This window comes from Balaenoptera borealis, assembly GCF_965194805.1.
Source record: "Balaenoptera borealis genome assembly, chromosome: 8".
Taxonomy (NCBI): Eukaryota; Metazoa; Chordata; class Mammalia; order Artiodactyla; family Balaenopteridae; genus Balaenoptera; species Balaenoptera borealis.
The window spans coordinates 117,089,790-117,315,517 of NC_138865.1; the positions used below are offsets into that span (position 1 = coordinate 117,089,790).

Consider the following 225,728-nt stretch of genomic DNA (forward strand, 5'->3'; position numbering starts at 1 on the left):
GAGTGAAGAATGAAGATGTGTAGGAAATGATGAAAGCATTAATAGGAATAAAAAGCAAAATTCAAAGAGAAAGATTAGGGTGATAATCAGGATAAGAATGGGTGAGTAAAGGGAACAAAGTTGTGGAAGTTTGAAGAGTGATCTACAAGCCAGGACCAAGTCTGTCAGCCAGACTATTTAGTGATAGAGCAAAGCTAACCCAATTAACATCTAAATATAAATTCCACTTCTAAATTTGGGCACACATTTTCATATGCTTCACATTCAGTACCTCCAAGTGACTATTTTTTCTTCAAGCCAATATCTATAAAATTAGCACCATTTCCCAATCCAGCAAAAGTATTTCTAAAATACACAACTCAGTAACTGAATGTACAACACCCGTAATACAACTGGTTTCCCCCTACTCTCAGTAGCAACTTCTAAAAAATCAACTGTCTGACACTAAGTCAACAGTTACTTGATACTGAATGGTACAGTGGAAAAATCAAGGGCTTTGGAGCAGTATCAGTCTGGGCTCAAATAGTGACTTTGTCACATCACTAGGCCAGTGACCTTCAGTAAGTCACATCTCATTCGGTTTCCCCATCTGTATATGGGGGAAAGCAATCCATGCCTCACTGGGCTAGAGTGAGGATTAAATGAGAATACAGTTTATGAAAAGCATAACAGCATAGTATAGACTAGGCGTTGTGATGAGTGGATCCCCTTAGAAATGGGTATATCCGGAGAAGGTAGGTGCACTGCTCTGGGGAGACATGGAGTGAAGAACTGGGGACAAGGGTACATTTTAGCTGCATAAAATGGGTTATGGCAGGTGTGGGTTTGGTGTGTCCGGGTCATCGGCTAGCTCTGTAGGCCTACTCAACAATCTCGGCTAACATGTTTTCATGTAAATATGTGTACACCTCTGAAATTAGGTTGTTTAATCTTTCCCCCCCCCCCCCAGAAGTTAACATACATCACTGTGTGAGTTTGAGATTAATCTCAAAGGTTCCTTCTCACCCAAACATCTACGATTGTGCTTGGTTTTGCCTCCGAAAGGTTCTTAAATGATGTTTCTTTAATGGGTGAGCTTCCTGATACTCCAAAGGAAGAATTCGTTAGCAGAATGTCGGACGCTTTCCAGTTGTCTATTTTTCGTTAGTTCTAGTATTTATGCTTCTTGGAGTAAAGGTGGAAGTCGGGGGTGAGGGACGGCGGTGAAGTCACCAAATACCTCGGTTTCCAGGGGCGAGCTAAATTTTCTCTCCTAAAGAGGCTCAAGGAAGTAATCCAACTCCAGTCTGGGGAAATCCAATCCGCAGATTTCCCCTTGCTTTGGTTCCTCGCCGGTCTTAACTACCCGCTCAGGGGAACCATCGGCCAGCCCTACGCGAGGCCGGATAGAGTCCACCGGCTCCCAGGAGGGCGGGACCGAAGCTCAGGAGCTGGGAGTAGAAGGCAAGTCCCCGGCGAGCGCTGACAGGGGCTGGCGCCGCAGGACCACAACTCCCAGCACGCCCTGCGGGCTACGCCGAAAGTGGTTGGCTGGGAGCTCTAGCCGTACTGTCCCTAACGGCCAATGGGATACAGGAGAGTGATCTGACCCGGATTCTCGGGGACCAATGGCAGTACAGGGGAGGCGGGAGCTTCCTTACCACTCACCTTGCGCTCGGAAAAAATACATTTAACAGGTCGTGCGGGGCTGGGCTCCGGAGGGCAGGAAGACTAGAGCCGAAAGGCGCGGCGGCGTCCCAGAAAGCGGTGCCGGGAGGGTCCCGGTCACCTCGCGGCGCGCACCTGACGTCACTGGGGGCGGGGCCGGAGGCGGGGCCTGGCCTCGTTGTGAGCGGCTCGTAATCCATCATGGCGGCCGCGGGGGTCGGTGACCGTCCCTGAACAGCGCTGGAGCCGGAGCCGGTTCCCGGGTCCTGCGGCTGAGGAGCCCTTCCGTTGTCCACGGCCCCTACCTGCGGGGGGAGGTCGGGTCCTGCGACGGAGCCCGGGGGATGTGACTGCCTGGCGGCGGCGGCCGTAGCAACGTCCGGGGCCGGGGGAGGGGGTGTTTCGGGCAGAGACCCCCAGGCTCGGAGCAGCTGAGGCAGCCGGGCCTCCTCCCCCCTCTCCGCCCGCCACCCGCCTTCGGGGCCGCGAGAGTCTTTCGTCCCTTACAGCCCCGCCCCGGCTCTGGGACCCTCGGGGTGGTCTCTTTCCCCAGACCTAGGACACCCCGTTTCCTGAGGCGTGGAGGAGCGTCGCCCCCGGAGTAAGCCGCCCGTGTCTCGTCCCGGCAGCCTCCCTCTTGCCCCCGAGCCGCTCCTTGCTCCGACTCCCGGCCCCAGGTTTGGCCTCGGAGCTCCCCATTCAAATCCCATCCCTGCTGTCAAGGGGCCTCCCCTTCCCCCCAGGTTGCTCCCGTGAGGCTCTAATGCCCTGACTTCTTCCAATGTCACCTACGGCCCCCTTAGTCTCAGCCCAGCCAAAAACTTTAATGCAAAGGAAAAGCTTGGACTGGTTTCACAGGCCTTTTAAAAAGCGGACTTAAAAGTTGCTGGCAATGCATTCCTTCTCGTCTGAGTGGAGGGCCAGCCCTCGCTGAAGTCGGGGTGACCCGTGTCCTTTTCCGGAGAGCAGGGTAGAGAAGCAGGAGCGGCAGCTAGTGCAGCAGGAAGTTTGTCGGAAGATGAAGACACCAAGATAGGGGCTGGGTGACTTCCCCAGGAAAAGTTCTGGAGGAGCATCCAAACACGATCAACGTTTCCTTGATGTGTGGAAATCGACATGACTTTAGCCTTACTGACCCTTGTACAGCATACCCTGTGAATATTTCTGTTTAGGTTTTTCTCCTTGAAAGGGAAGAAACTTACTCAGCCAGTAAAAGACACTTAAAATCAAGAAACTTTGGGATCACAAGGCAATTACATTACTTCGAATTGATAAACTGCGAATATAATCTGAACTCCTCTGTTTACATATGTCAACCTAAAATCTTCGCTTCCTTTCACTGTGGAAGATGTCTTGTGATTGACCTCAATTACTGACTTGTGGAGATGCGGTGAATGTGAAATCCCACATATAGATCGTTTTCCTTCTAAGCTCACTGATCAATTCTGAAAGATCTTGAACCCTCTTCTGGAAAGGGGTGCCTATCGTTACTTTATGGGGCAGCAGCCTGGAAAAGTTCTTGGGGACCAGAGAAGGCCAAGTTTGCCTGCCCTGCACTTTATCAAAGGAGCAGGGAAGAAAGAATCATCGAGGCATGGGGGTCCACACTGCAATGTTTTTGTGGAACATGGTGAGTGCTTTTCAAGCTTTCCTGGTCCTGTTTTCAGCTTCGGGATGCCTAAGGAACTTTTGAACCACAGCCCTTGTCGGTTCTTTCCAGTTTTACTTAAAACTTCTGTTTCTGTAGTTATCTCTTAGTTTCTGGTGGAACTTTCTTTGTATAAGAAAAAGTTACTTGGTGACACTGGATGGCTTTATTCAAAATCTCTTTTGAGTTGGTTATTTTTGCCTGATTCCCCTTCTAACTCACTGTTGACCTTGGACAAGCCATTTTACTATTCCACCTTCCTGAGGAGGTTGGATTTAAGTGGTTTCTCAGGATCCACAGTCCACGATTCTGCTCTGATCTAACGCATGGGCTCTTCCTTCCCCTGGCGTGCGGGGATCTTTTACTACTTTATCTACAGGGAGCTTTTACCATACCCTCAAAGGGGTTTGTGCTCCCCTCAAAGTTAAAAACCACAGGTCCTAGTTGACACTAATATTCTTGACCTTTTCAATCATAAGTAGAACTTGAAAATACTCACTTTGGAGCTATGTGGGAACAGTCGAGGCGGGGGAGGCAGCATTCCTTGTGAATTGAGGACCCCCAGCTTCTAGTTATTGCACCTTACGCCAGGAGTACTCCTTTGCCATGGATGGAGCTTTTTCCTCCTCCTCTCTCCCTGTTTCATGTGACATTTGGGGCAAGAAAGGTTGTCTTTGACATTTTTATGAACGTCACTGGCATTTGAGTGCCGACAGTACATATTATACTGGTCACGTCGAGTCATTTTGTGTGAAGTTTTAATGCTAAGTGTCAGCTTAGACTGATGTCTGGGACAGGGGACAGCCATGCGCCAGTTAATTAGGGTCCTGTTTGTACTGTCACAGCCTGACATTTTTCAGACTGTGTACTTTATATTAAAATATCAACTGAGCTCACCCACCCTATTAGCAAATGTAGGACGTGTGCAAGTAGCATATACTTTGAAATTCAATCACAAATACCCTTAACAATGGGTGACTACAGTGAACAAAGTTCTCTATTCAGTGAACTTGCATTTGACAGTTGAGATTGATTTTCTTAACGGAAATCGTCATCTAAATAATCTGAGTACTTGGATTTTACTTTGCCTTGAAACATTAGTTATATTTTAGCATTGGTTTTAGACAGGCGAATATAGTAATATGTTATGGCGCTTCCCAAGTTCAGGATTTATAAAGTGAATTGTTCACATTTTTAATTAGTGATGATCATGCAACCTTAGTGAAAATTGGTACAGACTTTTTGGAGAGCTTTGGCCAAACTTATCAGAATCTACAATGTACATACCAGTGACCCAGTAATCTCACTTCTAGGAAACTATCCTGGTATAGAACACTGTAGTGCCTTACATGTGCCTTATACCCCTTCAGGGGGTCCAGAGGTTAAAACTTTTCGTATTAACACAATACTAAGACGTTATTTGCACTCTTTGCTCTATTGGTGCAAAAGTAATGCAGGCTCCTAAGCATGAATCAAGGCTGTGGCAACTAACTATAGTAGCCATTGTATCCTTCAGGCCATGCACTCATAGTAAAAAAAAAAAAAATTTTCTTTTTGGTTTTCACTTAAGAACGTTCCTGGTGAAGCAGCAAAAATTATTAATTTTACTAACTCTTGACTCTTGTGTATATATCTTGTTAATCTTCTGTGGATGAACGGGGAAGTAATTTTGTTTGCTGGTTGTCTTCTAGGAAGAGTGCTTGGGCAGTGGTTAGTTGCGAGCTGAACTTGCCACTTTTTTCATGGACTACCATTTTTGCCGACAAACTATGGTTATTCAGATTAAAAAATGTATAACAGAGTCTTTCAAGGAAGACAACTGGTAGTGTCTGTTGTCAATGATAACATTTTTGCTTTCCAGCGAAAATTAGGGTTTTGGAAAACTTGTATCTGCTACTGTGATGTAGAGATTGGTGGTAATATTTACAAATGTGCTATTTTGATATCTTATAATGGAATGTATTATTTGGAAAATCTACATAATTCAGTGAACTGATATTTTCTAAATGATCAACACATGATGTTATAAAATCAGGCACAGGTAAAAAAGATTCATTCAAGGTGCAAGATGGACCATTGGATTTTAATGTAACAGAATACAAAAATTAATTGATAGAGTTTTAGATTCTACTCAAAACTAATCTTTAAGAAACTACCACTTAGTGAGTTTGGTGTAGCTTCAAAGAACAATACCTACAATTATGTATAAACAGGGGAAAACAAGTTATTTTCCAGTGTTAATAAACTGTTTATTTTTAGGTGAACAAATGAATAAATGATTTAAATTTTTCAGTTTAAATTTATACTGTGGTAAATATTGGCGAGATAACCTATATAAACAAAAGCACTTTGGGGTCCTATATAATTTTCAAGAGAGTAAAGTGGTCATGAGATAAAGTTTTAGAACTGCTGCTACAGAAAGTTCATCAAGAAGTCATATAAGGGCGTGCTCAAAAAAAAAAAGGAAAGTCATATAAGGATGTGTATTGCCAGCATACTCTAAAGTACCAACACTGAAAGATGCCCATGTAATGGTAAGTGGAAAAAAGCAATTTGGGGATCAGTTTGCATGGTATGGCTCTATTTTTGTAAAACAAAAATTAACTATTTATTTGTACATGCACAGAAAAAAGTGTGGAAGGATTTAGACTGACATAGTGGTTAATCTCTAGGGAATTGGGATTTAGGTGGAACAGCACAGAGAACTTTCACTTTTTACTTTGCATTTGTGATATTCCAGACCTTTTACAACATATTTGTTTTATTTTGTAATACCCAAATTATGAGGGTTTAAAAACCAAATTGGTGGCATCCCAACCAAATAATCACTTCTTTGTAGCACCTTTTAATGAAAGAAGTTGCCTAGATCATGTTTTACTGAAGACAAGTCAATTTCTTTGGACTTCGGGTGTACTTTTTCTAGGGGAACAAATGGTTCTTGATCTCTCAGAGGCTGATCTTTCTAGAGTTGGTTAACATCCGTATAGACTGGATTAAAAAACTCGCAGCCATAACATACAACGTTGAACCAGACGTGAATCTGGAAGCCAAGAATAATGTTACATGGTGGTGGTGAACCTGAAAGGAGTGGGCAGATGGCAGCTTTTTGCTAGGATCTTTCAGGGTCAAAGGGCTGGTCATATGTACAGGGGAAAAAAAAAGGAAACCATGATATTATTTCAGGGACCATATGTTCCTTCCAAATTTCGGTGTCTTGACTAAGAAAATTCACTTTTATGAAAGCTGGTAAAACAGGATTGAAAGCATTCACTAGTAAACCTGTTTACCTTAGTGTGTCCTTCTTTCTTCAACAAATATTTATTGAGCTCACACTATGTTCCAGGTAGTGTTTTAGTCATTGGTGATACATTAGTGAATAAAAATGCTTCATTAAACTTACATTCTAGTGGGTGGAGACAGACCATAAATAAGCTAAATAAGTAAAATATAGAGTATATTAGGTGGTGGTAGGTGCTGAGGAGAAGAATAACATAGAAAAGGGGGCAGGGAATATTGGGGGGGGGTGATTTTAGTTAGGGTGGCTAGAGAGGCCCCACTGAGAAGGTGGCATTTGAATAAAGACCTGAGGAGGGAGGTGAGGGAGCAAGCCATGGAAATGATGGCTTTCAGGCAGAGGGGAATCAGGGCGCACAGGGCCCTAGGCAGAGCTTGCTTAGCAGGTTCACGGAGAAGCCTAGAGTAGCTGGAGCAGAGAGGGCAGAAGGAGAGTTGTAGGGGATGAAATGGGGGGTGGGGGGAGGTGGCTGGAGAAGAATGTGGCCTTGTTGTCCATTTCAAGAATTTTGACTTTTACTCATGTGTTGGGAGAATTTTGAGGGAGGAGTAACAGGGCCTGATTTACGCTTTAATAAAATCTCTCTGGCTGCTACGTTCTGAAGGAAAGCAAAGGAGGAAGGAGGGATTCCACTTGGCTGTTGATGGCACTACCCTGGATGAGAATGGTGAAGGCTTGGCCCAGGGTGTGGCGGTGGTGAAGGGTCAGATTCTGTGAATATCTGAAGGCACGGCAGACTAGATTTGCTCTTATATTAGATATGAGACGTGGGGTGTGAGGGAAGTCAAGCGTTTTTGGACTGAATAACTGGAAAAATGGCGTTGCCTTTTACTGAAATGTAAACTAGAGGAGCGGGGTTTGGGGAATGGGTTGGGGGATGAAGATCTGGAGCTGAAGTGCGTGTTAAGCATCCAGGTGGATATGACAGATACACAGTTGGGTCTACAAGTCTGAATTCAGGGAAGCAATCCAAGTTGGTGAGAGAACCTGGGAGTCACCAGGTTCTAGATGGTATTTAAAGCTAGGAGAATGGATGACATCCCCAAGGGAAATCTCCTTGTATGTGTCTTTCATATAAGTAAGGTGCTATTCAGTAGTTTATGATATTAAGACTTTACATTTTTATATAGGATTAGTTTGAATCTTTTGTGCTTTTTTTTTTTTTTTTTGCGGGGCGGGGGCGACATTCAAATTTTGCATGGGAATGATTTTTAAATCCTATATCTCCGTGGGTTTTTTTTCCTCTAAATCAGAAAGTTGCAGAGTTAAACAAAAATTGCACACAATTTTTCCTGTTTTTCTTGGTAGTGAATATTTTTAATATAAAATCATCTCAATTTTTAAAGTTTTGTAATGCTTTTCTAGTTAATGCTTTAAAAAGATTGAAGCTTTTTTTTTTCTCTACAAATTATTTCTGGATTTTCTAATTTTAAGTTAGTACATCTATGTCCTTCAAGGTATTACTTATTTAATTTGTTTATATCAGATGTTTTGCTATGACCTTAACTGAAAAATGATTTTAAGAAATTGTTTACTCTCAATTTAAAACTGTTTTCAAATAAAACTTTATTCAAGGTAATCGAATAGGAACTTGATAGATCAACACTGTAATTCTCATCACTGTTAAATTATACTAAGCATTCAAACACATCAGGAGGTGGGAGAACATACAGCTATTGAGTCTTACAGGTATTAAAATTCAATCAGATCCTTAAAAAGAGGTTGTTTGGAAAGATTATATCCCTATATTTATGTTGGGTATTGGGGTTGTGGTACATGAACTAAGAAAATGCAAAATTGTATGTTTGTACATTTTTTTTAAGGCATCCTGTTATTTTCCATAGTCTAATACATTTTGTATGGTTTCTTGTTTTTCATGAAATCTTATTGCCCACTTTAAGAAATATGCTTATAATATAGAAGAATACAGAAATTTCAGTTATGGGATAAGTAACGGAGGATGATCAAAGATGATTTAACAAAAAGAGTTTTTACCTTATTTAAATGAAACATCCATTAAAGAAAATAATAGAAATTGGAGAAAACAAGAAAGCATTTTGTATTGGTTAAGATCTGTGCTTCAGATCTCCGTGTGATAACCGCTGGTGTGTTGTGAAGTGTGTTGCAAAGAGATAAATTTTATGAGTGGGAGGAAAAAGGATGAGTTAACATGATTGAGTTAGGAATTATACCCATAGGAGTATGTCAGGCATATTATCTGGGTCTACAGGATAAAAAGATTAAAATTGCTACTTAGATGATGAGCTTCAGTTAAAAGAAGCACTCCCTTAAGGTCTTCTGTGTGCGTATTCTGCAGTTCCCTGACTCCTTGCCTTTTTGGTGGTTGTGCCCCTGATGTCACTCTTCTGTGGGTTCAAAACCCACCTGCCTTTCAAAACTCTGCTTGGGTCCCACTTCCTTCTTGAACACAGATTTTGATGTGTTGTTTTTGAAGTGTTTATTTCCCAGATATTTGGGAGAGTCTAGATATCTTACTGATTTCTAACTTAATTCCATGTGGTCAGAGAACATCCTCTGTAAAATTTCAGTTTTTTGACATTTACTGAGATTAATTTTATGGCCCAGCCTATGACCTGTCTTACTGAGTGTTCCATTTGTACTTGAAAAGAATATGTGTTCTGCAGTTGTTGGTTGTAATTTTCTATAAATGTGAATTAGATCAAGTTGGTTGACAGTGCTGTTTAAAATCTTCTACAGCCTTACTTATTTTTTGTATACTTTTCTTATCTGTACTTTCGCTAAGTTTCTTTTTGGTCTCTTTTGTTACTGAGCGGGGATGTTAAAAATCACAGCTATGATAGATTTTGGGTTTTCTTTGCTTTTAATTCTATCTTAAAATTTTTTTTTAGCTTTTAAAGTGTTTATTAGAAAACAAAGATGGCAGGGGTGGGGGAAGGAGGGGGCTAAGCAATTAACTAAAGAAGCTAGAAAAACAAAGTAATCCCACAGTACACAGAAGGAAGAGAATGGTAAAAATAAAAACAGAAATTAAGGGACTTTCCTGGTGGCACAGTGGTTAAGAATCCGCCTGTCAACACAGGGTACACAGGTTCAAGCCCTGGTCTGGGAAGATCCCACATGCCGTGGAGCAACTAAGCCTGTGCGCCACAACTACTGAGCCCACATGCCACAGCTACTGAAGCCCGCGCACCTAGAGCCCGTGCTCCACAACAAGAGAGGCCACCACAATGAGAAGCCCACACACCGCAACGAAGAGTAGCCCCCACTCACCACAACTAGAGAAAGCCCATGTGCAGTAATGAAGACCCGACACAACCAAAAAAAAAAAAAACAAATTAAGAAATGATAAAAATACCAAAAGCTGGCTTTGAAAGAAATTTGTAAATTAGGTGAACGTCTAGCAAGATTGATGAAGAAAAAGAATAGGTATACATGAGCAATATTGAGAATGAAAATATAACTATAAGTATTCTGTTAGTTTTTGTTTCATGTATTTTGAGGCTCTGTTAGGTCACCAAAACTTAATTTTTTTTTTCTGTTTTTCAGTTGGGATACTTTCTGTTGATCTGTGTTCAAGTTCACTAACTCTTCTGCAGTTTCCAGTCTTAAGTTTCTTTAAAATTTTCATTTCAGATATTGTCATTTTAAATTGTGAAATTTTCATTTGGTTCTTTTTTATAGTTTGCATTTTTCTATTGAGATTCACCATCTTTTCACTCATTAGGTCCATCTTTTCCTCCAAATCCTTGAAGGTATTTATAATAAAGATCTGTCTGTTTATTTAAATATCCAGGTCATCTTGGGGTCTATTTTTATTGATTGCTTTTTCTCTACATTATGAATCACATTTTCCTGCTTCTTTGCATGTTTAATCATTTTTTATTATATGTCAGACTTATGTATGTTACATTGTAGGGATTTTTGGATCTTGTCTTACTTTAGAGAGGTTTTCATTTTGTTCTGACAGGAAATTAAGTTACTGACATACTCTTTTGACCCTGAAGTTTGGTTTGTGTTTTGTTAGATTGAGTCTATTTTGGATTTATCCTCAGTTCATAGGCATGGCCCTTACTCTAGGGGTCATTCTTTTTTTTTTTGGCTGCGTTGGGTGTTCATTGCTGTGCGCAGGCTTTCTCTAGTTGTGGTGAGCGGGGGCTACTCTTCATTGTGGTGCAGTGGCTTCTCTTGTTGCGGATCACTGGCTCTAGGTGGGTGGGCTTCAGTAGTTGTGGCTCGTGGGCTCTAGAGCGCAGGCTCAGTAATTGTGGCTCACGGGCTTAGTTGCTCTGTGGCATGTGGGATCTTCCTGGACCAGGGATTGAACCCATGTCCCCTGCACTGGCAGGCAGATTCTTAACCACTGCCCCACCAGGGAAGTCCTAAAATGCTTTTAAATTAAAAATTTTCTTTCAAATTTTCTTTGATACTTAGTACTTGGTTCCTTGATGGTAGAGACCAAGTTCATACATCTTCATGGGTCAAGCACTATATTTTTTACAGGCTAGATGCTCAGTAAATATGGAATTGAATCTAGTTAAGTGATTTTCTCAATGCCCCCTCTGTATCATGGACTGTGTCAGTCTGGGGTAGGACAGCAGACTACCCCAGAACAAGGCGGCAAGGTAGCTAGCCAACAAAAGACTCTTTGTGTCCAGTTTACAATCCTGAGGACCACCATTGGCCATCTGCTTGGGAAAGTGGTTATTGCCTTTGAATCAACAGTGTGGGGTAGGTCCAATAAACGGGCTGAAGTAAGGGGATACTTGTTCAATTTGATCTTGGTGGTTAAGTGGTGGGGAGACCCCTGTTGGAGCCAACAGTACCTTTCACCTAGGTTCTCATCTTTTTATGCCAAGGGCTGCTTGTGGCCACTAACTGAATCTGGAAATACAGTATAGCACAGGAGTATTGGGCTGAATTTATAGTAATACCTAAACTTAATTGGAACCTTCACTTAAATAGATTTTATTTTTGGCATTTTCACTTTTATGAGAAAGAAAGAAAGGCAGCCAATCCAGTATTAAGAATTTGGTCAAAACAAACAACTCCTGAATTTGCCCTGGTATTGAGTAGATTCAACCTCAACTTCTGTACTTTCTGCTTCTGAAATATCATTTAGTAATTCATGGTTTTATTGGTGATTCTGTAGAATCCTGAATTACAGAGGGTGTTTCTTATGGATGTGTAAAGATCTAAATATTTTAAAAGCACTTTCATATACTTTTTTGGGGGAAATCTATGATGTAGATAGGATAGATGTTATTCCTCCTTTTCAGTAGAGAAAACTGAGGTTCAGGGTGGTGAAGTAGTGTTTTTAGGATTATATTGCTGATTCATTATAGAGCTGGGGTTGAAATCAAGTGTTTTTTGATAGCTTGAGTATTTTTTCTGTCAAAAACATTACTTTTTTGAAGATGGACTAATGCCTTTTGAAAATCTTCACAACGTTGAAATGGAGCAGCGGGGTGTTTAGATTTAGAATGCATCTAATCAAGAAGTTTATTTTTTTACTGCTTTGTGGAATATGTTTTTGACACTATATTGAATATTCTTACCTTTTGGTAGTTGGGTGTTTGGGGATGCTAGTACATAACAAAGTACCTTATTTAGGCATTTATAACTTATAATTTATGCTTTAATAAATTTAATTTTATTGTTCATAATTTTAGAAACCTATAAATTTTCCATGCTTTGTGACAGTTTTAAATTTTATTTTAAAATTTTTAATAATTTCAAATAGTACAATTTCTGATTTAACTACAAAACTACATTACATACATTTAAACTATAAAACTATATTACAAATGTCTATTCTGAGAAGCTTGCTTCTATCCCAGGCCTCTCTATCCTTTTTATTCCACTACTCCCTTTGGGAAGCCAGTTTTATTAGTTTCTCTTATCCTTCCAGTGTTTCTTTTGCAAATATATATTTATTAAACAAACGATAGCATGCAGTATATACTGTTCTGTACTTTTAAAATTTTTCACTTAATGTATCCTTAGGATCTCTCCATATTGGAATATAGATATCTTCATTCTTTCCGTTGGCTTCTGTTGTATCCCACTGTCTTGGAAGTACCATTGGTTTTTCAACTAGTCCTCTGTTTCTGGATATTTGGGTTGTTTCCTGTCTTTAGCTATTATGGACAAAGCTGCAAGAATAACCTTATATCTGTCATTTTATACTTGTGCAGGTATAGCTGTGGGAGAGATTCCTAAAAATGGGAGTACTGGGCTAAAGGGTAAATGCATTTGTAATTTTTATTAATAGCTAGATATTACTTAGTAGATAGTAGTAGCAGATAGATAGATATTAATATGGATACTATGTTGATAGCTACGTTCCCTTCACTAGTAATGCACAAGAGTGATTGTATCCCCAGAGCCGAGCTGAGAGAGTGTTACCAAGTTTGGGGACTTTTAAGTAAGTGATAGTATTTTGGATTTACTATGGATTTAATTAGTAGCTCTCCTATGAGCTAGGTTGAGCATTTTGAACATGCTTAATGGACATACATATTTACCTTGCCGTGAACCATCTCACCAGGTTCATTATGTGGCAAATGCTGAAGTAGGGAACTGCGCAGGGCCAGGTTGGTTGCCTGCACAGCATCCGCTGTCCTCTGATCCGTCACTGCCCGGGTATCTCACAAGAAACAACCCCATCCCAGCCGCCGGAGGGGGCCTGATTAGGTGGTATCCAGCCGTAGCTGTACATTAAAATCTCAGGAGCTTAAAAAGACTTCTGTCCAGGTCCCACCCCTAGGGAGGATTTAATTGGCCTGGGGAGATGCCCGAGCATCAGTTTTTTGCTTGGTTTTCTATTAAGGAGAGATTTTATTCAAAAAGTTTATTGCGAGGGAGGGTAAGGGACTATTGAAATAGAACGCTCTGACCATAAGGGCTGCAAAGTGTCCCCTTGTTTTTGTTTTTAATTCTCCAGGTGATTCTAACAGGCAGCCAGGATTGAGCACCCCTGGTCTAAGACAGTCATAGCATTCTGAGTTGACCCAGTCTGATGGAAAGCAAGGCCTTTTCTTCCCTGGAGCTGGGGGTGGACCGTCTTTGCTTCTGGTCGTCAGTGTAAACCTAGAGGGCAGCCAGGCTCAGGCTGGAGCCTGAAAGCCTTGGGGGGGGTTGGTGTTGGGGGTGGAGTGGGGGAGGGAGTGGGCACAACGTGGGGCTGCTACGCCAGCTTGCCTCTGGACTTTGAATTATGTGACGTCGTATGTTTCCTTATAGTTTAAGTCATTTTGTGTTGGGTTTACTATTACTTGCACCACCGGTGTTCTCGCTGAAAAAGCAATACATTTTAACTTGATCAATTATTTCACCTTTCCATCTTTTGAGAGAAAAACGACAGATTCCATTGACAAATGATGTTATAATTCTTTATATTTGTTAGGCTCTTAATTTACATACCACTTTCACACTTGTTTTTATGTTTTGTAAAATTGGCAAAATCCTGTGTTATAAGGATATTCTTACTTCTCCCTAGCACAGTGTACTAATTATATCCCTGAGGTGTACTGCTGGACTGCCACGTTAGAGCAGCACTTTGTTAAAGATAACGCGTTAGTTATATTGTCTTAAAACCCAGTCCTGGGTTGGCCGTGCGGCCTGGCTGCTGCCACTTCTCGGGCACTGACTGGCTCAGCCACTGCCAGCCCTGCTGTGCCCCTACAGCCTGGCTTGTCCTGCAGTTGGCACCTCCAGCTAACGTGCTGAACGCCGGGCAGCTTTAAAGAACGCAGGACTTCTGGCTTAAGGACCTTTTATGTTTGTTCCAGACTGTGCTTCGAGGAAGCCACGGGGAGAGTGGTAAAGCCTGCTGAGTGCTCAGGGGGAAAGGCTGGTCAAGGACTCAGCTCAGTTCCGGTATCTACCTTGAAGAATGCTTCTGGCTACTGTTTGCCTAAATGTTAAAACAGCTTCTACCTCACAACAGTGTCCGTTCTTGAGAAATGACGGTCAATTAGGAGGAAAACCAAAAAAAAAAAAAATCCCAATGCTAAGAACCTCATAGCCTAAGATATAGTCAGAACATTGCCTAAGGGGAAAGAAATGTCATGATAATGTTTGTCTTTCAATTGCCCTTCCTTCCGGAGGCTGACAGTACTGACAGGTGACATTTGATGAGTGCGTACTATATTCAGGCACTAGTCCAATCACTTGTAATGTATTAAGTTATTTAACACAACAACAATTTCAGATATTTTTAACAGCAACGAAAAAATGGAAATTAAGAAGTGATCATTATTAGCACATCTGGAAGGTTTGTTTTTGTTTGAGAATCGCATTTGAGGTAGTTGCTGGGATCCGGTGGTTTGTGTGGATGAACGATAACACATAAAAATGTTAAAACATGCTATTATGAGTAATAGTAATAGTTACTACTCTCCACCCCCCACTATTCAGAACAAAATATATTGTTCAGTGGCTACAAGGTAAGGAAAAATTTTTACCCTTAGAGAAATGTGTTGTTTTTTTTGGGTGTTGGGGGGTGATATGTGAGCCTTTTCAGTCTAGCAGGGAAAATAGAGCTCTTGAAATACAGAAAAGTGCATTGCCTCTGTTATGTGTTCGCAGTAAGCTGCCTGCATAGCCCTGTGTTACTTCGGCTGAGCCATGACATGTGACGTTTAATTAGTAGCACCCTCCTTGGCATTGTCTAATTCACGAACATGCCATCATGTCATTGTCAGTTAAATTAAATGCGTAGTGTTTCCTGAAAAAAATTTTTTTGAGGGCTCTTTTTTTTAAGTTTAATTAAGATATGGGCACAATAGAGAAAAGCCTTCAGGAAATATAAGAAAGATGTATTATTTTTTAAATAGCTACATTGTTTTTTATTAAAAAAACATGCATTTCTGTAAATTATTCAAAGAAGATTTGATTCAGAAAGTAATTCGAAGTTCAGTCAGCCTGATGAGTGTTACTTTAATTCCTGTTCAAATGAAAAGTAATCATTTCCTAGTAAAAGTAATACATGATCAAAGTAAGAAAAATGTAGGTGTCCTAAGAGCAGTTTTCAGGGTGCATTTGGGTTACAGTGTTTCCAACTTATGAAGTCATCGTTACTGGATGGATTTTTATAAGTTGATCAAATCCTGGTATGACTTTCTGTGTAAGTTCACATCATTGCTTTGTAAGAATGTGTAATCATGATGTTGATAGTGAGTCAGAAGGGCCAGTAACTTACGATTCTTTAATAGAAATGAAGTTTTTGTTTAAATTGGCTTGTTGGAGAACTTATCAGTAAATTCATAATGAATCCCGTAATGAATGGTCACAAATACACAGTCCAAAGAGCCACGTCCTTGCTCTTTGGGATGTCCTTTCATTGTAGGGCTGGAAAGAACTGGAAACTGCCTCCTTCTCTGTGCTCAGGTACAAAGTTCCTAAGCTAAGTGGGCGGCTGCTCTGCTCTGTGTGAGTGCTAGTCATGGGTCTGCCTGTGCCCACAGATGCCGTTGCAGACCCATGAGCAGGGATGCCAGTTAACCCACTGGAGAGCATGTTTTGGCCAAGAATTGTGGCTTACCCAGAAGAGGGCAAGACCACACCTGTCCTCAGGCATTTACAATCCAGTACAGAGAAAAACAAGAGAGAGGTGAGAAAAATGTAGTAAAAAGGAAATTGGATGAGGGCCTAAGAAAAGGGATAAAGTAGGTTGGTTAGGATTGGTGACACCCAGCTGCTTGCCACTGCATAGCACCGGGGCTCTGGGGGCTGCAGTACATCTGACCCAGACCTTCTCGAGCAGGGGACTCTGTGCCCTTTTCAGACCAGTCGTCAAGAGAGAGGAACCCAGACCAGAGGGCAGACAGCAGAAGCAAGAAGAACTACAAGAAGAACTACAATCTTGCAGCCTGTGGAACAAAAACCACATTCACAGAAAGATAGACAAAATGAAAAGGCAAAAGACTATGTACCAGATGAAGGAACAAGATAAAACCTCAGAAAAACAATTAAATGAAGTGGAGATAGGGAACCTTCCAGAAAAAGAATTCAGAATAATGATAGTGAAGATGATCCAGGACCTTGGAAAAAGAATGGAGGCAAAGATCGAGAAGATGTAAGAAATGTTTAACAAAGACCTAAGAATTAAAAAACAAACAAACAAAGATGAACAATACAATAACTGAAATGAAAAATACACTAGAAGGAATCAATAGCAGAATAACTGAGGCAGAAGAACAGATAAGTGACCTGGAAGATAGAGTGGTGGAATTCACTGCCGTGGAACAGAATAAAGAAAAAAGAATGAAAAGAAATGAAGACAGCCTAAGAGACCTCTGGGACAACATTAAATGCACCAACATTCGCATTATAGGGGTCCCAGAAGGAGAAGAGAGAGAGAAAGGACCCGAGAAAATATTTGAGGAGATTATAGTCAAAAACTTCCCTAACGTGGGAAAGGAAATAGCCACCCAAGTCCAGGAAGCACAGAGAGTCCCAGGCAGGATAAACCCAAGGAGAAACATGCTAAGACACATAGTAACCAAATTGACAAGAATTAAAGACAAAGAAAAATTATTAAAAGCAACGAGGGAAAAACGACAAACAACATACACGGGAACTCCCATAAGGTTAACAGCTGATTTCTCAGCAGAAACTCTGTAAGCCAGAAGGGAATGGCTTGATGTATTTAAAGTGATGAAAGGGAGGAACCTACAACCAAGATTACTCTACCTGGCAAGGCTCTCATTCAGATTCGACAGAGAAATCAAAAGCTTTACAGACAAGAGGGAGGAACTCGGCCATTTGCCCCATAGTCTAAGTCCTCTGTTGTGGTGTGAGTCTCATTCCTAGGCCCATCAAGGTTACAGTGTCATGTGTGTTCTCTGGTTGTCTTTGGTTTTGGCTGAACTCAAGGGATGGCCATTTGTGAGGAATATTGGTACATTTTACCACTTATGGGCTCCAGCTGCAGTGGATGTCATTTTGAGGATGTATGCTTGGCAGTGAGTCAGATGGGATGCACACATGGCTTTTCAGTTATTAACCCAATACAGTGCACTCTCCTGACAGACTTCTGAGAAGTACGGGTGACTACATTTAAAAGCTTTTCTCCGCTGGCTGGAGGTTGAGCCCTATTTCAGCAAAAGCACTTCCATCTCTTCTGAAGTGCATTAGGAAAACTGGAGGCCGTCCCTGATTCACAGACAATGGGTTGCATCTAAATAACCCATCTTAGACACCAGAATGTCATACATTCCTTACCTGTTGTAGCTGCCCTTTGAGTGCTTTCTCTGTGCTAGACTCTGTGCAGAGCCCTTGGCATATTATTTTTAAAAGTTACCAAACAATGCCAGAGTCCTTATGCTAAGAACAATCTAAGTTTGGGGTTTTGTAGCTTAAAACCCTCTCGTGGTTCCCACTGTGTGGAGCAACAGTCTCTATTTTTGTAAAAAATCACGTACCTTTATCCCTAAAAATTTTTTGAGCAAGCAAATTATAGTTACCAATTAATGTCAGAGCCCTTATGCTAAGTTGCAATCTGCTTGGCGTTTTGTAGCTCAAAAACTTCTGGTGGTTCCCATTATATAGTGCGGCAGTCTCTATTTTTGTAAAAATTTATGTACTCTTTTTTTTTTTTTTTGCTGTGCCATGTGGCATGTGAGATCTTAGTTCCTCGACCAGTGATTGAACCCACGCCCCCTGCAGTAGAAGTGCAGAGTCTTAACCATTGGACCACCAGGGAAGTCCCCAAAATTATGTACTCATCTGAAAATTTTTTGAGCAAGCAAACCATATATATATATTTTTTTTTTTTTTCTTTTGCCAAAGTTGTATTTAAAGTTTTGGAGTTGAATTTTCTCACCTGTTTGCTTTTATGAAGACCACGTGGGCAAGGAGTAAAGGTAGGGAGGTGAGAGGGTACTACCCTTCCTTGGGACCTTTAATTGTCTAGTGTGTGGGTGGTTTTTGCTGGCCGACCTAATAGAGCACCCTGCTGTTTTGATTTGCAGTTTTCGGTAGAAGGAAAAAAAAAAATCAAAGCTCCTCGTTTCTCCCTTCCTTCTGCCTACATACTCTGGCTTATGATAGGAAATGGAAACTCCCGGAGTGAGCGGGAAATGACTTTCACATTTAGGTTTCTCATTCTAAAGTTCTTTCCCTCAGATTTCAGCCTGAACTCTTTTGATAACAGACCTTAGCTCTGTTCTTTGAAGTGCATATGGAAAAATGTTTATCAATGTTGAAATTTAGCATTTTTGATTTCATAAAACTCCCAGTTTGGCTGATTATTAAATTCCTGCTTGTTTGGTTGTGGCTGAATTCTGTTTTTAAAAGAGTAGACTGTGCTCCCAGCAAATTGAAGATCAAATTAATAAATAAAAGTGGACCTGGAAAAGTAAGGCTTGACAGTGTGACAGTATATGTTAAACCAAACCTTCCCAGAAATGAAAGTACAGACTATAGAATGTATAGTTATTTTGTCCCTTGACAATTTCCTGCTTCTGTGTTTATCTCCTAGTCCAACAGGGAGACAGGGGTGATATTGAAATCATGGTTTTATCTGAACTCAAACCCCAGTTTACCACTTAGCAGCAGCGTGACCGCAGGCATCAGGACTGATGTAGTAGATACTGGTTGAGCGCATTGCTAGCAACTGGCAGTACAACAAGTCGTTTTAATTCTCGGAGTCTCTGGTTCCTGATTTGCAAAATGGGAATATAGTACTTACCTTGATTGTGCTGTTGATGAGAGAATTAAATGAAATAATAAGTAAAAAATGTCTAACAATGCCGGGCACTTAGCCTCTAACAAATATTAATTATTGCTGCTATTATTATTTATAATTCTGGAATAATATACCTGTCAGTAATAAGGAGCAGGCCAAAAGAGACTACACCAGAGAAAGATTAAGAAATAAACTCTAGTAGTGATAACGTTGTGATGAGCAGTTTGCCTGAGACAAGGTTGTACAGGGTTGGTAATTATGGATTATCTGTAAAATCCGTGGGTTATATCTGAACACATTGATGACACTGGAATGCAGCTCCTCCAGAAAATTCTAGAGAAGACCCCTGCTTAAACTGTAAATACTTTTTTTTTTTCAAAGTACTTCCTATAGGGTGATTGGAGGATGTGAGCTGTAGAGATCTTTCCACCCCTGCTGCATGAAATCCGGGCTTCTCATGACTCGCCCTGAGGATTCCCTTGTCTGGGCCTTCAGGCAGTTCTTGCTGTGAGAAGCAGCATCCTCTGACCAGATGGCTGCCTTTCTTTTCCTCGTGTAATTTATTGTTTCTTCAGGACAAAGTTATCTGATCCTTAAATCTACTGCTTCTTGTTTAGCACACATTTTTTCAGCTCTTTTCTCCGAGTCTGCATAGGTTTTATTTATGAACCTGTGTAGACGACAGATTCGTGAAGCACAGTTTGGTGTAATATATTGTGGTTAGTTGGCTGGAGGTGAGTTCTGAGGTTTATAAGTGTGTGTGGTCACCAACCCAGCAAGCTTTTAATTTTCCTTGGTCCGAAGGATTTCTTGTGTGGACAAAAGCCTAAGAAATTTACTGGTCTACCAGAGTATTTGTGTTTTTTCTTTATGTTGTTGTGATGGCTAATTCTCCTCATGACTTTCTGGGAATCTGTCAATTTAAAGAAATTTATAGGAATTTAAAGTAAACCTTACGCTCTGTGCCAGTTATTTGGAGATTGGTCTTCCAGGCCCCTGCTTTCAGTCTCCTCCCTTCTTATGCCATTTAGCCATGTTATTTTTTGCCAGCATCTTCACTACCCATATGATGAAGGGAACAGGTGAATTTCTTTGAGGCTCTTCCCCTATAGGAGCATTTTTTGACTTTATAGCCCTTAAGTTTATATTTAATTGTGCAATGAAAGTGGGCTGACCCAAACGTCTTTGGAGAATTCTTCTGGCTCAGAAGTTATTTCATTCTCCTTTGTCACTGTGCTAGTGCTGATTTAAGTAGGGAAGATATAGAATAGACTATAAATAAAACTTAAAGATTTGTGTAACTACCACCCACCACAACAGGACGCAAAATACTTCCATAACCCCCATAACCTTTCTCATGTGATCCCTTTACAGTCATTCCCTCCCCTCACCCCTGCCCCCTGGCAACCACTGATCTGTTCTTGTCACTGTATTTTGTCTTTCTGAGAATGTCATGTAAATGGAACCATGCAGTGTATAACCTTTTAAGACTGGCTTCTTTCACTGTGCACAAGGCCTTTGAGATGCATCCAAGTGTTGCATGTAACAATAGTTTGTTCCTTTTCATTACTGAGTAGTATTCTGTTGTATGGATGTACCACAGTTTGTTTATTCACTCACCTGTTGAAGGACATTTGGGTTGTTTCCAGTTACTGATGGTTATGAATAGAGTTGTTATAAATCTTTGCGTACAGTTTTTATGGGAATACACACTTTCATTTCACTTAGCATCTTAGTTTCCTATGGTTGCTGTAACAAATTACCACAAGCTGGGTAGCTTAAAACAAGAGGAATTTCTTTTCCCACTATTCTGGAAACTAGAAGTCTGAAATTAGTATTGCTGGCCCAAAGTCATGGTGTCAGCAGGGCCTTGCTCCTTCAGAGGTTCTAGGGAAGAACCTCTTCCTTTCCTCTTCCAGCTTCTAGAGGCCACCAGCATTCCTTGACTTGTGACCCCTTCCTTGAATCCCTCCAACCTCTCACTTCCATTGTTACATCTTCTTCTCCTGTTTTGTAGTCACATTTCCCTCAGCCTCCCTCTTGTTTTTTTTTCTGTTTTGTTGTATTCATTCACTTGTTTTATTTTTTAGATTCCACGTATAAGTGATAACATACAGTATGTGTGTTTCTCTGACATTTCACTAAGCAAAATACCCTCGAGGTCCATCCATGTCCTTGCAAATGGCAACATTTCAGTCTTTTTTATGGCTGAGTAGTATTCCATTGTATGTATATATATACCACACCTTTTTTTATCCATTCGTCTGTTGATAGGTTGCTTCCATATCTTGGCTATTTGTAAATAATGCTGCTATGAACATTGTGGTGCATGTATCTTTTTGAATTAGTGTTTTTGTTTTCTTTGGACATATACCCAGGAGTGGAATTGTTAGATTATATGGTAATTCTAGTTTCAGTTTTTTGAGGAGCTTTCATATTGTTTTCCATAGTGGCCAGTTTACATTCCCACCAACAAGGTACAAGAGCTCCCTTTTCTCTACATCTTTGCGAGTATTTGTCAGTTGTGGTCTTTTTGGTGACAGCCATCCTGACAGGTGTGAGGTGGTATCTCATTGTGGTTTTGATTTGTATTTGCCTGATGATTAGTAATGTGGAGCATCTTTTCATGTGTCTGTTGGCCATCTGTATATCTTCTTTGGAAAAATGTCTATTCAGTTTTTCTTTCCATTTTTTAATGGGGTTGTTTTTTCGATAATGAATTTTATTAGCTGTATATATATTTTGGATATTAACCCCTTATCGGTCATATCATTTGCAAGTATTTTCTCCCATTCTGTAGGTTGTCCTCTCATGTTGTCACTGGTTTCCTTTGCTATGCAAAAAGTCTTAAGTTTAATTAGGTCCCATTTGTTTGTGTTTGTGTTTGCTTCTTTTGCCTTAGGAAACAGATCCCCAAAATATAGCTAAAATTTATGTCAAAGAGTGTTCTGCCTATGTTTTCTTCCAGGAGTTTTATGGTTTCTGGTCTTACATTTAGGTCTTTAATCCATTTTGAGTTTATTTTTGTATATCGTGTGAGAAAATGTTCTAATTTTATTCTTTTATATGTAGCTGTCTAGTTTTCTGAGCACCACTTATTGAAGAGACTGTCTTTTCTCCATTGTATATACTTGCCTCCTTTGTTGTAGATTAACCATAAGTGCATGGGTTTATTTCTGGGCATGGATATTACTGGCTCTTGTGATAAGTTTGTTTAGTTTTATAGGAAACTTCTGAACTATTTTGCAGAGTGGCTATTATTTTACATCCCTACCAGCATCTTTTCATGCCAGAAGTCCTGGCATCCTTGCCAGCACTTGGTATTATGATTATTATTTATTTTTGCCATTCTTGTTGAGTACTCATTATGGTTTTAATTTACATTTCCCTGCCGGCTAATGATGGTGAGCATCTTTTCATATGAAAACTTCAGGGGCTTCCCTGGTGTCACAGTGGTTAAGAATCTGCTTGCCAGTGCAGGGGACACGGGTTCGAGCCCTGGTCCGGGAAGATCCCACATGCCGCGGAGCAACTAAGCCCGTGCGCCACAACTGCTGAGCCTGCACTCTAGAGCCCGCAAGCCACAACTACTGAGCCCACGTACTACAACTACTGAAGCCCGCGTGCCTAGAGCCCATGCTCCGCAACAAGAGAAGCCACTGCAATGAGAAGCCCGCACACTGCAACAAAGAGTAGCCCCCGCTCGCCGCAACTAGAGAAAGCCCACGCGCAGCAACGAACACCCAATGCAGCCAAAAATAAATAAGTAAAATAAATTTATTAAAAAAAAAAGAAAGAAAAGAAAACTTCATGCCTTTTAATTTTTGTCTTTTTGTTGCCTTCATAAGTATGAGGAAGAAAAGCGTGAACTGAATCATAGCTAAAGAAAGAAGAGCATTATAGTCTTACAGCAGAATCTCGCCTAATAGCATTGTTATACAGTACAGTACCATAACACGTTCCAAGTCTCTTTTATACCATTTAATCTGTCTTCTGTTAAATTTCTTTAATTTAAATTTTTTAAATAAAGTATTATCTGAGTTGTTGATATGCTTGGTTCTATTTTAAGAGGTAAGTGTTATATAGCTTTCTAATGAGTAATAAAAAATCTAAATCATGCTGATTCTCTACCAAATTATCTTTTTAAATGAAAAATCTCTACCAGACCCCACCACCACCATGATCCCAAGCATGATATGGGCTTATCTTTTTGCTTCTGTCAGGCTGCAGTTCACGCTGGTTTAATGTTGCTGTAGATCACTTTTAGGGACATTTAATCATCACTTAGACTACATTTGAAGTCCTGACCATTTATCTTCTCTTGAAGCAGTGGTTTATAGTAATAAGTTGTGCTAAGTTGTGGTTTGGTCCTTGATTAAGTCCAACACAGTAGCTTCTGATGCTTGAGTTCTTACTGAGCTATGACGGGCAATTAAATGAACGCTGGTAACCATTATCTGAGAATTAAAAACCTCAGTTCAGAAGGGCATGGCAGAGTAGAATAAATGAGCTGATGCAAAGTAAATGACATATCTTTATATTATTAAGTTATTCTAATTGTGCTCCTTTTAATATGACATTTGGGGTTTAATATAAATAAATAGTACCAAGTTTCAGTCTCTGAAAATTGAAGAGCCCATTATTTCACCTAAAAATGGTCATGGCTCAGAAAATGGGATTACATGTCATTTCCTTGCTACCTACCAGAATCCGCCCCCTCCAAAGAGGTATCACTTCCTCTGCTCCCACAGCATTCTTTGCTTATCACTGTGTTATTTATCGCACTGTGTTATAATTGCCTCCCTGTCACTTCCTCTTAAATGCCTTTAGAGCAGAGATTGTGTGGTAGTGCCTATCACATAGGATGTTCAGTAAATATTAAATGAATGAATGCAAAATGAATAGTTAAAGAACCTGGGTGATGTTTTGAGCTTGGAGGAGAGGAGACTAAGGGAAGGTGTGTTAGCTGTCTGAAAATATTTAAAGGATGGTCATATAAGAGGCAGTTGGTCTCACCCTGCACTGCTTTGGAAAGCAGAATTAGGAGAAGTAGATGGCAGTCACAAAATAAGACATGTTTGGGCTTAGTGTGGAAAGAGCTTTCAGACAAGGAGAGCAGTCAAGCAATAGAATGGGTGCCTTGGAAGACCATGATTATTCTGTCACTGGGGATATTCAAGAGGAGGCAAGATATGGCAATAAGGAGGGATTTGAACACAGTGGGGCTTCTCAGGACTCTTCCTTCTCTGAGTATCGTTGTTGAGTACACTAGGGAACAGTCTCAGGGAGATTATTATCTAGTAAGGGAGAGACGATAGCTTCAGGTGGCAAAGGGCAAAGTATGTTAGGAATAGCTTGGCTGGGATATTCAGGGTAGTACATGGATTAAGATGGAAAGGCACGTTTGGTCTACTTCAGTGATGACCTTGAGTGCCAAGCCAATTCCAGAGATATTTGGTGGCCAATGAAAGTTACAGATGTTAGCATCATGAAAGTATCCCCAGTACATAGAACAGTGATAGTACATGTTCAATAAATATTTGTTGAAGGAGTTTGTCAAAAGATCAGAGCCGCATGATTTAGCAAAATTAACCTGTAATCTAAGTTTAGGTTGCAAGTGGAAGGGAGGACACTTAAGTAGGAAGTAAGGAGAGCCTGAAGAAAGGAAGATGACACAAAGAGCCCTCTTGGATATGGGATTGACTGGATTGGTCAAGTGGGCAGAGATGGGGAAGAGGTAAAAATGATTCTCTGAAGTTCAGTCTGGTGACCAGAAATGGGAGTGACATTCACAGAAATAGGGTGGTTCCTTGTAGTTCTTATGTAAGCAGAAGGCAAGGCTTTTGGTTCTGGACATGCTTCAGTAATGGTGTTGGGTTGACAGTGTCTATCCACTCTTCCCACTGTGGTTTGTACGCATGTGTCACTCACTCCTCACTTACTTCCATGTTATTCACGGTTCTCACCATGACTTGGAAGTCTGGGTCTCTAGAGAGGATCAAATGTAATGATGAGAATAAGTGCCTGGTAGGACTTATTTCCTGTAGGTTCAGTAAGACACGCCCCTTCATGTGGTTTTCCTGTTCACTCATAAGGTGTATTTGATGTGTTAGCTATAGTAGTGGGTACATTAGGAGACCCTTTTGACCCATTCTCCCCTTTTTGCTATGTTGGAAAAGCCAAGCAAAGCTCTATTTTGTTGAGTCGTTGGCGCCAGCCCTGGAGGTCCTTTCCCTGGGCATGTGGGGTTGTGGAATAAGGGCGCTCTGCGCAAACCCAGCGTAAGGGGCCTCTGCTTGGATGCTGCTCTGCCTGGTCCCCAGAGATGGGGTCTGTGACCCGCCATCTGTAGATGTCCGCTTCAGGTGACCGAGGAGGACCAGGACACGCTCCAGGACCTATGCCTTTTAGGACTTTCGTTGTGCAGAAAGAACACTCTTTAGTGTCAGGATAAGTTTTTGTCAAAATACAGAAAAGTGTTGATTACGCTTCTCATTTATTAAAAAGTGATTTGTAAGCATTGTAGTTGGCCCATTATGTAAGCTATTTAGTATAATATTTCTCCATGAGAAAAGGGGCAACTGCTTTTCTTATGAAGAAGAATGGGTTTATTTATTTATTATTTTTTAATTTTTTAATTTTTTGGGGCAGTGTTTGGGTCTTCATTGCTGTGCATGGGCTTTTCTCTAGCTGCGGAGCGGGGAGGCTACTCTTCATTGCGGTGCGGGGACTTCTCTTGTTGCAGAGCATGGGCTCTAGGCTCACGGGCTCAGTAGTTGTGGCTCGTGGGCTCTAGAGCCCAGGCTCAGTAGTTGTGGCTCACGGGCTTAGTTGCTCCGCGGCATGTGGGATCTTCCTGGACCAGGGCTCGAACCCGTGTCCCCTGCATTGGCAGGCAGATTCTTACCCACTGCGCCACCAGGGAAGTCCCAAGGATAGGTTTAGAAATGCAAAGATCAACAAATAGAAGTTGGTTCCCTGCTGTAGCCTGCTTCCAAATTTATACTGCTTTAGGAAAGCCGCTGTATTTGGGAGGCTTTGTATTTTTTCCTTTCTCCTGACTTTTGACACACCGGGTTCACACCGAGGCTTCCCCCCAGTTCTCCTCCTGCAGAAAGCTGCTTCTTGGGCTTTCTGCATTTGGATAGGGAGTTTAATTAATTATTTGGTCAAATGAAAGACACTTACCTCAGATTTTCCACATGAAATTGCAGCAGTCTTTAGATTTCCAGTCAGCTAATTCAGTGGGTCACGTAGTTCTTCGTAACTTTTAAACATTTTACAAATTCGAACACTACAAAGTTGGTGCCTTTTTCAGCTATTTTTCAGCACTGCTATAAATGGAAGGTTTTCTCTTCCGAGCCATTGAAATGCATTTTACCCTAACATTGTCTCTTCACCTTTGGAGTTATCTTGACAGTGTCTAGGGCAAAGAAGAGAAGTTAGTAGGGCTGCGGGAGTGAAGGGAAGGTGTTGTTTCTGTTGCTGCTACTTGCCGAATCATCTTTGGATGTCTAAGGGAACTTTCGTACCCGCGGTGCGGGCCGGCTGCTGGCCTCTGCAGCGTCAGCGCTGGCTGGCTGCGTTCTAATATGTGATAACTGATCTGTGTCCGCTTTGACTTGACTGTAAGAAAGTTTTGAGGTGTGTGTGTCTGGGGCGTTTTAAAAGGAAATGAAAACAAAGCTCTTTCTTGCCTTGCGCTCATGGTTCTGGAATCTGGGCATTTGGAATCCTCCAGGCCCTCAGCCTGGGCCGAGTTGGGCCCTTCTTGGTGCTGCCTGCTGTCCTCTCCACATAGTTGACCTCAGGGAAGGGGGGGAACCCTGAACACTGGATTTTATTCTGCAGAATGCTCTTCTGACCTTGTGGGAAGGCAGTTTGGGGCCCTTTTAGAAGCTTGCTTTATAAGTAAAGAAACTGAGGTTGGCTCAAGCGTATATTCTCAGAGCTCAGAACAAGTTGCTCTAAGACAGGCTCTGAGATCAGCCCCCTTGGGAAGGGCTGCTCGCCTCCTGGAGGAGAGCACCAGATGGTGGGAAGCATACAGGCCCTGCTGAGAATCTGACTTTCATACAAGAAACTGGAGGAGTTTGAGGAAGATTCTGAGAAAGCTCAGAAGCTGTGGTCCCTCCAGGGCATCCCCCAGGCACTGTCTTTTCTCCCCCAGGAGTTTTACCTCAGTTCCTTTAGAAACTGGGACCAGTGATACCTTCCTTGAAGGGAAATTGTTAATGCTACTTAGATGATTCGCCAACTTATATTGAGTGCTTACTCTGAGCGGGCGATGTGCTGGGTGCTTGACATATTGTCCCCCTTTTGATTTGCAGAGTGGCGAAGAGTTTGGGCGCAGGAGTCAGTCAGACCTGGGATGGAGTTCTGACTCTGTCTTTACTAGCCGTCAGACCTAACTACTTATTTCGGCCCAAATCATACCTGTTTCATTGGGTTTGGGAGGTTGACTAAGAGAGGACATTCTCTCATTCATCAGAGGAGAGGCAGGCCTGGTAAGGTGCCTTCCAACCGTTCTCCAGAGCTGTGGGGGCCTGGGGGCGCCTGCACAACTTGCAGGCACGGGAGCAAGGGGTGAGCGTTTCCCAGGATATCTGCCATTATCGTAGTAATTGTTGAGTATATTGTGTGTCTGGGATTCTCCTAGTCTCTTGCTTAATCCTCCCAATAGCACTGCAGGGCCAGGATTACTCACTAGCCACGCTTCTCACTTACTCAGTGGTGAGGCCAGGACGGGAGCCCAGGCTCCTGTTGCAGACTTGGAAGGCTCACCCCAGGCCACGTTGCAGTTGTTTAGTTTTCATGATTTAACCTGGTTGAAATTGGTCTCCTTATGTTGAGTCACAAACCAATTGTCATTGCCTTGATTGCATATCCTGGTGCCGTTGGGATGTCATTTTGCTGTACCAAGGAGAAGCAATTGCTGTGTTTGGTCTCTTACCCGCTCCTTGAAGGCAGTCCTTTGGTGTGGGGACTCGCATTATTAAGAACTGGAACAGGGGCTTCCCTGGTGATGCAGTGGTTAAGAATCTGCCTGCCAATGCAGAGGACACGGGTTCGAGCCCTGGTCTGGGAAGATCCCACATGCCGCGGAGCAACTAAGCCCGTGAACCACAACTACTGAGCCTGCGCGTCTGGAGCCTGTGCTCCACAACGGGAGAGGCCACGACAGTGAGAGGCCCGCGCACCGCGATGAAGAGTGGCCCCCGCTCGCCACAGCTGGAGAAAGCCCTCGCACAGAAACGAAGACCCAACACAGCCAAAAATAAATAAATAAATAAATAAATTTATTAAAAAAAGAACTGGAACATTGTTATCAAATGGATTCCTGGTATTCTTGGATTTGTAATAGACACAACCATCCTGTAACAAGAGACCTGTTGTTCCTGGATTTCTTTCTGTTCACTTAACATACACCCTTCCCAGTCTTACAAATATCAGGGGCTCTTGAAAGCAGGAAATATTCTGATCTTTTCCAAGGGGCTGCATAACTGATCCTTGTAAAAAGACCCAAAAATATTAGGAGGTGACTTTTCTGCTTATACGTTAGGATAATAAATCATTATACTGCTTCTCTACGTTTTAAGGAAGAAAATTTCTCTTATCAGTTTTTTTTGGTGGCTAAATGTACTTTTTCCTACTTTTGTGACTATTCACGGTCTTTGGCATATTACTAAAATCTGATAATTGACTTCTGGTTAGCAAAGTGACATCTATCTTCTCTCCAACCTGTCCGTTCTTCCCCACCCTGAAGCCTCTCACAGCCTTTTCTCTTTTCTTTGTGAAGGAAAGGTCTTTGTTTTGAAGCATTTTTAGGACCAGGAGAACAAAAATCAAGAAATGCTGAAATATCCTGTTTTAACCAACTCCTCCTTTAATTTTTTAAAAAGTCATCATTAGACGTTAACAGACAAGAAGCCGTTCACTGTTATCCAGCATTGAGAGCATCATTTCTTCCCTGCTCTATCATGAACGTTGCATTTCGCTGTTGCAATATGATCAGAAGATTCTCCCCGTTAATATTATTTCTCCTTTGAAATAATATAAATCTTCATTTAGTGGACTATCCAGCCATTTCTTCAAATTTCTTTCTTTTTCTTTAAGTATACAGAAAAGTTAAGTGTTTTCCTACAAATGAAAACAATTTTATATTTATCTCTATTAAACAAATACATGTTCATCATTAAAAAAGAATTCAGAAGTGTATAGAAAGGGATAAGGAAGAAAGTAAAAATCCCCCACAACTGCACTGAGATCTCTAATCCTATTTAGAGATAACCACTGTTTATTTTGTGGAAACCATTCAGATTTATTTCTCTGCTTAGAGCCATGCCCCTCATGCATAGAAACTGTTCATTTGCTCTTTAAAAAACCTTTAACAATATATTGTAAACATTTTTCCATGCCATTGAATGTAGAATACGGTAAGTTTGTATTCTGTGTTGTGTGCATGTGTACTTTCTAGTGATTGCATACGTTTATAGTGATCTTCAAATGGAGCATTTGCAAAGAAAAAATAACAGTTGGGTGCAGAAAGTCTGCCAGGCGTTGTGCTAAGCACTGTATAGGAATCATCTCATCAAATCCTCACTTCATCTGGACTTGTGCAACGGCCTCCTCTTGCTTTCAGACTTTCTGCTTTACAACTCATTTTTCATACAGAAACCTGAATAATCTTTCAGGAATGCAAATGAGATCATATTGCTCCTCGGCTAAAAACCCTGCAGTAGCTTCTCATTTCACTTCGACTAAAAGCCAAACGCCTAACTGAGATCTGGCCTATGTCCCCGGCATCCCCTCACAGCCACGTTGGCCCATCTTTCTATTCATTCAATATGACAAATCCATTTCAACCATAGGGTCTTTGCACCGCTTTCTAGTTCTTCTGCCCTGGGGCATTTGGATGATTGGCTTTCTTTTCTTTCAGATCCCAGTTCAAATTGAATTCAAGTGAGGTGAACCCCATAATACATGTACTTTGTAGAAAAATTTTAACATATAGCAAAGTATAGAATAGAACATGTCACCTATAATCCCACCATTGACTCTTAACATTTCTGTGATTCTTTGCATTTCATTCACTCCATTTATTCATTCTTTTGACAAAATATCTGCTATATGCCAGGTATATTGTACTAGTAGTGTTTGGTGGGGTTACAGCATTAAAAAGACAGTCATGGTTCTTGCCTTGTGAGGTCTTTTGGGGCGTTAATCCTGCTGTGGAGAAGGCTGCCTGGTGTAAAGGTTAAGAACTCAGGTTCTGGAGTCAGACTAGCAGGATTCAAACATTTTGGTCCCACCACTTATAAGCTGTGTAACTGTGAGCTAGTTACACTCTGAGTCTCAGTTTTCCCATCAGTATTAGTTTAGTTATCTATTTCTGCATGACAAATCACCTCACAATGTAGTGGCTTAAAACAGCAAATATGTATTATCTCACAGTGTCTGTGGGCCAGGAATTTAGAAGTGGGTTAGCTGGCTGGGTCTGGCTTGTGGTCTTCACTGAGATTGCAGGCTGGATGTCAGCTGGGGCTGCAGTCATCTGACAGCTTGACTGGGGCTGGAGGGTCCGCTTCCAAGGCGGCTCACTTGCAGGACTGGCTAGGCGGTGGTCGGCAGGAGGCTTTAGTTCCTGGCCACATGGCCCTCTCCACAGGCTGCTTGAGTGGCTTCAGAGCAGGCAATCCCAAGAGACCACAAGACAGAAACCATTATGTCTTTTATGACCTGGCGGCAGAAGTCACACTGTCATTTCTGCAGTATCCTATTGGTTACACAGGTCAGCCCTATTCAGTGAGGGAGGGGACTAAACAAGTGCGATGGGAATCACTGGGGACCATTTTGGGGGCTGACTACTATACCAGCTGTACAGTGACCATCATAATGGTACCCACATCCTTGGTTTATAAGGAGGATTAAATGAGAAATACACGTAAAGTGAATGAGGAAAAGTCCTGGTACTTAGTGAGCACTCCAGAAATCTTAGTTCCAATTGTGTGTTGTCATTACCATCACCACTACCTCCTCTGCCAGCCCAAGTGGGAAACGAACCTAACATGATGGGGTCGGGGGGGGGGGAGGGCAGGAGGAGGAGACATTTAAGCCGAGACTGGACCAAGGGGCAGGCTTTGGAGAAGTAAGAACATTGCAGGCCAAGGGGCAGTATATGCGAAGGTCCTGAGTGGGCAGGCTGCTGAGTGGAGAGGGCAGAGTGGCCACGAGGGGGCAGAGATCACGTCACGCCCAGCTGCCGAGGCCAGGATGCAGTCATCACCATGCTCTTTAGGGAGATTTTCTTCTCTAGGAGTATAGCTGAGTTTATCCAGAAACCAGTGGAGAAAATAAGAGCCGAGCTTTCTGGATTGCATTTATCTTGCAAAGTGAGGTTCTTGTGTACCATGCATCTCCCCAGAGCTCTTGAAGTGGTTTTGTTTCATTACCCTGGTGGGGGGAATGTATATCTGGGTCTTCTGGTTCAGACTAAACTCCGTTGCTGACCTTTCTTTTGGTGAGAAGGTCCATAGCCTTTACCGGCTTCTCAAGGCGGTTGTTGGAGGTGCTAGGCGAGGCTTTGGCGCGGTGATGGTAGCGCTGCAGCCAGCAGCCCGGGGCCACCTGCGTGCTGCCCACCTGCGTGCTGCTCACCTGCTTCTCTGCTGAGTTCTTGCAGGAGGAGGGAGTGCCATACAAACGTGTGGCAGAATGGAAATCTGCCATGTGAGAGATGTGGATATATCATGATTTATTCTCCTAATCCCCTATTCATGAGCACTTAATGTTGTTTGCAGTTTTTCTCCCCAGAATCTTCTTCATGATACATTTTTGTATGTTCTTATTATTTCCTTAGGATAAGTTTCTAGGAGTGGGATTTCTGCATCGAAATAATAGGTACTTTAAAGGATTTAGAGACATACTGCGAACTGCCCCTCTGGAAGGTGTGTCCAGTAGAACAGTTTACCTGCACGCTGACAAGGACAGATCAGTATGTATTTCTCTTTATCAACGAGGAAATCCAAGTCAGTTTGTGGCGTAGAGCCGTAATTCCACCCGACAGCCCCTGTTTCTGATCTGTCTCTTAGGCCACCAAGAGCCCTTTTTCCTTTTTTTTTTTTAACACCATAGCTTAATGCTTTAACAAATGTTGAAATTTTTGAAAGTGTTATAAATCCAATAGGGCATCACAGTCTGGCACATTTTCCCAATCCTGGCACTGACCAAAAATTCAGTTGTGTGCGGCGGCTTGGTGGAAAAACCATTCATCAGCAGAGTTAGGTAAGGAGACTGTCACAAGGACTGGGTGTTGGTCTCTTTTTGAGCACTTCCCCGAGGAGAGAGAAGATAAAGCAAAGAATTGGGTAAATTCATCAGATTGTATTTGGCAGCATGGAGACCAAGTGGGTGCGGGTCATCGCCCACGACAAGTTTCCCAGGGTTGTAGAGAAACGGCTGCCCGGGGCTTCCGGTGCGTTGGTGTGCTCTGAGGAATGCGGCCGTGGCCGTGGCATTCCACCCGCACATACCGAGCCCACTTGGCCTCCCCCGGCGTCGCCCGCCACTTGCTCACGGTCGGGCTGAATAACCAGAGCAAGCCGTGTGACCACAGCATGGAAAGTGGGTCCGGCCGGGCACCCCAGACGCCTTACTGTTGGCTCAGGGAGAGAAAGGATGATCCTAGACAAACCTCTGAGGAGGACCCTGAGAAAAGAATGGACAACCCGTTGTGAACGGCAGCCCCAGCCAACAGTGGCTTCTGATAGGAAATTGTAGGGCCGAGTAGGTAGGCTGCCGGGGTGGCTGTGTTGGACGTGGCTCATTAGGGCACAGATGAGAATGTGCCCTATGATTATGAAGAGAAGGAAGGGCAGGTCTTTCAGGGGCTTTTTTTTTTCGCATTAATGGGTTCTCACCAAACCTGGTCTTCACATTGTCGTCCTGTCCTCTATTTGGATGGCTTAGGACCTGGGGAAAGGGTGACAGCCTGTGACCGTGGCATCATATCCCCAGGTACCCTGCCACCCCCGTAGGTGTCATCCTTGACTCCTCACTCCCACATCTGATGCAGCAGCAAACACTCCAGAATAATGAATCCTACAATAAATCTTAGAATAATCCTAGAGTCCTAGAAAAAATCCTAGAGTAAATAAATACCACCCTGGCCCCTCACCACCACCATCTCTATTCTGAAAATTTTCTCAGCCTTCCAGCCTGGTCTTGTTCCCACCTGTGTCTGCTCTCTTGCCAGCAGAGAGACCTTTCCTCAGACATTTATGTCAGACCTTTTCACTACCCAGTTTTTAGCCTCCATTAGGTACTCATCTCAGAATAGAATTCCCAACTTCTCTCCACAGCCTGTTGGCCCTGTGTGGTCTGGGCCTGGTTTCCCTCTTGGACTTCCCCTCCCGTCACTCCCTTTGTTTACTGGGGTGCTCTTCTCTGTAAGTGCCCGCCGCAGGCCCTGCCCTGCCCTGCCCTCTGCTGGGTACTGTTACACCAGATCTGGTGCAGGCCCCAGCTCATGTGGCACCTTTAGGAAAGACCTCCCCTGACGACCTAATCCAGAGTACCTGTGCTGGCAGAGTACCCATGCCAGCACCAGCTCTTTATCTGCTTTCCCCCTTCAATTTCTTCACAGTTCATGCCATCTGAAATCACCTTGTTTAGTTATGGGTATAGTTTGCACTCTTACTAGAATGCCGAGGACGCCTTCATACTCCTGTTCTTCTGAAGGCTCCCCTGGCCTCAGAAGGCCCTGGGGAGTCTGACCTCATGAGGAAATACCAAATTTTAGTTCCGGAAGAGCTGCAGGTTGTATGAGAAACACATTTGATTCCTCAAACCAGCCACGGCACAGCCTTCCAAAATAAAGTGCACACATACACCCGTTCCTGCCCCACCCTCCGCAGAAGTAAGGCATCTCTTTTAAACAGAAACTGTCACCTGCATTTGAGCAAGGGAAGTTTTCCCACGAAAGGAAACATCAAAATATAGCTCCTACCATGTTAAGCTCAGTCATCAAAATTTAGACAGAGGGGAACTCTGGAACAAATGACTTGGTTTAATTAATGAGTAAATTAGAAGAAAAAAATTAAGTGGAACCTATAGATTAAAGGAGACATAATCACAATATATGGAGCTTATTAAGATCTGAATTCAGACAAAGTATAAAAATTGGGGTGGTGGAAATCCATGAATTATATAATATTAGATATAGGCTTCAAAATTATTTGGGCCAGAGGAGTGGGTGGGGGTCTAGGTGAAAGAAAATGAGCTATGAGTCGATGCTTGTTGAAGCCAGGAGGAGTAGGACGTGGGTACGTGGGGTATGTGGAGCGCACGGAGGTTCTGATGCTCTCCTACTTTGAGATATATTTTTTAAATTCCATAATCCTTTTTTTTAACTGGGAGATTTTTATCCCCTGCATTTTTACTTGCAGCTGTCTGCTGGAGCTGAGTGGCTGCTTTTCTCTTAAGTAGCATCTCTTAAAATGGGAGAGCTGGGACTTCCCTGGTGGCACAGTGGTTAAGAATCCGCCTGCCAATGCAGGGGACACGGGTTCGAGCCCTGGTCCAGGAAGATCCCACATGCCGCGGAGCAACTAAGCCCATGCTCCACAACTACTGAGCCTGTGCTCTAGAGCCCGCGAGCCACAACTACTAAGCCCGTGCGCCGCAACTACTGAAGCCCGTGCACTCTAGGGCCTGTGCTTGGCAACAAGACGAGCCACCACAATGAGAAGCACGTGCACCGCCACAATTAGAGAAAGCCCGCGTGCAGCAAGGAAGACCAATGCAGCCAAAAGTAAATAAATTAAATAAATAAAATTAAAAAAAAAAAAAAATGAGAGAGCTCTCCCTGTACATTTCATTCATGTGTACAACTATCAGAGCTTATGATCTCCTCTTTTTGTGTCCTTTTTTAAAAATTTAATATCTGTCTGTCTGTCTGTCTGTCTATCTATCTATCTACCTACCTACCTATCTAGGCAGGCTGCGCCGAGTCTTAGCTGTGGCACTCGGGATCTTCAATCTTTGTCGAAGCGTGTGGGATCTTTAGTTGCGGCATGCGGACTCTTAGTTGCGGCATGTGGACTTCTTAGTTGCGGCATGCATGTGGGATCTAGTTCCCTGACCAAGGATTGAACCCAGGCCCCCTGCACTGGGAGCGCAGAGTCTTATCCACTGGACCACCAGGGAAGTTTCCTTCTTGATAGAAAGATTGGTGGCAGGATTTACTTGGTGGCTACATTTGTGAACACGTGAAATAATTCATGATTTGCTGAGTATACAACTTCCTCGGAGGCTTGGTGTGAACTGGCATTTAGTAGCAACATGCAGCTTATGGAAGACTTTCGTTTCGAGAGCAAAGCCTCTCTAGGATAGAGCCAGTGTTGACTCTCACTGTGTGTCCTTAATCTGATGGGGATGGAGGAGAGGCAGCACCAAGGAGCAGAAACAGGAAGCCCTCCCCCGGTGGTCACCCTGCACCCAGTCCGGGCTGAGAGTCCCTCTGCAGGCCCCCAGAGCCCTCCTCTCATCAACCCTGACTTGTATGGTCAGGGGGGTTGAGAGGGTTGTTGCCTGTTACAGCCAGTGAAGAAGAAAGGTAGTGAGTTACATGATGGCCAGGAGTATCTGACCCTGTGCACTGTTGTATTCCTGGCACAGAGTAGTATTTGTTGAAGGAACAAATTAGTGCATCTTTCCAAGCCTTGGGGGACTTATCTGTAACAGGTCCACTCTACAGGGTCGTTGGGGGAATTAAACCCTCTGTGAGGAACCTGACTTAGAGCATTTGGAATGACTTAAATATTCATCATTAGGGAATGGCTAAATAAATTGTGGCCAGGGTTCTGTGTAACATTCTGCAGCTGTTAAAGAGATGAAGGTAGCTTTATGTGGATTGCCACGGAGAGATGTTTAAAGCATCCAATAGAAAAGCAAGTGTACTACAATCCCATTCATACTACAGGGAAAACTGTGGGTCTGTACATGTGTAGAAAAAAGTCTATTGATAGCTGTTATCTCTTGGGAGTGGATTGGATGGCGGAGTATGGTGTGGAGAGGTGAGGGGGCATTTTTCTCTCTTTATTTTACATACATCTGTAACTGACATAGAAAATTAAGCAGTAAACCTAAAGAAACAGAATAGTACTTGTTACATAGTTAGCTCAATAAATTATAACTATTATAAAGGGTAGTTATAAAGTTAATAAAGGCTAGAGGTCTAATTAGAGTAGGTCACTTACAGAGAAAAAATCTAATCAGGTTTTGTTTAACTTTTATGGAATGCAACTTCTTTAGCTTCTGAAAACATAACCAGTCTTTAATTTGGAAAGCCAAACTATGGACCTAGTCTTTTATTGTATTTTATCTTATTATTTATAGTCAGGTTTATTGAGTTATAATTTCTATATAGTATAAAACTTACTCTTGGGGCTTCCCTGGTGGCGCAGTGGTTGAGAATCTGCCTGTCAATGCAGGGGACACGGGTTCGAGCCCTGGTCTGGGAGGATCCCACATGCCGCCGAGCAACTAGGCCCGTGAGCCACAACTACTGAGCCTGCGCGTCTGGAGCCTGAGCTCCGCAACGAGAGAGGCCGCGATAATGAGAGGACCGCGCACCGCGATGAAGAGTGGCCCCCGCTCGCCGCAACTAGAGAAAGCCCTCGCACAGAAACGAAGATCCAACACAGCCAAAAATAAATAAATTAATTAATTTAAAAAAAAAAAAACTGCATTGAGGTACCTTTAAAAAAAAAACCCAACTTACTCTTTAGTGTATAGTTCTGTGGACTTTGACAAATGCATACAGTTGTGAAATTACCACCTCATTCAGATGCAGAACAGTGTTATCACCCCCGAAATTCCCTTGTGCTGCTCCTTTATAGTCATCCTTCCTCGATCCCTCCTCAGCTCCTGGCAACCACAGTCAGTTTTCTGTCCTTATATGTACAGGATGACGTATAATGGAATCATGCAGTATATGGCCTTTTGAGTCTGGCTTCTTTCACTTACCATCATGCACTGCAAGTCGTTCACAATGTTACATGTTTTCACAGTTCCTCCTGTTATATCTCTGAGTGGTATCCCCTTGTGTGGATGTACCACTGCTTGTTTATCCAGTCAGCAGTTGAAGGACAGTGCTCCAGCCTTTTGGAGCACAAACAGACTTCTGGCTTTTGCTGTTAGCTTTATTTCTACCAATTTTGCCTCCTTTTTTTTTTTTTTTAACCCTAGAAGATTGTTGAGATTTTATAATATAGGCTGTTATTTCAGAATCCTCAGATGAGAAGAGTTGCATTAAATACAAATTATTTGGAGGTTTTAATTTTTTGTTTATTTGACACATATAGTGCTTACAACAGGTGCAGGCACATAGTAAGTGCTATATACATGTTTGTTAAATAAATTAAAAATTTAAAGTTGCCAAATAACTTGCATTTTATATAGAAGAGCGGGGCTGTGGGGTAGTACAGAGAGGCAGGAGACCAGGGTGGTAGGCCCTAGCGATATTCCTTCCCCATCTCACCCCTGCCCCAGTTGCAGGCTTTGGTACTGTGGGTGATTAATTGACTCTGGGTCTCACTAATGTGAAATAAGGGTCCCAATCTGAATTCTCCTGAAAGGAGCAGATAATATCTTAACTCTAATATTTTAACTCTAAAGTTTGGTCATTGTGAAAGTAATCTGTTATAAAATATCCTATAAAATGTGCCCTGGGTAATTTGTTCCTTCCCCTACTGTTCTCAAGTACATAACACATCCTATTGGTATCTATGTTAAAAGTGTACTAAAGTTAGTCACCACATGGTGGCACTCCCTTAAAAAATGAAATTTAAAACATTATAGTTTTGGGCATGGAATTGAGTACAGGCAGCTAGAGTGCCAGTTTATGTTCTATACATTTGTGCCTTGAGTTTTGGGGGACAAATAGGGACATAGAATCCTTTCATTCTGTTGGCTCAGGAAATTATGCAGATGTCAGGATATAGGAGCATTTGTTCTTTCTTAAACAGTGTGACATATTCATGTTACATTAACCAATGCTATACTTTTAAAATGTTGCGGATATCTTCACTCAGAAGCTTGTGTGCTTAGCAGGAAAAAAATACATCTGTAAAGAAAATATCACCAATATTTCTCCTTCAAAAATTGGTATTAAAAAATGCTGCCTGATAATTACTGTAGGGAGTGCAGTTTTTTTAAAAATTATTTTGTTAGATTTTCTTCTCAAATTTAGGATTTTTTTTTTTTAAATTAATTAATTAATTTATTTTATTTTTGTCTGTGTTGGGTCTTTGTTTCTGTGCGAGGGCTTTCTCTAGTTGTGGCAAGCGGGGGCCACTCTTCATCGCGGTGCACGGGCCTCTCACTATCGCGGCCTCTCTTGTTGCGGAGCACAGGCTCCAGACGCGCAGGCTCAGTAGTTGTGGCTCACGAGCCTAGTTGCTCCGCGGCATGTGGGATCTTCCCAGACCAGGGCTCGAACCCGTGTCCCCTGCATTAGCAGGCAGATTCTCAACCACTGCGCCACCAGCAAAGCCCCCGGGAGTGCAGTTTTAACATTTTAGGTGTGATTCTCTTGAAGCAAAGTGTACATGCCTTGTAGATTTGAAGTGGATGTTTCTAAGCAGTTCTTGCTGTGACTGTCTGGATTTGGGACATTTACATCAGAATGTCAGGCTGGTTGACCTTGGCACCTTTGGGAGCTATCTCCCATTATACTACTTTCTCTTCAGGATTTTCATTCCTGCGTGTGTTCAGTGATTCACTTGCCAGGTATTTATTGTTTGCTCACATGAGCCCAAGGCATTGTGCTATAGAGCTGTGGGAGATTCAAAGATGGTCCTGATTTTCAGGAATCAAATTGAGAAGACGAAACACCCAAACGTTTAATTCAAATGCTAGGCCTCATGTTGTTCACATTAATGATATAGGTAAGAAGAATTACAGTGGTTGAGAGAAGGAGAGACTGCTCTTCACTAGGGTGAATGGTCAAGGAGAAACTTGGGAGTGGTATTTGGTGGGGGGAGATGAGGAGGGAGAGCTTTTGGGCGTATGAAGAGACCAGGAGTAAGGAGGTAGAATTTCACCCCACCCCAAATCTGACTATTGAAAAGAGTGAAGGGTACAGGACAGTGACACAGATTCCTGGCAGAGGGCATGTCCTTCCTGTACAAGAGTCTGAGGAAAGGAAAATACAAGGTCCTTAGGAATTAGGTTGTGATCCAGCTCTGTATGCTTGCCCAAGGGGTTTTGTTGTTGAAGGATTTGGGGTGGGATGGGGACAATGTGACAGAACTTCGGGGAAATTTAGCATTGCCTTCAAACACAGATATGAGGGAGACTTTTGCTGGTGATATGACAGATTAACTGTTCTGAAAATCCACCTGATAAAAACACTTAGACATGATGCCTAAATATATGACATCTTTTTAATGAATAGCTGAACTTGCAAGAAAAGGGGGAACTCCTCAAGGCCTAAAAAATAAAGGACAAACTGGAAGTTTGAGGTGCAAGCTCAAACTACAGCTGTCTTGGAGTCATTTGCTGATTTCAGTAACCAAGAGGCTTTTTTTCCCCCCAGATAGTTTTATTGAGGTTAATTGACATACAGTAAACTGCAGATATTTAAAGTGTACAATTTAATAAATTATGACATGTGTGTATACCCATGAAATCATCACCATAATTAAAATAATGAAAATATCGATCAGCAAGTTTATGACCTTCTGCAGTCTTTTGCTCATCTACACCCCTCCATCCCCAGTCAACCACTTAGCTGTTTTCTATCCCCATACATTAGTTTTCATCTATATAAAATTCTAGACAGTACAGTCATATACTATATACTCTTATCTGCCTGACCTAATAATTTTGAGATTCATCTGTGTTGTTGTGTGTATCAATAGTTTGTTCCTTTTTATTGCTAAGTACTATTTCATTGTCTGAATGTACCATACTTTGTTTATCTATTCACCTGTGGGTGGGCATTTGGGTTGTTTCCACTTTGGGGTTATTACAGATAAAGCTGCCAGAACATTTGTGAACAAGTCTTTGTGCGGACATATGCTTTTATTTCCCTTTGGTAAGGAGCTAGGAGTGGAATGGTTCAGTCATATGGTGGGTGTCTGTGAGACTTGGGTTTTAAAGGCTATTTGGGCGCAGGAGACAAAGTCTTGGGCTTGTGTTAAACATGGAGGTGGAACTGAGACCACCATATAAAGCTGGGACTTTTGAAGTGCTATCCATGGCTCTAGCAAAATGGTAGAATGAAAAAATAAGCCCATTGGCAGATTTTTTTTTTTTTTTTTTTTAACTTGTCTGATTTGGCCTGTACTTTGAATGGGGGAAAAAAGTCTCCTCAGGTAGTTTTTACCCTAGGCCTGCCTTCTCTTGAACTTTGTTTGAATTTACCTGACCTATGTAGTCTGGGTATTTCCAAGAAGAGAAATTATCTTAAAGAGATCCTAGGTTGATAGAGTTCCCAGATATTAGCAGTAGTCAATACATATCCTTTTTGGATATTCCTGCCTTTATCCAGCCTTAGCCCAGGATTCCCACAGATAAATCCTCGCCAAACATGAGCTCATAATCCAAAACTTAAAAACACAAGGAAATAAACAACCATGAATGAGAGAGAGAGAAAAAAGCAGAACTAGAGTGGAGCTTTAGATATTAGAATTATCAGGTTCAGAATATAAAATAATGGCTTAAAAACATTTAAATAAGTAAAATGTGAAGTAGAAAATAAGTGAGGGCTAAAATCCTATGAAGAAAGATCTGGAAGAATTGAAAACACAGATATATAATCAGTGAAATTAAACCCTAATGGATCGGTCAAACGATGAGTTAGACACAGCTAAAGAGAGATTTTGTAAATTGGGGATAAAGCTTAAGAAATTACACAGAATGCAGTATAGAAAGACAAAGATGAAAACTATGAAAATTAAATCTAAAGAAACAGAACAGAATGAGATGATTTAAAATAAATGGTGAGAGACTTCCCTGGTGGTCCAGTGGTTACGAATCTGCCTTCCAGTGCAGGGGACGCATGTTCGATCCCTGGTCGGGGAACTAAGATCCCACATGCCACAGGGCAACTAAGCCCTCACACTCCAACGAAGAACCCGCACGCGACAATGAAAGATCCCGGATGCCTAAACTAAGACCCGATGCAGCCAAAAATAAATAAATAAATAAATAAATAAATAAATAAATAAATAAATAAATAAATAAATATTTTTTAAAAAATGGCAAGGCAGAAGATGATAGAGGTAATAGGGGAGAGGCAGTATTTGAGGAAATTATGCTAAAAATTTCCAACAATATTGAAAACCAGAACTCTTTAGATTTAGGAATCAGAGTAAATCCCAAGTAGAATTTTTTTTAAAAAACCTTATCCAACTCTCCCCTCCTCCTCGGCTTCTCCCTGCGCCCCGCCAGCCCTCGCGCTCTCCCACTCCCTCTGCCCGTCCTCCCCGCTCCCCTCCTCCTGCTCATTCACTTGCCCCTCTCCCTTCTCCACTCTCTCCCCCTCTCTCCTTTCTTCTCCTTCTTTCACCCTCTGTCTCTCACACCCCCTCCATTCCCCTGTCTCCTTTCTGACACTGCACTGCAGCTGCTCCTCAGCCCTGCCCCCTCCCCAGTGAGAACAAACCAGCAACATTGCTTTTTTTTCCTAAAGAGATTTCTATTGATCCGATTAAAAAAAACAAAAACAAAACAACCTTAAGAAACCCCAAAAGCAAAAAAAAAAAGAAAACAAAAAAACCTTATCCAGACAAACTGGAGTATAATAGAACACCAAAGACATAAAGGTGATCTTAAAGCAATCAAAGAGAAACTGATTACCTACCAAGGAATGCTATTTGACTGCAAGGAAACCTCTGCAGCAACGATGGAAACCAGAATACAGAGGAATAGTATCTTAAAGTGCTGAGAGAAAATTACCGCCAACCTAGAATTTTAAACTCAGCTAAAATATAATTTAATAATGAGGGAATGATAACATTTTCAGTTAAACAAAAACTGAGCTTTTACCTCCAACAGACTCACAAAGGAACTTTTATACTTTAAAAAAAGGGAAAATGACCCCAAACGGGAGAATATCTGCAATGCAAAAGAGAATGTCTGTGCAATACCCAGGAGATTAGCTCTTGAATGATGAAGCCACTCTGAGATAAAGGAGTTAAACCTGGGAGTCCTCTGTCAGTCTGCTCTAGGTGTCCGCTGTGAAATCTGAATCAAGTGAGCTTTAAGTTAACCTAAATTAAGAAGTTTTGGCAACTGATTTTCAGGCACATTGGTGGCCAAGGATGGTATGCAAGAGAAAGCCCTGGAGAGGATGGGCAGAGTTGCTGCGATAGTGCAGGCAGCTACAGAGCGATGAAACAGGGTCACGTTTCTTAGAAGGGGCTCTTTGTTTGTATTAATTGAATATTTGCCCTCCTGGACCTTTGCCTTTTTTCCTTTGCTGTTTGGGAAATTTCCTTGACTACTTTTCATTCACTTTTTTAAATTAATTTTTTATTTTGGCAGTCACATTTTTAACTACCAGAGGTTTTTTTTTTTTTTTAAATTAATTTAAAAAATCTTTCTCATAACATGACATTCTTGATTTCTGAACATATAATCCTTATGAGTCTCTCTGAGGATGTAAACTAGAGGAGTTGTGGGGTTTTGTTTTTTGGTGTTTTTAAACATTTTCTCCAGTTTCCGAAATTATCTGTTTCCTTCAGGGTTAATCTGTTTGTCTTGGTCTTTTTCTGTGATGTTCTACGCTTTCCTTAAAAGTCTGATGATCCTTGTTGTCTATTTCTATTTAAGAAAGTGGGAATGGGAAGGTTGATTGGGAGTTCTATGTATGTGGGTGGAATTGTAGCTTGGCTGGTTCCATTTCTGGATTAACGAGTAGGGGAATTAAGAAATCTTCTCAGATGGCTTATATGACATTGGGGCACCAACATGCTGCATTAGTGTTTTCCAGACTTTCCTTTAATTTCTTTTCTTTTTTTATTAATTAATTAATTTATTTTTGGCTGCGTTGGGTCTTCGTTGCTGCGCGCGGGCTTTCCCTAGTTGTGGCGAGCAGGGGCTACTCTTTGTTGCGGTGTGTGGGCTTCTCATTGCGGTGACTTCTCTTGTTGCGGAGCACGGGCTCTAGGAGCGAGGGCTCAGTAGTTGTGGCTCGGGAGTTCTAGAGCACAGGCTCAGTAGCTGTGGCGCACGGGCCTAGTTGCTCCGCGGCATGTGGGATCTTCCCGGACCAGGGTCGAACCCTGTCCCTTGCGTTGGCAGGCAGATTCTTAACCACTGCACCACCAGGGGAGTCCCTCCTTTAATTTCTTTAGAGGAGATTCCTCCTTACTGGTGGTAAATGTCTGGGCGTGCAGAGGTGGGTCAGGGGTGTGTTTTGGATGTCGACCATTTCATGTACAGATGTAGACTCATCAGTTTTCACCCCTATGTCTCACTTCCACCTGCATTCTACCTGCAGTCTTCATGTTCGGAGCTCTTCCTGGCACATGGGCTCCCTCTGTCACTCTCCTCTTTCAAGACTCTCCTCAGCAGGGATTTCCTCCGCTCTGCTTCACTAGGCAACGCGCACCCATCCACTTTCAGATTCCAAAAAATTTGTCGAAATTTGTTGTATGATGACAACCCCCTTTCTTTTCTCTTCACTGTTGTGGGTTTAGACTTTTTAAAAATTCCTTTATTGTAATTTAAAGGGGTCACAGTCAGGAGAGGGGATAAGCACATGTGCTCCGTCCACCATCTTTCCCCAGAAACACAGTCATTATTTTAACACCTTTGATAATTATGGATTACTGCAGATAGAGAAAACATAGGCCATGAAGCCAAATATATATTAACCTCTAGGGTATTATCCAGAGCTTAGAATTTTTTTTTAAGTTCCTTATATTTTGAAAATTTGTCATTTTCTCCTTGAAAATTAAAAAAAGTTTATGGTAATTTGGGAGGAAAAAACTTTCTAGTTAATTGAGAATTATGATTAAGTGAGATTTAAATGTTATCATATATTGAGAACTATGACTTTTTAAAAAAATCTAAGAATTAATTTCTAATTACTTTTTCACGAAACAGCCCCCCTGTGTGATGTGATAACAGCCTCTGGTCTAAGCAGCTGCCAGGTGAATGAAAGCTGAACTGGAGTGACAGAGTGGCAATAACAGCTCTGGAGATGTGTATGCAGTTGTTAAGATGATTCAAATGGTAGTTATGGCAACGAAGATCAACAGAGGGAAGAAGAGAGACGCTGGAAAAGCAGCAGCACATTTTAGGAACAGTCATTATTCACAATGGCAAAGTTGTTTACTATAAAAATTCCATCCTCCTTTGCCTCTTTGCGGCCCTCCGCCATTTTTTACTTTATGTTAGAGCTTGCTGATTTATGGCATAATGTGGTACAATTTCACCTCTGAAACAGAGTCTGTAAAGTCTCGAGGTACATTAAAGACTTTAGTCCCCAACTGTAAATCATGAAAGGATCTTGTACTGTTTATCCCTTTATGCTTGGAGAGGGGGAGCTTATAAATTTATATAGAGAAATGAGTTTGAAGTGGTGTGTTTGATAGTGAAATGCCTCAACTAACCAACCAACAATATGTATATCATATGAGTAATCTGTTATGTGGGGAGTTACTTTGGGTTTAAAACAATGTCATACTTTTGATACTTTTAGGTGGCTAATGTCTTGGTAAGGATAAAATAGAAATACAGTGAAGTTGCATTTGATTTTGAGATACTACTGGCAAAGCCTGACATTTAGCTTGATTACTAGGTTTTATTATTTACAGCTGCTCAGTTATTGTATTAATAGAGCCCACTCTGCTTTCTGGCACCACGGATACCTTTTATAATTTGAGTGTTCTCAAAAGAACACTGTGTGAAAATGATCAGCCCCAAATGTAAACTACTTTTGTAAAAAGCAGACACATTTTATGTTGGTTCAGTCTCTGGTTTTTGGTTGTGTGTTTTGGGAAGGAAGCTGTAGGGCTGGAGATGTGGTGAACCAGGTAACGCCACAGTTATCTGGTTACAGGCCACGCAGACGTAGCCTTATTTGCCTTTGTCATATTGGTGGTGATCTTGGGACTGTCTGTATCTGACCAGTCCCCAAATGAAACCTCTTGAAGCTTCAGTTTTGGATTCTGTTCACCTCATATTGATTCTCATAGTAGGTCCTTCCTTCCCTCAGGCCTTTGTACCTGCTATTTCTAGGTGAACTGTTCCCCCCCACTTCCCATATCTCACACTTTCCTCTCCTTGGCTAACATCACCTCTTCCTCCAGGTCTCATCTTATATGTCACTTTCACAGAGACCTTTCCACTCTCAGTCAGATTCTCTAGCACTCGTGTTAGTCTGTGTTGGCATGTTCCATACTTACAATGAACCCTATTAGTGTGGCAGTTATTTAAAGCCTTCCTCCTTCACTGTACTGTCAGCTCCAGGCAGGGAATGGCCGTGACTGTCTTAGTCAGTCTGCTCTGTCTCCAGGGCCTGCATTGAGCCTGGCACATGCCACGGGCTGATGTTCTTCATTTTGAATGGCTGGGTGGAGGTCTGCCATTGCCAGTCCTTTCCGTTATCCACTATGCCCATGGTTGGTGGATGCAGATGGGGACTGATTTAGGAGATCAGGTGAGCCATTCAGTGTCATCTCTATTAGTACTGGAAGAAATACTGAGTTATAGCCAGCTCTCAGTTATTTCTAATAATGAGGCAGGAGAGCATGGATAATTTAAGTTGCTCTCCCACTCCCCACAATGAGTTTTCTTTTTTTAGATTAAAAAAAAAAAGGAGGGAACTGGAGATGTGTGAGATACCCAGCACTGGAGAAATGTGAAGTGGATTTCTTGTTTCCATTCTTTTCTTACCACATGATCAAGTAAGTCCAAGAAAGTAGATTGGCCCCTGAATGGGCAGTGAAGATGGATGTGAGGTCCCAGAGAGGATGGGCAAGTTAAGAAAAGATTTAGAAAAGATGGTCAAGCTATTTTACCAGTTGAAGAAAGAGATTAGACTGTGATGAAACAGAAGATGAGGAGCAGAGCATTCTCATTACCTGCCCGGTCCTAGCAGTCCTGTGAATGGGCGCCTGGTTGGTCTCTTGGCTCCTAAGACAGCCTTTGCCTGGATATATTCACAGTCTGTTTTGAAGTTGTACAGAGAAGCTCACTTGCGTCATTCTGAAGATGCAGTGAGTCAACACAGTCCCAGGGGAGCAGTAATGGCCTCAAACAGAAACTTGGAATGAAAAATTGCTGTGGATTTAAAGACATAGTACTTTCTTCCTATGACTTCACTTGGTAATGGTAAGATTAATTCAGATAACCCTCCTTTAACGGTGGGCCTTAAACACATATGGAATTTTTTTTTTCCTTCACTTTTGTCATTTAACCTTTTAAAATAGGACATCTAGTTGGGTGCTTGGTTTGGGGAGACTCTACTGATATAATTCTCTACCGCTCACTTGCCCTGCCCACCTCCCCCCACCACCCCCCGCCAAACAGCACAGACACATACATGCAGTCCTCAACTTGGACTTCTCAGTATAGTTTTCCCTGGTCATTCTTGACCTCAGTCATGTTGACATGCAATGGGATTTTCAGTGGAGAAGAATCACCAGAGAAGAATCTTCACTTAACTTTAACAATTGACCATATTTATATGTACTATTTCAGCCAGAATTTTAAATTGATATTATTTAATAGGATTGCAGATAACATTTTACTATAACAAACATCAAGGGGATTATCCAAATTCCTACTTGCAAATGTCTTAGCAAATTTAGCAAATTTACCAGCTGCATGATTATCCGATAGTGTGTACTAAAAGTATATTATTTTGGCTTACTTTGAGATTAGAGAATTCTCAATAGAATTTTTCCCTTAACTATCCAAATCTGCATTGCTTTTTTTCCCTCTAGTCCCCTAAACAGTGAGCCTTCTGGGCAGGAAATGAAAGAGGAGGAAGGAGGCAATATAGAATAATGTAGTGGTTTTCAAGCATTGCAACCTGCGTGGGGAATACATAACTCTACTATGAGTCTGTGTGTGTGTGTGTGTGTGTGTGTATGTGTATCTGAAGAAAGTCTGTGAATTAATACATACCCTCATTATACAGCACAGTGATTGTTCTTTTTTATTTCATATTGAAAAATGCTGGCTGTGACTTACTAGTGGATTTCATGACCAAGAGGGAGTCCTGATCTAGGTTTGAAGAGATGGTAGTGTAAAGAGTGTGGACTCCAGAGTTTCTCTATCCAGAAATCCTGACTCTACCATAACCTGAGTGGGATCACACAGTTACTGGATTCGCCCTTGAAAGCTTTGGCTCTGACTCCTGTGAGATAGGAATGGAGATAACACACACCCACCTCAAAGGATTATTGAGAGGGTGCGAAGAGGCAGTGCACTAAAGCTCTTAGCATGGTGCCTGCAGAGAACCCCAGTAATTGTAGCTGCTGCAGTGGTAGTTGTGACTGTCCTTACTAAGGTGCTGTAGCTGTATTGGCTTCATGGGAAGTCATGGAATTTCCTTTCCTGAAGATGTTTAGAAGGATGGATTGTATTTATCAAGAGCATTTATTTTATTTTCTTAATTTTTTATTATGAAAAATTTCAAACCTATAAAAACTTGAAAGAATAGTGCAAAGAACTACCAATCTATCCCTCACCTTGATTCCAACTCTTAACACTTGCCACACGCTCTCCATCTCTCTTTACATAAAACACTTCCCTTTTACCAGACCACCTGGAAATTGGCTGTAGACTCATGATAGCCAAGAATAAGGACATTCTCTTACACCACCACAGCACCGTTGCCGCACATAAGAAAACCATCATTAATCCAATAACATTGTTCAACATGCAGTCCATGTTCAGAATTCCCCAGCTCTCAGTAATGTTTTAAACATGAACCATTCAAAGAGTTTAGGTTGAGCTAGATGGCCTATGAAGTTCCTCATGGAGCTGAAGACTCCTGTGAAGTTGAAAGTAACCACCAAAAGTGTAACTCTCATGTGGAATATTAATCAGTTGTTGGCATCCTTTTATGTGAACCTTAAAGAGCTGGTGAGATGAGATGGAGGCTGTGGTTGTCTCCTCTGTGTGGGACAGTCAACACACCTGCTTTAGAGATTGCATCCTTTACTTTGCCAGTTCACACAGATGTGTCCTGGTAATAAAATGAGGCACCAAAAAGATACCCGCCGGAATGCAAAAGTGGTAGAGCAGTAGGTTACGTTTGAATTTAAACGGCTGTGAATTGGAAACACATATTTGTTGGAATTAGAATGTGTCTAGGTAGGAATTTAAGTTCTTCCCTCAAATTGAGGATGACAAGGATGTTTTTTAAGGAGAGAATTTAAGATGAATAGTATGGAAGTTTGTACATGTGTGTTTTTTAAATACACATACACACACAGTAAGAAAATGAAAGCAACAAAGGCAGGCATTCAGTAGAAGTAAGGCCTACCTTACTGGCTTCTTCTGTATTTTTTCAAAGCTAATTAATTCCAAAATGTCCATTATTTCACATTTAAAAAAACTCTATAGCAAATATCTTATAATAACTACAAATGGAATATAACCTTTAAAAATTGTGAATCACTATATTGTACACCTGTAACATATATCAACTATACTTCAGTTTAAAAAATTAGTTAAAAAATAAAAAATTGAGAAGAAAAAAAATCTCTAAAATTAGGATGGATCTTATAATAATTCTATTATAATAGAATGCCATGGTTTAATGGAACATAAAGTAAAGTGTATCTCACAGTGGCATCTTAGATTTGATGAAGTATTCTATGCATTTACAAGTTTGTGTGTTCTTTTTGTTTTTTTCCTCTTTTTTAAGACATATAGTAATGTAGAAGAGTCATAGATTTGTATACTACTCTACTACCCAGCTGTGCAGAGATATGATAGTCTTAAAAAAAAAAAAATCACCAATCTGCCTTCCTCATAAATTGCCATGTTGTAGTGGGGAGAAGTAAAGAGAAGTGTTTTAATTAGGCAATTAACAAGGTCTCTCTGCCTTATCCTGCCATGCTACTCCCGACTTTTATTCTGTGGCCATCCGTGTATACATGGATGGGAGGTTGCATCCCGCAAGGTGATCTTCTCTCAGAGTTTCAATTAGGAGGTGGGGCAAAAGCTCATTATTTCCCCCTCAATCTACCAGTCTGACCTCCCTTCCCCTCACTGTGCCAGTTACCAGTTTATTGCCCTTCATCCCCAAATCCATTTTTCTTCGCTCTGCTTTGTGACATAGGATCTGGACTCTGTAAGCATTTCTCCCTTGCCAGCTGGCTTACTGTTAGGCTTTGTCAATAGAGGGACAATGTTAAAGGGACACTGCAAGGCCATCGAGGGAGAAGGGGTTTCCTTTCCTATTTCTGGTGTGCTGGTTTTCAGTGGGGTATGGCTTTCAGTGGACTATGCCCAGTGACAGCATCCCTCACAGACCACCCAGGAGGCCGCACTGTGGACTAGCGCCAGCCCATTCACACCCTCCAACAAATTTCTCCACTGCATGGTGGGCCGCTTTCATAGACCTCTGTGGATTACTCCCTCTGGCAGGCGTCCTTGCCGCTAGCAGGCTGTGTGTTCCTGCGGAGCACGACCTCTCTGCAGGGTCTGAACCTAATCTTTGCAATGGAGGGGAGGTTCTCCTAAGTTCTTTAGTTCCTTCCTTGTTTGCTTTCCCTCAGCCCTAGTTGTCTGGTGCTTGGCCCTGGGTGACTTAGGGCAGGGGAAATACTGGCTTGGTGTATGGGAGTTGGATAAGGAGGTGGTTTAGAGTATTGGCTCTGGATCACAGGGCAGATCTAAACAAGTTGGCTGGGTACTTTGGCCTTGTAATTAATGGATGCCAAATAGACAAACAGGGACTCTTAAGAATACACAGTTAGAAAATCCTCTTATTAGTTAACAACTTTTTGTTAGTTAATTCTTTTTTTTTTTTTTAATATTTTATTTATTTATTTATTTATTTATGGCTGTGTTGGGTCTTCGTTTCTGTGCGAGGGCTTTCTCCAGTTGCGGCAAGTGGGGGCCATTCTTCATCGCGGTGCGCGGGCCTCTCACTATCGCGGCCTCTCTTGTTGCGGAGCACAGGCTCCAGACGCGCAGGCTCAGTAGTTGTGGCTCACGGGCCTAGTTGCTCCGCGGCATGTGGGATCTTCCCAGACCAGGGCTCGAACCCGTGTCCCCTGCATTGGCAGGCAGATTCTCAACCACTGCGCCACCAGGGAAGCCCTAGTTAATTCTTTATATTAAAATTTCCCTGTACAAATTACTGGTTTGGTTTCCGTCTCCTGACTGGACCCTGACTGATTTCCCTCAGAATTTTGCAGGGAGGGCAAGTAATGACACTTGTTTGACTCTTTGCTTCTTCCTCTCTTCTTCTCTTCACACTTTGATATGATGGAAGGGTTGGACCTTCTACTCCTTTCTGGTGGGATGGAGCTCCTCTCATATCATTTCCTCCCTCTTCCCTAATGCAGTAAACATCTCTGCCAATTTGTCATAGAAGGACATTTGAGTTATTTTGCTAACACAAACAGTGCTGCAGTGAAAATATGGCATATTTTGAAATGAGTTATTAGCTTTAAAAGCTGGTTATCGTATAATAATAAGTAAAAAATTATATAAATAATTAGCTTTAAAAGCTGGTTATCATATAATAGTAAGTAATAAAAGTTGGACCAGTAAGGATGGAGGAAAAGCAAAGAAATGACTAGTCAGAATTAAAGGGAAGACTAAATTACTTTTATTTATATTATTTCTTTTTATATTTTGAAGCTCTGTTATTAGGTACATACACATTTAGGATTGTTAAGACTTTTTGTTGAATGGACCCTTTTATCATTATGTAACATCCCTCCTTATCCCTGGTAATATTTCTTGTTCTGATAGCCAGTTCAGCTTTCTTTTGATAATGCTTGTGTAATATTTTTTCCCCATTCTTTTACTTTTAACCTACCTTTATTATTACCCTAGTGGTAAATTGCTGTAGCTTTTTACTTGGAGCCAGGCTCATGGTTGGTTGGGGCAGAGAGTTTCTTGGTCCTCTTAGTCCTTAGTCTTAGGCATGTCCTGTGGTGGGGATCTCTTAGCATTCCAGCACTTCCACCGGTGCTCCGTGGCACCCAAACTCTACCTTCCGGTTGGGGGGGGTTGGTTGGGTGGGATAGAATTTCTCATGGGCCCCTCCTCCCCAGCAATAGCAGACCTCTATATTGTATCAGTGCATGATCCAGCCAACAATGGCTTTGCTTCTCCTCCACCCCCAGAAGCAGTAGATCTTTGCCTGGATCCTGGGGGGCAGGGAGGGTTTCTTGCCCTTCCCCCAGTGGATTAAAGTTTTCACGCTATATGAGAGAATGGTCCAGGAAGTGGGCAAGATTTTATCCCAGTTCAGTATTGGGGGGCTCTCTCTAGTCTCCTTCTCTGCTCTCAACCTTTATCATGAGCATCTGGTAGAGGTCCCATGGAAAAGAGCTTGCAAGTCCGTTCAGACAGCTGTGATGTCTGGAACTCCCAGGGATTCGATATGTTATACTAAGTCACACTGGACTTTATAAGAATTTATTAAAATTTAAGCTGTTTTCCTCTTACCTAATTTTATGGCAGACACCTGTTCCTCCTGTGCTCTGTGAAAGGTCACACAGTTTGTATGTCTTGTCTCTCTTTGGAGGGACTTGTCACTCTTTAGAATTCTGTTCACTTGGTTACCTTGTGACCTTAGCTCTCTGATTAGCTCAAGAAATGTTACGATTTTATAGATTATCTAGGCTTTTCTTATTAGGTTGGGACGGATGTTCTCTTACGGCTTTCTATGTCTTAAGCAGGAGCAGAACTCTATATTATTTCTTCACCTGTTCCTCAGCAGAAATATTTGGTAAAATGGAGTTTTAGATTCCTCACAGATCAGTACAGTTTGCTAATGCAAACACTGTATGTTTGTTTATTCTGTTTTCCACATCTACCATTGGCTCAAGTTTTTTTACTTTGTTTTTTACTTTGTATTTTGAAATTGTTTCAAAATTTACTAGTAGAGATTCCCACATGCTCTTTACTTAGAGTCATCAACTTTTAGCATTTTGCCACATTACATTTGCTTTATCATTCTCCCCCCTCCTGTCTCTCTTTCTGTATGTGTATGTGGATAGAAAATTCATTTTTCTGAGTCAGTTGAGATTAGGTTGTAACATTTTGTCCCTTATGCTTCAAATATATTTCTTTAGACCAAGGATATTCTCTTACTTAACTACCGTATAATTACCAATTTTAGGAAATTTAACCCTGATAACAATATTTTCATTTAATCTACCGTCCATGTTCCAGTTTTCTCACATAATGCCTTTTATAGCATCCCCCCACCCCCACCCCCAAGTGTAGGATCCAGCCCAGGATCATGGATTGCATTGTCATGTTCTTTAATCTCCTGTAATCTGGAACAGTTCCTTAGTATTTCTGTCTTGCATAACATTGATATTTTTAAAGAGTATAGGCCAGTTATTTTATAGAATGTTTTTCAATTTTGGTCTGATGTTTCCTTACTATTAGATTCAGGTTACACATTCCTGGTTAGAATACTACAGGAGTAATGTTATGTCTTTCTCATGGTATCACATCCAGGTGCACACAGTGTCCTTCTGCCTGTCATTAGTGACATTAATTTTGATTATCTAGTCAACAGTGTGGTTTGGTTCCTCCATTGGATAATTAGTTGCTAGTTTTCCTCTTGCAACTAAAAAACAATCTGTGGGGAAGACATTCCCTGACCATGTAAATAATCTGCTCCTCACAAAACTTTAACCCCAGAAATTGATGATACCCTGGGTATACAGATTCAAATGACCCAGAACTCTGGTGGGGTGAGGGAGGAGAGTAGTGTGCCTGTGATAAGCTTGGGCTCTCTTAGGGTGGAGAAAGGGGTCGCTGATCCAAGACTATTTCTTGTAAAGCCAAGACTTCAGAGAGGTTACACTCTCAGAGAAAAGGTGGACTAGGAGAGGAGTACTTTACACAGTATCAAGCAGCAAAGAAAATTTTCCATTTCACTTTTGGCTTTGGGTGGAGGACAAAGTAAAAAAAAAAAAAAAAAAGTCACATAAGAACTTGTGGCTACTGACCAGCTCTCACATGGGTTTGGAAATTGATTTTATACTATTTGTGTGACACTGCCCCCCCATACTTGCAAGTTGGAAATCTTGATTTAAAGTGGACCTAGGTTTTTAGTGTCCCTGGGCACATGACAGAAGCAAATTGAAGTCTTCTCTGGACTCAAAGAATTCCCATTGATCATTCCAACTAATATGAACACACCAAAAAAGGAGAAAGGCAGACACACAGACCCAAAGAAAGAGGATATCATGAGCAAGAGTCAATAGAAATCATAGTAAACTCAGACATCTAAAGATTTCAGATATTGGAAATATTGGATATTGAATATAAAATAAATTCACTTAGTAATTTTTGGAAACAAAAGAAGGAATCGAAAATATGAGTGAAGAAAAAGATATCATCAAGAACAGCCAGGCAAATTTATTTTAAAAACCAAATATAATGTCAAGAAGTGAAAAGTGTAATCTTTGAAATAAAAAATTCAAGGAGGGGTTGAATATCAGAATAGATACAGCTGAAGAGAGAATTAATGAACTGGAAGATAAATCTGAAGACGTAACACAGCTTGCAGTTTAGAGAGATAAAGAGATAGAAAATATGATTGGTTAACAGACAGGGTATATAGTGAGAAGATCCAACTTATGTTTAATTGGAGTTCCAAGAACATAAGAGGATGCTATGGGGAATGGCAAAGAGGAAATATTGAAAGAGATAACTGGTGAGAATTTTTATAATTGATAAACATCAGGCCATCCCTTGTCATTTGTGGAAGCTAGGGCATCAGTATAAATGGAGGCCCACAAACTATATGTCTAAATATTTAAAAGTTACAAGTGTAACAAACTACTAAATAAAATATATTCTATACTCCTGCCTTGGTGAATATACCATAGTAACCTAGAAATTTAGAGTGTTTGAACTTCACAGAGCTTCGCACTGGCATGTAGCAGCACAGACTGAGCCAGACCCTGACCTATGGCCTGACCCTCTTCTCTTTCTTCCCCCAGCTTTTTTGTGCACTGTGAGGGGCCTCCTGCACACATGTATAGATGTTTCAGCCTGCCTATATAATCTCTGTTCACATTTCTCACAAACATGCCACTAGAGGACACCTCTGGCATGTTTAATCTGTGCACACTGCTGGTGCATTCCATTTTCAGAGTAGACCTGGGAAGAGATCCATGTAAGCCTTGAATGTGGGCTTGGAGCTGACTAGGTAGGGAATTCCAGGGTCCTGGATACCTAGAATATGGTAGTTAGGTTCTGGGTGGGCACATCCCCTGAGCCTTCAGACCCCTTGCCTTGTGGGGAGAGCTGGAGTCTGTTAAATTGTGGAATTGAGGACAGGGTCCTCTCTTGTCCTAAGTTCTAAGTGTGGTAGAGAGATAAAAGTTCTCAGGTTCAGGAAGCCCATCAAAGTCCAACACAGTCAAAAAGGAAGGAAAAGAAGGAAAGAAACCCATGTCTAAATATATAGTGAACCTATAGAATATCAAAGACAGAAAAGACTCTTAAAATAGCTAGAGAGAAAAGGCAGATTACCTACAAAGGATTAGAGTGACGGCTGGCTTTTCTACAGCAAGAGTAGAGGCCCTGAAAAGGTAGAATAATATTTTCAAAGTAGGCAGAGAAAATAACTATTAACCTAGAATTGTATAGCCATAAAACAGTCTTTCAAGAATGAGAATGAAATAAAGACATTTTCAGATAAATAAAAACAAAAAGAATTTACCACTGAGAACTCATCACAAAAGGACATTCTCAAGGATATATTTCAAGAAGGGAAATGACTCCAAGAAAGAAGGTTTAGAATTTAAGAAGTTAAAGTTAATCCACCCAGAGATGTGGATTAACTTGCCTAAAGATCCCAGTTGGTTTAGAACCGAGCCAGGACTTAAACCCCCAAATCATCTTTCTTCCATCCAGACAGAATGCAAGTAAGAAATAAAGTTGAAAGCAGAATAGCATTTTCATCTAGGAAGTAGACCTAGGGTGCCTTGGGGTTCACTTCTGAGGTAAGCCCTACGTTTGTGCGAGGACACACCATCACTTAGGTTGAGTCTTGACAGCCTCTGGGAATTCGATCTGAGCTTCCCATTGCTAATGTGTCATTTTTCCTTTCTCCTGACACTGAGTTGGTTGCTCAAACTGAGAACTTTACATTCTGCCCTTCAAGAGGCCACATGGTAGCCTGAGGCCACAAGTAACCGAAAGCCTCTCCAGGGAGGTGACCACTTTCATGTCACTGCTTGTCTCTTGATTTTCTTCTTTTTCCTTTCCAGTTTCCATCAGCTACCTCCTGCACCGACTGGTCCTTCAAGAATTTCTTCATCCTCCCAGCCCTCCGCTTGTACCCTTTCTCTATAATAAACCAGTAACCATGTCAAATAAGATTTCTGATGTGGGGTCCTGGGCAGCACAAAGAGTGGAAGTATTGAATGGGGGAGGGTATAAGATGTGTGGAAAATGTTGAATAGGATATTTTAAGAGAAAAGCAACTATACTTGAAGAAAACTTAAAAAAGGATATTTTAAGAGATATTTCAAATAATACTGTACTGTCTATTTACGTAGTTGTGCTTGAATTTTTAACTGGTGGTAGTCATAATAATCAGGATTTCCTGTAATTGGAATGTTCTTAAACCTTTCAGAACATTGTTGATATTATCCTCTCCGTGCAGTTTAGAAGTTTCAGACTATTTCTTCTAAGAAATAAATCTGGTCCATACAAGCTGTGTTGTGAATTGCACATTTTGACTTGAGTTTTAGTACTGAGCTTTGCCTGCTTTTTAAAGAGTCAGGTAAACACAGCTAATGAGTGCAGTTTCAAACCTGAGCTACTATTATCCTGCAGGTGACATTGGATCATGGTACATCGCTATCTTGTTGAGTTTGGTGCTTCAAACAGCAAAGTTTGTGACTGCCCTTAGGTCATATATATTTTCTTACCTGCAAGCTTACATCCATAAAGTTAGCAGAATATATCATAGTCAAGTTCATAAACTAGCTGATTTATTTTGTTCGTTTACTGAGCTTGGGAAGAATCTTTTTTTAAAGGCCAAGTTTAAGATACCTTAGAACATAAAAATATGTGTGTTTCCTGGCCCATTCTATCTTTTGAAGGCCAGATTTCATCAAAACAAATGAATCACTGTTTTTTCTTCCTTCATCATCCCCTAATTGGTTTCCAAAATAAAATGATTAATGGCTGCGTTTCTCAACTGCATTGTTTTGATTACAGTCCTACCACCAGTACTGATGATACACTGGGAAACACTTTCAAAATGGGTGATGTTCTTGACTGGGTCACATGACTTCCCGAAGGGTTCCCCTGATGTGTTGCCACCAGGAAGTCTTCAAAGGGGCAAGCCCTTTCATATGCTTTTGTTATAAGTTAAGGAAAATGATTTTAAATAATGAAACCTTGGTTATGATTCAGGCTCCATTTTTCTTCAGATCTGTTCTAGTTTTCAGACTGGAAAAAAGTATGCATTTTAGAATTCCCTAGAGCATATTTTTAATTCCTGGAGTGTTTTTTGTATTTTTTTTTTTTTAAATCATCAGTTTGTGTGAAAGCGTCATCAGTTGACCCACTGGCAGAATATGATTATTCCTGACTGTAGGCACCTCTCTCCTGGTACCCTCAAAAGAGCGACTCTCTTCACATTTCTTGAGCACTTTGTCCGATGTGTGATAAGGAAGCATAAAGCTAGTTGGACCAGCTAGAAGACCCAAGGGTTTCTTGTGAGCATCCCTTGTACTACAATTGGGCCTTTTGTTCATTGGTGAACTGCTCCTTGCCATGCTGTCTTATAGCTCGTTGGCCATTGAGTATTTCATTTATAGCAACAGGAAGGAATAATTACCCAGATATTATGAAGTGGGTGGTTTTAGAATTCCACTTCAGATGGCATCGACCCTTAATGCAGCTGGTTTCACTTAATACATTTTGTTTAAACAAACCCTGTTCCTGGAAGTGGTTTCGGAATAGTCTGTTCCTGTAGCTGTTCCTTTGCTCTTATTTTTAAAAATGTTTTCCCAACGATATCCTAAGTGCATGAGCCTGACAGATACAAAAATTTTGCTTAAAGTTATTGCACTTATGAATAGAGTTGTGTCCAGATATGATATATTGATTATCGTATTCATAGCTTAAAGATTTAATTGGGTACCTTTATTTTGCATAACTGGCCACATTTTTTGTTTGTTTGTTTAGGTATATTTCTCTTTAAGGGACTCTGATGTCTAGAAATCACCACTGACTAAATAGATAAATTAGAGAATAAGTGTTTTTCACTTTATAAACATGAAAAATTCTTAACAAAAAGCCATGGCTAGGCTGATTAAGCAATCAGTATATTTTCAAGTGGGCTATAAATTTCTAGTTTAGGTAGGATACCACAATATTAAAATTAAATTTTAAAAAAGACTGAATAGAAATAAAAAATAAGATACTGGTAGTCTCTACTCTGACTTTTCTAAAACAAGTTTGTATTACTTTATCAAAAGAATTTTAATGAGCGAATCTTTTAAGAACAGGAATTTAGAAAACATATGCAAGTCATTAAGAACTTTTTATATAAACTTTCATTTTGTTGTATTCTCTCATAGGATTTATTCTTGTCTTTGGAGAACTTATTTCGAATTATAATTATACTTTAATTAATGTGATACTTTGTTCACTGCCCCTCCCCTCCTGGACTGTAAGCTCCCTTAGGACAGGACCATATCTTGTGCTTTTATTAAATCTCAGTACATATTCTGTTACCTGGCACATAGTAGATGTTTAGTAGAAACTTATTGAGTGAATGAATGAATCAGTGAAATGCTTTTCACATTTCTATACTACTAGAGTGCAGTATAGTGATAATGATAGCAAACTTACATTACTCTTAACTATGTCAGACCCTGTTCTGAGTGCTTTATGTACTCCCTAAGTATTGGGTGGTCACTGCATACAAAGCATTCAACAGTGTGATGGTTAACATTTAAATCTTGCTGCCAAGACCTTTATTTGTGTTTGACAGTTATTCCAGGCATTTTCCATATAGGAATATTCTGGTAATAAAAGAACACAGGATGTTCTTCCGCTCCCAGGACTAGTGCGTTTGTGATTCCAGGTGCAAATCTCTGTTGCCAGGACCCGTGGACCTGTTCTCAAAGCTCAAACACTACATCAAGAGATTAGACCAGGTACCTTTTCCTTTTTTCCCTCTCTTTTTCTCTCCTTTTCCCCCACTTTGGTGTTCATCTCTTCAGCAGGTCAGAATTGATACAGCTTCCAGTAAACAAATGATTACCTTTTAATTCTTATTCTGATGAATACTTTTTGGTTTAATTGTTTTTATTACAAAGGTAGTATTTACTCATTATTTTAAAGTAAGTAAATGTCTCTTTCTCTTGATCACCCACCTTAGGAGTAACCCCTGTTGTTTGTTGAATATTCATCAGACCTTTTTCTCCTGGCTTCTTGAATGTTTAAGAAGGTTGCATTTTGAAAACACTGTATCCTACACCATATGTAAAAGTGGATGTTCTGCTTCTCAGAGTACAATTTAATTTACTTTGTAGATGTTATTAATGAAAGGCAGAGAAGACACTGGGCCCAATATTAAGTGTGGAACTTACAAAACGTTTATTAATGATTGTTACTAAGTTATTGCTCCCAATGGAACCTGTAACATATTCCTGTTAAATTAATCTCAAATTGCTAAGTATATTATTCCAGTAATCAGAAAATGTAGATAAGTAACAAGGAGCAGGAGACTTGTGCCCAAGTAAAAAATAAATGTGGATTTACAACATATAAGAATCTTTTGGCAAATCAAGAATGATCACCAGTAGCAAACAGCTTTACTGCTCATCTGTCTGCTTGGATTTAGTACACTGGTTTAGTACAATATTTGGTAGAACATTACTGACCAGAAAACATGGATGTCACATCTCTAGAAAGAAAAACTATAGTAGTTCAATTCCCAATGTGTACCTTAGTTGTTTTTTGTTGTTGTTTTTATTTTTACTTTTCAAGTAAAAATAAGAATCTCTAAAAAAAAGAAAAGAATAATCACCAAGCTCTTTCTCACTACTTGAGAATAGTGAAAATACAGAGGAGACATGCTATGAGATTGATTGGTATTTCCCAGCGTGCTTTTTCTATTTCTTTTCTTTTTTTTTTTTAATTAATTTATTTACTTATGGCTGCACTGGGTCTTCGTTTCTGCGCGAGGGCCTTCTCCAGTTGCGGCAAGCGGGGGCCACTCTTCATCGTGGTGCGCGGGCCTCTCACCATCGCGGCCTCTCCTGTTGCGGAGCACAGGCTCCAGACGCACAGGCTCAGTAACTGTGGCTCACGGGCCCAGCCGCTCCGTGGCATGTGGGATCTTCCCAGACCAGGGCTTGAACCCGCGTCCCCTGCATCAGCAAGCAGACTCTCAACCACTGCACCACCAGGGAAGCCCTTTTTCTATTTCTTGAAAATTGTACAGTACTTTGCCATTGTTGAAATGAGAAACCTGTGCCTTCAGTATTTCCTACCAACCCTTTCTTGACTTTGTTCTCCGCTTCTCCCTATAGTAACAATGAATTCTTTAAGGATAGCAGGGGGATTGAAGAAGCAAGGTGGTTAAACAAAAATTGTCTTTACACATACTAGCCCATTCTGTGATGTACATGAGTTCAGAGCAACCTCAAAGGCCCCTCTTCCAGCCCCATGCTTCACCCATAACAGTAATGTGAATGAAGCCAGGAGAGTCATAAAACTGTGGGTTTAAGGTGCCATAAGGAAAGGAGGCTTCACTAACGCCAATGTTTGGAGCTGTGTTTGTCCTCCCAGAGGTGTTCGTACTGGTAAGCAATGCTCGGTGGTGAGGGTAAGCTTTGCCTTTGTAAAGTGCATGACGGGTGATAGTGAAAGGGCCATGAGAAAGAATTACTGGGAGGGTTGCAGGTGCATTGGCTCAGGCAGATTGATTGTAGGAAGAGTACACAGGAAGGCTGAGGTTTGGGAGTTTATTCTTTTGAAAGTGATCCGTGTCTAATAACCCCTGGAAAATCTTCATTTACTTCCAAGGGGTACACATACCCCAGTCTGAGTCCTGATCTAGATTCTATCATGTATTAGCTGTGACCCTGGACAAATAACTTTACTCTTATGGCCTCAGTAAGAAAGTGGATCATAATGCCACCTCCCTAACGGGTTTGATGGGATTTCAATGGGATATTGCATATAGAGTGCTTGATACAGTAAGTAAAAAGTTATGTGTCAACCATTATTGATATCATGATGATAAAATCTGTAACATAATGGTTTTTATAAGTGAAATATAGTTGAAATTTGTTAACAGTCAACTCCTCACAGACCTTCAGGGAAGCCTGTCAAGGAAGGAAATCTTAGTGAAGTAATGGAGAACACTGAACACTACCTTGACAGAGTCTTAGGGGAGGATATGTATAGAATATTAGGACCTGGGTTGGGGGATTTTTTTTAAGTAATTAAAAAAAAAAATTAAGGTATTCTTTACATGTAATAAAGTCCACCCATTTTATAAACTTTTTTTTTAAACTAAGTTTGGGTTTATTTATTTATTTATGGCTGTGTTGGGTCTTCGTTTCTGTGCGAGGGCTTTCTCCAGTTGCGGCAAGCGGGGGCCACTCTTCATCGCGGTGCGCGGGCCTCTCACTGTCGCGGCCTCTCTTGTTGCGGAGCACAGGCTCCAGACGCGCAGGCTCAGTAATTGTGGCTCACGGGCCTAGTTGCTCCGCAGCATGTGGGATCCTCCCAGAGCAGGGCTCGAACCCGTGTCCCCTGCATCGGCAGGCAGATTCTCAACCACTGCGCCACCAGGGAAGCCCAGCCCACCCATTTTAAGTGTACGTTTTGATGAATTTTGGTGCGTAATCATGGAACCTCTGTCACAACTGAGATTATAAAACAGTTCTTTCATTATTACAATTTTTTCTGTGCCCCTTTCCAGTTAATTCCCTTCTCCAACCACTGGTTCCAGGCAACTACCTATCTGCCTTCTGTCTCTGTAATTTTGCCTTTTCAAGAAGTTCATGTAAGTGGAATAATACAAAAACCATAGACTTTTGTGTTTGACTTCTTCCACATAGCATGATTTTTTGGTATTCATTCATATTGTTGTGTATACTGTCTCTTTTCTTTTCCTTGATAAGTTTGTTTATCCATTTATCAGTGGATAACATATGAATTGCTTCCGTTGCTGGGGCTCTTATGAATACTGCTGCTATCAACAGTCCTGTACTCGTCATTGTGTGGACATATGCTTTTATTTTTGCTGGAGAAATACCTAGGAATGGAATTTCTGGGTCATAGGACAAGTGTAAATATGGACCTACAGATGGACTCTATTCTGATCCTGTTGATATGTGTCTGTTCTTCTACCAATGTCATACTATCCTGGTTACTGTAGCTGTATAATGAATGTATCTTGAATTAAGGTGTCATCAGATTTTATTGTTCTTTTTCAAAATTGTTCAGCTATTCTAGGTCTTTGCCTGTCCTTATAAAGTTTAAAATTACCTTGTCAATTTCTTCAAAAAAGCCAGTTAAGATTTTGATTGAGATTGCATTGTCTATTATCCATTTGGAGGGGATTGCCATCTTAATATTGGCTTCATGAGGAATCAGTATTCTACAATCCATGAGTATGTCTCTCAGTGTATTTAGGTATTTTATAATTTCCCTTTCCAATGTCTTAATAATTTTCAGTGTACAGGGCTTGCACATCTTTCATTAAGTATATAAAAAAGTATTGTTAAACGATATTGTAAATAGAATTGTTATTTAATCTTTCTAACTTTTTTTTTTCACTAGACAATGAATTAAGCAAACCTTCACTGAAGCTTAAATTGTGGTACAGAAATACATTTCAACGGATGTAAGTCCAACACCATGAAGAAATTATGGCACCAAAATTTTCCCTCCTCTATCATACACACTAGGATTAATTTAGATTACTATTCAATCTAGTTTTCATTTTTCTAGGCTTTGTCCATACAAATTTGTGCAGGTTTTCAACATTAAATAGAAATCTTAAATCTATTGGGGTGGGGAGAATCAGACCTCAAGCCAATAAATGTTCATCAAATCTACTGGGACACTGTTCAAGAACAAAATCCACTTTGAGCATTGGTCCTCATAATAGCACCAAAACATTAGGTACTGTGCGCTAATTGCAGAATCAGACTGATCCATTGATTGAGAGCTTTTTCAGTGAAGCTGTAAATCAACAACATGTTTAAAAGTCAAAAGTGTTCCAACCACTTGATTTCAAACCAAGTAGAATTTATGTTTAGAAACACTAAAAAAAAGTTTCATTTTTAAATACGGAAGGAATAAAAACATCACTGCATCATCCAGAAAGAATCAAAAATTGTTTGAGGACAAGAAGAAATACAAAATTGAGTCAACTTTGCTCTTTTCTCAGCTGCTTAAATGTCCGTATTAGCAAATACAGCTAAAAGATGCCAACTCTTTTAAGCCTGTATTTCTAGTCATTTCCCATTGACCATTTTGGAATTTTGTATGTTATGTTTTATGGATAGCGTTCTGCTTCACTGTGTAGTATGTCTGAATAATCTGAACGGTTCTCATTCATCACTTGATGTTACTCCATGGTGAAAGAAATACCAGTCAGAGGAACCGTCAGAACACTATCACATGCATCACAAAGTCACAGAACTTTTTAAGTCACAAGATGGCAAAGACATCGATTCTGCTTTGAACCAAAGTTTATGGCATTACCATTAATAGAAATTAGTGGAAATGGCTGCAAAAGTAAAAGTTAAGGTGAATCATCTGAGCTGACTTGACTTGTTGAATCCAATACAACCTTTATCTTAAATCTCCTTGCTAACAAATTTAGTGATAATTCTTTTATACTACTACTTAGCAAGTTAATAAAGCCATGGTACTCACGAGAAGCTAATCTCATTTAATGGGGGGCACAGAATGGCATACATTTTCCATACAGTTCTGCCAGTATTCCCTAGTATCAATCTACACCTTCTTTGCTAATCAACACCAGCTTATTCCAAAAGAGCTCATGGTAACGAAAAATGCCAAACTCCCTTGACCTTAAAAGAAAATTAAGCCCAGGGTCCATCCCCCCGTTCCCCCTCTGGGGTATAAGGTTAGTGTAAACCCACAGTGTAACAGTGTATTGCTTTATGGAGTGGGTGTGGTTGGGAGGGAGACACCATGGTGAGGAACGTATCAATTAAAGTCACACAAGTATAGGAAGCAGTGAGATAGTAATACACAAAATGGATAACCACAGTCATTTTCTTAGAGGACTCGACTCGTGGAAGAAGAACTTTGATTGGTGCTGCAAAAACATTTGTATGAAGTAGAAATTGGTTTCAATAACATTAGTAGAGAGTATGTTCTAGTAAGTGGAGGTAACTGGATGCAAAATCCTGGTAGCAATTTAATAGAACAGTCCCAGATGGCTAGGCTGAGGCCAACGCCTAATGAGGACGAAAGCCTTGTCTGTGGGGAATTTTAGATGATACCTGGAGAAATATTACACTGTACATAAACCAAATTGAGTCGTTTTCACAAGTGTTGTAAAGTTTCATATAGTAAAAGGTTTTTTCTACATGCACTTCAATGTCACAGCAAGAGTGGCATAGGATACCTAAACACAGAGCATTCATGCAAGATATCTAACTCCTAGATATAATAATGCATACAATTCAAAATGATTACACTATCATTACATCTAGGGCTTTCTGCAACTACAAGGTGGTGGTTATGGAAAGCGTGGCCCTTGGTATCAGTATCTAAAAAGCAGCCACCACCTTCTTCTATGTGTGTTCTCTTTTTGAGTTTTTTCTTCATTTTTCTTAATCAACTCTGCTGTTGTTGCTGCTTCTTAGCAAAACTGGTAAAAAAACAAAATTGTAATCATTGAACATAGCGCTCTGGCAATCAAGACGTTTAAAACCTTCAGTCTTCTGGGGCGAAGAAAGCACTGTGTGACATTTAGAACTCTGATTTACAAACAGGGTGGTCACAAATTTTCCTGGCTTGAAGGCTTCCACAACTTTCCTGATCAGGTCATCATAGGAGGTCGGACTTAAGTTTGTTTCAAAGCTAACATAAGAAAATTGTGGTTCTGGAATGATGTGAATAGTCCAATAAGTTCCATCCGATTTCATTCCATTCATTGAATAGCCACAAGGATTGAACAGTGTGGGATCAATGACAGAACCTGGTATCAAGTCACGAATTCCACTCTCACGAGGGACATCCTTTGCAGTAACACCATCTTTCATGAAGAACTGGTCCATAACTGCTGGGTCAAGCTCACGCATCAGAATTTCCAGGGTTTGATCTGGCTGATTGATTACCCGACTCCTTGGGAAATCCAAAGTATACAAGTACCAACAATCAGAATTCATGCCTCCCATACAATATGCTGCTCCATTTGGGAAAATTGCATTAAGAAACTCTGTTTCTTCCTGGAAATTCCGGTGTGGGTACCCTTGGTGAAAAGACTTCATGAAATTCTTACAAGAATAAAAGAAGCTTTGAGCCAAACCCACTGTAATCCCTAGCAAGTTTCAGCAAGGGAACCAGTGCTTTCAGCAAGAGGGAGTACCACATGTCTTCAAAATGAAACGTCTCTTGGAGACAAACATGCTACTCTCACTGAGTACATAAGCTTCCTGCTTGTCAGTTTTTGTCACACTTCTGATTGAACACTGCACATCCTTCAAAACTATGTCCCACTCGGATCTTGGGATGGTGCGAAGATCCCCAGATCCTTGGTTTGCATCGCGTTGCTGCCTGGAGAACCAAACTTCCATCAGCTTCTCGGTCCCTTCGAAAAAATGTGCAACTTCCATCACCGTGAGACTAGCGAACAACCAACAACCACAGAAAATCAACTAAATTAAATCTCTTCTCCCGCCGCTGCCACCGCAGCTGCGGATTGTTCCAGCTGTGTTAACTAAACTTCAGGTTCCATTTTTGCTATAATTTTATATTAACTTTTTTTTAAAAAGGGTTAATAAAATTTTCCCGGCTTTTTTTGTGTGTGTGTGAGCGAAAATTGAACGTGAGTCTGTTGGAAATAGAGGCAGATACAGCTCAGTCTCTTGTAGTCTGCTGTTTCCCCGTTAGAGAGAGTAGAGCGAGCGCTGACTAATGTCGCCAGCCATACTGTGGAAGCCTCAAACTTTTTATTGCTAATGTATAGAAGTAAGAATGACTTTTGTATACTGAACTTGTATCCTGCAATATGCTAAATTCACTTATTAGTTCTAGTACCCTTTTTGTGTGTTGCTTAGGGTTTTCTCCGAACACTCGGAGTTTTTTGTTGTTGTTTCTGTCTTTAGATCTTTTGTCTTTAGCTGAGCTGCTTTGAGTCTGTCCCACATATGAGTATGAGTAATTCAAGGGTCAGTGAGAGATGAGTGTACAGAATTTGGAGATCACGCCGTCTCTCTCCCTTCTAAGATTACTCTACACTCTTCGGCATTCGTAGTTTATTGGCTTCACTTTCCTGATTCACCAAGTCAGAAATGCTGTGAGTTTCTCTATGCATGTTCCTACCCCCTCTGTATATGACATGTCATAGTATCCAAAGACAAGAAATTGTTGATTATAGGAACTTAAAAAAAAAAGGGAACTTTTTTTCAAAATGATTCTTGAGTAATGACAGAAAATTCAGATAGTTAACATAATATTTTGTTGATAAACAGGAAAGGAATCTCTTATCTGGCAGTGGAATAACTTGGTCACTTTACAGAAAGAAAACCCAAATTCTGATTTTACTTTTTGTCTATCACTCATTTAAAAATTTGCAATAAAGATTTATAAGTCCTTTTCTTAATGAATAAATAAATTTATTAACATTGAGCCAAGATTTCCAGTATTTTTAAACACAATTCAATATTTTCTTCAAATTCACTATCTGTAGGCATTATAAATCTAGACAAACAATTTATTTTCCTCAGACCCTTTACGTTTACCATTAATAGTTTATCCTCAAATTTGTCTTCTGGTTATCTTTTATCATTTATAAACCTTTGAATTAATTAATATACCTTCTTAGGTATGTGTTTATGAATAGATGACAAAAATTTTTTTTTAATTTTATTTTCTATTTATTTATTTATTTTTGGCTGCCTGGGGTCTTTGTTGCTGCATGCAGGCTTTCTCTACTTGAGGCGAGCGGGGGCTACTCTTCATTGCCGTGCACGGGCTTCTTATTGCGGTAGCTTCTCTTGTTGCGGAGCACGGGCTCTAAGCGCGTGGGCTTCAGTAGTTGTGGCACGTGGGCACGGTAGTTGTGGCTCCCGGGCTATAGAGCGCGGGCTAAGTAATTGTGGCGCACAGGCTTAGTTGCTCCGCGGCATGTGGGATCTTCCCAGACCGGGGCTTGAGCCCGTGTCCCCTGCATTGGCAGGCGGATTCCCAACCACTGAGCCACCAGGGAAGTCCCATAGATGATAAAATTAAACCTCTTAACTAGTTGTAAAATTGAACTGACTATATCACATTAAATAAAACAATGCATAGATTATATTTGTTTACTCTCTTAATAAACTAATAATTTTCTTAATGAAGAAAACAGACAAACCACATTTATCTTACACACATATTCCTATTTCTCTGTAACCATTTATATTAGCCAACTTTAAAGTTAAAGTTTCTAGACACAGGAGAAAACTAGAAGACTGGAAACCAAGAACTGTCTAGCAAATTTTTCTATGAGCATACATTTTATGTCACTTTAACAAATTTTAAAGTGGCAAAATAAGCATGGATATATCATTTAGAGAAATTTACACATCCAGTTAATCAATCTATAGGTAATTTTTATATAAAAATGAGGAAGGGTAATTTAAAACTATATGTGGTGCCCAATGTTTGGATCTTTTCCTTTAGTTAGAAATTATCCATATATCCAAAGATTATTAATTAACTCAATTTATCATTTGTTTAAGAGATCTTTAAGTGGACTAAACATATGGAAATTAAAACTTAGACCAACACATCAAATCTTTATGATTTAAAGCATTATAAGAATTCATGAGATTATCATTTTTAAAAGATATTTTATTATATAAGTTCTTTCAATTAAATTCAATTTTATTTTTTTATAATTTTAAACAATTTGTGGAAACAATGATAACTTACTGGATCCATAGAACTAATAAAGTTAATTTAGAAGGTTTAAATCATGAGAAATTAACCCCAAATCTTACACTGATTTAATTATTGCATTATTTTTATATCATAATAAAATCAGGAGGCATAGAGTTATTTTTAAGCTAATTTTATCTCACTCTTGTATATAGTCCAAAGAATCATCTAATTATCAGGAATATTACATAAATATTTTAATATAAATAAACCTCCTTTGGTCATATATCCAAAAAGATTTTTAAGACTCTTGGATATACTAAGCCTAGGTATAGGAAACAAAACTATTACCCAAACCCACATTTAAACTTTTGGGTTATAATTTCAGCAAGGGAAAAGTAGAAGCAAAAATAGTTTAATTTTTCTCTCTTTCTTATGGAAATTTTGGAATGTTAATCTGTACTAGATATTTCTTGAGTCTGCACAGAAGGACAGAAAAACTATTTATAATTAGTTAATCTCCAGACTTTCCCAAGAAAAGAGAAAATATGGGAAAGGAAGGAAGAAAGAAGTGAGAGCAAGCTGCCTGCAGATAGATGCGAGTGGCTGATTATCTTCTCTGTGTAAGGAGAGGAGAAGACTTAGACAAAGCAAAACCCATTTTGACACACCCACTCAAAACTACCAGAGCTAAAGTCCGTACAGCTCGTTTAAATAGTAATTCAGATTCTTGGCATCCTATTAAGTCATGTCCTTTAAAAGCTGGCACTTAGTAAGTATGGAAAAAAAGAGGAGGTCTCCCAATTTAAAAAGGTGATCTGTCTTTTAGATGGGCAAGACAGAGACTTTCCTCATGAGGTTTCTTCCCTTTTTTGTTCTGCGTTTAATGTGTCTCTTAAATGAAAAATCTTATTCATAACAAAATTTTCAAAATGGCAACTGCAATTTCAGATTGGTACAATTACACCAGTTAGAGAGAGATACATATGCGTTCAAATATGAAGAGAGCAGGTATTTGGCCCAAAGGGCCAGGAAAAGAAGACCTCACAAGAATGGTGTCAGTAGGAATGGTGCTTATGCAATCTTGAGAAAGAAGAATAGAGCTAGAGGTATCACACTCCTTGGCTTCAGACTATACTACAAAGCTACAATAATCAAAACAGTATGGTAGTGACACAAAAACAGACACATAGATCAATGGAACAGAATAGAGAGCCCAGAAATAAACCCATGCACTTAAACAGTCAACTGATCTATGCCAAAGGGGGCAAGAATATATAATGGGGAAAAAGACAGTCTCTTCAATAAGTGGTGCTGGGAAAACTGGACAGCTACATATGAAGGAATAAAATTAGAACATTTTCTTACACCATATACAAAAACTCAGATTAAATGTAAGACCAGAAACCATAAAACTCCTAGAAGAAAGCATAGAACACTGTTTGACAGAAATTGTAACAATATATTTTTTATCTGTCCTAAGGCAAAGGAAGCAAAAGCAAACATAAATAAATGGGACCTGATTAAACTTAAAAGCTTTTGCACAGCAAAGGAAACCATCGACAATATGAAAGGACAGCCTACAGAATGGGAAAAAAATATCTGCAAATGATATGACTGATAAGGGGTTATTATCCAAAATATATAAATAGCTCATACCACTCATTATCAAAAAAATAAACAACCCAATTAAAATAGGCAGAAGACCTGAACAGACATTTTTCCAAAGAAGACACAGAGATAACCAACAGACACATGAAAAGATGTTCAACATCACTAATCATCAGAGAAAGGCAAATCAAAACCACAGTGAGACATCACCTCACACCTGTCAGAATGGCTATCATCAAAAAAGACCACAAATAACAATTGTTGGCAAGGATGTAGAGAAAAGGGAACTCTTGTACACTGCTGGTGGGAATGTAAATTGGTGCAGCCCCTATGGAAAACAATACGGAAGTTCCTCAAAAAACTGAAAAAGAATTACCATATGATCTAGCAGTTCCACTCCTGGATATATATCCAAAGAAAACAAAAACACTAACTTGAAAAGATACACGCACCCCAATGTTCAAAACAGCATTATTTACTTACAGTAGCCAAGATATGGAAGCAACCTAAGTGTCCATCAACAGATGAATGGATAAAGAAGATGTGGTGTGTGTGTGTGTGTGTGTGTGTGTGTGTGTGTGTATGTGTATAATGGAATACTACTCAGCCATAAGAAAGAATGAAATTTTGCCACTTGCAGTGACGTGGATGGACCTGGAGGGTATTATGCTTAGTGAAATGTCAGACTGAGGACGATAGATACTGTATGTTGTCACTTATATGTGGAATCTAAGAAATAAAACAAATTAATATAACAACTGAAACAGACTTAAAGATATAGAGAACAAACCAGTGGTTATCAGTGGGGAGAGGAAAGGCAGAGGGGTTAAGAGCTACATACTATTATGTATAAAATAAATAAGCTATAAGGATATATTTTACAGCACAGGGAATATAGCCAATATTTTATAATAGCTTTAAATGGAGTACAAGCTATAAAAAAATTTTGAATCACTGTGTTGTACACCTGAAACTAATATAATATTATAAATCAACTATACCTCAATTTAAAAAAAAAGAGAGAGACTGGTGCTTATGCAAACTTCATATCTCCAGAATCTGGTCAAAGGCCAGGGAGTCACCAAGTGGAATCCCAATGAACCCCCCAACAATTGATGTCTATCACTACCCTTAGAAAACAGGGCTTGTGGAAATTCACTTTAACACCATTTGCTTAATGGTAGAATTAGGTTCTTAATTCAACCAACCCAAGCAATCAATAATGAGCAACTGTATACAGGACTTGGCTGTAGGTATATACAAAGATGGATCAGACAGAAGACATAGTTTCAGCTGCCTAGGGAGCTCACAGTCTAGCTCTTCTTTTGAGCAAAATATTGCTTAAGTTGTTGCCTTAATGGTAGGATAAATCTGCCTTGGAATTGATCCAAGGTGATTTAATTACTGTGAAATAGTTACACCAATAAGACTTAAATTCCAGAGAACCCCCCTACTGGATTCCAGCATGCTGCAGAATATTAGGATTCCTGTTCTTATGTTAGTAAGCCAGGCCAGCCCTATTTTCTGTGATGACTTTTTTTTTTTAAATAAAATAATGCATTCACTAGTTTAAAAATATATAAAAATGTAGATTGACAAGTCTTACTCTGACCCTTGTGCATATCTACTTGGTTATTGCATTCTCATTTCTCCCATGAATAAACACTATAATCAGTTTCTTAGATGTTTTTCCATTGTTTCTTTGTGCAAATACAAGCAAAAATGAATTCATATACTTTTAAATCCCATTCTTACACAGAAGCTAGAATACCACTTCAAAGGTGGTCAGGCAGGAGGAATTCTGTCTTACTTGGGAGAGGATCAGTGCTTTTTTTTCTAGTCAGGCCTTCAACTGATTGGATGAAATCCACCCACATTAAGGAGGGCAATCTCATCCAAAAACACCCTCATGGAAACAACCAGAATAATGTTTGACCAAATATCTGGATATTCTGTGACCCAGTTAAGCTGACATAAAATTAACCATCACAAGGGTCTTGTCCCAATTAATGGTAGAATAAATGCTACTCTGGTCTTGCCTAACAACATTTAAGAGGAAAACCCAAATGGATCAAATTGTTTCCAGACTGTATCTCAGAACAAAGCTAAAGAATATTTTTAGCAATGCAAAAATATCTAGGACCCAACATGGTAAAATACACAATGTCTGCATCCAGTCAAAAATTACTAGGGGGCTTCCCTGGTGGCGCACTGGCTGGGAGTCTGCCTGCCAATGCAGGGGACACAGGTTCGAGCCCTGGTCTGGGAGGATCCCGCATGCCGCGGAGCGACTGGGCCCGTGAGCCACAACTGCTGAGCCTGAGCGTCTGGGGCCTCTGCTCCGCAACGGGAGAGGCCGCGATGGTGAGAGGCCCGTGCACCGCGATGAGGAGTGGCCCCCACTCACCGCAGCTGGAGAAAGCCCTCACACAGAAACGAAGACCCAACACAGCCAAAAATAAACATAATAAATAAATAATAAATAAAAATTAAAAAAAAAAAAATTACTAGGTACGTAAGGAAGTAGGAAATATTCCAGTAACTGACCAGAAATGACACAGATGGTAGAATTAGTAAATATGGACATTAAAATAATTATTATAATTGTATTCCATATGTTTAAGAAGCTAGAGGAAAGATTGTGTTAGAGACATGGAAGATGAACTTCTAGAGATGAAAACTACAATTGCTGAGGTGAATACACTGAATGAAATTGATGTCAGAATAAACAGTGTAGAAATAAAGATTAGTGATTTTGAAGACAATGTAAACTGTCCAAAATGAAACACAGAAAGAAAAAAATCTGAAAAAAATTAATGAACAGAGCATCAGTGAAGTACGGGGCCAATTATATGTGTAACTGGAGTGTCTGAAGGAGGAAGGAAGTGTGAGGGATAGAAGAAATAACAGAAGAAAAAAATGACTGAATAAAAAGCACCTCCAAATGTAATGAAAGTAATAAACCCATAAATCCAAGAATCTCAAGGAACTCCAAGCACAAGAAACATGAAGAAAAATGGTATCAAGGCACATTATACTCAAATTGCTTAAAACTAGTGATAGAGAAGAATGTTAAAAGCAGCCAGAGAAAATGAAGATTAGGATGACAGCAGATCCCTCTTTGAAAACAGTGTAAGCCAGGCAACAGTGGAGCAACATCTTTAAACTAGCAAAAGAAAAACATCGTCAACCTAGAATTATTTTCTTGGTGAAAATATCTTTCAAAAACAAAGGCAGGGCTTCCCTGGTGGCGCAGTGGTTGAGAATCTGCCTGCCAATGCAGAGGACACGGGTTCGAGCCCTGGTCTGGGAAGATCCCACATGCCGCAGAGCAACTGGGCCCGTGAGCCACAATTACTGAGCCTGCGCGTCTGGAGCCTGTGCTCCGCAACGAGAGAGGCCGCGATGGTGAGAGGCCCGCGCACCGTGATGAAGAGTGGCCCCCGCTTGCCACAACTAGAGAAAGCCCTTGCACAGAAACGAAGACCCAACACAGCCATAAATAAATAAATAAATAGATTAAAATAATAATAATAATAATAATAATAATGATCCTAACAATAAAATATGCTCTTTAAAAAAAAAAAACAAAAAAACAAAGGCAATATAAAGTCTTCTTCAGACATATCAAAAACTGAAAGAATTCATTACCAGCAGGCTTGCACTAAAAAAAATGTAAAAGAATGTCCTTGAAGCAGAAGAAAAATGATACCTGGTGGAAACCAGAGCTACAAAAAGAAAGTGAAACACTGGAGAAGGGTAACTACCTTGTAAATATATAATATTTTTTCTCATTATTAATTAATTAACTTATTTATTATTTATTTTTGGCTGTGTTGGGTCTTCGTTGCTGCACGTGGGCTTTCTCTAGTTGCGGAGAGCGGGGGCTACTCTTCGTTGCGGTGCGCGGGCTTCTCATTGCAGTGGCTTCTCGTTGTGGAGCACGGGCTCTAGGCACACGGGCTTCAGTAGTTGTGGCACGCGGACTCAGTAGTTGTGGCTCATGGGCTCTAGAGCGCAGGCTCAGTAGTTGTGGCGCACGGGCTTAGTTGCTCCGCGGCATGTGGGATCTTCCCGGCCCAGGGCTCAAACCCATGTCCCCTGCATTGGCAGGTGGATTCTTAACCACTGCACCACCAGGGAAGCCCTTTTCTCATTATTTAAATATCTTTAAAAGATATGTCTTTTAAACAAAAGCAGAAATAACACACTGGCATTTACAGCTTATGTAGAAGTAAAGTTTATGACAGCAGTAGCACAAATGGGAGTGGGAAAATGGAAGTATACTGTTGTAAGATTCTTATACTTTATGTGAAGTAATATATCATTTGCAAGTAGATTGTGATAAGTTAAAGATGTATATGATAAACTCTAAAGCAGCAGAGTTATAGCTAATAAGCCAACAGAGATAAATTATAAAAATGAAGATATTTAATTAATACAAAAAAGGGCAGACAGAAAAACTTGGAAAAATGAACAAAGAACAGATTACATAGCAGTACATCTGAAACTTATTTTTTTAAAAAGAACAGATTGTATAAATATAAAATAGCAAGATGGTAGATTAAATTCCATATTGATATTATGTTAAATATAAAAGTCTAAACGTCCCAATAAAAAACAGAGATTGTCAGATTGGATAAAAAAGTAAGACCCATTTATATGTTACCTACAATGAACCCACTTTTAATATAAAGATACAAATAGATTAAAAGCAAAAGGGTGGAAAAAGATGTACCATGTCAACATTAATCAAAAGATTAACTTGAGGGCTTCCCTGGTGGCGCAGCGGTTGAGAATCTGCCTGCCAATGCAGGGGACACGGCTTCGAGCCCTGGTCTGGGAAGATCCTGCATGCCACGGAGCGGCTGGGCCCATGAGCCACAATTACTGAGCCTGTGCGTCTGGAGCCTGTGCTCTGCAACAAGAGAGGCCGCGATGGTGAGAGGCCAGCGCACCGCAATGAAGGGTGGCCCCTGCTTGCCGCAACTGGAGAAAGCCCTCGCACAGAAACGAAGACCCAACACAGCCATTAATAAATAAATAAATAAATAAATAATTAAAAAAAAAAAAAAAAGAGTGGAGTCTCTGTTTCCCACAGTCCTGTCGAAGTCCTGCAATCAAATCCCGCTAGCCTTCAAAGTCTGATTCTCTGGGAATTCCTCCTCCTGTTAAAAAAAAAAAAAAAAGATTAACTTGAATGTCTATATCAGACAAAGTAGATTTCAAAACAGAACATATTACCAAGGATAAAGAGAGTCATTTCATAATGGTAAAGAGGTCAATCCAATAAGAATATATAATCTTAAGTGTTTATATATGTATTAGAGAGTCAAAATACATGAATCAAAAACTGATAGAACTGCAAGGAGAAATCCACAATTATATTTGGAGATTTTAACACCTCTCACTCAATTGGTAGAACACATAGACAAAATCAATAAGGATATGGGAGATTTGAACAATATAAACAACTGTCTTGGCTTAATTAACATTTATAGAACACTCTACCCCTCCACCCCAAACAGTAGAATACACATTCTTTACAAGTGCACATGAAACTGTTACCAAGATAAATCATTTTCTGGGCTATTAAAAAAGTCTCAATGAATGTAAGCTGATTCAAGTCATAGAAAGTATGATCTCTGACCACAGGGGAATTAAATGAGGAATCAGTAACAGAAAGATATCTGGAAGAGCTTTCAATTATTTGGAAATGAAATAACACACCTTTAAATAAACCATGAGTCAAAGAAAAAAAAATCAAAAGTGAAATTAATAAGTATTTGGAACTGAATGAAGGTGAAAATGCAACATAAAATTTTGGGGATGGGGCTAAAGGGAAATTTATTTAACACTAAAACCCTGTATTAGAAAAGAAAAAAGCTTCAAATAACTGACCTTGGGATCCCATCTTAAGAAACTAGAAAAATGAAAGCTAGTGAAACCCAAATTAAGCAGAAAAAAAGGCCAATGTGGAAATCAATGAAATGGAAAACAGAAAAACCATAAAGAAATCTATGAAACCAAAAGCCAGTTCTTTGAAAAGAGCAGTAAAATTGATAAACCTCTAGCCAGACCAATCAGGAAAAAAAGAGAAGACAAAAGAGCAACCTAGAAAAAACAGACAAGTTCCTTGAAACACACAAACTGCCAAAACTCACTCAAGAAGAAACAACCAGAATAGGCCCAAATCTATTAAAGAAACTGAGTTTGTATTGTAGTTAAAAAACCTTCCCACAAAGAAAATGCCAGGGCCTGATGGTTTTACTGGTGAATACTACCAAACATTTAAGAAAGAAATATTACAAGTTCTATACAGCCTTTCCAGAAATTATAAAAAGAGGGAACAAACTTCCCAGCTCATTCTTCAAGGTAAGCATTACTGTGCAGATGTTCCCTCTTAGTCTCTTCTCCCTGTACAGCCAGAGTACTCCTTTTAAATATAATCAAATCCCAGTCTCTCCTCTGCCCCAAACCTCCAGTGCCTTCCCAGCTCCTTCAGAGTAAAAGCCAAAGCCCTAGCAATCACCTTAGGCAGACAAGATCTCCCCACCTTCCTGCAACTTCTGAATAATGTCCTTTTACTCTACCTCTTACCTACTCTGTTCCATCCACGTTGACCTCTTTGCTCTTCCTTGGACCTCCCCCAGTCATCTTTCCTGCCCACTGACTTTGCAATTGCTGTTCCCTATGCTAGGAAAGTGCTTCCCGCATAGTTCACGCTACCTCCTTTGGGTCTTTGCTCAATTGTCATCTTCAGTGATGGTGTTTCTGACCACTTTACTTAAAATTATAATCTCAATCCCCACTCCTCAACCTCAGCAATCCCATCCCTCTTACCTGCTTTTTCTCCCTAGCGGTTTTTACCCTCTTATGTATTCTATAATTTATTTTGTTGTCTGTCTCCCCTCCCCCCAATGGAATGTGAACTATCGAGGGGCAGGGATTTTTCCCCCATATTCTACCTGTTGTAACCCTAGAGCGTAGGACAGTACCTAGCTCTTAGTATGTACTCTGTAAACATTTGCAGAATATTTCTCTCTTAATGGTGCTCTCTTTGCTTTGTTCTCAAAAAAAAGAAAGAAAAATAAAACCACCTTCCTGTCTAAAGCGATATATTCTCAGATTGCCCCATAGTTTGATGACCAGGAATTTTTAAACCCATGGATTTACGAGAGGTGTTCCTCTCCTTTGCGGGGAAGGAGAGGGGTAATTACGAAAGCAACATCAGGAAAGGAGAACTGACAGAGGAGTTCTTAGGCAGATCAGTTTTAGAAAGGATGATGTATGAAATTGAGGCTTTGAAAGTTGATTCCTTTTTAAATAAATACTTGCATACTTCTTGGAAAGCTTACATGAACCCCCATCCAGGCATCAATGTACCCCATTTTGAAGGCTAAGACCAAAGTTTATTTAACTTAATGATAGATCCTTGCTATTTAAACAATCTACAGTGAATATAAGTGTATTCATATTCACTTGTATGTGTATGCATAGGCAAGTCTGTAAATTCCCAGAAATAGAATTGCTGGGTCAAAGGGTAAATAAATTTGAAGTTTTGAGAGATATTGAATATTGCCAAATTTCACTTATGGGGCTTTTTTGAGAACCAGGAATCAGATATGCAAATCCTAGGCAGAGTCAAGAGCTAGCAACTATAGGACTAAGTTAAAGGCAATTTTGTCACCTTAAATAGTGGAAAGCTGCAGAATTAATTAAACACTGCTTTCAGTCCTTAGGAGACCACGTACAAACCTGATAAGCCCCCGCCCCTTGTCTTTGTACAACTCACTGGCAGGAGGTTGAACACCCAGGGCTCTGGACACTGTTTTTCATAAAGCTTTCTGGCTCACTTGCTCTGGAAATGTTGAGACAGGAATCAGTTGCAGCCAGCCAGGACTGACTGTCCATGTTCTTGATGTGGTTTGCTGGAGACCTGCCCCTCATCCTCCTGTGGCCCAAAGGCTCCTAAATCCATTTGTGAGGATTGGTTGGTTGTGGGCACAGTCTAGATAAGGGAAGCCAGTTTTGGGGTACAAGTGCCGGCATTTGTAAGTTAGCAAACTTACTCTTTCTAGTCAGGAAAAATGTCATTTTTAAAAAGCCCTTGACAAGGAGAAAGAGAAAAATTTACCTTAGACCTTGAATCAGCTCACAGACTGAGAGCCTAGACAGATGATAACGCATTTGGCTCAGCCTCCGTTTTGCAGGTGAATGAGGCTCAGAGTGGGGGAAGTACCTCCCGGAGCCTCCCACTGGAACCCAGGGCCCTGCTGTCTTGCAGGGCTTCTCTCTACCACCCACAGCTGCCTCTCCTCCACAGTCACCAGTGCTTTCCTATCCAGGTACAGGGAGGTTTGCATTAGAGAAAAACAACCCTTTAGCATGGATTTCTACCACCTGGCATGACAATGGATAAAGCTACTTATTGGTGCTGTTTGTACTTCTGGTATATATTCCACTTGGGGTCTTGTAAAGCAGAAGGAACGAAGGGAAAGAAACCGAACTGTATAGACTGTACTCACTCTAGGACCACTCATATAATTCTCACCAGCCAAATCAAGTCCAGCAATGGCGTGCCCTCTCACCGCCCCAGAGGGGCTCTGTTCACAGGGAAGCACCAAGCAGGGCCTCTGGCAGTGAGTGGACTCTCCTGAGGAATGGGACATTTGAAGAAGGAAAGCAGTGTTTTTATTGAGGTATAATTTCCATATGGTAAAATTTGCCCCTTTTAGAGTATGAGTTTTGACAGTGCTTGTAGTCATGTAACTACCACCACCCTTGAAATCTAGAACTGTCCCATCACTCCCTGCCCCTCCCCCGCCAGTCCTAATTCCTTTGGTCGTCAATGCATCCTCCCAGCCCTTGCAACCACTTTTCAGTTTTCTGTCCTTAGGATTTTGTCTGTTACAGAATATCATAAATAGAATTATGAAGTGTATAACCTTTTTTTTTTTTTTTTTTTTAAAGGGAAGAAAGGAAGGAGGGAGGGAGGGAAGAAATGGGATTGAGTTTTATTTATTTATTTATTTATTTACGGCTGTGTTGGGTCTTCGTTTCTGTGCCAGGGCTTTCTCTAGTTGCGGCAAGTGGGGGCCACTCTTCATCGCGGTGCGCGGGCCTCTCACCATCGCGGCCTCTCTTGTTGCGGAGCACAGGCTCCAGACGCGCAGGCTCAGCAATTGTGGCTCACGGGCCTAGTCGCTCCGGGGCATGTGGGATCTTCCCAGACCAGGGCTCGAACCCATGTCCCCTGCATTGGCAGGCAAATTCTCAACCACTGCGCCACCAGGGAAGCCCCGTGTATAACCTTTTGAGTCAGGATGCATTTAAGATTCATCCATGTTGTTGCATGTAATCAACGTGGTTCATTCCTTGTCATTGCTGAGTAGCATTCTGTTGTATGAAGATACCCCAGTGTGTTTATCCATTCAGCTGTTGAAGGACATTTGAGTTGTTTCCAGTTTTTGATGATTATGAATAAAGCCACTGTAAATTCACATACAGGTTTTTGTGTAGACATTAATTTTCATTTCTCTTGATTAAATAATTAGGAATGGAATTGCTAGGCCATATGTTAAGTGTATGCTTAACTTATGAGAAACTGCCAAACTGTTTTACAAAGTGAATGTATTATTTTGCATTCCCACCAGCAGTTCCTACCAATTTGCATTCATGCCAGTTGCTCCACATTTTTACCAGCACTTGATATTTTCTCCCAGGCTTTGACTTGTTCTTTTCATTCTCTTAACAGTGTCCTTAGAAGAGCATAAATTTTGGGAATTCCCTGGCGGTCCAGTGGGTAGGACTCCACGCTTTCACTGCCATGGGCCCAGGTTCAATCCCTGGTTGGGGGGAACTAAGATCCTGCAAGCCTCATGGCACGGCCAAAAAAAAAGAATGGCATAAATTTTTAATTTTGATGGGAGTCCAATATATGAGTTATTTCTCTTAAGGTTCATACTTGGTATTGTACCTAAGAAATTTTGCCTAACCCAAGATCACAAAGATCTTCTTCTAGAAGTTTTCAAAGTTTTAATTTAACATTTAGATCTATAATCCATTTTGTATTAAATTTTATATGTGGTGCATACTGACCAAGTGTCATCATTTTGTATATGGATGCACGATATTCCAGGACCATTTGTTCAAAACACTATCCTTTCTCCATTGAATTGTCTTTGCACCTTTGTGGAGAATCAATTCAGCACATGTGAGTGGGCTACTTGTATGCTTTTAACTGATTTCTAAATTCTGAAAGGAGAATGGTAAAAGGAAGAATCTTCCAGTTTCTCTATACTACTCCTTTCTCCACTAGGAAGCCTCTCCTAACATCTGTAGGCAGAATTATCCACTTCTTCTGGGCTCCTTTTTATTATTATTTACTTATTTACTTATTTATTTGGCCGCACAGCACGGTTTGCGGGATCTTACTTCCCCGACCAGGGATTGAACCTGTTCCCTCAGCAGTGAAAGCGCGGAGTCCTAACCACTGGACTGCCAGGGCATTCCTGGGGCTCCTATAGCTATTATGCGTATACTTATTATTGAATTTTTCTCACCCTTATGATTCCTTGTTTCAGAGTCTGCTCCTCTCTCCTTCCCACCTCTCTCTCAAGACCAAGCATCCTTGGAGGCCCAGAAGTGTGTCTTCTTCCTTTTAATCATCTTCATCACCACTGGCTCTATAATGTTTGTTGAATGAATGGCCCATTCTCAAATCTCTGATGACAAGTCAAATCTTTGATTGACAAGTGATGACAAGTCAAGAGTTTTATGAGAGCTATACCAGTCAGATGAGGACCAAGAAGTGAAGATAAAGACCCAATTCTCTTTAAAGCAGGAGCTGTTTCTTATTCTACTTTGGTGTGATGTCTGTTTTGCCAGGCACGTGTAGGGTGGGTCTGTCATACCAGGCACATTTGGGTTATTGGTGGAATCTCAGCTTCAGAGCATGCCTGGCTTCTTGAGTCCCTCTTCCTGTGGGATTCCTTCGTGCTGGGCTTCAGTCACTGTGGCTTTGTTGGGAATACAACTCCCTACTTCCCTTGAGTTGTTTTGGAGATCAGGCAAGAAAAAGTAAGGGAAAACGCTGGACAGTATTGAGAATTATTGACTGATTAACCTTTGCAGTTCGTTTGTGTATCAGAAGCCTAAGACTCATGAAATATTTAATGTTAATTCCAGTATTTAATTGGTTGCTTCTCCTTCTCCTAGTACTTTGGAAACATAATATTTACTACCTAGAAATTTTACTACCTAGAAATTTTCCTACAATAGATCTTAAATATTCTGCTTAACATTTTGATCTCAACTAATTTACTCTGATTCTTGGTTTCTATGAGAAGTTTAACAGTTTGGACTGTCTGTCCAGATGATGAGTGGTGCCAGGGTGTATATTTGGGAACTCTTAAAGTTGCAGCCCTTCAGGCGTCTGTGAAGGCTGCAGACTGGAAAGCTGCAGTTACTTGTGAGAGTATCCAGGTGCTTCCTATGAGTGGGAGATGTGTTTCTGTGCCTTTCAGTCTCTGATGTGCCAGGCTGCTGGCTTTCTCAGATGTCTCTATTTTAATCAACCTGAGCTACATCTCCCACTCCCACCCAGGTCTTGACCATCTTAGTTGTATATACTTGTATATACAGTCCTCCCCCTCACATAACACTCCTTAGCCAGGGGTATGCTGGGAGTCAGTAGAGGTGTCAGGGCTGGGTGGAATTGTTGCATGTTTCCTCTCCGGGAATGTGGCTCTCACCAGAAGCATCTCTAAATAAGATGCCACGTACCTGCAACACATAGAGCACGGTCTTTTTAGGTTCACAGCATGGAACTGAGCAGCCAAACTTACTGCATTTCTAATCCTCTGTCTCATCCTTTGTATGACATCCAATCAGGAAATGGGGTCAAAATCCTAGAACACATTGCTTTCTCCCTTTTTTATTAACATTTTTTGAGGTAAGATTTACATGCCATAAAATTTACCATTTTAGTGTACAGTTCAGTGATTTCTAGTAAATTTATAGAGTGTGCAGCCATTACCACAGTCCAGTTTTAGAACATTTCCATCATCCCAAAAAGATCCCTTGTGCCCCTTTGCAGTCAGTCCCACCCCCATGCCCAGGCAGCCGCTAAATCTGCCTTCTGTCTCTGTAGATTTGCCTTTTCTGCACACTTCCTATAAATGGAATTATACAATATGTAGTCTTTGTGACTGGCTTCTTTCATATCACAGTGTGTTTTTGAGGTTTATCTACATCGTAGCACATATCAGTACTTCCTTTTTATTATTGAATATTACTCCATTCTTTGGATGTACATTTTGTTTATTAATTCATCAACTGATGAATTTATTAATTCATCAACTGACGTTTGGATTGTTTCCAATTTTGGCTGTTATGAATAATGCTTCTGTGGACATTCATGTACAAGTCTTTGTGTGGATATGTTTTCATTCCTCTAGGGTAGATTCCTAGGAGTAGAGTTGTTGGGTCTTGTAGTAAGTTTACGTTTAACTTTTTAAGAAACTGCCACAGTGTTTTCTGTAGTAGGGCTGTACCATTTTATGTTCCCACCAGCAGTGTATGAGTGTTCTAGTTTCTCCACATCCTCACCAACACTTGGTTTTGTCTGTCGTTTTGATCATAACTATTTGAGTGGCTGTGAAGAAGTACCTCACTGTGGTTTTAGTTTCCATTTCTGGAATGACTAATGATGCTGAGCATCTTTTCATGTGCTTATTAGCCATTCATATTTCTTCTTTGGTGACACATCAATTTAAATCTTTTATCCATTTTTTAATTGGTTTGCTTACTGTCTTATTATTGTGTGTTGAGTTCTCTGTATTCAAATTCTTTATCAGATATATGATAGAACACAGAATTTTTTAATCTTCCTCACACCAGTACCAGAGACTCTGGAAAGGGGAAGGGACAGTTAAGGTAGCAATAATAATTAATGTGTAATTTTTGAGTCTTTGTTATGACCTGGATACTGGACTATGTGTTTCACAGCGATTATTTAAGACACTTTCTCATTTTCTAAAGGTTATAGGATAATTTCAAACGCTTGCTCTTCAATGAACAGTTTTTAATAGATAAAGAAAAGGAACAATTGATTTGGGAAATTCTTAGATTTACAGGAGTTAAAACTGGTCTTTTAGTATTACCGTAAAGACTAAATGGCTGTTATACAGATGCAGAATACCAGCGGTTTAAACAGCTAGATGTTTATTTCTCGCTTCTGTTAACAGGCTGACATTAGCAGTCCTGCATGTGTATGGGGACTCCACAGAATCAGACACCTGCTATGTTGTTACTTTTAAGGTGTGGATTCTACCTCAGGATCCAAATGGCCACTCCAGCAAGCCTGTCCCCTTGCAGGCAGTGGGAAGTAGAAAAGAGAGGGAGGGCATTCTCATTCCTTTTAAGAACCTGACCCAGAAGTTGCATGTATCGGTTCTGCTCACCATATCATTGGTTAAAACTTAGTTACCTGGTAATGACTAGGCACAAGAGGGACTAGGAAATGTAGTCTTTATTCTGGGGCCATATGTCCATCTAAAGCTTAAGGGTTGATGGTGAGAGAGGAGAACAGATGTTAGGGGACATTGCTGGGCTTGGCAGTTCCTGTAACTAGTCTGTGTGGGATTCCCATTACTTTTTCATCAAAGAAAGTCTAGTTGATATGAGGTTATTGGCCTAAACCTTTTGGAGGAGTTCATTTTACTTTTGTTTTAGAATTGCACTAGAATGTTCTTAATGGTGAAGTAGCGATAAATATGAATTACTATTGCTTAGGGAATGTGAAGATACCTTAGTGATTAAATACAATTCTGGAGTTGCTTTACTGAATACAGATTTTATATACCAGCTCGGAGGAGGGGTAGCAAACAAGAGGACAGCTTCTGCCAGGTTGACTTTGTTTTGTAGTTTTCTTTTCAAGTGGCTCTTTCCTCCTGACTGTGCCATTTAATGAGCAGTTTCTCCAATGTTAACTGTAGCTGTTCTTCTCTGGTTAGTATGTAGTTCTGGATCAATATGCCAGATCTGTCTCTTTAGGAAGAAAAAGAGCAGTACTGTTTCATTTAGAGATGTCATTACTTGTCTAAGGACAACAGTAATTTCTAACACGTGTAGGGAAGCAATCTTCTGGATCCATTTGTCCTTTGTATGTTTAAAACCCTGACAACAAAACAAATTGGTACTGAATGTTTTGAAGAAGCAAACATTAATGCTCTCTGAGTGTTTCATTTCTAGGTTTTCAGGCCTTGGTAACATTACCAAGAAATCTGCTTTCCCGGGTGCAGCTCTATTGCTGAGAAGATTTTAATATCAAAGGAGCCCATACTTTTACAGCCCATTTCAGCTGCCCCAGAGATAACTTGGATAAACATGGGCTCCTCCACGTACCTCCTAATCCCTGCTGGGTCTTACACTGTGGGGAGGTTCAGACAACTTGTTTTCTTTCCCTTCTGGCCCTTCTCTCTACACTCCCCTCCAGCTGCCTTCTTTCCCCCACCCCCAAAGTAACGTGATCTCCTAGGCCTGGTCTGCTGCTTTGGCAGATTCTTTTAGTCTTAGAGAAAGAGAGGAAAAAAATTAACCATTGGTTTTCCAGTTCAGACTTAACAAAACTATAAAAGCCAAAAGCAGTACCAGTGTTTGAAAATAAAAGTATTGTTTGTAAATAACCAGTGCTTGGGCTTTTCTTCTATCAACGAGTTCTACTTAAGTGAGATTAAATTTACCTTATTATAATGATGATAGTTTATCGCCTTTAGATTTTTGCAACATTGCTACTTTTGACTTGTTTGTTTTGTAGATATCTTAATCTTTATTCAGTACTCAGATTAAAAACAAACAAACAAGACTTTCCACGATTTAAAATAAAATTCTGTGGCATTTATTTCAAAAGTTAACCAAAGTAAAAGGGACAAAGACAATTCATGAAATCATGCAAAACCTCTTTAAGTTGAATTCAAGCACTTAGATTTTAATAAGAATATCTCAAACTATTTTTGTTTAATAACTGTTTATAATTTAACTTTAAGTTATGTGACTGGATTTAAGAATTCAGGGTTTGGTTGTTTCTTCACCACCAGCAATATTAAGATTTGAGACCTGTAGTTTGCAACAAATTTTAAATACTTTTTCAGCCTAGTATCCTAAAACTAGTCTGTCACCTCTTAATTATGGGTGCCTAGTGGGTGTCACATAATCGAAAAAATCTAGCAAGGTGGTTTGGAGATCTGGGCTCTTTTCCTGGCTCTGCCACTAACTTGCTATGAGACCTTGTACAAGTTTCTTAGCCTGTTTGTGCCTCAGTTGCCTCATTCGTAAAATGGTCGAACTAGATTCTTTTTTTTTTTTGATTTTTTAAAAAACTTAATTAATTTATTTTTTATTTATTTATTTTTGGCTGTGTTGGCTCTTCCTTGCTGCACGCGGGCTTTTTCTAGTGGCGGCGAGCGTGGGCTACTCTTCGTTGCGGTGCACGGGCTTCTCATTGTGGTGGCCTTTCTTGTTGCGGAGCACGGGCTCTAGGCACGCGGGTTTCAGTAGCTGTAGCATGCGGGCTCAGTAGTTGTGGCTTGCGGACTTTAGCGTGCAGGCTTAGTAGTTGTGGCACGTGGGCTTTGTTGCTCCGTGGCATGTGGGATCTTCCCAGACCAGGGATCGAACCCGTGTCCCCTGCATTGGCAGGCGGATTCTTAACCACTGTGCCACCAGGGAAGTCCCAAAACTAGATTGTAATTTAAAATGATTAAAGTTTGCAGACCTGTTTTTTTTTAATTTTTTATTTATTATTATCTATTTATTATTTATTTTTGACTGTGTTGGGTCTTCGTTTCTGTGCGAGGGCTGTCTCTAGTTGCGGCAAGCGGGAGCCACCCTTCATCGCGGTGCGCGGGCCTCTCACTATCGCGGCCTCTTTTGTTGCAGAGCACAGGCTCCAGACGCGCAGGCTCAGTAGTTGTGGCGCACGGGCCTAGTTGCTCCGTGGCATGTGGGATCTTCCCAGACCAGGGCTCGAACCCGTGTCCCCTGCATTGGCAGGCAGATTCTCAACCGCTGCGCCACCAGGGAAGGCCTGTTTTTATTTCTATTACCTCCTCCAAGCCCCACTGGAATGATAATAAAAAGATTTTTTGAAAAGTGAAAATGCATAAGGACCAAATGAACCCAAAGGGAAAAGTAGATAAGAAAGGTGAACACATTTTTGGAAAATGAGAGGCAGTCAAAAGCATAGTAATAGACTTAGCAGAATCGAAGAAGCTGAAGCCTAACCTCTTCTAAGAGAGACATTGATTAGAAGTAAGCCAGTTTACTTGTACGAACCTGAGAGAAAAAGTCAGAAATTAGAGGCATTAGTACCATGGAAAGCAAGGGGTCGTGAGGCCTTAACTGAAATCAAGGGGATCAGTTGAAAGTCTGTAAAGGAGTTTTTAGATTCTTCACACCCTTCCTCATCCCTGTACAGCCAGATGACCACTTCTGTTTCCCACCTACATGAGATGAGAAGTATTATTGAGAAATTGCCCTATAAAGGCTCCAGACTCAGGGATATTACCCCCAGCTGGGGTGCAGGTAAGCCATTGGGCTGAAAACAGTGGGGTGGGCAAGAGCAGATTTTTTTTTTTTTTAAGTCTGCATGCTGAATAATGAGATTCTCAGCCCTCTTCCAATATCTGGTAGCTAGAGCCCTAACAGAGAAGAGATGGAAAGATTCTTTTCTAGAGAAAAAACAAAAAAATAAAATTGAATGGTCCCAGAGAAAAGCCCATTTGGGGGTTCTCTTGCTGGAAAAGTAAGCTCACCACCTCCCTTCACTGAAGTCCACATGTTGTACCACTTCCATGCATATTTTTTTAGTTCCTCTTTCATGTATAATGAATGGACAGTCAAATTAAAAGTCTCTATATGATAGATAGAGGGTAAAACAAATTCGCAGAAAAAGGGAACATGGTGGAAATAAAAACAATGCAGGAAACAGAAGAAAAATTCAGAAGAACTATTCATTGCTCTCCTCAGAGAAAAATACAGCAAACATCAAACAACAGCGTGTTATTAAAAAGTAACAATCAGAATAAAATGAGCTCTTTAATATTGAAAACATGATAGCTAAAATTTAAAATTCAACACAAGACTTGGCAAATAGTCTATCTCAGAAAGCAAAACACAAGACAAAGATTTAGACAACAAAAGAGAACAGATAAGAAGATTAGAAGCTCAATCCCAGGGCTTCAGTATACATCTGGTAGGAATTCCAGAAAGAGAGAAAATGGAGGAGAATTTAGGAGACAATAAATATCAGAAAAATTCCAGAGCTTAGTGAAGTGAGTATTTTCTGGAGTTAAATGACAAATCTTTGAATTGCATTGGCTCCCTGAGTACACAGCATATATATATTGAGTCCAAGCCATATCATTGTAAAATTTCAGAACACCAAGAATATTAGAAGATCCTAAAAGCTTCCAAAGAGAAAAGCAGGTGATATATAAGGGATCAGGAGTCAGAGTGGAATTGCACTTCTAAACAACAATACTGAAAACTAGAAGACAGTGGAGAAATGCCTTCAAAATTAAGTGGGGAAAATGATTTTCAACCTAGAATTCTATACCCAGCCAAACTGAGTGGAATGGAAAGGCATTTTTTAGACACGCACCTCCCTTAACCCCCCAGGAATCTACTGGATGATGAATTCCAGCAAGATGAGGATAAGTCAATACACAGAACTGAGGATATTTTAAGTGTCTTAGTATTTGGAAAAAATTCTACTAGGTGTTTGGCAGATACTTGAAATGTTTGGGGAAAAAACAGTAATAGGCATAGAGAAGACTAATTAAATGAAAAAATCAAGGCAATTAATATCTCCATGATAAAGTTATATAATAAAGGAAACATTCATAGTATATTATTGGCGGAGCAATGAACAATATTTATATCATCATAATAATGTCAACACTGACCAATGATTTAACCAAAAATTGTGATTTTATTGTTATGGGAGGTTGGAGATGGTGATAGTATAATACTACTATAACAAGTTAATATATAATGTGGAAAGCTGAGGAATCCAGAAACAACAATATGAAGATATTAAAAATCTGAAGAAGGCTGCCTCTGGGGAAACAGACAAAGGGATGGAGTCAGGGGACTACTGATTTTATTATAAGACTTTTAGTACTATTTGATTCTTAACAATGTACGTATTGATATATTACTTTGATTAAGAAAAAAATAATAAAAAATATTTAGGGCATACCAACAATATTAGTTTCTTCCGGGAGAAAAATTGTTTAATCATTATGTTTGACTTGTTGATTATAAAAAATATAGTAAAATCTTACTAAAATGGGATTTTCTAGAAAGTGGATGTAATTACCCTAAAGCAGTTTAGATTTGGCCCCCCCATTGAGAATTGTAGCTCTGTAAATACCAAAGGGACTAACAAAACAAGCAGTGTTATATGAAAGACAGTCCTATGTGTGGCCTGCACATCAAGTTCTGGGCCTGAAATAGGCCCGCACTAAAGATGTGGGGTGTGGAGTTTGTGTTTTGCCGCAAAGCTGTGGTTGTAAAACTTTGGCTTTAGGATTAAAGATAGGACTCTGTGTGACATTTGAACCTTGGTTGCTACTCCTACCCCATAGCTAGTGTTTCTTTCCCTTAATAAAATAAGTTGATTTCCTTGTCCCTTGGAAAACCTCCAGACTGCTTTCACTCCCTCAGACTGTGCTTTCTGGAATCATTTGCACATATCACATTTGTTAATTTTAGCTCTTGACTTAGTGGCAGTAAGACTTAGGCAGGAAAACAGACCATCACCTGATACAGAAAGAGGCCTCTTTTGGAAATAACAATAGTTATTGTTTATTGAGCACCTTCTCTGCATTGGGCACTTTCCATACATTATTTCCAATCTTCATAACCCAGTGAGAGAGCTACTCTTAAGACCATCCCCCAATTTTACAGACTAGAAAATTGAGTCACTTGCCCAAGCTGTCACAATGAGAGGCAAGTCTGAGACTGAGAATAAGTTTGCGAGATGTCATACCTCATTCAGTCTCCACTGTGTTGCCTCCCCCTCCCACCTGGTTTCCCCATACCAGAGTCCCTGGACCTTTCTGACACTTGACCAATGAACAGTGTTATCTCACTGAAAATGTATGATACTTAAAGGGTTGCATGTATGCCCTTTACAGGGGCAAAAGTGGGTATGATTGATGTGATATTCTAAGCTGCATTCTCCAGTGGGTTGGGCCCACATCACTAGGGAGGCTGGCAGTCTCTCACTGGACAGTGTCTGCAGAATCAGAGGATGTGGGCTTTGTTGGCATGTGAAATAGCATACACATACCTCAAGATCTTTGCTCTTTCCTCCTAAAGTTATTAACTGGGCTGGAAACAGTGAAGGGATCAGTCAGATCTGGGCCCATCTGGTCCTGGGGGCCCCAAACCAGGCACCATGTCAGATTCATCTGTCTGCCTTAAACTCCCACCCCCATCCTGCTGCTCCCAGATGGAGCTTCCACATCCTGCATCTGTGTCCTGCTTTCTCCCCTTGACCAACTTCTGTGGTGGGCCCTTGTCCACCCGCCCACCCTGCTTTTAAAAAAATAGGACTGAACTCCAAACTTTAAAAAAATTCAATCTGTATCCAAAATTTTCAGAGAAGAGTTCTCTTTTGGTAACTTGTTTAGAGTTATACAATTTCTTTAACTCAAAGATTGCTTTCAAATGAGTAAATTTTAGAAATATCCGTCCCTGTTTGTCCTATTCCCAGGGAAAATAAGAAGCAGCTCTTCCCACTTCCAAAACAGTGGTTTTTAAACTTAAGTATGGGGACTTCCCTGTGGTCCAGTGGTAAAGAATCTGCCTTCCAATGAAGGGGACGTGGGTTCGATCCCTGGTTGGGGAACTAAGATCCCACATGCCGCGGGGTAACTGAGCCCGTGCGCCACAACTACTGAGCTTGTGCGCCTTAGCAAGAGAGCCCGCGTGCAACAACTAAGACCCAGTGCAGCCAAAAAGAAGAAAGAAAGAAAATAAATAAATAAATATAATTTTAAAAATGTCTAAACTTAAATATGCACACAGATCATCTGGGGAACATGTTAAGATACAGCCCGCTCCATATATTCTGATTGTGTAGGTCTAGAATGGAGATCAAGAGTCTGCATTTTAAGTAAGCACCCCAGGCGATTCAAAATAGGTTGTCCATGGACTGTACTTTTAGAAACACACAGCTCAGATCACATACTTTAATTAAGAACCTTTATTCTTTCTTTCTTAATATTCTTAATATATTTAAAAATATTCTTAAATATCAGTAGTTCTAATTCCCTGAATTGTTTTAAGACATATTTTTCAATAGTTAATGATTTTTATTTCATCCTCTGGCTTTGCTACAGTTATCCACCTTTCACTTAAATTGCAAATTATGTCCATTTTGGAAAGTTCAAGGGCTTTAGCCCTTACTACTTCTAGGTGTGTGAACCTGGACAGAATACTTAGCTGTCCCGGTCCCTGCTTACCCCCCTGTTTCCTTACCTGTGAAATGAAGTTAAACTACACAAAATTCGTAGGGTTTTTGGGAAGCTTGTGCCTGGCACATATTAAAAGTTTATTCCTTTCCCAAACTGAGTGTAATGTAGCAAACACGTTAGTTCACAGTCTTTTTAATTTCTTTGTTTGTTTTCCTTTTTTTTTTTTCTTCTTTAAGTTAATGGCTTTTAGGTTTAAGGTTGCTTAGAGGGAATCCTTCTCAGGCCTTTCTTCATTCTAGTAAGGAGATTGAAGCTCTCTTATTTGCTTGTAACAGAATGTTTTTTGTATCTTGTGAATAAGCTTCAAAGAGCATCAAAAGCCAGATCTGGAAAGAATAGTACTGGTTTAATTTGGTGGTGTGCAGCTTGAGGATGTTTTCAATATTCGTTGCTGCTAATTCAGAGTGTTTTGCCAGACCTGTTGATGTATGGTTTTATAACTTAAGTTTTAAAAGATTTGGACACGGTTTATAAGCATTACTCATTTTAAGAGTTTTTAAAGGGATAAAGTCATTTTATTTTATTTTATTATTTATTCATTTATTTAGGCTGCGCCTGACCTTCACTGCGGCATGCGGCATCTTTTTAGTTGCAGCATGTGGACTTCTTAGTTGTGGCATGAGGGTTTCTCTTAGTTGCAGCATGCGGACTTCTTAGTTGCGGCATGCATGCGGGATCTAGTTCCCCGACCAGGGATCAAACCTGGGCCCCCTTGCATTGGCAGCGTGGAGTCTTACCCATTGGACCACCAGGGAAGTCCCCAAAGGGATATGGTTATTTTAGACTCAAGAGCAGAATATTAGTAACAGTCATTAGCTTTTTAAAATAAACTTACATCCTAATATAAAGTATAGCACATGCAAACAAATACCTGGGCCTGTATTAATTGATAGAATTCAAGGATATGGTTAGAATTGCAAAAATGTCCATTAACATATAATCCTTTGCATTAAGGTGCCTACTTGAATATAGCCCATTAAATCTTAAATGCTATATAATGACAGACTTTATTATAGTCTGGTCCAAAGACCTTTAACTTTCTAAAATGGCACCAACACAGTAGTTTTCAGCTTATTTGTAATGGTGGCACCCTTTGGGATTTTATTTTTGGCATTACACTGGAGGTTGAAAGTTTCAAGTAACACTAAACAAGTTGGCTATCATTACAAACAGGCTCTCTAGCAGAAATGATAGTGGCTTCCAGAATCTAGACAGCATCCACAGTCACTTGTCACCTGGTGGCCCTGTAGCCCTGTGTCTCCAGGCGATGGGAACTGCTGTGTCTTCTTAGGTGCTCATGAGGCCTGACCTGGTACTACAACACAAACCATAGGTCCCTTACTTGCAGTAGAAACACATTTTGTACATGAATCAGAAACTGACAGGACATCTCTGAAAAGTTAATGACGCCTTGGCTGAGAAACCCTGTGATATACACTAGTCACATCCAGTCCAATCCTGAACTGTCGGGTACTAGTTTTGGCAGACCTGAGTGAAGATCTTGTTACTTAGCCATTCCTGGTGTACTGAAGATACCCAGGTTTCTGTCACTGCAGGTTAGGCTAGACCACGAACGAGTCCAGCTTTGCCTCTGGAGCTGATCACCGTAGCTGGGGTCTCTTGACAAAGGCTGCTTCTGAAACATATGACAACCTTAGTTATTTAACCAAAGATATAGATATCCAAAGCTTTAATTTACTTGGAATTTATTCTTGGTGGGAAGGGGCTGCATAATCCACTGGTTAGGAGCTTGATCCTTGGAGCTAGGTAGACCTGGGTTGAGTCCAGCTCTGCCTGTTGCCAGCCATAGGACTTTGGGCGAGGTGCTTGACTTCTCTAAACTTCAGATTTTTACCTGAAGAATCAGATAATAATTCTGTTTTCCTCACAGGATAGTTGTGCAAATGCAATGTGGTAATGAACAGAGGGTGCTTCTCACAAGAGTCTGACTCATAGTAAGATCTCAATACATGTCAGCTGTTAGTATTCATGTGCTCTAAGATGTGTACTAACTTAATTTTTCTCCCTATTGCAATTTAGTTATCTAACACTATTTAGATAACTTCACTTTCCTATAGTTACTGAAATTTATCTGATTTTATTTATTTATTTATTTTCGGCTGCATTGGGTCTTCGTTGCTGCAAGCGGGCTTTCTCTAGTTGCGGTGAGCGGGGGCTACTCTTCGTTGAGGTGCACGGGCTTCTCTTTGCGGTGGCTTCTCTTGTTGCAGAGCACCGGCTCTAGGTGTGCAGGCTTCAGTAGTTGTGGTGCACAGGCTTAGTTGCTCCGTGGCATGTGGGATCTTCCTGGACCGGGGCTTGAACCTATGTCCCCTGCATTGGCAGGTGGATTCTTAAACACTGCGCCACCAGGGAAGTCCCTATCTGATTTTTATTAAATTATTTGATATGATTGGATTCCATATGGTTTCCCACTGATCTGGATTTCCGGTTTTGTGCCAAGGAACACATTATTGTGATTATTGTTATTTATTATGTTGTTATATGTTATGATATTGTCTTATCATTAGTTATAAAAGGATTTGAGCCAAGTACAGCAATGAAATGGGTTTTAAACAATGGCCCCCATGGCACACACCAAACAAGGGGAAGAGTTCTCTGTTGAAGAAAATGAGGCTTCTTAAAGAAGGGACACAGGCCATGACCCTGATGAGTTCTCATTGTGGAGACTAAGCTCCCTTTACAAATTATCAGAAGTTATGTTTGAATTTGAACTCGCCCATCTCTTTTGTCTCCTAGTCTGGATGTATGATTTGACAAATGTGTTGCAAACTTGTGTAGTTGTAATGTGGGTTGCAGCTCTCTGATTATTCATTCCTCAGACGCCTATTGAGTTAGCCTGAATCACAGTAAGCTCACTGAGTATAAATGAGACCAGAATTGATAATTCCAGAGGAATCTGCATTATTCACCAACAGTCTAGGGACATAGGGTTCGCCAGGGCACCGCGCCCAGTGGAACTCACTTGGCCTTAAGTGGTGCAGGTTGGGGGCATCTCCTGCCACAGAGATGCAGGCCTGCCCTCCCCAACTGCCCTAGTTGTCGGTGTCTGTCTTGGGGTGTTAGGACCGCACTTCCCAACGTTGAGAACCCGTGAATGCCGCGCTTAAAATAACCACCCCCTCTTTCCTTAACCTAGAAATTGGCGGGGCCTCGGTTTCGGACCGCGGTAACGGCCCAGGGCCGGGCTGGGCCCTGAGAACGCCGGGAAGCTCTGGGTCCGGGCGCGGCGCGGAGAGGGTTAAGGCGGCGGGGGCGGGCCTCGCGGGCCGGGCTCCTGGCCCTTTGTTAACAGGCGCGTCCGGAGCGGAGACCGAGACGCGGCCGCGGCCACGGGCGGGCGCGCGGGGCGGCGGGGAGGCGGCATGGCGGGGCCGCGGGGGCCCGGGAGGGCAGGCGGGGCCAGCCGGGAGAGCCGGGCTTGAGCCGCGCCGCGGAGCCAGCCCAGGGCGCCGGCCTCGACGCCGCCGGCACGCGAAAATGTTGGAAATTTGCTTGAAGTTGGTGGGCTGCAAATCCAAGAAGGGGCTCTCGTCCTCCTCCAGCTGTTACCTGGAAGGTAAGCGCGGGGCCGGCGCCGGGACTGGGTCTAGGCGGCCGCGTGTCCGCCGCCGGGCCTTCCTAGGCCTCGCCCGCCCGCCCGCGCGCGCTCCCTCCTCTTCCTCTCCCTCCCTCTCCCTTTCTCGCCCTCTCCCTCTTTCTCCCGCTTTCTCTTTCTTTCCCTCGCCCGCCCCTGGGCGCTGCCGTGAGCCGGGAGGGTGCGGGGCTCCGGCCCCCGCGCGCTCACCCCGGGAGAACCCACGTCGGGAGGGCGAAGTCGCGGGCCCCGGGCTGCGGGGCTCTGCCCGAAAGTTGGGGAAAGCGAACTCTATAGGCCTGAACGGCCTTGTGAGCCCACGTTGTGGAATTTCCACCGTTAATTGGGAATTATGTGTCAAAAAGGTCAACCCGTGTTTGTGAAACATATGATTTTCATTAAGTCTCGTGTACAAAGAGAACACGGCTCTACCATTTATGGATACAGAATTTCAAGTGATCTTTCTACTCCCCCACCCCCCCACCCCTTATCTACGGACCACGACGAGGTCTTAGGAATTCTCTCACTTTTGCGGGTGAAAAGAAAAGTTACACCGTATTTTAAGAAGGCATTTTGAATGAGTCCAGGGTACTTGGGAGGGAAGAGGGTAACCTCCTGTTAAGTTCCTTCGATAAAGCCTCAGAGCCCGGAGCGGTTCACTTTCGCCCTCTTTCCATTCTACTCTCCTTTTCTTCTCTAATCCCATTTTTTTTCTTTCCTGTTTATTTGTCTTTGTTTTCTGTCTTAGTAAGGTGACAACTGAAAAAAAAAAAAAAAAGCCAATTGAGTATGATGAGTGGCCCTCATTTTGTAGCTTCAGGATGAATCTGAAATTTATCTGATTTGGGGACTGGTCATCCCAGACTGCTTGCTTTCAGCAGAAAGGCTAATTGTACTTCAGAGATGTAATCCTGCTTGCATTTGTTTGTCATTTTCATTTAGGACTTGAAATAGGAATAGAAATGTAAAGCTCATTTTAGAACAAGTAGGATTTCTGCTGCTGTAGTGCCATGAAGTTGTAATGTTTTTCTTTTTAAAATGAAGGCGAAATAAACGGAGGCCTTGTTAATCGTCTAACCTATTTTTCTTTTCTTTCCAACTTTTTGACTTGAGGGTCTGCCTCATGTCACATACATGTACAGCTCAAACCATAAACACCAGTGATACAGGTGAAACCCGTTGGCCCCTCTTGCCATGAGATGTGTATATTGTTAGCCCAAGGTTAGTCCCTTGGAGAAGATGCGTCCAGATGGAGTGGGCTCACAAAATCTAGCATTTAGAGGGGAAGATGGTTGATTTGTCCCTAAAAGTTGGCATCTGAGCAGCCAAAATCATCTTCAGTTAATATGTTGCTTACTTTCCAAGTTGCTCAAAATTCTGGACACATTCTCATTTACATCTGTAACGAGTTAGTGTTAGGCATTACCATCTCCATTTTGCAGATGGATACTTAAGGCAGAGTAGATGAATGGGCTTTTGTAACTGCAGAGCTGGAAGAAAGGTTAGGTCAAAGCAATGCTGTGACATTGTTTTGTTTTCCTGGGAGTAAACAGGGGATTTAGTTCTTACCTGGCTGGTTTAATTATTGTTTTGGGGGAGGGGAGGCAAAATCTAATGAGTCTTGTTCCAGCATGTCTTGAAATACTGTTGACTGTCAAGTCTCAAAAAAAATAAAAGTTCTGATTACAGCAGACTGCCTTGCATTAAGGCTTCATCTAGGAAGGTATCACTCTAGGAATTCTTTTTTGTGACTGAGTTTTCCTTCTTTCATTGTTATGGTTAATCGGAGAAAGTAAAGGAATTACTGTTTTGTAGTTGAGAGAATTTAACAAACCTCAGTGATTGTTTCTTAAAGACTGCATGTGCTATTAGTCGCTTGGGAAAAACACTTGCCAACATCTGGATAAGTAATCCAGGCTTTTTGCTTTTACTGACATCCTCAATCAATCAGTCAGTGTTTAATTGACATGCACTAGGGACCCAGGCATCCCGAGTCACGGAGAAAATTGAATATGGTCAAGTTTTCCATTCTATCAGAGAAAGTTCAGCCATAAATGCAACTTGATCATGCATCTATTGCTACTTGGGCCTAGCTGTCAAAGCAACAATTATTAAATGCTTACTGTGTTCCAAGCACTGTTTCAGCATTCTATGTGATTTAATTTGCTTATTTTTCATGACGGCCCTTTGGTTGCTTCCATTTTATAGATGAGAAAGCCGAGGCATCTGAAAGTTAGGAAACTTGTCTAAGGTCACAGAGCTAGCAAATGGTGGTGCTGGGATTTGAACCCTTGCTGTCTGGCTCCAGAGAGCCCAGTTTTAGCCAGTATACGCTGTACCAGCTGTGATTGTTCAGCTCCTTTGTAGCTCTCTGTGGATGTTAAAATGGTATCTTCAGAAACACTCTAAAGCCTGAAACAAGGATATTCTTTTTTTTCTCTTTTAGAAGCCTAATACTGATAAAAATGATTACCTTTAGCAGTAGATGTATATTAAAATAGCTGTACATCATAAAAAATTCTAAATAGGAGAGTGAGAAGAAAATTCTGTCCTTTATCCAGTTTCCCTACCCAGAAGCCTCACTTGAGTTTATGTGTCCTTCTAGAAACATTTTATGCATATATAAGCATTTATAGCATTTAAATTTTGTGCTCCAACTTTGTGAAAGTGTATGTTTATAGCGGTAACTATTCACCATGACCACATTTTGCTTTACAATCTTAGGTTTACTTCAAGCACTGAATTTTCTGATTATTTCTTCCCTCTTCTAGAGGTGTGAAAGAAAACATGAACATTAGCCAATTGAATTCTTTTTTTTTTCCACTTTACTTTTCTTTGTTCATGTATTTGTATTTGCATACATTGTGCATGAATGTTGTACATGGACATGTTAGTTCTGTACTGTGGAATCAAAAACTAATGTCTGTGAAGTGAACTCTTCTTGAACTTTCAAAACTTATTTTAAGGGCCCACTTTTAAACGCTTCTTTTCAGCAGTTAACTTTCTGGTGAATGCTTTATGTGGTGCCAGCCACACAGATACACTTTTAGAACTTATGCCTCAGAGAAGCTTATGCTCTCTTTCTAAATACTCTCTTCTGAGGTCATCAAATACTTCCCTTGTTTAGTAACAAAGAAAATCTGAAGCTCTTTCTGCAACCAAATAGAAAGCCAGTCAGTCCTTTTCATTTGGGGTTACGTTGAAATTGTTGAGCATTTATGATGTGACAGTTCTTTGGCACCAAGCACTTCATAGACATCCTCACTTCATTCTCATACCAACGCTATGAGGTTTCTAGAGAAGAGGAGGAAGAAGGGCCCCAGTTCACTTTGGTTGGAAATACTTTTGAATGTGGAGTCAGGCGATCCCAGTTTTCGTCTCTCAGCTTTTCCGTTTTCTTACCTCTAAAGACCGAGAGAACAAACATTCTGTCCAGCCCACCTTCAAGGATTGTTTTGAGGATCTAGGAGATGATTCAAGGGAAAGTGTTGAGACCAATGAAGTGCTAAATGTATGTATTTATACTGATGTGAGGTTCTTTTGAGATGTCCTTAAGTCAAGGCAGTGTTATGGCTAGGGTATTGCCAAGGTCCCATTCTCACGTGAAGCACACAGCTCTTTAGCCAGCCCGCCTGGGCTCAGAGGCCAGCCTGGGCCCAGATGCCCGTGACCATGGGCATGTTGCTCTCTGAGCCTTGGTGTTCTCATTTTTAAAATAAGGCTCATAGTAGTCCCTACCTTCTTGAGTTGGGAGATTCACATGAGAGATTTCATTTAAATTGTTCAGCACAGAGCAAGATGTTTGCAAATGTTAGCTGTTGTTATTTTAAGTAAATATTTCACAGTCTAAAATATTGGCATTGCCAATTTCTCTAATGGCTGAAGTGTGATGGTAGAATAGAGAGCTAAACCCACCCATAGTTTTTCTTGTTGTTAAGAAAACAATTTGTTTCCAAGTTTGCTTTGATGCATGTAATTAATACTTCCTGTCCTTGGTTTTAAGGAAAAGTATCTTCCCTTCCTCTGACCCTTTTTTTTTTTTAATAAATTTATTTATTTTTTGGCTGCGTTGGGTCTTCATTGCAGCGTGTGGGCTTTCTCTAGTTGTGTTGAGCGGGGGCTACTCTTTGTTGCGGTGCGCAGGCTTCTCATTGCAGTGGCTTCTCTTGTTGCGGAGCACGGGCTCTAGGCACACGGGCTTCAGTAGTTGTGGCATGCGGGCTCAGTAGTTGTGTCTCGCGGGCTCTAGAGCACAGGCTCAGTAGTTGTGGCGCACGGGTTTAGTTGCTCCGCGGCATGTAGGATCTTCCCAGATCAGGGCTCGAACCTGTGTCCCCTGCACTGGCAGGCGGATTCTTAACCACTGCACCACCAGGGAAGCCCTCAAATCCTTCTTTCTTAATCCACACCTTCGGTACTTTGTTATACTGTATGTTGGGTGGTGGTGATAGAGAAGACAGACAGAAGGGAGAGATACAGACAGACTGGGAGACAAAGACAAGAAGTCAAGATAAGAGGGAAGGAAGGGGTGGGGGCTGGGACAGGGGCAGAGGGGGGATGGGGGGCGGCAGGGAAGAGATCCAGAGATGAGAAGGAAAAAGAGCCAGATCGTGAGAGAGCAGTGCTGGAGACTTAGTGAGACCGACAGACTGACAGACAGACAGGTGGCTGATGGATGGATAACTGGAGGGAGAGCAGGTGAGTGACTTCACCTCTGTTTCCACTTCCTGCCCTCTCAAGTGCACTCGGTACTAGCTGTTATTCACTCACGTTCAGTGGCGTAAACTTTAGCCTTATTACTCTTAAATTCTCTTTGGAGACCTAACCCTTATCAGTCTCACCAGTCCTCAGATTTACCTAATAGCATTGTACATTGAATACCTTAACATTTAATTTAAAGGCGGGCCATGAGTAGAATTAGCCGTTGCTTTTTGGAGCCAAAATACCTGTTTGGGGGCCATGTTCACTTAGTCCAATTAGCAGTAGGAATAATAATGGCTAATGAGACATTCTGGGGAACTTGCCTGCCATTGGGCAGCCCCTTCACTTAAGTCAGTCGGGTCTAAACTGGCCCAGGAGCCTTGATGATGCTTTAAAAGAGAACAGGAATTGTGAAATGCGTGCTTTCAAACCATCCCAGGCCTGGCAGGCAGAGGGGAAGGCTTTCAGTCTGTTGCAAATGGCCTGTGACAGAATAAAAATGCCTTTATGGTTAGCAGGCTCACTGTGGACAGTTTGCATCTGGGCCAGTAACAGGGATTCATGGAACCTTTCTTCGCCCACAGACAAGAAGTGTGTGGAGGCATCGGGATCTCACCGGGTGTCTGCCTGTTGGGAGACTGTAACAAATCCTATTTCTTTTGAAAGCACAGAGAAATGTACTTTCCTGTTACACCTTGTTTTAGGATCTTGGCCGTGGTTTACATTCCATTAAAAAGTTACTGTATTTCCTAGATCTTTATAAAAGTTTTCCTGGTCAGGTTGCATTTGCTTTTCATCTTTACTGTCTGTCATTTCTGCTTTTCTTATTTCAGGTTAACAGATAATTAAGGTGCACTCTTCAATCGTGACTTAATATTCTTACCTTGTTGCTAAAGACAAACAAGTAAAGGGTGTTCCTACAGTTGAGTTCATTTTAAGAAACACTGAGCGGTGCTGTGTGTCCTGCATTGCATTAGGCAGGTGCTGAAGACTCTGATAAGAATGCTTGGTCTCTGCCCCAAAGGAATTCACATTATTGTGGTAACAATAACAAGAGAAGGAATAATTATCCTGTAGTGCAGTGCCCTGGTGCCAGGTACCACTCCCGCATTCGTGCAAAAATTCTCTGCGTGCAGTATTCGTTGACCCCTCCTGACGGCCCAGCTAGGTTGAAACCATCGTGCAGTTGAGAAACTGAGGCTCAGAAATTAATATCTTAAAGACGTGGTGGGCTGAGATTTGAACAAGGCTTGTCCACCCTGGAGCCCAGGCTTACTGTACTGCAAGGGACATGGGAACAGATTCCTTACTGTGTCCCTATCAGACACCACGTGCTCCCCAGATGAGGTGAAGGGGAAGTAATCAGCGGGAGGAGAGGCGGTAGGGAGGCAGAAGGACCCGTCAGAGGTTTCCTAGAGGGCGTGAGGGCGCAGGATACGGAGTGGGCTGGGAAGGCATTCCAGGGGGCGTGACTGGCCCTTGTCCAGGTGCACACAGCTGAGGCAGCAACAGGGAAACTGCAAGGCATTTGGGGAGGCTGGGTGAAGAGTGGGTGTCGGGGGGAAGGTGCCGCTTCTGGAGCGCGGACTTCTCCTGTAGAGGTGGTGGCAGTAACAAGCCCAGCCGTTTTCTGAGGGCCCCTTTTAGTCGCTAGGAGCAGTGTCGCCTGCACTATCGGCAGACTGCCAGCTGTCCTGCAAGGCACATGATAGCACTGTTCCTTCTGTTGCCACAGGTGACAGTGCTAGTATTGATAAATGTGACTGAGCGTCGACAGGCAGAGCTGCCCCCCAAGGTTTCTGTTCTGCCTCTTGGCCAGCCGCCATCTCAGTGGGTTTTAACAGAAGAGTGACTTGGTCAGATCTGCATTTTAAAACGACTGCTCTGGTGGCAGCGTGGAGGCGGAATGCAGGGGGTGGGGTCAAAGGGGGAAACCAGTCAAGGGTGTGGTGGGACATGGAAAGTACGGGACTGATCAGAGGTTTGGGAGGGAAAGTGGCCAGACTGTGGGTGTGCACTTACTGGGATGAGAGGGAGAGGGAGGGGGTGTGAATGATGGGGTTCAGAATTGTTTGAAGACGGTAGGGTCTTATTTTATATTGGTCTTTATACTTCATTTTCAGTAACTGTAGACTTCTTTGACAGTAGGTTCTTAGAAGATGACACAAAATTCCTTTTATTTTTTGGCTTTCTGGTGGAGGGAGGGGGGCAGGGACCGTGTATCTTCAGAAGGGAGCGCTGTGTATCTGGACTGCTGATAGGGACAGAGGTTAGGATGGAGAATTCTGTTTTCTAAAATTGGCTAGGAACATTATAAGGTAAAAAGATTCCCAGACATAGTTAGACCTTGGGCTACTTTAAATAAATTTATTTTTTAACTTTTTATTTTTTAAAGGAGATTTCTCTAAGAAACCCATTTAATTTATTACCTACAATGCCCCTAAGTGGGAAGTAATAAAACTGCATTTATCTAAAAAGAAAACTGAATAATGCGGGCTTTGCGTTAATTTACTGCAGCCCCCTTTCTAGGCCTCTCTCCCTGTCGGATGACTGGGGTTCTAGTGAACCAAATCTGTAGTGTAGCAGTTGTGAACCTGCAAGGCCCTCGGGGTCTGGCATGGAATTCGGAGCCTCCGTGTCCTTGGATGGAAAAATATGAAAACTTTATTTCACTAAACATAACTGAAAATTAGTATATTATTCTTTTAAGAATGTAGGTAACAAACCACAGTAATATTAGCAGTACTTGTGACTTTGCCACCAGTAGAAATCAGATATTTTCAAATCATGTAACAATTGTAATTATTACTTACACTCATTACTACTTTGAAATGACAGTAGCTACTACTAGAGCTTGTTATTTAAGGTGTTAATAAAGGAGCATATATTTAATGCATTAATAAAGAAGCACCGTATCACAAATTACTTTTTTAAAGATATTTTGAGGACTGTTTCAATAGAGTTTTCCTTTGCAGTGCTCCATATGTATTTGATGCATTTACAAACTGTATTCTGAGAAAGAGTCCCTGGGCATCACCAGAGGGTCCGCAACACAGCCCAAGTGAAGACCCCTCCCTTAGTAGCCTTGATGTGTCAGGCTGGCCTTGGGTCCCTGTGTTAATCCTACTTCTCTTGCCAGGCACGGTCTCGTTCAGGGTCCACCTCCTTCCTACTGAGCTCGCCCCCCTCACAACTCCTGGCCCTCAGTGTCTGTGTCCTTATCAATTAATCCGCAGGGAGCGCCCATCTTCTATTAGACTTCTGCTTTGAGGGTGTGTGAATTTTCATGAACTGTGTCTCTCCCACAAGGAGCAGAGGCCGTGATGATTCCTTGCATCGTTACCGCGTTGCCCTACCCCTGCTCCCCAGAAGCTGACACAGTGTTTTGGGGCGCTGGGAACATTTTGTTCAGAGTGTGAACTCAATGCCAAGGCTATATGCAGCTAAACTTGTTTTTTTAAAATAATTTTAACTGCTCCGGGTGAGGGTGTAAATTACAAAATAAAGGGCCATGTAGAATGTAGATAAAATGGCTTTCATCGAGTTCAAATTGTGGGAAATAATACTTTTCCTCTAAGCTCATATCATAAAAAGTTGTATTAGACTGTTATAAACTGACTTGAGAATAGTCTGAGCATGATCTCATCAGTTGGAACCGAGTATGAAATAAAACACGAAGGCTTCCTTCTTTTTTGAAGGATCTGTTTTATAGATTTTTAAATTACAGAGATTCCTTGAGCTAGAGCATAATAATGAAGGGCCCACAAAGGAAACAAGACTAAAGCAACCAGGGTTTAAATAATTGAATGTGAGCAAAAGTAAAGGGAATGTTTATCACACGCGACACGCCCCACCCCCGCGCCCCTCCCCCACACTGAACTGTCCCCGAGAGCCCCAGTGTGGACAGTAATGACCGCCACAGAGCCGGCTGTTCTGACTCTAGAAGGAACCGTGACCTTGGGCACGAGCGCCAACAGGAAGGTAGGAAGCTTCCCAGGGATGTTTTTCCTGGAGGTGAAGTCTCCCCTCCCCTCCCCTCGGGACTGCAGTAGCACATTACTTCCTCCTGCTTGCCAGTGGCAGCTCCAGCAGCAGCCCCTGAAAGTCTAGACAGATATGCCATATGGGAGAATCTTTTGTAAACATTTTTGATCAGTGACTCACAACTTTAAGAAAGGATTATCTTTGTATAAAATGCTCTTTAAATTGTACTTTAAAGACCCAAGCTATTTTCTTAGAATACTGTCCAAATAAGTTAATCACGCACAGATCCAGTGAATTCTATGGCATTGTTCTTACAGAGTTTTCAGTTTGTTATTCTCATAGTTGGAGCCATAGCTTTTTAGAGCTTTGGAGGCATTTTTTTAGACAGCACCATTCTTGGTATATGACTTTTCCTGAGTTTTGTTGGTGAGTGGGAACCTTTTCGTTGAAGATGTGGTGAAATAGCAAAAGGATTTTCAATGAGATGGGAGGCATTTTTGAAGATATAAAAAATATTTTAAAAATATAACTCAGGATGCTGCAGAAAATGTTAACTAAAATTTTTAAGAATAATAGATGCTAAGATTTCTTCATCCATTGGCAGAACAGAAGAGGGGAGCTGTTTGGGGCATCCTTTTTTAATGAATCCTTTGAGCTTCTTTAGGGGGTCTAACCTGGGACCGGCAGGAAGTTCATGTATTAAGCAAGGAAGATTTAAGTACATTCTGCAACTTTGGCCTTGTAAACTGTGATCATTTTTAAGGTTGACGAGCATAGTTCACTGTGAAATGAAGCAAGGAACTTGGCATTTATACATTGTGAGTCAATTTTGACATCAGCCTGGATTGGGAATTGACTGGAAGGTTTTGGTGTTCGACTGTGGCTACACTTCAGTGTCTCGATCCAGAGGCAAGCATGAGCAATACTTCCCTTTGGGCTTTGGCCATTAATTTGTGGAATGGAGCAAGAACTGGAGAGGAAAACTGAAAGGCTGCCTTGGATTTCCTGACGTCCTGTTGAATCAAAAAGCTGTGGGAGGCCCTTTCCTTCCTGACAAAGGCCTCATCCCCTCACATGAAATTCTCAGCATCTGTCTCCATGTTAGGGACAGTCCCTCCTTAACCCATACTTTAAGTCGACAGTCACCCCTGAGCCAGTATCTGTGTTCTGCCTATTCCAGGTGTTTTCCAGGCTACTTCCCCTGATTATGTAACTTTGATCAAATCCAGATGCTGCAGAATGTTTGATAGAAGAGGTCAAATGGCATTTGAGAAGAAAAGCATTTCTGTATTCATGACTTTGCTTTAATTTCCTGTGTAGGCCTGGTCCGCGAAAGTCGTGTGCTCATGGCCACGAGGTTGGGACACTAGAGGAGAATGCACACATACTTTTTCAGGACAGCTTGAGGAGATTCCCTCCCCACCCTGTGTACTTTTTCATGTTAGATTATCAATTATATGTGTCCGCTGGCTTCTATATGTGACCGTTTTTTAATTTTTGTAATTGTTTTCTCATTATAAAAACAATCCACATTCATCGTGAGAAATATGCCAAAATACAGAAAAGAATAAAGAAAACTTAAAATGTTTGTAATCCCACCACCCCGAGTTAAATTACTGTTAATGGTACTGTTAACATACTAGCATGCATTAACTACTGTTCACATTTTGATGTAGTTCCTTCTGGACTTTTTTCAATCTTTATGAAATGGGGGATTGTTATAGTATACTTCCAAGTTAGTAGATATTTTTTCCAAAAATATTTTGAGTGGCTTTACGAATGTATTCCATTTTATCAATGGACCACGAACTAACTTATCTTGTATTGATAAATATTGTGTACCTTTCCTTTTCTGTGCTGTTATTTAAAAATCAGTATATACAAATCCTTGTGTGGGTCTCCTGGGATAAATTCCTAGCAGTATGTCAAAGGTGATGGAATTCTTTAAAGACTCAGTTCGGTTCACATTTCCAGGTTTTTTCCTAAAATGTTACAGCAATATCTATACCAACTATTAGCATTGTATGAGAGTGCCCATTTTCATTGAAGTTTTACCCTGTTAGCCTCAAGAAAATGTCCCTGCCCAATTTCATGGGGAATTTGCATTTCTTTGGTTATTAGGAGGGTAGACATGCTTTCTGTGTTTAACGGTAATTTAAATTTTCTGTGCGCTGCTTGTTCATGGTTTTGGTCTATTTTTCCATAGAGGAGGGTTTTATCTTTTCCTTTTGATATGCAAGAGTTCTTTTATGTTAAGAATCCTTTGCCTAATAATTTTACATAATATCGACGTAACAGCAGTAGAAGCTCTTTTGACTTGCTTTCACCGAACTGACTTGCTGAAGCGACCAGCGGCTCGGCTTCCTTCATAACACACGACTCTCTGGTGCCCACGGGGTAGGGCAGCCGCTCCACTACCACGCATTGCTCCCACCACCTGAGTCACAGCCACACCCAGAGCCACTTGTGTTTCTTTCTACATCTCTTTATTTCAGATACACTTGTTGCTTTAATCACTTGGTTAATATGAAACCAGTGAAATCCAAATGTGAACAGAGACTTGTTTCTATGAAAATTTACGTGAATGTTTTAGATAGCCTCTGTAAATGCAGGTAACTTTTTAAAAATTGCTACAGGACTAGGTGTGAGTGACACACCTATAAACATTGGAAGGGATTGTACTGGGATGACATATCGAATGGCTCCAGCGTCTTCTTCCACCGGTAGGAAGCTGAAGTGAGATGATGCATTATAGGTAGGACGGTAAGATAACATCCAACTGTAATCACATACCCACACTCAAAAGGACAGTCCTTGGCCCTATCGTCAAGACTAGCAAATCAGTGTACATTCAGGTGGGGTTAGGGGATCACAGATTTTAATTTTCAAAAATTCTCTGCTTTGACCAGCTTTTTTTGGTTAATCGGTCAATCTGTGATCACGATGGCACTAGATATACTTTTAGAGCTGCTGTAAGTAAGTACTCAGAGAACAGGGCCTAACGCATCACTAAGCCTTTTGCACATTCTAGGAAATGGTAGTGTTACAAGACACTCTTCCTTGAAATTATCTTTGCCCTCAAGATTCATAAAATGAAATTACCAAGCACAGTAGTGACATAATTTGGGATTTTCTCTTTTAGAAAAACAATTCCTGAAGGTTCACTATAGTCAGTAGTACAAAAGCTAGAATTGAGAGGCCTTCTTATTTATGTTCTCTTGGTTTATTCCAAAGAGATAGTTTAAAGAATGTTTGTTTCTGAAAGTTCTCCAGTTGTGTTTCTGGAAATTTAGGCTAGTCTCTCAGATGTATTAGGTGCCTCCAGTGTCTTTTTTGAAGTGAGTACTGCAGAATCACGCCCATCCCTGAGATGGGTGTTATTGCCCAAGAAAAGATGTTTGGGGGTCCTCTAAGTCCATAAAAAGGGAAATTTCAAACAATTTTGTTCTGTTGCCATTTATGTTTGGTGTAAACAGATTGTAGATCTTTCCATTCTTCTCAAATTAGAATTTTCCCCTTTCCTCCTTCTTAAAAGTTTGATTTCTTAGCCATAATATTCTATAACTGTTAAGATCTACTTGGAGTAGATTTGCTGGCGTGAAAGAACCCATGGAGAGTTTGAACATAGTTCCAAAAAAAAAAAAAGAAAGACCAGAAAAATCTTCAGGAAAAAATATCGAACTGTATTTAACCCTGTAATGAGTAATAGTCACACATTCCTAACATAAAAGATGTTGATTGGTTTTCAACTTTTAGAATCTACCTATAGACAAAAATGAAAGAGTTTATTAAAGAATAGAAGAACAGAATTTCTTTTACACAAAGTAGAAGAAAATGTAAAGAAGGCCATACTTTGAGTGTAGAGGGGGGGAAAGCTGGAAGGAAGGGTAGGATGTGAATATCCTTATCTTGTGAGGTAAATAGTTGAGAGATACGGTCTCTAGCAGGAAGAAAAAGAAATAAAAGTGTAAGTCTGTTACTGAAAATGCAAAAGTGACCAGTAGAGGCTGGTGCAGGAGAGATGGGGGGAGAGGGAACAGCGATTATAATGATATAGCTTCTGTTTAGAGAGATGGAGGTGGTCGCGAAGAAAACAGCTGTGGCCTCTGGGTGTAGAGGGGAGTGGGATGGAAACTGTTTGTCCTTCATTATAAGCTCTTCAGCACTATTTGACTTTTAAATTATGCACGTTTATTAACTTTCATACATTTAAAAATGTTTTAAAGCAAGAAACTTTTGCTCCGTGTTATAACATAAGCAACGGCAAGGACGTGTGAGGATGGACTGTCTCTATATCTAGTTGAATTTTTTGAATTAGTGAACTTAAAAAGTTTAAACCATTTGGGAACGGTGGTTACCACTCTGGAATGTAAATATTTAGGGTTTTCCACAAGATTTGGGAAAGGAAGAGTCCATTTTTTTAATCACCTTTCTGATTAATAGATAATACGTGCAGATGTTAAGAAATGAAATAAATTAAGAATATATATAATGTTGGATGCACAGACTTTTTTGCTCCTGAGAATAAAACTTTCTTCCCTGTTTCTTTCTTCTGTTTCTCTCTTTCTCTTCCAGAAGCCCTTCAGAGGCCAGTAGCATCTGACTTCGAGCCCCAAGGTCTGAGCGAAGCAGCTCGTTGGAACTCTAAGGAAAACCTTCTCGCTGGTCCCAGCGAAAATGACCCCAACCTTTTCGTTGCACTGTATGATTTTGTGGCCAGTGGGGATAACACTTTAAGCATAACTAAAGGTAAAAGAGCTGTGGGCAGCTGGTGATCGTTGCAAGAGACAGAAATCTGGGGAAGCCGGAGCCGGGCTGGCTGCCCCTTTGCTGGCGGACAGAGCAGCTTTAGTTTGGAATGCAGAGAGACCCGAAAAACTAACAGCATCCTTACAAGAGTCACTTTTCCCTAAGGAGAAGAGTTCCTGCATAGTTCTTGGCAAAAACGGAGCTTTCCGTATTTTATATTGAAAAAGACATCTGGACCAAACACTGAAAACACTTTTTTTTTTTTTTAAGAAAAAGTATCTTTCCACTAAAAGCTTCCTTATATTAGAAACAAAGCACTTGAGTAATAGATTTATAAAAACTGAGGCTATATATTTATCTGCATATTCAATATAAACAGGAAGCTTCATACTCATACGCTTGTAAATACATATATTTATGTGGACTTGTTAAAATGAAATAGGTGTTTAGGCATTTGGAGATCTTTAGTAATCATAGAAGAGTACACGAGAACGAACGAATTAGCTTTTAAAACTGATATGTCTGATTTGGTTCTTTTCTTCTAAGGTGAAAAGCTCCGGGTCTTAGGCTACAATCACAATGGGGAATGGTGTGAAGCCCAAACTAAAAATGGCCAAGGGTGGGTCCCAAGCAACTACATCACGCCAGTCAACAGTCTGGAGAAACATTCCTGGTACCATGGGCCCGTGTCCCGCAACGCCGCCGAGTACTTGCTGAGCAGTGGAATCAATGGCAGCTTCTTGGTTCGGGAGAGCGAGAGCAGTCCTGGGCAGAGGTCCATCTCGCTGAGATACGAAGGGAGGGTGTACCACTACAGAATCAACACTGCTTCTGACGGCAAGGTAGGGGGCCCCAGGCAGGGGAGCCTATGGGCCAGGGTGGGGACAAGAGGTCCTGCTGCTAGGTTGATAAGTTTTTGCAACAAAGCTCAACCAAGAAGATGTTTGAAACAGCAGGCATCATCCCGCTAGCCTTGTTAAAGACCCTCCGTTGAGGACCGATCATGTGACATTACATGTCCACAGGCCGATGTGGTTCTCTAATTGTCCTGTTGGAGTTCGGTTGTTAGCAGTTTCGTAAGATAAGCGGATTGTCTGTTGGGTTTTGGACATATTTCTTACACTAAGACTCTTCCTTTTTAAAAAAAATCTCTTATTCTGAAAGTAATTTATCCTCAGTGAGGAAAATTCACACAATAGATGGTTATTTTTAAAGTGAAAGACCACCTTAATAGCACCTCCCCAACACAAGTCTGGTACGTAGCTTTCTTTCTACAGATAAAATCACATTTGTGTGTGTGTGTGTGTATAATACATATATACACACAGTTTTTCAACAAAAATGGGATCACGTCAGACCCGTATATTTCCAAACCCAAATTGTAGTTTTGTAAAGGAGTTGTTATATATGGTTTTGTGATCATCATATAAACAGTCATTAAGAGCCCATGAAGGGAAGGGAGAAATTAACATTTACTGAGCTCCTGCTGTTTGCTGGGGCATTTTTCAATCTTCATTTCTTTTAAACCTCACCTCAGTCCTCAGGGCAGATACTGCTTTTAGCTGCATTTTTGCATTAAGGAAATGAAGGCTTAGAGGGATAAAATTTCTTGCTGAAGATCACATAGTGAGTAATTGATGGAACTAGGCTCAGATTCCACCGTCAGCTCCACTGCACCACGCTGTCACTGAGGGTGTAGATAGGTGGATTGTCGGGGTGGGCCCAGATGGTGTATGTATTTTCTAATAATACGTAATGCATGCACATGGTTTTTTTTAAAAAAAAAAATGAATTGCCGTGAAACGTAATTCTGTCTCCTAATTCAGTTCCCCTGCCCAGAGGCAACCACTGTGACCAGTTTCTTCCAGAGTTCCCCAGTATATGTATGTTTATATTTTTTAAAAAACACAAATGATGCATAATCTACACTGTTCTGCATCTTGCTTTTCCCACCTAGTAATATATTTTGGAGATCGTTTTATGACAGCACATTTAGAGCTGCCTCATTCTTATTCATGACTACCTAGCGTGGATGGACCATCATTTATTTGAGCAGTTCCCCTGCTGGCCGGCTTTTAGGCTGTTTCCTAATCTTTCGCTATTATAAATAATGCTGTTGTAAAGTGGATTTCAAACCTTTAAAAAAAAAATCTCGGCCACGGTTAAAAAAAAAAAAAAAAAAAGAAGTCACCACCCGGTACCCACACTAGGAACAGAAGGTTCATGAAACCCTACTTACTCTTACTGTACGTAATGCATTCTGATATTTTCTATACCATTCTGTTCTGTTTCATTTTTTTTTTAAAACTTCTGGTCATAATGCACTGAGTTTATTTCATAGACCCCCTAGTGGGTCACAACTGGCATTTTGAAAATACACTGCACATACTTCTTTGTGTACAGTCCAAGCATATGCAAGGTAAGTTGCTAGAACTGATTGGAGGTTATGTGTATTTAAAACTTGTGTAGCTATTGCCAAATTACTTTCTTTAGAAATTGTACAGATGTGTTTTCTCACCAGCAATGTGAGAGTGCGTGTTTCCCCTTCCCCTCATCAGCAGTATATTCTCAGACTTGTAAAAACATCCCTGTCACTGATTGGTAAAGATGGTATCTCGTTATGTTTAATATACCTGTGCTTCCTATGCCATTTACCTAACTCATCCTTTCCTGTGTATTTGAGGTATACCAAATTTGCATATGTATTTAGGTCTGTTCTCTTCCATTGGTCTGTCTGTTCATATGCCAGTGTCAGACTTTTAATTGTTATGGCTTTATAATATGTTTTAATATCTGGTAGGGCTAGTTTAGTTCCCTCTTTTTTTTTTTTTTGGCCGTGCCATGCGGCGGCATGCAGGATCCTAGCCACCCCCCCCCCAGCCCCCGGCCCCCCAACCAGGGATCGAACCCATGCCCCCTGCAGTGGAAGCACGGAGTCCTAACTACTGGGAAGTAGTGGGAACTACTGGGGACTGGGAAGTCCCTAGCTCCCATTTCTTAATCTTGCTAGCATTTTCATGGCTATCCTCACACATTCATTTGTACCATACAAATGCACAATACGTTTCTTTTTTCAGTATTCCTATCTGTTGTTTTTTCCACATGTCTCGGAGTCTTCTGGCTAAAGTCCTTATTGCCAGTATCTGATCCGTTTCGTCATCGCACACGTCTTTATACCGGCACCGTAGTCTGTAGGGCAGACAGCACGGTCTGCCTTTGATGTGTGACCAGAGATCGGCCTTATCAGCATGCTTTTCAGGTCATTGTTCTCATCCCGGATGTGGAACTACGTCCTGCATTCTGTGGGATATATTCCAGGGTGCTGGGCCCTTTGAAACCTTGACTTCAGACCACAAGGGTGCCTTTTTAGTGAAGTAGAACACCAGAGTGCACCGCCCATGAGGGAGGTGATTTCCCGGAGCTGACAGCTTGCTTCCCATCTGTGCCATTTATCCAGGGCGAGCCCCGCTGCACCACGGTAATCAGTTGAGGTTTGTACTGAACAGGATAATGGTTCCTTTTCCCTGGAGTTGTTTAATCAGCATCCTTGGAACAGATGCAGGCAAGCATGATCTAGTTTGACAACTCATTAGCTGGGGGTTGGTCTAAAATATGGCTAAAAGGGAGAGAGCAAAGCCTACGTGGATACATGATTTGCAGAATTTGAGAGTCAGCTGACGAGGAAGCTGAGCCCTCTGTCTGAAAGCTCATGTGCGCCAGGTGGGTTCCTTTCATTCCAGGTAGAGCACAAAGAACCCATTTGATCAGGCAGTATCCGCTACTCGTCAAAGTGACCTGGGCACCTTGCCCTCCTCCTTCCCTCCCCGGCAAAGACTCTCCCTTCAGGTGTCCGAGCACCTGGAGACTTCTCAACCCACGGGGTCATCAGGCCACACTCGAGGGGGCTCTGTTGGGTGGGATTATGTTCCTGGAATGAGTGGAACAATGTCAGAATCGGGGAGGGGGGCTGTTATAATGGCGCATGGGACGGTGTGGCTCGGCATTGAAGAAAAGCTGCTCACATAGCAGAGCTTTGATGCAATCCTTTTTGGATTTCGAAAGGGAAAATTTAGTTTGGTGGGAGGAATAGGCTGGGGTTGAATACGTTTTAATTCTTATTTTCAAATTAGCTAATCTTTAGAAAACAACTGAATTTAGAAGATTCTTCTCTAAGGCCCCGAAGGATTTCTTTCTGCCTCCACCCTCTTGGCCCTGGTTTACCTCCCTCCCATGTTCCTGAGCTTTCAGCAGCCGTTGTCAGTCGGTCAGTCAGCCCGGGGCCACCGGCTCAGGGCCCAGAGCCTAGGATTCTGGGAGTTTCAGGCGAGACTCTTGAAAGCACCATACCAAACTGAGCCATTGCTGTTTCCTAGGCGTTCTGAGAGTCTTAACAGCCCTCAGATACCCTGGGATTTGGTTTTCATTCTTGCCGCTTTCTTAAAGTTTGGAATCCTCTGCCAACGTAGTGGAATTAAAGACTGATTTTCCTCCTCCACCGCCCACCCCCAGTCATTCTTCACTTGTTCTGGTTATTTGTGCCTGCATCTTATGTACCTGGGTGGCGTGCTGCCACCAAGCCTCACGATTATAGCCCTTGATAGAGTCTTTCCTCTCCTTCCTTTTCTCCAAGAGATGCAGTTGACGTTTATTTTCATGGTCTCCGAAAGTGACAGGTTTGGGTTGACAGGAGTGGAATTCGGGCGTCAGCTTTAGCAGAGGTGGCAGGACACTGGCTCAGCAGGTGCAGGCATCTGGTGAAAAGCCTGCTAAACCATAGCTGATCTTCCCTTGTCGAGGAGACTGGGAGCATTACTATTAAGCACTGCTTCATTATTAAGCACTGCCTTCCTGCTGGTATGTGAGTAGCTTGGAGGTTGGCTGGGGGTGGGGGGTCACTTCCTGGCCTTGCAGCCTGTAAATACTACGTCCCAGGTGGGACTCCAGGGTCTGAGGCAGCCAAAGGTTGCACACGTCCGATAAGCCTGTGAGTCTGGCTGTCAGGAGGAAAGCTGTTTCTGGTGAGTTTCTTTGACACGTCCTATCTTTCGGGTCCCTGCATGATTAGGAAGAGGCACACCCTGGCTGAGCACCCAGAGTGTTTATGTAACTGGGTGCATAGTGTAATGACATGCCATTCATAACACTAATTTCACTTTCTTCTGTGAACATGCCATGAATTCCTGATGAAGATTACCCAGTTCGCTAGCAAAATGCCGCTCACAAACTAGCACTAATCAGAAGGAAGCCACCAGACTTGACTGTTAGAAGATGGCTGTGCAGTACATTTAAGGGAGTTTCAATATTTAATGTGTTGGTATGTTGGTATTTTATGTTGAAAAATGAACTAAGTCTTGGGGTCTGTAAATTTAATTATTGAAAAAGATAAAGTTTGCCCATTCAGTGAAACCTCCCATAACTCTGAAACCTCTAATAAAGGAGCCTGAGAGGGAATCAGCTGAGACCAAGAACAAATTCTGCATAAACTAGGGCTTCGGGGAGCCATTAGCATTCCGGGCGATTGAGTGAACTTGATCTTCGGGTTGGGGAGTGCTCCTTTCAGGCTGACAGGGAGAAATAGGTAATGAGCCTTGTTCCCAGGCGACCTGCCCCAGGAGCCCAGCAAGTGAAACAGGCTCTTCTGCGTGTACTGTGCCAGTGATTTCCGAGGCGGGAGGGGTGCTGTGGCTCCAGGGGGTGCCTTCTTGGAGTGCGTTTTCTCTCCTCTCGTCCCTCCCTCCTTGGTAGGAAAAGTGCCCACCAGCTGAGTAGCCAGAGAGAAGAGGGCTTGGAGCGTTTGCAGCCTGGAGTGAAGCAGTTGGACAGCTGACTTCTCCAGAGAGGGGCGAGGATTTGGAACCCTCCCCGCATCCCCCACTCCATCATCTTTGTGAATTGCACGTGCATTGGTGACTAACACCGAGGAGAGGGCCGTGTTGTCAGTGTGCGGGCCTTAAGCTAAGGGCAGGCTCAGCGGTGCCCGCCTCTGCCCCCCACCCCGACCCAGCCCCCGGCACGTGCAGGGGCCTGAGTGAGACTCATGGCCGCTCCCTAGAGTGGTTCACTTAGAGGTTTCTCCTCGGTGCTCTGAGGTCTAAAAGTAGGGCCTCCTGGCGGGCTGCCTCCTCACCCTGAAGGGTCCTGCCGTTCAGAGGCACCGTCTTCCGGAGGGACGAGGTCCCCAGGGCTGCAGAATCTTTCTGGACAATTCTTGGGTTGCTCAGAATTTTATTTTTAGTAGGATTGCTACAAAAAGATTGTAAATTATAAACCTCTAAGCCAAAGTTTGCCATTGGCTTGCATGATTTTTAAAAATTTGTTTGTCATCTCCCCAGGCAAAAAAGGAAAAAAAAATCTCCTGTTAAAGACTCCTGTTTACCCTCTTGAGACTTATAGATGGCTCAGATTGTATATTTGTTGTTATTTCCTTCTTCTGAAGTATTTTTATTATCTAACATTACAAACGTGCAGAAGGTAATGGAGCCTACCATCGCCAACAGCCAAGGCCTTGGCCCTGCCGTATGTGTTTCAGGCTTTTTCTTCCTGTTTCTTTTTTTTAAGTAGTAAGATATTACAGCTACAGCTGAGTGATCCTGTTCCTTTCTGTCCCTCTGGCCTCGGGCATCACCGCTGCCCCAAATCTGTTTCCTCCTTCCCGTGTCTTTGCAGTTTGGGCACGTCTTAGCTGAACACCTGGTCGTGATTCTTAGTATCCTTTCCACCTTCAGCAATCGTCGGCTGCCCTTAGTGAGCCAACAGATTCAGTTATGTGCCTGGAGTCCAGATGTTCTATGTGAATTTTAATGTGAATTGGTTTTGGTAAGGAAATATCCCCTCACTACATCACTGAACCAAACAAAAAAGAGAGGAGAAGAAAGATAGCTGTCCCCATGCACATTGTTGCTCTCTGCCGGCCTGCACCTCTGCCTCCCTCCCCTTCGCGGCGTCCAGACGCGAATGACCCAGGGAGGGGCTCCCTGCACGGGTTCTCACCCGCTGTAGGTCTCAGTTAGAGACTCACGTGCACTTGCGTCTCATATCCCTTCTCCTGACTTCCCTGTGCCGGAGGAGGCTGTACGGCGTCTGTGCGGCCCTCCCAGTCCCCACCCTGTTCTGGGAGAGCGCGGGCGGGGGCATCCCACGTGGGCATACTGCTGGGATTTGCAAGTCTTGCCCTCTGATGCTTCTTACTCAGCCCAAATCGAGGGAGCAGGAATGAGAAGGAGGTTTATGTTTTATAGTGATTTTCATCTCTGATCACTGTTTAGTTCTAGATGACTATATAATTATAGGTCTTAGGTAGTAATAATTAAAAATTACTTTCTTTTCCAGCCAGCAAATGCTTATTAAGTTCTACTCTTTATTAATTTAATCAACAACATTTATTGAGTACCTGTTACGTGCTCATTTCTTGTGCTGGACGTTGGGGATACAGGATAAAAGCAGACAGCTTAGGGCTCTGTTCTCATGAAGCTGACATTCTAGTAGCTGGAGACAGGCAGTGGTAATCAGGCAGATAAACAAGGAGTTGTGAGCTAGTGGTAAGTACAGTGCGGAGAGGTAAGACAGGTGATACGATGACTCACTGGTGCCGGGTGATGACTCTGCATTGGGTGGTCAGGGACTACTTCATGGACATTTACGCTGGGCTCAGAATGGTTACAGAGAACCAGACATGTGAAAATGAGGCAGGTGGAGGAGGTCATGGAGAAACACAGCATAAGTGATTTTCTGAACACTTGGCCCTGCGCGGAGAGCCGTTTATCTGAGGTTCTGCTGCGCTTTAAGTTCAGGCTCAGCGGAGCTGGCCTCCGGAGTTGCTTGAGTGTGTGCCGCTCTGTGGCTGAAGGCCGCCCCTGTCTCCTCAGCTCTACGTCTCCTCAGAGAGCCGCTTCAGCACTTTGGCCGAGCTGGTTCACCATCACTCAACCGTGGCTGATGGGCTCATCACCACTCTCCACTACCCGGCCCCCAAGCGCAACAAGCCCACCGTCTACGGCGTGTCCCCCAACTACGACAAGTGGGAGATGGAGCGCACGGACATCACCATGAAGCACAAGCTGGGCGGAGGCCAGTACGGGGAGGTGTACGAAGGCGTGTGGAAGAAGTACAGCCTGACGGTGGCCGTGAAGACCTTGAAGGTAAGCCCGGGACCACCCGGCTGTCCGTCCGGCGAGAGCCTCGCTGCCCACAGCGCCTCGAGGTGGCGCACCACCTTAGTTCAGGGTGGCCTGTTGTCTGCTGGGGCGCAGCGACGCCTGCCTGTGCGCACGGCCCGGGGCCTCGCTCTTCAGCTCGAGCCATCTGTGTTTCCGTGTGCGGGTTGACTCATTCTCTTATTCTCAGTGTGTTTCCACATACGCCGAGAGCTGAGAAGTGCTGTGGGTTTTTTGGTGTAAAAAGATTAGTCATTTGGAGGAGTTTTTTCATTCTATGGCAAGGGTGTTTTAAAGCCGTGGGTTTCCGTTCTGTTTGTGTGGCATTTGGATCGCTTCCTACTGAGTTAAGAGAAGGGGGGCGGGGGGGGGGGGCGGGTCTCTGAGTTGTAGGAGATGTAACCAAAATGCGTTTGACTCTTCCGTGGATTTTTGTTGGTGGATTTGAGAGGCAAGTGCATTGGGTGTTTCTAGCAGGTTCCCATTCCCCAAATCGTGTGTCCAAACTTCTGGAAGCACAGGTGTGGGCTGCCTCCTCTAGGAAGGCACCAAGGAGACATGGGGGCTTCGCAGGGCCTCGGGTACTGCCTGCCCGCCGTCGATGACTGCGACTTCCACTCTCCACTGACGCCTGGCGTTGGTAGTCTCTAGCGTTGTTGGCCAGCCAAGGGAAGGAAGTTCAATTTGCAGGCCTCGCCTCCGTCAAACTGTGAGCCATGTGGTTAGCTGTGGTGAGAGTGTCCCCTAGTGTTGCCCTGTGTGGCTTTCGCTTGCTTTAAATGAACTCCCATTATGTTGACCCGTGCACAGAAATTGAGAGGGGGAGCCCCGTTTTGCAGCTGTTAACAAAGAAGCAGAACTGAAACACCCACCACTGGGAAAAATGAACCCGAGTGTGTGCGTGCTTCTCGAAGGTCGGTCAGGTGCACGCAGCCAGAATGCCCGCCTTTTCCAGATTCGGTCGTTTCCCTGCTGCCCTCACTCAAAGGCACAGTAAAATGGAAATTGTGATTTCTGGTTGATATGAAGTGACACTTTAGAGAAAAGATTGCATTCTTTAGTCCCAGAAACCAAAGGTGGCTTCCTGGCCTTCATGTCGACTGTGTCCCCTTAGCTTGGTCCTTGGGGCAGGACTGACGCTTGGGGAGGGGGGTGGGGAATGGTGGTGGCATGGGTATTTCGAGGACCCCTGGATATTTTCCAGATAGGATTTTCTTTAACTTAATAAGCATTTATCAAACTCCTCACTTTTATTTGCCGGACCCTGAACTTGACACTGGGATCGTGGAAGCGAATGGGACAGAGTTCTTCACCTCAGGCTGGTCTAGGTGCTTAGAATCATCTGGTTGGTGGTAGTCTAGTTAGTAGGAGAAATAGGCAAGTGTGACAGTAATTGCGGTGTGGTGTGACAAGGGCTGTGTTAGAGGCACGAGCTCAGATCTGTGGCACCACGTGGAGATGAGAGGAGGGACGGGTGAGCTCTGCTCAGCAGGGAGAAAGCAGGACGGGAGTTGTGAGGGGGCGAGCAGGAGTTGGCCAAGGGAACGGGGCCAGGAGAGGAAGGTAGAGGGCAGAGAGGGCTCGCCGAGTCGCAGAGGCCTTGAACCCGGCTGAGGAGCTGGGACGCTGTTCCGGAGGCAGTGGGGCGTGTTGAAGGGTTTGATGCACGGGAATAAGGTGGTCGGATTCGCTGTTCTCAGGGACGCCTATGTTGGCGAGCCCTCGAATGAGCTGAACAGCTATTGCCCCACCTCCCGGAGCCCAGGCCAGGGCACGGGGAGGCGTGCGCTCCAGCGTCCCAGGGCGGCACGCGGCCGAAGACCAGGCCCAGGGAAACTGGGCCTTGGCCAGCTTGCAGAGCTGTTAAAGGCTCAGGCGCTACCCACACATTTGCCAGGATTTGCCAAAACAAAACAAGAGTAAAAGCACAAAATACACTAGATAGCAGTCCAGGAAAGGCTTGTTGGAAAACTTTAAAAAGAGGTAGAGTTTGCACTTGGGGAAACTGTAGCTCAGTAGCTAATGCTGTGCCATTATTTTCCGAACAACTGAAGAAGATGATTCTAGAGGAGGGACCCCCTGGAGCTCAGCGGTGGGTTTTTTTTATACCAATACATCAGAATTACCTGGAAGTGGGTGCCTTCTAGAACATACTTCTCTAATGATGTGTTATTAAGCTTTTTATTATACTTTTAATGATTTTTCCTAAGAGCCTTATTAACTTGTGATCCCATAGTTCATAAAAAAAATTACAGAATATAGTTGCATAGATTTCTGTGAATAGTCACTCCAAGGGGTAGCTAATTAGGGAAAAGGGAATGTGTCATTTTCTTCTTCTTTTTTTTTTTTTTTAACTTGTGAATGTGGTTCTTTTTTTTTTTTTTTAATTATTTATTTATTTTTGTCTGTGTTGGGTCTTCGTTGCTGCGCGTGGGCTTTCTCTAGTTGCGGCGAGCAGGGGCTACTCTTCCTTGCGGTGCGCGGGCTTCTCATTGTGGTGGCTTCTCTTGCTGTGGAGCATGGGCTCTAGGCATGCGGGCTTCAGTAGTAGTGGCATGTGGGCTTCAGTAGTTGTGGCTCGAGGACTCTAGAGCGCAGGCTCAGTAGTTATAGGTCACGGGCTTAGTTGCTCGGTGGCATGTGGGATCTTCCCGGACCAGGGCTCAAACCCGTGTCCCCTGCATTGGCAGGTGGATTCTTAACCACTGTGCCACCAGGGAAGTCCCAAGGGACTGTGTCATTTTCTAGAGGTATATTAACCCAAAATAAGGTACTGAGCAACTGCTAAATAAATTATCCCTCCTTCCACCCCACCCTGCACAAAAAACATCTGTACAGTATGTTTCCCACTTGGCAAATAAGATTAGTATCAACATCTGGGGCGTTCATCTCCACTACAGACATTGAGCGTTTGAGTGGGTTCTAAATAGCAGTGATGGCTAACATTTATTGATTCTTACTACGTGCCTGAGTCTGAGTGCCTTATGCTTTACACAGAGCACCTCATTTAATCCTTCCAGCCACCTTAAGAGAAGGCTACTGATATTACCACCATGTAAGGTTGAGAAAACTGAAGCAGAGAGAGGTTAAGTAACCGACCTAGCGTTAGTTACATGGCTAGCAGTGACAGAGCCAGGATTTGAACCCAGGTATCCTGCTCCAAAGCCCAGGTCTTTTTTTAAATTGTTACGCAGGTTCTGATTCCTCATATACCATGAAAAATATACATAAACCACAGTTATGCATTTTAAAAATCACCTTTTCCCCAACCCCCCCGTTCACTTCCCTCACAGGCTATAGCTACGATCTGCCTGTCTCTTGAAGACTACTTGGGAAATCCTTGCAGTTCTAGCCCAAGCTTTTGTTTGTTCAGCCAGTTCCCACTGAGCCCCTGTTTGTGCCGGACCTCCTTGTCCTGGGTGTTTGGTATTGCGGGCCCCTCAGCGGACAGACCAGACTCTCCTTAACCAGCAGGGGGAGCGAGGCCCTACTTTTATCCACCACTGGGCCCTGTACCTTCAGGTCAAAAGGAAGACCCGGAGAGAAAAAAAGGGAGCACTCGGTTGGCCCCTATGGATGGGAAACTGGAATTACAACAAAGGCCCCCTGATGGGGACTGGCTAGTTTGAATTTTGACACTCTTCAGCAGGTTGTAGGCATGTACTCTCTTTGTTAAAGGTAGGATGTGCCTAAGAGAACTGTCAAGTACAAGAAGCCCGAGGTTTCAGATGAGCTGTATAGTAAGTTTGTAAGTCTGTTTTCTTTCTTGAAACAGTTGTGTACGTGATAGAATTTGGAAAGGTCTACTGTTAATCTAATTGTGTTATTAAAATTGACTCATAAGCTAGCTGACAAATTTACTAAAATAGCAGAAATTAACACTGTTGAAAAAAGTTAAAACTTAGCACTGTACTCAGTTCTTTACCTATTTTTCCAATACGTAATATATACAGATAGTTTCCTCTACCCTTGATTTTGGTGTCTTTCCAGAAACAGTCCACATGCACGTATCTTTCTTAAGCATATGGCAGTGTGCTATAGACACTGCTGCTCTGTACCCTCTGTTGTTTACTTAATGTGTCTTGGCAGATATTCCTTGACAGTACGTGTAAGGTGGTCTTGTTTTTGTATGGATATATTTTAATATCTCACCAGCCTTCAGTAGACATTTGTCTTCTTTCCACTACTTTGCTGTTACAAACAGTGCACAGGGATTCTCGTTGTTTGTGCACGTGGGAGAGTGTCCTGTTAGGTCAGCTCCTCCGAGTAGAACTGCTGGATCAAAGCGCTCGTACCAATTTGCGCTCCACCACTGGTGCGGAGGAAGTGCCTCTTTTCCCTACCCTCACCAACACAGTATGTTTTGGTTTGGGTTTTATGTTTGTTATTTTCCCCCGCAGGAAATAAGGGCTCCAGGACAGCGTGAACACTGGGCCGTCGCACGCGGCGGCTCTCACTTCACGGCGGGACGGGGGCTGTGCGCTGGGGAGAGAGGCCACTGACTGCCATGTCGCAGTCGCTCGGGCAGCGGCTTCCCTTCTGGCCATGGAGCTAGATACGGCCGCAGTACTGGGGGACCAGAGTCATGGGGGCTCCTCTGTGAGATTGTTTCCTGTGGACTTTTCACTTGAGCTTCAAGTCCCCCACCTGGTTTGCGAAGCATCCGCCTTCCTCGGTCTAGCTCAGAAACTGCCCCGTCTCTCCAGCGCGTGGACCCTGGTCGAGCTGATAGGTGCAGGGTGGCACTTCGCTGTGCTTGTAACCTTGCTCCCCTGACATCGGGTAAGAACCGGAAACATGTGGAAACTGATCTGTCTTAGACACGAGCCCAGCACTGCGGCCAGGGGTCCCTGCTGAGAGGAGGCATGGAGAGCTCTAAAAGCTGTGCAGCAGCAGCGGGGCGCTGAGCTGTGTTTAAAAATAGTGTTCTTTTTTATGCTGTAGAATTCCTACTCTTGGGGATGAGGCCAGTGAGCAAAAGGGACGAAGCTGGTTAGAAAACACCTGTGAGATGTTGAGTCTGGAAGAATGTATCTTTGAGAAAGACCAAAAAGCCAGCGTTAATTAAAGAACCAGCCTGTCTTCCATACAAGCAATATGTTTAGTCTGCGTCTCAGGAGTAGAGATCAACTGTGTTAATAGTAATAAAAGCGAGTCCCACCGAGCGGGTGCTGACCGTGTTCCGGGCACTGCACTCGGCACCCTTTGTGCACGAGGCAGATACTGCCGTTCTCTCCATTTGGTAGATGAGAAGACAAGCTCAGAGATAATCTGTTATCTATTATGTAGGTAACTTACCGTGGTTACACAGCAGCAGAGCTTGGTCGGTGTAACTCTCAATCACCCTCTTAACCTCTGTGCCAGCCAAAGCATTTGTCCACACCTGGCCAGGCGAGTCAATCCTCATGAAGAGGGGGCAGTTGACCCAACTCCCTCCTTGACAGACAAGACTGAAATTCACAGCTTTTATTCAGAGTGTTGCCTTTGCCCTAATCATTCGGAATTACCTTTTTTTAAAAAAATTTAATTTATTTATTTATATATTTTTGGCTGTGTTGGGTCTTCGTTTCTGTGCGAGGGCTTTCTCTAGTTGTGGCAAGTGGGGGCCACTCTTCATCGCGGTGCGCGGGCCTCTCACTATTGCGGCCTCTCTTGTTGCGGAGCACAGGCTCCAGACGCGCAGGCTCAGCAATTGTGGCTCACGGGCCTAGTTGCTCTGCGGCATGTGGGATCTTCCCAGACCAGGGCTCGAACCCGTGTCCCCTGCATTGGCAGGCAGATTCTCAACCACTGTGCCACCAGGGAAGCCCCGGAATTACTTTTATTTTACTATGTAAATGGAAGAATCCTCTTCAAAAAGATGATGGAAATTTTTAAAATAAAAGCAAAGGAATATAACAGGGATAGCATCAGGGATATTTCCAGTTTAACACAGCTAGAAATGTAGGATGCTGTTAGTAGTTTAAATTATAAATTGAACCAGGTCTGATTCCAGCAGGGGGAGACAAGTTCACACTGATTGTCCTGAAAGAAAAAACAAGGAATTATTTATACTGTCCACACATCATGTGCGTGTGGTTCGTGTGTGTGTGTGTGTGTGTGTGTGTGTGTGTTTGTGTGTGTGTGTGTGAGAATGAAGAGAGAAAGGCAGAAGAGGGATGCCTTTGAAAGCCATAGTGTTCCTTTTTCATGTCCGTGCCTCTCAAGACCTAGAACATGGTTCTTGTAGAAAAGAGTCAGTAGCTATAAGAGCAGTGTTCTATCGGAAATGATTTCACTGTGCGAGGTTCATTATGTGGTGCTTTAAACCTAGAGAGCTTCATTTGAGAGCTACTTTTTGAACATACTGTTGGCTGAGCAAGATTCTTAAAGGCCCTGGTCCTTACGTGAGCAGCACTGAATCCCCTAGTTCTGGCAGGCACTTGGCTCTGCAGCCGTTGACGGCAGTAGCGCGTCACCCTGGTAGATCAGAGCACTCCACGCCAGAAACGGTATGGTCTGCTGAGCATGTTCAGGGGCAGGGAGGACTCCGGAGAATTAAGCAGCCAGTGAGGTGGTGGCGGGGACGTGTTCTTCTCCCACCCATGCAGCTCGACACAGAGACTACCCAGGATGTTTAACTGACATTAGGAGCAGCACACCATTTTTAAAGAGCGGTAAACTGTGTCTAAGTTTCAGCCCCATCGAGCCCTAAGCCAAGTGATAGTGGGCTGACACATCTCCCCACTGGTCATGCTTCGCTTGTAAACACGATTGACCAAAGCAAGACAGCACTAAGTAAAGGGTGACCCATCCTCTGGCAGTCTTCCCCACGTGCCAGGGTAGGAACCGGCTAGCCACAGTGAGTAGGACACTTTAGCTCTTTGTTTCCCGAAGGGGCAGGTACGGTGTAAATAAAGCTCCACATTTAAAGTACAGTTGGTAAAGCTTCTCTTGGGGAATCTGGTTTTCTAGAAGCTCTCTCCCTATCTCCCATGCAGTCTTGCTCTTCGGACAGACTCAGACTCCATGTTGCAACTTGGAGGGTGGGGTCCTGCTTCCCTTGCTGGTTTTTATAGCAACAGACTGTGTCATGTATCACCCACCTGCTTCTTGCTTTGATGGTCAGTTGAGAGGACAGTGGGTTCTTCAAGTCAAAAAGAGGTTTACCGGACGTAAACCCACAGCCAGGCTCCTGAAAACAGAGCCGACAACGGCACTCCAGACTGATACGTGAGGAAATGCAGAAACATTATCACATTTGCTCTGGGCATTTGCTGATACCTTTGTCTCCCGTTGGCATTTAAATACTGTGAACTTGCCTAAAACGCGATGTGTACTGATGATACTTGTGAAGCCGTTGTTAGGGGAGCTGCTAGTGAAGGTTACTTTAGAATCTGTGAGTAACTGACCTGACAGGTAGTGGTGATTGCTTCATTGAGAGCCCCGTGAGACCGCATTCTTAAGCAGTTCAACATCCTCTCTTTCTGCCATATCTTGAGGCATCGTTCTTTGGTAGTGCTATACATCTTTTTGTGTCATCAAGGTCTCTTCTCTTAAATCAAGTACATTTCGGATTCTTCAAGTGATTTTTCTTTTTTTTTATATTAAGCATTTTGGGAGGCCTTGGAAGCCAGCTGTTCTTTAGGGAAGTGGCACCAAGTTTGTGGTATTTGCCTGTACACATCTCCCTTGCTCCCCACAAACTCCACGGGTGATGGAAACAAGGATAGTCTGCATAGAGCCACCAGGGCGAGTCACCAGCATATTCAGCCAGCCTTGACGTAGTGCTCAGGGTGAGAGTTCCAAAGCTCAGCACCGAAGTGGACAATTCTTCCTGCCGTTGGGGTGATGATCGGGCCACCTTGGAACCTGTCCAGAGCGATGTCGTGGTTGAGACTGGTGGACCTGGGTGATTGTTCGTGGAAGCTCCAGTTTGTATTAACCATTCGGGTCGTACTTCCCCCACTTCAACACTTTCCTTGCTGAGATAATGTCATCACTTCTTTTTTTTCCTGCAGGAGGATACCATGGAGGTGGAAGAGTTCTTGAAAGAGGCCGCAGTAATGAAAGAGATCAAGCACCCCAATTTAGTACAGTTACTCGGTGAGTGTGTGGAGCTCTGGAGAGAGGGCCTTTTAATTAGACCCTCTGGGGTGATACAGGTGCTATTAGAGAAGAGGTGGGTGGCTCACTGCATTGAGGTTTCCGATTTGTACATCTGTCCCCCACCAGCATCCAGCCCTTGGTAAAAGGAGGCCTGTGTGGGAGGGAGGTGTGTGTGTATGTGTCCGTCCGTGTGCCCACGCGAGTGAGGGAGAATGTTATTACTTTAAATTGATACCCAAAAGCAGTCAGATGCAAATTGGCATCTGAAACCTAAGAATTTCAAGAGTTCCTTCATGGAAGTGATTCTGTATGTAGACATATCCAGTTGCGGGGAGGGTCGGGGGTGGGCGGCGGGCCTTAAACTAACAGTGATTTAGTTTGTCTGATGTGGCCCAGCCTTTGCTTATGAACTCAGTGGCAGCCTCTTCCTGTTGAAGTTCATTGGCTTGAGAGGAAGGAAAGAGCGGGGCCACGTCCCTCCCACAGGAACATAATCTCAACCCACAAGTGCATGGAACCATCTTAGAACTTGGGCCCAGGACGCAGGGGCAGAGTCCGAATCCGTTTCGGAAGCCTTGTTCTTCAGGGCTCGTCTTTTGTGATATGTGTTCAGTCGGGAGCAGGGCAGCACCCTGAAGCCTTGTCTCGTTGGCAGGGGTCTGCACCCGGGAGCCCCCGTTCTACATAATCACTGAGTTCATGACCTATGGGAACCTGCTGGATTACCTGAGGGAGTGTAATCGGCAGGAGGTGGACGCCGTGGTGCTGCTGTACATGGCCACTCAGATCTCGTCGGCCATGGAGTACCTGGAGAAGAAGAACTTCATCCACAGGTAGGAGCCCGGCGAAGCTGCCCCCCACGGGTCTGTGGGGCGCGCGTGGGGCGCGGGCATCCTTCGACAGAGAGCCCCAACCTGCGAGGTCTTCTGGCGCAGCCTCTCACTTCAGTGCTGGCAGCTCATCGGACCTTGGAGCAAAGGCAGCCGCCAGGTTCCTGACGCCGCCGGCTTCGGGTGTGCATCCGGGACTAAATTCAGCCCGGCCTGGCTCCTGGACCGCCAGAGCGCTTAATCCCCAGCCTGAGAAGTATTGAATATTTCACTGCGGAAGCATTTTGGGCTAAGAGGAATATTGAATGAAGTTTATAAAAGGCGCCCCTTCTAATCATCACGGCTCCCTCTGGAGTAGAGCGCTCATTGCTCCTCCAGGGCCGGGGTTCATCAGTTATGACCTCTTCCTGGGAGCCGTTGGCATTGCTTTTTACACAAGCGCTCAGTAACAGCCGTGTGTGGGCTTTGTTTCTGTGCCACGTGTTTTTCCTTCTCGTCATTATCATTTCATTCTCCACTTAACTTGCTGTCATCTGGTTCAGGGATGTTTCCACGAGTGTCAGAATTGTGTATACGTCATTCTGAATTAAGCGTCTTTGCTGCTTTAAAGCCTGGAGTGTTTTGACCTTCAAGTGTGCCACAATTATCCCGGTCTTTGCATTCTTTGCTGGTGGAAATGGCTTCCTAGCAAAGTGACGGCCTGTGCAGGACAGAGCCTGATGGGCTTTGCCAGAGTCTTTTACACAAGACGTTCTCCCCGCCACCATGGGGACCTTTCCTACCCAATTAACTCAAGTATGAAACCTGTACATGAGACTTCATAGTGAGGAGTAAGAGTAGCATGTGTGAAATGCTGGCGGCTCCTTGTAAGACGGATTTTCTCTGCTCCATGCGAGCCTGCTTCAGATGCGCCTGTCACTCAAGAAAGTGAACCCTCTGAGGCTGCAGGTTGAGATTTCGTGACTCCTGGTTTGCCTTGCACGGCTAGGTTCGTTGTCTCTTCATTCAAGCAAACTTAAAGTGCTTTACCAAACTCCTATCAGGCACAACTCTCCTGTATTTCCTTCCCCTCTGATCGCTGATGACCAGGCTATCTTACGCAGCCATCGCCTTAAGCTGGTGCGTCTTCTCATCCCTCATTTGCCTTGCGATTTCATGGTTAATGTCCGTGAACCAAAGATTAGACTCCTACTTGCCAGGGAGAATCAGGAGGCGAGAGGAAGCTGATTACACAGGAGAGAATTTATAGGATGCATTTGGATAAGCATCAGGAAGAAATAGGACAGTGGGAAATACATTTGGGTAAAGGATGTCGTGGGCTTTTTTTAAAATTTTGTCCTATCAAGTCTGAATAGGACAAGCGAGGCTCAGTCTGATGCAAGTTTCTCGAGATCGAGGCCTGGCCTATGCGTTTGTGCCCCGTGCCTGGCACAGAGCAGTAATAACTCAACAGACGCTTAGATGACACTTCTCCAGGCATCGGTGGAAGTGCTTTACCTATTAATTCACTACCACTCACAACCACCCTAAGAAGTAAGCGCCGTCATTATCATCTCCATTTTATGGCTGGCATAACTGAATCCGAGGGTGGTTAACTTGCTCCAGGTCACGGGGCCAGGGAGCCTGCTCCCTGTGCCACCCTCGACGTGTGGGAGCACGGTGGGTGCTGAGGGACGGGCGCTGCCCCCCAGGGGGCCCGGACTCCATTTTCCCATTGTCGGTATTGCACCTTTATAGACGACGGCGGTGGACTTGTGAAGCTGGAAAGCTAGCTGGGAACTCTCACAGATTAACTTTTTCCTTCCCCAGAGATCTTGCTGCCCGCAACTGCCTGGTAGGGGAAAACCACTTGGTGAAGGTGGCTGATTTCGGCCTGAGCAGGTTAATGACAGGGGACACCTACACAGCCCACGCCGGGGCCAAGTTCCCGATCAAGTGGACGGCACCCGAAAGCCTGGCCTACAACAAGTTCTCCATCAAGTCGGATGTCTGGGGTAAGGGCTGCTGCTCCGGTTTTGTCCTCGCCCGTGCAGGGTGGGGCTGTTTCCCTGGTTTTCTTCCTCTCCTTGCTTTTTCACTTCCTCTTTCTTGCTCTTTCATTTCTTTTTCACTACTTAATTCTCTTTCTTACTTCTTTTTCATTTTAAAATCTTTTCTCCCCTGTTTTCTGTCCACAATGAAGTAAAAGTGAGCTTTTTTCTTCCAGAATAATTCAGATTAACTGTTTTTCCCCACTCCCCAGCTTTATGTCTTCACTCTTAGTTTGCTGCCTAGGTTTGCAGGGGCAGCTGGCCCACCCTGCGGGCACCCAGAGTCTTCCTCTGTGGAGAGAATGCTGTATAGTTTGGTTTGGGATTCAGATAGAATATTACCCTCTGAAGCCTCTGAAGTGTGACAGTATTTTATTTTTACTTTTTTGAAAAGAACTTTTTATTATGCCAATTGTAAGCATACCCTAAAGAAGACGGAGTTGCCTAATGCGCCCCCGGCACCCATCACCCAGCTTTGCCGTCATCACCTCATGGCACCTCTCATCCTGTACACCTGCCCACCCGCCCGATCCTTGTTATTTCAAAGCAGATCCCAGACAGCATAATATCTTGTCCAGGAATATTTCACATAACTCTCTTAAAGATGAATTTTTTATTTGTATAACCACAAGTTGAGATTAATTTCTGAATATTATCAAATATCTAGTCAGTGTTCAAATTTCCAATGAAATCATAAAAGTCATGTTTTTTTTGCTTTTTTTTTTTTTTTTTAACAATATGTTTGAATTGGGATGGAAATACGAATCTCACAGTGCTATTAGTTGACAGTGGCCCTTAGGTCTCCTCTAATGTGTAAAATTCCTTCTTTATCCCTCTGCGTCCCTTGCTAGTTATTTGTTGAAGAAATCCCGTCATTTGTCCTTTAAAGTCTCCCACACTCTGGATTCTGCTCACTGTACCCCTGTGGTGAGAGTTATCATGTTCTTCGGTCTTCACTCTCCCTAGATAATGGGTATTTGGATCGAGACAGCTTGATCACATTCGAGTTTGACTTGTTTTTCTTTTAGTAAGAGTACTTCATAGGAAGGGGTGTACATTTTCATCAGTAGGCCCATAATTCTTGATTTTCTCTGTTTGTCTAGATCTGCTGATTTATTAGGGGTTGCCAAATGATAATTCTCTAATTCTCATTCCTTATGCATTTATTAGCTCAATACTTCTATAAGAAGAAACTTCGTCTCCCCTGTTTGGTTATAGTAGAGGCACAGTTCATACAGGAAAGATAGGATAAATGTTTGTTTCCTTGCCTTTATTTACCGGTTTCCACGATAACAAATTGGTTTCTTAATACCCTCCAATGGTGACCAGGTTTTTGTTGTTTTTCTTTTGTGATATTATTATAAGCTCTTGGATTGAAATATATTTGAGTATATTATTGACTAATCCACTGCAGTTATTTTTTTAATTGATATTCAGATTGTCTCATCTTTGGCCAGTGGGTTCTTCAAATTGTTCCTGGTCCTTTTGACAAAACCCTATAGTCTTCTGTAGCATCTCTGCTATCTGGAATGATAAACTATTCCAGGTTCATTCTCTGCCCCAGACCTGAATCACCTGTTTCTCCAAGGAGTTCTGGTTCCTCAATGGGACCTGGAATTTCAGCGATTCTGTAAGATTTTAATGAAATTTTTGGAGTTGGAAGGGCCCTTGGAGATAATCTCATGTACCCAGAAAGGAGAGGTGACCTGTCCTAGGCACATGGCTAGTTGCTCACAGAGCCATGAGTAGTAATGGCCCCCTCAGTTTCAGTCCTAGGTTCCTTCCAGCACGTCTCCCAACAAGATGGCTAGGCTACCTAAAAGACCCTGGAGGGGCTGCTCAACCCAGGCCCCTTCTCTCCTTCTGTTTTAGTCGGTGGGAGTGCGTAAACGGAAAGCCTCATTCCGTCCTGTTCTATCCGGGGCTGTTGGTAATTAAGAGCCGGGTGAAATGTCAGTGTCTGGCCTGCTTCTGAGGGTGTAACTTCTGATGTCTGCTGCACAGTTAACCAGTTTTAAATGCAGTGTAGTTAAATCTTACACATCTTGAACGATCCTGCTCTTTCTTTTTTCTTTTAGCATTTGGAGTGTTGCTTTGGGAAATTGCTACCTACGGCATGTCACCTTACCCAGGAATTGACTTGTCCCAGGTGTATGAACTCCTAGAGAAAGACTATCGCATGGAGCGCCCGGAAGGCTGCCCGGAGAAGGTCTACGAACTCATGCGAGCATGTGAGCCTTCCCCTGCCAGTTCTAGAAGTCTCTGTGGGCACTTTACATATACCCAGGGCAGGAGGATATATGTAAAGTAAAAAAATCGAAGTATCCCGTTTCCTCTCTTCATTCCCTTTCTTCAGAAGCAACTAATGTAACAGTTTGCTACCTATTTTTTTTCCACTTTTTTCAGTATGCCTTTATTTACGCATAGTATTTTATGTGTGAGTGTTTTTTGTTTGTTTTTAATGCAAAAATGAGATTGATAGATACCAAACCTGGGTTTCTTAATAAATACAAATTTCTGGTATAGTAGGTAAATATTCCAGGTGACTTTTATCCACTCTTTTTTTATATATATGTATAAAAATGTATTCCCTCAACTTTTTTTTTTTTTTTTTTGCACTTAGCGTAACAGGCATGTCTTTCCATGTCTGTAATTCAGAGCTTGTGCTCTTTCTCTGTCTCGCTCTCTCTCCTGCTTTCTCGCCTCGTGTCTTTCTTTATATAGCTGCCTGGCATCTATTACATGATTTATTCATTCATCCAGTCCTCTTTTGATGAACATTTGTTTGTTTTTTGCCATTATAAACAAGACAGGAACCAGCACCCTCATACATACATACCTCTGTGCGTTATGCTAGTACTTATAGAAGTTGAACTGTTGGTTCAGAGAGCCATGTGCATTTTAAGTTTTGATAGATTTTCTCAAATTGTTTTCCCAAAAAGTCTATATGAATTTATATTCTCACCAGAAACATGTGAGAGGGACCCTACGTCCTCACCTACACTGGGCTTGTCAGTCAGTCCTTAATCCTCATTTTAATCTTGTTTTAATTAGCACGTCTTTACTGATGAGGAATTCGGACTTTGATAACCATGAAGTAAGGGTGAGATAGGAAGCAGGCTACTTGGTTGAGTAATTTTCTGCATTTGCTGGAGGCAGGTTGGGAAGAATATATTTGTAAACGTAGTTGTTGATGTCAGCGTGTCTCTGGGATTTTATAATCCATATTCCTGCCAGTATCTAAAGTCTTCCCAAATTCTGAATGTCTGCAACAGGGCACAGTGACATTCGTCACTTTAACTTGTCATAGCAAAAGGCGGTTAGCAGGATTGGAACGCTGCTTTAATTTCCAGGCTTTTCCTTGAGAATTTCTCGTCCCCTGCTTTTTAGCAAGGCCTCATGGGTAGTCTGACTTGGGTCTCATCTGTCCAGGTTGGCAGTGGAACCCCTCTGACCGGCCCTCCTTCGCTGAAATCCACCAAGCCTTTGAAACAATGTTCCAGGAATCCAGCATATCAGATGGTAAAGTGCTGGTCCTTGGGGTGCCTGCAGTGGGGAGAGGGGTTGGGATGGGAGGGACGGCCGTGTGGGACCCAGCCCAGTCCTTCAGTCCACTTCCTGCTAGAGTGCATGGGCCAGCGGCTTACCTGAGACCAGAAAGCTGGGCGGGGGGTGGCCCTCTGTCTCTTGCAGCCAGGGTTCTGAAAACTACTCAAGTACTATTTCCTCAGGATGTGTATCTCTTTTCTGTAACTGTGTATAGATGACTACTCTTGTCTTAAAAAGAAAAAGAAAACCAACATACCAAAATGACGTCGTTACTGATGACTGCTGGTTTTGTTGTTGATTTTTTTGGTGGTTCTTAGAAGTGGAAAAGGAATTGGGGAAGAAAGGCATGCGAGGGGTTGCAGGTACTCTGCTGCAGGCCCCAGAGCTGCCCACCAAGACGAGAACCTCCAGGAGAGCTGCCGAACACAAAGACGCCCCCGACGTGCCCGAGACGCCCCACTCTAAGGGCCCAGGAGAGACCGGTACGTCCTCACCACCTGCACCCGCCTGAGGCCTGGGGGAGTCGACCCTCAGAGCCAGTGCAGGCAGATGGGAAGCAGTGAGTGGGAACTGCACAGAAAGACAGGCAAACCCCGTGTTAGTGGTCCAGCTTCGAAGAGAGGAAGGTTCTCCTTTTCCTACAGCAACCCCCTGCCCCGTCATTTAGGAGCCATTGGCTTAGGCAGTGGTGCTTATGAAACCTACTAAGAACAAACCCACCTTTTCACGTATTATTCACAGCATTTGTGGTTGCTCTTGCGGCAGATACAGCAATAATAAAATATTGAACCACACGAAGAGCAGCTCGTTGTGAAAGCACTGATACGAAAAACTCACTGGCACTGACGGGGCCGGGAGATGGCTGCGGAAAGCTGAGCCAGTGTCCCCTCGAGGCCTCTGAGAAGAATCTGTTTCTGGTGCTGTTCCCTAGACCAGCGAGGGCGGTGGGAGTGGTGAGAAAGGGCTCTCAAGAAGTTATCAGGAGTAACATTAGCAAACACTGATCCAGTGCTTCCTATGGGCCAGGCTTAACTCTAAGCGAGACTGTTCTGATTTAGCAGTTCCCCCAACAAAAAAAAAAAAGAAAAAGAAAAAATACAGAAGCCTCGGTTCTACAGCAGACCAACTGAATGGAGGTGTCTGAGGTGGGCCCGGCCTCTGGGTGTTGCTGTGATGGACCACACGCTGGGTGAATGGGAAGGGACAGGACACAGCCAGAATCTATAGACCCCATGGTTCCCAATTTTTTTTCATCATGTACCCATATTAATTTTAAAAAGTTGAGGGTGGGAGGGAGGGAGACACAAGAGGGAAGAGAGATGGGGACATATGTATATGTATAACTGATTCACTTTGTTATAAAGCAGAAACTAACACACCATCGTAAAGCAATTATACTCCAATAAAGATGTTAAAAAAAAAAAAAAGTTGAGTGTGCAGGTCTTATACATAGGTATGTGTATGTACTACTGCACAGACATGTATACTATAAAATATAGCAAAAATATACCCTTGAAAGGTTTACATAAGAAATGAATCTAAATTAGAGTGCGTTCTTGGCGCGCCCTTGGACCGTCTTGCTCACCCCGCTTTGACAGCATGTAAATTATCCAGAATCTGGCCCCTGCGTCCTTCTCTTAGTGGTTCTGATTTCAGGTCGCAGAACAGTGTGGGGAGGAGAGGCTGCTATGAAAACTTGCGGCTTATTGAAAGCCCACTGATAAGCAATCGTGTTCATTTATGCCCATCAGTATTCATCTGAGGGGTGTTTTGATACGTAATCTCATGGTGTGCCAAGAGTGTCAGTTAGCTGTTCAGCCCTGAAGTGGAGCTGTGCATAATTCATTAGAATTTCACTTTCTTCACCTTCTTCCGCTGGATGAAGGTTTGGGGAGGTCCTTGGCTTCCCCTGATTCGAAGCCCTGTGTGCCGCCTGGTGTTCTCACAAAGGTCCCCGCTCCCTCAGCTTTGAGTTCCAGGGCGCTGACGGCACCCGTGCTCGCAGCTGCCCTCGGAGGGAGAGTTCTGTCATTCACTCGCGGGGGGCTTGGCAACAGCAGAAAGATTTCTTAGGAGCTATTATTCATATGTAAAGAATGCCCATTTAAAAATTTTAAAAGGTCACCCATCTTGTTTCCCAGGCATAATGGCCCATTGTCACTGCACCCTGTGGTATGTGGCCCCTTCCCTCCTGACCATCCTCGTGGGAGCCTCAAGCGGCTGACTGGTCTGAGAGGCACAGGTTCTGACCCTGTGCTTGGCCTTGTCATGCTTTTTACTCTCCAGATAGTGGTGTTGAGGGGACTCTGCTACTTTAAAGGAAACCAGCAAAGAGATGAGGGGACTGGGGGTGTCCCCGCTTTTTGCTGTGCCGTCTTCAAGGAGAGAGACCTAAGCTTTTCCTAATAATAATACCAACAACAGTGACAACAGTGGCTGAGAAATTTCGTGCCAAGAGCTGTGATTGCTCCACGTTCGTTATCGCGTTACATTCTCACAGCAGCGCTGTGGATAGGTTTCATGTCCTCCGTGTTATAGGCGAGAAAGCCGAGGATGAGCAGGGAGAACTAACTCGCCCAGGCGGCTGGCAGTGGGACCACGTGCAGGCCCATCAGAGCCCAGCGCCCAGACCCGTGGCTGCTCTGTAGGAAGAGGCCGGCCGGTCCGGGCAGGTTCCCCGCTCACTCGGTCGCCTTTGGCCTGGACTCATTAAACTCTTCCCCATGTGTTTCAGATGCTCTGGACCACGAGCCTGCTGTGTCTCCACTGCTCCCTCGAAAAGAACGAGGTCCTCAGGATGGCGGCCTAAATGAAGATGAGCGCCTTCTCCCCAAAGACAAGAAGACCAACTTGTTCAGTGCCTTGATCAAGAAGAAGAAGAAAACAGCCCCAACCCCTCCCAAACGCAGCAGCTCCTTCCGGGAGATGGACGGCCAGCCAGAGCGCAAGGGGGCCCCTGAGGAAGAAGGCCGAGACATCAGCAACGGGGCGCTGGCCCTCGCACCCGCGGACGCAGCCGAGCCAGCCAAGTCCCTAAAGCCCAGCAGCGGGGCTGGCGTCCCCAATGGAGCCTTCCGGGAGTCGGGGGGTACAGGCTTCCGGTCTCCCCACCTGTGGAAAAAGTCCAGCACGCTGACCAGCAGCCGCTTAGCAGCCGGCGAGGAGGAGAGCGGCGGCAGCTCCAGCAAGCGCTTCCTGCGGTCCTGCTCCGCCTCCTGCGTGCCCCACGGGGCCAAGGACACCGAGTGGCGGTCGGTCACGCTGCCTCGGGATCTGCAGTCCACGGGAAGACAGTTTGACTCGTCCACGTTTGGAGGGCACAAGAGTGAGAAGCCAGCTCTGCCTCGGAAGCGGGCAAGTGAGAACAGGCCTGACCAGGTGACCAGAGGCACAGGCACTCCCCCACCCAGGCTGGTGAAGAAGACCGAGGAAGCAGCCGACGAGGTCTTCAAAGACGCGGCCGAGTCCAGCCCGGGCTCCAGCCCTCCCAGCCTGACCCCAAAACTCCTCCGTAGGCAAGTTGTGGTCGCGCCTTCCTCTAGCCTTCCCCACAAGGACGAGGCTGGAAAGTCCAGTGCCTTGGGGACGCCTGCTGAGCCGGTGCCCCCCACCAGCAGGGCAGGGCCAGGTGCTTCTGGAGGGGCCAGCAAGGCCCCTGCCGAGGAGTCCAGAGTGAGGAGGCACAAGCCCTCCTCCGAGTCCCCAGGGAGAGACAAGGGCAAATTGTCCAAGCTCAAACCCGCCCCGCCGCCCCCTCCTCCAGCCTCCTCCGTTGGGAAAGCCGGGAAGTCCTCCCAGAGCCCGAGCCAGGAAGCAGCCGGGGAGACAGGTGCCAGTGGGAAAGCAAAACCCATGGCTCTGGTTGTGGATGCCGTGAACAGTGACGCTGCCAAACCCAGCCAGCCGGGAGAGGGCGTCAAAAAGCCCGCGCTCCCGTCCATGCCAAAGCCACAGTCGTCCGCCAAGCCAGCGGGGACCCCAACCAGCCCGGCCCCCGCTCCCTCCGCGTTGCCCTCAGCATCCTCTGCCCTGGCAGGGGACCAGCCGTCCTCCACCGCCTTCATCCCTCTCATATCGACCCGCGTGTCTCTTCGGAAAACCCGCCAGCCTCCGGAGCGGATCGCCAGTGGTGCCATCACCAAGGGCATGGTCCTGGACGGCACCGAGGCCCTGTGCCTGGCCATCTCCAAGAACTCCGAGCAGATGGCCAGCCACAGCGCCGTGCTGGAAGCCGGCAAAAACCTGTACACGTTCTGTGTGAGCTACGTGGACTCCATCCAGCAGATGAGGAACAAGTTCGCCTTCCGCGAGGCCATCAACAAGCTGGAGGGCAGCCTCCGGGAGCTCCAGATCTGCCCGGCGACGGCGGGCAGCGGCCCGGCGGCCGCTCAGGACTTCAGCAAGCTCCTCGGCTCTGTGAAGGAGATCAGTGACATCGTACAGAGGTAGCAGAAGCCGGGCGTCCGCAGCCTGCAGTGCGTGAGGGCTCCCCCGTGCCCGTGACGGTGGCCGAGAGAGGACCGGCGAGCTGGGACCTTGGCCCAGGAGCTCTGCGCCGGGCAGAGCCGAGGCCGCCGCGGAATGCAGCCCTACCTACTACCTATGTCGTGGCCCCGCTGTCCTCCTGCACTTGCCTTCTCCTCAGCCCGGGCTCCCTGAGCCACCTGTCCGAGTTCTATCTGTGGAGTTCCTGCTCTGTGGACTGCACGCCAGCCTCTTCCCCACGTCGTGCTTCAGAACTGAGCTCTTGGGGGCAGGTGGGAAGGCAGATGAGCGCTTCGTTTTCATCTGTCTTTCTGGAGGACCTGCCCTGGCTATGCCTTCACCTCCGTTTCACCCCAAGAACGAGTACCCTGCACGGGAGCTTTGTCACCAAGGCCTTGGGAACCGTCACCTCCGCTCACCCTGTGCAGAGAGGTTGTGCACTCATCTTCCTCGTGCCTCCTGCGCTGAAGACACGTTTCCAGAACTGCATCTTGGGAAGCGCTGCCAGCTGGCCACCCTGCCCTCCACTGCTGCCGCGGGCTGGTGCCCTCACCATTTCCTCACGTGAAGGACAGCTCTTGATTTGGGGGGTAAAACAGGGTGCTAAAACCAACCAGCCTCCGGGTCCCGGGACAGGTGGGGAAGCCGAGGAGGCGCGTGATGTGGGGGAGGCTCCGTGTCCCCCGCTGTCTCCGTGCCCTTAGAGCCCAGTTCCCGGCGCTCTTGTGACGTGCACTGCTAATCCTGGATAGAAAGCTTGAGTCTCAAGGGTAGCAGGGTCGCTGGTCAGCATACGGGGGCTCCAGAGGCGGGAGGGGTGGCGGTGGGTGAGCAGCTGCTGCCGAGATAGCCCAGGGCTGGGCCGGTCTGCGGTGAGCGCGGGGTTACCTTCCTTCTGAATTTCCAGGTGCCCTGAAAAGGCGCTTGGTCTCGCTTTCCGATTGATCTCTTTCGGCTCTGTTGTCCTCCTCAAAGGCAAAGCAGATGCTTGCAGGGCTCTTTCCCTGGTGACAAGCGAGTCTTCAGCTTTCTGGAGTTCTTGAAGCCTTTCAGAACTCGGCCCTCAGCACAGCTGCCTCCCGTACAGAAGGAGCTGCCATTGGGCGCCAGTGCACACAAAGGAGGAAAGGGACTGGAGCACCAAAGCCCAGCCAGTGTTGGCTGCACCCTGACGGGCACATGTCTTATTTAATTACCACGAGCAACACTTAACCTAATGTTTCGGTTGGGCTCATCAGGGATGAAGAAAATCACAAACGAAGCCCCAGAAAGGGTCTCAGAGAGCAGCGTAATCTCCCCCAGGCTGTCCAGGACTAGGCTCGTAGGGCAGGAGCCCAGCGTCCTTGACCTTGACCTAGAGCGGCTGCTGAAGAGCAGGCTGACGGGCACCTCTCTGGGCCTCGCCGCGCTCGGGAGCGCCCCCTGGAGAAGCCAGGAGAAAACCACCTTCCGCTCCCCAGGCCTCCTAGGGCCCATGACCCGCACAGGCCCGATTTTTACACTCGTCATCTAAATTTGTATTTTACTTCTCTGGTAGAGATGGTGTCCTCTGAGTCGTTTTATGCTGTTTTCACAGCACGTCACCTCTTTGCCCCCCAGACTGCTGTGCTACACAGACCGAGGGAGGTGCCAGAACACTGCCAGTGGCCTTGCAGACAAAGCAAAACAAAGCCCACCCAGGTTCCCTCCACTGCCTGTTTCTGTGAGGTACTGGTCTCTTCTTGTTCACATGATGTGCCACTATATTTTGCATTTATACTTTGGTATTACACTCTTTTTATAGACTTGCTCTTTTATAAATGATGTGTAAATAGTTTTCCACCGTCCTCCCTTCCGGAATGCCTATGGTGTCTTTTTTTTTTTTTTTCAGTCCAATACATTTTGTTTCTGTATGTGACTCTGTTTTTTGAATCCACGTCTCTCCTCCGTAGTATTTTTTAAATAAATGTTTACAACACTAGCACGTGGGCAGGTTGCTTTGGTCTGCAATTCCTCCCTGTTGTTCAGAGCCGTGGCGTGCGTGTGGGCAGGGAAGGACTCAAGCTTTCCTGAAGGGGCCGGGGGCTCCGTGTTGGGTCTTACGGAATAGAACGATCCCGCATCGGCCGTTTCACAAGCCTGTCCTCATCTCAGGCCCTTCCTGTGCCCTTGACACCTACCTGCCAGCAGCCTGGCTCTTGGCGGCGGCACTGAGAGTGGGCTGTGCCACCTGTCAGGCCGTTACGGTGTCATTGGAATGGGGGAGGGAGGTCACGTCCCGGATTTCTCTCTGGCCTGAAGGGGTTAATCCCTCCCCAAGTGCATTCTTTCTCTTTACATTTGAACTCGCTTTCACCCACTGTCATCAGTCCCCAAAGCACCCCTCGCTTGCGTTCGACGCCCCGGACATCTTATTTCTTCGGGTGGCTGAGGAAGAGCAGGGTGTGCCGGCCCGGGCCGGGCTGTGACCTCTCCCAAGGGAACTGTCGAGGAGGGTGCTGACGAGTCCTCGTCTCGGTCTGCATTTAACGCCAGCTGGCAGCTTGGAAAGTGGAAGTCGGGGGGAGTGAGTAGCACCCTCTGATAATGATACTTATTAAGCCAGCAGCCTTGTCAGAGGATACAGATCCTGCCCACCAAAGCACGTCGAAGAGCGCGGTTCTGTGAAGCCGCTTCCCCAGAGACCTCGGCAGCGGCCCACGCTGCACATCAGGCGGCGCGCTCGAGCCGGAGCTGCAGGCGGCCCCCGGGACCCATTTCTTCCCTCGTCTCACAGAGGCAGGACCCAGGCCCAGGCCGCAGAGTCTGAGAGTGGCTGAACCATCGCTTGACACCAGACCTCCCGAGTCCAGGGCTTTTCCCCCCGGCAGCACGCTCTTCCCTTGAGTGACAGCTCGCAATCTGCAAGAGGGCGTAGAGCGATTATGTTGACAGCCACACTGACGTGGGCCCGTCACGGGATCCTCACGGCAGCCTCTTAGGCAGGGTGCGTTGTCCCGTTTCCCCACGCTCTATGACTGGAGTTTACTTGTCCAGCCGTAGCTCACACGTGGTGAGGCCGGGACGCAGCCTCGTATACACGCTAACCACCTTGGCGGCTGTTCCGGTGTGAAATAAGGGTCTTAGAAGACTCTTCTCCAAAGTGAGAATCTTCCATGAATGTCACCCGAGCCCAAGAAACTTACTTGGGTCTAGCCATTCTAGGACAGTGGTCCTTAACCTTTTTTAGGTCACAGAAACCCTTGAGGACCAAATGAGGACTGCGGATTTAGCCCCAGGAAGACGTACCCGTGTGCACACACAACGGTGTTCAGAGAGTTCTGAGTCCTGCCCTCAAGGTCCAGAACCAAGGAGTGAGGACCCGAGGGCCAAGCCCACCGAAGGCGGGCAGCTGCTGTTGATAGTGCTACCACAAAATACAAGCCTCGAGTGTCAAAGTTTAAAAAACAAAACAAACACTTGCTCTTTCTGACTACCGAACGTAAAATAGATAGCTAGTGGGAAGCAGCCTCATAGCACAGGGAGATCAGCTCGGTGCTCTGTGACCACCTAGAGGGGTGGGATAGGGAGGGTGGGATAGGGAGGGTGGGAGGGACGCTCAAGAGGGAGGAGATATGGGGATATATGTATACGTATAGCTGATTCACTTTGTTATACAGCAGAAACTAACACACCATTGTAAAGCAATTCTACTCCAATAAAGATGTTAAAATATATATATACATAACAAAAAAAACCCCAAACACTGAAGAACCCCAAACGGAAAACAACCCAAGGTCATCAAGAGCGGGAAGGATAGGTACGTGCGGGGTGTTCACTCCGTGGAATGTCGGGGAGCAGTGGGGTGGGACAGACTTGCCCCACTCCATGCTATGTTATGCCGGCGGCCGCCAGGCGACACGGTGATGCGTCAGCTCCCATGTACTTCAACGGGCATGTAGTCGGGTGTAGAAGTCGGGGGGCGGGTGATCGGGGTGCGGGAGGAGACTCATGCCTGGTCGGGGCACAAGGGAGCTCTGGGGGCAGGTGGTGTCCTCTTGCTTTGTCTGGGTGGTGCTGGCTAATGGGTGTGTCACTTGGTGAAAATTCATCAGACTACACTTAGAATTGGGGCACGTTCTGGATGTGTGTTATATTGCGATGAAAGTTTTCTTAGAATTACAGCTCATACGTGCGTGCTTTTAGCTTTTACAGACGCGCTCTGCATTACTGCGTGAAACACCCACACTTCTTTTTAAAAAATGAGGGAGGTTCTGTCACTGTCTTCATTTAGTGGGTGAGAAAGCTGGCTTCAGAGACGTGAAGCAGCTTGCCCGAGGTCACACAGCACGTGCCAGCTTACATCTTCTGTGCCAGACGAATTTGTTGATGGTCCAGAGGGCCACAGCATGACTAGCAGAGACCTGGGCCCCAGGGCCAGGCTCCTCCCTTCATCGTGGAAGAGAAGAAGTCAGAATTACAGCTAGCCCAGCTTTTTGGGTGTCGGGGATATTTTATAGACAGGGTTCCCCAGCTGAGTGCTCTGGGGGGTCGATTTCTAAATGTCATCTTGGTACAGAAGACATCAGGGGGGATAAGAGTGCCCAACCACAGTATGCCCTGTCTGTGTCTGCCCTCCTCCTTGGTCGCCCAGCATCTTGGGTGGGGGCCCCAGCTCCCTGCCTGGAGGGTGAAAGCCCCTTGCCTGGGTCGGGGTCTCCAGTGGTGTGTGTCGTGCAGCATCTTGGGCACCAGCGCCAAGTTAGGACGAGGTGGCTCCTTGTTTACTATGGCAGTGCCCTGACGCCTTGCTGGCCACACAAATCTCTTTTTTTCTTAGACATTTTTCTTAACATTTCAAACATACAAGAAAATATAGACAAATATTCCCCGTCCGTTTTAATAGCTAAATACCTTGAGAGCTACACACCAAGATGAAGCCTTTTTTGTGTCTTGAATGTATAAAATGGGCAAATGCAAACAGCTCTTGGGTGCCTGGGCTGGAGGAGAGAGCACTGCCACGCCAGGTGGAGCGGGCCTGGCGGCCCAGGGGAGCTTAATCTCCCCGCTTCCAAAATAAGTGTTTTCCGAAGAGCCTCACCTTCGCTAATCTGGGGAGTAAACTTCCCCACCAAGAAGAGAGCGAGGGTGTGGGGTGGCACGAGAGGCCCCCAAACCTTGACAGAGCCAGTGGGTTCGAGAGGGCTGGGGGGTAAAGACGAAATTTAGCCAAATGTAGTGGGAGTGGATCTAACAGATCAATGCCCTCAGCAGTTGGATTGCTCTGATTTCCAGGGTTACTGAGTTCAAATACACAGGCAACTGGAAAGAACAGCTTTGTTGTTGATTTTTGTTCAATGATGAAAGCCTAATGACAGGATATCCTCTGCTTTGAAGGCTCTCCCCCTCCCCGCTTTATCTCAGATTTCTCCATCAAGGTTAATCTAATCCTACTAAATTAAAAACCAGCCAGTGTATACCCAGAGTGGGTGTAAACACATGCAGGAGTGTCTCCACCTTGGTGACCTCTGAGTTCTCACAATTAGTGACTACAGGGGCGGCTCCTTTTGTCCTAAGAGTACAAGTTGGCGAGAGAACATCAGCCAGGGGACCTCGCCACAGGGCGTCCCTCTGACCTTGGCCTCTGGTCTGTTCTGTTTCACCTGGTCTTTCGTGAGCACGTTCCCTGGCTTCTTTGTGTGTATAAATGAGCTAAGGGATGGGGTAATCCAGGCTGCTGCCCCCGCACCGCCCTTAACAGAGTGGAAATGAGCACATGCTTGGGTGAGAGCCTGGGCTGGGGTCGTACTTCCTTCATCCGGCCACCCTGTATTGTACAGTCTCAGCACCAGGGCTGTCCTTTATGGACACACTGGGGCTCGTTTTCTTGAGATCTGCCTCCTGTGGCTTGAGGGCTTGAGTGTTTGCCTCTTTCACCAACAGACAAAGAGCCACCCCTGTCAGTCTGTCACGTTAGCAGGAGGCATCCTGGATCATCCCTTCCTCGACAGTGGCAGAGGACAAAGAGTATGTTGTGCCTCCCAGACTCAGTGTCACTGTCTGGCCCCTGTCACAGCGGCCCTGAGCCCCAGGACACGTATACCGAGGCATCGGGGGGAGCAGGGAGGAGCCCCAGGAGAAGGCAGCTCGCCTCAGCATAAGGTGTGTTCTGACTCCTGTGTTCCCGTCCCATCTCTCCAGCCCATTTCTGCTCCCCAGTCAGCCCGCCTCTTTTGTGGCTCGGATCCGTCACCCCTTAATGAAGTGGCTCTCTGGCTGTCGAGGACTGAGAGCTGCTACTGGAGAATATGTCTCTAATAGAATGGAAAACACTGTGAAATGCTCCAAGGTGCCAAGCTGGGCCCTGCCCAGTGTGGGTCGAAAAGGCTAATAAAAATCTACCAATTAATTGTGACAGGTCAATGGAAAATTATTCAGTTGTGAACAGGGGCAAGCAATAGCTCAGAAGGAGGAGGGGAGATGTTGCCATGGGAACATCAATACAGGTTCTCATCTCAGCGGTTGAAGCCAGCCTAGGAGCGAGCAGCAACAGACTGCTGTATCTGACTCGGGATGGGATGCAGGACACACCAAAGCAGCGTTTGAAAGAGATGCTCTGCCTCACGCCCGGGCTGCAGCCACTCCAGGCCCAGCGCCGGCTTCCCTCGGGGCAGAGAAGTTGTTTTCAGAATGCTCCCTGCTTTGAGAAAACCAGGGAGAGAGCAATCTAGTGGGAGAGGAAAATACACTTTGTGTGTGTCTCCCTATACCTTTGGCCATGGGTATTTTACCAACTGCCAATTAAGGGGATGCTGGGAGGGGTGTGTGGGTACATGCAACACGATTTCCATCTCCCAAGTTAAGGCACTTGCAACTCAGGAAAGCGAAGTTCCTGGGGCACAGAGGACCTGTAGCCAAGAGTCAGGCGGGCTTTCCATTACAGTTTTGCAGTTGTTACAACTTTTATTTCAAAAGATACAACACATTCATAGTCTGAACATTGGAAATGCAACCTTGCTACAGCAAAAATGTATTCCTTCCTCGTTCATCTCCCACGGAACTCTTGGCTTGGCAAATGCTGCACCACCTAGGAGAGTCGTCAGAAGGGGATGGGCAGGTGTTTCTGAATGGCATCTCAACATCAGCGGGAAGAGGTTTTCTTGCCAGAGGGATGTTGTGTTAATGGAATGGAGAACAAAATTTCTTTTTTCCATCGTTAACTTTAAGAACCATACTCTGTGCCCAGTGGAATGTGCTCGCTCACAGGTGCACTTTGGATGTCAACCACAGACGTCCCGATGGAGGCGGTCAAAACTTTATCCCACTGTAATCGCTCAGTCCACCGACCTTCAACTCGGAGCCAGCACGGCCAGCTCTGCCTATTCATATTCACGGCCCAATGGCATCCTCGGCTCCATGCCACCGGGGCCAGGGGACTGCTCAGAGCCAGCCCCCCAGGGGAGGGGGCTGAAACACAAAGTCCGCCAGGGAGCTCCACCAGCAGCAGTGTTCTCTTCTTAACTGGGACTTGCTTTTGGTCACCTCCTTTTTGACACCATCCAGAATTTTGCTTCAGCAAAGTTGGAAATCAAAAGTAAGCACCTACCTAACCAAACCCACTGCTATTATAATTCCTGTTACAATTCATTATACTAATACCCACACCTTCTCAGCATCTTTGAGGCTCGAGGAGAAGATGGGAATGGAAACGGCTGGGGGGGGCAGGTCACGGAGGAGCCCTTTCTGGGGTGCTCTGGCCCCTTCACCCCTGGCCGAAGCGGAAGCTGAAGCCGCCTTTCTTCCTGCTGTAGCTGTTGAGCTCCTCTGCCAGGGTCCCTAACAGGCCACCAGCTTTCTCACCGTCACCCAGAAGGAAGCCGGTGGCCTCACTGCCATCGTCCTGCTGCCTCCCGAGCCTCAACTTGAAGCCGGCACACACTCTGCCCAATGTCTGCAGCTCCTTGGCCATGCCGAGCAGGGCGTGTGGGTGTGGCGCTCTCGGCCACCCAGGGGAGCCCCAGGGGAAGTGGTGTCCCCCCGCCAGGTCGGCCCGGCTCATTTCGCCTCCGATGCCACCCACAGCGTCCACGGGCTCTTCTGTGTCCAGCACAGGAAAGCAGGCACCCAGCGGCAGGAAGAGGAGGTAGGGCAGCGAGTAAGGGCTCATCATCTGGTCCAGGGGAGAGAGAGGAGGGTTACATGCTGCACTCCTGGGCCACAGCACACTTCCCAGGGCCCAGGCAGCCATCAAAGGCGTAAGCTGGTGGCTCGGCTGAGCCCAGCTCGCAGGCAGCGAGAGGAAGTGTCACCCTGTCGGGGGACCAGGCCTTTGTTGTCTTAGCAGGCTCAGGAGCCGAGCGCACCAATTAGGCTGGTTCTCCGTCTCCTGCAATCTTTGACGGCCTTGGCAACTGAGCGCTCTAACACCACTGCTGCTGGGATGGCTTACAGACAGCCCCGGGAGAGCCGAGCAAATTTGGGCTCATTCTTCCTGTATTATAATTACTGAGTCTTGGGCCATATCATCTCAGAGCCGTGGGCTAGAAAGTTAATAGCATCAATCCCTCTTAGTTTTCAACTTGATAATGAATGGGTCTGGTTAAGCTGTTTAGCCGGGACGCTCTGCTAATGTCTCTCTGACGTGGAGACGAGTTGCTCCTGAAAGCAGGCCTAACTCAGACGTCCCCCTGGAGAGGAGTGGCCGCCAGTACCTGCTGAGCGCCACCTGTGTGCCAGGCTGTGAGCGAAACCTCTACGGGCACGGTTGCACTTTATCTTCACGATAAACCTTATTTTAGGCACGGTTATTCCCATTCTTTTCAGGCAAGAGCTCTGTCAGAAAGGCTAGGAGATTGTGCCCGGGCCACACAGCTAGAAAGTGGAGGCTCTGGGGTTCCTGATCCTAACGGCCAGGGGGCTTGTTGGCGTGCCAGGTCTGTGGGCAGTGCTTTCTGTCCGTACCTGATACTGTCCCTCCTACAGGAGGGCGTCCCTTATCCCCTTTTACAGAGGAGGGAGCAGTCTCAAAACAGGTGACTTGCCCAAACTTGTCACAGTTTTGTAAGTGACAGAGCTGGGATGCTAGCCCAGGTCTAATTGGGCCTGATGCAGGAATTGCCACTCTACCCCAAGGATGGCGGTCCATGGGGGATTTGAAACAGAAATAGAGCTTCCCAAAATGCCCCTGCCTTGGCAGTAATTGCTCGTTCCCTCACAAAGGAAGCCTTTTTGGTAACGACCACGGTGAGTCTGTGCCGGCTGGTCCTCTGAGGAGTAGAGCCGAGGCTAGAATAAAGAGAGTGGGTTCTGGAGAAGACAGCGCAGACCCCCAGAGCTCTTTCTGGAAATGGCTCCCTTGAAGACATTTCAAAGTGTACTCAGCCAGAAAGCTTAAAAAAAATAAATCATAAAAGCAGCCCTCCTCTTCCCAAATCCAGTCCTCCTAAGCTCCCCTCATCCCCTGAGGCTGGAGCAGCCTCTCACCTGCTTCAGGGAAGCCTCTCCAGCGGGGCCTGGATGGAGTGGGGGCTTTTCACAAGGTGTTTCCTCCCCATAGAAAGCAATGCAGACAGCTTTTGGACCGGGTGGAATTCCATCTGGTGGATGAATCCACCTGGGAATGCTGGCCTCTGGGTCTCAAGAAGGGGGGCATCTTGATGCACAGAAGGAAGTGACACTTCTCCCCTTTGGGAGGGACCATGGACTTCTTCAAGAACCTAGTGGAAGCTTGGGACACTCAACACCGAAAATTGGGCCCCAGCACAGATGCAAGACCAGGGGCCAAGCCCTGGAGGGCACCTGTGGCCAATCTCTGCGCTGCTCTGGGCTGCAAGGTGAGGTGCTGGTCTCCACCCCTCTGGGCCTTCCCAGCCCCGTGGGTCCCCGTGGTTCCTACTGCCCATGCCCAGCTCCTGAGCTGGAGGAGGGCCTGCGTGGGGTTCCTGCTGGGGATGGAGTGGCTGTACTCACCATGCTGCAGGCCTGCTCCCAGGAGGGCAGCTGGACCCTGGGCCGGGCTGGGCAGAGCTGCTCTGGGTTCCCGTCCAGGAGGTGAGGCTCCGGGTTCTCCCTGCCTTATACAGGCCCCCTGGGTGCACGTGTGTGGTGCGCTCTGATTGTTGCACATTCCTGACCCTGGGATTCCATTGGGGACCTGGTGGTGAAGGAGGGCGCAGGGTGGACCACACTGATAAAAGACCCAACACAAACAGGATGTGGTCTGATGAGAGGGCCAGACGGGGCTGCCCTTTGCCCAGAGGCCCGCCTTGTTCGGAGGAGCGCGGGGGGCGGCGTCGTTAACTATGAGTCACAGGCGTGGCCCTTGAGTACCCTTGGAAGAGGCGTCCGAGCCCACCCTGCAGAACCCTAACAGTCCTGCCTTTGTGGGGTCCGCCTTGGGCTCACTGCTCACGCACCCGCCGCCCAGCCAGCACCACCGCCCCGTGGGCTCAGGAGGTCAGATGGCTGTGAAGCCAGCCCTGGCCTTTCACTCCGGTTCGGTGTGAAGTTGTGTTCGGTGCCACAGCCCAGCTGCTCTGGAGCCTTATGAGGGGCATTCGGCGCCAAGAGGCTGAGCTGGGCAAGTGGGCGAGGGCGCGGAGGGGGTTTGGCGAGCCCCTCTCTCAAGCCCACGGCCCCCGAGCCACGGTAGGTTTGCTCCTTAGGAGGGAAGCTCAGGCTTCCCATCACCACAGCCCCAGGGCCTGTCTCGGTGCCTGCGGCCCACTTGGGAAAGGACAGTCGGACCAGCGAGTGTTTTCAAAACTCGTCTGCCTCTCTGACGTGAGTCATGGAGGTGAGGCTGTTAACCCAGGGCGGGGTTTGTCAAGGGCTGGGTGAGGGTCCTGGTCACGGAGGACACCAGCGTGTCATCTCCCCAGGTGAGCTTACGGGCCAGGATGGGGCGCATCACGACTTGTCACCTGCACCGCACCCCCACAGTGGGCTTCGGGGCTGGAGGGTTAGCACCGAGTCCCTGTGGGATCCACGCTGGTCCAGGCGTGGCCACGGCCGGGCATCTTGCTCACGCCTCAGGGCGCCCACCCCCCGACTATTGACAGCGAAGTCTGCTGCATCCCTCCCCCTGCACCTGTGTGATCGCAGAGCGTCCCTGGGGTCTGCTGCGGGCACAGGGGCTGTGCGGCTAAGCCAGGGCGCGGGTCCTGGTTGGGCAGAGCGCTCTGCCCGGTGTTCTCCAGCCACCAGCCAAGGGGCAGGGCCTGCGCCCAGGACGGGGAAGCGCTGCCCATGGGTGCCCTGCTGACTGGTCCAGCCGCCCACAGACCCAGGAGCGCCCCTCCCCTGCCCGTCCCCTCCTCCTGTCCCACCGCTGCTGGGAGGCCAGCAGCAGATGCCGAGAGGGCCCAGTGCTGCCCCAGCCTCTGCTTCTCGCCGGGCCTAGATCTTCTCTCCGCTGAGAGCGAGCAGGTGCTTGGTGAGGCTGCGGCCACCCTGCAGTTGTCTGGGGGTAGCCGCGCGGGCCAGGCTGGGGACTGAGCACAGAGGATTCCGTCTCCAGGGCCCCCATCCAGCTGGCCTGTCGCCTTTGCCTGTGGGGTTGAGGGAGTGGAGGGACCGAGGGGTGGAAAATCACCCCCCACGGAATAGACGGCCTCAAAGACCCTTCCCCGCCCCCAGCGCCCTAAGGGAGGGACCAGAGTCTTTACCCCCTCGTGGTGAGAGGGTGGGGAAACTGAGGCTCCCAAGTCAGAGCCCTGTCCTGCGCTCCCCTCTCCGGCCCCGTCTGAGGCAGGAATGAGGTCAAGAACAGGCAGAGAGCGTGGGCTGCCTTTGGACCCCTCGGGATGGGGTGGGGTGCACTCTGGGTCCCTTGGCAAGGGTGAGGGCTTTGAGAGCAGGTGAGGGCAGAGGGTGCATCCATGGGCCAACCGGAGCAGGTGCAGAGCCAGGGCTGCCTCTGAGGGGCTGGCGTGCGCGTGCATGCACGTGTGCGCACGCGTGTGCATGTGTGCACGTGAGATGGGAGGTGCGGTGTCATTTTATCTCCCTGGTTAGTGCTGGTTGGTGCTGGTTAACGATGGAGTGCAGCCTGCAGTGGGTCACCAACTCGCTGTGAGGCCTTGGGCCAGACGCTTGCCCTCTCTGTGCCTCAGTTCCCTCGGGTGTAAAATGAGAGGTTTTGGTTCCCAGGCTGCGCTCTGCGGAATTCCTCAGGGACAGCTGTGGAGCGTGGGGAGGGCAGAGGTGAGGTCGAGCCCCGAGGGCCACACCCTCCCCAGGAGGAAAGCTCCACTTGGCCGTTGACACATTGGGCCCCAAGAAAATTCTGCTGTGAAAACCACCACTGGCCTGGCTCCCTTCAGGACGGGGGCCTGGGGCTCTGAAAAGTGGCCATAGAAGGTCCCGAGTGTTGGGCATGGGTTGCGTGGGGGGCAAGACTGGGGGCGGGTATGACTCCTCGGCCCCAGCCCTCAAGTAGGGGCACCTGGAGCCAAGTCTGATGCCAGATTTGGTGCCAAGCTTCCCAACTCCAGGGGCTGCCAGGTGATCTCCAGAACTCCTGGCCCAAAAGATGGTTTGCAAGCGCACTTCACTGCATCTGGGAAAGATTCCGTGAACCGGGCCAGAGCAGCTTGGCTTGGTGGCGGAAGGAGAGGGACCCACCTGGGGGGTGGGGGTGGCCCGTGGGGAGGTGGGTGGCCACAATCACCTCAGTGACTCCCCACGGCCTGGCTCAGGGGTGTCACCCCCAGGCGTCCCTGGGGGCCTGATACGAGCCATCAGCGGGCCGGAGGTCACGCCTGTTGGTGAGAACATTTTCTGGAGGGGAGTAGTTAGTGCGGAGGATGGTCTGGGAGACCTCGGGCCGCACGGCAGAGACCTCTGTCTGCAGAGGCGGGCGGTGCAGACGCTCCAGCCACGGGTCCCCTCGCAGGTTGGCCCGAGGCGGGACGTGGGGCACATGCACTTCCCCTGGCCCTGCACCAGGTCTCCAACACAGGCACTCGATAAATACTGGATTTCATCACATAAACTCAGGAGATTGCTTTGTCCTTAAGCTTCAAATTGGTTTTATGAATAAACAGCCATTAGGGACTGTTTTTCTTAATAAAGAGTCTCGACCCCTCAGGACTCCAGCCCCGGCCACAAGAGAGACCCACAGGGACTGACTGTGACCCTGGGGACCATGATGGGAAGCACAGGTAGAGCGGCCTCCCCTCCAGCCATGCCCACCCCCGCGGCTGCCGGCCAGGTGTGGAGCCGGCTCTGCCCGAGGGTCTCGGGCAGCTCCTGGGGGCACAAAGCTGTCCGGGGAACACTGTTTCCCATGCAGAAATAACGGCGCTGGGGAGTCCAGGGAAATGGTGCAGGAGGGGTCTTGGAACGCTGGGGTGTCTGACCCACCCTGTGGGGCGCTGAGCAGGGTGGGGGGCAGAGGCCCGAGTCGGTCACCACGAGACTTTATTGGAGACAGGACCACACACACGACAAGTGCACACAGGCCGCACTGGCGGCCGTGCCTGCTTTGTCCATCGCAAGCTGCGCTGGCCTCTAGCTCCCTCCGAGCCCCGCCCCTCTTCCCAACGCAGGTCTTGTGTGGAGTCAGACAGCCTGAGGGCACAGCCGATCAGAGCCCGGCTCCCCACTCCCTGTGCCCCCCGTCCCGCCGAGGTCCAACTTCAGCCCTCCGGGTTTGCCGGGTCCTGCCAGCTGCGTGGCCACTCAGGGTTTGGGGACAGCCCTCTCCCTGCTAGCGGATGAGGAGACAGGCCCTGGGGAGGCCCCAGCCACTCGGACCAAAGCCTCATGTCCTTGTCTGTACATCCTCTAATGTGTCCTCCGGTTGGCACGTGGCTCCTTAAACTCCACAGGTCCTAGCCCTGCCCCCGTCCCGCCACCTCCTCCCTCCCCTTCTGCTGTAGCAGAGGCAGCTGGCAGTTCCTGTTGATGAACCTCACGAATCCTGGGTGACGGGGCTCCCACCTTCCAGGCCAGAGGCCTGCGTGGATGAGGGTGGGTGGCCGTGGGGGACCCAGGAAGAGGTGGGCCCTGGGATATGGATATCGCTTCTGCCCCAAGGCAAACATTATACAACCTATTTACATGCGGCTGCAGGAGGAACATGCAGTTTGAGACCTGCCCACAGCTCTGGCCTCATCTCCTGCTGACCATGCTGAGGCCGTCAGGGTGGAAACCCAGCGTCCGTCCCTCCTCTGGACTCGGGGAGCTGGGGTGGCCAGCTGGGTGGCATCCCAGAGATGCATCCAAAGTTTGCGGGGCAAGGAAGTAGGCCATTGGCTGATCCCACAGGACCGACCTGTGCTGTGGAAAGGAACTTCCGGAAGCTTTGGGGGGATAAATGCACTGCCTGAGGGTCCCAGTGTGGAGAGCACCCCTCCCCTGCTTGGCTCTCTCCTCACGGGAGAAGGAAGGAAAGGGGGGGGGGGCGGCGGTCAGCCAGGTCACGTGGTACAACTGGGCCACAGGCACCCCACCATCAAGCCATCAACTCAGGCATCGTGGGTCAGGGTTTGGGTGCAGTGACCATGGGTCCTGGGTGACCTTTGCACCCATCTGTCATCCCTCGGTCTCGGCAGAGCTGTCGCTCCCCCAGCTTTCCCAGGGCCCCCTTCCTTCTGTGGTCATGCCCATCTCCAGTGATGGCCATCTGCGCTGAAATCACACTGTGAGCTCCTCCAGGCCAGGGCCCAGGCCTGCCTCGCTCACCTCGGCCTCCTGGCCCAGGGACTGTTGGTGCTCAGCACCAGCCTGTGAAGGTTTGCCCTTCAGGAAAGGGGGTGCGCTGGCCTCCACTGTCCTCACCATGACGGGCTTTTTGCCCATTCAGCCAGCATTTGGTCCGGCCGTGTCCCCAGTGGTGCCAGGCCTGGGCTGGGACCGGGGCTGGTGCTCTCTGGCGGGAAGGAACCAGTGTCTGCAGGTCGGCCAGACGCTCCTGAAAGCCACCCTCGCCCAGCCCCCCGCCAGGCCCAAGCGGTGGCACGTCTGTTCCTCGGCCACGCCCTGGCACGAGCGCCCCAGAGCTTCCTGATGCACACACACACATCTGTGAATCCACGCATCTGTGAATCCATTAACATCACGCTCACCAGGAGTGCGTTTGATGACAGATCAGAAAGTGCTTGGCACTTTCTAAACAGTGGCTGGTGCTGTGAGGCTGGCAGCAGAGGGTCGCCCCAGTCTGGAGCGGGAGGGGGAAAAGGGGCTCCCCGGGATGAGGACGCAGGGCCCATCCAGCCTCTGCCTCGTGGCTGGGGGGCCCAGCGGCCCAGGTGGGCTGTCTCTTGGTTTCTAGAGGATGGGAAAGGAGCCAGCAGGGGGGCTCTGGGGTCTTCTTACACACACCTCTGCCACACTGCCCCCTACCCGCCCGCGCCTGTGTGCTCCCGTCACCGCCCTGCTGACACTGAGCTGTCGTCACCTGTTCCTTGGCTGTCTCTGATACCAGCTGAGGGCCAGGAGGGCAGGGATGGGGTCTTGTCCAGCAAACCTTGCCAAACGCCGACAGCCAGGTGGGGCTAGAGGGGACCGGCCAGGTCACGTGGCGAGTCAGTGGCGCTCGGGGCCTTTCCTGCTGCCCCTGGCCGACTCTGAATTATCATTATTGAAGCACAAAGCTTGGTGGGAGGGGAAGGGAGAGCTGAACCCCGCACTCCCCCACTTGGCTGCCTTCAGGTGTCCTGTATCGGAAGCACCCCTGCCCCCTGCCTGAGGAGGGGTCGCTGGGCTGCCCACCCTCTGGGCGGCTCTCCAGGCTGACCTCCTGGCCGCCTCAGGCGGGAACGTGGAAAAGCAGCCCTGCTCTTCCTGGCCGCTGGCCTTGGGAACCTGTGCTTCTTGTTGGGGGAGCAGTAACAGTACATCGGGCGTTGAGAGGATTCAGTGAGAAATGTCTCTGAGTGCCTGGCGGGCACCTCAAGCTCCCCCACTTGCCCGGTGAGGCCCTCCCTGCCCCCGCCTCCAGGTGGCAACACCCCCAGCCACCAGCAGGGGGCGACCTCCCCACTGAGACAGCAGTGTCCGGGCTGACCCGGTAACAGCCACCAAACCCATCTGGGTCCAGCCTTCACCCTCCAGGCCTGCTCCTAGGAGGTCCTAGGGTCCCAGGGTCCTTGCCTGGAAATCGGAGGTGGGGTGGTACAAGCCCAGCCACAGCCCAGGAAATCAAAAGGTCTTCACTGGCCCGGCCCGGCCCAGCCCAGCCCGGCCCAGCCCAGCCCAGCGGTGCAGGCCCCGCCCCCGCCTTCCACAGGCAGGGGAATGGGGTGGGGCGGGTCTCCAGCTGCCCCGGGAAGACAGGAGGCGGGAGGACACAACAGCCAAGGGGACTGGGGACGTCCCAGGCCGGCAGAGACAGCGGGGTGGTCCGGGGTGGGGGGCGGGGGAAGGGCTCCAGGGAACTGATCTCAGTCACCTTGGGGAGTGAGTTCCCGAAGGCAGCTGCACCCCAGCCTGGCCGAGGGGCATGGCGGGATGTGGCCGCCCAGCCCATGGGCACAGGCAGCCCTTAGCACCAGCCACTCCCCAGTCCTTGGGAGAGCGGCCGGACCTCCAGGCACCAGAGAAACGAGGAGGCGTCCGGAGGGCCAGGGAGGCTGGCCTCAGACCTGACCCAGAAAGACCTGACCCTTCCCTCTGTCTGCTAAAAGGGCTCCAGGGGTGCCATCTGCCCCTCCTCTGTGTGCCCATCACTCCAGGCGTCTGGGCTGGCAAAGTGGAAGGGCTGCCAGGAGCACGTGGCGGATTCCTGGCCCAGGGAAGGCAAACAGCCCAGGAGCAGGCAGAATTTGGGGTGGTCAAATTTGCCTGGCCCGCAGCAGCCGGGGCAAATGGGGGATGGGGACAATGTGAAGGTGATGTGTGGCCTCACTTGTTCAGGGAGTGCTTAGTGTCGGGGTTGGCCTGGCCCACTCCATCGCGAGAGCGGGTCAGTCATGTGCGGGCAGGCGGGGGCGTCTGAGCAGGAGCGGAGTTCGGGGTGGGGGTGGGCGTGGGGACGGCGGGCGGGGGTGGCAGGGGATGGTGAGGGGACGGGCGGGGGCGGGGACGGGCGGTGGGCGGGGCCGGACAGCGCGCCCCGTCTAGCGGTCCTCACGGACCGGCCGGATCTTCATCTCGGAGAACTTGAGTGAGTACTGCCAGCCGGTCCAGGAGGACCACTCGACGCCGTCGGCGTAGGAGGCGTGCGCGCCGCGCAGGTACTGCCCGTTAAGGTTGGATGTGTGGCAGTTGCGGTACCACCAGGCGCCGCGGTAGAAGGCCGCGCAGTTGTTCTCCGAGTGGTCACTGTCTCGGTCCTTGGTGGTGAACCTCATGCCGCTGTGCTTCAGGAGGGAGTCCCCTGCGCAGGCGCACACACAGGTGTGTGCTCACGGGGGCACAGGGGCGTGCGTGCATCACAGCTTCCCGTACGCGATGCAGTCCCCTGGACGTGCGTGCAGGATGTGTGTGTGCCCACATGCAGACATGCGCCCCCCCATATGCACACTGGTGCACACATGTGCGTGCACACCTGCCCCGCCGCCACGCTCGGTGTCCACGCAGCTCACAGGCACGCACGGTGCCGCCTTGGTGGTCCCTAAGGCTGTCCCTGCGTCCAGGCAGCCTCTCCCTCCTCCTAGCTTTGTCACACACTCCCTTTCCTTGTTTTCTTGCCTTGGCCTGAGAGGAGAGACACAGCCCAGAGGGGGTCTAGAGGCTCAGCAGAGCCCAGACTCCAGATGTCCTGATTCCTGGCTCTGGGCTCATTTTGTTCATCTGCAAAATGGGTGATTTTGCAGGTGAGGCCCTGCAAGCTTCACGTGGCTGGTGTGAGGACCAGTGGGGACTGGGAGGTGGCAGTGAGAAGCCTTGATCCTGGCCCCTGGCCTGGAAAGACCTCCTTTGTCCTCCCAGCTGGGGAGACTGCTGGGCTACCCTTGCCCTTCCCCATCCCCGCTGTAGCCTGGAGCCCTACCTGCAGTGCCCGAGTAGTCAGCCACTGTGAGCGGGTACCCGTCTTCCTCGGGGTCCACGGAGAATAAGCCCACGCCAAAGCTCCCATAGTGGGCATAGGCTGTGCCATTGTCAAAGTCCTCCAGGTCCACGTGTAACTCGTAGGCTGCCTGTGTGGTCAGGGCGTGGATCCTCTTGAGCCCTGGAATGGGGGAGAGAACGGTGGGAGAAGTTGGGGGGGCCTAGGAAGTGACCTCCCCAGAGAGAACCAAGGAGAGACAAGAGTTAAGCTCACGTGGCTGGTGACAGAAAGGGACAACCACCACCAAGTGTATGCTGTCAGTCCTGGGCTGCTTCCTTCTTCCTGCAGGCCTGTGTTTGGCAGGAAACAGGACTGACAGTTTTTCATGTTTCATGTTTTCTGTGCTCGCTTTAAGTCAGGCTGTGCTTTCCAAATGTTTTAAGCTGAAGGCTGGTAGAAAGACTGCAGGAATCAGGAAGAGTCTGGAAACTCTTCTGGATTGGGGGTGATGGCACCTTTATCTTCTCTGACACACTGGGCTCCAGCCAGACGGGATCTGGTACTCACATGCACTTCCCTGGCCTCTGAGCCTTTGCACATGCTGTTCCCTCTGCCTGGGACACTTGGCCCTACTCCTCCTCACCTGGCTACCTTCTGTTCATTTTCAGGTCTCACTTCCTCAGGAAGGCTGCCTGACCTCCTGTGGAGGTTGAGGACCTCTGCCAACCCAGGTGCCCCCATCGGTGTTTATCATTCTGGTCCTGGCTGCCTATTTCCTTGTCGGGCTTCCCCCCATGTGTGAAAGCTCCATGAGAGAGCAAGACGACTGTCCTGCTCCCTGTAGAACCCCAGCATCTGAGGGTGGGTCCAGCACACAATAGGTGCTCAATAAGTGCTGGCTTCGTGGATGAGAGGCAGAAGACCATGCCCGCTGCCGTCTCTGGGGCCTGGCTCTGGATGCCCCCTCAGCACCCCTGTCCCCTTCCTCCCCCACCCCACACCCCGTCCTCCCCTCCTCGGTTCTCCTGCGCCCACCTTGGGGTCTCACACCAGGCCCTTTCCCACACTCACACTCAAGGTGCTTCCCTGCCGGTTTGATTACCTCTTGATTAAGAGGGCATTTAATTAAATGCCTTGCAAGTTATCAGCACTGAGTGACATTTCATCAGCCGCTCCACCCCCCCCACCCCGCTTTCCTTTCCTGCCTGAGTCAGCGTGTGCACGCCCCTAGGGCGTGAGGGCTGTGCGGCCCCCTCCCCACCCAGCCCAGAGGAAAGCGTCTGGTCCAGGGTCCAGGTCCAGGGTCCAGGTCCAGGGCAAAGGGGAAGGAGCCATGAAAAGAGCAACAGCCGTAGACAGCAGACCCGCCAGAACCTCAGAGCATCCACCCGCACTCCTCACCGAGGACCCGGCCTCGGGAGCATAAGGGCCTCGTCTCCCTGCCTCTCTCGCTCCTCCCTGGGCTGGAGGCTCGCGGCAAGCTGCTGTCCCCCTCTGGGCCCCAGGCTGCACACCTGTGGAGGGGGGGCCAGAGGGCTTTCCAAGCTGTAAAGGGCAGACTATAGGCAACACTGACAACAGCTGCCCCCCTACCTGGGCAGCACTTACCAGTCTAGGCACTGCTATGAGCGCCGCACGTGGGTTAGTGAAGCCAGTGGGATTAGAACGAGTCCAGTTTAATTAAAGTGTCCCTGTACAGCTCTTAGAACAGTGCCTGGCCCATTGCACACATTATCCAGGTGTTTGCTGCTTCTGTCAGGATCCAATGAGGCAGGTGCTATTATTATCCCTGTTTTATAGGTGAGGAAAATGAGGCACTGAGAGGTTAAGGAACTGGCCCAGGTCACACAGCTGGTAAGTGGCAGAGCTGGGATCTGAACCCAGGCAGACTTGCCCAGACTCTGTGCTCTCATTCAGTACTTTTTTTTTTAAGGTATTTTCCCCCCAACTTTAGAACTCTATTTATTTATGTTTTCAAAACGGACACTGCTTTACATCATCATCATGAAAATAACGCATGGCCTTTAAACAAAGGAACAAAATCCAGTAGTACATGAAGAATGAAGTGAACATGTATCTTCCCAACTCATCATCTTTTGCAAACAGTTATTTAGAATTAACTATTGTTAACAAGTTGATTGACATACTCCAAGACATTTAAAATATCTCATTCAGTTCTTGCCCAGGACAAATAATCTGATCCAGGAATAGGGCAAGAGGGAGAGCAGCCCAGCGGGGATGCTGGAAGATTCCTTTCCCCACCACTGAGTGGTCGCTGGTGCCCATCATTAGCACCCCACTCCTCCGGGCGAATCAGGGCTCTATGTGCGGTCCCAGTGCCCACAAGGGTGCCCTGAGGGAGGGCCGGGTTCCTCTGGGATTTGGTCCCCCTCGCCTCTACCCTTCTTCCCCTGAAGGCCACCTCCCTCCCTGCCTCTACCTCCCTCAGTCTTTACTCTCTGGGTTTCTCCAGCCCTTGTTGATCTGCCAGGACGCTCAGAACCCTTGGGGTGAGCCAAGATCCAACCCCATCATCTGTCAGAGTTCAGATCACAGACAGTGGGGAGGAAGACCCTGGTGGAAGAATACTGAGATGCCCATCATCACCCCAATGAACTCCCAGATGGATTAAAGATCTGAACCTACCACCTACCACTGAAAAAGCATTTTAAAAATACTCCTATTTTTAAAATTTTTATTGATATAAAACTAGGAGGGGAAAGCAGGGCCTAAAACTCAGAAGATATGAGGGAAAAGACTAGCAGAATTGACTACATAAAAATTGAAAACTTCTAGGAAATAAGAAATAATGTTACCAAAAAAAAAAAAAAAAAAGCTGAAAGACAAATGACCAGGAGTAACTATGTATCATGTGTATCTGACAAAGAATCAATAACCTTAATATATAAAGAGCTCCCATAACTCAATAGGAAAAGACAAAACATGCGATGAGAAGGTGACAGGAGAGTGTGGAAAAGCAGAGGCAGGGAACAGCACAGGGCAGTCAAGGGCTGGGCTCAAGTTGACATTCTCATCAGGTCTCCCTGTCTGTCAGGAGCTAATCAAGGCCCCGCTTAAATGCTTCTCCCACACTCGGTGGCTGCCGACAGATTTCAATTAAGATGCCAGGAGTGGCAGAGTCACCAATGCTGCTCCAAGCGGGTGGGTGGTGCTGCAGGAACAGGGTCCCCACCTGGCCAACCTCTCCCTATCTTTATACACCCACCTGGGTGTGGGGGACGGGACTCCCCATCTGGAAGCTTCTCTCCCCTGACCCCTATCCTGCCCTGCTTTCATTCACTCAGTTCAGAGTATGGTTCAGAGCTTGGATGGACTCCAGCGCGTGAACCCTGCTCAGGCTTCCCCGACCCCAACTCGTGCGCGTGCACACACACACACACACACACACACATACACACCAGCCTATGACTTGGGTCACTTGCCACCTCTCTGAGCCTCAGTATCTTCATCCCTAAAAGGAGAGGACACAGCAGTTCCATCCCCCTTGGGTGGGCATGCGGTGTCAGGGCTGATGTATATAAAATGGGCTGAGCGCACGCAGGAGTGCGGTACGTAGGGGCTGAGGTCACGAGGTCCATCTTGGGGTGTCTGGCCTTTCCTGTGGCCAGTGCTCGCCTGGCACTGGGGACACAGTGGAGGTCAGGGCAGAGAGGGTCCTGACCCTCTCATGGACTCCAGGTGGGAGGGAGATAAGACATTAAGCAAATGACAGTGCAAAGCAGGTGCCTCTGTGCACAGGGGAGTGGGCACGCATCTGGATCCCGCCCCTGGGACCCACCTTCTCCTGGGTTACCTGGGACCCTCCTGACCCCCACCTGGAGCCCAGACCTTGGCACCCGGTGCCCCCTGGTTAGTGCTCCCGGCCATCCACATGCCTCCACCTTGCTCTCCCCTCCTCCCCTCCTGCCTGGCTGGGGAAGATTCCCGAAATCCATGCCCAAGAAAGCTGAAGGGGGACAGGTATGCCGTGAGGTGTTCAAGGTCATTCAAACAATGCTCGGGGTGGGGGGCACGTGGCTCCAATGACGTGTTTATTTTATGTTAAAAATATAAATGGGAGATGACTGCTAAAGGGGCACAGGGTTTCTTTTGGGGGTGGAGAAAATGTTCTGGAATTAGATAGTGGTAACGGTTGCACAATTCTGTGAATATACTAAAAACCAGTGGGACTTCTCTGGCAGTCGAGTGGTTAAGACTCTGCGCTTCCAATGCAGGGGGTGCGGGTTTCATCCCTAGTTGCGGAACTAAGATCCCACATGCCGCACAGCGTGGCCAAAAGAGAAAAAAAATAATGATAATAAAAACCACTGAATTGTGCCCTTTAAAATAGTGAATTATATTTCAAACAAACCAAAAAAAACCCAAACCTGACCTCAGGCCACAGCTTCCTCCCAAATATACACATGACCTCTGACCTGCGATGTTTATGGATGTTATTCTTTAGAATGAAATTATGTGAGATATTTACATTTTAAAATACTGAGTGAATTTAAAGATAAATAGTAAGTAAATAATAGTGATAATAATAATATTAACATAAGCTCATTGAGCCCTTACTTTGTGCCAGGTAAGGAATACGTGCCAGCCCCGGGACCGTAGGCGCTGTGGCCGGGAGCACCGACTGGCCGCTCTATTGGGAGATGCGCCCTCGGTGTCCAGAGCACAGCATCGGGCAGTGCTGACCCCCCAAGCGCAGGGCAGCACTGGGGTCGTCCTGGCCCTCCAGCACCTGGAACAGTGCCCTTGCACTGGCCACAGCTGCCTGACCCAGGACAGTGACCAGGTCTCAGGGTGTCCCCGGCAGGAAAAGCACACATCTCTGCGGGACACCCCCCCACCCCCAGCGAGCGCACCGCCTTTGGTTTCGTGCTCGTGGAGCTCCTTCACACTGGACGCACTGATCCCCTCTGCACGTAGCACCAGGGAGACCCGGACGGCATTCACGTGAGGACGGGGCTCGGATGTGACAGGGTGTGGTGCACAGGGAGAGGGCAGGCCACCCCGCGGGCCGGGCATCAGGAGTCTCACCTAGCCAGTGCTCGCCCGTGAGCTTGCCGAAGCCATCCCGGTACGCCTCCCAGCCTCTGAAGAAGTTCACGGAGCCGTCCTCCCGGCGCTGAAACACCTGCGAAGCGAGGAGGAGGATGGAGAGCTAGCTCCAACCTTCCCAGGACCCCACGTGCGTCCCCCTGCCCCACACTCTCCCTTCGCCTGCCTGCTTGGAGACAGCAGGGGCTGGGTCTCCATTTCCCTCAGCAGCTCCCACCGGGCCCCGGAGCAGAGCAGGGACTCGGGAGTCTCGTGGTGGCCCGAGCGGGGACTGACCGAGTGCCCCCAGGCCCTGAAACGTCCCCTCCAGAAGGAACTGGGGTGGGCTGGGGTGCAGTGGAGGAAGCCTGGCTTCCAGGCCCACCTCTGCCGCCTCACTGTGGGACCCTGGACGGGTCCCATCCCTGCTGGGGCTTCAGTTTCCTCACTGGTCAAATAATAAGGGGGTGAGCAAGGGTCCCTATATCTTTTCCCAGGTCAAAACAAAACTGAACAAAACCCCATTCTCAAGTTTTTAAAACCCGATCACACACACACACACACACACACACACACACACACACACACGCACACTCAGGCCTGGCCGCCAGAGCTCTGTCTCTCGATACGCCCCTGCTGCAGTCACGCACTTCACATCCCCCCGTATAAAGAGCCTGGGCAGGGGATGAATGGGGGCTTGGGAAAGCAGAGCCCCGGCCACCTCTCAGGGGAGGACCAGGAGTCCACAGCCAGCGGGGGTGTGACTCGGGTACTGACAAGCAGTCCAGCTGCCTCTGTTCTTCATTTTAATAACATTCTTGATTTGGGAGTCGGGAATCCCATCGGTTAAATTGCTTTGAAATAAGTACCACGCTGGTCCAGGCCAGAGCTGCCTTGAGTCTGTACAAGATCCGCTGACAATTCTGTTCCCAGCTCGCCCCCCCGCCCCCCAACTCTTTCTGTCTAACAAGCCTTTTTCTTGCTCATTTGCAGAGGGAGGCAGCGTCCGCCCCCAGCACCCCCATCCGCGCCCATGTCGGAGGTGTTAGAGATCTGGCTGCGGCACCAGCGAGCCGCCCGTTTCATCCCTAAGCGGCCTGATTTCAGCCGCCCAGAGCTGCGTCTGCCCGAAGCTCCGCCTGTGTCTGCGGGGACCTATCTGTCACAGCGCTTGGGCAGCTCTGACCTCAGGTGGCAGGAGGGAGGCGACGCCTTTTTTTCTTGTTCCGCTACCTGCAACCTGGCCTAGCCCTGACATGTGAAAGCCCTCAGAAGGGACGGCGCGGAAGGAAATTCGATCAGGCTCAGAGATCTGAGAGCCCGCGGAGAGTGGTATTGATGGCTGCAGATCGGGACCCTGAGCACGCGCCCCTTGAAAGGCCTGATCCTGGCAGAAGCTCAGATGCTCCCCCGAGAAGGCATCGGACAGCGGAGCCTGTTTCTGCAGGAGGAGGCGGGGGAGAGGGGGGCTGGAGGGGCCGGGGAGAGGGGATGGGGGGGCAGTGGTTACAAACCTGGGCTCTAGAGCTCGGGCTCTGCCCCTTACAGCACCGGCCAGTTACCCCACCTCTCTGAGCCTCAGTTTCCACATCGTAAGATGGGGACCCCGGCGGCACCTCCCCCATCGGTGACCCACCGAGAGTAAGCTCGGGGCCCGGCACACCGTAGATGCTCAATCCACACCAGCCAAGGAGACCCACAGCCTCGGGATGCAGGCCGGCCAGGGCCACCCCTCCTCCCCCTCCCTCGGCCCCTGCCCCAGGCCACACCCAGCCCCTCCTTCCAGACTTGGGCCCTTCTCCTCCCGAGCCTCCTGTCCCAGGGCACGTCCCCAAGCCTCGTTCATTCGCTCAAATGTTCCACTGAGCATCTCCATGTCAGGAGCAAGGTGGGGAGACCGAGTCAGGGCCCTCGGGGCAGAGGAACACGGGGAGAGGCCTGGCTCAGTGGACCCCCACCCAGGCAGGAAGTAGGACTGGTCTGACAGTGGCGTGTGGCCAGCGGGGCCGGCATCTGGGAAGGAATCCAGGGTGGCCCTGAGGAAGCGCCAGGTCCTGGGCCCCGCATTTCCCAAGGTGTGGTCTGGGAAAACCATTCCTCCCTCCGCAGCCCCGCGGCCCGGGCCACGCTCTCCTCGCCCACTGATCAGCCCACCTCCCGGGACCTCAACGAGGAATAAATTACCGAGTGGCTGGTAGTAGTATTGCCATCGTTATTGTTGTTCCTGTTCCCGCTATTATGAAGTAGAAGTGGGGTTACCACGCTTCCAGGCACGGGCAGGACCCCAACCCCAGAAATGGGGACAGACGGGCAGAGCGGCCAAGACCGGCTGGGGTTGAGAGCTGACCACAACAGATGCTCGGGGTAAGTCTTCCCTGCCCGGCAACACGCATGTCCTTACCCCAACCCTGGGAGGCTGGTTCTGTGTCCCCTGACCCCCCCTCCTTGTTACAGGCGACAGAAGCTCGGAAACTGGCCAGAAGTCAGGTGGCTGTGAGTGGACAGTCTGACCCACACCTCACCCCTCAGCCTGAGGCCAGGCTGGACACCCGGAGGCCAATGTCCTACCCCCCACGTCCATGCTCTCATTTGTCACTGGCCAGGGCTTCCCAAGCCTGCCCCCTTGCCTCCTTGCCAGGCCTCTCAAGCCAAGAGCTGACCTCTAAGCCACCGTCCTCGGCCCCTCTTTCCCTCTGCCCTCCGGGGCTGGGCGCCAGTAACAGGCAGGGCCCCTGCTGGGGCTCGGTCTGGGTGCATGATCAGAGGGGATGAGTGCACGTTCAAGGCCACCTGGGCCTCCCTGCCTTTCTCCTCCACCTGGGAAAGCATCTGCAGTCGGCTGGGAGTGGCAGACATCCCGACGAGATGGCTCGAATCCGCACCAGCTCAGAGGCCACAGCACCGTTTGCTAACGCGGGCGCTTTACCCTGAGTGGTAACGAAGCATGAACCACCCCTTGAAGACACATCCACGCCGCGGCTCTGCAGAAGTGGCTTTTAGACTTTTGGACCGTGATCCAGGGAAATGCAGTTTACATCATGACACATACACTCACAGCTGTTTGTATCTGAAACAAAAGCTTCCCGAAAGGATGTTTGCCTTTAAGATGAAGAGGCACTAATATTTTCTATCCTGTTCTATTCTATTCCACTCTATTCGATTAAAAAAATAATGTTGATCACAACCCATTAAATTGACTTCTCCACCTGCCAACGGAGCACAACTGCAGTCTGACGCTGCCGGCCTTTGCCATGCGCTGCCCCGATTCCTTGGTTCAAACGCTGAGTGACTGAGCACGCTGGGCACTGGCTGGGATCTCAGACTCGAAACCCTGGCCTTGCCCTCGAGCCGACCACAGTGCATCGTGGCCAGCAGAAGCGTGTTCCAAGTGAGCACAGGACACAGGTCATCCACGGGTCCTGCAAGGCTCCCAGGAGTACGTTTCCTCTGATTCAGAGGCTCAGAGTGAACTGCAGCTGTGGCTTCAGATTTCTGGAAACCAGCTGGACTTCAGGGGACGCCGGATGGCAGGATGTCACCAAGAGAGAAAGCCTTCAGTTACAGAGCAAGGATCAGCCAGACAAGAAGATGAGAAGAGGGAACGAGCGAAGGATTGATCCCCCTCCTCCACCCCGCCCACAGAACAGGGGTCCCCACTTAGGCAAAAAGTGGGGGAAAGGCAGGGAAACAAACTAACAATTTTAGGGCTAAAACATTCATCAGTCTGGCTCCTGGGGCCTTCTCCCTAGGGTTCCGGCTGCAAAGTGATTGATGTAGAAATGCCTCCGCGGCCTCTTGGGCAGGTGCCACGAGTGGGAAGACAGACGGGGTGCGTTTTCTTGGTGCGGATTCTCAGAAGCCAGCAGCCTGCTGCCCGGCGTCTTCCAAGTGCCGCTTAGCAAGGCTCTGCCAGGGGCGCGCTGGGCCCACACGGTCCTGCAGATGGTGCCTGGCGGTTTCAAAGGAAGGCGCGGCCGCACTTGGGGCGGCAGGAGGGAGGGGGAGCGGCAGAGCGGCTGACTCTCCCGTGTGTGTCAGACGGGGCTCCCGGGGCCTGTCTCGTGCTCTGCAGGTCTGGTCTCCGCCGGGGCCCCTTCCTCAGACGGGCCCTGTCCGACCTGCTGCTTGTTTGCCATGCGGCCCAGAGTGTGGAGTCTTCCCGAGTGTCGGGGCCCGGCTCTGTGGTCACCCCAGTGCCTTCAAGGACAGTCACCGCCCTCCCTGCCACAGCCCGGGAGGGAACGGTTCGTGCTCTCATTTTTCAGATGAGAAGACTAAGGTTTGGAGAGGTGGGGCGACCTCTGCAGAATGGGGGTGCCTCAAGGTGGGGGCCCACTGAGACCAGAAGAGGAGAGACGACTGAGGGCAGCCGAGGGATACCCCATGGCTGAGCGGGTGGACATTGCTCCCCTACACCCATGAGCCCCCGTGGCCCTTATCATAGCTGAGCCAGACCGGCTCCAAAAAATGCCCTGGGCTGGCACTCAGGAGACTCAAGTTCTAGCCAGACTCCAGCCAACAGGCAGTATGACCATCTAAGTCTTGGCTTCTCTCCTCTGCAAAATGACAGGTTTGCTGCTCCAGACCCCGTATGGTGTGCCTGGACTCATGGGGGACTCTGGCCCTCAGAAAGTTCACAGCCTCAGGAGAGATGGATGCACAAGCCAGCAGTCTCAGGGCAGAGCAGCCCCCATCCTGGCATGTTCTTTTGATCCTGGTGCTTCCGTTTCCTCATCTGTAAAATGGGAATTATAAAAGCTCCAACCCACAAGGATAAATGTGCTGGTTGACACAGGGCATGCCATAAGGGTAACAATTGTTGTTACATTTGTTGGGAGCTCAGAGGGGGATGAGCCACCTGCTGGGGTGGTTGGGAGGGTGGTCCTAGAGGGCTTCCTGGAGGAGGAGATGCTCAGCTGAACTGCAGATTGAACAGGGTCTTGGCAGGTGGTCAGAGGAGCTGAGGCGCAAGAGATAGAGGCAGGGTGGGTCCAAACGCTACGAGATGGGGAGGCTGTGTCTCTGCCGCCTGAGAAGGGTCCCCACGAGGCAGCATCTGAGATTTTCCCTCAACTCTGATGAAGCTGCTGCAGAAACCAATTACAGGCAGAATCGTGTTGGTTGTGCAGCTGCGGCGTCCACCAGCTTCCCAGGCCTCCCGAGCAGGCGATTCCATGAGGAGGGGTGGCGGGCTGTGGCAGAGGCGGATTCTTGTCTCTAAAGAGCAAAGAACTTGGACAGGCGAGCAAATGCAGCCCTTCAAAGGCGGCCCCTGGGGAGACTCTGCCCGCCTTCCCGGGAGACAGTCACACCTCAAATCCTTTCTGGACACCTCTGGGTAGCACTCCCACCCCAGCCCCGCTGCCTGGGCCTGCGGCAAGAGCACACTTTCTGGGCTAAGGCCGAGCTGAGTTTAAATCCCGGCTCTGCCTCTCCTGGGCTGTGTGACCTCGTACAAGTCACGGACCTTTCTGAGCCTTAGTTTCCCTCTCTGTAAAACGGCCCCACCAGCAACGCCTTGGTGACCCCTGCAGGATCACGGCAAAGATGCAATGAAGAAAAAGGTGTACGTTCGGTGGGGGTGTGGGGGACGGAGCACAGTAGGTCTAACTTCCCTCCCCTTCAGAACCAGCTGCCAAGCCCAGAAGGAAGTGGGCCCACTCCTTGTTTTTGACTGCAAATGGTACCCCTGGGCCTGGCTCCCTGCCACGTTTCCCAGGCTTGGCAGTCGGTGCCTGCCAGCTCCTGGCAAACACTGCTCAGAGCTGCCATTTATCAGATGCTGAGGCACCGGGCCGAGCTCCACGTGCATCATCCCATCTACGTTCAAAGTTTGAGAAATCCAAACTGCTCTGGACAGAGGCAGGTTTTCTCCGACCTAATGGGTCAAGGACCAGAGGGGTGTTGTCACCAGTCGCCGTGGTCATGTTAGCGTGTGCAGGGCTCCGAGGACTCCCCAGAGCAGTTCGGAGCCCGACAACAGCCTGGGGCACTGATGTCACAGCAGGTCCTCCTGCCACCACAGCCTGTGGGACACAGGGAGGAGACAGCACCCCTGGTGGACGCCCAAGTCCTGCTACCCGGCCTCCCCAGTGCATCCCGAAGCATCCTGGCTGGGGCTGGGGAGCTTTTCATCTCTCCGGAGCCTGATCCCCCTGCTGGGCTGGGCTCTGCTCAGGTGGCGGCTTCTTTGATGAGAGAAGGATTTTCCTCCCACCTGGGGAGCTCAGGTAGGGCGGGAACAGGGCACGGTGGGAGGGGAGGGTTTCTCTCGCAGTGGAGCCAATTGGAGGCCTATCTGAGCCAGCCGATCCCGCGAGGCAGTAAAATGCCTGGCAGAGAACGCAGGTCCGGGCCACTCGGCTCATGGCGCTGGGGAAAGCTGGCTTTGCTGTGGATCTGCATGGGGGCGCAGAGCAGAATCAATCCTATCGCAGGTCCCCGCGGTAGGAGATGCTGAACTGGACCCGATTTCTGTGACCCCGGCTGGTGATTATGCAGAGATGAGGGCTTGGCAATCAGGCCCAGTTGGCCGCACAGCAGAGGCGGATCTTGGTTGGGGACAAGGCTGTGCCTCGGGGCCGAGGGGCAGGACAGCAGGGGACCCAGTCTGCTGATGCCGAGCTGGACCCTCCTTCCAACCATAAAACACATATGGGGCCCTGGGCATGGTCACCCTGTTCCCTAGGCTCTGAAACGTGGCCACGTGACATACAAGGGCCACCCCACTGGCTGGACGAGGAAGGGGATGCCCCAAGAGGGAATGTGATCTTTCCAGTCTCACAGGGCCGGGGAGATGAACTGGAAATGGCTGCTTCGTCCCGTGCATCACCTTCCAAATGAGGAAATTTGGCCTCTGTTTTTACGAATCTTCTTCCCCTTTAAAAACACTGCTTGACTGTAAGATCCTGCAGGGTGGAGCCAGATTCCTCTGTTGGCAGGGAATCCCCAAGGCTCACATGGACCCCTGCTGTCCCTTCCCCCTTCCCCTGCTCCTTCCCTACAGGTGAGCACCCTGTGGAGGATTCTGACTGTTCCCATCATGAAGAGCACTACATTAACCCATTTAACAGATGAGAAAAGTGAGGCTCCGAAAGGTGAAGTTACACTGCCAGAAGATGCCAACAGTCACCTGTCTGGCAAGTATTTAGGCAGCACAGATGGTGTGCAAGAACCGTGCGGACCCCTGAGCTACAGTGGCCACCAGATGACAAGTCGCTGCCCTGTGGAGTGCAAGCCTGCCTGGGACATACATGGGCAACACCTGGGCAGTGATTGCTTAGCTGCACCTGTGACAGGTCCAAAAAGGGAGCATGAGGGGTAGACCCAGGAGGCCTACCAAAGGACCTGGCGACCAAGCTGGGCCCCTTGCCCAGGGTCACAGGTCAGCAGGGGCCGGCCTTTCCTTCCTGCCTTCCCCCTTCTTTTCTGGGGCAGGGGTGGGGTTGGGTGTATGTCTTAGGTTCAGGAGTGGCCTTGCTGATCAGCGTGACCCTCTGTGGCCTGGGTCACTGGAGTCGTTGGTGAGTGTAGAGAGGGGCTGGGGCTCAGCCAGGGCCAGTGGCCACATCAGCGGAAAGGCCACCTTGAGGCCTGTGTCCATCTGTCCCCGACCTCATTCCCATATGGCGACTCCCACGCCCTCAGCCAGGGTTCAGGGCCCGAGGAACTCACGCGCCCCCTCCACCCCTCAGCCCCATGTTTCTGGGTCACTCCCTCCGTGGGGAAATTCTGAGGGCGGCAGGAGCCCACTCTGCCCCCCAGGTAAAAGCCCGATTCCTATTGCACCTGCAGAAGCCACTCGACCCAGGCCCTGCCTGCCTCTCCACCTGGCCCTGGCCCCACGAGCGCCATACACCAGCAGAACAGAGCCACCGCGGTCCCAGAACAAGCCCTGCCACCTTCCTGCTGACCCCGCACGTGTTCCCTTTGCCTGGAACACCATTCTTGCCTCACCCCACCAGAGCTCCAAACTCCCAGTGCAGAAGCTTCTCTGGTAACACCAGGTGGCGTGAGGGGCTCCACAGCCCTCACACAAGTCAGCTGATTGGCCCAGCTCCCCGCCAAGCCAGCAGCTTGCTGCGGAATCTTCTGGCCTGTGGTTGGCATCCTGTGGTTGAGTCCATGAATTGACAAGTGACACCATGTGACAGTCAGTTCCACGGACTTGCGTGAGGCTGGGCTGCTTATTTGCTGGGTGGCCTTGAACAAATCTCTTGCCCTCTCTGAGGCTGCCCTGCTGGCCTCCAGGGGTTGGAGGAGGGCTGGCACAGTGCCAGGCAGGGCCGTGGTATATAAACTGTAAAGTGTCCCTAAGGGGGCGGCGATGTTGAGCCGCATCCTCGCCCAGGCCCGGCCGGCTTTCTGGGAAGCAGGCTCCGGTTGACGTGTCCGGCCCCAGGCGTCCTGTCCGCCGGTGCTGGCACTTGAGGCCCGGCAGTTCGGACATGGGGCCTAATGAGGATGGATGGTATCGGGGTCCAGAAAGGCGGCGGCCAGCTCCCTCCCAAACAATTGAGTTTCCGAGCGATTCCGTGTGGCAGGGAGGTAAGCCTGACAGACGCCCAGAGGTATCCGGGACAAGATTGCCTTTGACGGAAGCCCAAATGGATATTAACGTCTATCGGCCTGGCAAGCACTTCTCAGCTGAGAATGGCCTTTCTCCCAGGCCAGCTGATGCAGATGTCTTAGAGGGAGGGCTGAGCAGGCCGGCTCTAATCGCCCGCAAAGCCCGGGCCCGAGGAATTACCCGCCTCCCGGCCCCAATCCTGATTGACTTCCCAGGAGATTGGCTTCAAGTCCACTGGAGTGGAAGATGCATGGCCCAGGCCGGCGTCTTGGTGTTTCATTTAGCCTGTCCTAACCCTTAACTCTGATTTCTGGGCTCTGGCTGGTGCATTGGAGTTGTTCTGCCCGCCGAGGGGTTCCCAGACGCAAAGGCCATAACTCAGATGTTCCGAGTTAGGAAAACAAAAGCGCTTTTAGGCCCAGAATGTGAATCCAGTACAGTTAAACTGTCTCCTCTGGAGCTTGAAGAGAGGTTTAGAGGTATGTCTGTCTCGGGGTCCTCGGAGGATTCTCAGCTGCTCTCCCACCAGCTCCTAACAGCAGGCTCTACCCCCTGAGAGCATTTGCTTGCCCCCTGCCCACGCACCTCACTCGGGCCTCCCCGTCTCGCCTCCTGCTTGGATGGTTAACCACGTCGCCCTCACCCTTGCGTGCCACCATGCAGCCCCCAGGCATTTTTGCTTTGTGGCTCCGTTCCCCCCGCGAAGGCAGAGTTGAGCAATTGCGACAGAGACCGTGGGAGTCCAGTGGGCCGACCCTGCTCTAGAAGGGGCTTCCCAGCTGGCAGATCTGGAGACCCCTAGGTCTTCAAGCCAGGGCCTCTGCCCCGCCACTCCACCCCTTTCTCCTGGCACTGGGGAGGTCTCAGGGCCACCTACAGCTGTCTCACCCCTGCCTTTCCATTGCTCCCACTTCCCTCCCAGGCAGGAACCAGAAGGTGCAAGGAAATCACGACGGCTCCTTGCCAGGAGACCACCAGGGTCTCTGCCCGCAGCAGCTGTGCTCCCCCTTTTATCTCCTGCACACGCACCATTTACCGAATAACTGAAAAAGTCAGCCCTTGAACTCACATTAGCAACGGTTCATTCCAGGACCCAACCCTAGCACCCCCGGCACAACTGCTCGGGGAGGGGGTGGAGGCTCCAGCCTCAGGGAGTGGAAGGCGGCTCCGTGGTCAGACCCCCACCCGAATGGACCCCCAAGGGTCAGCACATGACCTCCACTCGCCCCGTGCAAGCTTCTCTGAACATGGAGATCTCTGGTGAGGTTATGGGCAGGTCTGCGTGGCCGGGAGCACCCAGGCAGGGCCAGGCCAAGGGTGGAAGTCTGGGTGAGAAGCCTCTCAGAGCGCCCCGGGTTCACGTGCACAGCCCCCTGGGTCACCCCAGGGCCCGCCCTGACCATCTGCGGGGCCCAAAGGAAGCGGGGCCTGGCCGAGCTGGGCACACAGCCCAGGAGACTCACCGTCCAGCCACCACCGTCAGTGCGCATGTCACAGTAGACCTGGAAGCCGGCGGGGTCGTGTGTGGGGAAGACAGAGTAAACGCCGTCCTCCTGCTGTCCACTCAGGAGGACGTCCAGACAGTCGCGTGGCCGAGAGCCTGAGACAGGGAAGGCCGTCAGGGCGCTGGGCCTGGCACCCGTGTCCCCCCACCACGGCCGCCCGCGCCGTCCCCAGGTCTCTCTGTCTTGTCCGGCCATCCGGCAATGTCAAGTGGGCTCCAGAGCACTGGCCTTGGGGTCAGACCGTGGTTCTGCCTCTCCCTGGGTGAATCTGGTGAGTGAGCACCCTCTCTGAGCCTCACTTTCCTCATCTGGAAAATGGGTACAATGAGCTCCGCCTCATCAGGCTGGGAGAGGGGTCAACAGGAGGGTGTGGGTAGGGCGCTCAGTGCTGCCCAGCAGCAGGAAGTCCTCAGCAAACAGCAGCAGTGTTTCCTTGTTAGTGGGGCGGGGGGGGGACAATGTGGGGACGAACCTGGGTACCCAGGTCACCCAAGGAAGGCAGCCCCCACCCCACTCACCATTGGCGCAGCCCCGGGGCCGCGATCCCCTGGCAGGCGCCCTCTGAAGGTCAGCCTTGACGTGGGGCCGCCCCAGCCCTCGGTTCCTCTGCAAGGCGTCCAGGACGTCACTGACGGAGTTCACTAGGTGAGCCATGTGGCCTTGGCTCTCGGAGAGAAGCTGTGGAGCACAGGGTTCGGTGGAGCACAGGGTTCGGTGGCGCTCCGGGAGGGCGGAGCACAGCAGTGGGTGGAGCTCCAGCTGGGTGGAGCGCCGGGGGGGTGGAGCACAGGGTTCGGTGGCGCTCCGGGAGGGCGGAGCACAGCAGTGGGTGGAGCTCCAGCTGGGTGGAGCGCCGGGGGGTGGAGCTCCAGGGTAGGTGGAGCTCCGGGTGGGGTGGGGCTCCGGGAGTGTGGAGCACAGGGTTTGGTGGAGCTCCGGGTGGGTGGAGCATAGTGGTGGGTGGAGTGCCAGGGTGGCAGGGGCTCTGGTGGGCACACAGCCGTCCCAAAAGTGGAGGTGGGCTCCTGGTGGGATGGCAGCCCCTGCCCTACTCTGGTCCCCATCCGAGGCTGTCTCAGCCCCAGTGCTCAGAGGGCAGGGGCTCAGGTGGGAGGAGACAGAGTGGCTTTAGCAGACACCTGTGCCCCCGCTGCCCCCAGGCCCTGTTCTTCATCCATTTCTGTGCCTTCAGCCCAAGTGAGCTGACTAAAGGAGGCCCTGATGTTCAAAACCCCAACTCACCCACTGGCCAGTTACACAGCTGCGGGTGAGTGATTAGCCAAGCCTCAAAACGGGGCTAACCTGGCCTCCCTGGCCCAAGTGCTATGGGGACCGGTGACAACGTGGGGAGTACCCAGCACAGCGTGGGTCCCACCGCAGGCACTCAGTACTCAGTACCTGGGTGCCCACCTCACTGCAAGGCACCTTCCAGGTTACAAAACACCTTCACCCACCGTCTCTTCTGACCCCCCAGCGAGACTGTGAAGGCAGGGGTGATGGGTCTGCACTGGACAGGTGGGGCCCTGGGGACTGCACTCCCACCCATGCCCCATGGCTTTGACTTTCCAGGGCCCTCTGGTGTCCACCCCTTCACCTGCCCCCCACAGTGTTGCCAGGAAGGAGGGCTTGAGGTGTCATCCGCTTGTTACAAATGGGGAAACTGAGGCCCAGAAGGAGCGGTCCCCCGGGCTGCCTGGCAGGAAAGGAACGCTATGGGACCATGAGGAGGGGAGACAGGGTCACGGGCAGACTGCAGCCAGCGAGCGTGGAAGCATGCTGGGTCTTTACACACTGAATCTGTCACTTGCCAGATAATAATAGCTCGTTCGAAGAAGGAAAACAGAAATATACAGTGCCGGCAGTTTACAAAATATGATTCTCGACTTGTCTGGAAGCAGAGGCCCTGCAAAGCTTTTAGTTGCCCTGTCAGTTTCTCCTCTACTGAGCAGATGATTCAGTGGGGCTGAGGCCTTGGGGAGAGGCTCTGAGACGGGCGGAGGGAGCATCGGGGCAGGGTGGTGGGTTTCTCCCTGGGCTCTATTGCAGGGTCCAGTAGACAGGCCCTGTTGGGGGAGCCCTGCAGAGGGATGCAGGCCGCCCCAGGGAGCAGGGGCAGGGGGCCACCCTGCAGGGTGTGGGCAGCAAAGATCACCGGGTGCATTGGTTAAGTCGAATCAGTACTGCCCATCCTTCTGTGACAATGCAGACACGCTCGAGAAACTCAGGCACGGCTGGCTCTTGCTAACGGGCAAGGAAGACCTCAGTTTAAACCAGCAAATGATTAAAGTTGAAAATGTACATATAAACATGCCCCGAATTAATGGGGAAAGTCAGTCCCTGCTCGCTGAGCCGCACAGATGCATTAAAGAGGAATTGGCAGCTTTTAGAGGCAATGAAATCGGAGTTGCTGCTTCCGGCACTTCTCAGTTGTTTGAGTTTAAACAAAGCACTTCGCCCCGCCGAGCCTCAGTCGGTCACTCCGTAGAATGGGGTAATGATCCCCACCTCCTAGGGCTATTGTGCTGCACAGTGCTTATTAACACCCCGTGTGGACCCAAAAAAAGATTTTCAGTGGCGGTCCCCCATGGGCTGAAACTTCAGTTTACAAACAATTTCCACCATCATAATAAAAGAGGTGCTGATGTGCAGACAGCCCCTCTCACGTGCCATACGCCAGCCGAGCCCTGTACAGCCACGAGCTCCAGCATCCTATCAGGTATGGACTGTGCTATCCCTGTGTTACAGGTGAGGAGGCCCAGCCCAGGGAAGGCACCTGACATGCCCAAGGTCCCACAGCTGGTACCTGGTGGAGCCTTCACTGTGCTTCACTGGCAGCCCCGCCCCCGCCTCCCCCAACCCCTGCCCAGACCCCGAGGCGCAGAGCCCACCCTTACCTGGATGAAGCGGCCCTGCTCGCTCTGCAGGGCACTGAGCCCCTGGCCCAGCGTGCTGTGCCCCTTCCGCAGCCCCACGCACTCCGCCTGCAGCTCCGAGGCCCGGGTCAGCAGCCGGGGGAGCTGGTCAGCCAAGGTGTCCAGCAGCTCCCGCTCCTGTTCCCCCGCCAGCCGCGGCTCAGGCTGGCGCTGGCTCAGCGCCTGCAGCATGGAGGCCTGGGCGCCCTCCAGGCGGGCGAAGCCGTCGGCGAGGTCAGGGCAGCGCGGGTCGATGAGGATGTTGAGGCGCGAGCCGTCGGCCCTGTCCACGGTGACCAGGGCGCTGTTGGCACCGGCTGGCCCGGTGCTGACGATGGGCGGGGGCGCCGTGCCCGGCGCATGGGCGTGGTTCAGGAAGAGCACGGCGCCGGTGACGGCCACGGCCAGCAGCACGGCCAGGGACAGCAGCACAGTGCACAGCGCGTAAGTGCAGCTCGGCCGCTGTGGGCCAGCCCGAGGCACGTGGACACAGAGACAGAGGGACAGACGGGAGAAAGAGGGGGCAGCATCAGGGGCAGGCCGGGGCCTCCAGCTCTGCCCGGTGAGGAGGGCCCAGGCAGCCCTAGGACGGGGCCTCTGGCCTTTGTGAGGCCGGGACGAGGCTCAGAGGGTCCCTTTCTTGGGGATGGGGGAAGGGAGTCACACGGAGATGAGAAACAGAGTCCCAGAGGGGAGACAGAGAGAGGAACACACCAAAGATAGCAAGATGGAGAGAGCGAAAGTTGTAGGGAGACAAAGGTGGAGAGGATGACAAGAGAAACAGAGGCAGAGCTGGGGAGACCGATGGAGAGAGAGGCACCTTTCCCTCGCTGCCCCTGCCCTGGCCCATGTGGCCTGCCTGGGGTAGGCACATCTCCCCACGTGGAGCCCTCCTGGGTCTGGTAAGGGCGGGAGGTGGAGACTCCCACTCTGCAGCCAGACGGGCTGGACTCAGGTCCCCAAGCTGTCATTTCCTGCGGGGTGACCTTGGGTGAGGGACTTCACCCCCCTGAGCCTTGTTGTCCTCATCTGTAAAATGGGGGCAATAATGACATGCCCACCCCATATGCCGGTGCCCGCTGTGCAAACTCAGGGAGAGAGCTGTAACGGTGACAGCAGCGATGCTACAAATCATCGCGCTGTCTCAGCGGAATGAGCGCCTTGGGGTCATGGGCGCCCGTCACTGAAGGTCCCTTTCAACCCAGAGCACCCACATCCCGAGTCCTGAGGCCGTTGCAGGCGCACAAGGCTGCCACGAGTCCCCAGGCAGAGGGTGGCCACCTGAGCATCTCCCCTCCCCCTTTCCTCTCCTTCCTCCTCCTCCCCCCCACCTCTTCACAAAGCACCCCCTCCACCCCCCAGACCCAGTAGGGACTAAGAACAAAGGAAGCTGGAACCCAATGCAGCTTGTAATTAAAGGAGGCACCATGATGTATAGCAAATCCAGACTCGCTGGACCGAATCACGCCTGGCCCAAAGGGAGCTTGCAAAGCCATCACTGAGCATTTGACACACGGGGAAACTGAGGCCCAGAGAGGGCCAGGGGCTTGCCCACAGTCACACAGCAGATTAGAAGCAGAGCTCAGACTGGACCCTCAGCCTCCTGCCTCCTCCCAGGGCCAGGCATCTCCTCCCACTGAATTTCCCCACATTTTCAACTTTCTGAATCCGAGACGCATCTTTGAATGGGTTAGTATATTAAAGCACTTGGAGCCGTGCCTGTCATGCTGTGTTTATGCAATAAATATTAGCGGCTTTTATTATCTCATGATCAATGTGCACAGAGCATCTGGAGGTGTTGGGTTTTTTATTTTCCACCCGAAGTGCTATTTCTGTGTCATTGATGCTAGGATGTACCTTCCCTGTTTTATTTTTTTCCCTTCATATTTTAACATCTCTGACGTTTGGGGGGAATCTTACAATTGTAATTGACAACTTTCCTTTCTTTCTTGGTGATATATAAAATAGCCTCTTACATCCTGCGTTTTACTATGAGACTATATGGTAGAGCAAACAGCTTCTTTTCCATAAATTCAAATTCTACAAGTAACTCCTGAATCTCCTACTTGGCACCAGAGGAGGATGAGGGCAGGGGTCTGTGTTGTTGGCAAGATGAGGGAGAGGATTCCTTAGCCTGGCGCTACAGTGATGGGATTCAACACTCCACCCCTCCCCTCTCCACCCCTGCCCAGGCCCCGGGGGCACATCCATCCTGGGCTCCCCACACCTACGGGATTTACTCCAGCCAGACCCTAAGGTGTCAGCTCCCCTCCGTCAGCTCTGCACAGGCTGCTCCCTCAGCCCGAGGCATCCACTTCCTCTGCTTCTCTTCCACCAGCCTAAACTTGATCTCTTCCTTCAGGGCTCAGCTGGATGTCACCTCTTCCAGGAAGCCTTCCTGGACTGTTTCCTCAGCCCTTCTCCCGGTATGGGTGGGGCTCTCCCTCTGTGTTCCCACAGCCCTCTCTCCCCCCACGGTGGCATTTACCAATACAGTCATCACCTTTGACTTCATTCATTCACTCAAACACCCGTTCACTATTCCTCAGTGTCCCCATGAGTCAGGCTCCAAGCCAGTCCCTGAGGAGGACAATCAGGGAAAATCATCCCAGCCCTGCCCTGAGGGAACTCATGTCCCGTGAACTATGATTCTTACCCTCTTTCGGGGCACGGATCCCCTTGGGAATTTGGGAATTTGATGAAAGCTGTGGATACAAGGAAATCTGGGACTTGGGGGCCTGCAATGCCCATGTCCAGGAAACCTGCCCTGGACCATGAGCCCCTCCACCCCACAAAAGGCACAGAGCGACTGGTTGTTGGCTTGATGGAGGGACAAGCAGATGGACTAGGTCATTTCTCCCTGGTTGGCTTGGGGAGGAAGCAAAGGCCCTGGGACCTACGGTGCTTGGCAGGGTAGAGGCCATGACCTCCACGCTGAGCCCTGTGCCCACCTGGGATGGCCTGGTAGAGAATGAAGGCCACCTCCAGGCAGCCCCATCCCTGTCACTGCGGGTCAACACGTTCCACACGGGGCAGGCACTGCCTTATCACCGCTAATCCTTGAGTGCGTACTGTGTTCCTGCCACTGAAACCTCCAACACCCCCCTGCTGTGGTTGGATTCATTTTGCAGATGGGAAAACTGAGGCTCAGAGAGAGAAGACCCTTGCCCAAGGTCACACGGGAGGCAAGCGGTAGAGCCAGCATTTGAACCCAGGCCCGGGTGACTCTGGAATCGCCCATCTGTGCCGAGGCTGCTTGCTGAGCCATCTGACCCCATTCCTGCCTCTGCCAGAAGTGTGACTGGGGTCTGAGAGACAAACCCTGTGTCAGCAAGTAAGTCCCTGTCAGGCCCCTCCCAGAGCCCTCTGGGAGACACCTTGCCCGGAGCAGCTCTGAGCGACGTCCTCCACTGAAGAGCATTAAGGTCCCCAGCTGGCGAGGCAGAGTGGCCAGCCTCGTCCCTCCTGTGTCCCAGGACCCCAGCCCTCTCGGCATCCGCTTCCACCCAGGCCCTTGGTCCCTGGCGGGAAGACAGAGGGCGCAAAGGAGGGGAGGGGCTGGAGAAGGCTACAAGGTGTCCCCTGAGGGGCAGGGGGACGACGAGCCTGGAGATGAAACAGGCCACTCAGCAGAGGAGAATTAGTCTTCAGAGATCACCTTAAACATGAAGTGCTGTTCGCTTTTATAGGCTGCCGCTTACGTGCCTTGCAAAGAAATCTGCCCGAGATGATAAGGGGGGGCTTCGGGCGTGAGCAGCCCAGCAGAGCGTGCGGGGGTCTGGTGCTTACTCATCAGCCCTTGGCTGGGGCAGGGTGGGTGCCCACACCCCTGGGATCTGCGGGAGGCGGGAGGAGGCACACAGGGCCCCCGCCTCTCAGGGCCAAGGTGCCTGGAGATGGGGAAGGTATCCCAGGCGGTGGGCCTCAGAGGAACCAGGGTCTGAGACCCACTGCTGGCATTAAACACCTGTGTGAGCTCCCGGCTGGAGGGATGTGGCTTCGTCCCCTGTGTGACCCCCAGTGCCAGCCTACGGTCCAAGGCTGCCCGGGAAGTCCCAGCCAAGGGGAGGACAAGATGGGCTCGTGCCAGGGGAGGTGGGGGGCAGGAAGCCCCAGAGCTGCCTCGGTTGAGGGGTGGCGTCCGTCCCAGCTGCCTCCTCTGAGTCCCCAGCCTCCAGAGGTGGCCACGGGGTCGGGCAGAGGACAGGAGAGCTCTGGAGGAAGGGGCTCACGGCCACCGTGCTCCGCCCAGCCCGCACCCCCTTTTCTTCCTTGTTTTTTAAGGGAGCTGGGTCGTGGTCCCCTGGGTAGGCTGAGACTACACTCCTTGTACCAAAGTGGGAAGAAGAAAGTCTCCCCCCCTGGGGGAGGCCAGGCAAGGCTGCTCCCAGCCCCCCATCTCCTAGGCACACCCCGGCCACCGGCAGCACAGCTGTTCATCGTGGCAGAAACACGCTGTGCGGCTTTGGATTGGGAAAACCAAGGGGGCCGTGGTGCGTGCTCTGGGCCCAGCAGGGACTCAGAGCTGCACGTGGGCTCACGGATCGTGCAGGGGGCGGGCAGCCCAGCCCCTGCCCAGCCTAGAGCCCCTGGGGGAGTCTTCCTCGCCTCTCCCCCGGAGCCCACATCTGCTCCCACGGCCAGGCAAATGACTCCTGACCTGGGCTGGACTCCGATCCCCTGACCCTGGCAGAAGGGGGATCCCAGAGACCCCTTGAAATGAGGAGCTGGATGTTCTGCTCAAAATTCTGGGGTCCCAAAGGCGTGGGAAGAGGGCTCGCTGGCTTGTTCTATGCGTCCTGAGGAAGAATGCCCTGTCCTGCCTCTTTTTTTTTTTTTTTTTTTACATAAATTCATTTATTTTTATGTATTTAATTTTGGACCAGGGCTCGAACCCGTGTCCCCTGCCTTGGCAGGCGGATTCCTAACCACTGCACCACCAGGGAAGACCTGTCCTGCCTCTTAATGTGACCTATGCTGAGGGCCATCTGAAGCCTCAGGCTACCGGGAAGGCCCCGGGGGGAGTGGCCAGAGGTGTTCTAGGGGACAAAGAGAAGGGTGTGGGAGCCGCTCACATCCACCCCCTCCCAGAGGCTCCAAGCCCCCCAGGCTCTGTCACTCCCCAGACGGCACTCAGCTCCGGTCCGTTTCAGATGAGGGAGGGTCTCCAGATGTTTCCTGTGAGGGTCTTGCTCACCCTCCCCACCCTCCACAGCTCCAGGCCTCCAGCCCACGGAGCCCCAAACCAGGCTCGCTCCACCCCAAACCTGAGCCCTCCTGAGATTCCCACCCGGGGTGGCACCAGCCTCACCAGCCGCCCCCGCCAAAACCTCCCCGGGCTCCCCTCCCTCACCCCCCGCACTCAGCCAGCCCCTGGCTCTGTCCACTCCACCTCCTCTAATGCCCTGGTCCCCTCTGTCCCCGTGCCCCCAGCCCTGCCCTGGTCAAAGCCCCGTCATCTGCTTCTACATCACCACAACCATCTCCCCGTTAGCCTCCCTGCCTCCGCCCGGCCCTGCCAACCAATTCCCCACCCGGTGGCCAGGGACGCTCCTGATAGCAAAGAGCCCAGGACACTCGTGCTCAGACCCCTCCAGGGCTGCGGAGGCCCAGGAGTAGGTCCCACCCCACCTCCCCCATACCAGCCTCAGCTACTGCTGCCCTCCTCCAGCCTCCGCCTGGTGGTTCTCTCCACCTGCCTGGCTTCTGTCATTTCCCCCAACACACCTTGGTGTCCCTGGAGCACAGATTTGGCAAATGCTGTTCAGCTTAAGCATCACCTCCCCGGGGAAGTGGTCTCTGCACTCCCACCCCTGGCCTCCCCTGGCCTCCTGGCCTCCCCATCACAGCCACACCACTGGGCTAGCGGGGGAGCTCCATGGGGCAGCCCGTGGCCAGAGGAGGGGCCCAGGAAATAGAAGGAGAAGGAAGGAGTCCTTGACTTGTAGCCCCTGTTCTTCACTTAATTCACCCTCCTTCTCTCTCAACCCAGGCACAGTGACCTCAACCCAAACCCCAAGCAACAAGACAACAGAAGCGTGTATTGTTTTCTTTATAGTGCCCATCGTGGTTTGTAATAATCCCACGCTGTGAGTTTGTTCCTCCCATGAGACTCTAAGCTCCCGAGGCACAGGTTCACAGCTACATCTCCTAGATGAGGTAGGGACTCTATAAATAGTCACTGAGTGAATTAAATGCAGCAGGGTTTAGGTTAGACATCAAGAAGAACTTCCCAATGAGAATTTTTTTTCCCTTTCTGGAATGTTTTTCAAAGTTTTGAAAATATCAGGAGACATGGCCTGGGATAGTTCAGAGGTCGACCTCCCTGTGGAGTGGCTTGACTCAGGGACTGCTCAGAAAAAAGCCCTCCCCTCCCCGCAACAGGGGGAGAAGGTTACAGGGTGACTTCCTGCCCCACACTCCAAGACTAGGAGAATCATGTCTATTTCTAGATCCTTTTATCTGAGCAACTCCAAACTCCTGGCAAATATTCCACCGTAATCTCCTGCCCTAAGGCTGTGAGAGCACCTTCGTTCTGCAAGGGGAGAAGGGAAGTTCTAACGAAGTTGGCACCTTGTCCAACGTCACCCAGCAAATGAGGAGCTGAGGCCAGACAGGCCTGGGACAGAGCCGGCCCGAGGCTGTCCCTGAAACAGCAACACTTGGATGCAGGCCCTTCAATGGCAGTGGGTGCTACGCATGACCTGGGACCACGCACTGTGCGCCGGAGCCCTCTCCTTGGGAATCACATAATGTGCCTGAGTGGGCTGAGCCAAGGGCAGCCAGCCTCTCTCCCTGCATCTTCCCAGTAAAGCTCATCGGCCACCCTGGAGGACCCAGGTTCAAGTCCTGGCTGTGGCTCTCTTAGCCTCAGTTTCCTCATCTGTCAAATGGGTTGATCGTTCTGCCGCCAACCTCCCAGGGTGGTTTGACTAAGAAAGGAGAGATCTGCAAATGAACCCAGCTGGCACTCAGAGTGTGGCATTGGCATCTTTTCTGGAGGAAGTGTCCTGTTAAAGAACCTCAGCCAGGCCCTTCTGGAGGGAACTGGGTGGTCAAGTTGCTTTCCCTGGTGGGCAAAGGGGAGATCGGGACACTGACAGCCTGTAAAAAGGGACAGGCTGCTTTGAGAACGACCCTCCTCAAGGGTGCACAGTGCTTTACAGTTTGCAAAGCACACCGGTATTTCACTCGGCCCTCGTTAACAGCCCTTGTGAAGTGAGGAGGAAGCAGGGATTGCTCTTCCCATTTTGCAGATGGTAAAGCCCAGACTCGGGGCGGGGGGGTAACTTACCCAGAGTCACGCAGCATGTCAATAGTCAAGATGAAACTATTGGAGAAGCAAAGGAGGAGAGAAGGCCGGGCCCAAGGGAACCAGGGCAGGTGAGGTTCTCTCTTCCAACAGTGGGCACAGGAAAGGCCTTGTCTCGTATCTGAAGCTTCAGGCAAGCCTGGAGCTGGCATAGGACAGCCTGTCTATATGCTGGATCACCAAAGGAGTGGAGTGGGGAAGTGGTGCTTGATATTGGCCCAGGCCTCTAGGACCACAAGCCCTCAGCAGCCTCCAATGCCAAGGGGCAGACAGCTGGGCTCTGGCCTTGTGTCAGCTGGAATATATTTTCCAGGAAGCAGCGGAGGGGCTGGGGCCTGCCCAGGAGGCCTTAAAGCCACATTTCAAATAGATCCCCCAGAAGCCACTTCCCCTTGAGACACATCAGCACTTGCTGGCTGCTCTCCCACAGTTCCTCCTGGCAGGGCTTCATGCAGTTCAATTCAGCAAATATCCCTCAGCTCCCAACCTGAGCTGCATGGAAGGACAGGAGACTGGACTCAGGGGGAGACCCCAGGATGGGGGCCCAGAAGGAGTGCATGTCCACTGGGAGCTCCTGATGGAATAGGGACTCAAGGCTAGGGAACATGGCAGGGAGAGATAAAGGCAGCTGAGCAGCACAAGCTAAATGCTGCTGGGACTTCAAGGCAGAGCCACCAGGCATCAGGGAGGGCTTCCTGGAGGAGGTGGCATCTGAGTAGGTTTTGAAGTATATGTAGGGTTTTCCTGAGTGAAGTGTGTGTGTGTGTGTGTGTGTGTGTGTGTGTGTGTGTGTGTGTGTGTTTGGGGGAAGATGAAACAGTAAAGGTTTGGAAATGGGCAGTCTGGTGTGGGACCAGAGGCTGGCAAATGACAAGATGATAAGCAACCAGTACCTGTAAGGAAACTAACGGGAAGGGAGAGTGGGCCAGGTTGGAGATGGCTTGAACAAGTCGAGGAGGTAAGACTGCTCTTGGTAAGCTGGGAGAAAGTCAGAGCCCAGCAGGAGAGGACTTTTTGTCTGGGGCTGGCTTGGGTGTGCACCTGATTTAACAGAGGAATAGCCCAGCCCGGGAAGGCATTGGGAGAGGCTTGGGGTCAGACCTGCCTTTGAATCTTTGCTCTCCTGCTAACATGCTGTGTGACTTGGGTGCATGCCTCGACCTCTCTGAGCCACCATCCCCCTGTGACGTGGGCATGTGCATCCCTGCCTAGCCCCCAGGCTGCTGCAGAAAGTGAGATTGTGCAGACGGTTGGGAAAGGGCTTTGCAGAGTGTGGAGGCATGCCACGGCAGTGTCACTCCAGACAGAACGCGCAGGCTGCCGCTCCTGAGAGTGAGGGGCCGCCAAGGCCCGCCCCTGCCACCCCCTTCCTGCCACTGCAAACAAGAACTGTTCCTTCCCCAATGACATCTGTCTGGGAGAAATTTGAAATTTAAAACGGGCAGCTCCATTATTTCCTCTCCTTGCCGAGCGGACTCCTCATCTCGCCTGCCTGCACCAGTCCCTTGGCAGCCCAGCCTGGGGCAGCCTCAGGGCTGCCCCTCCACTCAGCTTCCCATCTCCAGCCCCCTCTCTGGCCAGCCCTGGAGCTCTGCCCTCACCCCCTTCCAGGGCACAGCCCTGGGCACCCTCCACTGCCCCTGAAGAGGCAGCAGGAAGGGTGGAATGAACAGACCTGGAGCCCAAGGGTCCAGGTTCAAATCCCAGCAGAGTTGCATAGCCTCTGGCAGAAGCAACCCTCGCTGAGTCTTACTTTCCTTGTCTTAAAGCTGGAGAACCGCAATATCCAGTGTTCTTACATGAGGCAAATATTTATTGATTCTCTACTGTATGGGGTGGGGGGTAGGCTGGCTAAAGTGTGAGGATTCAGAGGAGATGGGGGTGAGGGGGCATATGCCAGGCGCCTAGCACAGGGGGTTCCCAGGGTGAATACTTAGTAAGTGGTTCAGATGCCCATTGTAGAGGTGAGGAAACGGAGACTCACACTTAAGGGCCGGTGACACTGTAAACTCCATAGGTCCCCTACTGCCTCTGCGCAGATGGGCACCTGAGTCCGTTGTGGAACAACGGGGCTTCTGCAGGGGTGCCGCCCCCATCCGCAGCCCGAAACCCAAGTTCAAGCCTCCTATGGAGGAGGAGGAGAGGAGGGTGCCCGCCCCAACCCGGGCCTGTCGAGCCTCACGGGGGTACGCCCCAAACTCCCGCCCGGGTGCCCAGCCCCCCGGCCAGAGCGGCCACTGCCTCGCCCACCGCCCCATGTCCCCACGATCCGGGCCGCGCGTACCTGCGGTTTGTCGCGCGGCGGGTCCTCAAGTTGGGAAGCGCCGCCCACGGTCTTCCACCGGTCGTTGACCATCTTCCGGCAGGACTGGCGGGGACGCCGGGCGAGGTGCGCCGCTGCGGAGCGCAAAGGCGCCGACGTGGGCGCGGGCTCGGACGAGGGGCGCGTTCTGCTCGCCGGCTTCCCGCCTCGGTGCCCAGCGCCGGGGCGGCCCGGGCCAGCGGGCGTGCGTGTGCGGGTGTGCGAGTGTGTGTGCCTGCTGGCGTGTGCGCGGGTGTGTGCGGGCGACAGCGGGAGCGGGAGCGCGAGAGCCGCCGGCCGCCAGCCGCCTGCCCACCGCTCGCGCTGCGCGCCGTCCCCGCTCGCGGCTCCCGCGCCTCCCCCTGCGCGCTCCTCTCCCTCTTCCCTCCTCCCTCCTCACTCTTCCCTCCTCCCTTCCTCCTTCTCAATCTCCGTGTCTTTTTTGTCTCGTACTCTCTTTGCCTTTTATTGCTCCTACGGTCTCCCTCTGACACACACGCACACACTGCGGACGGCGATAAACTCCACCTCCCCAAAGCCTAATAAAGAGGAGGCAGACCGGCCCAGAACCCAGGGCCCAGCCCGGAGGGCAGCAAACAGCCGCGGGCAGCCCGGCCCTCGCCGGCTCCGGAGGGGCCCGAGAGCCCCTGGGGCCGTCTCCTCGCAAACTTCCTCCCGGGCCGGACCCGCGCCAACTCACCGTGCGCGGGGGGCGCGGCGCCGGGCGGGCCCCGTGGGCGCCCGGGATGGGCCGTCGGGCGTGTCTCGGGAGCGGCGCTGCGCTCCTCCTGGCCCCCTCAGGGCGCTGGGCTCACCCTGAGATGCGGGCTGGGCCTGGGGTGTGGGCCGGCCGGCGTGCGCCCCCTGCCGGTCTCCGAGGTCTGAGTCCGGACCCCGGGGCCAGTGCGCCCAGTCCCGGAGTCTCCAGCCACCAGGGACCGCCCCCTCCGGACCCCGATCCGCGAGGCCGGCTCTGGGGGCGCTTCGGCCACAGTCGGTAGACCTGTGTCCCGGCGCTCGCGGACGGTGAGCCGGCCCGACGCCTCCCAGCCCAGGCGGCCCGCGGGCTGAATGGGGGTCCCCGCCGCCGCGGCAGCCGCCGGCGCCGCGGTCTCGAGTACGAGCCGCTCCGCGCTCTGCCCGCGCTCTCGGCCGATCGCCCGCGTTTCCTGGGCGCGCCCCGCGCTGCCTCAACCCCCGCCTCCTCCTCTGCCCGGGAGAGGAGGGATTTGTGCCGGGAGGGGGCTTCTTAGTCGCCCCCTTCCATCGGCAGCACTTTTAAAAGCATTTAATCCGCCCGGTGCAGCCTTCAGAGGTAATTGACAAAGTCCTTAATCTGCGCTGTTAACGAGCTGCTATTGTGGCTTCTGACCGGGAGGCGCCCACACGACCCGACGCCCCATTCCTGGCGGGCCGCCCCCTCCCCGGGCCGCCTCGGGAGCCTGACCGACTGCCACCCCCGTCTCTCTCTGCGGCCCCTTATCCTCTGCTCCCCCAGCTTCAGAATAGACCCCCCTAGTCCCTGCCCCCCGCTTCTCCCCAGAGCTGTTTCCCGGCTCTCAGGGCGCCTTGGTCCGCCACGCTGTTCCCTGGCACCATCTTCGTCTCTCTCCCGCCGGCTGCCAGTCTGTCGCCCCATCTTCTTCCCTCTCCCGGCCCCTCACGGATGCAGCAGACTACCTGGGGGTGGGGGTCCGGGGCACTCCCTGCCCCTTGCCACCTAAGCAGACTGTCATTCACCCACAGAAGCTGGGTTCACAACCTGCCAGCTGTTTGTCCCCAGCCTCCTCTTCCTTCCAGGGCTGCCTGCCGGCCTCACCCGCTGCCCCACCCCCTCTGCCCCAAGGGAGGCAGCCCAGCGACCCGGAGTGGGTCCCACAGCACTAGCTGGGAGTCAGGGGACCCGGGTTGGAGTCCTGGCCCCATGGCTCTTTCTGGATGGCATCTCTCCCCGGAGGCCTTTCCTGTGGCTTAAAGGGATTGGCAGGTGACGGCGTGGGCCATCAGGCTTGGGCAGAGAGGTGTAGTGGAAAGCACAGGGCCCTGGCCAGATGGCCTGGGGCAAGCAGCTGTGCCTCTGAGCCTCAGTTTCCCCATGGATGCTAAAAGGTTAACAGCACATTCTTCAGAAGGGCTCTTGTGAAGTTCTGAGAGATAGTGCATTGAAACACCTGAGCAACTTTCCCACTATGACTTGGGCAGATTTCCTGTCTTCTCCAAGCCTCAATTTCCTCACTGAATAAGAAATCACAATCTCCCCCTTCTAAATGGGGGAATTGTGAGGTTTGTAGGCATGAGGATGGGACTGCAAATCGATTCCAGTTTGGGGAGAGCATGTAAATTCCAGACGTGTCTATGCACAGACAGAAGACCACCCTGAGGGGACCCTGAACTGAGATTTTAAGTGTTGGGAGCGATACTAAGGACCAAAAGAGTTTCAGGGTATCTGCTCTGGGTGAGCAGGGAAGGCATCCTGGAGAAGGACGGGTGTGAGCCAGGTTGTGAAGGTGGGGACAACTGGATGTTGGGGGGAAGGCATTTTGTGAAGCCAAAAAGCAAAGGCAGAGGATGGAGAGCGACAGTAGCCTGCACGGGCAGGTGCCAACCGGAGGACGCTGGCTGGAGGATCGCCTCCCAGGCCTGCAGAAGGGCGGTTGGACAGCTAAGCGGGGGCCACCTAGCGGCTCCTCCTGGCACTGTTTGCTGTCAGGCTGTCTCACATGCTCGGCCACAGATTCCTCACTTCCCTGCCCGCGGGGCCGTGGTGAGTGCATGTGTTGGCGTGGTCTTCCCCCATCACCCCCTCTGTGATGATGCCGCTGCTCAGGCCCCCCTAGAAGAACAGTCAGCCCTGGCGCAGCTCTGCCAGGAGCCTGCAGGCGTTTGCTCAGCGCCTTACACACTGCGCTCACCTGACACGCTTGGGGTGGTGTCTTGGGGAGGGGAGGGGCCGCCACCCTGTTCAGCGGCCCAAGGAGATCTAAGTGAGCAAAAGTGCAGCTGACCCCACAGAGGGGACAGTGCCCCGCCCTCTGAGTTCCTCTGGACAAAGTTGGTGTCCACAGAGCCCCAGGGATCAGCCCACGTGTGCTCAGCGGGATAGAGGGGGATCAGGGCTTTCCAGCCAGCCCAAGACAGGGCATTCGAGGAACCAGCCAGGACTTCAGGGGAGCCGGACCCCAGGACCCCCCTGGCTGCTCCGGCGCCCCGACTGCCCACTCCCTGTGCATCCACTCACCCTTCTCCCTCTGGCTCACCGATTCCCCATGTTCTTGTCTTTCCTGCCTGTGGCCACCTAGGTGTGATGGCCCCACCAACAGAAAACTCTCGTCTGGGATTTTTAGTTTAAATTCCAGAGAGACGGGCTGTGATTCGGCCTGCTCATCCTTTGGAACCAGGACATATCGATCATAGGTCATTAGCTGGCCAAAGACAGCTGTCCTTGGTCAGGTGCCTACCAGAGTCCGAAGGAGGGCAAGGCTGTGGGATCCTGACGCAGGGCACCCCCCTTAGCAGGGAGTGGGCACAGGGCAGGCAGCGAGACATGCCAACATGAGAAAGGTGGAAAGGAAGAGAGCCTTCTCATCAAGGAGACGAGAAAGAGTGTCCAGAGACGCTGGGTGACAACATTCAGGTTACTGCTGTTTGACTGGCTGTGATCCATTGCCCATCTTCCCTACACTCAGCCCTGTGCCAGGCACACTGTATCCTCCCAGCCACCCTCATAAATGAGAGCTATTGGTATCCTCATTTTATGGATGACAAAACTGACTCCAAAAGGTAAGTTACATAACTTGGGTAAGAGTGCTCTTAGTAAAATGATGTAAATAATAGCTACTATTCAGGAAGCATTTTTCATGTTCTGTGTACCATTCATTAGCAATATATCTTATTTCATGTAATCCTCACCAAAAGCCTATGGGTGTTATTAATATTCCCATTTTATAGATGAGGAAACTGAAGCTCAGAGAGGTTAAGTAACTCAGCCAAGATCACACAGCAACTGATGGGGCCAGAATCTGAACCCAGGGCTCTGCACTGCTGGAGTGTTATCTCCCTTTCTCCCCTGCCTCCACCCTTTTGGTCAGCTAGAGCTGGGCCTGAGACCAGTGAACGTGGAGCTCAGTGAAAGTGGGCTGAATGTTGAATGCTCTTGTCTCATGGGGCCCCAGGGACCGGCTGGCAGGGAGGTTGAGACCTCTGGCCTTCGTCCACCCGGCCTCTGCCCTTCGTCCACCCGGCCTCTGCCCCACGCTGCCAAGGGCACTCAACTCTCACTGAAAAGCTGTCTCAACTTACCTCTGACAGTCACATTTATCATTAAAAATAAATTTATCTTGGCTTCCCGTGGCATGGAAAGCTACTGTGCAGTGATTCAATGGGCTTGTCACCCCTCACGGTTAGGCACGGGGAGAGGAACAACTGGATGGTCTCCAATGCCAGCTCCTCATTTTCTGCGGCTGGAGCCAGAAACGTACAGTGCGCTGACATTTAATTTAGCATCCAACATACCTTGACATAAACCCATAATACAAAGGCAGGGGCGGGAGTGGGGACTGCCAAGCCCGGCGGGGGTAGGGGCATTCCAAGTGACAGGGCGGATTTCTTTCTTTCTATTTTTTATTTTGCTTTGTCAACCCTGAGTGGTGATGACAGACTAGAGGCCGCGATCAAAGGCGAGAATTAGTATGGAGTGAACGTGCGCATGTGAGTGTGTGAGCTTTTGGCGTTGATGCGCTGTGCACGGGCCGGTGGGTCTGCACCCCGAGTCCACTGGGATTCTGTGTGTGGCATCTCTGCGGCATGTCCTTTGGAGGGAACCAGAGAAACGCGTGCCAAGGCCGGGCCCTCAAGGCTGCGTCTGGAACCCAGGAGAGGGAAAACTCAGGCAGAATGGGCGAGATGGGACCTCCCCATGGGTCTTGGTGTCCCCAGCCCTTTCCACAGGTCGTCTAAGACATAATCAGTGCTCTGGAAATATGGAGCAGGACGGGAACACTGTTATTTTAAAAGCTGGAGGCAGAGTTCCGGCTTTTTATTCAGCAGAACATCCTGATGGAATATTTGGGTGCGAAAAGCTGAGGCTCAAGCTTGGCCGGGGAGGGGAGGGCAGGACCCAGGAGGGAGGCAAGAAACCCAGGGAGAAATGTGGTTTTGGCAGAAGCAGCTGGAAGGGGAGGGGCCGTGAGGGAGGGAGAAGGGAGGGAGAGCTTGAAGCCCACCCAGCGGGATGGGGGCCTCGGGGGAAGGCTGGCCTGGGAACCCCAGCGCAGTTATGAATACGAGAGGGAGGTTTGTGGTTTCCATGCTGTGCTGCAGGAGATCCCATCTGTTACCCGCCCCCCCACCCCCCCGGGTCTTTGGTAAGAGTCTGCTCTGCCCAACAGCCTGTGTTCGCAAGGCTTTGGGGGAAATGGAGGGAGTGGGCCCCGCCCCCGCCGAGGTCAGCGCAAGGCAAGGTGAAAGGAAGGTCCGGCTATGGGAGGGCAGGGGAGGGATGCTACAGAGGTCCAGAATTCAGGCCAAGCAGGAAATTCGACCAGCAGGTGACCTGAACTAGAGCCGTTTCAGTTTTCATTTTAGGGGAATCAGGATAGGTGCCGTTTTACTGAATGCCCACTGTGCCAGGCACCATGCAGGTGACTTGGATTTTCTCACTGAAACCCTCACAAGAACCTAAGAGGCAGATGCTATCACTTCTTATGCCATCTCACAGATAAAGAAACAACTAAAGTACGTGAAGGCCAAGTACCTTGTTCAAGGTTATACATCTGATAAACATCACAGCTTGAATTTGAGCTCTGCAATCTGGCCCCAGAGCCCACTTCTCCAGAACCCACAGCTGCAGAATTCCCTATGCAGTGAACGCTTGGGTTACCAATGTTTGTTGTTGAATGAAAGGAACTGGGCATGGAAAACAAAAATCTTGCAGCCAACAAAAATCAACCAACCAAACAAACAAAAATCCCAACTTACAACTGGCCAAACTTTCAAAAATGGCATCCCTTGCTTTCTGCTTCTTTCACATTCTGTGTACTGTAAGATACTGGATTCACCATCTCAAGTTTCTGCAGTGCTAATCCCGTTGGTCGCTATATCTGCCGACTCTCACTCATGGTGATTGTTTCCCCGTGTGTTTTGTAATTTTGGATTGTGTGTTCCTTCTTTGTTAGAGCTTTATTTTTGGGAATCCGGTGTGTTCTGGGCTGAGAATTTGTCCTTCCCTAGAAGAATGGCTTTTGTTTCCACTGGGCACCTGCGGACGCTCTGAACTCAGGGCTACTTTAAGTTCTCACCCTGCATGTAGAATGAATTCAAACCCCAAACCTTCATGAGAACAGACCTGTGGTTTTTAGTCTAAAGTGAAAACTTCTTTTAAAAAATTTATTTATTTTTAATTTATTTTTGGCTGTATTGGGTCTTCGTTGCTGCATGTGGGCTTTCTCTAGTTGCGGCGAGCGGGGGCTACTCTTCCTTGTGGAGCGCAGGCTTCTCATTGCGGTGGCTTCTCTTGTTGTGGAGCACGGGCTCTAGGTGCGAGGGCTCAATAGTTGTGGTTCGTGGGTTCTAGAGCGCAGGCTCAGTAGTTGTGGCGCATGGGCTTAGTTTCTCCGCGGCATGTGGGATCTTCCCTGACCAGGGCTCGAACCTGTGTCCCCCGCATTGGCGGGCGGATTCTTTACCACTGCGCCACCAGGGAAATCCCTAAAGTGGAAACTTTTACACACATTGTAAAGCAACTATACTCCAATTAAAAAAAAAAAAAAAAAAAAAAAAAAGTGGAAACTTTTTCCTTGTTCTCTTCCCTTCCCCCAAAGATGGAATTTTTCCTAGTCTCTGCCCATCTCCATGCAGGTTCCCTGCCACCGTTTCTGGCCACTGTCGATCTCCTTTTTTTTTTTTTTCAGTTTAGCTACACATTTAAAAGAATATTTGTGATATCATATCCAACTTTTGTAGGCTCTTTTGTTGTAGGCGTCTAGTCTACCATATTGTTGAAAAGTCCCTTCTTCTCTCATGCCTATTTACTTTTTTTAACTTACAAGAATAAAGTCTAATTTATATATGATAAAATGCACAGATCTCAAGGGTAGCGTTTGGTGAATTTCGGCCACCACACCTGTCATTTCCATCACCCTAGAAAGTTCCCTCATGTCCCTCCCCCAACGCACTGCCCACCCCCCATCCCCCGAGGTAACCAATGCTCTGATTTCTATCACCATAGCTTCATTCTGCCTTTTCTTAAATTTCATGTAATGGAACCACATGGTGTGTGCTCTTTTGGATCTGACTTCCTTCGCTCAGCATTAGGCTGATGAAATTCATCCACGTTGTGTATTTCAGTAGTTTGTTCCTTTTTACTGCAATAGTATTTTATTTATGGTTCTGCATAATTGGCTTAACCACTTTCCTGGTGATGGACATTTGGGCCATTTCCATTTGGGGCTGTCAAGCCCAGTGTGGCTGTGAACATTTGTACGCCCATGCTGGTGCACACGTGTACACATTCCTTTCAATTGCTGGGTGATGGGATGGGAGTAAGTTTAACTTTATATGAAACAGCCAAATTGCTTTCCAATGTGGCCGTACCGTCTGACACCCCACTAGCAGTATGTGGGGTGCAGGCGCCCTGTATCTCACACCTGGTTTTCTCCCAGTGTACCTGTGGGTACCACGTGGGTGATGGTGGCTCTGGTGTGTCTGCTGGAAGCCCCCTTGCTCACTCACTCAGTCATTCCACAAATATCTCCTGAGCACCTGCCCCGCAGGCCTATCCCACCTGCCTTGCCCCATTCATCTGGGCCTCAGGGTGGCCGGGCACCCTGCCCCCATGTGCCGCTCTGCTCGTGCGGGTGGTGTCCTCTCCTATCACGCCTGCCAGAGGGTTTGTGTTGCAGCCATGGCCGGGAGGGCAGCTCAGCTGTCATCTGAGCTCCACAGTTGGCGTCCTGGTCACACCTCAGAAATGTGTCAGCGTGGGGAGGGGCCTGTCGATCATCGTTCTATTTCCCATTCCGCCACTCCCCCACTTTCCAGGTACACTGCCCGGCACCCACCAGCATCAAGGGCCGAGGGCCGGGCCCTCATGAAACAATGGCCAAATTGCTTCCCAGCGTGGTTGGAGCACTTGCCGCTCTCATTAGCAGCATGAGGGGTAGAATAAATTCAGAGCCTAGGTCTCCATGAGAACAAGCCTGTGGCCATACATTTGTGGGAGACACTTTTTCCTTGTTATTCTCCTGGCTCCTTCACCTGCAGGTGGATTTGTTCTCAGTCTGCCTGTTCACTGAGGGTGTGGCCCTGACTTTCTGCTGGGTTCTGACTCCCTGCCTTCCTGGAGCCTAAGGCCTTGGAGTGGGAGGTTCCAGGTGCCCCCCATCTCATGCTCCAGGTCTCACCTGGAGTGCCAGGTGAGGCCAGATGGAGAGAGCCCAGCAGGTAGACCAGCCCCTGAGAGCTCCTGTGGGTGAGAATGTCCCAAGCTTCAGTGGAGATTGGACCGCCCTCTGGCGGGGCCCAGGGCTCAAGAGCCGTGGTTCCCGTGCAATCCACGCCCCCTTCTGGAGACCCATCTGAAAGCCCCCCACACACACCCCCAGCACCCTGCACCAGGCCAGCTGAGCTCCAGGGAGAGCACTTTATCTCTCACCTCTTGCCTCACTTCCCATGTCCAACCCATCAAAGAGTTCTTTCAACAAATATTTATTGAGCACCTACTATGTGGAGCTTAATTGTAATGAACAAATAAGATACTTTCAAATGGTGATGTGTGCTCTAGGAAAATAAAACAGGGTGCTGTCATACAGGGTGGTTGGGGAGGAGGTGGTGCTTGAAGGACAAGAGGGAGCCATGGGAGGCTGAGGGAGGGCTCTCCAGGCAGACATGGCAGCAGGTGCAAAGGCCCTGAGGTAGGATCGAGATTTGCATATGTTAAGACCTGACAAAGGCCTTGTGGTTGGAGCACAGTGGACAAGGGGGCAGAGGTGAGGTTGGAGAGGGAAGGAGGGATGGATTATGGCAGGGCAGGGAATGAGTTTGGATTTTACACTGGTTGCAATGGGAAACCATCAGAAGATTGTAACAGGGACATGGTGTGAGCTGATGGATGCTTTTGTGAGTTCATTTTGGCCGCCATGTTGAAGCTGGGCTTCAGGGGGCTCTGGGTGGGAGGGCAGGGACCACTGAGGAGGTTGCTTGCAGCCCTCTTAGTAAGAAATGGAGGCAGCTCAGACTGGGGTGTTAGCAGTGGATATGGAAAGAAGTGGACAGATGTGGGACACGTTTTAGAGATGGAGCCAGTAGGCCTGGCCGATGGAGTGGATGTGGGAAATGATGTAAAGGGAGAGAGCAAGGGTGATGCTGAGGTCTGGGGCCTGAGACCCAGGTGGATGGATGGTGGTGCCACTTACCAAGACAGGGGAAGCCCAGGGGAGGTGTGCTGGGGCTCTCTGATCAGGAGTTCTGTCCCTGCCATGTTAAGTTCGGGGTGCCTGTTAGACCTCCCAGAAGGGCATGGAGTGGGCATCAATACCAAAGCCTGGGGTTCCAGGGAGAGGTCCAGGCTGGAGTCATCAACTCTGAGCCATGAGACAAGAAGAGGTCACAAGTGGGTGGTGGGCTCTGGAGTAGATGGAATTATTGTTCCCTCTTAGGGAATCACTCAGCCATGCCCCTTGCCTGGTAACTCTCCTGTGCCTCCCACCCCATTGACATTGGACTTGGCCATGTGACTTGCTTTGGTTCCTGGAATGCGCACAGAAGCGCAGAGTGATGTTCTGAGCCCAGACCTTGAGAGATACCCTCCTGCACTTGTCTCATGACCTTCAAAAGCACACGCCCTGGGAAGCCACTGGTCCCAGGGGTTGAGAGACATGTGGCACAGGCCTGAACCCAGCAGAGCCACAAAGCAGAAAAACTTATGCTGCTGCAGTAAGTCATCGAGTGTTGGGAGTGGTTATTACACAGCATTGTTGCAGCCGGAGCTGACTAACGCACAAGCAGAGGCAGGGCCAGCTCCTCCTGCCCAGGGCAGGGGGGAGGAGGAAATGCAGCCGTGCACTTGTGGGCTCAGCGCAGGACCTGGTGCACAGTGAGTGCTCAGCCAACACCACTTAGTGTTACTAACATGGAATTAACTGTGAATCTAAACCAGAGATGCTCCCCTAAGTGTCTTCCCAACCCTGGGTTCCTCATGGTCGCCCCTGCCACAATCTGTCCCGTCTATGTTCTTTCTTCGATTTCATCAGTTTTTCCAGTTGTAAAAATCACCTGTTTCAGTTGTGCCCAGAGACAACCCTGACTTCCATTTGGGGTTCTTCCTTCCAGTCTTTTTTCTAAGTATTTAACGGACACTATGGGCCACAGGACCAGCAATGTCTTGGGAATCTACTTGTATGTACTGATATAAAACACACACGGGGAGAGGATCTTGGTGGTGTTTTTGTGGGCAGGCCCGTGGAGTTTAGATGGGAAAATATCAGCAGCATTTATTCAGTGTTTACCAGATACAAGTGCAGCGGGCACCACTGGATCTCTGCCCACGTGGGCACTCACCACGCACGGTTCCAGAATGTGCGGAGACCTGCACCCTCTCCCCCAAGGGCAGCCCTCGGTGAATGACAGAGGGGAATCAGAGAGTGAAGGGTAAATACCCCAGCTCCCTCACTCTCTGGCAAGGGCATGGTCTACCCTGTTTCCCAGAGTCCCCCTGGGGGCCGGTGCTGCAGGTGCCACACAGTACAATCTGATACACAACACGCCCATTGCAGGCTGCCTTCCCTCCCTGCCTCACCCTCCTACTCCCTTGGCAGCGCTTCTTGGGATCACCTCCAAATAAACCTCTTGTATTTACATCTCTGCTTCTGGGGAAGCCAACATAAGGCAACCAGGTGCTGCGTGTATAGGCTTTACGTGTATCTCTGCTCCCTCTCAGTCATTCAGCAAATTCTAGCGTAACCATATTCTTGTATTACTTACTGCTACTGTGCGCCAGACCGTGGCCAAAGCGCTGATGGAAGTGACCCAGCGTCTGTGCCCCAGCGACCAGGTCTCACCCTCAACCCAGAGGAGCGCCTCAGGCTGAAGTGGAGATGGTTATTTCCGGCGCGCATCATGTTTTACCATATGGAGATCATACCATACATACCATTGCATAACCTGATCGTGAGAATTGTCCCAGGTTCTTAAAGATTCCAAAACTCGGGCTTCCCTGGTGGCGCAGTGGTTGAGAATCTGCCTGCCAATGCAGGGAACACGGGTTCGAGCCCTGGTCTGGGAAGATCCCACATGCCGCGGAGAAACTAGGCCCGTGAGCCACAACTACTGAGCCTGCACGTCTGGAGCTTGTGCTCCGCAAGAAGAGAGGCCACGATAGTGAGAGGCCCGCGCACCGCGATGAAGAGTGGCCCCCGCTTGCCGCAACTAGAGAAAGCCCTCGCACAGAAACGAAGACCCAACACAGCCAAATAAATAAATAAAATAAGTTTATAAAAAAAAAAAAAGATTCCAAAACTCACTTTTAGAGTTAAGCCTGTGTAATGATGCTGTTAGCTAATATGTACGGAAGATGATCTCTCTTTCAGGAGCTGAGCTTAGCCTGCTCCAGGTGCTAACTCATCAAACCCTTACAGGGGCCCGTAGCTAAGTCCCGTTATTCTCCCCATTGACAGAAGAGGAAGTTGAGGCACAGAGAGGTCACAGCTGTAGACTGGAGATTTATATCCGGGTCATCGGACTCCAGAGTTGGGGTCGGGGACACAGCGTTTATAAGCCTCCCTTATTTTTGGACATTTACTTCTATTTTCTAGTTGTTGTAAACAATGCATAGCCGGCCCGGCCCCCGGCCTGGCCCCCCTTGCTGTGGGCCTTGCTAATTACTTCCTTAGGGTGGATTTCCAGGAAGAGAATTACGGGGTCAAAGGACGGGACTGTCTTGAACACTCTTCATCCCCATTGCCCTGCTCTGGCCTTGCTTTTGGAATCTCTTACCTTCTTTCCCACTGTCTTGAGCCAAGCATCACTGGGAAGCGTCCAGCCTTGGCCTCTCTCCATCTGGTCCCAACCTGCCCAAGTCTGCACCTGACCTCCAGCCCAACATCCCAGGTCCTGACTTGTATCCCCACTGAGGAGGGCCGAGGCTCTCAATGAGGCAGCTTTCTCCCAGAAAGGATGGGAGAGGAGGGGAGGGTCTTAATGGAGGGATTGTGGCTGCTCCTGGCACACAGTAGGGGCTTGGTTATCATTGAATGAACGAACGAATGAATGAACAAGACCCCTGGCCTGCCTGGATCCACTTCCGGTTCCCCAGCAGCTCCTTGTGAAGCAGCCTCCCCACTCTGGAGCCCACAGGGGCAGCTCCCCACCCCTGGGTGGGGAGACAGGAGGAAAGGGGACATGCAGACCCGAACCCCTCGGTCTGCAACCAAAGCCCTACGGCTATCCCTAGTTTCATCCCCACTGTGCACCTTTCCTGACAAGTGCTTTTCTTTCTGAGACGGTGCTCCAGCCAGGGCACCTTTGCTTAAGCCAGACCTGCTCCCCAGGGTACCTTGGAGCTCGGTTTTCTAGTCTGAACAACCAGGGAACAAAAATACCTACTGTACTGGTTATCGACTGTGGCATTACAAATTACCCCGAAACTTAGCAGCTTGAAACAACAAACATTTATTATCTCACACAGTTTATGAGGGTCAGTACTTCAGGAGCAGCTTGGCTGGGTGGTTCTTGCTCAGCATCCCCCAGGAGGATGCAGTGACAATGCCGGCTGGGGCTGCATCATCTGAAGGCTTGACTGGGGCTGGAGGACCCACTTCCAAGGTGGAACACTCACACGGCTGCTTGGCAGGAGGCCTCAGTTCCTCGCCACATGGCCCTCTCTAGAGGGTGACTTGAGCATCCTCACAGTATGGCCCCTGGCTTCCCCCGGAGCAGGGGATCAGAGAGAGCAAAAGAAGCCACAGTGTCTTTTATGACCCATGGTTAGAAGTCACACTCCATCATTTCCTCCACATTTTGTTCATTAGAAGTGAGCACCTATGTACAGTCCACATTCAAGGGCAGGGGAATTAGGTTTGCCCTAAGAGAGGAATGGAAATTTTTTAAAACCACCAGAGCTGCCTCCCGAGGGTGCTGAGAACACATGGAGATGTGCCTGACAAGCACTGAGCCTGGTGCTGGGCACCTGCAGGCCCTCAGTCCATGGTGACTCTGCTGTTTTATTATAACTACCAGCACTCAGCCTTATTACAATTACCCAGCACCCAGCACCCAGTCTATGTCAGATGGCACCAACAGCTGAGTCAAAACTGGGAACCAGAGTGGATTTGTTTGCAGCCTAAAAGAATGGTGCACCTGGGAGATCCAGCTGCATGCAACTAATGCAAGAGGACTTTCTGCTTTAGGGGTTCAGGAGGAGAAATGAGGCAGAGTCGCCCGAAACAGTTGTTCAGGCTGTGCCCTGCACAAGGGCGCCTGGCCGAGAAAGGTGGTGGGAGCTGAAATGGGTGCCTTTTTCTAATTCATTCAAAAGCACCAGGTGGGAGGGTGGGGCCTCAGAGGCATTAGCACGCGTCTAGAAGTCGAGGGTTTGGAGGGGATGGTACGGGCTAACCCAGAACATTCGAACCAACAGCAATTCCCAGGAAAGACTGAGACTCTGGACACAAGAGTGTGTCTGATGGGTGGGAGGGATTGAGTTCAGCTCAGCAAGGGGAAGGGGACTTCTCTCCACGTCAGACCTGAGACGCAAGGCTGAGTCCAGCACTCACATGGACACAGCTACCGGGGCTGGGTCCCCTCGCACTGCTGCCTCCTGGGGCTGGGAGAAGGGCCCTGGCCAGGAGCCTGCTCAGGGGGCTGGGGGTAGGACCTGCAGGCATGGCACTGGAGCCCCCTGCTCCTGGGGCCTTGAGAGCCCACCCCGAAGACTCCAGCAGTAACCAGAGCTCTGAGCGAGGGCTGGGGCCTGCCCTGGGCCAGGTGGACCTTCTAGAAGCATCTGATTCATGCTGGGAGCCTACACATAGCTGTCATCACCACTACCACGACCGCCACTTCTGGGGGGTAAGGGCAGCTTCTGGAACTTAACCCCAAAGCAGGCACCGTTCAGCCACCGCAGGCCCCACAGTGTCAGGAAGGACAGCGGGAGGTAGAGGCCTTTCCCCCTGCTGATCCCTGCCCCGCGTGGAGTCAGAGACCCCTCGCTCTGACGGCGTGAGGATCTCTGCCCTCTGGGCTCACCTGGTCTCTTGCTCTCCCCTGTGTAGCCAACCCAGAGCCTGGCTCAGGCATAACTCCGCTGGGCCTCCAGCTCCTGCCTCTCCCCCTGGGGACTGCCATGCCCCCTTGGCCTGAGCTTGGGGGTGCTGGGCCCCCCAAGGTGTGCACCTCTAACACAAGCCCACGCAGCCAGCCCTGCCCACCTGTCATAGCTGCCCCTGCTGAGTTATAGGTTACAAACCCCCTGGCCCAGGGCAGGGGAAGGACAGAGTGTCTGCTCTCTGCCTGGCAGTTATCGAGGCAGACTGTCGCCTCCCTCCAGGGTGCTCAAGTGATGGGAAGGAGCGAGGAGTGGGGGAGCCATAGGGGGAGGGGTGGCTCAGGGCTGTGCGGCGGGAGCCGGGGCCTCCCAGATGCCCCCAGCTCCTGGCACCAGCTCTGTTCTGCCCGGAGCCCCATGGCTGAGCCCTCAGCTCAGAGCTGACAGCCATGCGAATCCCGTCCCAGGCTGGCGGCCGCCCCTGGCCGGGAGGGGGCACTGAGCCACCCGGAGAGCTGGTTTGGAGTCCCCATTCGTTGTGGATGGCATCACAGTGCCACCAGGAGATTATCTACACCCGGCTGGTCCCCGGCAGCCGGCCCCAGCGTCCCAAAAGAAGGCAGCTACCTATTAAGGAGAGTCCTGGGAAGGGGGCCAGGCGGGAGGAAGGCTAATCAAGCCTCCTGATTGTAATCGTCCGAAGGTGCTGGCCTCCTCGTGAACATGCAGACCGGGGCCTGCCTCTGCGGCTCAGCAGGGCTTCTCCCTGCTGGGACCGTGCTGGGTAATGTTCTTTCGACATAACTCTATTTAAATTCACATTTCCATCATCCCCCAGAGGAGCCGGCAAGAGAGCTGAGCTGCGTGGTGTAAGCCAGGAAAGGATTAGATGGGGTGGGTGTGATTTTTTTCCTTTTATTTTCCCTTAGTGATGGAGATGAGGTTATAGGGGGCGGCTGTTCTAGAATCCTACAGCGTCAGAGTCAGAGGGCTGTGAGAGGCCATCCAGCCTGAACCTCCCCCCAGCGTCCAGATGGGAAACTGAGGCCACAGGGGCCCTCAGCACACACAGCAGAGCCCCCTCGCCGGCTTCCTTCCCTGACTAACCCCGGGGCGGGTGTCGAGGAAAGGCCCAGAGCCCAGGTCTTTGCCCCTTTGCTAATTGGCAGGTGGGACAACTTCCCTCGAAGCCGACCAGCTGAAACCCCCCAGAGACCCAGCCCCTCCCCTGCTGTGCTGCCGAGTGAGCTCGTCAGTCACCTTTCTCCGGAGCACAGCTGGGGCCTCATTTCCTCTGCAGGAGGCCCCCAGGGCCTGGCAAAGGCCAGGGCGTCCCAGGAGCGGAGGAGGGGGCAGGCCCAGGCGCAGGGCCAGATCTAGCTCCCGGGGGAGGCCGAAGCCTGATAGAGGGCTGAGTATACAGGAGATGGAGTGGGGGGAAGGGGGAGGAGGCAGGGGGAGGCGGGGAGGGGGGATCCAGAGAGAGAAGCCGGCCCTCCCGTCCTTCTGCTGCCCACCTGGAGGGCGGGGGAAGCGTAGAGCCGAAGACAGGCGGCAGCAGGGAAGAGGAAGTTAGCTGCGTTTGGGATGAAACTCTTAGCCTTATGAATGCCAAAAATGTTCAAAGAAGCATCTGGTTTTGTTTTTTTCAATTTCCCCCATTATCAACAGCTTGGGTGTTGCGGAGGGGGCTGCAGCCCAGCCTGGATGTCCCCACTGCCAAGAGGCCTTGCCGCCCTGGTGACGGCGGGTTGTGTGCGTGTGAGGACCTCCTCCTCCGAGCAGCCCGTGGGACCCACAGCTCAGCCAGTCACGTGAGGCTCAGGAAAGCTCTTCACCTCCGAGGCTCCTCGTCTGAGACCCGTAGGAGGGGGGTTTTGGCTTGTCCTTAACTGGACTCCAACCCACTGGGATGTACTGGGTCCTGTCCTCTAGGGTGAGCACTTTCCATCCGGGGCGGTGGGCGGCGGGGTGGCCTCCTGCGTGGATCCCAAGGCTCTGGGCTTCTACCGCTCGTGCCCAGCGTGGGCCCTCTCCTACATTTTGGACGAACATTTTGTCCCGTTCCAGGGCCTGTGCTGAGTCCTGACCCAGGCTCAGAGAGGTTGAGACACCCACCCATGGTTGCACAGCCAGGCAGTGCCCTCATCACTACCTTGTGCTGCCCTCATTTGGGTGTCCCCGTGACCAGGCTGATGGCCCCAGGGAGGTGCTGGGTAGAACCTGGACTGAGAGTCAGGCACTTTGCATTCTAGACCAATTGCCTCCTCAACTGAACTGTGCTCCGTGACGTCTGTCCAGTCACATCCCCTCTCTGGCCCCAGTTTCCCCATCTGCTAATCAGGTCTACCTCTTAGGACCACTGCGGAGGTCAAAGAAGACAAGGGCTGTGAAGTCAGTCTGCGAAGGAGTTAGTGAGTCACACACTCAGATGCTATCAGGGCAGGCGGGTATGTGAGGTGGCCCAGGGAAGGGTGACTGGTGGGGGGAGGGGACAAGGGGTATGCCAGTTTCCTCCAGGAGGTCTGCCACCTTCTGGCCACCTTCTGTCCCTGCAGCGGGGGCCAAATATGAGAGGTTAATGCAGTGTTATGTAGGCAGGCATACACGGTTTCCTGTCCCTACCTCACCACTTACCAACTGACCTTGATCTTGAGGAGGTGACTTTGCCAGTCTGACCCTCAATTTTATCATCTGTAAATAGGATGATAACACAAGAAGCCACACCTCCTTGGGTGGCCATGAAGATGCAGCTAGATAAGGCTCATCGACTCCTTAGGACAGGGCTTGGCACACAGCGAGGGCTCAATAAATTTTGGCTGCTGTTGTTACTATCATTGCTACCACCACCACCATCACAACCATTAGCACCACCAACATCATTATCACTACTATCACCATCATCACTACCATCAGCACCACCATCAGTACCACCATCAGCACCACCACCAAGATAACTATCAGCATCATCACCACCATCATCACCACCACCACCATCACTACCACCACCATCATCACCATCACCACCACCACTATCACCATCATCACCACCATCACCACCATCACCACCACCACCATCATCACCACCATCAACATCATCACCACCACCACTATCACCATCATCACAACCACCACCAACACTATCACCATCATCACCACCACCACCATCATCACCACCATCACCACCACTATCACCATCATCACCACCACCACCATCACTACCACCACCATCATCACCATCACTACCACCACTATCACCATCATCACCACTATCACCACCATCACCACCACCACCATCATCACCACCATCACCACCACACCTCCCCATTACTTTTACACAAAAGTCCTCATTCCCCCCCTTCCACCCCAACCCTACTCTCCCCATAGACCATCAGGGACACTCCCAGGGCCTGGGCTGAATCTGATGGGCCCTTGAGCATGAGAGCTCTCTACCCAGCTCACAGGGCCCAGTGTTAATGCCTTGATGATCATCCCAGCTCAGGCCCGCCCAGTGGGACCTGCTTATGAAGCAAGGGCCTATCTTTAGCGTGGATTTCCTGCTGGCCTCCCTCCGCCCCCCCACCCGCCAGTCAGCCCCCTTTTCCATAAATTATCAACATCAAACCTAAGAGGGCTCACAGAGGACCAGGATGGGGTAAACCATGGACATGGCTACCCCAGGGCTCCAGCCCCAAAGGCACCTGGAAAAGGGGGTGAGACAGACTCTGCAGGATACGATTTGGCCAGGAACTCAAGGATCCTGCCCCAGACCCTGGTCACCCCACCCCAGAGGCCCCTGAGGGAGATTGGTTCCAGGGACGATAATGGTGAATGAGAGGTGAAATGGGACTTGAGTGTGCATCCAATTCCAGAAGGTTCCGTGGAGAGTTCTGCCTAGTCCTGAGCAACTCGGGTCTAAACTGCCCCGACTAAAGTGGGCTGAGAGGTGGTTCTGACCCCCAGGTGTCCACCCCGAGTCTCTGCCAGGAAAGGAAAAGTCAGTTCTCACCTCAGGCTCTAAGAAAAGGGGTATGAGAATCAGGGTGGGGTGTGGTTGGTCAGCCCTCCCTGGGGCCGGGGCCTGGACTGCCCACCCAGGCTGTGACGGGAGTAGGGGGCCCTCAAAGGCTGAGAAGAAGGAGAGGAGAGGGCTGTGGTCATGGGCTCTGACAGCTCCACACAGCTCCCTCAAGCATGGTGGCCCGGGGGAGAGGCTTCCTCTGGACCCTGATGGGAGAGCAGAGTGAGGGTGACCTCCTCTCCCCAGAGGCCAGCAGTTGGGATCTTGCCCTGGAATTGGCTCTCAGCTCACATGACTGGTTGGGAGGGCTCAGGCCAGGGCAGAGAGAACAGGTGGCCTGAGGCCAGGATGGGCTCTGCCGTCCACAGGGCTGGGGGCCCTGGGACCAGTCACTGAATGGGAATCTCCAGCTCCTAGAATCTTCCAACTACTGAATCTGGGGACCAGAGGATCTTAGAATCATGAAATCATGGGCCTCCCAGGATGTTTGGGATCATATTTTTTTTTTTAAAGAGAGATAACAAATGGCAAAGGAATTTGGTAATTCTTCCCAAATGTGAGGACGGCTGATTGCTTTGTGCCGTCTTGGAGGGTGGGTGTGGGGTATCTGGGAGGGGGTGGAAACACAGAGGGGGCTGGGGAGGCTGCCAGGACACCTGCTGCTTCCTGGGTGAGAGTCAGAGACTGACACCCACTCCAGATGTTGCCAAGCCCCCCTGCTCCCACCTTCTCCTGCTAACTCCCATCCCTGCTGCTGGGTCCCTGCTAGCCTGGGATGTGGCTGGGACCAGGAGGAGCCCCCAACCCAGTGCCCCCTCCCCCAGGCCCAGCTACACTTTCCCCATCTTCAAATGAGGTCTCTGGATTCGATTTTAGCTGCAACGCTCTGTTTAAATGAGATCTTTTAAGGAACCCCGCAGTCTAAGAGCAGAGTTGTTCTGGGTTGGGGGGCACGGGGTACTGAAGGCCCCTGGCCCCCTCCTGGTCTCCCAGTTTCCTCCTTCAGCCCCTCCTGCCTTCAGCACCCCCAAAGCCGCTCCACAGAACGTGAGATTGTGAGACATCTTTAACCCCTGGCCTGGATAGCTGCTCTGCAGGCGTAACACCCAAACTTCTGCACGTTGGAAAGCCCTCGGATTCTAGGACAATGGGTGAGCTCCTCAGATTCCAAGGGAACCTGGGCTCCTTGCCAGCCTGGCCGTCAGCTCTGTTCGTGTCTATAACCAGCTGAGCAGGGGCCCAAGATGTCAGCGGGTGGAGGTGACTGAAGGAGGTGGGAGTTGGCGTGTCTGCTCCGAGGAAGGGGCCCTTCCGAGGGCGGACCTTGGGACGCTCGGGGCTACGCGGTGCTGCTCTGGGACCCAGGGGACCAGGCCTGGCCCAAAGCAGGTGCTTAATAAATAGAGATTGAATAACTGGCATGGAAGGGGGTGGCCCATCTCGCATCTCGGCCTGAAGCCAGCTTCCTGGGTGATGCCAGGAATCTTACAGTGGAGCTGGCACCCCTTGGGCATTGGGAGGGTCAGCTGGTGGGGATGGTGTCCTCCGAGAGCTATCAAGTGCCCTCTGTGATGTGTCCTGAGGGAGAGAGACCCCAGCAGGGCGGGAACTTGCTTGGGGGTCTGACCTGGTCAGGAAGGGTCCCCTGAGGAAGCGACAAGGAGCAGATGAGATGGGAAGGCTAACAGGTGTTACAGGTGAGGAGAGGAGGGAGCCAGGGCCCTGTGCTGGGGTGGGGGGGGACTGTGGGGGAGGGGAGGAGAGGGGAAGGGTGTGTAATGGGGGCTGCAGGGCAAACGGACCAGACTCTGTGTCCCCTGCAAGCCCCGCTGGGGAGAGAACCGGGAACTCGCTGATGGTTTTAACCAGGGGCTTGATGTGATCAGCTGGTGCTTCTGGAAGTCCACTCTGATGGTGACAGGAGACGGACTGGGGACCAACCAGGGGCTGCACAGGGGCCAGAAGAGGTGCTGGCCACTTGGACCAGCCTGGGGAGAGGAGAGGGAGTGCGGAGGACAGAGCTGGCAGGGACTTAGGAAGGACAGTGTCAGAAACAGGTGAAGGAGAGGCGGGCGTCATGAGTGACCCTCAGACTGGCATCTGGCCCAGGCATTTCAATGACGGGGTGCTATTCACTTCAACAGGAAACCCGGGTGAGAACCAGGCTTGGTGGGTAGATCTGAAGCTTCCTACTGACACAGTGGGTTGGGGGAGCCCTTGAAGCATTCCATGCGGCAAGTTAGAGGCCGCAGTTAGAGGCAGTTAGAGGTCCAGGTGCCGGACTGCAGGTGCAGGTCGTGTATCATCGCTGTACGCGGGGTGATCATGGGTGCAAGATCCCGGGGCCGAGTCTCAGGGACTCCCAGCTTGAGAATCCTAGGTCGCCATCCTGGGCAGGTCGCCTGCCGCTTGGCCGAGGGGAGCTTCCTTCGTCAAGTGGCCGCTGCGGGACATCAGTAAGGACAGGTGGCCTCCTCGTGGGAAGCCCCCAGGATCTGGGTGGCTCTGAGTGTCGGCTGCAGCCACAGAGTCGTGTGGATGGTGGGGAGTAGCAAAGTGAGTCCTGTGGCTCACGTGGCTTTGTCAGAACTCACGGCTGCCAGGGCCATTTAGATGCAAGAGAGTCGGTAGCAGCCCTTCCAAGACGCCGTGAATCCGAGAATCTGTGACCTCTGATTCTCAGACACTGATCTCAGAGTCAATGATTGGGACCCATCACAAGCAAAGCTCCCGGGGGGTCGTCCCTGTGCCCCTCTCCTAAGGATGCCTCCAGCTGAACTTCCACCCTCAACAGTGGCCCCTGACACTAGTGGGGGGACAGAGGATGGAGGGAGAAGTGGAGGGACGAGGGGCAGGCCTCCCGCATCTGTCCCACAGGCTGGGGGCTGCTTGGAAAGGGACCAGGCAGCCTGAGTTGCGTCCCTGCCCACGCAGCCCCTCAGACATCCTCATAATATTAATATTATTAATATTAATATTAATAATGAAAGGGCCTGCACTTGGCTCCAGCAGGAGCTTGGAATGCCAAGTTGTCCCCCGCAGACAGATGAGGGAGCACTTGGGCTGGCTGCGTGGGCAGGGCCCCGCCCCTGGGGGGCCGTCTGGGCCGTCTTTAAGAATGCTTTGTTAAGCCCCATTAAATATGCATTGTCCCCATGAAACTTTAATGTCCCATTAAAGGTGTCACATTTTTCACCTCCTGGGATGAGGGAGGGTTGATCTTCCAGTGTTGACATCTGGCACTGGGGACCCAGGCCCAGCCCCTCGGCCAGCGCCTGGGCCTTGGACAAGGCACAGCTGGGAGACATCGCCCAAGGGTGTGGATTGTGCCCCAAACCTCATGCACCCACCCCCGCCTGAGGATGGGGGGCTCCTCCATAAGAGTTTCTCCTCTGGGCAAAGCTGGGGTCAGCAAACTCTTCCTGTAAAGGGCTGGCAGTGAATGCTTTCGGCTTTGCATGTACATCTTTGATTTCTTCTGGCAACCCTTTAAAAATATGAACACCCTTAGCTCACAGGCTGGAGCTGAATTTAACTCTGGGCTGTAGTTTGTCAACCCCTGGGCTACCATATTGTGCCTAGAGACGAGGGAGCAAAGGGCTTTGGAATCAGGCAGACATGGGCCAGGGTTGGTGACCTTTGAAATATTCAGCAACCTGTTCATCTTTGTTCCACCAATCAGAACAGGTGCCAGCTGAGCCCTGTTACCCTGCCTGCCCGACCTCTGGGCGTCTGTTTTCTCTCTCAGTATAAAGTGGGTACACAAACAGGGACTCCAAAGACTGTCATGAGAATCAGAGATAAGGTGGGAAAACACTGACCAAAGCAAGCTAGGAGTTTATACCACAGGCTGCCCATCAGAATCACCCAGGTCCTGAAAAAATTCTGGGGGCAAAACCACAGTGAACGAACAAGGCAAGGTTGTCTGCTTTAACCACATCTGTTCAATGTGGTATTAGAAGTTCTAGCCACAGCCAGAAAAAGAAATGAGAGGCGTCCATCAGAGAAATGAAAATCAAAACTGGAGATACCACTTCACAACTATTAGGATGGCTGTTACTGAAAACAAAACAAAATAAAACAGAAAATAACAAGTGTTAGTGGGGATGTGGAGAAATTGGACTCCTGTGCACTGCTGGTAAAAATGTAAAATGGTGGTTCCTTAAAAAATTAAAAATAGAATTACTGTATGATCAGCAATTCCACTTCTGGGTATATTCCAAGAAAAATATATTCCCAAAAGAACTGAAAGCAGGGTCTCAAAGAGGTTATTTGTACACCCGCATTCTCAGCAGTATTACTCACAATAGCTAAAAGATGGAAGCAATCTAGATGTCCATCAATAGATGAACGGATGAACAAAATATGGTACATCCATACAATGGAAAATTACTGAGCCATAAAAAGGAATGACGTTCTGATACATGTTTCAACGTGGATGAACCTCAAAATCATCATGGCAAGTAAAAGAAGCCAGACACAAAAGGCTGAATATTGTATGATTCCATTTATACGAAATACCCAGAATAGAAAAATACATAGAGACACAAAGTAGAATAAGTGGTTGCTAGAGGCTGGGGGGAGGGGTTGGAGGAGGAGAGAATGGAGACTGACTGCTGTATGGGTATAGGGTTTCCACTGGGGTGATGGAAAAGTTCTGGAACCCGATAGTGGAGATGGTTGCACAGCAATGTAGAAGTATTGAATTCCATTGAACTGTACACTTTAAAATGGTTAAAACGGTACATTTTATGTTTTGTGTATTTTACCACTGTAAGCAAATACCAGGAGATATCCGGGCTGGTGGAATTGGACGGTGCCGTGTGAGACCCAGGAATCTGGGCCTCTGATGTACAGCCAGGGTTGGGTCGCAGCCACCTAAGGGAGGGGCTTCAGGAAGCGTATGTTTGGAGAGGAAGCTCATGGGTGGGGGGAATAAGACGGTGAGGGGAGCAGTTTCCCTCTAACCCTCTGTTCTATTGAGCCCTTGGGGCCGAGCAGCGTGGACGCCACCCGCTAAGGCAGGAAGGCTGTGCCGTCGAGCTGGCACTCTGCGGAGAAAGGGCGGGCAGAGTCGAATTGCTGCTTAGCTGGGTTATGGTGACGATTCGTAGACCAGGGTGGCGAAGACCTTTTGCTCCACGCAGAGGCAGGACCCCAGGACCAAGCCCCAGAGATGAGCCCGAAGTGGCCACACCTGTGCAGGCCCTGAGCGAGGACACGTGGGTTAGGGGCACGGGTGGGAGGTGTTGCTGGGCAAGGGCCCTGGCCTGACGGACGGGAAGGTGGCCCAGAGCACGGGCTGGGGTCCCAGTTCTGCCACCACAAGCTGTGCGACCTCAGATGTGACACCTCCCTCTCCCAGCTTTTAAGTGAAGCCGTGAAGGCGCTCTCCTTCCTGCGGTGGCAAAGCTGAAAGGGGGCCGCACCTGGGCCTGGCACGGTGGCTGGAAGGGCAGACTGCACGTTGCTGCCCAGGCCTGATCTGATGGGGTGCGGCGGGCAGGCCCCCCAAGATGGATGCCCAGCTCCAGTCTCCCCTCCCCTCCCTCCTTCAGGGTGCACCAGCCAGGGTAACCTTGCACAGAAGAGGTCCCACGCAGTTTCTGAGCTCGGAGAAGGAGGTCTGAGGTCCAGCAATCCGCGGGTGGTCAAGGACACTTAGAACAGCCTCTGAGGAACAGTGGAAGGGACGGGAGATACCTAGTTTCCAAAACTGTTTATCAGTAATCTACACTAGCCAGACAACTCACACATGTTCAAGAAGTGAATGAATGAGTGAGTGAATGAATGAGTGAATGGTTCTCTGCCCCTGGTGGTGGACATTTACCTATTTTTTTTTTTTTTTTGAAGTATAGTTAATTTACAATGCTGTGTTAGTTTCAGGTGTACAGCAAAGTGATTCAGTTATACATACACATATATCTATTCTTTTTCAGATTCTTTTCCTATATAGGTTATTACAGAGTATTGAGTAGAGTTCCCTGTGCTATACAGTAGGTCCTTATTGATTATTTATTTTATATATAGTAGTGTGTATATGTTAATCCCAAACTCCTAATTTATCCCTCCCTCACCCCCTTTCCCCTTTGGTAACCGTAAGTTTGTTTTCTATGTCTGTGAGTCTGTTTCTGTTTTGTAAATAAGTTCATTTGTTTCATTTTTTTTTTAGATTCCATGTATAAGTGATATCATATGATATTTGTCTTTGTCTGACTTACTTCACTTAGTATGACAATCTCTAGGTTCATCCATGTTGCTGCGAATGCCATTATTTTGTTCTTTGTTATGGCTGAGTAATATTCTGTTGTATACATGTACCACATCTTCTTTATCCATTCCTCTGTCGATGAACATTTAGGTTGCTTCCGTGTCTTGGCTATTCGTTCACCCATTCTTAACAAAGGACTTGGGTTGCTTGGTCCGCCTGCTCCTAGGACTTGAGTGGTAGAAACAGATTTAAAAATGGAAAGAACAAGAAGGGTCCGTGTCCCGATCTCACCTCTGTGGAGGTACTTCTGTGGCCTCGGTCGCGTCACTTCTCTTGTTGGCCTCCGTGTTCTCATCTGGAAACGGGGCCTCTGTGCCTCACTCTGATGGTCCTCAGGTCCCCAGACGGACCTGGCACGTCAGAAGTTTCCAAAAAGGGTAGCTGCTGCTGGACTAGTGGTTCTCATCATCTTCACCTCGTTTAACCCTCGAGACCACCCTGGGAGGCAAGAGGTGGGGCCTCCCCCTCCATTTTGCAGATATAGAAACTGAGGCAGGAGAGTGGTAAGCTGGCCTGGGGTGGGAGGTCACAGCCCCGCCCATCCCTCTGACCTCAGACACTGCTGTCAGGTGGTCCATCGTTCTGTGTCCTGAGCACTGGGGCAGGGGGATGGCCACACACACGCCCCTCACCTGAGGACCAAGGGCAAGACCCCGTAGCTGGGATGACAGTGGGCCCAGGACTTCAGCAGCTTCACCCAAGCTCCCCTGAGGAGGCTCAGACCCCATAGCTCTACTCCCCCCAGCGCCCCAGACCTCCGGTGTCCCCCATTCTCTGGGTGTCCCCCTGTGTCCCTGTCTCTGTTTCTGGGTGTATGTGTCGTGGTGGGGGTCTCAGTCTCTCCCTTTCTCTGTGCTGTATCTCTGTGTGTCTCCGTGTTATGTATTTATCTGGGTCTGTCTCTCTCCATCCCTCTGTCTCTGTGGATTTCTGCCTGTATCTCTCTGTGTCGTATCTCTCCGTGTATGAGTATCTCTCTCTGTTTTCGTCTCTGTTAATCTGTGTTTCCCTAGGTCTCTCGTGTCTCTCTGGGTCAGTCTCTCCCCCTCCCTCTGTCCCTCTCCTTCAGTGGAATATCGATCAGCCTGGCTTATTAAGCCTCATTATCTCTCAGAACATTTGCCTTTGAAATTCCAGCAGGTGGGCTGGGGCCTCGGGTAGCACAGCCCGCTGGGGGCCCAGCCGGAGGGGTGCCGGGTCCACTTCCCACTTCCCATTTGTGCAGATGCCAGACCAGCCTTCTTGAGGTCTCTGCCAGCCCCTGCGGCTCCCAGGCTGTGGGCAGCCATCGCCTGTGACAGTGACAGCGACGGTGGCAGGACGGGGCCATTCCAGGAAGAGTCACTGTAGAAGGGAGTGGTGTGCAGGGAGAAGCAATGGTCCCAGCACCACGGCTGGGGGCTCCTCTGCAGGCCACCCAGGGCTGACCCCCTCTCGGCGTGCCGCGGGGAAGAGGAATTGACCTAGGTCTGCGGGCACCGGGGTTCACTGAGGCCCCAGAGCAGCAAGTCCCTGTCTGCTAACACAGCCCGGCTTTCTTCCAGAGTGTAGTTGCACACACCGGGGCTGCGGGGGTGGTCCCCTGCTTCCAGCAGCCTCCCATCGGCCCCAGCCCCAGCCTCTACCTCCTGCGTATCCCCAGGCTGTTTAAATGACAGTCCCTCCGTCAGGCCTGGAGGCTGGGGGCATAGCTGTGGCCACAGCTGGGACCCTTCAGTGCAGACCCTGCCACCTCCCCGGTGGGACAGGAGGGGCGATCCCCTCCCTTCCGGGCTCAGCCCCGCCTCCAGGACAAAGCCCAGACTCGTGCCTGGGGGGCTGCTGTGCCCACCTCTCCAGCCCCGTGTCTCACTCCTCCCCCAACCCCCGCCCCGCCAGGAGCAGTCACCCAGCCTTCCCTACACACACACTACACACAGACACTCTGCGTCTTTATTTCCTCAGGGCCTTTGCACAAGCTGCCCTTCTGCCTAGACCGCTCTTCCCTGCCCGTCATCAGCAGCTGACTGTAACTCTGGTTGATCCTTGGGTCCAGTCTTCCCTGACAGCCCATGCCGGCCCCTGAACTTCCATCACAGACCGTGGCCAAGGACTGCTCTCTCTGCTTCCTGCACCTGCGGCCAGAGTCATGTCTGTGTGCATCCCCGTGGTATCCCCTCCTCCGGCTCCACTGGCCCCAAGCGGGCACCCATTGAGGAAGGGGCGGAAATGCTTCCAGAGCTCAGTGTAGGAGGACCTGCCTCTACGGGGCTTCCTTGGGGACCACCACACAGCCTTTCGCTGAGCCGTGCTGTCACCTGTGAGCCCTCCCTTCCCAGCTCTGCCCCCACGGGAGGAGACAGGGAGCGGGAGACACAGAGGCAGCCCCACGACGGTCCCGTGGTGGGGACTCCCCTGCCTTGGTCCCAGGCAAGTGGGAGGCCGCGGGGGGCTCCCACGGGGCAGCAGGAGCCAGGAGAGCAATGTCCACCAGGCCACGACCCCTGGCCATTCCAGCCGCTCCCACCTCTTGCTTTGGGTCATAAATTCAAATTCTGGACCGGCCCACGTTTCTCACTCACTCCTGCCCAAACTCCAGGGACTTCTGTTCATTGTAATTGATCACGGCCGGAGGATCACAGGTTTGGAAACGTGACCAAGACTTTCTCTCTCAAGCCCTGCCTGGGCTCAGAGAGAAGAGAGAAGGTTCACCTAATGATCCCTCAGGCCGTCACCTGATAGCTGCCAGCCTGGTGGGACGTGGCCCTTCTCCCAAGGTGAGGCCACACGGGCTCTCGGGGTGGGAGCACTCTCCAGTGATGTTGGTGTCACACCTTCGACAGGTTCGTCTTCCTTGAGAATGCAGACAGGTGAGTGGTTTCTTCCAGATATGAAACACTCCACCATCAAGGCCCCTCGGTGGGAGAGGTAGTTTCCGCAGAGGGCCAGTCCATTTTAACACCCTGTGAATCTCTCGTGGTCAGCAGTACCAGCCTGGGGAAGCAGGTCCAAAGGGCAGGGCTGGGTGGCCACGGTCATAATAGTAACAACTTCAGACTCTGGCAGTTGGCTCCCCAAATCCTCATAATGGCCCTTGGAGGTGGTACCATTTTATACCCATTTTACAGAGGAAAAGACTGAGGCTTCCACCGAGTTGTCCAGTGACTTGTCCAAAGTCACACAGCTAGTAAGAGGGACTGGAAGGGAGGTCTCTCTGGCTCCAAAGGCCAAGGTCTTTACTACCCAGAACCAACGTGAGGCACATGCTCAAGGCTGGAGGTCTGGCTCCTGGGGGGCACAAGGGATTCTGCACATGAACTTCAGAGAACACAGACCCTGAGCACAGGGGCACCAGGCGCTGCCAGGACTGTGGGCAGGAAGGTCAAGTTCACGAGGGTGTTTCCCTATGAAGGGCATGGCTCGTCCATGAGAGGGGGCGGGTCTTGGCCTGGGTGTGGACCCCAGGACAGGGGCAGCTGGGTCTGTGTCCCAGCTGGGACAGGCAGAGAAATTCAAATATATCTTCATTGACTCATGGCCACTCGAGGTGTCAACCAGTACAAGGCATTCATTCATTCATTCATTCATTCAGTGACTATTTAAATGCCTCCTTTGTGCCAGGCACTGGGCAAGACTCTAAGGACACACAGTAAAAAGGCAACGTCCCCACCCGCATGGAGCTTCTGTTCAAGTAGGGGAGGTGGACTGGGAGCAAGCATGGCTTGACGCAGTGGGGACAGGGCCTGGGCAGAGACTAGGGCCTGGGGAGGGGTGTTAGGGAAGATGGAGGTCACACACACACACACACACACGCTCACATGTGTGCACCCACGGTTCCTGGGCCCTGACTCTGGGCTCTGGGGCTTCTCCACCCTCACATTTACTGCTTGATACTGCAGAGGCCTCTTAGACGTCTGAGATGCGGCCTGAAGGAGGTGTGAGAGTGAGCTAAGATCGCAGGGACAAGTGTTCCAGGCAGTGGGAACAGCCTGTGTGTGGGGTTTTGAGGGACTGAAACAAGCCCAGATTGTCCCAGGGATAGAAAGGAGCTGGCCTGGGGGTGCTGAAGGGACTGGATCCGGGTCCTGCTGCCCCACTTCCAGGGGCATGACCTTGGGCAAGTCTCCTCTGGCCTCTGAGCCTGTTTGCTTATTTGTGAAATGCCCCATCAACATGACTGGCTGATAGCAAGCCCAGCATTGCCTTGGCTTAAAAGCTCTGGGAGCCAGGCGAATGGAAGCTCTACCATTTGGAGGGAGAGCAGAGCCGGGGGTCCCACACCCACATGTACCTGCTCTGGCCCACAAGTGGCCCCCTACCTCCCCGTCAGCTTTCCTTTGCCAGAGCAAGCCACATGTCTGCATCTAACTTCGAGAGGTGACAGCCCCCAGAAGCGGGGTGATGGATTCCACTTCCCAGGGCGTTGTGAGGATGGCAGCTGCCTTGTGTGGAGCCGATGCCCCGTATAGGCAGGAATGACTCTTCCAGGAGTGACTCCCCGTCCCTGCCCCTCTGTTTCCTCCTCCCTCAACCGGGCGGCTTGATCCGAACCTCAGTCACCCGGCCATACCCATGGGCCAATGGTCACATCATTTACAGAATCGTTTTCTTTAAATCCACTCGTTCGTTTGTTCGCTTTGCCAGGCAAGGAGAGGGGCCCTAATTCAGGAGCGTCTAATTGTCCCTCTGTGCGTGGGGAGTTCTCCGAGTGTGCAGGGCCATATGGGTATATATCCAAGGCTCCCCCACTGTACCCCCACCGAGAGTCCCATTGCATAAAAGATACATGAGGCCCTGAACTATATTTTCCATGGTGAGACGTTTATTAGACATGATACAGTACATGCGATAATGAAGGCGTGTCACTTCGGCACCTACAATATGCCCCGTGGCTTCCTAGTAGAGAGCAGGGAACAGAGGGGATGCCGGCCTCTGAGTGAGGACATGCCAGCCCCAGGAGAGCCCATGCAGGACAGTGGGTGAGAACCCAGGGCTTAGCGCCTGGCTGGACTGGGTTTGAATCCTGGCTCTGCCACTTTCCAGATGTGTGACTTACAGCAAGTAAGGTAGAGACTTTGGTGTTCAGCCGGGTCCCCAGAGCCCTCTTTACTGGCGCTGTTGCCCATCTGCCAGCTTCTCTGGCTTTGCTGATAACGGTTTAGAGCCACTGGCTGGTGGGTGGGTACAGAAGCCCAGCTTGGTCCTCAGATGAGGCAAAGGCCAAGGGTACAACCTCGGCTCCAGCGCTCCTCGCGGGATCAGGCTGAGTCCGGGCCTCACCTGAAATCACACCCTTGTCTTCCTTCTCCCCCTCCCCGTCCTGCTTCCCCCACTGCTTCGGGCTTCTCCTGGGAGCACTTCCTTCATAAAATCACTTGCCCTGAAATCCTTGACTCCGTTCTGCTCCTGGAAGACCTCGCCTAAGACAGCAGGTGACTTTGCCTCTCTGAGCCTCACTTACCTCACCTGTAAAATGGACAGACGTAACATTCCCTGCTGCACGCAGTTAGCACGACGGGCCTTAGTGTAGGGCCTGGCACACAGTAAGTGCTCACTAAATGAAATCTCTTCTGATTGCCGTGGATGCATAACCGTCCTGTCAGTGTGGACACTCAGGAACGAGACCCTGCCCCTCGGGCAGAGGAGGGTGTCCCGGGTCACCTGCACAGTGGTTGGGCAGAAGCAGCTTTAGAAAACGTCTGTAGCCCCCTGAGCCCCGTCCCACTGACCCCTTCTCATCAGAGAAGTTCTCATCCTTGGCTCTGTGATTTAACAGCCCCTCTGACTCTCAGGCCATGCGCTGGTGCCTTGGGGGGTGGTCAGTTATGAGAGTGGGTTTGGCCTCTGACATGGTCATTTCCTGGAGATGTGGTCTAGGCCATGTGGGACTCTGGGTTAGAGAGTGTGGGCATTTTACTGTGAAGCCATCCTCATTGCGGGGGGACTTGAGGGTCTCTGCACAGACGGCAGAGCCGATGGGCTGTCAGAAAAAAGAGCCATCGGTGGGGGCCACCTGGACCTCATCCCCACCCTGGGCCACCCACCTCGGCCAGAGAAGACTCAACTGGCTGGGGAGCCCCGGGCAAGTCATATCGTCTCCCGGGGCTTGTGGCCATGTCTGTAAAGAGGGACATAAGTGAATAAGGGATCAAGGCAGGAACGTGCCCTTGCCCCAGAGCAGGCCATGGTGAGCCTCTCTTCCAAGTCCAAGGGAGATGATTTTGCAGTTCTGCAAACTGGTTCAAAAAAAGAAAAGGAGGGACTTCCCTGGCGATCCAGTGGTTAAGACTCCTCGCTTCCAATGCAGGGGGCGCGGATTCAATCCCTGGTTGGGGAACGAAGATCCCATGTGCCGCATGATGCGGCCAAAAAAAAAAAAAAAAGAAAAGGTCAGGCTGGGGCGAGGCCACCCCCCCACATCCACGATGAGGGCAGAGCTGGCCGTTGGATGGGGCCGCTCCACTAAGGGCCTCACCGTGCTCTCTCACTCAGCCCCCACCCCCCAACCCCGGGGAGAGATGCTACAACTCCCCCAGTTCTGATGAGGAGAAGGCCGCCCGGCCTGTGAAAAGAGGGGACTCAGGGCCAACCAGAGCTGGACTCTAGCCACCGGCCAGCCATGCCCACCTCTCAGGAGCCACGACTCACACGGGTCCCTCCAAGGCTCTGTCCCCGCCTGGCGGGTATTTGGGACCTGAGGACTTTCCTCACACCTGGGCCTGGCTTCCCCGGCCCCCAAGCCACATCTCAAACCTGCAGTTGGTGTTTCCTGCACCATCAGAGCTGCCTTTATTCTTTTTTTTTTTTTTAATTAATTTATATATATATATATATATATATATATTTTTTTTTTTTTTTTTTTTTTTTTTTTTTTTTTTTGGCTGTGTTGGGTCTTCGTTTCCGTGCAAGGGCTTTCTCTAGTTGCGGCAAGTGGGGGCCACTCTTCATCGCGGTGCGCGGGCCTCCCACCGTTGCGGCCTCCCCAGTTGTGGAGCACAGGCTCCAGACGCGCAAGCTCAGTAGTTGTGGCTCACGGGCCTAGTTGCTCCGCGGCATGTGGGATCTTCCCAGACCAGGGCTCGAACCCGTGTCCCCTGCATTAGCAGGCAGATTCTCAACCACTGCGCCACCAGGGAAGCCCCTGCCTTTATTCTTATTAAGTCAGCAGCCCCGTGGAAGGAGGGCGTCAGCCTTCTTCTGCCTCTCCCCCCACCCTTCCCCCTGCCCCACGCCCCTCGCTGCACCTTTCATCACAGGGAAAAACATCCCAAGAAGATGACTAACATCAACTCAGCCCGAGTTACCAAGACAACCTTCCCTGCCCACCACTGGCGGGCAGGGAGGAGAGGCTGGAGGGGCGACCCCACCCACACCCGCGGTGCCCACCCTCCAGCGGGTCCCGCCAGGAGAGGCTGGGACGGCGGGCACCGCTGCCACGGGGCTGTCAGCCTGGCTTGCAAGCTGCAGCTTTCATCTGCAAGACACTGCCTTTGCAGCAGATTTGATTCTCTCAGGTTCCCGGTGGCAAGATAATTGAGGAGGGGGTGACGAGTTGATGGAACGAAATCCTCTCCACTGTGGAAAGAGCTCGGTCATGGCTGCCTCCTCCTGCTGCTTGCTGCCTCGTTCAGCCCAGGCCCGAATTTGGAGGTCCAGAGCCCTGGGGAAGGACAGCACAGGGGCCAAGACGAGGGGCCCGAGGGGTCAGACCTGCCTGAGTGCGAACCTCAGCTCCGCTGTTTCTAAGCTGTGTGACGTTGGGCAAGTTACTTAACTTCTCTGAGCCCCAGGACTGACCAGACGCCAGTTACAGCCTTCATGGGGTTGTTGAGACATCAAACAAGAGACAGTGTGGACAGTCCCTCCCATGAACCTGGCACCTAGGAAGCGCTCAGTCGATGAAAGGGGCTAGTGGGGATGCCAGGTCTGTTTCTGTCCCCACCCCACCCTCTGGAAGGGAAGGGGACTGACGTTTACGCAGAGCCTGCGGGGCACCAGCCCCTGTTCAGTGCTGCAGCAGCGATGCCCAGGAGGAAGCGTTAGACCCTGTTTGCGGTTGGTTTGTGTAACGGGTGGGGCTCAGAGAGTGAGCTACTGCCCACAGCACTCAGCAGGGAGGGGGAGGCGGTGCAATCCTGCCAGGCTGCTGTGATTCGAAGCCCAAGGTCTTCCCCAGAGCCTGCCTTCTGCAAGCCGCCCCAAGTTGCCATGGCTTCAGCAGCAGGGGAGGCAGGGCCTGCAATTAACGGTGGGGACACTGGAGTCTCCATGAGGGTCCACGGCCCTCGGAGAGCCCCAGTCTCCTCATGACCACCCCCTCCTCCTACTCTGGGCCTCTTCCTGGGTGGTGGCCAGGCTTTCTACCCACCTCCTGTCCTTGCGGTGACCTCAGAACTGTGACAGAATCCCTAAGAGACACACAGAATCCAATCACCTGTCATTAGGAGTCCTCCATGGCAGCAGCCCTAACTGAGAGGAGGGATATGAAGAGCTCAGGACAGAGGAATCAGTAAACTGATTAGCTGAATCCAATCTGCTGGGGAGGGGGAGGACGGGATGGGGGGCTTCAGGCTGGACTGAGCAGAGAGGAGAAGGAAGGGCCCAGGGTCACATCCCCACCATCCAGGAAGCCCCGGGAACCTGATCTTTCCATGCTGGGTTAGCATATTTCAGCCTCAAGAAGCTTTAGAATTAAGAATAGGCACCTTTGTGACTTCCCTGGCGGTCCAGTGGTTAAGGCTGCACGCTTCCACTGCAGGGGACACTGGTTCGATCCCTGGTCGGGGAACAAAGATCCCGCATGCCGCACGATGCAGCCACAGGGGGGGAAAAAAAAGGCACTTTTAAGAGAATCAAAACAACATTAATATCTTTGTCTTTAGTGTGTGCAGGTTGGGTGGCTTAAGCATTTGTAAGTTTCAGGATTTGCTGATTAAAGCACTAGTCAAGCCTTGCAATTCGAATTTAAAATATGAAATTGAGTACTTGATTTAGACTTGGGATTTCAGGTTATACTCTTAGGAAGTTTGTAAACAGTGCTGGAGTTTACCACATTTACAAATTCCATGTATTAGATGTGCAAAGAATGTACTTAATTTTGCAGAGAGGCTGCCTTCTCAGTCAGATCATTGAAGTACTTAAAAGAAAACTTGATATATTCAATTTATTTATGCAGTTTCAAATGCTTAAAGGAGTTTGATTAACTAGTTTTGTAAACGGGACCAAAGAGCAATCAAATGGCCCTTAAAAGAGATTGTTCAGTTGTGCTACATTTATAAATATAGAAATAGAAATAGAATAGTAAGATGTAAGGTGAACTTAAAAACTTAAGAAAGAACAGCATTTTTGTGTTTGGTTTTTTTTTTTGGCCACACCACGTGGCTTACAAGATCTTAGTTCCCCAACCAGGGATTGAACCCAGGCCCTCGGCAGTGAAAGCGCCATGTCCTAACCACTGAACTGTCAGGGAAGTCCCAGAACAGCATATTTTAATATGGCACATTCATGAATCAAATCTGAATGTTTAAAGTCAAAGTCATTGTCTCAGTCATCTTTTCTGTGCACAAAAATCACCCAGGGAGCAAACCAATCACAAGCCTACATTCCTGCCCCCGTTCAAAACTTATCCCTCCTGTGCACCCCACCTGCCATGTCCCTTCCCAAAGGTGGGCTCTGGAGGTGACAGGCCTGGCTGTACTCATGGGTTTGTGGTTAACAGGCTAATGTCTGGCTTCAGCGGGAAACACTTGGCCCTTTGATCCTGGCCTTGGTCTCTAATGGTGGGGCTGCCCCGAGGCCTTTTGTTGACCCTCCTGTTCAAGGGGGAAGGAGCTCCAGTCGTAACTAGGAAGTGTTCAAGGTACCCAACAAGGTAACAAAAGCTAACACGGCTGTGGTGTTATTAACACCAGGGGTATTAACTCATGAGATGGTCATAACAACCCATTTCACAGATGAGGAGGCTGAGACGCAGAGCTGTGGGCGGCAAAGCTGGGACGTGGCTCTGAAGAGTCTGGTGGCAGGACTTTGGCTCTTCATCATCTTCATCTCCTCCATCCTCCCGCCTCTGGGAAGTAGACATTATTGTCCCATTGTGCAGATAGTCAACTGAGGCTCAGAGAGTCTAGAGCCTTGCTCAAGTCTGCATGGCCAGCATGGGACAGAGACTCAGCAGCTTCTGGCCCTTCCAACCTCTGTGTAGCCCAAATCCAGTGAGGGGAGATGGATTTCCACATACAGCCCTCAAATGGTTTTGTAATAATTATTGTCATGGCCAATGTTTTGCAGGCAGAGGACAGGGGCTCAGAGTGCACGCAGCAGGGAGACCTGGACTGGTCTGGGGACAGGGGAGGCCGGGTGGGTGCAAGGGAGGGAGATGGGGGGCAGGCTGGAGAGGGTAAAGGGACCGGGATTGGCAGCACCCTGGAGGTGTTTCCTGCCTTTGGACTTTCTCCTGAGAACAGCTGGAGGTGATTGAAGGGTTCTGAGCACGGAAGAGACATGGTTAGACTTAGGTTTGTAAACCATCCATCATGGGAGGGCAGCAAGACGAGACAGGGAGACCAGAGAGGGGCTGCCTTTGGCGTCCAGGTGAGGGAGCTGGAGCCTGGGCCAGCCTAGTGGCTGGAAAACTGAGCCAGCTGGGTGCGTTAAGGTTGGTTCATTTGGCAGCCTGGACAGGGTTTGGAAAGGGTGGAGTGGGGGAGGGACTGGATATCAAGGAGGACCTCCAGGGCCCGCTTGGGCCCTGGCACGTGTGTGGACCCCCTGGCCTGCCACACCAGGACCCCAAGCCGAGGGCCTTCTGCTGGCCTGGAGTACAGCGTGGAGGGCAGCCTGCAGGGCCGGCTACAGCAAACTGGCCTCCATCGAGCCCCCCAGCCTGGCCTGAGGTGCCCTCACAGCGACCTGAACTGCTTAACACCCCCCAGGAGCGTCCGGGTAATTCAGTCTCTGTGTTTATTCCCACGGTGAGTGCCTCTGAATCTTTCAACTTGACTGCTGACTGTATCAAAATTCCCGTGGTAATTGGATCAGGTGCAGTATTTTCCATGAGGATATTAAATCAGGCCTTCTGCCCACATCCAGAACGATCCGCTTCAGAATATAAAGACGCAGGAGATGGCATTACCCAAGGTATTTTTCCTCCTTTAAACTTTCTCCCCTGCTCTTAATCATGGCGGCTCTTTATTTGTTGCCAAATAAATTGGGTCGTCCTCCCCTCCCCCAGGTATCAGCCAAAGGAAAGGAAAGATTCCTGCGGGTCGAAGAGGGAGGCCGGGGGTGTGAGGGAGGCGGGCAGGAGTGTGGGACGGCAGAGCCCAGGTTTGCCAGGACTGTCCCACCTGTAGGGGACCTGTGGGCCCAGGCAGAGTGGCCAACGGTGTGTGTGTTGTTGGGTGGCGGGAGAGGGGTGGACAACCAGCCACTTCCCTGCCCCCAGTCTCTGCATCAGGCCCCTGGGAAGGCCACGTGGAGCGGGACATTCTGGGCATGGGGATGGGAGCCCCCGGTCAGCCAACCTTTAAAGTGGGACGTTTGGACCATCTGTAAACACCGTAGAAGAGAGCTCCAGGACACAGCAAGACTCAGGGCTGGGAGCTGGAAACTCACAGACATTTAGTTGTTTAAAAAAGTAAAGAGGGGAGACTGTTAAGGTCACATCAGAAGTTGAGGAGGCCACGTCAAAACTGCTGTCATTTGGAAAAAGACAGGGGTGGTGGTTGCATGACAGTGTGAATGCGGTACGTGCCACTGGACTGTGTGCTTTAAAATGCTTACTTCTATGTTATGAGTTTCATGTTCACTCAGAACAGGGGCTCTGCTAAATGCCATGTTACCTGCCACTGACTCGTTTCAACTGTTCAGCCAGTATTGATTGAGCCTCTGCTCTGTGCCAGGCGCTGACCTAGGCTATGGGGATGCAACAGGGAGCAAAACACAGGTGCTGCCCTTGGAGAGCTGGCACCAGAGAAGGGGGGACAGATGACAATGGTGGGGGAAGGCCCGAGCACAGCAGGACCCATCAGGACCTCAGCTTTTACTTTCAGTGAGCTGGGAGCTACGGGAGGGTTCTGAGCAGAGGAGGGTCTTGACCTGACAACAGGGTCCCTCTGGCTACTGAGTGCTGGATGGACTGCAGGGGACAGGAAGTCAGCCCAGGGACCCCAGGTGGGAGGTCAGTGAAGTCATCTAGGTAAGAGTCGGTGGGAAATACAAATTAAAACCACAAAGAGATCTAGTACATAGCCACCAGAGTGGCTAAAGTTAAAGACAGATATAACCAAGTGTTGACATGCACCTGGAGCAACCAGAACTCTCATATGTTGCTGTGGGCACATAATGTTACGGCCGCTTTGAAGACGTTCTTGGCAGTTTCCGGTAAAGTTAAATGTACCTCTACCCTACAACACAACAATTCCACTCGCAGCCATATACCCGAGAGAAATGAGTGCTTATATTCACAAAAAGACACATACAAGCAGCTTTATTCACGATAACCCCAAATCAGAAACAGCTCAATTGTCCATCCACAGGAGAATGGATGAAACAATTGTGTATCCGCACAATGAAATACTACACAGCAATGAAAAAGGAGGAACCCCTGATACAAACAGTGACATGGATGCATCTCCTATACACTAATGTCAAACAAATTAGAAAACAGACACAAAAGAGTACATATTATATGACTGCATTCTTCTGAAGTTCTAGAACCTGCAAAGTGACCTACAGTGACAGAAGTGCAGCTTCCTTTGGAAAGGTGTTAATGACAGGGAGGGAGCATGAGGGAACTTTCCCCAGTGACAAACGTTCTTTGTCTTGATCTTGGTGGTGTTTTTACATACTCATGTAAAATTTCATCAAGCTATGTACTTATGTGTGCATTTCACTGAATGTGAATTACATCTTGGGGAAAAAAAACTGTCATAGGATGAAAGAGGAAGAATCCAGGTTCCAACCAGGTGCCAGGGTGGTAGGTGTGCAGGTGGAAGCAAAGGGCCTGCAGAAACTTACTACCCTCCGTGGGCTCACTGCATCGGGGCCCGGGCACCTTGTAATTCCAGCTACCGCCTGCCCTTTCCCGAGGACCCCGCCCCTTACTCTGGGTGAAGGCAGCCCGAGTGACCAGATGCCTGTCTTAAAGAGGGCAGGTGGCCTGAGGAAGTGCTTATTTATTTTGGGGACTCAGCCCATTTGTCTAATGGGAGAGGGGCTGGTGGTGAGCATCGCGGGACCAGATTCCTGATTATAACTTCATAACGGGCACTGGCTATTCGGGAGGTGCTGATATTTATGGAATAAATACGACGCGATTTATGGCTGTTTCTCCCTCTGATGTCCCATCTGATATGCAATTCAATTTCTTTTATTGTCTTTGGGCTTTTGCCATGGAGGAGAATGCATAAATAAATAAATATATGGGTAAATGGCAGCCGGCAGGCCGGGCTGGGGCTGCCAGCCCGCCGTCTCCAGTCCCATATTAGGCCCATCTATCACGCTTTATGAAGCCTGAGCCTGTCCCCCGGCTGGGTCGGGGAGCAGTCATGCCGGTCACTCCCTGTTATTTAGGGGTGTCTGCTGGCAGGCTGCCCTGCCCGCCTTCTTCCTGCCACCGGGCCGAGGCGTCCCTACTCAGGACCGCAACCTGTGCCACCCGCTTGCAGGGACCCCTGAGGTCCAGGTGTCCCAGCTCTTCTGCGGGCGGAGAACACTGAAGACTCGTGACATGTGCCCCCTGCCCGCTCTCCCATGGGGACCCCACGCCAAGTGGCCAGGCCGTGCTTCTGCTTGGGAGACAAACCACATCTTGAAAACCAAGCAGCGGCACCTCTGAGCCCTGGGGGCCTGGGTAAGTCACCCTGCCTGACCCTTGCTTCCTCATCTGAGGAGGGGGCAGCGGCCTTTATCTCGGGGCTGCTTCCAAGATGCGGGGAGGGCCTGCGCACGCTCGGGGCACAGGGCTGGGCGTTCAGTGCCACACAGTTGCCCGGGCACTGACTGGTTGAGGGGCCTCGGGAGTGGGCAGACCCCAGCCCTGCCCTCAGCCAGCCCTGTTCTGGGGGTGACAGAAGGGCTCAGTGGCTGGTTCCCTGCCCCTTGCTGAGGACACAGCTGGAGAGCCCTGAGGCTGGCTTCAAGGCTGCCCTCCACAGCCGCTCTGTGGCCCCCCATCTCATGTGGACTCCTGCACCCCATGATTTGAGTAGCCTGCAGCGCCCCCATGTGCCCCTTGGGGACTGTCCTCCAGGGGCCAGCCTCTGGCCTCAAGCCCCCCTCCGCGAGGTGCTCCCGTCCTCCGTGTCTCTCCATCCCAGCAGTAGGCTTGGAGCCCTGCACGCCCCCAGCCGGGCCAGGCCACAGGGTCTATGACAACCACCACTAACTTCAGCCTCCAGGGGATGCGTCCCTCACCCCCCATCAGTTCCCGCCACTCTTCCTCCTCCACCTCCCACGGAGCCTGCCTGCTGGACCCCACGTGTCTCAGGGCTCCACAGCCTTCAGACCGTGTCTGTGCCCACCCCCAGCCCAGGTCCCAGCACACACACCACAGTCACACCCACACAAGCACACACCACACACACACACAGACACACACCACACACACCCGCCCATACCCCACATCGATCTCACACACACACGGCTCACACTCACAAAACACACATGTGTGCTCATGCATGCACACACACGTGAATGCACACACACACACGTGCACACGCGCACACGCACACACATCCAAACGGAAGCCTGACAGCTCCAGCACATCCCTGACACAGCAGTGCGGGAAGGGCGATTTGCAAAGATGATCTCCATTGAAGAGATAAACTTCCCTGCTGGGGAGCAGGACGGACACTCGACCACAGTTTTGGAAAGCAAGGGGGTGCGGTGGGGAGGTGATCCAGCGGCAGGAACAGCGCATGTGCAAGTGCTCCGTGGCCCAGGCAGAGCACCCAGGATGCTCTCGGAGGGACTTCTAATCTGACACGGTTGCTGGGGGCTGTCCTACACGTGGTTTGTTCTGGAAATCGGGAAAGGTGGGGGAGGGCAGGCACAGAGGCTGCTAGAGAATCCAAGAGAACTGAGTGAGTTCAAACCCCACCTGACCCCTCCCAGCCAGGTAACACTGGGCAAGTTACTTTGCTTCCTGAGCCACAGTCTCCCCTTCCGAAGCGTGGGGCCGATACCTGCCCCCTAGTAGGATCCCCGTGAGGAGGAGCCTGATGGTTTGCGTGTCAGGTGGTCAGGGACAGGCCCTGTCTGAGGCGGGGAGGGTGAGCGGTCAGCATCCAAGGGTGCAGCAAAGGGGGGCCTCTAACCCCCCGGTCCCCCTGGCTACGCCCACCTGTGGGAGCTACCCTCTGCCCACCTCCCTGTCCTCCAGGTGCCCCACCCTCCTGGGAGAGGCACAGATTTGGCAGCTTTACCGTTTTATTTTCTAGATGCCCCTGCTCCTGCCTTGACCTTGGACCGGCCCCAGCAGGCGGCATAAATTTCCCACAGCCCCTGCAGAGCCCCATTAAGCTGGCACCAGGAATGCTAATGGCTCCTTGTGGTCCCAGGCTGAGAATCCCAGCCTCTCCCTGATATTTGTAAGGTTCACGTTTTTAAAATAAAGCTACGTGAAGGGTGAGGTGCATTTGTAGATCACTTCCCAGTCGTGGGTCATGGGCTTGCGAGCTCCTTCCCTGCCCTTGGCCTTCACCCCCATTTACGGGCAGCCTCACCCCCAAAGAAGAGCCCAACTGCAGCCTGGGCCTCGCTGCCAGATTTCTGTCTCCTTCCTTCCCTCCCTCCATCCAGTCTGCTTTCCTTCACTCATTCATTCACTCTGTACTATTTATGGACCACCTAGTGTACACCCTGCCTTGGGTGCACGTCAGGGACAGAGCGGGAAGCCACAGGATTCTTGTCCTCTGGGACCGGCAGCCTGATGGGAAAGAGGGACATGAAAATACTGATGGGTTTAGAGGTGCCATGAGGTCAGGGGGCGGGGCAGCCTGAGGAAGTGCCATTGTCCTGAGGTCTGAGCCCTAGAGGAGGAGCAAGCGTCAGGCTGGTGAGAAGAGCAGAGGAGTGTCTCAGGCAGAGGGACCGGCAGGTGCCAAAGTCCTGGGGTTGGAGGGGACCTGGAGAGTCTGAGGGTCGGAAGGTGCTGGCCGATGATGTAGGAGTTCTGGAGTCTTAGGAGCTGAGGTCTCAGAGACCGCCCTTACCTGAGAGCAATGGGAGCCTCTGCAGGGTCGTGCCAGGCCCTGGGGACAGACAGGGGCCCAACTCAGGCCTGGGGGTCGCATCCTGGTTCCAGCGGTGCTCATGGCAAGGGTTAAGAATCCCTGGGGCAGCTGGAGTGCAGATGTGGCTTATCTGTGCCTTCCCTTCCCTTGCTAGGTTCTGCTGCTGACTTATAATTGCCGTTTCCTTGTCCTCAGCAGAAAGAGCTTGGAAATGAAATTACTGTTTAAGGGCGGCTTCCCTGTGGTGGGGACTGCTGGTGCAGACCAGTGTCTGCGTGGAGCTGGTCACTCCACTGGGGACTCTGTGCCCTCATCTGCTGCTTTGTGCCCCATGGATTCATCCCACAAGTGTCCCTGCTGGGCAGAGAAAGGGAGGGCAAGCACAGTTGCCACCCTCAGGAAGCTCCCAGTCTGATGGGAGAGACAGACCACAGACAAACAAGCGAGTATGTGTATGTGTCACAGGTAAGGAAGAAACACACTGCACAGTGCAGGAGTAGGAAGCACAGGGGAAGGTCAACGAAGATCTGGGTCGGACTCTCCATATCGGGACCCTGGGCCAGGGAGGGGCACAGAAATCTGCAGGAACAGTGCTCCAGGCATAAGGCACAGCACGTGCAAAAGCCTTGAGGTGGGAATGCGCTCTGTGTGTTTGGGAAGGAGGCCCGTGTAGCCGGAGCTGAGTGGCCAAAAGGAGAGGGTGGCAGGTGCAGTGGGAGAAATGGGGAGGGGGCTATCAGGTTGTGCTTTCTGCTGAGAGGGCAAGGGCCCCAGAACTGGGGGCAGAGGCTGTGTGAGGAGAACCCAGGGAGCAGAAGCCCTCACTTCCCACATGCATGCATTCATTCATCACCATCATAATCACCATCATCATCACTTCATCTTTATCATCACCATCATCATCACCACCATCATCACCATCACCATCATCATCACCATCATCACCACCATCATCACCATCACCATCATCATCACTTCATCTTTATCATCACCATCATCATCACCACCATCATCACCATCACCATCATCATCACCATCATCACCACCATCACCACCATCATCACCATCACCATTATCATCACCATCATCACCACCATCAACATTACTATCATCATCACCATCATCACCACCATCATCACCATCACCATCATCGTCATCACCACCATCAGCATTACTGTCATCATCACCATCACCATCATCATCACCATCATCATCATCATCATCATCACCATCATGATCATCACCATCATCATCATCATCATCACCACCATTAGCATTACTATCATCATCACCATCATCACCATCACCACCATCATCACCATCATCATCACTTCATCTTTATCATCACCATCATCATCACCACCATCATCACCATCACCATCATCACCACCATCAACATTACTATCATCATCACCATCATCACCACCATCATCACCATCACCATCATCGTCATCACCACCATCAGCATTACTATCATCACCATCATCACCATCACCATCATCATCACCATCATCATCATCATCATCACCATCATCATCATCATCACCACCATTAGCATTACTATCATCATCACCATCATCACCATCACCACCATCATCACCATCATCATCACTTCATCTTTATCATCACCATCATCATCACCACCATCATCACCATCACCATCATCATCACCATCATCACCACCATCATCACCATCATCATCACCATCATCACCACCATCAACATTACTATCATCATCACCATCATCACCACCATCATCACCATCACCATCATCGTCATCACCACCATCAGCATTACTATCATCATCACCATCATCACCATCACCATCATCACCATCACCATCATCGTCATCACCACCATCAGCATTACTATCATCATCACCATCATCACCATCACCATCATCACCATCATCATCATCATCATCACCATCATCATCGTCACCATCATCACCATCATCATCAACACTTACATCCATTCGTTCACCATCCATGCATCCATCCATCCATCCATCCCTCCATCCATCCATTCATTCAGATGCTCTCATTCTTCATGTACTTTTCATTCACTTACCATCCATTTAACATTCATCATCCTTCATCCATTCACTAGACATTCTGCAAGCACCCACTTTGCTGCCCACCCAGGGGATGAGTCACACCCCTCCTGCCTACCCTCCAGGGGCCCCTAGTTGGGGAAGCGGTGCAGACAAACAAGAAAAGCCACTGAGGAGCAGCTGGGCTCTGTGATCTACCCACAGGGTGGGCTCCATGGCCTTGTGTTCCTGGCTGACCTGTGTTGTGGGTGACTTTGGCTGCGTGTGGGCAGTGTCAGGCACAGCAGAGACATGTCTGTGTGGACTCGGCTGGGGGGTTTCCCCAGGGAGTGCCAGGCTCAAGGAGTACCAGGCCCAAGGATTGCCGTGCTGGACCCTGAGTGCTCAGAGGAAGTGGGAGGGGACCTAGCAGGGGCCAGAGGCTGGATCTAGGGCAGGAGCCTCTCACTGGGGAACAGGGAGCCTGGACCCCTGGGAGAGGTTGGAGAAGGGAGGCTGCTCTCTGGCAGTCCCCACGTGGAGTCCAGCTCTTCATCAGGACATGTGGGGCTGGCCCTTGCCCACCCCACCAGCCCCAACCTGCTTCTTCCCAAACTCCCATCTCCAGCCACCCTGGGCTTCCTTCAGTTCTTCGGTTTTGTCTCCAAGCCTTTCACATGCTGTTTCCTCTCCTGGAATGCTCATTCCCATCCCCTTTACTGGATATTTCCTCCTCTCTGGGTCTCAACTGAGACCTCACCTCTTCCAGGAAGCCTTCCCTGACTTCTCCAGACTGGGGTAAGCACCTTCTCTTTACTCTCTCTTCCCCAGTGCTCATATCACTCTGTGTTATAATCACTAGTTTATTATTGGCGCCCCCCAAGTGCAGGGACAGTTTTACCAATTCATCACTCTGTCCCCTGTGCCCAGCCTAGGGCATGGCATGTGGACTAAGTAAATGTCTGTCCAGCGAGTGAATGAATGATGAGTGGACAGCCTTTTTTTTTTTTTTTTTTTTTTTAGAAATTTATTTATTTTTGGCAGCGTTGGGTCTTTGTTGCTGCACGCGGGCTTTCTCTAGTTGCGGCGAGCGGGGGCTACTCTTTGTTGCGGTGCACGGGCTTCTCATTGCGGTGGCTTCTCTTGTTTCACAGCACGGGCTCTAGGCGTGCGGGCTTCAGCAGTTGTGGCACGTGGGCTCAGTAGTTGTGGCTCACGGGATCTAGAGTACAGGCTCAGTAGTTGTGGCTCACGGGCTTAGTTGCTCTGCAGCATGTGGGATCTTCCTGGACCAGGGATCGAAGCCGTGTCCCCGGCATTGGCAGGCAGATTCTTAACCACTGCGCCACCAGGGAAGTCCCAACAGCCATTGTTACCTCCTTTGGAGCCCAGCCTCTGGCCCCTGCACCACCCACAAGGGGGTGCATCATTTATCCATCTGGGCCCCTTGGATTTGAAGGGCTATCCAGGGTTGACTCAATCCCAGGCCCAGGCCCTGCTCGGGCTGGGGACAGAGGAGGGTTGAGACAGTTGCTGTACTGAGGGGTGGCATGTCCCGAGGCCAACCATGTCCCTGGGCCTGTCTGAACTTGTTAACTCCAGGGAGAAGATGTTCTCTGAGGGTGACAGCTGAGGGGTCCCTGTCAGCTCCCATCAGTGTGAGCCCTCCCTCTCCACCCTGCCTCTCATCCCATCTTTCAGGTCTCCACTGTGCTGTCACCTCTTCCAAGAAGCCTCCCCTGATTGCCCAAACTAAACTTAGCCCCTCATCCTGGCCCCTTAGTGTGGTGTGGTCCCCTCAAGAGCCATTGCCAGGAGCTGGGCAAGGTCAGGGAGCACCAGGCTGGCGTCTCTTAAAGGAGCCGTCATCTCCGGCCCTGCCTCTGTAGGATCAGCCTTTGCCAGCCATGTGGTTCCTGCTTGTTCCCCAAACATTCCCTGAACTATACTCAGCTCAGGTCCTGGGGACAGGGGGCGAGGCACACAAGGTCCCTGCCCGCCAAGAACTCACAACCCACAGCAGCTGCAGATCCTCTACAGGACGAAGCCCCTGCTCATCACCATGGTGCCCAGCACCCCACATCATCTGGCCTCTGCACCCTGCTCCAGCCTCACCCCCAGGACCAACTCCCCACCCAGAGCTGCAAACACACAACAGGTTTGCCCTACCCATTCAGACCTCTGAGCCTTTGCACATGCTGTGCCTCCTGCCTGAGATGCCCTTTCCCCTACTCAGCCTTTACAACTTGGCCTATTTATCACCTCTTCTAGGAAGCACCCTCCACCTTCAGGCAGAACTAGCCACCCCACCGCCCCTACACCCCAAGCCCCCCATGCACCACCTTCCGTTACATCCTATCAGCCTCTTCATGGACATCAATGGATATGGTGTCTCTCCCTCACTAGGAGGTGGGGTGGGGGTTGTCTAATTCACCTCTGTGTCCCCAACACAGTGCAGGGTACACAGTGGGCAACAGTACATGTTTGCTAAGGAACAAACGACTGGAAAACACGTGGTCACAATCCAGTCTTATAAAACAGGCAAGAACAAGCCTTGGAATGTCATCAGGCTGTTTCTTAGTGCCCTGTCTCCCTCTCCAGTCAGACCGAGGGCTCATAGAGAGCAGGATCTTGCCTTCATTGTAGTGACAGCAATTTATTGCCCACCCTCTCCACCCTCACCATGCTGGGCTCAGCGCCAAGCACTTGGCAAGTGCTTAGGTGTTTGCAACAGGAAGGACTGAATGCAGAGAGGTAAGCGCTCAGGGGATGGATGGAAGGACACTGGAAGTGCTGACATCCAGGGCATTGCAGAACTGACCCGCCCGGGAAGCTGCCACCACCTGAGGCTCTGGGAGCTCACTCTGTAACTGCAATCCAGGGGGCAGAAATAGGAGTCAAGATGCCACGGCTGCTGCTACCACCACACAAAGCCCTCTCAACCCCCACAGAGCTGGAGAATGGGAAGCACGCTGATGCAGAAAGGCTCCTCCTCTGTGACCTCACTTGCCACCAGAAAAAATCACCAGAAGGGCAGAGGATGACCTCTGCCCACTTTTACTTTCCCAGTCTCAAGCAAGAACATCGGGTGGGAAGCACCTAGCTGCAAAGGCTGCAGCTGAAAAATAGTCCTGAGCATGTTTAGGAAGTTTATTACTATTTTCCTTAGAGTTTTTCTGGGAAGGGCTGCTAAGTTTTATCAAGTGTTTTCTCTAGCATCTATTGATATGAGCATCTGGCTTTCTCCTTTGATTTACTAATTTTAATGAATGGAGCATATAAGGGGGCATCTCCTGCGGGTGGGGGAGGGAAGGTCTCTCTCTGAGGTGATGTTTGTGATGAGACCAGGTATCCTTGGTCACAAATGTCAGAATCTCTGCTTTGAGAGCAGAGAATAGCCAGCAGCAGAAGCACTTTTCAGAGTTAACGGAACAGTGGAAACTTAAGGAACTACCCCTAGGGTGACTTTATTGCTGGGAGGAGACGTGCAACGGGAAAGACCAG

General features: G+C 48.4%; 4 protein-coding genes, 1 long non-coding RNA gene and 1 pseudogene across 10 annotated transcripts; 3 read left to right on the forward strand and 3 right to left on the reverse strand.

Moving 5' to 3' along the window:
- Positions 1-2,428: 2,428 nt before the first annotated feature.
- On the forward strand, positions 2,429-2,527 carry LOC309632865 (uncharacterized protein; the record flags this gene model as incomplete). Its single annotated transcript, XM_082400852.1, has 1 exon — positions 2,429-2,527. One exon carries the CDS (start codon positions 2,429-2,431, stop codon positions 2,525-2,527), a length of 99 nt encoding a protein of 32 aa, XP_082256978.1.
- A 614-nt stretch (positions 2,528-3,141) lies between these two features.
- On the forward strand, positions 3,142-135,844 carry ABL1 (ABL proto-oncogene 1, non-receptor tyrosine kinase; the record flags this gene model as incomplete). Of its 5 annotated transcripts, none has more annotated exons than XM_082400719.1 (11): positions 3,142-3,277; positions 106,576-106,749; positions 107,296-107,591; positions 114,615-114,887; positions 122,903-122,987; positions 123,646-123,823; positions 125,630-125,814; positions 127,929-128,081; positions 129,283-129,372; positions 129,717-129,881; positions 132,134-135,844. In XM_082400719.1, the coding sequence occupies 11 exons, from the start codon at positions 3,142-3,144 to the stop codon at positions 133,846-133,848; spliced, it is 3,450 nt and encodes a 1,149-aa protein (XP_082256845.1). In that variant the 3' UTR covers positions 133,849-135,844. The 5 variants fall into 5 exon arrangements, with proteins under 5 accessions (XP_082256845.1, XP_082256847.1, XP_082256848.1 ...); XM_082400721.1 differs by lacking the exon at positions 132,134-135,844 and adding an exon at positions 130,141-130,684; XM_082400722.1 differs by lacking the exon at positions 132,134-135,844 and adding an exon at positions 130,165-130,684.
- On the reverse strand, positions 62,277-86,339 carry LOC309632848 (S-adenosylmethionine decarboxylase proenzyme pseudogene; annotated as a pseudogene). The gene is made up of 2 exons (XR_014249601.1): positions 71,684-86,339; positions 62,277-71,363 (listed from the first exon to the last, which is right to left on the reverse strand). The product of XR_014249601.1 is annotated as an S-adenosylmethionine decarboxylase proenzyme pseudogene (transcript).
- Positions 114,897-119,994, forward strand: LOC309632877. Its single transcript, XR_014247105.1, has 2 exons — positions 114,897-119,684; positions 119,847-119,994. It is a non-coding gene; the product is annotated as an uncharacterized lncRNA (long non-coding RNA).
- A 1,639-nt stretch (positions 135,845-137,483) lies between the features above and the next one.
- Positions 137,484-144,912, reverse strand: QRFP (pyroglutamylated RFamide peptide). The gene is made up of 2 exons (XM_082403535.1): positions 143,812-144,912; positions 137,484-142,012 (listed from the first exon to the last, which is right to left on the reverse strand). The coding sequence occupies exons 1-2, from the start codon at positions 143,812-143,814 to the stop codon at positions 141,605-141,607; spliced, it is 411 nt and encodes a 136-aa protein (XP_082259661.1). The 5' UTR covers positions 143,815-144,912; the 3' UTR covers positions 137,484-141,604.
- Positions 144,913-150,878: 5,966 nt separating this feature from the next.
- On the reverse strand, positions 150,879-179,932 carry FIBCD1 (fibrinogen C domain containing 1). Its single transcript, XM_082400808.1, has 8 exons — positions 179,883-179,932; positions 179,412-179,524; positions 169,798-170,277; positions 167,422-167,581; positions 166,862-166,998; positions 156,830-156,926; positions 151,781-151,960; positions 150,879-151,165 (listed from the first exon to the last, which is right to left on the reverse strand). Exons 2-8 carry the CDS (start codon positions 179,481-179,483, stop codon positions 150,906-150,908), a joined length of 1,386 nt encoding a protein of 461 aa, XP_082256934.1. The 5' UTR covers positions 179,484-179,524; positions 179,883-179,932; the 3' UTR covers positions 150,879-150,905.
- Between the last annotated feature and the right edge of the window lie 45,796 nt (positions 179,933-225,728).

Bases quoted from the DNA above. Each gene is read 5' to 3' on its own strand.
- FIBCD1 (XM_082400808.1), bottom strand. From the start codon at position 179,483: ATGGTCAACGACCGGTGGAAGACCGTGGGCGGCGCTTCCCAACTTGAG. The intron at 167,582-169,797 runs GTAAGGGTGGGC...TGTGCTCCACAG, and splicing joins AGCAGGGCCGCTTCATCCAG to CTTCTCTCCGAGAGCCAAGG. The intron at 166,999-167,421 runs GTGAGTGGGGTG...TCCCTGTCTCAG, and splicing joins GCCCCGGGGCTGCGCCAATG to GCTCTCGGCCACGCGACTGT.